Source organism: Haematobia irritans, chromosome 1 (genome assembly GCF_050003625.1).
Source record: "Haematobia irritans isolate KBUSLIRL chromosome 1, ASM5000362v1, whole genome shotgun sequence".
Taxonomy (NCBI): domain Eukaryota; kingdom Metazoa; phylum Arthropoda; class Insecta; order Diptera; family Muscidae; genus Haematobia; species Haematobia irritans.
In genome coordinates this window covers 245,522,684-245,811,041 of record NC_134397.1, presented here as the reverse complement: position 1 = coordinate 245,811,041, position 288,358 = coordinate 245,522,684, and the positions used below count along the sequence as shown (strand labels likewise).

The 288,358-nt window shown below is 30.8% G+C and overlaps 1 protein-coding gene across 2 annotated transcripts; it reads left to right on the top strand.

Moving 5' to 3' along the window:
* Positions 1-50,557: 50,557 nt before the first annotated feature.
* On the top strand, positions 50,558-174,302 carry grn (GATA binding protein grain). Of its 2 annotated transcripts, none has more exons than XM_075313420.1 (9): positions 50,558-51,580; positions 60,018-60,578; positions 105,966-106,249; positions 107,200-107,377; positions 125,843-125,988; positions 152,007-152,150; positions 169,148-169,331; positions 169,826-170,013; positions 172,176-174,302. In XM_075313420.1, the coding sequence occupies exons 2-9, from the start codon at positions 60,284-60,286 to the stop codon at positions 172,200-172,202; spliced, it is 1,446 nt and encodes a 481-aa protein (XP_075169535.1). In that variant the 5' UTR covers positions 50,558-51,580; positions 60,018-60,283; the 3' UTR covers positions 172,203-174,302. The 2 variants fall into 2 exon arrangements, with proteins under 2 accessions (XP_075169535.1, XP_075169479.1); XM_075313364.1 differs by having other exon boundaries at positions 107,200-108,163.
* The last annotated feature ends 114,056 nt before the right edge of the window (positions 174,303-288,358 follow it).

Below are 288,358 nucleotides of genomic sequence, written 5' to 3'. Positions count from 1 at the left end.
TTTTATTTCTATAGAAATTTTTTTAAAGGTTTTGTCAAAATTTTATTTCTATAGACAATCTTGACAAAATTTTATTTTCATAGAAAATTTTGTCAACATTTTATTTCTATAGACAATTTTGACAAAATTTTATTTTCATGGAAAATTTTGTCAAAATTTTATTTCTGTAAAAAATTTTGTCAAAATTTTATTTTTATAGAAAATGTTGTCAATATTTTACTTCCATAGAAAATGTTGTCAAAATTTTATTTCTATAGAAAATTTCGTCAAAATGTATTTCTATAGAAAATTTTTTGAAAGTTTAATTTCTATAACAATTTTTGTCAAAAATTTTATTTCTATAAAAATTTTTTCAAAATTTTATTTCTATAGGACATTTGTCAAAATTTTATTTTTATAGGAAATTGTATCAAAATTTTATTCTATAAAAAATTTTCTCAAAAATTTTATTTGTATAGAAAATTTTCTCAAAATTTTATTTCCACAGAAATTTTTGTTTCTATAGCAAGTTTTATGCCTATAGAAAATGTTCTCAAAATTTTATTTTTATAGAAAATTTTGTTAAAATTTTATTTCTATAGTAAATTTTGTTAAATGTTTTTTTTATTTAGAAAATTTTATTAACATTTTATTGCAATAGAAAATTTTGTCCAAATTTTATTTCTACAGAAAATTTTCTCAAAAATTGTATTTCTATATAAAATTTGTTCAAAATTTTATTTATATAGAAAATTTTGTCAAAATTTTATTTCTATAGAAAATTTTGTAAAAATTTTATTTCTATAGTTTTTTTTTTTATTTCTATAGGAAATTTTTCTCAAAATGTAATTTCTATAGAAAATTTTCTCAAAATTTTATTTCTATAGAAAATGTTGTCAAAAAATTTTATTTCTACAGAAAAGTTTGTCACAATTTTATGTCTTTGGAGAATTTAGCCAAATTTTAATTTTATAGAAAAATTTTTTTCGATAGAAATTTTCCTCAATATTTTATGTCTATAGTAATTTTTGTCAAAATTGTATTTCTATAGAAAGTTTTATCAAAATTTCTATAGAAAATTTTATTTCCATAGAAAATAGAAAATTTTGTTAAAATTTTATTCGATAGAAAATTTTCTCAAAAATTTTATTTCTATAGAAAATTTTCTCAAAAATTTTATTTCTATAGAAAATTTTCTTAAAATTTTATTTCCACAGAATTTTTTGTTTCTATAGAAAGTTTTATGTCTATAGAAAATTTTCTCAAAATTTTATTTCTATATAAAATTTTGTTAAAATTTTATTTCTATAAAAAATTTTGTCAAATTTTTTTTCTATAGAAAATTTTGTTAAAATTTTATTGCGATAGAAAATTTTCTCAAAATTTTATTTCTATAGAAAATTTTGTCCAAATTTTATTTCTACACAAAATTTTCTCAAAAATTGTATTTCTATATAAAATTTGTTCAAAATTTTATTTGCATAGAAAATTTTGTCAAAATTTTATTTCTATAGGAAATTTTGTAAAAATTTTATTTCTATAGTTTTTTTTATTTCTATAGAAAATTTTTCTCAAAATGTTATTTCTGTGGAAAATTTTGTCAAAATTTTAGTTCTATTGAAATTTTTGTTAAAATTTTATTTGTTATGAATTTTGTTTTGTTTTTGTCTTCAAAATTTTAGGTTTTGCCAAAAACAGCAATCTACTAAAAAGTCTACCATTTTTGGATTGAATTCTACCAATTCTTGCAACGGTGGATTGAACCCATTGCCATCTCTTTGCATGGCGCGCATGCTACTACGGTGGTTCAATGTCTTCAGTTCAAGCTCATTTTTCAATATGTTTGCACACATTCTCATGATATGTTCAGCCCACGTGCAAGTTTTGTACCAACTGAAGTTGGTTACAATACATATCAGCCACCCTGTATGTATTCCTAAAAAAAAAAAAAGAAATCTTTAATTTAAAGAAGCGTCTTCTTTGGCTCGGAATCAATGCCGAAGACCTTAATGTACGCAGGAAAATATATTTTTTGTCTTCAATCACGAAATTAATTGATCCAATTAATTTTTATACTCACCACCGTAGAATGGTGACGGGGGTATAAGAAGTTTGTCATTCCGTTTGTAACACATCGAAATATCGATTTCCGACTATATAAAGTATATATATTCTTGATCAGGGAGAAATTCTAAGACGATATAAATATGTCCGTCTGTCCGTCTGTTGTAATAACGCTACAGCTTTCAATAATGGCGCTATAGTCCTGAAATTGGGCACAGATACGTCTTTTGTTTGCAGGCAGGACAAGTTCGAAGATGGGCTATATCGGTCAAAGTTTTGATATAGTCCCCATATAAACCGACCTTCCGATTTTGGGTCTTGGTCTTATAAAAACTGTAGTTTTTATGCAATTTGCCTGAAATTGGAAATCTGGAGGTATTTTAGGACCATAAAAAAGTGTACCGAAAATTGTGCCTATCGGTCCATGTTTTGGTATAGCGCCCATATGGACCGATTTCCCGATTTTGCTTCTTGGGCGTCTAGAAAGTGTAGTTGCTATCCGATTTGCCTGAAATTTGAAATCTAGAGGTATTCTAGGACCATAAAGAGGTGTACTGTAAATGGGGTGTATCGGTCCATGTTTTGATATAGCCACCATACAGACCGATCTCTCGATTTTACTTCTTGGGCTTCTATAATCCGTAGTTTTAATCCAATTTACCTGAAATTTGAAATCTAGAGGTACTCTAGGACCCTAAAGACGGGTACCGAAAATGGTGAGTGCCGGTTCATGTTTTGATATAGCCCCTATATAGACCGATCTCCCGATTTTACTTCTTGGGATTCTAGAATCCGTAGTTTTTATTCAATTTGCCTGAAATTTGAAATCTAGAGGTATTCAAGGACCATAAAGAGGTGTGCCAAAAATGGGGTGTATCGGTCCATGTTTTGATATAGACCGATCTCCCGATTTTACTTCTTGGGTTTCTAGAATCCGTAGCTTTTATCCAATTTACCTGAAATTTGAAATCTAGAGGTATTCAAGGACCATAAAGACGTGTGTCGGAAATGGTGAGTACTGGTTCATGTTTTGATATAGCCCCCATATGGACCGATCTCCCTATTTTATTTCTTGGGCGTCTATAATCCGCATTTTTGATCCAATTTGCTTGAAATTGGAAATCTAGAGGTATTCTAGGAAAATAAAGAGATGTGCCGAAAATGGTGATTATCGGTCCATGTTTTGATATAGCCCCCACATAGACCGATCTCCCGATTTTACTTCTTGATCTTCTAGAATCCGTAGTTTTTATCCAATTTGCCTGAAATTGGAAATCTAGAGCTATTCTAGGACCATAAAGGGGTGTGTCGAATATATTGAGTATCGGTGCAGTTTTTGATATAGCCATCTTATAAATCGGCCCTCCGATTTGGGGTCTAGATTCTAGAACTACAATTAAATGTGCTGAATACTATGTGTATCCTTCCATGTTTTGGTATAGCCACCATTACACCGAACTCGCGATTTAACTCCTAGGGTTTCTAGAAATTGTAGTTTTTATCCGATTTGCCACAAATTGAAAATATACTGGCATAACAAAGTCTATATGATTTAGTTTTATCGGTCCATTTGGTAAGGCCTCCATATAGACCGATTTCACTAATCATGAAAATTGCTTGAAACTGAATGGAAAATTTCCAGATTTTACTTCTCGCAGTCATTTAAATAATTGGGATGAAAATCCACAGATTTTAGATTTCAAATCAAGGCGTTATTTCATCATTTGCTTGCACACTTACAAGAGATGTTTATGATTCCTCTAAAACTCAAACAAAAAATGGTTTTTATAAATTCGGAATCTGATGTAGTCTACATAGGTAAAATCTTTACATTTATCTGTGGGAAGCGTACTGGTTGAACTGATCTGCTTGGGAAAATATCTGTCATCAAACCCCCCTGAAATATTCAAAGGAAAGTATTATATTTGATTCATGGTGGTGGGTATATAAGTTTCGGCCCGGCCGAACTTACTTCTGTATAAACTTGTTAATTGAAATTTTTTCAATCACAGAAATTATCACTTACGGCTATTAAAAAATTAATTGATCAAATAAAAAAATTAATTGACACCAATAATTTATCTGATTGATTTTTGTTTCAATTAAAAAAATCGATTATTCAATTCAAATTTTCAAAATTAAAAAAAAAAATTTATTGTAAAAATTTTGGTGATATTTTTTGTTTGTGTATATGGCCTAAATCTTTGGAAATATAATGTTTTGGAACTGTTTTCAAGTATAACCACTTGCAGAAGAAAGTTAAGAATCTGTCATAAAGTCCCTTATCACGGAGATGAGAATTTAATGGGGATGCACTCCGTACCCTAATGAAGCATATCATAGCCAGTGACTTAGCATTTGGTAACACAGTGTAATTTCTTAATTAATTTACCTTCAAAGTGGCCTAGCTTTGGCTAATTTCTGGTCCGTCCTCCTTAGTCAAATTGGCATCTCCAGAGAGAATAAAGACACAATTCCGTATGACGAAAATGACAAGAAAATACCAAAAAGACGAAAAAAGAAACCTTTTAGGCCATAATTGCGGCAAATTTACTTTGAATTTCTGCTCGTGTTTTATTTTAAATGGAATTACGCTCTACACTCGAGATTTTTACGACTTGTACTTTCTGACTTTAACGATTTACTTATGCGATACCGTTGTGCATACAAATTATTCGATTTGATTGTGAGTGACTCCTCCATTGAACAAATAAAAAAAAAAATAACACAAAAAAAGGGGAAAGCAGATGATGAAAAAACCAAAGACAATTCGATTTGAGAATGTTTTGTGCGTGGCATAGTGGCTGATATTGAGACTAGTCTAGCGGTTAGGCGTTTTGGCCATCATCTGGCTGCTACTCAGATAAACCTAGGGAATAGGTAAACTCTATTACTTATACTCTGGGTTTTTGTGGTGGGCTGAGATGGTGCTTCATGATGATCACAAGTTGGGCTATATCTTCTCTTCATTCTCAAATCTAATTTAAACTGAAGAAACAACATTTGATGACTTTTTCCCAGAAAACCGTCTCAATCAAATCTCAAATTTCTTTTTCTTCTGTTTTCATTAGCTCAGATTGAATTCCGTAAATGGCGTGGGGTTTATTAAACTGCCTAAACATTATCTTATTTTACTGCTTTCTGTTTCGATAGACAAATTTTTATTATCTTTCGAGTTAATGTTTGTCCATTTGGGGCTTGTAAATTAAACGATTAAAAGCTGTTAATTCGATTTAAAATCCAAAAGAGAAACACACTTCCATTATCCAAGAATTTTTGCTTAGACTAAGACCAATGAACTTCTGGTTAAATAAAATTAATTTGATTTTCTTATAACGGTCTTTTCGTGTAGTTAGCCAGCTACGAGAAAATCAATGATCAACGGGTTTTAAGTCATTTCAAGCCAATTAGTGATATCGAAATTGTCTATGCTTTTGGAGGGATTTTAATTTTACCATTTTCTGTTGAAACACATTTAGACAATGAATAAGAAATTCATAAATTAGACCAGAGATTTCAATTTTGTACATGAATGTCCCCCACTTTTGGCAACCACAACCAAGTTGACTGATAGATATAAAATTTTCTATGGAAATAAAATTTTGACAAAATTTTCTATGGAAATAAAATTATAGCAAAATTTTCTATGACAATAAAATTTTGACAAAATTTCCTATGGAAATAAAATTATAGCAAAATTTTCTATAGAAATACAATTTTTACAAATTTTCTATAGAAATAAAATTTCGGCAAAATTTCTTATAGAAATAAAATTTTTACACAATTTTCTATAGAAATAAAATTTTGACAAAATTTCCTATAGAAATAAAATTTTTACAAAATTTTCTATACCAATCAAATGTTGAAATTTTTTCTATAGACATCAAATTCTGACAAAATAAATTTATTATAAAACTTTCTATAGAAAAAATTTTTGACAAAATTTTCTATAGAAATGCGATTATAACGGAATTTTCTGTAAAAATAAAATTATGAAAAAAATTTTTATAGAAAGACTGTAACAAAATTTTCTATAGAAATAAAATTTTGACAAAATTTTCTATAGATATGAGATTATAACGGAATTTTCTGTAGAAATAAAATTATGACAAAATTTTCTATAGGAATAAAATTATAACAATGTTTTCTATAGAAATAAAATTTTAACAAAATTGTCTAACGAAATAAAATTTTGACAACATTTTCTATACCACTAAAATTTTCTATAGAAATAAAATTTTGACAAAATTTTCTATACATCTAAAAATTTGACAAAATTTTCTATAGAAATAAAATTTTGACAACGTTTTTTATAAAAAATAAAATGTTGACAAATTTTTCTATAGAAATATTTTTTGTTTATTTTTTTTACTATTGGTTTGTACTTTAAAATGTTTGCAAAATTTTCCATAGAAATACAATTTTGACAAAGTTTTCTATACATCTAAAAATTTGACAAAATTTTCTATAGAAATAAAATTTTGACAAAATTTTCTATACATCTAAAAATTTGACAAAATTTTCTATAGAAATAAAATTTTGACAAAATCTTCCATAGAAATAAAATTTTGACAAAATCTTCATAGCACTAAAATTTTGACAAAATTTTCTATAGAAATAAAATTTTGACAACGTTTTTTATAAAAAATAAAATGTTGACAAATTTTTCTATAGAAATATTTTTTGTTTATTTTTTTTTACTATTGGTTTGTACTTTAAAATGTTTGCAAAATTTTCCATAGAAATACAATTTTGACAAAATTTTCTATACATCTACAAATTTGACAAAATTTTCCATAGAAATAAAATTTTGACAAAATCTTCTATAGAAATAAAATTTTGACAAAATTTTCTATAGAAATAAAATTTTGACAAAATCTTCTATAGCACTAAAATGTTGACGAAATTTTCTGTAGAAATAAAATTTTGACAGCATTTTTTATAGAAATAAAATGTTGACAAATTTTTCTATAGAAATATTTTTTGTTTATTTTTTTTATTATTGGTTTGTACTTTAAAATTTTTGCCAAAATTTTCCATAGAAATACAATTTTGACTAAATCGTCTATAGAAATAAAATTTTTCAAAATTTTCTATAGAAATAAAATTTTAACAAAATTTTCTATAGCACTAAAATTTTGACAAAATCTTCTATAGAAATAAAATTTGGCAAAAAATTTCTATTGAAATAAAATGTTGACAAAATTTTCTGTAGAAATAAAATGTTGACAAATTTTTCTACAGAAATATATTTTGTTTGTTTTTTTTTTTATTTTTTTATTGTTGGTTTGTACTTTAAACATATTTGTTGTTTTGATCTTTTTTGGAATTGTGTCAAATTTTCTATAGAAATAAAATTTTGACAAAAATTTCTATAGAAATAAAATTTGAACAATATTTTCCATGGAAATAACATTGACAAAATTTTCTATAGAAATCAAATTTTGACAAAATTTTCTATAGAAATCAAATTTTGACAAAATTTTCTATAAAAATAAAGTTTTGACAACATTTTCTACAATTTTGAAACCATTTTTTGACGTATAAAATTTTGCAAAAATTTTTTATAGAAATAAAATTTTGCAAAAATTTTCTATAGGAATAAAGTTTAGACAATTTTTTTATGGAAATACAATTTTGACGAAATTATCCACACAAATAAAATTTTGCCAAAATTGTCCATAGAAATAAAATTTTGACAAAATCTTCTATAGAAATAAAATTTTGACAAAATCTTCTATAGCACTAAAATTTTGAAAAAATCTTCTATAGCACTAAAATTTTGACAAAATCTTCTATAGAAATAAAATTTTGACAAAATTTTCTATGTAAATAAAATTTTGACAAAATTTTCTATGGAAATAAAATTATGACAAAATTTTCTATGGAAATAAAATTTTGACAAAAATTCCTATGGAAATAAAATTATGGCTAAATTTTCTATAGAAACAAATTTTTTACAAATTTTCTATAGAAATAAAATTTCGGCAAAATTTCTTATAGAAATAAAATTTTGACAACATTTCCTACAGAAATAAAATTTTTACAAAATTTTCTATACCAATCAAATGTTGAAAATTTTTTCTATAAACATAAAATTCTGCAAATAAATTTATTATAAAAATTTCTATAGAAAAAAAATTGACAAAATTTTCTATAAAAATGCGATTATAATTTCTGTAAAAATAAAATTATGACAAATTTTTTTATAGAAAGACTGTAACAAAATTTTCTATAGAAATAAAATTTGATAAAATTTTCAATAGAAATAAAATTCTTACAAAATTTTCTATAGAACTAAAATTTTGACAAAATTTTCTATAGAACTAAAATTTTGACAAAATTTTCTATAGAAATGAGATTATATCGGAATTTTCTGTAGAAATAAAATTATGACAAAATTTTATATAGGAATAAAATTATAACAAAATTTTCTATAGAAATAAAATTTTGACAACATTTTCTATACAACTAAAATTTTGACAAAATTTTCTATACATCTAAAAATTTGACAAAATTTTCTATAGAAATAACATTTTGACAAAATTTTTTGTATACAAAAAAATTTTGACAATTTTTTTATGGAAATAAAATTTTGACAAAATTTTCCATAGAAATAAAATTTTGCCCAAATTTTCCATAGAAATGAAATTTTGCCAAAATTTTGTATAGAAATAAAATTGTGAAAATTTTTCGAAAGAAATAAAATTTTGACAAAATTTTTTATAGAAATAAATTTTTGACAAAATTTTCTATAAAAATAAGATTATAACAAAATTTTCTATAGAAATAAAATTCTGACAAAATTTTTTCTAGAACTTAAATTTTAACAAAATTTTCTAAAGAAATAAAATTTTGACAAAATGTTCTAAAGAAATAACATTTTTACACAATTTTCTATAAAAATAAAATTTTGAAAAATTTGTCGGTAGAAATAAAAATTTCAAGAAAAAATTCTACTTAGATAAAATTTTGAAAAAAAAAATTTATAAATGTAGTTATGACAAATAACATTTTTGCAAAATTTTCACAAAATTTGCTATAAAAATAAAACCTTCCGAAAAAAGGTTTTACATTGATAGCCGGCTTATGCCGAAATAAATTCGTACAAACATATCTCTTTTCATCGATTTGAGTGCAATTGGCTGGGTTTATTTTGAGCGTGCTTCTTGTACGAATTTATTTCGGCATAAGCCGACCTGTCAATGTAAAATTTTTCAATGTGGTTCATTGTTGGGTTTAATGAACTGCCTGAATTTATTCTGATAATTGGTTGATAGTTTTGCTGCAAGTAGAGGATGCTGATGAGGAATGTGGTAATTCCGAAACGTGCGTCCATCCAACCATCTTGCAGTCTATAGGGAAAAGCCCAAATAAATTTGACAAACATTTTTCTCTGTTGGTTACGCTGCACTTGTAGTTTAGTCAATGCATGGTTTTAACCTGAAATCAAAAAAAAACAACAACAATGAAATAAAATTTTGACAAAATTTCCAATAGAAATGAAATTTTAAAAAAAAAATTCTATAGAAGTAAAATTATGATAAAATTTCCTATAGAAATAAAGTTTTTAGAAAATTTTCTATACCAATCATACCGATCAAATGTTGACAAATTTTTCTATAGATATAAAATTCTGACAAAATTTCTATGGAAATACAATTATGATAAAACTTTCTAGAGAAAAAAATTGACAAAATTTTCGAAAGAAATAAAATTTTGAAAAAATTTTTTATAGAAATAAAATTTTTACAAAATTTTCTATAGAAATAAAATTCTGACAAAATTTGCTCTAGAACTAAAATTTTAACAAAATTTTCTCGAAAAAATACAATTTTGACAAAATTTTCTAAAGAAATAAAATTTTTACAAAATTTTCTGAAGAAATAAAATTTTGACAAAATTTTCTGTAGTAATAAAATTTTGAAAAAAATTGTACATAAATAAAATTTTGAAAAAAAAAAATTATAAATGTAGTTATAAAAAAATAAAATTTTTGCAAAATTTTGACAAAATTTTCTATAGAAATAAAATTTTGACAAAATTTCCAATAGAAATAAAATTTGTACAAAATTTTCTATAGAAATAAAATTATGATAAAATTTCCTATAGAAATAATATTTTAATAAAATTTCCTACAGAAATAAAATTTAAAAAAAATATTCTAATTTCAAATGTTGACAATTTTTCTATAGATATAAAATTCTGACAAAATTTCTATAGAAATAAAATTATGATAAAACTAGAAAAAAATTCTACAAAATTTTCTACAGAAATAAAAATTTGACTAAATTTTCTATAGAAATAAAATTTTGACGAAATTTTCTATAGAAATAAGATTATAACGGAATTTTCTGTAAAAATAAAATTATGCCAAAGTTTTATATGGAAATAAAATTTTAACAAAATTTTCTAAAAAAATAAAATTTAGACAAAATTCTCTGTAAAAATAAAATTTTGACAAAATTACATAAAATTCTCTATAAAAATAAAATTTTGACAAAATTTTCTATAAAAATAAAATTTTAACAAATTTTTCTATAGAAATAAAATTTTAACAAATTTTCCATAGAAATAAAATTTTGAAAAAAATGTCTATGGAAACAAAATTTTGAAAAAATTTTCTTCTTAAACAAAATTTGGAGAAATAAACTGTATAAATGTAGTTATGACAAAATATATAAATAAAATTTTGACAAAATTTTCTATAGAAAGAGAAAATTTTTCTATAGAAGTAAAGCTTTGACGATTACACAATGATTACACAAATTATGACAAAATTTTATATAGGAATAAAATTATAACAAAATTTTCTATAGAAATAAAATTTTGACAACATTTTCTATACAACTAAAATTTTGACAAAATTTTCTATACATCTAAAAATTTGACAAAATTTTCTATAGAAATAACATTTTGACAAAATTTTTTGTATACAAAAAAATTTTGACAATTTTTTTATGGAAATAAAATTTTGACAAAATTTTCCATAGAAATAAAATTTTGCCCAAATTTTCCATAGAAATGAAATTTTGCCAAAATTTTGTATAGAAATAAAATTGTGAAAATTTTTCGAAAGAAATAAAATTTTGACAAAATTTTTTATAGAAATAAATTTTTGACAAAATTTTCTATAAAAATAAGATTATAACAAAATTTTCTATAGAAATAAAATTCTGACAAAATTTTTTCTAGAACTTAAATTTTAACAAAATTTTCTAAAGAAATAAAATTTTGACAAAATGTTCTAAAGAAATAACATTTTTACACAATTTTCTATAAAAATAAAATTTTGAAAAATTTGTCGGTAGAAATAAAAATTTCAAGAAAAAATTCTACTTAGATAAAATTTTGAAAAAAAAAATTTATAAATGTAGTTATGACAAATAACATTTTTGCAAAATTTTCACAAAATTTGCTATAAAAATAAAACCTTCCGAAAAAAGGTTTTACATTGATAGCCGGCTTATGCCGAAATAAATTCGTACAAACATATCTCTTTTCATCGATTTGAGTGCAATTGGCTGGGTTTATTTTGAGCGTGCTTCTTGTACGAATTTATTTCGGCATAAGCCGACCTGTCAATGTAAAATTTTTCAATGTGGTTCATTGTTGGGTTTAATGAACTGCCTGAATTTATTCTGATAATTGGTTGATAGTTTTGCTGCAAGTAGAGGATGCTGATGAGGAATGTGGTAATTCCGAAACGTGCGTCCATCCAACCATCTTGCAGTCTATAGGGAAAAGCCCAAATAAATTTGACAAACATTTTTCTCTGTTGGTTACGCTGCACTTGTAGTTTAGTCAATGCATGGTTTTAACCTGAAATCAAAAAAAAACAACAACAATGAAATAAAATTTTGACAAAATTTCCAATAGAAATGAAATTTAAAAAAAAAAATTCTATAGAAGTAAAATTATGATAAAATTTCCTATAGAAATAAAGTTTTTAGAAAATTTTCTATACCAATCATACCGATCAAATGTTGACAAATTTTTCTATAGATATAAAATTCTGACAAAATTTCTATGGAAATACAATTATGATAAAACTTTCTAGAGAAAAAAATTGACAAAATTTTCGAAAGAAATAAAATTTTGAAAAAATTTTTTATAGAAATAAAATTTTTACAAAATTTTCTATAGAAATAAAATTCTGACAAAATTTGCTCTAGAACTAAAATTTTAACAAAATTTTCTCGAAAAAATACAATTTTGACAAAATTTTCTAAAGAAATAAAATTTTTACAAAATTTTCTGAAGAAATAAAATTTTGACAAAATTTTCTGTAGTAATAAAATTTTGAAAAAAATTGTACATAAATAAAATTTTGAAAAAAAAAAATTATAAATGTAGTTATAAAAAAATAAAATTTTTGCAAAATTTTGACAAAATTTTCTATAGAAATAAAATTTTGACAAAATTTCCAATAGAAATAAAATTTGTACAAAATTTTCTATAGAAATAAAATTATGATAAAATTTCCTATAGAAATAATATTTTAATAAAATTTCCTACAGAAATAAAATTTAAAAAAAATATTCTAATTTCAAATGTTGACAATTTTTCTATAGATATAAAATTCTGACAAAATTTCTATAGAAATAAAATTATGATAAAACTAGAAAAAAATTCTACAAAATTTTCTACAGAAATAAAAATTTGACTAAATTTTCTATAGAAATAAAATTTTGACGAAATTTTCTATAGAAATAAGATTATAACGGAATTTTCTGTAAAAATAAAATTATGCCAAAGTTTTATATGGAAATAAAATTTTAACAAAATTTTCTAAAAAAATAAAATTTAGACAAAATTCTCTGTAAAAATAAAATTTTGACAAAATTACATAAAATTCTCTATAAAAATAAAATTTTGACAAAATTTTCTATAAAAATAAAATTTTAACAAATTTTTCTATAGAAATAAAATTTTAACAAATTTTCCATAGAAATAAAATTTTGAAAAAAATGTCTATGGAAACAAAATTTTGAAAAAATTTTCTTCTTAAACAAAATTTGGAGAAATAAACTGTATAAATGTAGTTATGACAAAATATATAAATAAAATTTTGACAAAATTTTCTATAGAAAGAGAAAATTTTTCTATAGAAGTAAAGCTTTGACGATTACACAATGAAAATTAAACAAAATTTGGAGAAATAAACTGTATAAATGTAGTTATGACAAAATATATAAATAAAATTTTGACAAAATTTTCTATAGAAAGAGAAAATTTTTCTATAGAAATAAAACTTTGACGATTACACAATGAAAATTTTCACGAAATTTTATATAGAATTTTGACAAAAAATTTTATAGAAATGGTATTTTGATAAAATTTTCTATAAAAAATAGGAATATAATTTGACAAAATTTTCCATAGAAATAAAATTTTGTTAAAATTTTCTATAGAAATAAAATTTTAACAAAATTTTCTAAAGAAATAAAATTTTATTTTTATTTCTATTTATGTTAATTGTTTGCAAACACTTTATAAAATTTCTCAATACTATGAACAACAAATGTTCCCATAACTTCCACTACTTTAAGAGATTATCTGTGAAAAGAATATCCGATGCCATCGCTCAACTTAAGTACACTCAAATTACCCAGTTAATTGTATCAACTAACCAATGATGATTATTGATATCGACCCTGTTTAGTGGTTGTCACATTTGCCATCGCCATAGTCATATTGCTAATATTTAGTGATTATCGTAAAAGTAACGGTCATATCATATCGTTCGTTTGCTCTCTCTCTCTGTCTTTCGTTTTGAGCGCAGTGCTGTATATTCTTATCGAGTTCACAATTAATTTCGTGACCAAAAAATTCATTCGGCAATAAAACAACTATGACGTATAGCATATTGCTATTATTCCATAATGCAATCCATTCATCTACCCTATGCCATGATATTCGAGCATTCGATACTTTCAGTTTTGTGAATATACTTGAGAGCTACACCCTCAAAAAAAATCGCTTCTCTAACATATGTTCCAAACATATTTTGCAGGAAACACATATATTATTGGATACTGCAGAAACATTAATATGTTTGTTTTATCTGAGCGTATTATATGTTTGGAAGCATTTTGAGTCCAAAAATAGTATATGTTTGGAAGAATTCCCCAAAGAAGATTGTGCTCATTCCCTCACATAATTTTCACTACCACGAAATTTTTGAGTTCTTCGCATCTTTTTCTGTAATACAAATATGCTGTTTTTTCTTTCAAATGTCTATTCTCTTGGTTCCGAATGTATATTCTCTTTATTCTGAATACTCATTCTAATATTCAAATTAAATAGTAATTAGACTTAAGCATATAAAATTTTTGGCCTTATCATGAAACAGTTTTCCGAACCAACATACAAGCGGTTTCACAGAAATTGCTCTCATTTCATTCTATCGCTGTGTTATGTTGATATCTTTTTATTCAACCATCCCGGTTTCCATCTCTATTTATTTCTCTATACTAACTCTCTCTCTCTCTCTCTCTCTGGCGCTCTTTGAATAAAGTATCACAACATATATATGTTTACTCGAAATTTGTAAATTTATATATGTTTACATTCACACATATTATTTTTATGAAACATTCATGCCCCAAACATAATATATTCTAACATATTAACATATGTGTCCCAAACATTTTGTGTTAGTTTAGGAACATTACATGTTTGCACTTAAATATATTGTGTTTAAAAATTGTGCCCGAAACACATTTTGTTTATATCGGAACATATTAAAAACATATTTTTCTAACAGTGTAGAATAGCTGCTACATAAAGGAGATATATGGCTTTTACAGTAGAGAGTAAAAGATTGAAGAGTTATTTGATTTTTTCATATGTTTGAATTCAAGTGCTTTCTATGAATATGGATCGCATGGAAGTAATCATCAGAGGCTCAGTCTATATGAAGCTACTATATACACTCAAAAAAATTTACTTGGATCCAAAGATTTTGATCTTCAGTTAAGGATTTTGATATCGATCCGGAGTCAAAGAAAGGGCTTCTTTAAAATTAAAACATTTTTTTCTAAGAATCAACTAAGCTGTAGGTTCTATAAAATTCTAAATTTTCCTCCATTGCCACATACTTCTGCCCACAACTGTACTCGCCACAATGTTATATGTATATTAGGTGTCATATTATGGTTAAATCGTCGTTTGGCTGCAATTGCCGGTTGGCTAACTCTATGGCAGGCTGACTAGCTACTCATTGAACTACCTCTCTCTCTAAATAAAAATCGCGCTTCAAACCGAACATTTTAAAATATGAACAAGTCAGGCATTTATTACCAATCATGTCCATAGGCATGATTGGTAGTACAAGAGCCAAATGTGGGGCCCCATCCAAATGTATTTTCATGTAAAGCATAGAGGTTGAAGACTCGGGAAGTTTTGTGCTGCAAGGGTCCTCAGCACCATGTTTATGCATGTGGAATACCAGTTGTGGTTATTATGGAATTAGGACATGCACACAATGTGTGTGTGAGCTTAGAGCAAAAGCATTCATCGCAGACTATAGTCTGCCTGTGTAATATGAGTTCAAGCACTCGATATGTAAGTATGTATGAGTTGTGGTGTAAGCACTAAAATTGTCTCAATGTGTATGTGCAAATGGGTGATTTTGTGTAACCTTTGGGGTAATGTTTTGCTATATGCACCTCTTAAGGGGACTTATGGGGCTGGGTTTTTATTTATGACACCCAAAACCACAAGAATATGAGAACTTTAGTTGAATCGGAGTGTGTGCCTGTATTTGTATTCCGTCTGGCTGTTGTATGTTGCCAACAAATGTTACCGGTGCTCATGTATGTGCAGTGGTAATTGTGTACTACCACAAAATATCCGAGAGCACATTTGAAAGTCCTTACATCGAATGGTGCGAACATGAAAATGGGCCTTCAGGAACAATTTTATAATAATGTTTGATGTGAGCACATGAGCCTATGTGAACTGGATGATCAACATTAGAGCATATTGCAAAAAAGAATATAGTATATAATGGACATAAGTTTGACTCAGAAAAAAATTTTCTTTAGAAATAAAATTTTGACAAAATTTTCTATAGAAATAAAATTTTGAGAAAATTTTCTATAGAAATAAAATTTTGGCAAAATTTTCTTTAACAATTTTGGCAAAATTTTCTATAGTAACAAAATTTTGATAAAATTGTCTATTGAAATAAAATTTTTAAAAAGTATCTATAGAAATAAAATATTGAGAAAATTTTCTACAGAAATACAATTTTGAAAAAATTTTCTATAGAAATAAAATTTTGACAAAATTTTCTATAGAAATAAAATTTTGACAAAATTTTCTATAGAAACAAAATTTTTTTCTATAGAATTTAAATTTTCTATAGAAATACAATTTTGACAAAGTTTTATATAGAAATAAAGTTTTGACAACATTTTCTATAGAAATAAAATATTGAGCAAATTTTTAAAGAAATAAAATTTTGACAATTTTCTATAAAAATTTTACCAAAATTTTCTATAGTAACAAAATGTTGATAAAATTGTCTATAGAAATAAAAAATTAAAAAAAAAAATCTATAGAAATAAAATAAAATTGTTTATAGAAATAGAATCTTGAAAAAATTGTCTATACAAATAAAATTTTGCAAAATTTTCCATAAAAACAAAATTTTGGCAAAATTTTCTATAGAAAATAAATTTTAAGAAAATTTTCTATAGAAATAACATTTTGACAAAATATCTATAGAAATAAAATCTTGACAAAATTTTCTATAAAAACAAGTAAGGAAAGTCTAAAGTCAGGCGGGGCCGACTATATTATACCCTGCACCACTTTGTAGATCTAAATTTTCGATACCATATCACATCCGTCAAATGTGTTTGGGGCTGTATATAAAGGTTTGTCCCAAATACATACATTTAAATATCACTCGATCTGGACAGAATTTGATAGACTTCTACAAAATCTATATACTCAAAATTTAAGTCGGCTAATGCACTAGGGTGGAACACAATGTTAGTAAAAAAAAATATGGGAAACATTTAAATCTGAAGCAATTTTAAGGAAACTTCTAAGGAAACTTTATTTATGATTTAACGCTCGATATATATGTATTAGAAGTTTAGGAAAATTAGAGTCATTTTTAAAACTTTTCAACTAAGCAATGGCGATTTAACAAGGAAAATGTTGGTATTTTGACCTTTTCTGTCGAAATCAGAAAAATATATATATGGGAGCTATATCTAAATCTGAACCGATTTCAACCAAATTGGGCACGCATAGCTACAATGCTAATTATACTCCCTGTGCAAAATTGCAACTAAATCGGAGTAAAAAATTGGCCTCTGTGGTCATATGAGTGTAAATCGGGCGAAAGCTATATATAAATCTGAACCGATTTCAATCAAATTTGGCACACATAGCTACAATGTCAAATCTACTCCATGTGCAAAATTTCAACCAAATTGGGCCAAAACTCTGGCTATTAGAACCATATTAGTCCATATCGGACGAAAGATATATATGGGAGCTATATCTAAATCTGAACCGATTTCAATCAAATTTTGCACACTTAACTGCACTACTAATTGTACTCCTAGTGCAAAGTTTCAAACAAATTGGGCCAAAACTCTGGCTTCTAGGACCATATTAGTCCATATCGGACGAAAGATATATATGGGAGCTATATCTAAATCTGAATCGATTTCAACCAAATTTGGCACACATAGCTACAATGCTAAATCTACTCCCTGTGCAAAATTTCAACCAAATTGGGCCAAAACTCTGGCTTTTAGGACCATATTAGCCCATATCGGGCGAAAGATATATATGGGAGCTATATCTAAATCTGAACCGATTTCAATCAAATTTTGCACACTTGACTATACTACTAGTTGTACTCCTAGCGCAAAATTTCAACCAAATTCGGCCAAAAATCTGGCTTCTGGGGCCATATAAGACCATATCGGGCGAAAGATATATCTGGGAGCTATATCTAAATCTGAACCGATTTCAATCAAATTTTGCATACTTGACTATACGACTAAGTGTTATGTTTGTACAAAATTTCAACCAAATCGGTATAAAACTCGGGCTGCTGGGTCCATATTAGTGCATATCGGGCGAAAGATATATATGGGAGCTATATCTAAATCTGAACCGATTTCTTCCAAAATCAATAGGGTTCTATTCTGACCAAATTAGGAACATGTGCCAAATTTGAAGGCGATTGGACTTAAATTGCGACCTAGACTTTGATCACAAAAATGTGTTCAACGACAGACGGACGGACGGACATGGTTATATCGACTCAGGGACCCACACTGAGCATTATTGCCAAAGACACCATGTGTCTATCTCGTCTCCTTCTGGGTGTTACAAACATATGCACTAACTTATAATACCCTGTTCCACAGTGTGGCGCAGGGTATAAAAATTCTATAGAAATAAAATTTTGACAAATTTTTTTGGAGAAAAAAATTTTTGATAAAATTGTTTATAGAAATAAAATTTTGACAAAATTTTTAATAGAAATAAATCTTTGGCAAAAAATTTCTATAGAAACAGAATTTTGAAAAAATTTTCTATAAAAATAAAATTTTGGCAAAATTTTCTATAGAAAATAATTTTTAAGAAAATTTTCTATAGAAAATAAATTTTGAGAAAGTTTTCTATAGAAATAAGAGAAAATTTTCTATTGAAATAAAATTTTGAGAAAATTTTCTATAGAACTAAAATTTTGATAAAATTGTCTATAGAAATGAAATTTTGATAAACTTGTCTATAGAAATAACATTTTGATAAAATTGTCTATAAAAATAAAATTTTGATAAAATTGTCTATAGAAATAAAATTTTGGCAAAAATTTTCTATAGAAATAGAATTTTGAAAAAATTTTCTATAAAAATAAAATTTTGACAAAATTTTCTATAGAAATAAAATTTTGGCAAAAATGTTCTATAGAAAATAAATTTTGAGAAAATTTTCTATAGAAATAAAATTTTGTCAAAATTTTCTATAGAATTTAAATTTTGACAACATTTTCTATGAAATAAAATTTTGACAAATATTTCTATAGAAATAAAATTTAGGCAAAATTTTTCTTTAGAAATTAGGTCAAAATTTAATTGATCATATTTGACACGAGTGGCAAAAAGTCCTATGAGTCCACTAACTGACTATATATATTTCACAGATGTTTACCTACCCGGTAAACATCTGAGAAATAGACAAATTAAAAACAACTGATGCTTTTTGTACTTTCGAGTATGTCCCCAAGTTTGGGGATTTTGCATACGTATTTTGGGAAAGGCGTATTCAGCAATATTTCTGAAGCAATTTCAACCAAATTTGGCAAATTTGACGGTACTATCAAATATACTCTTTGTGCAAAATTTGAAGCACATCAAAGAAAACCCCCGATTTCTGAGGCCATATAAGTGCATATCGAGCGATATATATGTATATATGGGAGTTATATCGAGATCTGAATCGATTTCAATCAAATTCGGCATGAAAATCGTACGCAATTTTAATAACATACGAGTTTATTAAAGAATTTTTATTATTAACTTATTGAAAGAAAATGCCAGATACCAATCTCCCAAAGTCTAACTAGACATTGCTGGTTAAAGCAAATTTCCAGAGTCTTTAGTGTAGATCTGGATAAATCTTCGTTGACTTTTTTTAGATGGTGGTCAATTGGTAAGTGAGGGTTGAACAGTTGTCTCTATTTAATTGATCAAATTAGGTCTACATCAGCTAAGTATTAAATGTAGATCCCAATAGACAAAAAATTATGATAAAAGTGCCTAATATGTTTTGCTTATTCTTATGTTAGAAATTGTAAAAATTTTCTCCCTGAAAAAGAAAACAATTTTTCAGTGAAATAAAAATTGATCCATTCCATTTATATAAGATTGAAACAAGTGGATCATCTGGAAAGTAAGCGCATAAAATTATAATTTCAAGCCGACGCGTCTTTTTTCTCCTTACCAGGTTTGTTGTTGTAAAATCACCCAATATTAATTCGCTATACTTCCTAATATTTTCCAATATGCTCATAAACGGAATGACCCAGTGTACACTAAAACACACACACTCACATATGGTGTTGACAAAGTCCCGTGCATTGCGGTTATTATGTGTTGAATTGTTTTATTATCGAAAAGGCCATTTCCTCTCACTCTCTCTCTCTCTCTCTCTCTCTTTCACCTCATATTCATTGGATTGTTGTAGCTAATACAACTACAACTATTTTAAATGCAATTGTTAAAGCATTTTACCCAAGTAGACATCCCCATCCACACACACACACACACTAACACTGCAATGCAATATCAATAGCATGGAGGGATTTTGTTGCAAATATTGGCTCTATTTTGTTTGTCGACTAGAGAAGACCCAAATGTAATCCATTCTCATGTTGGTCGATGGCTGGGTGGCGAGCTTTTCTAGTATTCTACTGCATTATTATGCTTTTATGGATTTCGTTAGTTGTTTTTGTTTTCTGAACAAGTTATTAAATTAAAAACAAAAAAACACAGTTATCGAGTAATATGGCTGCCAAACGGTTATTGTTGTTAGCTTCAGCCTTTGGACGTTAACACACGAATGTTTACATGATTAGACCAACAACAACAACATAAATATTCTTGATTATGTTTCTGTTCACAATTAAACCTCGACACTTTAACAACAAATTGAAATGTTAACAAACGGTTTATTAGAAATGTGTTTTGGTAACGTAGGCCATAAAAACTCCAAAAAAAATGAAGAAGAAATAAAAGTTTATTACTTACAATTTATAAACAAGTGATCTTTGAAGAACTACTTTTGTCTTTTTGAAGAGTTGATTGAAATTTGCCAGTGAATCGAACAGCGGACCGATTCACATTATGCTCTCCACACCTATTTAATTTTACATAAAATAATTCTAAATATAAAATTCAGGCAGGTCGGAGGAAAATTGGGGTACCTAGATCCGCAAATTGGGAGATCTGTTTTTATGGGGGTTAATCAAAACCTGGATCCATATATCCCATCATTAAACTTCATGATTGTGTCATTATTGATGACTGTAACGGGATTATTAGAGTGATAAACAAGTATATACGGCCGTAAGTTCGGCCAGGCCGAATCTTATGTACCCTCCACCATGGAGTGCATAGAAACTTGTACTAAAGACTGTCATCCACAATCGAATTACTTGGGTTGCGGTAACACTTGCCGATGACAAGGTATCTTAAAACTTCTTAACACCGTCTTCTCAATTGTAAGTCAGTACATTCGGGGTATATATTAAACAAAAATAAAAAAGGCCGATTAAATACGTATATAATTCAGTTTGACAAAATTTTCTATAGAAATAAAATTTTGAAAAAAACTTTCTATAGCAATCAAATTTTGACAAAATTTTCTATAGATATAAAATGTTGACAAAATTTTGTATAGTAATAACATTTTGACAAAATTTTCTATAGAAATAACATTTTGGGATATTATTTTTGGGGATCTGCTATATATAACTATAGACCGATATGGACCAATTTTTGCATGGTTGTTAGCGGCCATATACTAGCGCAATGTACCAAATTTCACCACGTACCAAATTTCAACCGGATCGGGTGAATTTTGCTATTCCAAGGGGCTCCGGAGGTCAAAACTGGGGATCGGTTTATATGGGGGCTACATATAATTATGAACCGATATGGACCAATTATTATATGGTTGTTAGAGACCATTTACTAACACCATGTACCAAATTTCAGCCGGATCGGATGAAATTTGCTTCTCTTAGAGGCTCCGCAATACAAATCTGGGGATCGGTTTATATGGGGGCTATATATAATTATGGACCGATGTGCACCAATTTTTGCATGGTTGTTAGAGACCATATACCAACACCATGTACCAAATTTCATCCGGATCGGATGAATTTTGGTCCTCCAAGAGGCTCCGCAAGCCAAATCTGAGCGTCTGATTATATGGGGGCTATACGTAAAAGTGGACCGATATGGCCGATTTGCAATACCATCCGACCTACATAAATAACAACTACTTGTGCCAAGTTTCAAGTCGAAAGCTTGTTTCGTTCGGAAGTTAGCGTGATTTCAACAGACGGACGGACGGAGGACGGACTTGCTTAGGTCGACTCAGAATTTCACCACGACCCAGAATATATATATTTTATGGGGTCTTAGAGCAATATTTCGATGTGTTACAAATGGAATGAAAAATTTACTATACCCTCTTCCTATGGTGGAGGGTATATAAAACCGGGTTTTCTCGGTTTTACAAACTTTTGATACAAATAACGCTACTTTATTAAAATTAGCAAAATTTATTTTTATGAATGGGAAAACTCACAAGTCCTCAAAAGCCAAAATGAGAAGTATTGAAATTTTACCCTGTTTTATAAACTTTTCACAAAAATGACGCTACTTTTTCAAAAATGGCAATGGAAAACTCACAACAATTATAAAAACAAGTAAGGAAAGTCTAAAGTCGGGCGAGGCCGAATATAACATTATACCCTGCACCATAATGTAGATCAACATTTCCATATCAAATCCATCATATGTGTTGGGCGTTATATTATAAAAGTGTTTGTTCCCTTATACATGCATTTAAATCTGACCCGACCTGGACAAACTGTGTTAGACTTCTACAAAATCGAAAGACTTAAAATTTAAGTCGGCTAAAGTCCTGGGATGGAACAAATGTTAAAAGAAAAGTAAGGGAAACATTTAAATCTGACGCAATTTTTAATCAACCTTGCAAAAGTGTATTAATGATTTATTGGTGGATAAATATGTTTTAGAAGTGTAGGAAAATTGGAGTCATTTTTAAAAGTTTTCCACTTAGCAGTGACGAGTTTATAAGGCAAATGTGGGTATTTTGGCAATATTTGCCCAAATCGGAAAATCATATATATCCAAGCTATATCTAAATCTGAACCGTTTTCTTTCAAAATCAATAGGTTTCTATTTTGACCCAAACAACAGAAAATTGTGTCAAATTTCATGGCTAGATCGACTCAGGGACCGGCCCTGAGCAATATTGTAAAAGACACCCTGTGTCTATCTCGTCTCCTTCTGGGTGTTGCAAACATATGCACTAACTTATAATTTCCTGTTCCACAGTGTGGCGCAGGGTATACAGAGAAATTTAGCGATATATATTTTTATACCCACAATATATCCACAATAGTATAGTAAATTCATCCGATCCGGTTGAGATTTGCAACGTGGTGTTAGTATGTGGCCGCTAATAACCATGCCAAATTTGGTCCATATCGGTCTATAGTTATATATAGTCGATCCCCAATCATACAAAAATTGGTCCATATCTGTTCAAAATTTTATTTCTATAGAAAATTTTGTCAAAAATTTTTTTTCTATAGAAAATATTGTCAAAATTTTAATTCTATAGAGAATGTTGTCAAAATTTTAATTCTATTGAAAATTTTGTCAAAATTTTATTTCTATTGAAAATTTTGTTAAAATTTTATTTCTATAGAAAATTTTGTTCAAATTTTACTTCTATAGAAAATGTTGTCAAAATTTTATTTCTATCGAAACTTTTATCAAAATTTTATTTCTATACAAAATTTTGTCAAACTTAATTATATACGCATTTAATCGGCCTTTTTTAGTTTAATATATACTACGTATGGACTACCATGCAATTTAGAAGACGGTGTTAGGAAGTTGTAAGATACCTTGCCATCTACAAGTGTTACCGCAACCCAAGTAATTCGATTGTGGATGACAGTCTTCAGTAGAAGTTTCTATGCAATCCATGGTGGAGGGTACATAAGCTTCGGCCTGGCCGAACTTACGGTCGTATATACTTGTTTTTTTAATTAAATGTAAACAACAAATATAAAATATTTAACAAAACTAGTCAAAATTGTAAAAAAAAATGAAAAGTTTATAAATTGTTCCCAATACCAATTGTGGATGCCTGTCAGAAGGGTTCCGGTCCACCTAGGGTCTCAAAATTTCGCTCACTATTTGGTCAATATCTCGGCTCTAACCATACGAAATTTCAAAGATCTCTATCCGTTTCTAAAGGATGGATATTCTGCTATTTGTGCAATCTCAGCCCTCTTTGCAATCAGATATTTGGATACCCTTTTGGATGGGAGGTACGTGAAGGAGTGGTCCTATCGGTATCAAATTTAACATTTTTCTTAGTTTTGACCATCAACAAGTCCCTTCAAAGTTTCGCTTTCATACGATGTCTCCTTCTAGTTTTGCCCATTCGTTGTATGGGATCGAAGCACTGTGCCTTGTGTTCATAATCCATTTTTCCAACAACCTTGGTAATGACGAAGTACACGTAAGCAAAAAGTTGAGTGTATATCAAGCCGTGTGTCGATCAATCCAAGCATATGCAGCGCAAGTGTGGGGATTCTCCTATTTTGATGAAGTCGATAAACTTCAGCGGTATTTTTTGAAAAAAATTCTGAAGATACCTAGTTTTACCCCGAACTATGCTCTAATGTTAGAAACAGGCCTTGAAAGCAGCCATCTTTACACCCTTCAACTACACTTGGAGTATATTAAAAAAGTTATGTTTCAACATGACGAGCAGCGTTTACCAAAAATATTAACAAAACTTATGCTACAGGAAGATGTTTTCTGGGTGTCGATTCTTAAATCTTTTGCCCGTGATTTGAATCTAAGCTTGCCAAGTATAATAGATAGAAATGGATGGGAGCTGTTTATTGCGGATGTCTTAAGACGCCGAAACATACAAGTACTTAAAGATAACATACAACGAAAATCGGAAAGTAATTCCAGGGTTTACAAATATTTAGATAGTGCTAGAGGAAAATATTACTTTACTGATCTCTATAACATTAAGCAAATTATCACCATATTCAGGGCAAGATGCGGATTGCTAAACCTTAACTCGAATAGGTTCAACGCAACAGAAAGAGATCAATTGTGTTCACTATGCAATAAAAATGAAGTAGAAACAGTTTTTCATTTCATAGGCAGTTGTCCAACTTTACGGGAATTTAGAACACGATTCTTCCAAGCGCAATACCTATCAGAAACAGAAATGATAAATATTTTGAATGGAGCTGTCGAAGACAATTGGAAAAACTTGGTCAAATTCTTGGAGCCAGCTTTAAAATATCGAACATTTCTTATAAATGAATATAATTATACGTGACCTATAATACAATCTTGAGTTATGACAGACGTTTATTTCAAAACATTGTCATTACATATCATTATTTTCTTTCTTTACATCAAATTTTATATTCAATATATTTATATGAATTTTATTCAGTATTTTGTAAATAAAGAAAACACATACATACAAAAATACATACAACCTTGGGAAGAAGTTACCAAAATATTTGTTCTATTCTCCACTTCGTGTTGTAGTTTATGAATTCCTAATTATTTTCAAATAGATTTTTTAACAGATTTAATTGCTCACATTAATATTTATTTTCATATTTTGGTAAATAACTCATATGCCATTTCAAATTTACTTACTATGAATTTTGGAAGCATGTGCTGAGCTATTGTCACCAAAAAACCAAAATATGAAAAAGAAAAAAAAAACAAACAAACCAAAACAGAAACAGAAACCTTTAAACGCACGTTGCGTGTAATTTCGATGTTTATCACTGTTAAGGCAGGCAGATAGAAAGCAGGGCGGCAATTTTGTTTTGCCACGAGTATTTAGGCATGTTTCCTTTCCTCAGAATACAGATCCAACCACACCAAATGCCGGGTGGTACTGACAATGGCATTGACATTAGAAACCAACACAGAATAGAATCATTGCTGAAAGTTGTAGATGTCGGCAATGCGAGTGAGCTGAGCTACTACTGATGTGAGTGAGTGATGTGATCTAAGCTGCGGCGGCAGTTGCTGCTGATTTTATGTCACTGATATGGGCAGTGATGTACTCTATGGCCAGGCGCGCTGGCTGAAATTACTCCTCTCGTACATAAGTACGGACACATGTACTTTATTATGTTAATCTCTGTTTGGGTTTTGTGTTGTTGTTGTCGTTGTCGTTGTTTTTGTCACATACCTATGTGATTTTAGATGGTGGTAATGGTCTTTATGTTGTTGTTGTTGTTGGCATTAAGTTCTAGATGCGACAAGCATGACATCCATCTTCAGTTACATTTCAGCAAAACACCAAGCCAGCCAACCAGTCAGCAATACAACTAGCGTTGCTCTTAAAATTAGAAAAAAATGAATATAAAATATAAAAAATAAATAAAATGCCACAATTAAAAATAACAACTAAGGCTTAAAAAGCCTCCACACAATCATTTGGAGGTGGGGGTAATTATGTGGATATTCCATGTCTGTTTGTATGCGCAAGTGATGGTGACATAGCAAAGTGTAGCGCTTATTTCTGTACATGTGATACTCACTTGATTAAGGCTTACTTCAACTATTTGTAAAATGATGATGAGATACGAATCAAATTTAGCATTTTTACAGTATTTAAACATTAGTGGTGCATTTAATAGTCCAATTTGGTTGGTTTTTTATTATGATAAGCGTATTTTCGTATATGAGAAGGTGTAATTGTGACATTGTTTTACTATAACATAAAGGATATTGGGTTGAGGTCACAGTAGCCACAGTTGGTGTTAGGATACTATCAAAAAATTATATAGAAATAATATTTTGACAAAATTTTCTATAGAAATAAAATTTCGACGAAATTTTCTATAGAAATAAAATTGTAGCAAAATTTTCTATAGAAATAAAATTTTAGCAAAAATTTTCTATGGAACAAAAATTTCGACAAAATTTTCTGTAGAAGTAAAATTTTACCAAAATTTTGTATTGAAATAAAATTTTGACAATATATTCTATAGAAATAAAATTAAAAAAAAAATTTCATTAGAAACAACATTAACAAAATTTTCTATACATAAAAAATTACGACAAAATTTTCCATAGAAATACCATTTTGACAAAATCTTCAACAGAAAAAATAAAAATTTTCTATAGTAATAAAATTTTTCCATAAAAATAAAATTTTGACAATTTTTTCCATAGAAATAAAATTTTGGCAAATTTTCCATAGAAATAAAATTTTGACCAAATTTTCTATAGAAATTTAATTTTGACTACATTTTCTATAGAAACAAAATTTTAGCAAAATTTTATTTCTATTGAAATAAAATTTTGACAAAATAAAAATTTTCTATAGAAATAAAATTTTTCCATAAAAATAAAATTTTGACAATTTTTTCCATAGAAATAAAATTTTGGCAAATTTTCCATAGAAATAAAATTTTGACCAAATTTTCTATAGAAATTTAATTTTGACTACATTTCCTATAGAAACAAAATTTTAGCAAAATTTTATTTCTATTGAAATAAAATTTTGACAAAATTTTCTATAGAAATAAAATGTTGACAAAATTTTCTATTAAATTAAATTTTGACAAAATTTTCTATAGAAATTAAATTTTGACAAAATTTTCTATTTTAACAAAATTTACTATAGAAAATAAAATTTTGACAAAATTTTCTATTAAATTAAAATTTTAGCAAAATTTCCTATTAAATTAAAATTTTAGCAAAATTTCCTATAGAAATAAAATTTTAACAAAATTTTCTATTGAAATAAAATTTTGACAAAATTTTCTATAGAAATAAAATGTTGAAAAAATTTTCTATTAAATTAAAATTTTAGCAAAATTTTCTATAGAAATTAAATTTTGACAAAATTTTCTATTAGCATAAAATTTTAACAAAATTTTCTATAGAAAATAAAATCTTGACAAAATTTTCTATTAAATTAAAATTTTAGCAAAATTTCCTATTAAATTAAAATTTTAGCAAAATTTTCTATTAAATTAAAATTTTAGCAAAATTTTCTATAGAAATAAAATTTTGACAAGATTTGCTATTAAAATAAAATTTTGACAAAATTTCCTATAGAAATAAAATGTTGACAAGATTTTCTATTGAAATAAGATCTCAATAAAATTTTCTATTGAAATAAAATTTTGACAAAATTTTCTTTAGAAATAAAATTTTGACAAAATTTTCTATAGAAATAAAATGTTAACAAAATTTTCTATTAAAATAAAATTTTAGCAAAATTTTCTATAGAAAATAAAATTTTAACAAAATTTTCTATTGACATAAAACTTTGACAATATTTTCTATAGAAATAAAATGTTGACCTAATTTTCTATAGAAATAAAATTTTAGCAAAATTTTCTATAGAAATAAAATTTTGACAAGATTTTCTATTGAAATAAAATGTTGACAAAATTTTCTATAGAAATAAAATTTTGACAAGATTTTCTATTAAAATAAAATTTTAGCAAAATTTTCTATAGAAAATAAAATTTTACCAAAATCTTCTATAGAAATAAAATGTTGACAAAAGTTCCTATTAAATTAAAATTTTAGCAAATTTTCTATAGAAATAAAATCTTGACAAAATTTTCTATTGAAATAAAATTTTGACAAAATTTTCTATAGAAATAAAATTTTGACAAGATTTTCTATTAAAATAAAATTTTAGCAAAATTTTCTATAGAAATAAAATTTTGACAAAATTTTCTATTAAAGTAAAATTTTGACAAAATTTTCTTTAGAAATAAAATTGTGACAAAATTTTCTATAGAAATAAAATTGTGACAAAATTTTCTATAGAAATAAAAATTTGACAACGTCTATATGTAAAATTCAATCTATGTTTGTTTATTTGTTTGTTTGTTTGTATGTCCCGAGTTGGCTCCGAAACGGCTGAACCGATTTACTTTCAGAGGTCGTAAGGGGCGTTCATGTGGAGAAAATAGCGTACCTCATTTTTGACACCTGGTCGCGGAGGGGGACCACCCCTCTGTCGGACTTTTTGAAAATTGGACCAAAGTTGACCGATTTGCTTGAAAATTTCATTGAAGGTTGGGGTTGGTATCTAGGCAAAGATCCACTACTTTTTATTTCGAAATTTAGTGGAGGAGGGGAACCTCCCCTTTGTTCGACTTTTTTAAAGTACAGTGAAAAAACTAAAATTCTCTAAATTATCTGAGATTTACAGAGAACATGCGGTGAGGTTATGGAATTAATATGGGGTACCCGATGATTTCATAGGTGGTCAGGGAGGGGGACCTCCCCTTGCCCTACTTTTTGAAACTTGGAACAAAATTATGCGATTTGCTTGAAATTTTCATTGAATGTTGGGGTTGCCATCTAGACAAAAATCCGCTACAATATTTTTCGATATTTGGTCGGGTAGGGGGACCACCCCTTTGCCCCACTTTTTTTAAAGTACAATGAAAACAAAACTAAACTCCCCCGACTGAAATTTTACGGAAAAAATGGGTGAGGTTATGAAATGATTTTTTAATAAAAATAAAAATGCATAGGGCGACATCCGCTTCTCTTAGGTAGGTGAAATTTACAGAGGACTGGGAAGAGGTTACGATATTATTAGTTGATACCTGATTTTGTGATATTTGGATGGAAGAGAGGCCGCCCCTTTAGGCTTAAAATTTGCTTGACATTTTCTGGGACGTTTACAAAAGATACGCTACATCACTTTTCGATATTTGGTCGGGGAGGAGGTCCTTCTCTAAAACTGAAAAAAAAACAATTTTCTAGAAATTTGCAAAGGCAGTGGGGGAAGGTTATGAACGAAGAGGCAACCTTCCTTGCCCCACACTTGAAGGAAAGTTTCAAGAATTTTCAAGGAAGTTTAGGGGTGCTATTCACTACGGTGTTTGTCGATATTGTATCGGGGAAAGTGACGTCCCTTTAAAACAATTGAGCAAAATGTAAACATCTCCGATCTACTTGAAATTTACAGGGAACGTGAGAGGAGGTGATTAAATTTATACATGATTTTTAAATTAGTATATGATTTTTTGATATCTGATTGGGGAAGGGGAAAATTGAAATAAACTTTGTAGATTTACTTCGATAGAATTTGTATTGAGTAGTTGTGAAATTAATATAGAGTACGTGATAGTCCAATATCAGGTCGGTGTGGAGCGAAGGTGGGGAGAGGGTTCCATTTTGTCCGTTTTTTTTTTTTTTTCTTAAATTGAAAGTAGAGGGTTGTCCATAAATGGGAACTCGGTACATAATTTTATGATTTTTTCACAGGCTTCTGCCAGACATCTTTTTAGTAAAGAACTTAAATTTACATGAAATTGGCAGCCAACGTACAGGGTGCATCATTTTCCAACATTTTAGCAAATGTTAATGCGGTAAAATGTTTTACTACTTTTGCTTTTTCCGATTTATTGGATGGGAAACAGTAATTCTTTGTATGTTATTATAATATAGTGCTTAATTGTCAGATATGTTGATATGTTGAGGTATCCTTCTACCTTTGCTTGACAAACCACACTTAAAATTCACAAGAAATATAGAAGATTGTCCAATACAGAACATTATTTAAAAAATTTGAAGGAAAGGGTACACCCTCTCCCCGAAATTCTTTAAGACGAACCGTTTTACATATGCATATCCGCCGTATTTGTACCTATAAACGAAAAAGCAAGTAGTCCGATTTGTTTGAAAGAATTCAAATCTTTTCGAATTTGTTTTCAGCACGAAGGATTTGGTTGACTAAGTTAACGCAAAATGTTCCTACAAATACTCTTCGGAAGGCGCAGCGAAGCGGGCCGGGTTACGCTAGTTTTCTATAGAAATACAATTTTGACAAAATTTTCTACAGAAATAACAGCTTGACAAAATTTTCTATAGGAACAAAATTTCGACAAAATTTCCTATAGAAATAAAATTTGGACAAAAATTTTATATAGAAATAAAATTTTGACAAAATTTTCTATAGAAATCAAATGTTGACAAAATTTTCTATAGAAATAAAATTTTAACAAAATTTTTTATTGAAATAAAATTTTAATTTTAATTTTCTACGAAATTAAAATTTTGCGAAAATTTTATGTGTAAATAAAATTTTGAAGAAATTTTCTATAGATACACGCAAAACGATATTTTAGACAAACAAAGTTCGTTTCTCATTTGCTTTTCGCTGTAAGGAAGTGTATTTGGAAGAAAAGTATATACTTTTTGTGATAAACGTTTATTCTTTTCCAGGATGTAAAAACAATTTCATAAAGACTAACTCAAAAAAATTTTTTTTTGGCTAATTGCATTTTCCCTCATATCTTTCTCGCATCCACGAGGTTTTTTAGTTCTTAACACCTTTTCCTGTAATACCAACAATGTAGAAGAAATTATACGGTTTTATAAATTTTTAAATTTTTTTTACCTTTCGCCTGGACGGAGAATCGAACCGCGGACCATGCACTTTGTAAGCCAACACACTAACCACTGAGCTATGTACCTGTTATGGTCATCAATAGATAATTATCCATATAAGTTATATTTATATAGCATAGCTTGCGGCACCCACGAACCGAATAAACAAAGTTTATTTAACAGAAACAAACATTTAGTTTGGCACCGTGGAGCAGTAGTTGCTACGTCCGACTTGCATGTCAAGGATCGTGGGTTCGATCCCTGCTTCGACCAAAATTTTTGTGTTTTTTTTACATATATTCCAGATATGTTCGGAAGATCCCGAAAAATATTCAACATTACATTGTACTATATTAAATTTTGAACTGTAAATGTGTCTTATTAAAGACCTAAAGTCAGAAAAGAAAAGTGTGTGATATATACGAAAAGAAAAACGTTTTCGGTACACGTTTTCCAAACGTTTTTTTTGCGGGTACCGCACAAAAATTCATATCGGTTCGTAATTATTTTCTCTCTATATATACCGGTCAAGAACTGAATATATACGTATTTAATCGACCTTTCTTTTGTCTACTATATATCCCGCATGGACTAACTTACAATTTTGAAAATGATGTTAAGAAGTTTTAACATAAGATGCCTTGCCATCGGCCGCAACCCAAGTAATTTAATTATGGATGACCGTCTTTAGTAGAAGTTTCTACGCAATCCATGGTGGAAGGTACATAAGATTCGGCCTGGCCGAACTTACGGCCGTATATATTTGTTTTTTTTTTTTATTTGTCGAAAATTATTTACTTATTTTTGTTAAATCGGCGCGACATCTGCGTACCGATTAGTTAACAAAATTAACCAAATTTTTCTAAAATTAACCAAACATATTAACTCCACTAGGAGTCAATGTTTTTTAAGTGTTTTTACTGAGACCATTTACAAAAAATTATTTGAATATCATCTAAAGTAGCCACCGTGGTGCAATGGATAGCATGCCCGCCTTGCATACACAAGGTCGTGGGTTCGATTTCTGCTTCGACCAAACACCAAAAAGTTTTTTAGCGGTGGATTATCCCACCTCAGTAATGCTGGTGACATTTCTGAGGGTTTCAAAACTTCTCTAAGTGGTTTCACTGCAATGTGGAACGCCGTTCGGACTCGGCTATAAAAAGGAGGTCCCTTATCATTGAGCTTAACATGGAATCAGGCAGCACTCAATGATAAGAGAGAAGTTCACCAATGTGGTTATCACAATGGTCTGAATAGTCTAAGTGAGCCTGATACATCGGGCTGCCACCTAACCTAACCTAACCTAACCCTAAAGTAAAATCAGTACAGAGGCAAAGCATTTTGAATCGATGGCTTATAACAAATATCCTTCATTCTTTGTCATGTACTCATTGAGACAAGGTGACATTTCAAAAGATTTGAATTCAAACAGCTGCAATTTCCTTTCTATTTTCGGTTGTAATTACTTAATTGATCTGTGTATAATGACAAAAGAATTGAAATAACAAAAACTACTCGTACATAGGTATGGACAAATGTAATACAATGTAGTTCTTGATAACCCCACAATTGCCACGCAGCAGTAGGTATCCATCCATCCATTTACACACAAACAAACACACAAATTTGTTATACTCAACAGAGTTCGGTCAGAGTTCAAATACCGAAGAGGTGAGGTGAGGGTTTCTATATCGTTTGTTGTTCATGTGAGAATACATGAAGTATGCGTCAGAGGACATGTAAAACAATTATCTCTCTCTGTTTGTAACATTTGTCTCTAGTAATAATCTCAACCAGCAGCAATACCTATCATACACACACATGCGAATGCATACAAAGCACTTTCACTCACTCGCTTTGTTTGAAATACCACGATAGGTTTGTCTTCTATCTATTCGTGTTTGTGTAAACCTAACATAGTTTTAGTCTATAACTATTGCATATTGTATTGACAGTAGGGAGAGTGAGTTAGAGCAAATAATGAGAAGGGAGCATTTAGCTAATGTTGGTGGCAATTACTTGAGTAATAGACCAACCATGTAATTGAGATGTTATTTTAAAAAGGTAAAGCCCGAACATATGTATGGTATGTATGTATGTATGTACATACATTCACTGTCATCTACATGTGATATGTACATATATCTCGTATAAACCATGTATTATGAATGATTACAAATTTGTATGTAGAACATTTATAATGTACATATGTACATATATGTATAGGATTTTTGCTGTTATCAACGCAATCATTAAAAACAATTGAAAAACAATTGGTCACATTATTCTGTAGACACGTAAAAACATCGAAACACAAATAATTATAGATAATTTCATGGCTTAGTTTTTTTTTTTTTTGTAAAAGTTTTGTCCACATTAAAATCAATTTATTTGTCATTTGTCAAAAATGTCCTTTGCATTTTGTGTAATGACTAATTTCGATATTCTAGTGATTGTTATTCGAGTTTATATTATTAACAGTTGATTGGATTAACGAAAATTTGCAGGACCATTAAATTTTTTCAAACGAATGCATTATAGTAACTTTAAACATACTCTCACAAAAATTAATTTAATTCATTAGATTTTGACTTTGTTAAAACTATACGCTTATTTATCATATACAATATACAATTTTCAACGAATTCGAAATGACACTGAATAAAATAGCCAAATTAATTACGATTATTTAAATATGAATAAAACAAGTATATACAGCAGTAAGCTCGGCCAGGCCGAATCTTAAATACCCACCACCATGAATAAACTCCCAGCAAAAAAAGAGCTTCCAAAAAAGTAGTTTGGATCCCCAATCTGTGAACCGGAAGTAGTGCAAACTTTGATCATCTCCAATGAATTTTACATGGGCTTGTCATAGGACGGAAGTACTCCCTTTTTGGACCCTTTGCATTGCTTTAAAAGTTGTGCCCTGGAAGTTAGTTTTAATGAAGAAATTTAAAAAGCAAAAAAAATTGTTCAACCAATTCCATTTTTTTTTTTCAACCATATATTTTATTAAAGGGTGATACGGTCAAAATTTGGTCAAGTGAAAACGCGTGTAAATCGGTGAAATCGTTTATTTAAAAAATCAAATCAAATTAAATTTCTTTTTCAAGTTCAATTAATATAAAATTCAGGAAAAATATTCAGTTAGGCTTTCGCTTTTCCAAATCCGAATTGCCAGGCCTCACGCTTGACACCTGCCATCAGATTTTGTACAGCCACCTTGTCCACCTTCTTCGCCGCAGAAAGCCAGTTTGCCTTGAACTGCTGCTCGCCCTTAGCAGTTTTTTTTTGGTCTTCTTTAGGTTCCGCTTGACAATAGCCCAGTATTTCTCAATTGGGCGGAGCTCTGGCGTGTTGGGAGGGTTCTTGTCCTTGGGAACCACCTGTACGTTGTTGGCGGCGTACCACTCCATGGCCTTTTTACCGTAATGGCAAGATGCCAAATCCGGCCAAAACAGTACGGAACAACCTTGTTTCTTCAGGAAAGGCAGCAGACGTTTATTCAAACACTCTTTCACGTAAATTTCTTGGTTGACAGTCCCGGAAGCTATGAAAATGCTGCTTTTCAAGCCACAGGTACAGATGGCTTGCCAATCCAGATATTTCTTTGCGAACTTTGACAGTTTTATGTACTTGAAAATATCTGCTACCTTTCCCCTTCCTTTTGCCGTATAAAACTCCTGTCCCGGAAGCTGCTTGTAGTCGGCTTTGACGTAGGTTTCGTCGTCCATTACCACGCAGTCAAACTTCGTCAGCATCGTCGATAGCGCTTTGGCCGTCGTATTTTGTTTATCATCGCGATTTGGAGTCACTACCTTCTTGTAAGTCGATAGTCCGGCTCGTTTTTTGGCTCGATGCACGGTTGTAGACGATACACCCAGCTTATTTGCGGCATCTCGGAGAGAGAGGTTAGGGTTTCGCTTGAAACTACCGGCAACTCTCTTTGTCGTCTCAGCGGCTTCCGGTTTTCGATTTCCCCACGATCCAGACTTCCTGGCTGTCGACAAACGTTCTCCAAACACTTTAATTACATTTGTAACGGTTGATTTGGCAACTTTTAGCGATTTTGCCAGCTTTGCGTGCGAGTAGCTCGGATTTTCGCAATGCGCGAGCAAAATTTTGATACGCTGCTCTTCTTGCTTGGACGACATTTTGACAACTGAAGAGTGAATTCCAAAATCAAAATAGGAGCAACGTTCTACACACACACACCTTCAAAATGAGGGGCGTTCAGGTTTTTTAAATGCAAAATTGAAAGAAATACGTCAAGTTTATATTGACCAAATTTTGACCGTATCACCCTTTACACTATTATTTTCCTATTATGTAATTTTTTACAATTTGAAAAACATTTTCGCTCCGACCAGGGGTTGAACCTGGGTTTGCTGGCACCATAGCAGAACGCCTTAGCACACTCAGCCACAAACGCCATTGAACATAAAGCGTCGAAAGGGTAATTCAAATGTTTGTGATATGATCGTAATACGACACCAAGGAATAACATTATAATTGCTTCTCGAGATGTTCTTTATTAGTATGAACGAAAAAATAAGAAACGCAGGTTCAAAACTCACCGGCGGCAATATTTTTATCAAATATTTTTCTAAAAAAATATTTTTTTATGTCATGCATCGTTTATATTTTCGGCATATATTTTCGTAAAAATATATTTTTTTCTATTAAAAATCAACAAAAAAATTAAAAATTCTCGTAATTTGCAAAACCTTCTAAAAAGAAATTCCAAGGAAGCGAAAAAGTCAAACGGCATAGGTTCAAATCCCAGCGGGGATGAAATTTATTTTTTGTTTATTATTATTTTTTTACTTTTTTTATTAATTTTCTTTTTTTAATAATTTTCTATTTTTTTTTTATAAAATTTAATTGTTAAAAATTTGCACTTAAAATAGGCTTTCTAATACTTGTCCACAAGGACTGCAGCGGAAGTAGAAAAAAAGCATTGGGGGATACCAAGATGCGCTTTAGAAGAAATGTTTGTGGGCTTGTCCAAAAGGACTGCATCGGGAGTGGAAAAAATCATTGGGGGATCCCATGATGCGCTTTAGAAGAAATGTTTGTGGTCTTGTCTAAAAGGACTGCATCGGAAGTTGAAAATAATCGATGGGGGATTCTGGGATGGGCTTTAAAAGAAATGTTTGTGGAACAACTTCCGAGCAACTTCTGAAATCCGAGCTACTCGCACGCAAAGCTGGCAAAATCGCTAAAAGTTGCCAAATCAACCGTTCCAAATGTAATTAAAGTGTTTGGGGAACGTTTGTCGACAGCCAGGAAGTCTGGATCGGGGGGAAATCGAAAACCGGAAGCCGCTGAGACGACAAAGAGAGTTGCCGGTAGTTTCAAGTGAAACCCTAACCTCTCTCTCCGAGATGCCGCAAATAAGCTGGGTGTATCGTCTACAACCGTGCATCGAGCCAAAAAACGAGCCGGACTATCGACTTACAAGAAGGTAGTGACTCCAAATCGCGATGATAAACAAAATACGACGGCCAAAGCGCTATCGACGATGCTGACGAAGTTTGACTGCGTGGTAATGGACGACGAAACCTACGTCAAAGCCGACTACAAGCAGCTTCCTGGACAGGAGTTTTATACGGCAAAATGAAGGGGAAAGGTAGCAGATATTTTCAAGCACATAAAACTGTCAAAGTTCGCAAAGAAATATCTGGATTGGCAAGCCATCTGTACCTGTGGCTTGAAAAGCAGCATTTTCATAGCTTCCGGGACTGTCAACCAAGAAATTTACGTGAAAGAGTGTTTGAATAAACGTCTGCTGCCTTTCCTGAAGAAACAAGGTTGTTCCGTACTGTTTTGGCCGGATTTGGCATCTTGCCATTACGGTAAAAAGGCCATGGAGTGGTACGCCGCCAACAACGTACAGGTGGTTCCCAAGGACAAGAACCCTCCCAACACGCCAAAGCTCCGCCCAATTGAGAAATACTGGACTATTGTCAAGCGGAATCTAAAGAAAACCAAAAAAACTGCTAAGGACGAGCAGCAGTTCAAGGCAAACTGGCTTTCTGCGGCGAAGAAGGTGGACAAGGTGGCTGTACAAAATCTGATGGCAGGTGTCAAGCGTGAGGCCCGGCAATTCGGATTTGGAAAAGCGAAAGCCAAACTGAATATTTTTCCTGAATTTTATACTAATTGAACTTGAAAAAGAAATTTAATTTGATTTTTTAAATAAACGATTTCACCGATTTACACGCGTTTTCCCTTGACCAAATTTTGACCGTATCACCCTTTATGTGTCAGACCTGGGACTTATCAGCCAACCTGTTAAATAAACATAGTAGGCCAAATTGATATTTCTGGTTCAAATGCAAAAGATTATGTAACTATACTACCACTTTACATTCCTGGAAATTTCCTCAAAAATTTCAAGTAAATCAGAGAATTTAGGGTCTTTGAAAGGTATTTGAAAAAGTTCCACTTTTCTTAATGCTTTTGGATTCAGGATCCCTAACAATATTATAAATTAACAATAACATTAAAAGCTGTCATTGCGGTAAAACAATAACCAGGGGAAAAGCAAATCAACTGCCCTAGTACCCTATTCATAGAAATAAATCTGCTGCAGACAATTTTAATTATTACATTATAAATTTTTTATAGGACAAAAATTATTTTGTATTCAAAAATTCTGCCTTACATCACTGTCTCTCGAAATAATTGAAACATTATAGACTAGCAGTTAAAATTTCAGCAAATAAATATTTGTCAATAAATATGACCAGCGAGTCTTTAAATACCAAAAACTAGACTAACACCATTCCTATTCAACCGTCGAACGGAACGGACGTGTTTTTCAATAGCGGATAAACTCATCGTAATAGGTACCTACTACGAATTTCAAGTGTGGTGGGATATTAAGCCACCATGCAGCGAAATTCCAAGTCATCCACTGGGTTGCTAACTTCAGGGCCCAGTGGACGGGTATCGACTGGAGTTATAAATCTGGGCAATGACCAAGAGTTAGGCCCAATTAGTCGACCTGTAGACGGGTCGACAGGTGGCGACACTCTGACAAGTCGAACTTTTTCTAAGGTAACGACATCAAAAGGAGGTAATCCCTCACGAAAGAGATTCAAGGAACGCAGAAATGCTTTGTTTATCCTAAAGAAGTTAGGATCAGTCGACCCAAGCACGCTGTCGGCTAAACAAAGCGATTCCTTAAAATGGGCTCAAGGAGTTCTTGAGACTGGAAAAAGGGAACGATCGCCGGATGAGCTGCCATCCTCCAAAAGGGATCAAAGATCGTTTGCCTCAGTTGCTAAAGATAGCCTTGTGATGGCTATCATTAATAAAGGAGCATTGGACGGTATGGTTCCAAAGCAAAAATGGGGGGAAATTGAGAATGCTCTATCTGTTGTCTACTCACAGGTGCTGGAAAAGTTTCCCGGCCCAGATCCTCGACACCAAGAGGCTGGTTGGTATCAAGGACGATTTAAGCTAGTCGCATTTGAGGACCAGAGGTCTATAGAATGTTTTAAAGCTGCTCTGATACTAATTGGTGAAGTTTGGGAAGGAGCTGCTCTAGAGTTAGTCGAGAAGAAAGACATACCGGCTAGACCTAGAGCACATGCCTGGATACCTGCAAACCCTTCTGACCCTGAATCTATTTTAAATAGACTGAAACGATGCAATCCAGATCTTCCAACAGCTGATTGGAAGGTTGGCCGTTTGGATGAAGTGGATGGACCAAGACGGCATGCAGTGTTTATATTGAACACTCAGTCTTTGCCACATCTGGCAAAGTCCCAGGGCCGTGTATGTTATGGCTTTCATTATATCCAAATGAAGGTGTATAAAAACGATCAGCTAAAGGATTCAGAAATGGACAAGCCTCTGTCTGAATCAGAAGTAAGCGGATCCTCTTGCGAAGTCGAGGGAGATACCAAAGTTGAAGACATGGATAGATACCGTATGCGTGAGGAGGCTTCTATTGCCTCCGAACTCACCAAAGTCGAACCTATGGTTATTGCGAGAGTCACCGATATCTCTGAAGAGGACATTCTTGATGACTCGATCGAAGCGGCTGATGTGACGGTTGTTGAAAATCTCGATGGTCCTACGGATCCTCCAGATAAATCTTCATCATTGTAAGGCTGCATGTGCTGCCTTAAAAGTTCTCCTGATGAAAGGGGACATAGACATAGTTCTTATTCAAGAACCATATGTTTATAGAAACAAAATATGTGAATTAAGTACTCCGGGGTACAAACTATTGCAGTATACTGGTAATGATGTAATTCGAGCCTGTATAATTGCTAAAAACGAGCTTAACTTGTTTCTGCTTCCTTCAATGTGCAATGCAGACACTGTCGTTGCCAATTTAGAAATAGCCAAATGCAAATATTGGGTATCTTCGGTCTATATGGGACATGACAGGGAGATGCCTCCATGTGCCGTTAAGACCTTAGTTGAGGAGTCACTGAAAATAAAGACGAAACTCATTATGGGATGCGATGCGAATGCGCATCATAGTATATGGGGAAGTAGTGATACTAATGCAAGGGGAGAGTCGCTAATAGAGTTTATTTTGCGTACTAATCTGGTAGTTTGCAACAAGGGAGATGCCCCAACCTTTGTCACTAAAAACAGGCAAGACGTTTTGGACATCACCTTGGCCTCGCAAGAACTGAATGAAATGATATCTGAGTGGCATGTTTTAAGTGAACACAGCTTCTCAGATCATCGCTACATCAGTTTCAAATTTGATGTTCATATCACCAAGACCATATTTTCGCCAAATGTTAGGAAAGCTGACTGGAATAGGTATAGGGAATCGTTCAATATGATGATACCGGAAATAACAGAGACAAATATGAGAAATGTGCAAGATATCGAACACGCAGTGGAGCGGATTACTAAGGCCTTCAACATCTCACTGAAAGCTGCATGCCCTAGAGGAAAGCCAAGGGGGAAACATCGACCACCATGGTGGTCTACGGAATTAAGTAATATGAGGAAATCCTGCAGGAAGCTCTTTAACAAGGCAAAGTCCACCAGAGCCCCTGAGGACTGGGACGCTTACAAGAGGAATCTGAGAGGATACAAGCGAGAACTGAGAAATGCTCAGCATAACTCTTGGAATGACTACTGCAGCAGTATTGAGAATACGTCCGAGGCTTCCAGACTACGGAAGGTTCTAGCATCCACCAACTCCGCTCCAGGTTTCATTAAAACATCGGAGGGAAATTGGACAACGTCCAGTGAGGAGACGCTGGAGGTACTATTGGACACACATTTTCCTGGAAATCAGACGGTTGAACCATGTACTGGCGGTGCCACAGTTGCTCAGCGGTCGTTTCCTGTCGAGGAAATTGTATCGGAAACTAGAATAAGATGGGCGCTAAATAGCTTTGGACCATTCAAATCCCCCGGACCTGATGGAATTACTCCGGCGGAGTTGCAAGCTGTAACTGACAAAATTATCCCCTGGTTGTCAGTGATATATAAAGGATGTATCAACTTATCATATATCCCAGGAAAGTGGAGGGAAACAAAAGTCGTTTTCATACCTAAAGCGGGAAAAGCCTCTCACTCGAGGGCGAAGGATTTCCGACCAATCAGCTTATCCTCATTCCTACTTAAGACTCTGGAGAGGATGATAGATATTTATCTTAGAACTAGCATCGATTCAAGGTTGTTCTCGAAAGGACAGCATGCATACTCGAAGGGCAGGTCTACTGAGACCGCACTACATGAACTAGTTAGCTTTATTGAAAGCTCACTATCTGTCAAAGAATACACAATCGTGGCGTTTCTAGACATCGAAGGGGCGTTCAATAATGTCCATCCGAGCTCGATATTAAATGGACTGACAACTCTGAATGTTGATCCATGTATACTCAGGCTGTTAGACGAACTGCTAATGAAGAGACGTATTTCAGCCACACTAGGTCAAGCAAACATACAAAGGTATGTGAACAGAGGCACTCCCCAAGGAGGAGTTATATCACCTCTTCTTTGGAATGTTGCTATAAATAGCCTTCTGGTTACTCTAGAAAAAGAAAGGATAAAAGTGGTGGCATACGCAGATGATGTGGCTCTGGCAGTCAGGGGAAAATTCCCATCCACAATCAGAGATATTATTCAGAGGGCCCTCCGGATGACTGAGAAATGGGCGAAAGACAATGGTCTTGGGGTAAATCCTGCAAAGACAGAATTAGTCATGTACTGCAACGATCGCAAAACTCCCACGGTTAGGCCTATTTCCTTAGGGGGTATTGAAATTCCCTTTGGTGAATGTGCAAAATACCTTGGCGTTATTTTGGACAGGAAGCTGAACTTTAAGCTTAATATTGAAGAAAGGGCGAGAAAGGCAACTGTAGCTTTGTACTCGTGCAAAAAGGCAATAGGAAAAAAGTGGGGACTGAAACCAAAAATTGTGCATTGGCTATACACGGCAGTGGTTAGACCTATAATGCTATATGGTGTTGTAGTCTGGTGGCCGGCACTTCAGAAACCGACTTGTTTAGATAAAGTTCAGCGTATGGCGTGTTTGTGTATTTCAGGCGCATTCAGCAAGACAGGAACAAATTCCCTTAATGTCGTGCTGCATCTATTGCCTTTAGACATTTTGGCCAAACAGTCAGCTGCAACAACGGCTGTGCGGTTGCGCGAACTATCGCTGTGGTCGGAAAAAGGTTACGGTCACAGTTCTGTCCTCAAAACAATGCCAGATGTGCCTAACGTAGTGGATTACACTTTGGCGAGTCCACTTTTCGACAAAAAGTTTGAGACTCTAATTCCCAACAGTGAGGCGTGGTGCACACAGACCCCGGGGAATAAAGAATATATAGATTTCTACACTGATGGCTCCAAATTGGATGGACAAGTGGGGTTCGGAGTATATTCTAATGATCTGGAACTTCGAATAGCGAAAAGATTACCTAATCACTATAGTGTTTTTCAGGCTGAAATATTAGCAATAAGAGAGGTGGCGAATTGGCTGAGAAGTAATGTTCCAAAAAATGTGGGCATTAATATATACTCAGACAGTCAACCTGCAATAAAATCCTTGGACTCTGTGTTCCTCAACTCGAAAACGGCCATCGACTGCCGCAAATCTCTCAATGAGATGGCTGAGCAGTACAATATTCACCTAATATGGGTGCCTGGCCATAGGAACATACCGGGGAACTGCGAAGCGGATGAGTTGGCAAGGCTAGGGACTACCTTACATATTCCAGGGGAACTAGAATTTGTTGGTATGCCCCTAGCTACCTGCAAGCTCATGCTGCGTGAGAAGGCTGTTATGATGGCAAATGTTCGATGGGAGAATTGCAAGGGTTGTAACGACACCAAGCAAATATGGCCCCATTTCAACTTAAACCGCACACTAGATATGCTAATGTTCTCGAGACGTCAGATATCACTCCTGATATCTGCTATAACGGGTCGCTGCCTGATAGGCGATTTTGCAAAAACTATTGGCGCGAAGTATAATGACTATTGTATGAGCTGTCATGATGCGGAGGAAAAAGAATCAATTAAACACCTCTTGTGTGAGTGTCCTGCATTTTGTGTAAAGCGCAAGCAACTTTTAGGAGCATATAGCTTCAGATTACTGGCGGATCTGGAAAACGTTAACTTAAGCAGTCTGCTACTGTTTTTGGAACAATCTGGTTGGTTCAACAAAGAAAAATAATCAAGAAGGTTCAGCGGTTAAAACTAGAAGTGCCCATATGTAATAGGTACTTTTAGTTAATGTGGTATCACAATGGACTGAATAGTCTAAGTGAGCCTGAATCTTAATCGGGCTGCCACTTTAACCTAACCTAACCTAACCTAACACCATCACCTCCTTAAAATATCAAACAACTACATACACCCATAGAAAAACTATTACAAAGAACTAACTAAAATCATATGCTAGCCACTATACAAAAAAACAAAAACAAAAACAAAGAATACAAAAAGCGTCGGTCTAAAGCATAATTCAGGGCATACGTGAACGTGAACAAACCAAGTCCAACAAAACCAAAAAGGACTTGGTGTCAACACCAAGCATATAAGGAGCAAACATACAAACCAAAGCAGACGGTGGAAAGAAAACGTCCGACGTGTAAGCAAACAAAAGCTACAAAAATAAACCAAGTCAAAGGACTAAAAACCTCAAAGCTTGAAGACGACAGAAAAACAAAAAACGAAATAAGGAAATCAAAAACAAGGACCATGTAAAAAGCGGTTAAATCACCAGCATGTTTGTTTGTAACACACCAAAGCAAAGCAAACCACATTGAACTGAACTGAACTGAACTGAAGAACTTCAGAGTGCCGAATGTGGTCCTTGGCTAAACAGACTGAATATGAAAATTCACAGCGGAAGGATTCAAAGGACGGAAGGAAGGAAGGAAGAAATGTTTCACACATATGGGTCGTTTATACACACATACAAGACAACTCTCTATAGAGAGAGAGAGTGAGTGAGAGAATACACTATCATAAAGCAGGACTAAGGATTGTGGAGGACAACTACCTTTATTCATATGCAAGTACCCATAGAAGTTCCCTCATTCATATGGAGATTTGTATGTGATTGAGCGTGTGCCCATGTGTGTGTGTGTGTGCCCATTAGTCTGTGTTTGTATTGTCTAAAGGATGCGCAAAAAAAAGATTTGCAATCGACCAAAAGAGACTGTAAAATAATGGCGTCAGTCGGTAGCAGTCATTGTCATCATCGTTGTCGTCTCTCTGTAGTTTTGTTGACCGTTTCCGTTTTTTTTTCGTTCCTTTTATTTTCCATGGCATAACCGTTGAGAATGGCCCTGCTAGATGATTGTATTGACCGACGGTATGAGACAAGGATATAAAGCACAGTGCTTTAGATCCTGATTGCTGAATGTTTAATGGGGATTCCACAGAGTTTTGGAACTTTTCTGCTACTTTGCCACTGTCACAAAAGTAAAATAAAACTCGAAATTTGGAGAAAATAATGGCGGAAATTTTACTAAAATTATTGCCAATATTATCCAGCAAAAAAAAAGCGTCGCCAAAAATGCCGTGAAACTATTCTTTTTGGATCCGAAAGTGATGCAAAATTGGAGCAGAAGCTTGTCATAGGACGGATGAAAAATGCTTCTGTTAGAGGTTCCACAAGCCAAATCTGAGGGTCCATTTATATGGGGGCTATACGTAAAAGTGGACCGATATGGCCCATTTTCAATACCATCCGACCTACATTGATAACAACTACTTGTGCTTAGTTTCAAGTCGATAGCTTGTTTCGTTCGGAAGTTAGCGTGATTTCAACAGACGAACGTACGGACGGACATGCTTAGATCGACTCAGAATTTCAACACGACCCAGAATATATATACTTTATGGGGTCTTAGAGCAATATTCCGTTTGTAACACATCGAAATATTGCTCTAAGACCCCATAAAGTATATATATTCTGGGTCGTGGTGAAATTCTGAGTCGATCTAAGCATGTCCGTCCGTCCGTCTGTTGAAAACAAAATAACTCAAAATAAATAAATAATTTATATAATTTTTTAATGATTTTTTTATGCATTCTGAGGCTTGTCTGAAACGGTTGACTTCAAAATTTTTCCAAAATTCTCAAGTTTTCTAGAATGCATTTTTTTGCATTTTTTCAACAAAATTTTAATTATTTGTACCATTTGCGCCATTCTGACTTTGTTTTTAACCTACTGGAAAAAAAAAGAAAGTTAAATTTTTCCATTAAATATATGAAAAAATTGAGTTCTAAAAAATTGAATTAAAAGGACTTCCTGAGTAGTTGAAATAAGGAACATCTTTGGGAGGACATTTTTGGAAGTGCTTTTGAAGTTGTGCCTTTAGAAGAACTTCCAAATTTTTTTGCTGGGTATAGATTGCACAAAACACCAATTTGGTTCGGAATCAATACTAAATCTGTTAAATATTCCGGTATTGATTCGATGAGGCTACATTAAAATAAAGTTAGATTGAGAAGCAACCTTTACAATTTTTATACACTTGAAATTGAAATACTTATCTCTCATTTATGGCATTTTAGTAAAGTGTTATTTATATTTTTAATGCATTTAAATGTCACCCTAAAAATCTAAATCCAAAATTTGTAAAGCTACTTTATATTTAATCTATAGACCCAGAATCTTAATTTAAAGTTTATTTGATGATGTTTCTTTATGTTATGAAAAGTTTGTTTTACTTCAAAGCAATACAACTTTAAGGGAAGGGTAAAGATTTCAAAGTCCAGTTTTATAAATATATTATTATTTTTTTTTTAATTTTAAAAATTATAAAATTTCTTATAATTATTTTTTTATTTTATATTCTAATATATTGGCTAAGGGCGGGTGTCTCTTATTATGTATTTATCGTATCGATCAAACAATCGCATACAAAGCTTTACTGACCGGAACACTCAAAAAAAAAAAAACAAAATGAACCCTCTATTTCTCTAAAGCCACTTTAACTTTATTTTAGTTCATGGAATTATTACGTTTGGAGAAAGTTTTCTTTATTCCAACAATTTTTTGCGTACGCTAGTTAAGTGAACTAAAAAGCGGGAAAAAATTTTACACAAATGAAGCAAATGAAGATTTACAAAATTTGTACTTCTCACCAAATAGTTCATTATTTCTTACAATTTGTAAATTTCACTACAAATGCGCCCATCTTGAACTTCGCATGGCACTAAAGACATTCTCACCACAAAATGTTCTTTAACAAGTGAAAAAAAATTAATTATGACTAATAATTTTTTTTTTTTGATTTGTTGAAAAATATTTACTTATTTTTATGATATCGGCGTAGTGCCAGCGTTTGTAATACCGTTAAGTTCAAATTTCCTAAAAGTAATGTAACTTTTCTAAAATTAACCAAAAATTTTTTTCATTGTGGGTTCACTGTTTTTTTAGTGTAGTCCATCCTCCGTTTAAGTATTAATCGAAACATGAGAAACTGGTCATAAGAGTACATAATTTTTCAATTATATGTACACTGAAGAAAATATTGTTGTGAGGCCAAAGATTTCATGTCCTTAAAATACGAATGAAAATTTTGCTTAGCATAAAAGACGTATTTCTCTAATATAAAGTTTTTTTCTTTGTCCAAATGCCGATAAACTTTTCAATGAAATCGTATTGTCCTTACAATTAAGTGATTTCACTTAAAAATGGGTATCATAACATGAAAGACAAATTTTTTTGGGGTAAGGTTAACTTGACTTTAAAAATTCAGAAAAATTCTTTAAAATTAATGAAATTGTCTTACAATTTTTTTTTGTCTGTTTTGCATCTTGACTACAAAGCAAAAAATCGTTCAAAAATAAGACATGTTTTTCAACACTTTATTTTAAAGACGTTTTTTTTCATGAAACGTGGCATAATTTCTACTTTATTTCCAACTACAACTTTATTTTCCAAATTCAGACTAGACTTCCGAATTTGGAAAATAAAGTTGTCGTTAACTCGTTTTTAAAGGACTTCGATAGCATATGAAGAAAAAAAGCTGAAAAAAACGAAAAAATTAAATTTGCTTCCTGAAAGCAAGAACACAAAGCCTAAATTTAAAAGATTATTGTGTCTTAAAAGTATACTTACTTGTATTCTTTTTGTAAAGTAAAGACAAAATCTTTGGAACCGGTCCTAAATTTTATGAAAAAAAATTGTTGAAGTTAAGATAATTTTTCTTTTAATTAAAATTTTAATACAAATTTGCCCTTAATATTGTTTAAATTACATTGAATCCAAAGATTTCCACGTACCCTTAGGGATTTTGGTATTGATTCAGGACAAAGGATGCAGATTCCTTAAAAAATAAAATTTTTAGGAGTTATCTAGCTAGGCATCGTGGTGCAATGGTTGGCATGTCCGCCTTGCATACACAGGGTCGTGGGTTTGAACCCAGTTTCGACCAAACACCAAAAAGCTTTTCAGCGGTGGAATATCCCACCTCAGTAATGTTGGTGACATTTCTAAATGTTTCAAGGCTTCTCTAAGTGGTTTCACTGCAATGTGGAATGACGTTTGGACTCGCCTATAAAAAGGAGGTTCCTTGTCATTGAGCTTAACATGGAATAGGTCAGCACTCAGTGATAAGAGAGAAGTTCACCACTCACACACAATGGACTGAATAGTCTAAGTGAACCTGAAATATCGGGCCGCCACCTAAAACCGAACCTAACCTAGGTTCTATAAAATTTAGATCTAATTTATCGAAATTGCATTCTCTTTTTTTTGGCTAAAATGTATAACATATACTTTAAATGGTTTCTTAATTCCAAAAAATAAAAAATTTATACCAAACTTCGAAAACCTTAAAATAAGTCTTAGGCTACTTTTGACCAAATATATTCACCGAAAAATTAGTGTAAGTTTAAAAGTCCAAATATAACAGGTACTTCAAAATAAAAAAGGTTTTTAATTTAAAAAAAAAAAACTTTATGGCAACGATTTAAAATAAGTTGAAGCATTTTATTTTAAATCCAAAGATTCCATATCTTAGATAATTTGAAGATGATTTCTTTAAATCCAGAATTTTTTTCTTAAAGTATCCTAAATTTAATGAAAACGTTGTTGAAGACTATAAATTTCCTTTTAATTAAAATTTCATTAATGGAAAGGAAATTGTTCTTAATTGTAAATTGTGTATTCAAAATGTAGGATGCATAACCTAAATTTACTTGGATCCAAAGATATTGTCTTATCCTTAAGGCCATAGGAGCCAAAGATGTGGGTCCTTAAAGAAAAAACCAATAAATCAAAAAATTGTTTTTTTTTTTTCTTGACCAAAAGTCGTTAAACTTTCCGATGATGGCTTTAGGAGATTTGTCTTTAAAATGGATATAATTACATAAAAGAAAATTTTAATTTTCCTTAGTATTTTTAGTAGCATTTTGGGAATATATCTCCAATATTATTGAAATTGTTCTTATAATCGAAAATTAGTTTTAACTTGGCTATACATTTAAAGCATTAAGGTGTCCTTCAAAATTTTATTTACAAAAATCATTTTACTTGAACAATTATACAATTTGATGAATTTGTTGAAGTTGCATCTGAATTTGAAACCTTAAGTTGCGATAAACACCTTTGTAAAGAACTTTAATACCACTTGATCAAAAATGCAGAAAATACGAATAGATTCTCGGAAAATCTCAGGAGGCCACAATTCCAACATTGCTGGAATTATTCATTAAAAACAATAAAAGTTTATTATTATTTTATTTATTATTTATTTATTACGTAGAGTCTAGCACCTTCAGATTTATTCCCATAAATGTGGAACCAATTTCGTATTGCTGAAGAGAATTTTAAGAAATATATTAAATTATTTTTTTTTTAATTTGATAACTTTTTATTTAAAAAAAAAAAATATTTTTTTTTTTACTTTTCTTGTCACATGCCACTGTGACGGATCATCAGGACATATGTTAAAAAAAATCAAAATACAGGAGAGCCAGACATATTTGCAAACAACGGTGGCATATTAACAAAAAAAAAAAACGAAATTATAATAAAAGCTGGGATATTAGTTGTCTGCTCCTGTTATGTGAACACAAATCCATCCAAACTCACAAACAAAAATGTTCAACCAGAGGAGTACATAGTACACACAACAAAAATACACAACAGACAATCAACGCACAAAAGTAGTTGGCTAAAATATTAACAAATTGGCTTTTGTGTCCATGAAACTTTGGCGAAAAAGAAAATTTACACACTTATTGCCAGCAAAAGCATTTGCAAACAACACATGCTATGAGAAATACTTCCGTGAAAATTAAAACAACAACAACAACAGAAACAAATTCACGGTAATCTATTGTAGTCTATCAACACAGACAATAATAATAACAAAAAGTCATACAAAAAGTAAAATATCTCATAGCAAAAGCTTTGCATAAAGATTTGACAAAAAAACACACACACTCAATTCACAGAGCATACATGTAATAATACAAACACCCACATTCAAAGTCGTCTTCGAAAATTGTGTTTTTGTTAGGTCACCACCATATTATATGCTTGCTTATATCTAGCCCTCTCTCAAATCTCTTTGCCTCTTTCTATCACACACATATCATCATCGGTATTTATAAAATTGTATACGACTATGATGACGAAGAAGAAGAAGAAACATGAATCTAGACAAATCTGCAATTGTTAAAACCATAAATAAAACCGCAACATAATCACAAACGGAACGATCGATGATTGTTGTCACTTTTTGACAGCAAACGTACGAGCAGCAAACAGGCTGGCTAAAGCTACAGCAACAACAACACTACACATATTCAAACACACCCACATGACTTGTTAGGGGGCTTATCAAACAGCCCACTAAAACAAAAACAACACTTAACTATAACGGAGCCACAAACAACTACGATGACGGCGAATATGCACTATTCCACCAACCCAATGTAATCTACTGTTTACATTCTCTCACTTAAATAAGGAGAGTAATAATATCTGTAGAGAACCCAAAAGCCCAAGAGCACAATGCATTGCGATGAGTGCATTACGTTATGTTAGCCTTTGTTATGCTTGCTACACGATATGGGGGCCAAATGAGATGAAATGCAAAGAATTATACAAAAACACACGAGACAACAGAAAAATTGCAATGCAATATTATTTAATATTGTTTTTGTTGTTTGTATTTGCTTTCAGATATCAATAGGGTTAAAGCCATAATACAAAGGTGTGAATGAAATGTCAGTGGGTTTGGAAAAAATGAGATAGAGTGATAACAGTAGAGCCAAAAACTCAATGCAATTTCACACATTGTGCTTGGCAGAAACAAAAAAAAAACAACAACAAATGTTTTTGCAGCCTCTTTTACAAAAGAGAATAGAGAATGAGAGAAATTAGTTGTCTCAAAAAAAAATCAAGAGAAGAGAGTTAAGGCATTGCCAGCTTCAACAAAATTTGTAAAATATTAAAACCAAATGAAAGGGACGCCCCTTTTGCCTAACGGAAGAGAAAAAGCAAGCATTAACTATTTTTAGATAATCTATCTCTTTCCCTCTTGTGCGGATTATGGTGAACAACCATTTTTGTGTTTTAACCTCGTTGCTCACTGCCCCTACTAAACACCCCTTAATCGATTTAAACCTGTTCTACGTTAACACATCTCCTTGTACTTGTCTCACCCGTAATCACTTTATCTCTTTCTCTCTCAGGCCTTAACACAACTGGGGTGGTGCACAACAGCATATGTTTGTGTTGCTTCGATAACGTTATGTTCCCATGAACAATCAGTTGGTCTGTGACCGTTGAACGGACGAGAAACAAACGTAGTAGAGGCAAGCAAACGTATTTTTTTCTGTTGCGTGAGAGTGTAGGTTTTTACGTTACTTCTTCAGTTTTTGTTTTACATTGCGTAGCATGTGCGTGTGTGTGTATAGAGCTAGATGAAGAAGAAGAATCGTTCCCCCCATCTCGCTATGTAGATGTGTTGTACACCACACAAATAATACCAAACGGACACGGTTGTACGCTATCAGAGATTTTAGTCATTGACAGAGCGCAGAGCTCCCTGACTATCTTCTTTTGCCGTTGCGAAAAACGAAAACAAACAAACAACAAATCCAATCAAACAATCGTCGTTGAATAATAATCACACATCACACGCCGTACGCTAGCTCGCTCTTGTTGTGTACGTAGTTTTTGTTGTTGGTTTTTTTTTTGTATAACCAACGTCGTTGTCGTTGTCGTCGCCGTACTCGCCGTAGTTCGAAGTTGTCGTAAGAAATCTGAAATCTTCAAATCAGTGCGTTATCATCGCCAACCATATCACAAACAAAACAAAATTTTTAACGCTTACCACTCACTCACTCATTTAGTTCAGTCAGTCATTGGCTCTCTTTGCTAATGCCAATGTCGATGTTGATGGTTATTGTAATCGTGATCTAAAATCAAGATTTAATAAAGAAAAAAAAAATTGTCTAATAACCGGTGTAATCGTAAACCTGTCAAAGTGCACAACTAAAAAAAAAACAAACAACAACAAATAATAAAAATATTTGCATAATAAATTATATCACAAAGAAAAGAAAAGTAGTAAAAAAAAGAGAGAAACCACAAAATATAAATAACCACAAGTAATAATTTAACTATTTCAACAAAAAAAAAAGCAAACAAAAAAAAAAAAGAATATTAAGTGCCGTGAGAACCAAATATATATAAATACAGTGATTTTGTTTTATTTGAATATTTAATACGAGAAAAAGAAAAATAAACATCATAAATAAATTAAACATGTTTGAGCCAACAAGTGCAAAACGATTTTAAGTTTTAAATTGTAAGCATGCTCTGAAATATAAAAGGATTACCGAAATCATTGCAAAAACCCGCCCCCAGCAAGTGAAAAATGCCGTCGTTATATTGATTTTATGGAATTTCATATTTGTTTTCGAGCGAATCAATACAGGAATAATTGTCCACCATATTCCAGTTGGAATTTTCCTGGACTTAGGGTTTGTACATTAAATTCATAGCTACTGGTTTTCTCTTATGGTGCGAAAGTTTTGCGACGGCTTAAAAGCCAGTTGAAAATTTGTCGGAAGGAAATTACATTTTGTTTCTTTTTTATTTCGAAAAGAAGAAGAAGAACAAGGGAAAAGGTTTTAAAATCTATAAAGATTTTATGGGGGTTTGAAAAAAAATAATAATAATAATAACAGTAATAATAATATTAGTTAAAAATTAAAAAAAAAAATCTATAACTCAATAAAAATAAGAAATGTTTAAAAGAAATATTTTTCTATAAATTAAAATTTATCTAGGAAAATAACTAAAATTAATTTCAAAAAACTAAAAACCTAAAAAAAAATAAAATTTGTCTAGGAAAATAATTTAAACAGATTTCAAAAAACCAAAAACCTAAAAAAAAAAATAACATTTGTCTAGAAAAATAATTTAAACAGATTTCAAAAAACCAAAAACTAAAAAAAAAAATAAAATCAAAGTTAAGGTAAAAATGGCAGCCCGATTAAGTTTCATTCCGAAACAGCTGTACATTGCGATTCAGTCTATTGCGATAAAAAAATTAAAATTTAGGAAAAAATTTTAGGAAAAAAAGGTTAAAGTGGCAGCCCGATTAAGTTTCAGGCTCACTTAGTCCATTCAGTCTATTGTGACAAAAAATTAAAATTTAAAAAATAATTTAAACAAATCTAAAAAAAAAAAACAAAAATATGAAAATTTATCTAGGAAAATAATTTAAACAAATTTAGAAAATATTATGATAAAACACCTTACTATTCAAAATAACCTTCTTCAATATTTCAATATTATATCGGATTATTTTTTATTGCCCCTGTAGACACCACTAAATTTTCAACTATTAATTAATAATAATATATAATAATAAAAATAGTTTAATAATATTCTCCATTTTATTAAATAGAAGAGAAAAAATTTAGTTTTTCGTAAATGAGAAATTTATTACTAATATAAATAAATTAAAAATAAGAGTACACAATACAATTTACAAGATTAATTTCGCATCTTCCGTTACCTCAAACTCATGGATGTTCTTTCCAAATAATTTCTTTATTTTTTATCACATTTTTATGTTGGGAACTGAAATGTAAAAATGCTTGTTAAAAAAAATTCTCTTTGTTATTACAAAACGTAAACGTTTTAAATAAATTGTGAAAGAACAGAATCAGACGCATTATAATATTTTCAAAGCTTTTGTGGTTTAATTCAAATTTTAATTTAAAAATCACTACGTTCCAACGTAGTGAAAAATATATACATATATTCCGCGGCAGAATCTATAAAATAAATTTTATTACAAATGAAAAAAAAAAAAAAACAAAACAATATACTCTTGAGATTTTCTAAGAATTGTTGCCTTTTCTTCTATTTCTGTCCAATATTTTGTTCTACTCACCATCAGCAGAAGCTTTACTGAGAAAAAGTTTCTACCAGGCATACAAACAAACCAATATTGACTTCTTCAAATCACTTCCATAAATTTTTAGAAAACATTGGCCCATCATTAAAAACAGAAGACAGTCTTATCGGCAATTAGCTATCTCGTATATCACAGTGGATATATGATAAATATAATTAAATTTGGGGAAAAAAGGGAAAATCTAAAAAAAAGAGTATCAAGTCCATAGAATAGTAATAGAAGGTTGAATCCCATAACGATAATCAAAATGGAAACGATTTGAGTATTAAAATTTTCCAATTTCAAGGATTATAAAAAATCGATTTTGAAGATTTAACCGACATTGAAAATAAATTTAATTCCAATGTCGGTTAAATCTTCAAAATCGATTTTTTATAATCATTGAAATTGAAAAATTTAATAATCAAATCGACTTTATTGTTTTTGTACCAACAAATCGCTATTCTATGCCGTAGCTTCCAGACAAACTACAACTCGAAAATACCCCCAAAAGATCTTTATAAGTCCAAGACAAAGTCGTTGTAATTTCTTAAGAGGCCATGAATATCTAAATCGAATAACGTTATTTCTTGCAGTGCATAACATTTTGTTGGAGAAAAAACGAAGTTAACGCCGGTGATGCATCTTTTCCATCTTCCGCTAAAGTATCTTTTAGTTTTCGATAAAGCCTAGTTTTCTTATTGTGTCCTTTTAAATTGAATTGCACGAATTAAATGAAAATTATAATTGCCAACTATTTTGTAAAGAAATGTAATATGAAGATCATAATGAAAAAATTCTGTTCAAAATCACTAACAAGAAAAGTATCCGACCTCTTGTTTTAAAGTCTTTTATAAGGAAATATTTCAGAAATCCTAGATATTAGTTAAAATGTGACTTTAGGGTTTGTCTTAAGTATGCACACATAAATTCTTGATATATTTTATAAATAAAGAGACTAATGTTAATTAGAGCTGCTCATCATTTTGTATCTATCAATTCGTTTAGATTTTTAAATTCAAACATTTTACTAAAATCGATAATAAAATAATAACTTTGATTTAATGCTTCAATAGTCCAAAATATACGGCACACAAAAATAAATTGTAGAGCATGTAAAGTAAAAAGCCCAACTATGTCTTTCGTTATTTACCAAGTTGCCATATCAATTAATTTGATATTTTAAAATTAAAGTTTTTAGTCATCTGGAAAAAAAAAATTGGGAAACTATAAAACATTTTAGCCAAATGTTTGGTGTCTTACAGAAATCTAATATATTTTCTATAGGCTCTTATGGTTTATTAGATTTATTAGGGAGTTATAATAATATTTTGCAAATGCCGTCGTTGCGGGATTTATTAAAATATCTCGAGCTGCAGTATTACAAATCAAATCAAGTCAACTCAATTAAAACAAACCCTAGATTGCACACACAAGTGAATTATATATTCCGTGAATACGGAGGCCAGTATAAAATACTATCCTTAATCAGTTGTATCATATCAATTAGTTTACTATTTTAAAATAGAAAATGTTTTTATAATCTATAACAAATTAAAATTTTCTTATGTTGAAAATATGATCCTCAACATATTTTGCACACATTGCAATGGTATAGATTTTATACAACAAGAGGCTTAAATAAATCTGTATCTATATACCGTATTTCCATATCAATTCTTGATTAGCTTAGAAAATCATTTATGTAAAAGTTAATAAAATACATATGTGGAAAATTCTACAATAATTTGATTACTAACTGAAACTTTTATATATTTTTATATACAATTAATTTTGATATTTATTCTATAACTTTCTACCCATAATATGTCATGGTGAATAATTGAAAATTTACAGTTTGAATTTTACAAAATTCATAAGCACACAGGGATTTTATTGAATTCCAATGAAAGTAAATACCATGGATAATATTGTGTATTGTTATTTTACCCTATAACAATTTCTATTAAGTTAGAGTTTGAAGGCACCGTAGTGCAATGTTTAGCATGCCCGCCTTGCATTCACAGGGTCGCGGGTTCAAACCCAGTTTCGTCCAAACACCAAAAAGTTTTTCAGCGGTGAATTATCCCACCTCAGTAAAGCTGGTGACATTTCTGAGTGTTTCAAAGCTTCTCTAAGTGGTTTCACTACAATGTGGAAAGCCGTTCGGACTTGGCTATAAAATGTAGGTCCCTTGTCATTGAGCTTTACATAGAATCGGGCAGTTCTTAGTGATAAGAGAGAAGTTCACCACTGTGATATCACAATGGACTGAATAGTCTAAGTGAGCCTGAAATATCGGTCTGTCATTACTATACCTAACCTAATCTAACCTAGAGTTTGAATTTTACAAACTTCGTATGCACACAGCGACTTTACTGATTTCCAATGAAAGTAAATGCCATGGTTAAAATTTGCTATTGTTGTGTTACCCCATAACAATTCTTATTAGGTTAAAACAACAGTTTTTATATAATTGCAAATATATCCTAAAAATTTAATATATTTCATTTGAATTTCTATTTAATTTTTTAATAATAATGCACACAGCGACTTTACTGATTTCCAATGAAAGTAAATGCCATGGATAAAATTTCCTATTATTATGTTAGCCCATAACAATTCTTATTAAGTCTAAAACAACAGTTTTATTAAATGTCAAATATATCCTAAAAATTTAATATATTTGAATTTCTATTTAATTTTTATCATTCGTCTATAAATTTTTAACAATTCTACGAATATATATAACTAATAAAATTTATATGTTCACTGAAGAGTCTCATTTGTTGTAAGATATGTTGGCATGTAATCTCATTAAATGAATTGTAATTTTAATTTATAAAATAACTAAAGAGGAATATGAAAAACAAAATGAATAATGACCAATAAATGAAAATCTAGAATTTCTAAAAAATTTCGCATGCACACATCGACATGTTTTATATGTGATTGAATTACAGGCTTTAAATAAAATTTTGTATATTCAAGTCGGCCTATAACAATTCCGATTAACTCTCAAATCTGAATATTTTGAAAATTTAATTTTGTTAGAAAAAAATACATACTTCAATCGAGAATTTCTAAAAAATTTCGCATGCACACATCGACATGTTTTATATGTGATTGAATTACAGGCTTTACATAAAATTTTGTATACTCAAGTTGGCCTATAACAATTCTGATTAACTCTCAAATCTGAGTCTTTTGAAAGTTTAATTTTGTTAGAAAAAATGAACTTTATCGTATACCATGTATCCCCACATATTTTTTTTTAATAATTTTAATGAAATAATTGTTTACTAACCAATCACTTGGTGTACCTGATTCTCATAATCATAAGAAATCTTTGAGCCAAACAATTAACCTTCGACATTTAGTATTTTTCCTTGTGTAGCTAGAATTGATGAATTTCTCACTTTTTTATGTTCCACTGTCAAATTTTGTTAAAGTCTTCATTTGATTTTTCCCCATTTCAATTGTCATTGACAAGCCATGTTGACGTTCTTGCCTTCTTATCATTTTAATGAAAATTGTTAAAAATCGAAATCATTTAGAAAAACCCAAAAAAAGGCAAAGAATCAACAAAAAACCTATTGCCTGTTATCAATCAACAAATATACAGTGAACCAACGATTGGAAGAAAAAAACAATCTTACATTTTTTTTTACTTCTAACCTAGGGAACCTGCAGGAAAATAGATAACAGTTATCAAAATCGATTGTAGAGTATTTCAAAAGTATTTTTTGTTTTCTTCCAAAAAACGCAAATGCCTAACCCAAAAAGGGGGAGAAGAGAGAAATGTAAACACCTTTTATATGCAGTGTATGTGCAATTGACGAAACTAAATTGAAAAAAAGTCGAGTCTTTATCTAAGAAACACACATAATCAGAAACAAGTCCAGTTTAGATTGGAAACTGTCAAATATTTATTGAGCTACCTGTCATTAACAAATATTTGTCATCTGTTTTTATTGTTGTTGTTATTGTAGATGAAATGATATGAATACCCCCAGACGATAGTTAAGAATTTAATAGATATTGAATTTGTATATAGGGTATACTATGTATCATATCTATGATTGACTAGGTTAAAGAATGTTATCTCTTTGGTATCTAGAAACTAACTTCTTTTAATTTTACGTAGTTTTTTTTTTTGTTTTTTTTTTTGTTTCATCGTTCAATTTGAGAAAGACACATGCCTAGGGAGAACAAATAGACCTTAGTATCTACTGATAAAGTAATTTTTATTTTTCACCATCATTTTGAGGGAAAAGACAGTTATTTTCAGTTTGTTTTTTTTGTCTAGTGGAAACCCTTAAGGAGTCTTATTAGTAGTTTCACAGAATTAGCCAAATAACCTGGTAAGAGTTTAAGGCCACTAGCTATGGTCTACAAGAGGCGACATCCCAGTCATAAATCTTTCTAAAACTGGTCACCAAAAAGAACAAAACACAGCATTCAAAACGCCCACCCAAACGAGATTGTCCCCTAACGAAAACAGCGAGAACAATAAACCACTTACTCAGTCCGTTAACCCAGAAGTATGTCTCTAAAATCTCCCAGGGTGCAGGTGACACAATCAGAATACCTTGTAATAGCTATGAAAATATCACCGAAAAATACTAAATTACAATAACAAATCCAATAACTATGGTCAAACACCAGCCAACCTTAGCGCCAGCCAGTCAGCCTCTAAAGGCGACATAAAACGACGAAATCTTTTGTTTGAAATTATCCCTGAAAGGAAACACGAGTGATCGGAAAGCAACAATTCATTGGGTAACAATAGAACAATCAAATGTGGTAAATACCAAAATAGATACTCTACACAAATTCATCTAAACTATTGTGAGCTATGGAAGAATACAGCATCAGGCCCACTTTCGCTTGTTGTTCTATTCTTTTTTCGTCTCTGTTTTTTTTTTTTTTTGGTTAAACAAGGATCATAGGGCTAACAAAACAAATTGTTTATAGCCAATATTCAATGCAAACGAAAATAACAAGCGAAAAATTGCGTACCCGATTTTTCTTTTCACAAAAAACAAAAAATGAGCATTTGTATGTATGTCTGTCCTTCGGTTGTAAATTTTATGTTGTCGCTTTAAAAATAATTATTTTTGTGTGCAAATCCTCTTGAGAAACAAAAAAAAAAAAGACAGACCCTTAAAGTCAATTGTAATTTTAACCGCAGTTGTTATGACAAAACAAAAGAAAAATAAAAACAAAAACCTTTGAGGGGAGAATAAAATGGGATTTTCAGCGCATATAGGAAAATGTTAGAAAAAATGATTTTTTAAACTTGGCAGCATTTTTTTATTATGAATATTTTTTAATAAAAATAAATATTTGGAAGCATTTTTGTTATTATGATTTTTTTTTAAATAAAAATCGGTATTTGGAAACATGTGGAAAAAAATGTATGTTTAATTAAAATCAATTTTTAACTAGAAATTTTATAATTTTTATTAGTCAACAATTTTTTCTTAATTCAAAAACCAAAAAAAAAACTAAAAATAAAAACACTCTCCATTAATGCGTCATAGCCTATCATTGCGTACTAAAACAAAAAAAAAACTCTGCTTCTTCGCACTTTAGACTTTAAATTCCATACCAAGATATGAAAATGGATCATAAAACTAAACAAAATACCGCATTTTGGTCCCGCGACAATCCGACGACATTGAAGTCCATAAATCACTTGAATCAACACAAAAAACAAAGTAAATAATAGGTAACTAGCGAGATAGCGGATAATATTTTTGGTTAAAAAGAAATTACCAACCAATAAAAAGAATGAGCAAAATTTTAAATGCTCCCGCGTATTTTACGATGGTTATAGGAGGCTATTGTTTTTTTTTATGATATACGTATGATTACTGCTATAGCCATAGATCTATAAATGCGGGTAAACCATGTAGCTTTTGATTAAAATAATGATTGTGATAAGGCTTAGGATAAACTGAAATAATCAATTTTGGTTTGGGGGTAGATAAAATGGAAAATAAAATAAAAGAATATAATCATTGGAAAAAGATAAGACAATTAGAAGAAGATTTCATATTTTTTCAAGTTTTCCAATTTGGCAGCTCTTTTATAAAATTACCCTAAATTACGATTGTCTTTTTTTTTTTGTAAAAAATAAACAAAGCTTGGAAGTATATTTTTTTCGGTGATTGCAGAATACAAAATTATATATTTTGAAAATTTTCTATAAAACATATGTTCATAATAAAAAAAAAAATAATTTTAAATATTACCCTTCACAAATTTGGCTGCTTTTTTCTAATTTCAATAGAAAAAAATTAATTGATATCTTAAAAGAAAATCATATTCATTTAATTTAATAAATTAAATTAAACTCTTTTAGTTCTTTGTGTTAAGCTATTTTTGATCAAGTTTTTAAATGTTGCAAATGAAAAAAAACATTTATCTCATTAATTTCCTGGACATTTCTTCTTATATAATAATTTAATTTTCATCCCACATTTCTTTCAACTTGGCATCACCTTTCCCATTTAAATGATTATATCGCACATCTACCGCCTTTTATCTTTCATGAAAAAAAAATTGAATTATAACAAATGATTGAATTATTGCTTATGACTATATGCTTTGATTTCAAATGCATTCATTGAAAGTAACGCAACAAAAAAATAAAAAAAGTTTGATATCTTCGCTTGGCAGTTTTTGTATTGATTTCGATTCGATTGCGGCAAATCCAATGCTCACAAAAGAAATTTTAATTAGAATTAAAACAAAACCTAAAATACAATTCATGTCAATGTCATTTGTTTATGTTTTTTTTCTCTTTAATAAAATTTATTTATTTTAGTTTCTTTTTGTGAAAAAACCGCAGAGTTTAAAACAAAAAAAAATGAACAACAATTATATGGAAGTTAATTCAAGTAATAAATAAACAATACATACAGAGATACCGCAACAAGTTCATAAAGGCAAGAAACAGCCATAAAACAAAACGAAAAAAAAACAAGACTTTTATTAAATATCACCCAAAAAACAAACAAACCAACAAACAAAACTCCTTTCCTAACGATCCCCTTAGGTGTTAATAAAAAAAGCATCAAAATTATACTCGACATGGATATGACTTCTACTGCCGAAGCTGCTGCGCGCAGCTGGTATGATAATCCCCGCCTTGTGGGCGGTGGTTCACCACAAACAAATGGTTTGGGTTCCTCAGCATCGGGTCTGGGTCATCATGGTATGTCCGCAGGTCTGGGCTCAACAGCCGGTGGCAGTATGGGTCTGGGTGGTAGCGGTGGAGCCGGTAGCACTGGCGGTCTTGGCTTAGATACCTCCGATATGGGCGCCTTCTATGCATTGGAAAGTAGTGGACATCATCGCAGATATTATCCCAGCTATCATCAACATGGTAAGTGTTTGAGAAATATTTATAAATTGTAGAATTTTTTTTTTACTTAAAGAAAAGTTAAAACAATATATATATAAAATGGGGCCAGCATAACGAGTTTGAGAAAAAAATACAAATATAAAATAAAATACAAAAAATACATAAAAAATACATAAAAAAATGTAAAATAAAAAAATATTCTTTGGGAATATTTTCTCGGATGGGGGTGAAATTTTTGAGTTCGGGGCTTGTTGGGGAATTTCCATAAATTTGGGGATTTTTTCGACAAATCGGTTTAATATTTTTAACAGAATTTTATTTCTATAGAAAATTTTGCCAAAATTTTATTTCTATAGAATTTTTTTGTCAAAATTTTAAAATTTTGCCAAAAATTTATTTCTATAGAAATTTTTTTTCAAAATTTTGTTGCTATAGAAAATTTTGCCAAAAATTTATTTCTATAGAAATTTTTGTCAAAATTTTATTTCTTTTTGTTTGTTATTGTTGGCTTCTCTTCAATCGTTATTGTTGTTTTTTTGTTTTTTTGATCTCAGCTTAAAGCCATGCATTGACTAAACTACAATTGTAGCTTAACCAACAGAGGAAAAGTATGCTTGTCAAATTTATTTGGGCAAAGCCCTATAGACTGCAAGATGGTTGGATGTACAGCTGTTTCGGAATTACCACATTCCTCATCAGCATCCTCTACTTGCAGCAAAACTATCAACCAATTATCAGAATAAATTCGGGTAATTCACTCAACCCAACGTGAACTACACTTGAACCTCCCGAAAAAGGGTTTGATAGTCGACTACTGCCTAAACAAATTTGCCAGCATATCTCTTTTCCTTTGCCAAACTCAAATCATCGATTTGTATGTATTTGGCTGGGTTTGTTTTTGAGCGTGCTTCCTCTATCTTCATTCGTTTTGTTTGTTATTGTTGGCTTCTCTTCAATCGTTATTGTTGTTTTTTTGTTTTTTTGATCTCAGCTTAAAGCCATGCATTGACTAAACTACAATTGTAGCTTAACCAACAGAGGAAAAGTATGCTTGTCAAATTTATTTGGGCAAAGCCCTATAGACTGCAAGATGGTTGGATGTACAGCTGTTTCGGAATTACCACATTCCTCATCAGCATCCTCTACTTGCAGCAAAACTATCAACCAATTATCAGAATAAATTCGGGTAATTCACTCAACCCAACGTGAACTACACTTGAACCTCCCGAAAAAGGGTTTGATAGTCGACTACTGCCTAAACAAATTTGCCAGCATATCTCTTTTCCTTTGCCAAACTCAAATCATCGATTTGTATGTATTTGGCTGGGTTTGTTTTTGAGCGTGCTTCCTCTATCTTCATTCGTTTTGTTTGTTATTGTTGGCTTCTCTTCAATCGTTATTGTTGTTTTTTTGTTTTTTTGATCTCAGCTTAAAGCCATGCATTGACTAAACTACAATTGTAGCTTAACCAACAGAGGAAAAGTATGCTTGTCAAATTTATTTGGGCAAAGCCCTATAGACTGCAAGATGGTTGGATGTACAGCTGTTTCGGAATTACCACATTCCTCATCAGCATCCTCTACTTGCAGCAAAACTATCAACCAATTATCAGAATAAATTCGGGTAATTCACTCAACCCAACGTGAACTACACTTGAACCTCCCGAAAAAGGGTTTGATAGTCGACTACTGCCTAAACAAATTTGCCAGCATATCTCTTTTCCTTTGCCAAACTCAAATCATCGATTTGTATGTATTTGGCTGGGTTTGTTTTTGAGCGTGCTTCCTCTATCTTCATTCGTTTTGTTTGTTATTGTTGGCTTCTCTTCAATCGTTATTGTTGTTTTTTTGTTTTTTTGATCTCAGCTTAAAGCCATGCATTGACTAAACTACAATTGTAGCTTAACCAACAGAGGAAAAGTATGCTTGTCAAATTTATTTGGGCAAAGCCCTATAGACTGCAAGATGGTTGGATGTACAGCTGTTTCGGAATTACCACATTCCTCATCAGCATCCTCTACTTGCAGCAAAACTATCAACCAATTATCAGAATAAATTCGGGTAATTCACTCAACCCAACGTGAACTACACTTGAACCTCCCGAAAAAGGGTTTGATAGTCGACTACTGCCTAAACAAATTTGCCAGCATATCTCTTTTCCTTTGCCAAACTCAAATCATCGATTTGTATGTATTTGGCTGGGTTTGTTTTTGAGCGTGCTTCCTCTATCTTCATTCGTTTTGTTTGTTATTGTTGGCTTCTCTTCAATCGTTATTGTTGTTTTTTTGTTTTTTTGATCTCAGCTTAAAGCCATGCATTGACTAAACTACAATTGTAGCTTAACCAACAGAGGAAAAGTATGCTTGTCAAATTTATTTGGGCAAAGCCCTATAGACTGCAAGATGGTTGGATGTACAGCTGTTTCGGAATTACCACATTCCTCATCAGCATCCTCTACTTGCAGCAAAACTATCAACCAATTATCAGAATAAATTCGGGTAATTCACTCAACCCAACGTGAACTACACTTGAACCTCCCGAAAAAGGGTTTGATAGTCGACTACTGCCTAAACAAATTTGCCAGCATATCTCTTTTCCTTTGCCAAACTCAAATCATCGATTTGTATGTATTTGGCTGGGTTTGTTTTTGAGCGTGCTTCCTCTATCTTCATTCGTTTTGTTTGTTATTGTTGGCTTCTCTTCAATCGTTATTGTTGTTTTTTGTTTTTTTGATCTCAGCTTAAAGCCATGCATTGACTAAACTACAATTGTAGCTTAACCAACAGAGGAAAAGTATGCTTGTCAAATTTATTTGGGCAAAGCCCTATAGACTGCAAGATGGTTGGATGTACAGCTGTTTCGGAATTACCACATTCCTCATCAGCATCCTCTACTTGCAGCAAAACTATCAACCAATTATCAGAATAAATTCGGGTAATTCACTCAACCCAACGTGAACTACACTTGAACCTCCCGAAAAAGGGTTTGATAGTCGACTACTGCCTAAACAAATTTGCCAGCATATCTCTTTTCCTTTGCCAAACTCAAATCATCGATTTGTATGTATTTGGCTGGGTTTGTTTTTGAGCGTGCTTCCTCTATCTTCATTCGTTTTGTTTGTTATTGTTGGCTTCTCTTCAATCGTTATTGTTGTTTTTTTGTTTTTTTGATCTCAGCTTAAAGCCATGCATTGACTAAACTACAATTGTATTTCTATAGAAAATTTTGACAAAAATTTATTTCTATACAAATTTTTATCAAAATTTTATTTTTATAGAAAATTTTGTCAAAGTTTTATTTCTATAGAATTTTTTTCAAAATTTTATTTGTATAGAAAATTTTGTGAAAATGTTATTTCTATATAAATTTTTGTCAAAATTTTATAATTTTGCCAAAAGTTTATTTCTATAGAAATTTTTTCAAAATTTTATTTGTATAGAAAATTTTGTGAAAATTTTATTTCAATATAAATTTTTGTCAAAATTTTATTTCTATGGAAAATTTTGTCAAAATTTTATTTCTATAGAAAGTTTTGTCAAAATTTTTTATTTATATTTTATTTCTACCGAAATTTTTGTCAATATTTTATTTCTATAGAAAATTTTTTCAAAATTTATTTCTATAGAAAATGTTGTCAAAATTTTATTTCTATAGAAAATTTTTGCCAAAAATTTATTTCTATAGAAATTTGTATCAAAATTTTATTTCTATAGAAAATTTTGTCAAAATTTTATTTCTATAGAAAGTTTTTTCAAAATTTTATTTCTATAGAAAATTTTGTCAAAATTTTATTTCTATAGAAAATTTTGCCAAAATTTTTATTTCTATAGAAAATGTTGTCAAAATTTTATTTCTATAGAAAATTTTGCCAAAATTTTATTTCTATCAAAATTTTATTTATCAAATAAAAAAAATGTGGAAAAATTTATTGAAGATTTTTGGGGACGAAAACATCAAAATGTTAGGACTAGATGTTAGAAAGCCAGAAAAATACCGGCAACACTGTCCATACCTCGAACTATTATTACAAAATTATTTTCCAATCTCCCACAATCTCATCACTCACCCTCAGCGATATTATCAATAATCAATCGAGTAAAATCTAAAATCAATTGATATTGCCAATATTTAAGATGACAGCTTAGCTGAGAATCATCAACCAAGCAGCGGCAACCGGAGGAGACAGCTGCTGCGCCTTAAGTATCAAAACCACTGACTTTGCCATGAATAATATAAGCACCTAAGTGAGTGAGTTAGCAAACGATGGCCATGCTAACTGAGTAAGCTCTCTTGTGATTTTGAGAATTTTGACATTTGTTAAGCTTTCAATCAAGCACAGCATATCAAACAAAATGACATTTGCAGACTAATGAATTTTAAAATCTTAATTTGCTTAAGATGAAGCCAAAAGAATCGCCAGAATATTTTGTTGTTTTCGTTTTCGATACTTTTTTGCTTACATTTCAGACCAGACTGTTTGTCTGTTAAGTTACAGATATTTCTTTTTACTGTCATCCATGATATAAGATAAATATTCTGGGGGTATATTGTTAGTGTTGTTTTGGTTGCTTTTTTTGTTTTTTTGTTTTTAATCTTCTTGTATATTTTTAAACGATTTGAATGATCGTTTTATAATATATGTGTCCAATTGTCCGTCCGTCTGTCCTATCATTCTGGGTTTCGGCTTGTCGTTATTTTTTTCTCTCTCGAAAAAATGGTCATATTTCATATCGGTATCGGTTTGTAGTCGATGAGTAGAGGAGGTTTGGGGTAGGCTATTATATATGATTTTGGTGTTTTCCAGGGGCGTATTGAAGTTCGCGCTTGCATGAATGAATTACAATGATCAAAATTCAATAACGCTTTCTTTTCATCTTTTTTTTTTTGATTCCTTTGTGCAGCATAAAGCTGAAAAATAAACAAAAATGACAGACATTGTGACGGGTAGTTGAGCTTAGCATAACCAGATCATGCCACCAGCATATTAGAGGTGGGCAAGTGACAAAAAGCACAGCTCGTGGGATGTGAGTCAAAGTGAAGAAAATAAAAAATAAATGAAGAAAAAAAAAAATGGAAAAATTAGGGGTCTCAAAAAAAAAAACAATACCAAAAAATCATAGTATCAATTAATTTTTTAATTGACTTTCAATTAATTTTTTAATTGACTTTCAATTAATTTTTAATTGATATTATAATTTCTGAGATTGAAAACATTTCAATTAAAATATTTATTGGATCAATTAAAAATTTGTTGGATAAATAATCAATAAATATACTTTAAAAAATTTTCAATTGAATATTTTTTTAAAACTCAATTAAGACTTTAATTGGAAATATTTTCGTGAATTTTGTTTGCTGTATACACAGACAAAAATATGTGTTTTCCAATCAAGAAATTAAATGATCCATTTAATTCGCATTTTGTTTCATGAGAGTAACTTTGTGATTTTCGCAATTGTGTTCGTGAGTATCAAATTTCCAATCGTGAGCTTTGAGATTGGAATTCTACTCACTTTCTCATCTCTGAAACATACCCTGGCTGGGGCACTATGAATTAAACATTTGCTTTGATTTAAGCAACAAGGAAAAATCGTTTAAACGTTCCTCGATAAATAATTGAATGAAGCGCTCACACATTCGCTCTCCCCTGTCATTTCATTGCAGTAAAGAGAAAAGGGAAATATTGATATGCCTATGTGATTTTGAATGGCATCAAAAAAAAAATTTTTTGCGCATATTTGATCAATCAGGCAGTCAGTTGCTGCTGCAAATGGTAACTGTCTTATGGGTTCTGTATTTTAGTTTTCAATTTTTCGGAAACTTCTTTGGTGGCTTTTGTATTTTGCTACTTGGAAATCATTGAGCCATGTATTATTGTCGCATCAATGGCATGGTTAAATCCATTTTATTCCAATGAACAATGCATGTCCAATGCACCATGCTATGCTAAATAAATTCCAAGTTAAGTGAAATAAACGGCAATTTAAATGAAGGCGTTTCTTGTTGGTGAGGTCCCTACAAAAGCATCAAAGTGTCAATGGGGAATTGAGGCATAAGGGGGGATATGTAAAAAAATTGAGTTTGATAAAACAAAACAAATAATAAAATAATTGTATTATTATTTTGTTTTAATTTAATAATAATTGAAATTAAAAAAAAAATATTTCAATTATATTCATAATTTATTATGGTTTTAAATATTATAAATAAATAAATAATTTTTTAATCTAAAATCTAAAATTATTTGAAATTAATATACAAATAATATACAAATTTTAATCATTTCAAATGAAGTTAAATTTAATCCAATATAATTATTTTTTTTTTTATATTATTTTTAATAGTTCAAAAAACTAATTACAAAACAATTAAAATTTTCCTATAGCGTCAATAGAAAGTCCCTCCTCTATTGGTAACCATAATTTAACCACCTTTAATTTTCTTAATTTTTTTTCTCTCAAGGGTTGTTTTTTTCCTATTTAGCCTAGCGGGCGTTAATATTTATTTTGGTGCGTATGTTTTTGTTTTCTACTTCAATTTTATTTTTAACTATGGTCGTTTTTTTATTGTAAGCCTCTTTAATGGGTATATTTTTTTTTTTGGTTTCGCCTTAAGTTCTTTTTTTCGGCTTTGACGTTTGCTAGCTCGTTTATTGGTTTTCGTTTTTTCGAACAAGACAGACGCCCCGTCAATCACTCACGCACCATTTTGACAATTGAATGAATAGTAAATAGAGGTGAATATAGACGAGAAAAGGCAAAAGTGTGTAAATGTATGTTTTTTTTTTTTTTTTTGGAAACCAGCAAATCAATTGAATTTATGCGAGGGCGGTAGGGCCAAAGGTGAAGGTGCAAAGAGAGAAATATAGAGTGTCGTAATAGAAGGAGATATGAAAAAAATAGGAAATGTGAGTTGGAATATATTGAAAATCCTTAGGTTAGTTAGTTTGAGTGATAAGTAAATGATAAATTAATACATTAATATGAAATAAATTAAATACAAATAAATATGAAATAAAATACATAAAAAATAATATAAATAAATAATAAAATAAATTAAAAAAGTTATAAAAGTAAATAAAGAAATTATAAACCATATAGAAATAAACGGGACACAAATAAAAATGTATTTATTTTTATAAATAAAAAAACAAAATATTTATTTATAATATTTTAAACCACAATAAATAAATAAAATTATTTATTTTTAATATTTTAATATTTAATATTTAATACATTTATATGAAATAAATTAAATACAAATAAATATGAAATCAAATAAATAAAAAATAATATAAAAATAAATAAATAAATAATAAAATAAATTAAAAAAAAATTACAAAAGTAAATAAAGAAATTATAAATCACATAGAAATAAATAAACAGGACACAAATGTATTTATTTTTATAAATAAAAAGAAATATTTATTTATAATATTTTAAACCACAATAAATAAATAAAATTATTTATTTTTAATATTTTAAACCATAATAAATTATAAAAAATAAATACATAAATAATAAAATAAACTAAAAATATATCAAATTAAATAAAAAATTATAAATTATATAGAAATAAGTTAAACATCAATAAAATGTATTTATTTTTATAAATAAAAAAAAATTAAAATATTTAAAACCATAATAAATTATTAATATAAACATTGACATAAAGTAGGGTATTAACTACAAAGGTTTTCGCCCAATAAATAAATAAATAAATAATATTAGTAAATAATAAATAAATAATATTAATGAAAAATAAATAAATAATATTAATAATAATAATTTAAAAAAATGTATAAATCATTAAAAATATAAATTCATATAAAATATAAAAAAGACTAAACTACAACTACAATATAAAAAAAAAAACTACATAAACCTTTTAAAATTTAAAATAAAAACATGGACTGAAATAAATATGCCATCAATTAATTATAAATAATTAAAAAAATGTTTTAAAAATTAAATAATAATTACTTTAATTTACTTACAAAAAAATTATATAAATCTTTAAAAATATAAATTCATTTTAAACCTAAAAAAAATACTAAATAACTATGTAAAATAAAAACATGGACTGATATAAAAATGCTGTAAATTAATCATAAATAATTAGAAAAAAATAATAATAAAAACTAAATAATAATTACTTCAATTTTCTTACAAAAAAAAAATATACCATTAAACATATAAATTCATTTATAACCTAAAAAATACTAAATAGCTTTATAAAATAAATACATAAACCTTTTAAAATGTAAAATAAAAACATTGACTGAAATAAAAATGCCATAAATTAATCATAAATAATTTTAAAATAATTTTATAAAAATTAAATAATAATTACTTTATTTTTTTACAAAAAAAAATAATTATATAAATCATTAAAAATATGAATTAATTTATAACGTTAAAAATACTAAACAACAATATACAATAAATCCATAAACATTTTGTAAAATAAAAACATGGACTGAAATAATTATGCCATAAATTAATCATAAATAATTTTAAAACAATTTTATAAAAAATAAATAATAATTACTTTAATTTTCTTACAAAACAAAAAAAAAATATATAAATCATTAAAAATATAAATTCATTTAAAACCTAAAAAAATACTAAATAACTATATAAAATAAATACATTAACCTTTTAAAATGTAAAATAAAAACATTGACTGAAATAAAAATGCTATAAATTAATCATAAATAATTAGAAAAAAATAATAATAAAAACCAAATAATAATTACTTTAATTTTCTTACAAAAAAATTATATAAATCATTAAAAATATAAATTCATTTAAAACCTAAAAAAAGATACTAAATAACTATATAAAATAAATCCATAAACCTTTTAAAATGTAAAATAAAAACATGGACTGAAATAAATATGCCATAAATTAATAATAAATAATTTTAAAACAATTTTATAAAAATTAAATAATAATTATTTTAATTTTCTTACAAAACAAAAAAATATATATGAATCATTATAAATATAAATTCATTTAAAACCTAAAAAAATACTAAATAACTATATAAAATAAATACATAAATCTTTTAAAATGTAAAATAAAAACATGGACTGAAATAAAAATGCTATAAATAAATTAGAAATAATTAGAAAAAATAATAATAAAAACCAAATAATAATTACTTTAATTTTCTTACAAAAAAATTATATAAATCATTAAAAATATAAATTCCTAAAATATAAAACCTAAAAAAATACTAAATAACTATATAAAATAAATCCATAAACCTTTTAAAATGTAAAATAAAAACATGGACTGTAATAAATATGCCATAAATTAATCATAAATAATTTTAAAACGATTTTGTAAAAATTAAATAATAATTACTTTAAATTTGTTACAAAAAAAAATAATATACCATCAAAAATATAAATTCATTTAAAACCTAAAAAAATACTAAATAACTATATAAAATAAATACATAAACCTTTTAAAATGTAAAATAAAAACATGGGCTGAAATAAATATATCATAAATTAATCATAAATAATTTTATAAAAATTAAATAATAATTACTTTAATTTTCTTACAAAAAAATGTATATAAATCATTAAAAATATAAATGAATTTAAAACCTAAAAAAAATACTAAACAATTATATAAAATAAATCCATAAACCTTTTAAAATTAAAAAGAAAAACATGGACTGAAATAAAAATGCCATAATTTAATTATAAATAATTTTAAAACAATTTAATAAAAAATAAATAATATTTAATTTATTTTTTTATATAAAAAATATTTGCAAAATTAGCAATATCATAATAAAATAAAATTCCTAAGAAATTATTATAAACCAATTCAACAATTTTTTTTGTTTTATTTTACAATCCTTTCGAAAATATATTCCTATTTTTTTTCATAAAAAATTTCCAAAATTTCCCTTTCTTAATTAGCCATGGCATGGCTTGTCATGTCATCAACATATTAACAACTTTGTTATTTAATTTAGTTCGTGTTTATAATTAACACATTAAAATTAATAAAAGGCCAATTGGCAAAGAAAGCATTGGTGGCTGGTGGCCTGATGTTTCTCTTGTGTTGTTTTTTGAGTTTCTTGTTAAAGCAAAGTTTCGATCACAAAGATGCCTTTTATGCAATTTACATAAAAGGGACAAGAAACAAACAAACAAAAAAAAACTAAAAACCAAGAAAATATTAGCAGTCCATTATAATCATACATGGCAAACGTTATAGATGAATGGTATAATCGGGGGCTGTAATATACCATCACTAAAACATATGTCTTCTAAGCTTTGCCAAAGGAGGCTTGTCTGTTTTTCTGTTTTTTTTATAGAACTTTGTGTGGTATAGTCATTTACATGATGATCTCGGGCCGCGTGGTTTTTTCTTGTCATGTTGTTTTTTTTTGTTTTTGCAAAACGCTACTGCTGGTCGTTTTTGATTAAAATGTCTTGAAATCATGCAACATTAATTATGACCCAAATTCTTGGAAATTCTCCTACACTCATTCGTATACATATTCGACATCATCTGTCCAGGGAATCATACGATTTACTTTCTTAAACAAATGCAAAAAAAATGAAAACCAACCAACAACAGATCTTAGAGATCTATGTTATGGCCCGAGGTTTAGGAAGGAGGCATTGCCTGAGGCTTTGTTTCATTATCACATTCTCATCTTTGCTAGCTCGCTTTGGAGGCTTGTCTTTTGGCAGAATTGACAAATATGCCAACACAATGGACCATATAGCAATCTGTTTGTCATGGATTCCTCGGTAATTTCTCCTCTCCTCCCCCTCCTACTCTCAAGCTAAATAAGAATTTTATGAATTGAGAATATAGTAGCTGGTCATTCATGGTTTATTTGCAAGTACTTGCATATAATTCATTTTTTTCTGGCATTCATATCCATATTCCCAATGATTGTAAAGACATTGCATTGTGGTTGTTATTTGGGGCCTGGGGTTTCAATTTCATATGATATTGCTGCATATTTCTGCTAGTGCGATATTTTAATTAGTTGGGCCACATCTTTACTGGTTGTGTGTGGTTTTTTCTTGATATGTCGTCTTTAGCGGGATTTTTCTTTTGAAGCCTGGCCTAGCAGCAGCAGCAGCAGCAAGAAAAAACAACAGACAACTAAAGACGACTTTGCAAAAAAACAAATACGACATAGCTAAAACAACACTTATTGCCCATTTAATAAAAATCAAACAACTTGTGGCGGTATTCTTCGCTCAAGCCACAAATCCATCCATATCACTAGCCATTTTTGAACATCTTAAATGTTACTGGTCTCCAAGGGGGAATTGAATACACTAAGCTACAAAAATATAGCATTGTTTTATAGAAATAAAATTTTGCAAAAATTTTCTATAGAAATAAAATTTTGACAAAATTTCCCATAGGTATAAAATTTTGATAAAAATGTTTATAGAAATAAAATGTTGATAAACTTTTTTATAGAAATACATTTTTATAAAATTTTCTATACAAATAAAATTTTGCAAAATTTTTCTATAGAAATAAAATTTTGGAAAAAATTTTCTATAGAAATAAAATTTTGCAACAATTTTCTATAGAAAAAAAAAAGTTTGCAAAAAATTTTCTGTAGAAATAAAATTTTGACAAAATTTTCTATAGAAATATAATTTCGACAAATTTTTCAATGGAAAAGTAATTTCGACAAAATTTTCTATAGAAATAAAATTTTAACAACATTTCTATAGAAATAAAATTTTGAAATTTTTCTATAGAAATAAAATTTTTATTGTTGTTTTTGATCTCAGCTTAAAGCCATGCATTGACTAAACTACAAGTGTAGCTTAACCAACAGAGGAAAAGTATGCTTGTCAAATTTATTTGGGCAAAGCCCTATAGACTGCAAGATGGTTGGATGTACAGCTGTTTCGGAATTACCACATTCCTCATCAGCATCCTCTACTTGCAGCAAAACTATCAACCAATTATCAGAATAAATTCGGGTAATTCACTCAACCCAAAGTGAACTACACTTGAACCTCCAGTTTAGTCAATGCATGGCTTTAAGCTGAGATCAAAAACAACAATAACGATTGAAGAGAAGCCAACAATAACAAACAAAACGAATGAAATAAAATTTTGTCAAAATTTTCCATAGAAATAACATTTTGACAAAATTTTCTATAGAAATAAAATTTTGAAAAAATTAACTATAGAAATAAAATTTTGACAAAATTTTCTATAGAAATAAAATTTTCACAAAATTTTCTAAAGAAATAAAATTTTGACAAAATTTTCCATAGAAATAAAATTGTGACAAAATTTTCTATAGAAATAAAAATTAAAAAAAAATTTATAGAAATTTTTTTTTTTCTAAAGTAATAAAATTTTGCAAAAACTATCTAAAGAAATAAAAGTTTGCAAAAAGTTTCTATAGAAATAAAATGTTGACAAAATTGTCAATAGAAATAAAATTTAAAAAAAAAATTTATAGAAAAAAAATTAAAGAAATAAAATTTTGCAAAAACTATCTAAAGAAATAAAATGTTGACAAAATTTTCTATAGAAATACAATTTTGAAAAAATTTTCTGTAGAAATAAAATTTTGCATAAATTTTTCTATAGAGATAATATTTTGAGAAAATTTTCAATGGAAATAAAATTTTGCAAAAATTTTCTATAGAACTAAAATTTTGACAAAATTTTCTATAGAAATAAAATTTTGACAAACATTTTCCGCAGAAATAAAATTTTGACAAAATTTTCTATCGAAATGAAATTTTGACAAAATCTTCTATGGTAACAAAATTTTCTATGGACATACAAATTTCCACAAATTTTCTATAGAAATAAAATTTTGACAAATTTTTTTATAGAAATAAAATTTTGAAATTTTTCTATAGAAATAAAATTTTGACAAAATATTCTATAGAAATAAAATGATTTTCTATAGAAATAAAATTTTGCAAAAATTTTTTGTGGAATTAAAATTTTCCAAATATTTTTTATAGAACTAAAATTTAAAAAAAATCGATAGAAACCAAATTTTGACAACATTTTCTATAGAAATAAAATTTTGAGAAAATTTTCTATAGAAATAAAATTTTCAAAAAAATTTTCTATAGAAAACAAATGTTGCAAAAATTTTCTAAAAAAATAAAATTTTGACAAAATTTTCAATAGAAATAAAATTTTGCAAAAATTTATTGTGGAACTAAAATTTTCCAAATATTGTTTATAGAACTAAAATTTAAAAAAAAAATCGATAGAAACCAAATTTTGACAACATTTTCTACAGAAATAAAATTTTGAGAAAATTTTTTAGAAATAAAATTATGACAAAATTTTCTTAGAAATAAAATTATGACAAAATTTTTCTATAGAAAAAAAAATTGCACAAATTTTCAATAGAAAAAAATTTATATAGAACTCAAATTTTCCAAATATTTTCTATGGAACTAAAATAAACATATTGTATAGAAATAAAATTTTGATACAATTTTCCATAGATATAAAATTTTACAAAAATAAAATTTTGACAAAAGTTTCTATGGAAAATTTCTATAGAAATAAAATTTTTAAATTTTACTATAAAAATAAAATTTTGACAAAATTTTCTAAAGAAATAAAATTTTGACAAAATTTTTCTATAGAAAAACAATTTGCAAAAATTTTTCTAAAGAAATAAAATTTTGACAAAATTTTCTATAGAAATAAAATTTTGACAAAATTATCTATACAAATAAAATTTTGACAAAATTATCTATAGAAACAAAATTTTGACAAAATTTTCTTTAGTAACAAAAATTTCTGTAGAAATAAAATTTTGACAAAATTTTCTATAGTAATAAAATTTTGGCAAAATTTTCTATAGTAATAAAATTTTGAGAACATTTGCTCTAGAAATTAAATTTCGACAAAATTGTCCATAAAAAAAAATTGATAAAATTTTCTATAGAAATAAAATTTTGACAAAATTTTCAATAGAAATAAAGTTTTGACAAAATGATCTATAGAAATAAAATGTTGACAAAATTTTTTTAAGAAATAAAATTTTGCAAAAATTTTCTATAGAAATAAAATTGTGAGAAAATTTTCTATAGAAATAAAATTTTGTAAAAATGTTCTATAGTAACAAAATTTTGAGAAAATTTTCTATAGAAATAAAATGTTGACAAAATTTTCTGTAGAAATAAAATTTTGAGAAAGTTTTCTGTAGAAATAACATTTTGACAAAATTATCTATAGGAATAAAATTTTTCAAAAATTTTCTATAGAAATAAAGTTTTGACAAAATTGTCTATAGAAATAAAATTTTAACAAAATTGTCCATAGAAATAAAATTTTGGTGATATTTTCTATAGATATAAAATTTTGCAAAAATTTCCCATAGAAATAAAATTGTGAGAAAATTTTCTATAGAAATAAAATTTTGATAAAATCTTCTATAGAAATAAATGTTTTATTGTGTAGTTTTCTGTAATCAAGTGTACTCTAAATTGTTTTAAACACACACAGAACTACATTGTGATATGTTACTCTCTAGCTGGAGCTATTGTTGCATGTTTCTTGGTTGGACATGGACATCTAGTCCACTAGATGCGTTGACAGTTTTAGCTTTGACTTAAAAACAAAAAAAAAAAACAGAAAAACTCTGGCTTGGCTTGCTTTCTATGGCAGGCAGTCAGCCTGTCTGCGTAATTAAATGACATAATTATTTCAATTTCAACATGTTGCAACAACACGACTCGGTACTTTTACATGTTGCCTGGTATGCCCCCCCCCCCCTCTTCTCCCCTCGCCGTAAACGCTATGCTTCATACATTATACGGGGTTCATCTAAAAGCCTAAAACAAATATAGTAGAAATTCTTGGCCTCGGCAAGTGTTCTTTAGAGGAGAGTTTTATTGTTGGTTTTTTTTTGCGCAAAAAAAACCAAAACTTCATGATTTCTTTCTCTTCACTCTGTAGTCGCTCGGTAAGTGTATAGCAGTATAGAGAATATACAGCTTGTACATACATTCAAGTGACTTGAACATAAAGAATGACAGAATGTTGTTTGAATGTTGGGGCTCTTGTTGCCGCGCTAAACACGTGATTTCTTGTTGTTGACATTATGTGTAATTAAAACACAGAGGCCCCCACTCTTTCCCTAAAACTTTATATAAACCCCCCTCTCCCCCTTACATCTTCTCTAAGCCCCATTAGCAAACAATGGCTTAAACCATCTTGATCGTCTTCAAGTTCTTCATTATCACTAAGATCATTATCGACGGTTTAAGCTTGACTTAAAGGAATCGCACACTACTACCCCTTACCTTAGTTATATATGCGGTAATGTATAGTTGCAATTGTTGTCGTTCTCTTTGTCGTCATCGTCATCGTCATGGTTGTCGTTGTTGTTGTTTTAGTTGTGGTAATTCGTAGTAATCGCCTTAGTTCGTTTATACGTTCTTGAACGTGCCCAAATGATTCCTCAGCTTTTCTTAGCTATTTTGCATTCATTCCATATGGGACAATCAAACAACAACAACAACATATCATTGAGAATCGCATAAAAATTTAGCAACAACAAAAACAAAACAAATTTTATTGTACAGAAAGGTGTCTTCCAGCTTGATGTTTTCGTTGTTTTTTTTTTTCGTTTTTTCGTTTCAAAATTTTTGAAGTTTTACCGCCACTAGGTTTTCATCATCAAGCCCGACAAAATAAAACAAACGAGCCCCATAATCACATACTTCATATAAATGTGAATGTGTTTCTCATAAAAGCCTTTTGCAAATGGGAGGTTTGGACAATTTCTGAATTTCTAATTGCGAGCGAATGTTGTAGTCCATTGGGGGGGTTTCGTTTGATAATGCAATAAAAGGAATGATGTGAACATTGCTTGAAACAGTTATTGAGTTATAAAATTTCAAATAATCATTTAAACGGAATTTAAAACAATGCTAATATTAATTAAGTCAATAGTTGATTTTGAAATTGAGCCTGAAAAAATTATAAATATACTAAAACACAATTTTTAACACCACGATGAAGGGACATTAATAGTGCAATTGTTTTTTTATAAAAAAAATCTAACCCTTCAAAGTTAATATGTGAGATCGAGCTTCAAAAATTCCAAATAACCTAAAATACAATATTTACCGCTACGATGAGGGGGAAAAGAATGGATCAAAATTTTGAATAAAAAATTGTTTTTTAACCCTTCAAAGTCAATATTTGGCTTTGATTTCGAGTTTCAAAAATTCCATATATCCTAAAACTGCATTTTTACCACAACCATGGGGGGACAAGAATATTTCCAAATTTTGTAGATTTTTATTTTGTTGTCCATGTTTTATTCACTCAAAGCTTTTTTTTATTATAAAAATATATAAGAAATAGCCAAAAGCGTTGACAAAATTAAAGTCTCGGATTTTCAGATTTCCTCATTAGTTTTCTTTCTAGGACATACTCTTGCTTCCTGCTAAGATATTTTTCTAAATTAAATTTCGAATTTTGAGATTGATCTTTAAAAAATCCAAGATATTCAAAATAAGGTATTTGTACCGCTATAATCAGAGGGAAATAGGGGTGCACTATTTTCGGAATACGCAGTTTACAAATAAATTTTGATATTTTTTGTCCATTTTTTTTTAATGTTATTTCTATTTTCCCAAAATTTTATTTCTATAGGAAATTTTGGGAAAATTTTATTTCTATAGAAAATTTTAGAAAAATTTTATTTCTATAGAAAATTTTGTCAAATTGTTATTTCTATAGAAAATTTTGTCAACATTTTATTTCTATAGAAAATTTTGTCAAAATTTTATTTCTATAGAAAATTTTGTCAAAATTTTATTTCTATTGAAATTTTTGTCAACATTTTATTTTTATAGAAAATTTTGTCAAAAATTTATTTCTATAGGAAATTTTGTCAAAATTTTATTTCTATAGAAAGTTTTGTCAAAATTTTAAATCTATAGGAAATTTGGGAAAACTTTATTTCTATAGAAAATTTTGTCAAATTGTTATTTCTATTGAAATTTTTGTCAAAATTTTATTTTTATAGGAAATTTTGGGAAAATTTTATTTCTATAGAAAATTTTGTCAACATTTTATTTCTATAGAAAATTTTTTCAAATTGTTATTTTTATAGAAAATTTTGTTAAATTCTTATTTCTATAGAAAATTTCGTCAATATTTTATTTCTATAAAAAATTTTGTCAAGTTGTTATTTCTATAGAAAATTTTGTCAAATTGTTATTTCGATAGAAATTTTTTTCAAAATTTTATTTTTATAGGAAATTTTGTGAAAATTTTATTTCTATAGAAAATTTTGTTAAAATTTTATTTCTATAGAAAAAGTTTGTCAAAATTTTATTTCTATAGAAAATTTTGTCAAAATTGTATTTTTATAGAAAGTTTTGTCAAAATATATTTCTATCGAAAATTTTGTCAAAATTTTATTTCTATAGAAAATTTTGTCAAAATTTTATTTCTCTAGAAAATTTTGTCAAGATTTTATTCCTATAGAAAATTTTGTCAAAATTTTATTTCTATAGAATATTTTGTCAAAATTTTATTTCTATAGAAAATTTTGTCAAAATTTTATTTCTATAGAAAATTTTGTCAAAAATTTTTTTCTATAGAAAATTTTGTCAAATTGTTATTTCTATAGAAAATTTTGTCAAAATTCTATTTCCATAGAAAAATTTGTCAATTTGTTATTTCTATAGAAAATTTCGTCAACATTTTATTTCTATAGAAAATGTTGTCAAAATTTTATTTCTATTGGAAATTTTGTCAGAATTTTATTTCTATAGAAAATTTTGTCAAAATTTTATATCTAAAGATAATTTTGTCAAAATTTTATTTCTCAAGAAAATTTTGTCAAAATTGTATTTATATAGAAAATTGTGTCAAATTCTATAGAAAATTTGGTCAAAATTTTATTTCTATACGATTACCAACTCGAACTTTTTATAAATTTTAAAACTACGAATTTTTTTCTTCTCGAATAATAAAAAATTTATTGAAAGCGTTTGCAAGACTACAGTTTCGGATTTTCAAATCTTTGATCAAATATAATTGTTTTCTTCGCCAAGTTAAACGAATGGATCCAATAGTTCGTCGTAATCCTGCGGTTCTTTATCCCATCTCGAAGTAGGCTTTGCTATCAGTCCGATGTTCCTTGCTTTTCGACTGATTGGAAAATGTTCACCTTCTTGGGAGCTCATATGCCAAATACGAACTCTTTACAAACTTTCAAATCCGTGAAGTTTTTTTCTAGAATAATAAAAATTCTGTTGAAAGCATTGGAAAGACTATAGTTTCAGATTTTCGAATTTTTGATAAAAAAAATTTATTTTTTTCTTCACTAAGTCCAACGAATCAATTTAATAGTTTGTCATAATATAGTCTGCGATTTCTTTTCTTGGTCTTCGATTTCCGAATCGATTATAATATAGTCTCGTCATAATATAGTCTGCGATTCCTTTTCTTGGCCTTCGATTTTCGTTTGTTTGGAAAAGGCTCATCTTTTTCGGAAGTTTTATATGAAATTTCAAATTCAGTTTTTTTTTTGTGTTGGAATAATGAAATTTTCATTGAAAGTTTGGCGAAGACTACAGTTTCGTATTTTCACATTTTTGGTAAAATATATCTTTTTTTCTGCACCAAGTTCAACTAATCGATTCATAATACAGTCCTGTGATTCCTTTTTCCATCTCTAAATAGAAAATATCATCAAGCCGGTAGTTTGAAAAAGGCTCATCTTTTTCGGAACTCGTACACCAAATATGATTTTTTTTCTTAGAAATTTCACATTCAGATTTGTTTTTTTTTTGTTTCAAATAATAAAATCTTCATTGAAAGTTTTGGGAAGATTACAGTTTCAGATTTTCACATCACTCCTTCGATATTCGGAATAGCAAATCGTAAAATTTTCGTTTGACGACAATTTCGTAATCCCAAAACTTACAAACCTAATAATTGGCAAAGTTAAATTAGAATTGAATTTAAGTCTGCGATTATCTCTATTTTTTCGCTGCAAGAGAAATAAATTCAAATTAAAATTGAATTTAAGTCTGCGATTATCTCTATTTTTTGGCTGTAAGAGATGTAAATTCTTGCGATTTAAAATTCGGAATTTCGGAATCGCAAATCTTTCATATTTCTTTCCATATTTTTTCCTTTGAAATTCCTTGAAAAACATTTCCTATTAAAACCATAATTTTTTGGAAATCTTTTTTTCCAAGCCTAGCTCATATTCTTAGAAATATTTTTCCCAACCAACCAAAAAAAAATCCTCAATATCTAATTTCTTTGTCTATTGTTAACAAGAATTCAATAGAAAAATTGAAGCTGATCCCATCATTGATATCACCAGTATGCAAAACTCTGCAAAACTTTTCGTTTTTTTTTGCTTCTTATCTCAACTAATTTTTCTGCCAGTAATTTTCCGGTGGGGCCCCAAACCTTTATGACTTAATGCTAACAATAATGTCCAGCATATGTGCCACATATTAGCTTCTAGGTGGTTTTGGTGGCAAATAACCTAGCCAAATGACTATGATACTGGTGGAATACTACTTAGATCCATTCACCAAGCACCACATACGTGGAGACCCCCCTTATATACATAATCACCACTCATATATCATCAATGGCATTGACCGTGATTGCAGCAAAAGGCAACAAAGCAACCACCGTAAAATGCAACTGTAGGACGCAACTGTGTGGACGTGGTGCATTTTACTTTTTCGGACAACTGGACAGTTTGCAGTTGCAATTCTAAATGCCTAACAAATCGCGGGTGTTATACGGGCGCTGTTTGCCTGCCTGCCGGTTCTTCTTATTGTTTGTCAAACCATTGGTTTAGTCAGACATTTTTCCAATGGGCCTCATTTGCTGTGGTTATTCTGGGTTTATGTGTGCTCCAGACTGGGCCGGAGACACAATGTCACTGTTTGTCGAAATTAATGAACATTGTCACATTTGCATTCATTGTCACCGTTTTTGGGTTTGGAGAGCCCACTTGCTGTGTATTAGATATCCCCATACATGCATCCCGTTTCTGGTTCTGATAGTGCTGATGAAGAACCAGAAGAAGAAGAAGAAGAGTAGTAGGGAAAAAATGGCAAAAGCAAATATTTGTTGATATTGGCAGTGGCTTGAGCCTGTCGCTTTGCATTCTCTGGCCTATAAATCCTTCTGATCAAAATGTGTCTGTCTGTTTGTGTGGTGTTTCCAGTGATTCTGGTGGCCGTGATATTGTGGCATTGTTTTGTTGCATTGCTTGTTTTTGTTGCAGGCATTATTGATTGGTTGTTTTGAGAAATTTGATTGTTTCAATTAATATGAAAGACAGAATTTCTAAAGAAAATTTCTTGGTATTCATATATAACTGGCTAGGTTTTTTAGGGGGGGGGATAAACAGAAATAATAAAACAAAAATATTACATTCTTCTTAAGAAGCTGCAGGATCATCACCATCGTCCTCATCAACCTTATTAGGTTTTTATTGTGAATGTTGGGGGGGATTGTGGGGAGGGGAGAGGGTTTTTGTTTTCATAAAAAAACCATAATCATCATTTGTTCTTACTACTTGGCAAGAATTATGGTTGCTTGTCCTCCAATGGATTTTGAGTCAAGTTTAACACATGTTTTTTTAGTGTCTCCATAAATCTGAGCAACTCCTAAAAGAAATGGTGAACATGTTGACAATAAATTCTCTGTTGACTTGAGGTGATCATGACAGTTCTTACCCCGTGTTTGCACTAAAGAAGGCTGGGCCTACGAAACAAAAAACACAAAAATTCTTGAACTTTTTGATTAATGATGGCCTATTTGAGAGAGAGAAAATATGATGTGATATGTGAAATGACAGTTTAGAGTTTGTTGTTGTTATTGTATTGGGCAGTAATACATCTCCTCCGGCTGAGATTCATTGCTCACTCGCAGAAAACGAAAGACTTAAGCAACGAACTGTATGTTTCATTGGCAAAACTAAAGACCAGATGGACGGACAGACAGACAGACAGACACAAATGAAATGAAATTAAACGTTGTATGTGTAGTTGATTTTATCAATTGTTAACAAACCCCAAAGACATGCTTATCCTATCGCTCCTTAACTATTTCTACGAATTGTTGTTTTTTTTTTAGTTTTTTTAGCTTTTTCCCTTCCAACTTTGGTCTTTAGTTTTACATGGAAAAGAAACAAACACACACTCACACACAAATACAAAAATTTACCACTCATAAGGAGATTTCTTAAAATTCTAGTAGTAGTATTAGTAGTAGTTGCAGTCATGAGCAGGCCAAGATCCACCAGGAACTTGATATTCTTAGAAAAGCTGCAACTTGGTGCAAGCACCACCAAGAGCCAAGAAGGCAACATCATGCAATGCCTTATAATCTTTAAGCAATGCAATGATCATCTGTGGTAAAGGTATTCCTTACCATTTTCAGTTCATGAAGAAGGAAGCGTATACCATGCGTTGCCTTCTCATTTTGTTACTCTTGCTCCTCCCATCTCCCCTTTTATCATGAAAAGAATATTGCAGTAACAGTAGTCAATAGTTGGCAGGAGTTTTGCAGACATACAGTCTCTATAAATGTCTGTCTGTCTGTCCATCTTAGCTCTCATCTCTTTGGGCTTTAGTGATTGCATGCAATTCAAAACCCACCAGAAGTTACAGCAGCAGCAGCAACAGCCAATAAAGAGACAGCTTTCAAACTTTTGGGCTACAAACTAACCCACAGAAGTGAGGAGGTGGACAGTAAGCAAAACAAAAAAAAAAACTAAACAAAAGCAAAAGAAAACCTCACGTTTGCATTTATGATATTCTAGAGGCCAAGTAAAGATCTTGGCCAATGTCCATTTATTCTCAGGCTTACTTCCATTTGCCATCATCCACCCCTCCCAAAACTAAACAAACATAACTTCCTTTAAGGTTCATCTAAATTATGCGCGTACACACAATGATACCAAAAAGGGGGCCAAAAAACAATATGCCAAAAATTGTGTTGACCAAGCCGCCACCGCAGTCACCACCAATACCGCCACCAACTCAAATATGTCAGCCATAATTTTTGGCCAAAAATGTTCTGAGACCCCCCTACATGAGGGCTTTCAACGAATGCCAAAAAAAAAAAAAATACTCGACAAAGTGCATCTTTAGCCTCAAAAAAAAAATGAGTGGTCATACAAAACAGCAGCTATTTAGCATAATTTCTTTGGAAGCTTATAATACACATTCGTATGACATTGTGATCGTTGGAATACAGTATTACGAAATATTATGGCAAAAAGGGCTCTTTAATATTTAATTAAAATTTTACAAGAATATTATAAATAAGATAGAAATTTTTTGACACAAAAAACTTAAAAAAATAAACAAATTTAAGGCAAGGGAAAAAATTAAAAAAAAAAACGTTTAAAGCAAAAAAAAAAATTAATAAAAATTAAAAAATAAAAAAAATACTGACTCTAACATTTTACTAGAATATTATAAATAAATTAGAAATTTTTTGGCACAAAAAACTTATAAAAATAAACAAATTTAAGGCAAGGGAAAAAATAAAAAAGAAACATTTTAAAGCCAAAAAAAAAACTAATAAAAATTAAAAAATAAAAAATACTGACTCTAACATTTTACTAGAATATTACAAATAAATTAGAAATTTTTTGGCACCAAAAAACTTTAAAAAACAAATTTAAGGGAAAAAATTAAAAAAAAAATTAAAGCCAAAAAACTCCTCAAAAATAAAAAAAATACCGACTCCATACCTCAGCAATGATAAAATTCAAATTTACATATAGGTATTTTTTCTTTAGTGGTTTATTGTTGTGGTGAAAAAAAATTATAAATTTTGTCCCAAGCAATCTTATAAAACTATTTAAGGGAAAATTTAAAAAATAATAAAAAAAATATTCACAAATTTTCAAATATAAATTCAAGAAATAATATAAATAGAATATAAAGCAAAAAAAAAATAATAAAAAAATATTGACTCTTTAACTTAGCAATGCTAAAAATAATAAAAAATTCCATATATTCAAAAAAAAATCTTATTTAAAAAATCGTATTCTTCCATGAATTTACATATAGTTTTTTTAGTTTTTTAAGGTTTTTTTTGAGGGGTATTTTGCTGTGATGAATAAATTATAAATTTTGTACTAATCAAACTTATAAAATTATTCAAAGAAAAAGTAAAAACTATAATAAATAGATATTAACAAATTTTCAAATATAAATTATATATATTTTATAATATATATTTTTTATTATATATAAATAAAAATTTTTATTAAAAAAAAAATAATGTTTTTAATATTGTGTTTCTTTTTAAACAAAAGTTTTCTTCCAAAAAACGACAAACAATTTTTTCTGAGAATTTTCTTTCGATTATTTATTATTATAAATTAATTAATTATAAATGAAAAATATTCCAAAGGTCTAAATAAAAATATTTTTTTTAATTAAAAAAAACTTGTTTTAAATGTTAGATTTCTCTTCCATAAAATTAAATAAATAATATAAATAAAATATAGCTTTTTCATTTAAAGAAAATTATTGTCTATTTATTATTTAATTTTATTATACATGTACAGTCCAGGCGTGTATAGATTTGTATCTGGCGTTTTCTTTTCAATGGCTCTATTTTAATATATTTTTATTTATTTTTTTATTTTATTCATTTATATTTTTTTAATTCAAATGTTTTTTCCATAAACCACTAAGATTTTTTCTGAGAATTTTTTGCCATTATTTATTAAAAAATTAATAAAAAAATTCCATATATTCAAAATAAACAACCTTATTTAAAAAATCTTATTCTTCCATGAAATTAAAAAAATAATATAAATAAAATATAGTTTTCTTATGTAAAGAAAATATTGTGTTAAATATTTTTTTTTGTTTTTTTAAATCAAAGTTTTCTTCCATAAAACTACAAAAAGTTTTTCCTATAAATTTCTTTCGATTCTTTTTTAAATAAATTAATAAAAAAATCCAAATATTTATATTTGAATATTTGGATTTTTTTATTAATTTATTTAAAAAATAATCGAAAGAAATTTATAGGAAAAACTTTTTGTAGTTTTGATTTAAAAAAAAAAAAAAAATAAAATAAAAAAAATAATTTTAAAAAAATCTTGTTTTAAATGTCCAATTATTCTTCTATGAAATTAAATAAATAAAAATTTTAAATTTTCTTCCATAAAACTATAAAGATTTTTTTCCTGAGAATTTTCTTGCTATTATTTATTAAAAAAATTAATGAAAAATAAAATCAAAATGTCCAAAATGGAAAAAACGTATTCTTCTATGAAATTAAATAAATAATATAAATAATATATAGCGTTTTCATTTAAAGAAAAATTATTGTCTTAAATATTGTATTTTTTTTTGTTCAAAAAATTTCGAATTTTTCTTCCATAAAACCACATAGTTTTTTTCCTGAGAATTTTCTTGCTATTATTTATTAAAAAAAAAATTTAAAAAAAATTAATAAAAAAATCAAAATGTTCAAAATGCAAAAACCTTATTCTTCTATGAAATTAAATAAATAATATAAATAAATTATAGCTTTTTCACTTAATGAAAAATTATTGTTTCTATGAAATTAAATAAATAATATAAATAAATTATAGCTTTTTCACTTAATGAAAAATTATTGTTTTAAAATTGTATTTTTTTTAATAATTTCGAAGTTTTCTTACATCAAACCACAAAGATTTTTTCCTGAGAAATTTCTCGCTATTATTTATTAGAAAAATTAATAAAAAAAATCAAAATGTTCAAAATGTAAAAACCTTATTCTTCTATGAAATGAAATAGATAATATAAATAAAATATAGCTTCTTCATTTAAAGAAAAATAATTGTCTTAAATATTGTTTTTTTTTTTTTCAAATAATTTCGAATTTTTCTTCCATAAAACCACAAAGATTTTTCCTGAGAATTTTCTTGCTATTATTTATTCAAAAAAAATTAATAAAAAAAAACCAAATCTTCAGATATAAATAAAAAAATTTAATTTAAAAAAATTTTTGTTTTAAATGTCCAATTATTCTTCTATGAAATTAAATAAATAAAAAATCGCATTTCTCTTCCATACAAAATTTTTCCTGAGAATTTTCTTGCTATTATTTATTAAAAATATTAATAAAAAAAAAAAACAAAATGCAAAAAACTTATTCTCCTATGAAATTAAATAAATAAAAATAAAATAATAATAAAATAAATAAATAAAATATAGCTTTTTCATTTAAAGAAAAATTATTGTCTTAAACATTGCATTTTTTTTTTTGTTAAAAAATTTTGTAATTTTTCTTCCATAAAACCACAAAGATTTTTTCCTGAGAATTTTCTTGCTATTATTATTAAAAAAAATCCAAATAAATAAAATATAGGTTTTGATTAAAAAAATTAATGTCCAATTATACTTCTATGATTCCTTAAGATTTTTTCAACATCTGTTTAATATTTTTAGAATTATTTTCCGAGTTTTCCTGCTATGATTTCATAACTAAATAATTAAATGTAATTTTTAAAATCAATTTTTTTTTTAAATTTATATTTTTTTATTAAAAAAAATTTTTTCCTCCCCAAAAATACTGTGCTTTTTAACCATCCTCCATCTCATATTTATATGATGATTGTCTGATTGTTTTTGGGCTATGTTCTTATAACTGCTCATAAACTAAAATCATAAAACAATGGACCTAAGCATTAAGAGAGAGAAAAAAAAAATCATAAATAATAAACTATTTAATATTGGCACAAAAATTCCCCCTTTCGGCTCCTCTTAGGCTAAGAACATTTAAAAAATGTCCCCTAAAAGGAAGCGTGATGATTCCCCCACCCCTTGCAAAAGTTAACAAATACAAAGCAAACAAACAAAAAGACATTGTCAAAAATTTATGCATAACATGATGCAGACAACAACTTCCAACAATAAACTCTAAAAAAAAATTAAAAAAAAAAAATCTACAAAACAAGGCGATTGCACAAATTGAAAACCAACAACGCCACCAGTTAACCATTGTAGCACAAATAACAATAATAAAAAAAAATCCAAAAAATTTGTCATATATGGGCGCATATTTTGCCCAGCTATCCAGCATCATCACCATCATCAGTAGGGCCAAGATCAAACATCAGCTTTGGAGTTCTGTTTGTTTTTTGAGTTTGGTATGTTCCTCGTCGGCTTGAACATGTTCGTTTAACACACATTGCACACACACACACAAAATTCCTGGATTCAAGGAGTACGCGTGCGCATGAGCTTTTGAGCGTTATGATGATCTTTTGTGTGATTTCGCATTTTATCGATTGTGATAAATGTCACAGCAGTGCTTATTTATTTTTATGACATATGATAGCCCCACACTCCAAGAAAACATGCCATCACCATCATCATCATCCATACAGCACCATCACCATTAGCCACTACTATGCATGTGGTCCGTTTTTTTGTTGTTGTTTGTTTTTACCATGGACCATATTAAGGGACCAAAAGGCGAACAACTTTTGATTTTCATAAAATTTCATAAAATCTTCACGTAGGCGTCATCTTGTCACTGGACTTGTATGTTTGTTGGAAACATTTTTTTTGAGTTGGAATTTTTGTTTCGGTGATTCTCTTCTCAATCGTCAAAGAAAAAGATGAATGCCCAAATTTGGCCAATACAGGCGTTTACTTTTGCGCCACAAAAACACTGTTTTTTTACTATGCCCATAGGGTAGAACAAATACCAAAGGTCCAGAAACTTGTCAGTTTTAATGACTTTGAGGAGTTTTCAAAATGCTCGCATAATTCCGAGGTGGTGGTGGTGGCGGTTTTTTTTTTTTTGTTTGGTGACAAAACCAGACAGCCATCCATCCATCCGTCGATTGTAGCTAATGCAAACATCAGATATAACACATTGTTATTGTGTATTTTGCCATACAATGATCGATTTGTTGTTGAATGATCATCAATGCAACGCATTGCAATTATTGTGATTTTTGTGTGACGATAAACATTCCATACTAAAGTGATATGATACCAACCGCAAAAAAATGAAACTAATTTTTTTTTCTGATATTTAGTTTTCATATACATATTGTCATGATCCTTTGGTCGATTGTTGTCCCTTTATCATTTAAACATAAGTTAAGAAGTGGCATATTTAACGCCATCTCATAAAATTTGTAGTGATTAACTTGATTGATAAAATTTTTGAAATATAATAAGCGTGTGCTTCAGAGTAACTAAGATCCACACTTTAGATCACATTTTTTTTTTTTTTGAGTGCTTTACATAAAAGGAAGTTTTTGATGACAAAATCATATGAAGAAAATTGACATTAAAAAATTTTGTTTTAGGAAATATTTTGGTTATTATTTTTATCAAAATAAATAAAAATTATTAAATTGGTTGGTTATTTATTTCAATAATTTTTCATTTAAAGTTTTAATGACATTTGAAAAATTATAAAATTGTTTTAAGAAATATTTTTTTTTTCATATTAAAGATTTAAAAACGAAATAAAAAAATCATAGAATGTGAAAAAATCCAAAGGACCATTTCTGGTATTCTATTGCTATATTATTGCTTAAAAAATGAAAAAAATATTGCCTGAAAAATTATTGGTATAAATAAAATTATTGATATAAGAAATTATTAATTTTTTTTTATGACATATTTTAAATTATAAATTTGTAGGAAAATTATTTAAAAATTCTTTTTCAAAAAAAAAAGAATATTTTTATTGCAATAATTTTATTTATTTAAATTTTTTGAAACTTGAAAATTATAAATTTGTTTTAGAAATTTTTGTTTTTCATTTTTAAGCAAATCCTAATTATTTCTACAATCTATTAAGTTCTTTGGAATAAACCTTATCAAAGAAAAATTCACCATTAAAAATGAAAAATAAAAATTATTAAAAAAATAGAATTAAAAAAAATCTTGTGGTCGTTTATTTACTTCATTATTTCACCCTTTTTGTAATACAGCCTCCATATAGAAAAATAAAAATTATTTAAAAAAATAGAATTAAAAAAAATCTTGTGGTCGTTTATTTATTTTATTATTTCACCCTTTTTGTTATACAGCCTCCATATAGAAAAATAAAAATTATTTAAAAAAATAGAATTAAAAAAACTTTGTCGTTTATTTATTTTACGCTGTGTAACAACCTCCATATAGACCGATTTTCCATATTTTTGTTCTTGTACTATGTTATAATAAATAAAATAAATAGGTTTGCCAATAGGGTCGACATTGGAGCCATTTTTATTTAATTATTATTATTTTTCTGTTTTTTTTTTTCAAAAATGTTTGAAAATAAAATGTATTTTATATCTTTATAATGACAAAACAAATAACAATCAATTCATTAAAATTTTTTTTAATAAAAAAAAAATCATTTAAATTACTTTCTCCTTGAATAAAAGCCAATCTTTACAACTACAAAAAATCACCACAGCTTATCACAAAACATTTGTCATAAATTGTCATATTCAAAGTGTTAACTAATGTACTCCATGTGACACCTAAGGCTTTTATGGAATAAGCAGCCAATGGGCTAGGTGAATTAAACTGATTTGTATGCAAAACATTAGCTATCTTAAAAAGCTTTAAATAAAAAATAAAAAAAAAACAGCAGAAAGATAACAAAACATTACCCCGATTCGCAATAGCTCCAGCTTATATCAAGGTATTTGAGTTTTGTTTTCCCAAGAAAACCAAACCTGCTTTCTCTGAAAATCTACAGCAGACTAGGTGGAGGTGGTGTAAAACCTAACCAAAATGGCGTTTCTCAGATCAAGAAATACAAACTTTTTGCCTTCTTTTACAGAGCAGCAACAACATCAACAACAACGCAATGAACATTGTCATACTAAGTAACTAAAACATTGTTTTTGTTGTTGCTATTCTTTAGACTTCAAGTCACATATGTAGCTGTATGAAACTCCTTATGTGAAATCTTCTCCAAGAGGAGTAAGGCTAGAAAAACAAAAAAAAAAAACGAAACAGCAAACAAACAAAACCCACATACTTACTAGTTGCTGCTGATTTGTTGTCGAGTCACTTACCTACTTCCCTTGAAGTTTTATGGAGTATTGGTGTTGTAGTAGTTGTTAGCGTTGACATTTGCAATGTTGTTGTATCGAGCAATTTCAAAAGTCTCACGTACGATTTTATTTGTAATAAACACTCGAAAAAAAGGTAGAGGATACTGTAGCTCAGGATTTTAGAGAACTAAAAATATAAAATATTCTTTATCATCGATGATAAATAAGTGGAAGAGATCAAGAGAATATCCTAATTACACAAAATTTTGTGCTGATATTCCTACTGTACCCATCTACCCATTTGAATATGGAAATGTGTTGCAAATTTCAATTTTTGTCCATGTAATTAAATTTCTATATTTTGAAGTCTAAGCCTCAACTAAAAGTCGTACAAATTCATTTCTAGTAGATCTATTTATGAACACGACAATTTGGGTTATTGCAATTTTTAGGTAGATGGGGTCTATAGGAATCTGAATTTGGAAATGTATTGCAAATTCTCATTTTCATATATATATTAATGTTTTTTTTGTGTAGCTAAAAAACTGCAGGAAACTACAATTCGCTAAACTTAGTAAACTTAACTTTAAATGACTGCAATATTCATCCCCTTATTTGATTCATACAAAGGTAATGGTATTCATGCCAGGCTAGAATACAAGAAAATATCGTTGTATGGCTTAGTTGAACTTTTTATTTAACATTATTATTATAGTAAAACAAAAGAGTAAATAAAATTATAAATAAATGTATTTTAAAGAATAGGCCAAAAAATCAAGGTTGAGATTCCTACTATTACGATAGGTAAATGAGGACTATAGGAATCTGGTTTCACAAAAATGTTGTGGAAATTTTCCATTTTATATATTAATGAATTTTTGTGTAGTTAAAAGATTGCAGGAAACTGCAATTGAGGTTAAGATTCCTACTGTCCCTAACTATTACGATAGGTAAAATGGGGACTATAGGAATCTGGTTTCACAAAAATTTATTGGAAATTCTCCATTTTATATATTAATGAATTTTTGTGTAGTTAATAGATCGCAGAAAACTGCAATTGAGGTTAAGATTCCTACTGTCCCCAACTATTATGATATGTAAAATGGGGACTATAGGAATCTAGATTTGAAAATGTATTGCCAGTTTTATTTAACATAGTAAATAAAATTGTAATTAAATTTTTACAAAATATATATGAAAGAGTGGGGATAACAGACACTGTTGAGATTCATACTGTCCCTAACTATTACGATAGGTAAAATGGGGACTATAGGAATCTGGATTTGAAAATGTATTGAAAAAATGTATTGAAAATGTTTATTTAACATAGTAAATAAAATTGTAACTAATTTTTTTACAAAATATATATGGTATGGCTAAAAGACAAGGTTGAGATTCCTACTGTCCCTAACTATTAAAATAGGTAAAATGGGGACTATAGGAATCTGGATTTGAAAATTGCCCGTTTTATTTAACATAGTAAATGAAATTGTAATTAATTTTTTACGAAATATATATGACAGAGTAGGGCTAACAGACAATGTTGAGATTCCTACTGTCCCTATCTATTAAGATAGGTAGTTGGGGACTGTAGGAATCTGGATTTGGAAATGTATAGCAAATTTTCACTTTTTAATATTTTTATGTTTTTATTTCAATTTTTTTTGTATAGATATCCTATAAATGTTATAATGTTTAACTTCTATTACCAAAAATCATATTGTTCCAAAAATCATCATAAAGGCATTTTTTTTTTATTTTATTTTTTATTTGTAATATAAAATATTTTTATTTTTACCCTTCAAATTGTCACAATTATTTCCCTGCTAATTTTAAATTAGACCTTAAAACATTTTGTAGTTTTTAATTTATTTGGCTTGTTGTTTTACTAACTTTTCTCTTTGGGTGTTTTTGTCAGAATCTCTCTATTCCTTGTTTTATTTTCATTGCTTTAGTTTATTTTTTCCAGAGTATTTATTTACCTATAGTTCTTATGAACAGATGCTGCGATTTAAATGATATTTTTACTAGAAATTGTAATTCACACCACATTCGGAAAATCTTATGGTTTTGAATTCTCGCCTAGGATGTAAAGTGTAGGCTTTGGTGGATGCTCTTATTGGTCTTGTCTGTTCTTTTTGTATGATCAACTAAAGTTTCATAGATTTAGATAAGAAGCAATAAGGGCATATTACCATCACCAGTCGAAGACAAGAGCAAGAGAAAACGTACATATATATTTTTTTCTCGCCTCATTTCCAGAATATCACCAGAAAAAGTTACAAACGAAATCTCTCGCATAGACAAGTTAAGAACAATGATGATTTTGCAGATAGATCTAGGTAGTAAGGTAGTAAGTGTTAACTTAATATCAACATGAATTAATACAAATGTTGCCATATAATGACAGACAAAAAGATATAGCTAAGAGATATGTCAATAAATATCGAGGCAGGGGGAAAGAGACAATGGCAAATTTTGTTTAAGATGTCTGGTACTAAGGCTTTTGGAGGATACTTTTTTTTCTTAATATAACACTTTTTTGTTCCATTTTTTTGTTATTCTTTTGCAATAACATTGCCTCCGTTACTTTATGTATGACGCCTGTAATTGTCATATTATGCAATTCTTTTTTAAAATATTTTTGACTGACAACTCACGCAATTGAAGTGAAAAGAAATGGTCATTTAATTGTATGACTTGTGCAACATTCTTGCATATTTTCCATAATTTACACTTCATGTAAACCCTGAGTAGTAAATGATTTCCATTGGATTGCTATCCATAAGACATCACGCATGCCTTTGACCGATGAAAAGACCACCCTTTTTATGAAAAAGCAGGCCACCAGTAAATATTAATTTAAGCCTTGCAATGTAATTTCCTTATGAAGGGTAACTGAAAGTTAGCTTATGATTGTGACATCTACATTTTTTTTACATAAAATACAATTAAAATTCTAAAAATATTAGGAAAATTTTAAAGTTTAATTAGAATTATTTTTTATTTACTTTTTTTCTCTACATTATAGTGAGTTTTCTCTTAAGTGATGCATTCATCGACATAAGTAATAGTTAATTAATTTAATACAGTTAATTTAATTTTTTTTATTGTTATTTTCTTTTTTAAGATTCCTACTGTCCCTATCTACTTAAGTAGAGGGGGACAGTAGGAATTTGGATTTTGCAATTTTGTAAGAAATTTCCAATTTTCTTATATATCAAAACATTTTGTGTATATCAAAAATGTTGATTTCTGCAATATTTACTAAACTTTCTATATAAATTATCCTCAATAATACAAAAATAAAAAAAGTTTTTTCGTAACCTTTGCCTCATTAAAAAAAAAAAAGTAAAATAAAATAAAATAAAAAATAAAATAAAAATAAAAATAATTCAAATTTTTCTAAAATGTGCTTCCGCTATTGAATATAATTTCGATAGCCTTAAATATATGCTAGACGTTGGATATTTATATTATGTCGAGATTCCTACTGTCCCCATCTACTCTGATACATAGATGGGGACTGTAGCAATTCGGTTTGACAAAAAATGTTTCGAAATTTAAATTTTTGTAGAGAAAAATAAAAGTAATTCACCATACAAAATAAATGTTAAACCCTTTAATTAGGAAATTCAGTTTCGCATTATTTTTTCTCTCTCTTCGAGATAAACTTCGATCAACTATATAATTAATTTATTTAATTTTATTTTGTTACTTTGATTTTTTATTTAATTTTATTTTTATTTTTTATTGTTTCTTTTTAAGATTCCTACTGTCCCTATCTACTTAAGTAAAGGGGGTCAATAGGAATTTGTATTTCGCAAATTTCTAAGAAAATTTTCACTTATCTTCTATAGCAATACATTTTGTGTATATAAAGGCTATTGGTTTCTACAAGAAATCCCAAGAAATACAAAAAATAAAAAAAACTCCATTGACCTTGGAATCATTAAAAAAAAAAAAAAAATAATAATAATAATAATTATAATAATAATTCCGATTTTTCTAAAATGTTTCTAAAATGTGTTTCGGCTATTGAATATAATTTCAGTAGCCTTATTTATATAGTAGACGTTGAATATTTAAGTTATCTAATTTAATATGTCGAGATTCCTACTGTCCCTTTCTACTCTGATACATAGATGGGGACAGTAGGAATTTCGATTTACAAAAAATGTTTCTAAATGTTAATTTTTGTCGAAAAACATACGACTAAATCACAAATTTTCCCTTATATAATAGTTATTCCCAATGCAATATAAAGAAATTATACTCTGATATTTTGAAGCAGAATATCTCGGTCTACAATTAAAGTCTGAATTAAAAGAAAGTAGTTGGTTACCAGAAAATTAGCAGAATTCATTTTACGTCTTATGGTTTCTTTCAAATTAAACGTGTTATATAGAATAGTCTCACTTCTCCTATTGGCATAAATATTTTTTAGTCGATAAGTGCAATAGGAATATTTTAAAAAAATTATAAAAAATCCTGTAATTTTTTTTATTATAAAAACAATTATTTAAAATATTTCTTCTATATCCAATATCATTTATTTATTATTAATTATCGTAAAATACACTTTTTTCCCATATCTCAAAATTCCCAAAATTTCTTAATATCCATTTTCATTTCACACTGATTGTTATCTCTTATCTATCGGCAATTTCTATTTTCACTGGTGTGTTATTTAAAGCAATCTCTTAATTTTGGTTTTTAATCCTTTTTATGTGTATTGTCCCAGAATAAGAGATTTGTGAATTGAGATTATTTTCTAAATGCATTGGTGTGACTGGTAGCTGTCTGAGAATTTAATTTTGTCAAAAGCCTGTTTACATCAAGGCTCCTAATGAATGATACTGGTTGGTGATGATGGTGATGGTGTTGGTGTTGGTGATGATGGTGATGGCGTTAAGTCCTGGTAAATACACCCTGAACAAAAAAAAATGACACCCCTTGGTTTCAGATCTAAATGCTAGGAGTATACTGATACTGTTTCAATTAAGCAAATTGTATATGCTAGGAGGCTCTCTGATGATACAATGACAAAGGCTTGAGGAGAACGGGCACAACAAAGGGGGGATTTGAATGTGAATTCTGTGAGTCTGTATCAAGGCTAGCTAGAGAGCTTGTTTATCAAGATTTTCTCGCTTTTTGGTTGCAATTTATGTCAATCTCTGTGAGCTCATCTCATTTGCTTTGCTTTAGCTTGGCTTGGCTTTATTTCCTTGCACATACAAAAGCAAAGAAAGAGATAGAGAACGAGGGGAGATTGAAAAAACCAGACAGACAGACAGAAATACTTCCATGGCTGTAGAGACAAACAAGGACATTCATTTGAATAAGATTTTGGTTGATTGATAACAACACTCACACACACACATAGACCCACATACTCACACTAATTCATGTGAGTTTTAATTCCATTTTTGATACATTTGTAGCCATCCATCCAAGCATAGGAATTGTCAACGCCATTGAACAAAAACCGAAAAAAACTGAAGGACATTTTCCTATAAACTGTGTTGAAGAGGGGGTTGGGAATGAAAAAAGGGCTCTTTAAGAGATTTACCAGCAGAGATAATTTTAGCATCTGTCCTGGGCCAGGAATTAATCAAGAGATTGATTTAAAATGGTGTCTCATTTTCCGGGTTATATACTCGTATATAAACAGCAGCTGCTGCTAGTTATGATAATTATCAACACCCCATTTTTGGTATGGGCCAAGAAACAAAAAGCCTCAAAAACCTTAAACAAGAAAATCAAAATAAAATGGAAAAAACTTTCCCACATTTAAGGCTGTCCAAGGTAATTAACATGGAATTCGAAACAACTTGATATTGTCTATCATTCATTTGAGCCATACCGCCGCCTTTGCAATGAGCGGCGGCTCAATCACCTCAAAAACCTAAAGCAAGTGAGTGAGTGACTGGTGGTGTCACCATATAAGAAGTGTCTTTCATTTATTTGTGATTTTGGATAAAATGTTAAAGCTAATGGGCCAATAAAGCTTACAAAACACAAAACGGAGAAAAAAGAAAACAAAAAAACTGAAAACCTGACCACCACTAGGCGGCAATTAAAAGACGCTCCAAACCAAAGAAAGAGAATCTAAATAGACAAGCCGCTTGCAATAGAGGATTTCCTATAAAAAAAAAAACAAACACATTAAACTAAAACTGCCATTACCATATTTATAAAAAGGGATGTCTTAGAAGCAGCCTACCCTGTGTGGTGATGGTAGCTGTCAAACTAGCCTTCAAATTACTTTTGTTTTACTCTCAATTCTTTTTTTTAGTTTTGAATTTATGACCAAATCAATTGCAAATTGTGATTAAAACCTTTTTAGAAGCCGGTTTTTGTACAACTGAAAGAGCGAAAGCATTTGCTTTCCGTTTACCTTAATTGTTGCATTGCAACCGCCATCAGGCGGTACGCGGTACTTATTTTATATGGCGGCTTTTTTCTTTAAATCACCTTTGATCTGTCAGTTTAACAGAAATCCAGAAAAAAACAAAGCGAAATGGACGCCAATAACCCGAAAAATCGAACATTAAGCCGCCGAGTTTGTTTTATTTCAATTTAATTCAACGCTTCATTGACTGGTTGTCTGTCCCCCCATTGACTGGCTGTCTATTAAAGGCTGTTGTAAAAACCAACAAAAAAATAACCAAAGTGATTTTGATTTTATTTTTTTTTTTTTTTTGGTATGGAAAAACGGAACGGAATGGGTGTCTGTTGAATTGTCTTCAAGTCCAAGACAATTTAAAATTTTTGTGCAGTTATTAGAATTGAATTGATGACTATGTTAAAGAATATTAAAAAAAAAACAAAAAATCGGGATTCCTATTGTCTCCAACTACTTACCACAATAGATAGAGACAGTAGGAATCCCATCATAATAATAGAACATTTTCAACATAATAATAGAAAAATCCCCGACCTTATATAGAGATTATGATACTAGAATTAAATTTATATGATTTTTACGTAGCCTTAATCTTCAAAAGTTGAGAGTATAAATTTGGTGGAAGTCATGAATTTAAGCATTTTGAAAGAATCCATTTTTCTTGTATTGAAAAAAAAAATAATAAAAAGGAATTTTGCTTAATCAGGGACTTTGAAATGCTTACGTTTTCGGTCCTCTTTTAAATTATTTTTGTGTTGTGTTTATGTTGTTGATAGATTCCTACTGTCCCTATCTACTCAATGAAAAAAAACAACCTTTAAATGGCTAAAAATTAGAAAATGAAAATAAATTAAATTAAATGAAAATAAATAAATAAAATTTCCCCTTGGATGAAATAAATCTGAGGTTTAGAATTTGAATGCGAGCCAAGATATTTCATTATTTTCTTATGTCTGTCGTAAGAAAACAAAAACCGTTGGCCGTGGTCTCCATTAACCTGGTCAACGGTCTTCTACTACTTACAGAAAATTATTTTGGTGTTGTGTTTATTTATTATTGACACCTAGGTTAAAGCTTATGATTTCTACATTGATAGATTCCTATTGTCCCCATCTACTCAATGAAAAAAAAACGACCTTTAAATGACTACATATTAGAAAATGAAAATAAATAAAATTAAATGAAAATAAATTAATAAAATTTCTTCTTAGATGAAATAAATCTCAGGCTTAGAATTTGAATGCGAGCCAAGATATTTAATAATTTTCTTACGTTTTTCGTAAGGTGGTAAAAACCGTGTCCATTAACCTGGGCAATGGTTTTCTATTCCTTACGGAAAACGTAAGAAAATTGTTTACGGATTTAGACTTCCGCTAAATTATTTTTAGGTTGTGCTTATTTATTATTGGAACCTTAACGAAAGCTTAAGATTTCTACATTGATGGATTCCTACTGTCCCCATCTACTCAATGGAAAACCGGTTAATGGAGACCATATTCAACGGTTTTGGTCTCCTTACGGAAAACGTAAGAAAACTATGAAATATTTTGGCTCACTTCATTTTAATTTTACCCAAGGGGAAGTTAATTCATTTATTTTTATTTTATTTAATTTTATTTATTTTCATTTTCTATTGTTTAGTCATTTATTGGTTGATTGGCTTATTCGTTGTGTAGATGGGGACAGTAGGAATCCATCAATGTAAAAACTCTTTAAATTTTCACTTGGGTTCCAATAATAAATAAATCTCATATTTATCTTAGCCAAAGAGGAATTTTATAAATAGGGAATTTTATTATTACTGACAATTAAGTTAAACAAAAATTCCTTATAATTTTTTTTTGCTGATTTCTTTAAAAAATATTTTCTTTAATTTTTTTTTAATATTTTTTTTTTGTTTATTTATTGCGCGTCTATTTTCTTTTTTTATTTCAATTAACCAACATTTAATAGTAAAACTATTAATATTAAAAAAATCCACCTGTATCCGTACAAATGGTCAATAGTTTTTGTTTGTTTTTCTCCTTGCGTCAAACATAAGACATCCATCAATCAATCAATGAGTTCATGTCCATCAAGGCAGCAAGGGATAATTCAAAAGTCTTAAATTGTGTATTTATGCTGACACTCTACATTCATACAAATGCAACGAGCACCTTTTTGGGGTTACTTTCCTGAAATGAAATGTCTTATTAGACACAGACCATGGTTTAATAAGCCGCTGACCCATAAAGGTAAGGTGCATTAAATACACAGCCCATGCGTAACTCATCATTTCACCGAGATGAATACAAGGACTTTGGGTAGCGCCAAGAATTAAAAAAATACACCTGCTTGCCCTTCGATGGTTGTAGGTGCATGAATGTTTGAATGATGATCTTTTAGTCCTGGCCATTGCCTACACTGTCTTGGATATCCTTTTGTGAAAGTTGATGTCTGGGATCTTCCTCTCGTTTTTGGTTTTTTTGTATTGCATTTTGATGTGTCAGTTTGGGAAAGGATATCTTCTCCTTTGGCAAGCTGCAAAGTGTAAAATGCAATGTATGATATGCACCACCGCCGCCACAACATTATTACCACACATTCTTGCATTGTATGTTGATTTAGACACGTGCCCTCTTCTACTACATGGTGATAATGAAGAGGATATTTCTTCCATATATCCCGCCATCAACCACTTTAACCATAAATATACCCCCGAAGTGCAGCTTTATTAATCCCCTTCGTTTTTTGACAAACGCCAAGGCGGATTGGGAAAAAAATTCAGACACCTGCTCCTTGCCACAATGAATGACGCATGTAGGGAGCTCCCCAGTCAATTGAAGGACTTAGGGAATGAATGGTACCTTAAGCTATGAAATAACACTTTGTAGAAAATTCTCCATTCACTAAAGAACTCAATAAATGCATATAACGGATATAAGACTATTGGTTTTTATGTACGAGTATATGGTGCTACATGCAAAGTGTGGAAAAAGTGAATGAATTTGGGTGAACGTTTTTTTTCGAAAATATTATCAAAGGAAACGAAAAGGCCTGAAGCTCTAGTGTTGGGGAAAAATTAAAAAAAAGATAAAAGAAGATTTTAACATATTAGGTCCTTAGGGATGATTGAAAAATGGAGAAAACCCTTATAGAGAGATAAATATGTTGTTAGAACATTTAAATCAATTTGGTGCACTGTTCTGCCGACACCATAAATTACTTATATATTAACTCAAAAACTCAAAAAAAAAAAATAAATAAATAAATAAATAAAATATATAAGGCTATTGGGGCCAAAAGTAGAGTCACATTTTAAAGTGATAAAATTGTAGCTAAAGTGACAGCATAAAAAGAAATTTCAGGTTTGCTGAGGCTACGATTTCTACTTAATTTTTTTTTTACACAATTAAAAACAATTTTACCTATAAGGTTCTTAGGTAGAAAGGAGAAATATAAACACACTGTTTTATAAATTATTTCTAAATATGCAAAAAAACATAACATCATTATTACCGATACAAATGTAGAGAAAAACTTCAAGGAAAGAAATTTGTTTTTTCCTTCTAAAAAATTTTATATAAAATCATTGTTGTAGCGACAAGAGAAACATTTTAGCGTTGGTGAGGTCGTATGGTTTTCCTACTACACGTATAAAATATAAATAAACTTAAAAAAAAAATTAAATCATCCGTATTCACATATAGATTCCTACTGTACCCACCTATCATTGTAGTTAGGGACTGTAGGAATCTTCATAACCATTTGTTTTTGGTCAAATTTTGAAAAAGGCAGGCAAGAGATGGTCCCCCTCCATATTCAAATATTAAAATATCAGGTATTCCATATTAACTGCATAACCTCGTCCACGTCCTCTGTAAATTTCAAGTAAATCGGAGTAGTTAAGCTGTTCACTGTACTATAAAAACAAAGTCGGGCAAAGGGAAGACCCCCTTCCTGACCAAATATCGCCAAAACAAAAGTAACAGATCTTCAACAATCTATGTACTATTTGAAGCAAATCAATGAACTTTTGTACAATTTTGAATACAGTGTTATCGACATTTATTCACATTTTCTCCGAAAATCAATTTTTAATTTTTAATTTTAGTTTTTATTTACTCAAAATAATCCTTCTTCCCTGAACTTTGTTTCACTTTTGGACACATTATTATCGACATTTACCAAAGTTTTCTTTCAAGAGCAATTTATGTTTTTTTTGTTTTGTTTTTTTATATTCAATATTAGTACAAATAATCCCTGTTGGTTCATCTTTTTAAAAAATCAGTTAGCCCATATTAACTTTGTAACCTACCTCACGTCCTCCATAAATTTCAAGTAAATCCGAGAAGTTTAGTTTTTCACTGTACCTAAAAAAAGTCACCGTACTTAAAAGTCTTTCTCACCGACCAAATATCGAAAAAGAAAGTATTGAACCTTTGTATAGGCACCATCTTCAACCATCTCTGCCAATTTCAAGCAAGTCAGTGAACTATGATTCAATTTTCAATACAGTATTATCGACAGTTATTCACATTTTCTCCCAAGATCAATTTTAAACAATTTTTTTAATTTTATTTATTTTTTATTTATTAAAAAATAATCCTTCTTCCGTCATAATTCTTAATCCGTTTTGAACACAGTATTATCGATATTTATCAAAGTTTCCCCTGAAGATCAACTTTCATGATTTTTTGTCTACAATCAATATTAGTACAAATAATATTTGTGGGTTCATCTGTTTAAAAAATCAGTTAGACCATATTAACTTTGTAACCTCCTCGACGTCCTCCATAAATTTCAAGTAAATCCGAGAAGTTTAGCTTTTCGCTGTACTTAAAAAAGATCGGACAAATGGGAAGTCCCTATCACCGACCAAATATCGAAAAATAAAGTAACGGAGCTTTGTCTAGACACCATCTTCAACAATCTCTGTACATTTGAAATAAATCAATGAACATTTGTACAATTTTGAACACAGTATTATCGACAGTTATTCACATTTTCTCCCAAGATCAATTTTAAACAATTTTTATTATTTTTTTTTTTTAATTATTAAAAATATTCCTTGTTAGTTCACCTTATAAATTTTATGTAAATCGGGGAAGTTTAGTTTTTTTTTTTCACTGTACTGAAAAAATCGGACAAATGGGAAGTCCCTATCACCGACCAAATATCGAAAAATAAAGTAACGGAGCTTTGTCTAGACACCATCATCAACAATCTCTATACATCTGAAGCACATCAATGAACATTTGTACAATTTTGAACACAGTATTATCGACAGTTATTCACATTTTCTCCCAAGACCAATTTTAAACAACTTTTAATTATTTTTTTTAATTAGTTAAGTTTTGTTACTGTATTTAAAAAATGTCGGACAAAGGGGAAGTCCCTATCACCGACCAAATAATTCTTCTTAGTTCACCTTATAAATTTTATGTACATCGGGGAAGTTTAGTTTTGTCACTGTACTTAAAAAAAATCGGACAAAGGGGAAGTCCCTCTCACCGACCAAATATCGAAAAATAAAGTAACGGAGCTTTGTATAGACACCATCTTCAACAATCTCTGTACATTTGAAATAAATCAATGAACATTTGTAGAATTTTGAACACAGTATTAACGACAGTTATTCACATTTTCTCCCAAGATCAATTTTAAACAACTTTTTATTATTTTTTTTTTATAATTATTAGAAATATTCCTTGTTAGTTAACCTTGTAAATAAATTTTATGTAAATCGAGGAAGTTTAGTTTTTTTTCACTGTACTGAAAAAATCGGACAAATGGGAAGTCCCTATCACCGACCAAATATCGAAAAATAAAGTAACGGAGCTTTGTCTAGACACCATCATCAACAATCTCTATACATCTGAAGCACATCAATGAACATTTGTACAATTTTGAACACAGTATTATCGACAGTTATTCACATTTTCTCCCAAGACCAATTTTAAACAACTTTTTATTAATTTTTTTAATTATTAAAAATATTCCTTGTTAGTTCACCTTATAAATTTTAAGTAAATAGGAGAAGTTTTGTTACTGTATTTTAAAATTTCGGACAAAGGGGAAGTCCCTATCACCGACCAAATATCCAAAAATAATGTAACGGATGTTTGTCTAGACACCATCTTCAACAATCTCTATACATTTGAAGCAAATCAATGAACTTTTGTACAATTTTGAACACAGTATTATCGACAGTTGTCCACATTTTCTCCCAAGATAAATTTTAAACAATTTTTTTATTTAATTTTTTTTATGTATTAAAAATATTCGTTGTTAGTTCACCTTATAAATTTTATGTAAATCGGAGAAGTTTAGTTTTTTTCACTGTATTTAAAAAATGTTGGACAAATGGGAAGTCTCTCTCAGCGACCAAATATCGAAAAATAAAGTAACGGATCTTTGTCTAGACATCATCTTCAACCATTACTGAAAATTTCAAGCAAATCAAAGAACTTCAGTTTACTTTTTAACACAGTATTATCGATATTGATTCACCTTTACTCCAAAGATCAATTTTAAACAATTTTGTATTATTTTTTTTTAATTATCAAAAATATTCCTTGTTAGTTCACCTTATAAATTTTAAGTAAATCGGAGAAGTTCGGACAAAGGAGAAGTCCCTCTCACCGACCAAAGTAATGGATATTTTGTATAAAAGCCACCTTCAACCATCTCTGCACATTTCAAGTAAATCAGTGAACATTGGTTCAATTTCCAACTCAGTATTATCGACATTTATTCACATTTTCTCCGAAGATCAGTTTTTACAATTTTTTTTTATTTTTTATTTATTAATAATAATCCTTGTTAGTTCACCTTAAACTCGAAAATTTGTTTACCTTTCTTATCGAAGGTATGCTGTATAAGTTATCCAAATATTAAGGACACGTTCGTTCTTCACCCAAAAGCCTATTATTAAAAAAATTTTTTCATCAAGACCATCTAAAAAAGACGAATTTTCTCTAGAACCACTCAATAAAATATCTTTGAAATTGTAAGTAATCCATATCGAAGTCAACAACTATAATTTCTTTGCTTCCATTAGAAGATGATCTGCAAACAAAAAGCAGATATATTTCAGAGAAAGATTTCATGGTTAAGTGAAGTGAAATTAATCCAATGGAATTGTATTGATAAGATTGAGTATTGGAATGTTCCAGGAATGGTGTGGAATATTGCAACAAAACTGTTTACTGTTACCTTGGTCATCTTCAACATAGCGAGTATGTAATCAATAATAATTTGTGTTGAACTCAAAATGATGATGGTGAAGATGATATTGATGATGATGATGATGACTACGATATTTTCTTATGATGATCATCATCATCATCATCACCCTGAAGGTATTAATATAATATTAGAATCACTGGATGGATGGATGATGGTTTATTATTTTGACTTCCATCTTTGTTATTTGGATATTATAGAGTACTACTACTACTACTACTTCTGCTAACTTCCATATGGAAGAGGAAACTCAGCTGAAGCATAAAATAAAAACAAAACGAAAGCCTAATATCTATAATCAGCAACACGTACACTTAATATTGTCCAAAGCACTGTTATTAGTATAATCAAATGGGAATTATCTGTAGTGAAGATCGAACTCGTTACTTCTTTGTACGTAAAGTAAAAGGAAAGAAGAAAAACCAAAAAAAAAATAAGACAACTAGTGGCTGGTGTTGATGCCACCTCAATGGATGCAATGCAATGGAATATGGTGATGGTGATGGCTATGATCTCTTTTCAGTTTAGCCAGACCATATACCATATTTGGCCTCCAAGACTCAATCGCCATAACCAACTTTGTTTTGGTGCAGAATCAGTCACAAAACAATTGTTGCCCTGGAGATCACTTGGACTTATTTTGCGGTGGCAATCTCAAGCCACTGTTAAAATGTGGTTGTAACAATTGCTCCCTTTCTTGGGAGCAAATGCAACTCACACCACATACTATGTGTCATAATCTATGGTAATCCATCTTGCTTTTTTGTTATGGTTATAGCAAGTCTCTGAACATATGTTTATATATATATGGGCAGACCATTTCGATATCGATGGCTGTCGGTTATTTGTAATTTGGAAATAATTCAATTGCAAATAATGTCTTGTAACTTTAGGCCTTAAACTATGGAAAATTTATTTTAATTACAATTGATATGACTTTGGTATGGCTCAGGAACTAGGCAAGAAGAATTATGGCTAATTCAAAATAAAAAAAATAAAAAAAAAACAATATCACAATTATATGAATAACATTTTGTTAAGCTAAAATAATAAAACATAAGTGGAAAACCCCAGAACTTATTATAAACAAAAAAAAAATAAAACAACAGGAAAATTATTCCAGCTTGGTTGGAGGGGGTTTGGTGGACAAGGTGGTATATTTCAAAAGATTAGCTTGATCCATGACTTTAATATGACCATGGTCTGGAGATCTGGCAGCTGCCGCCATCACCATGCTACCACCATCAATGCTTTAGCTTCTGTCTCTCTAACCCAGACTCCCATTGATCCTCACACAGCAAACGCTTATTTGGCGGCTAAGAAAAATTGCCAGAAAACAGCTTCCAGCGATTGATACAAAAGTTGCGGCAGATTTAAATGCACATAAATCTCACTTGGTGTCCGCCAAATTATAGTATTCAAAATTATTAGCTTTACACTGCCACAAAATGTGGCAAGGACAAATGTATAGCGTTAGCGGGGTAGGCAAATAAGCCCCTCCAACTGAAATTTACATACAAAAAAAAACTCTCATCTCCATATCTTAAGAATTGCGGGAGATCATCATGGTAAGCAAAAAAAAAGCCATTGGACAGACTTAGGAATCTTACGATCGATCTATAGATGACTGCTGTTGCTGCAGATGATCGATCTGTTTTGTTTTGTGTTTTTTTCTTACTTAAAAGTTTCTAGGGAAAGGGAGTTGGAAACGGGGGGATAAAGTTGAAAACGATTGTTTATGATACAAATTAAACAATTTATGACGACAGCACTAAACTAAGGCAAAACTTATGTAATAGCGGATCAAACATGGACTTAAAGCTAAAAAGCAGAAAAAAAACAAAAAACAAAAAAAAATTGCACAAAAAACTTCCGTGCATAACAGAAACAAAGGATGGTTGGTGGATCAGTAACCTGGTTTCATATATATTTTTTTATGCTTGGTGGACTGGTGAGGGGGGTGGGGGGGCTCAATATATTATTAAAGTTTCACCAATCCAGGCCTATGTAAGTAAGTCAAAGCCAAACCACTTGCCAAAAGTCAAATAGCCACTCTATGGTGCAACAACTACTCCCGCTGCTCTGCTGGTTTCTCCATATCCTCTAGAAAAATGCGTTTACTTGGTTTTTTTGCCGGCTGGCTGTAGTTATTGTATGATTGCCGGGTAGCTATAAATTAAAACACTCAAGCGCGTTCTCCTTTTATTTTATATTCTAGAGGCATACCATGTGTTAGGAAAACTAGGGAGCTCTGGATTATGGTGTTAGTAGCCTCGTCATCACAGTCATTGTTCTTGGGCAAGGGTGTTTTGCAACATTTTGGTTTGTTTTTTTTTTTTTTGTTTTTGCTGGATTTATGAAAAGATCATTTATTATAAATCGTTATCGCTTCTGGTCTCAAAATTTTGTAAGACCACAAAAAAAAAACAACCAAGCCACAAATATAAACTTGTAAAAGCTACATACAAAACTTATGTTCAAACATCTGTATTGAAAAAATAAAAATAAAAAATATATATATCAGTCAGTGGAATAAAGCTAAAGGAATTTTGTATGTTGGCCTAAAAGATTAAAATAAAAATTCTTTAAAGTAATTGATTTAATGCTGGCCTCATAATTTAAACCCCTTATTTTTGTCTTAACTTAAATTTTTTTGGTATTTTTTGTAAAAAATTCAATGATGGATTTTTTTATTTATTTTGTTTTATTTTTTTTTATTTATTTCAGCATCCCGTATGCCTTCCTCACATACATCACCACAAATGTGTCGGCCTCACTTTCATACGCCTCTTAGCTCATGGCTTACCAGCGAACATAAATCATTTGCACCCGCCAGTCCTTGGGGTAGCCCGTTTGCCTGCCCCCAAGAGCCTCAGGTGGATCATAAGTTGGGCCAGGTGGGACAAACACATCAAACCACAACGACGGGTCAGCATTCATTTCCATTTCCTCCCACACCGCCAAAGGATTCAACACCCGATTCAGTACAAACAGGTCCATCCGAATATCAGGTAAGTGGTAACGAAAGAGAAAGATAGAGAGAGAGTGTGATATTACATGAACTACCCCATGAAAATGAAAATTGTCGATAAAATCTTTCTCCTATCGATGTTAATATTCAAAGTTGGTCGGTAACACAGTGTTAATAAGTCTGATAATAATTGCACCCAGGTCATAGCTATCCTATCGCTATGACCTGGGTGCACTTATCATCAGACATATTAACACTGTGTTACCGACAAAAAATATTTAATGTTAGATATATTACATAGAGTGATAAAAAACTGGATTTTTTGAAAGTTTGTTTTTCTCGGTGTAAAAAAACATACCGACCGGTGGATGTCGGTATGAAAGGGTAATATCGGTTATATGTTTAAAAACATATAAACATATAACCGATATTACCCGTTCAACCGGTTTTCATATAAAGAAGTAATTATAAAAGGAAAATCAAATTTTATTATCACAAAAAAATCAACGAAAACATAATTCGAGATTTTAGGTTATGTTAATTGGCAGCCCCATGTATCAGGCTCACTTAGACTATTCAGTCCATTGTGATACCACATTGGTGAACTTCTCTTCGAGATTTAAAAAAAAAATTGGACACAATATTTTGTACTTCAAATGCACGTTGTACCTATTTAGAAGTGTGTTTTTCTATTTTTATTTTTCAAATGAGAAATCTACATTTTTCGAGCTATTTTTTTTTCTATGTTTCTATTTTTCTTTTTTTTTCTTTTTATTGATGAAAAATAAATTAAAAAATAAAGATATCAAGCTCGAAAAAACATAGATTTTTCATTTAAAAAAAATTAATCGCTTCCACTTTTTTGTCGATAATACCGGGTATGGGTTTAATATATATTTTCATTCATTGGAGGATTTTTTTAAAATAAATATATATTTTTGTAATTTTTTTCCTTACCGTTTAACAATATTTCTTCTTCGTCTTTTGTAGGCTGTGGTCAATGCCTTCATGCATCAAGCCCAAGCGACGGGTAGCAGTTCCCTGCCGGATACCAGTTGTGCGCTGGATATAAAACCCACCATACAGAATGGCAGTACATCATCACTACATAATGGTGGTGGTGCAGGAGGTGGTGGCGGTCAATCCTCAGCCCCCAAACAGCGTGAAGGTACTACAAATACCACCAACAATAATAACAATAATAGCAACAACAACAACAATAATAGTACAGCAAATAGCAATAACAATTCGGCAAATCACAATCAAACGCATAATTCAACAACATCCTCCTCAAGGTCATCGGCCTCATCGCACAGCAATAATAACAATGTCAACTCTGCCACCAGTAATACCAACTCCAGCAACAACAACAACAACACCAGCAGTAGTAATAGCAATCACAATACCACCTCTTCATCCCATCATTCCCATTCAAGTGGGAGTGCCTCACATAATGCTCTCCTTAATGGTCTGGGTAATGCAGCCGGTAGTATATTCGATGGGTCGGCCCAAACCAGCTATGGCAATTTAAGTAGTTCCATGGGTCTGAGTAATGGTGCTGGTGGAGCTGGAAATTCAGCTGCAAATAGTTATGATGGCAGCTATGCCTCATATGCGGCCCATCATCATCAGCAACAGGTGGCCGCTGCTGCTGCAGCGGGTATGTTCCAAAGTTCATCGATGGCTGCTGCGGCAGCAGCCCGTCATCATCATCATCATAGTCATGGGCATGGTCATATGCATCATCATGGAGGTGGCTCGTCGGGCATGGGTGGATCATCGAGTTTGGGTTCATCTGGTGGCGGTGGTATGGGAGGTGTGGGTGGCAGTAGTCATGGCATGGCCGGTGGCCTTTTGGGTAATGTCAACAGTTCAAGCTCTAGTGGTGGTGGTGGAGGAGGAGCCAGTGGCTTAGATGTAAAGCCGGCGCGTACAAAACCCAGGACAAGTGCTGGTAAGCAAGACACACACACACACGCAATTGTAATGGTGTGGGTGGTTTAAACTCTGTCACTAAATACACACATTCACATATACATTTATTTTTTTCGATTTTTTTTTTAAATTTTAAGATTTTTTTTTTAAGATTTAATTTAAGATTTTTTTCAAAATTTAATTTTAAGTTAAAATTTCTTTAAGTGACTTTCTATGTGTATTTATTTATTTTTTTTACTTTATGATATTTTTTTTAAGTTTTGAAAAGATTTTTATAACGTTTTTGTTATTGTTCTTGAAGACTTTCTAAAATTTAGATTTGCCTACAAGGGTTTCAAGTGTTTTGCATTTTGGCCCTCTGTCTGTCCGTCCTTTTGTTCACTCATCCATCTATTCATTCCTTCGAACCTGACTTTTCGTGGGATTTTTGGTGTTGTCTGGGTTCAGTGTACTTGATTCTCTTCTCATTCATACATCTAAGTTAGTCACTCACTTACTCAGTAAGTCATTCTTTCATAGCTTCCTTTATGGGCCACAACATGGCCATTTTTTCTCATGTAAAGCAAATTTTTCTCATTTCCCTTCTTCATCTCGCCTTTGACATTCCCTTTCCAATCAATTTTCTCTTGTTCCAAATTCAAGTGTACTTGCATTTTGTGTTGCAAATACCAAAAAAAAAAATCAAGCCCTAGCTTTTAGCCACTTGAGCATGTACACAGATTCACATACTTTGGCATTTGCTTATGGCCACAATTTGGCTTAGTACTCACTAAGTGGTGGTGGTGTATACAAAAAACCATTGTTTAAGCCAAAATACACAAAAGTGAATACACGTTTGCTTTGCCTTGGCGTGTGAACTCTCGCGCGCTCACGCAGTAACATCAGTGACAATGGTGAATGTGCAACATTTGTTGCTGTTGTTGTTGTTGTTATTTTGCATTCCGTTACTCATGGACTTTGTCTTGAGCATGGACCGAGCGACCCTTAGACGCAATAATGTGCAATATCTGCTTGTCTTATCAAGTGAATGAGTTCTTTAATTACTACCTTTACCGGAGTAGTTTGTCATCGTCGTTGGCAAGCAACAGAAGGAACTTCATTTTGCGATGATTGCATTGTTTAATTACATGTTAATTAGAGTTGGGCATATATGCATGTTGTAAGGTACATTATAATTGTGACAGTTCAACCAGGGAGAAGTGAGCTACCGCATACGGTAGGTCCTATGGCCGTCCGTCCATCCGTGTTTTATAAAATTTCAAAAAATTGGCGTTACTTTTACGATTGCCACTCGAGCCAAAAATAATCTATCAATATTTGGAGACAATTTACCAAAAAAAACTACTAAACCAAAAAATTTTATTTATGTAGAAAATTTTGTCAAAATGTTTTTTCTATAGAGAATTTTGTCAAAATTTTATTTCTATAGAGAATTTTGTCAAAATTTTATTTCTATAGAGAATTTCGTCAAAATTTTATTTCTATAGAAAATTTTGTCAAAATTTTATTTCTATAGAAAATTTTGCCAAAATTTTATTTCTATAGAAAATTTTGTCAAAATTTTATTTCTATAGAAAATTTTGTCAAAATTTTATTTCTATAGAAAATTTTGTCAAAATTTTATTTCTATAGAAAATTTTGTCAAAATTTTATTTCTATAGAAAATTTTGTCAAAATTTTATTTCTATAGAAAATTTTGTCAAAATTTTATTTCTATAGAAAATTTTGCCAAAATTTTATTTCTATAGACAATTTTGTCAAAATTTTATTTCTATAGAGAATTTTGTCAAAATTTTATTTCTATAGAGAATTTCGTCAAAATTTTATTTCTATAGAAAATTTTGTCAAAATTTTAATACTATAGAAAATTTTGTCCAAATTTTATTTCTATAGAAAATTTTGTCAAAATTTTATTTCTATAGAAAATTTTAAAAAAATTTTACTTGTATAGAAAATTGTGTCAAAATTTTACTTGTATAGAAAATTGTGTCAAAATTTTATTTCCATACAAAACTTTCTCCAAATTTTATTTCTATAGAAAATTTTGTCAAAATTTTATTTCTAAAGAAAATTTTGTCAAAATTTTATTTCTATAGAAAAGTTTGTCAAATTTTATTTCTATAGAAAATTTTGTTAAAGTCTTACTTTTATAGAATTTTTTTTCAAAATCTTACTTCTATAGAATTTTTTTTTCAAAATCTTACTTCTATAGAAATTTTTGTCAAAATTTTATTTTATAGAAAATTTTGTCAAAATTTTATTTCTAAGAGAATTTTGTCAAAATCTTACTTTTATAGAAAATGTTGTCCAAATTTTATTTCTATAGAAAATTTTGTCAAAATTTTATTTCTATAGATAATTTTGTCAAAATTTTTTTCTATAGAAAATTTTGTCCAAATTTTATTTCTATGGAAAATTTTGTCACAATTTTATTTCTATAGAAAACGTTTTCAAAATTTAATTTCTATAGAAAATTTTGTCAAAATTTTATTTCTATAGAAAATTTTATAAAAATTTTATTTCTATAGAGAATTTTGTCAAAGTTTTATTTCTATAGAAAATTTTCTCTAAATTTTACTTTTATAGAAAATTTTCTCAAAATTTTACTTCTCTAGAAAATTTTGTAAAAATGATATTTCTATAGAAAATATTGTCAAAATTTTGTTTCTATAGAAAATTTTGTCAAAATTTTATTTCTATAGAAAATTTTGTCAAAATTTTATTTCTATAGAAAATTTTGTCAAAATTTTAGTTATATAGAAAATATTGTCAAAATTTTATTTATATAGAAAATATTGTCAAAATTTTATTTCTATAGAAAATTTTGTCAAAAGTTTATTTCTATAGAAAATTTAGTCAAAGTTTTATTTCTATAGAAAATTTTGTCAAAATTTTTTTTTTGTAGAAAATTTTGTCAAAAATTTATTTCCATACAAAATTTTGTCCAAATTTTATTTATTTATAGAAAATGTTGTCAAAATTTTATTTCTGTAGAGAATTTTGTCAAAATATTATTTCTATAGAAAATTTTCTCAAAATTTTACTTCTCTAGAAAATTTTGTAAAAATGTTATTTCTATAGAAAATTTTATCAAAATGTTACTTTTATAGAATTTTTTTCAAAATTTTATTTCTATAGAAAATTTTGTCAAAATTTTATTTCTATAGAAAATTTTGTCAAAATTTTATTTCTATAGAAAATTTTGTCAAAATTTTATTTCTATAGAAAATTTTGCCAAAATTTTATTTCTATAGACAATTTTGTCAAAATTTTATTTCTATAGAGAATTTTGTCAAAATTTTATTTCTATAGAGAATTTCGTCAAAATTTTATTTCTATAGAAAATTTTGTCAAAATTTTAATACTATAGAAAATTTTGTCCAAATTTTATTTCTATAGAAAATTTTGTCAAAATTTTATTTCTATAGAAAATTTTAAAAAAATTTTACTTGTATAGAAAATTGTGTCAAAATTTTACTTGTATAGAAAATTGTGTCAAAATTTTATTTCCATACAAAACTTTCTCCAAATTTTATTTCTATAGAAAATTTTGTCAAAATTTTATTTCTAAAGAAAATTTTGTCAAAATTTTATTTCTATAGAAAAGTTTGTCAAATTTTATTTCTATAGAAAATTTTGTTAAAGTCTTACTTTTATAGAATTTTTTTTCAAAATCTTACTTCTATAGAATTTTTTTTTCAAAATCTTACTTCTATAGAAATTTTTGTCAAAATTTTATTTTATAGAAAATTTTGTCAAAATTTTATTTCTAAGAGAATTTTGTCAAAATCTTACTTTTATAGAAAATGTTGTCCAAATTTTATTTCTATAGAAAATTTTGTCAAAATTTTATTTCTATAGATAATTTTGTCAAAATTTTTTTCTACAGAAAATTTTGTCCAAATTTTATTTCTATGGAAAATTTTGTCACAATTTTATTTCTATAGAAAACGTTTTCAAAATTTAATTTCTATAGAAAATTTTGTCAAAATTTTATTTCTATAGAAAATTTTATCAAAATTTTATTTCTATAGAGAATTTTGTCAAAGTTTTATTTCTATAGAAAATTTTCTCTAAATTTTACTTTTATAGAAAATTTTCTCAAAATTTTACTTCTCTAGAAAATTTTGTAAAAATGATATTTCTATAGAAAATATTGTCAAAATTTTGTTTCTATAGAAAATTTTGTCAAAATTTTATTTCTATAGAAAATTTTGTCAAAATTTTATTTCTATAGAAAATTTTGTCAAAATTTTAGTTATATAGAAAATATTGTCAAAATTTTATTTATATAGAAAATATTGTCAAAATTTTATTTCTATAGAAAATTTTGTCAAAAGTTTATTTCTATAGAAAATTTAGTCAAAGTTTTATTTCTATAGAAAATTTTGTCAAAATTTTTTTTTTGTAGAAAATTTTGTCAAAAATTTATTTCCATACAAAATTTTGTCCAAATTTTATTTATTTATAGAAAATGTTGTCAAAATTTTATTTCTGTAGAGAATTTTGTCAAAATATTATTTCTATAGAAAATTTTCTCAAAATTTTACTTCTCTAGAAAATTTTGTAAAAATGTTATTTCTATAGAAAATTTTATCAAAATGTTACTTTTATAGAATTTTTTTCAAAATTTTATTTCTATAGAAATTTTTTTCAAAATTTTATTTCTATTGATCTTTTTTTTTCAAAATTTTATTTCTATAGAAAATTTTGTCCAAATTTTATTTCTATAGAGAATATTATCAAAATTTTACTTCTATAGAAAATTTTGTCAAAATTTTACTTCTATAGAAAATTTTGTCAAGATTCCACTCCTATAGAAAATCTTGTCACAATTTTACTTCTATAAAAAATTTTTGTCAAAATTTTATTTCTATAGAAAATTTTGTCCAAATTTTATTTCTAACATATAGAAAATGTTGTCAAAATTTTATTTCTATAGAAATTTTTGTCAAAATTTTACCCCTATCGTGCAAAATCGACCAAAACACCAGGAATTCTACCAAACAGTAAAAAATCTACCATTATTGGTAGAATTCTACCTACTTTGGTAACAGTGGTTACTTTTCCATACCCGCAAACTGGAAAAGACGACTTTTCCAAGAGTCAAAGTCCAGTTTTTTCATATTCCCCCATCAATGGCACTAATCGAATAGTATTTAGTGACCTATTAATTACAAAATTAAAAAGTCTACTCGGAATTGGAAAGAGATCTTTTTATACTGCCAACTTTTTAAAAGTTTTCAATAACAAAAATCGAGGTTTCCATAACCGCAAAATCGAAATGTTTGGATTTTAATGAAAATCAAAAAGTCGATATTTTAAAAAAATTTTAAACAAAACGTCGGAATTTTAATGAGAATCAAAAAGTCAATATTTTAAAAAATTATGAATCGATTGTTTGACTTTTCGATTTTTTTTTTTTTCAAAATTAGAAAAGTCGAAAATTGACTTTTCAATAGTGGGATACTTTTATTTCTTATTCTCCTTCTTATATTTCTTAATTGATTATTATTAAAAAATTCCTTAAAATTTAAAAGAGAGCGTGAATAATTTGTTTTTGACAAAATCCCCAATCTCTTCTGAAATTCCCTCCACTTGGCTTCCCATTAATTCATATAAGTAAACCTCTTCTTATACTTACCGCACCATTAATATAACCCTCGTTAGTACTTTCCATATAACTAGTCCCTAAAATGAAATGAAAATTCTTTATGGTTGTGAATGAATGCAAAAAAATAAACATAGTTTATTTGCCACAATTTTTCATTTTCTTGTGTATTTTTAATGGCAGTAACTTTTATTAGGCACCAACTTTGGTATGTGTGTTTAGTTTGTGGTCTGAGAAAGTCAGCAAAAAAACTGCAAAATAAAAATCAACGAGACATATCACATGTTTTTTTTTTTGTGGTGTATGTGCTATATGTATGTACGTAGCTCCACAACAAGCATAATCATACATATGCATGTATATCCGTACATCCGTCCGTCCATACGTTTGTCTGTTATACCGGTGTACCCGTTGAGCTGGTGAAATATGCGCGGAAGTGCTTGCAGTTGTTAACGATGTATAACACCTGCTACGCCGGCCGGTTTAAAATATTCTATTTCTACTATATACACTTGTAGCCAGGGAATACAAAAAAAACAACAGAAGACAATAAACAAAAAGTAGAGAATGTTTAGCTTCCTTGGCCAAGAGATTTTTGTATTTTGGAGCTATATGTTAGAGGGGGGTTTTTCCTTAATCATTCATGATAAATTAAAGGAATTTAGTTTTTTTTTCGGAAGGGAGAAGAAAGAATTTTTCAATTCTATAGAGTAACGTAGGAATGTACTTTTTAAGCTAATTTTTATAAAAATGTCTTTCACTTTTTTAAGGTTTTCGAATATGGGTTTTGTTTAGTTTTTCCTTATTGGATAAACCGAGCTGTTAATTATTAAACTTCTTGTCAACAGGAGGTCAAATTAAAAGGTATTTAAGGTCTCTGAAGGTCATCTAGCAATAGCGAAAAGTTTGTTTCTTAAGTTTTTTTGTTTTTTTGAGAATGCTCTCTTCTCTCAGTTCTCTAATACTCACAATAATGGGAAGTTTGTTTCTTAAGTCGTTTGTTTTGTTTGAGAATGATATCTACTCTCAGTTCTCTAATACTCACAGCAATAGCGGCATTCTTCCTTAGCAATAGCGAAAAGTTTGTTTCTTAAGTCTTTTGTTGTTTCTTCTCTACCTAATACCAGTTAGGTTTTCAACAATTTGTATATTTATAGGACAAGTATAGCTTTACTATTAAATAGTATTAAATGTCTCTGAATACCCTCGAGTCTTTATTCTCGCAACAACATCGGCCTTATTCTTTGATTTTTTTGCAAAAAAAATCTTCTGGTTTTCTTGTAATGAAAATTACAACATGTTTGTTTCTTAAGTCCTTTGTTGGTTTTTTTTTCTACTATAGTACAAATTCATAAAATAGTATAAAGAACCCTCAACTTTTCGCTCTCTAATATCTACAAAATAAAATCTTAATTTTCCGAGTTTGAAATAGTTTTTAAAAGAAAAGTTTGTTTCTTAAGTCTTTTCTTTTTCTTCAAATACAAAATTCCTAAAGTAAACTGTTCATTAAATTTTCTTCAGCCAAAATATAATTTCATCACAAAAGGTTATCATATGTCTCTAAATGTCCTCCATTTTCCAATAGTCACAAACAAATCTGCATTATTCATCAGCAATCCTGAAATAATTTCTAATTACAAGTTTGTTTCTTAAGTCTTTGGTTCGTCTCCTCGTATCAAACTCCAAAAGAAGGTTGAGAATTTTTCTACAGCATCTTATTTCCTTAGATGTCAAACTATAAATTCTCTATTAAAGATTAATACAAATCTCTGAATGTCCTCTACTTTTCGTTCACTAATAATCACAATAAAATCCACATTATTCTGATTCAAAGCCTGAAAGATTTTCTAATGATAAGGTTGATGCCTAAGTCTTTAGTCTTTTTCTAATATAAAATCACCAAAGTAAATTGTTTATTAATTTTTCTTCAGCAATTTATTTCACTTTTGTGTTAAGACACCTCTTCTCCCTTTTCGCTCTGCATTATAGCCGTCTTCTTTGGGATTCGCTAACAACCGAAAAGGGCTTTATCATTGTTTGCTTTTGTATATCTTTTATTGTATCAACAATCCTCAAAGATAAGCTTACGGATTGAGGGCGTAAGAACATATGTTGGTTTGTGTGGTGGTTAAAATGTTGTCGTTTGTGTCATTGTTTGAATTCAAGAGATTCCTTGTGGTAGTTTTTGTTTTTCTTAAACAATACAGTATTACAAGCAAAAATAAAATTGATTGGCTTGATTTTTTTTGGTTGTAGAAAGGAAACCTTCGTTTTGTATTGTCATCTACCTTTGTGGGGCTTATTTTAAAGTTTTTTTCTTGTTGAGCCATTTGAGTGTGTCAGGTGAAAAATCCTGCAAATAAATCGACAACAATAAGACATATCATTTGGTATAAATACCTCCAATATGTATTGTCCCAATCGCAGGTCTCAACTTTGGACCAAGAGAGAAGCAACCAAACGAGGAAAAAAACAGATACCACAAAATTGCTGTCATGCATGGAGTTTAAGTAATTGATATGGGTGAACTGGACTGGACTTTACCTAAAATCGCTTATAAGAAACTGTTAAGCATTGTTTAAGGATTTAAGATTGTCTGGCTGTATGCCAACTTGGCCCCTGGTTTTGGGTGTTTTGACAGTTCTCCAAAGAAGTTCAGTTCAAATTTAAGTTAAATGGTGATATTGATATTTGGAACTGCTCACTGGTGGCATTGAGTATTTCTTTTATGCCTTTAATTTTGTGAAGGTTAAGGGTATAAGGCGCTAGCAATTTACCAGGAATGTTATAAATCTTTGGAAAAAATTGTTTCATTCAAGTTGAGATTTCCGTTTTTAAGTCTCTCTCAAATAAAGATTGAAGCTTGTTATTTTTTTTAATTATGTGATCATTTAGATTTCTTAATTAAATTAAAATTTATTTTATTACTGAGTTTATTTTTCTCAATTTTCATTTTTTTAAATTCTCTTTGTTTGATTGGTTTCTCTTTTATTTTCCCCCTTGTTTTTGGGGGGTTTGTATTTTTTCACCCACTTCCACTTCTTTAAAAAAATTCTTTATAAACCTGTGTAAACACACCCGTTTATTTACACTCACATCAATGTGTCTGTTGTTTGTCTTGTTCACCAGCTATTTAAAATAAAATTGTATAAGAAAATTGTTTTGCGCTATCTTAAAAATATTTCATATTTACTTTATCTAATCTGTATTTAATTATATATGTATAATGCGTCTTAAAATCTATAAAGGTCAGAATAAGAGTGTCTCATAATGTATTTATAGGTAATAGGGAATCCTATTAATTATAAAATCTTGGAATTATTTTTTTTACCAACGAAAGAATTACAAAATATCCCAAAATTTGGTGGAATATTAATCCATCTGTATAGTGGTATCTAACAATTATATGTTTTTTTTTTAATAATATTTAATATTTTTTTAATAAATTTTAATAATCAAAAATTGCCAAAAAACCATTAAAAAAAGTCCTAAAAAGTTTCCTAAATTTTTCCTATGCTTAATTGAAAAAAGTGTTAAATCAATTAATGATTCACAATTACTGAGCCTACAAAAATATTAAAGAAAAGTGGGTTTATTCTTTTTAAACTCTCCGGACAAAAACTTTACTTCACGGGCTGCAAAATAAGCTTCCATGCTTTGGAGAAGGAGAGAGGTAGGAGAAATATTATATACTGATTGAGAGATATTATATACTCTACTTTAAGATTTACAAACAAAAAAAGTCTTAGAAAACTAAGACCTAAATCACTCCTATTCTGACCTCTATTTATGAATCTAACTTGCCTCCTTTCAAAATACTTTATATGTAAGTGTACTAAATTTTAAACTCTATATAATCTATTTTATCACAACTGCCTTAACAATAACTTTTTTACTTAATGCACTTGATACACACATATTTTCGGTAATAATGCACATTTTCCTGAAAATAAACCAAAGAGTCTAAAGCAAAACGCACTAGCACCCCCTCCAGAAGAATGAAAACTTCATATACGTTATATGTTTCAAGCACGTTTCTCTAAGATTTTATACATGGGAATTTTGTGTTTTATGATGCTGATGGAAATTAGCTGGAATTCCATAAACACATCCAGGAATAGGCAGAAAATGCACCAACATAACTGACAACTCCACATAAATCGTTAGCAGCAGACCTTTGTTTTTTTTTTCTGACAAAAAAAGAGGTCTTAAAAATATGCTGAAGCAATTTTTGGCTGCTACATCAGCATCGGAGAGACCAATATCATAGCCACAAAATAGATATAACTAGGGTCTTGGCGTATAGAAGAAATCAAAAAAAAGACCTCTAGAAAAAATGTGCACAAAATTCCTAGAAAATACAAAAACTCAGTCTCCATAAAACTTATAGAAGGCGAATGGCAGCATATCATAGTGTTTACCTATGAACCAGCACAATCAAAAATCACTGAAGATGAAGAAGAAATAACTACAACAACACAAACGTAAAAAAACGATAAACGACAATAAGAAAAAAATCGAAACTCCAAGAAGGCCTTTTTACATTCAGATGGTTGAACATACGACGCCTGTTGAAAGAGGGACAGACAGATTGCCATATAGTAAAACTCAAAACTACAGTTAGATATAAACACTAAATCATAAAGACCTGACCACAGACAGACAAAAAGGAAAACCTGCTGCTATGGGAGTCTGTCAGCCAAAACTACAACCACCACCTATGCTGTCAGACATTTTACGTAGTAAAAACCCTTGGACTCAAACGAAACAAACAAAAAAAAACGTAAAACAAAAATCGTCACAGGGAACTGTCACCAACTACAGGCGGGCCTATGGTCATCGCCTATGGCCCTAACTTATATGTCTGTCCTGAAATGTCTTGTAGTCTGTGCAGCATCATTACTGTAAACAATAAAGGATGCTGTCCTTCTGCCACTTCGAACGAGGCTAATTGAAATCAAAACAAAAATCCTTAATGATCGTAAAAAAGATCTCAAAAAAGACGACTAAGAACTCCACAGATAGAGAATTCACCCTACATGCTTTGATGATGCTTATTAATAGTTTTGTATATACAAGCAGAGATGGTTTGTTTTTTAAGCCAAAACCAAAAGTACCCTATCTCCCGTTCTGTGTATTTAGTTGGCCTTATGCATGAGGCTATTTAAAAAGGTCATCGTGAACATACTTAAGGGGCCAATATACAACAAATTCTTGTTGTGTCATCGCTTTGCTTGACTTGCATAACCCCAGTCATATAGCAGTATAACAGCATCATCATTATCAACAGCAACCTTTCTAAAGGTTTTCATGGTTCTGCTTCTTTGAATTTTTGGCCATAACAGTTTACAGCACAAGCGTGCGAGAGTTTATACAAATTGTTGTTATTGTTTTGGCTGTAGTCAACGATAACAACAACAACAACAGGAAAAAAATCGTAAAAACAACACCATCATCAGCAGCAACAATAACATTAACGAAAATTGGGAAGCCTATAAACAAACATCATTAACGCACTGATTTATTGGCCCTGGTCCATTTCAAAGTAAAACCAAATAACATTTAGAGTTAAAAAATCGTGACATTCGGTGTTAGGTTTTTTGAAGAGGGGTAATAAAAGGAAATGGAAGGTCCATGGCAATAGACTTAAAGATATAATAGTAATCCAATGATTTAAATATTCTATTTAAGAATAATTAATTTCTTAAGAAATTTCTCTTGAAATTCGTATTTCAGAATATATTTAGAATATGTGTTTCAATTTTGCATAGAACAAAAAATATTAAATATTAAAATTATTTATTAAACATCAAGTCCAATCAACCAACCTAAGTCATTCCCATTGGGAACCATAAAAAGTTTCTTGGGTTTAATAATATCAACAAAAATCATCCAAATTTCTTAAGCATTTTATTTGTAGAGTTCATTGTCTAAGTCTTTTATTCCGAGGAATAAAGTTTGATCCTTAAGTCTTTAATATTTTTCATATTCCTTGAAGAAAGAAGGAGAACCTCTCTCGCATAGAATTTTCTCATGTGATCTCTCATTAGTAGAGATCAAGTTCGTTGTCTAAGTCTTTCATATTGAGAGACCAAGTTTATTTCTTCAGTCTTTAATATTTATCATATTTTATGAGAAGGGGAGTGAACCTCTCTAACAAATAATTTTCCCCTGGAGACTATTTAATTTATAGACCAAGTTCATTTCTTAAGTCTTTCATATTGAGGAACTGAGGAACAGCATTTGTAGAAATCAAGTTCGTTGTCTAAGTCTTTCATATTGAAAGACCAAGTTTGTTACTTAAGTCTTTAATGTTTCTCATAGCTCACGAAGATTCCATGAGCAATCAATGATCATTGCTCAATTCTGTTGTATAGGAATTGTCCCATATGTTCTCTCCTTTATAGAGATCAAGTTCATTTCTTAAGTCTTCCTTCGGGGAATTAAGTTTGTGTCATTAGTCTTCAATTTTACGACATTTACTAAATTCAAATATCTTTTAACATTCAATCGCAGTTAATAAATTCAAAAAGTCGGTTTTTTTTAGATAACCGGTATATCTCTGGGGAAACCAAGTTCATGCCTTAAGTCTTCTAGCTAATTATTTTTATCTAAATATATTTTTACAATTATACATAATATGATCTAATAGCCCCCTTTATTAATACTTTATCATATTTGCAAAATCCATTTAAAAACTTTTCCATTAGGTGTCATTTTCAATAATGATTTATTTCGATAATATGAAATCGTAATTGCATTGTTATTTCACTCATTATTATTACTATCATATTTTTTCATCGAAATACGTACTTTTTAAAAGCGAAAAACATTATTGTGGAATTCTATTGCACCATTTATTATGTCATTAGTATTGAAAAGAAAAACAAATTACAATTTCTATAAAGAATACGGTTTTAATCCGTTGATTATTTGGTTAAACAAAAATGTTGATATACTATGAATGGACTGCCAGAGCATTGATATAAACTAAAGCTAATATGCGTTCTAGGATTTGACATTCAATTTTCTTTCCCTTCAACTATATCCTAACTTTACTTTCTCCAATTTTGGCAGGTGATTGTGTCCATTGGCGCCTTATAATTGCATGGTATATAAAAAGTCCAATTAATTTGAATTTTTCTCAAAACTAAATTGAAAAAATGTTTATCCTTCGAACAAAAAAAAAAAAGAAACTTCTTGGAATTAAACTGTTTAAGCTCCTTCGAAAACTAAATTAATGTATAAAACCCTGGCTGTCTGTCTGCTAGTATTTTTGTTTTCCCACTCTTTGTCACTTTCAGTTCGTGTTGGAAACACAGACCACAAACCAACGAATCAACCTCATCATCATCACCATCATCATTATTATTGTCATGTTGGTGGCGTGTTTCTTCTGCTTTTCGATGTTCTTCATTTGGGGGGGTTTCCAAAGAATTTAAAGACTTTTGTTTGATGATTTTTTCGTGTAGAGTTTTGTTTTTTTTTAGTTATTTGGCTGAGGGTTTGATACAATGTTTTGTTGATTGTTGGTTTTTTTGTGGGCTATTTATATTGTCGCATCTTGTTAACAATGGTAAAAGACAAAATGCTCCACTAAATTATATACCATACACAGGTAGATATACATATGCCAAATTAAAAAGGTATTGCTTAATTTAAATTTTAACAAAACAAATGAGAAAAAAAAACAATGAAATGAAATTGCTAATAAAAATTTTATTTAAGGGCTTCAAAAAGACACTCAGATATTTTCTAATTATATATTCAGGTTCAAAAAATCAGCCAGCCAGCCAACCTACTTTTCAACACCATTTTTATATTCTCATATAAAAGAAATTAAAATTTTGAGGGGTGGTGTCAGTTTAGTGCGTGTTTTTTATTATTACGAAAAAAAAATATATGTTACTGTGGTTTTATTGTCAAAGACCATCAACACATGGTTAAAACTAAAATAACCACACACACACAAAATAAAAATCTTAACAACCCAATACAAACAAAAACATAATTCTAAAGGCCCGTTGGGTTTTGGGGGAGTGGGAGGCCTACTATTCCTGGTGACATACCTTCTTTAATTTACGACATAGTCATAACACGCATTCTCGCTCCTTGTTAATTTTGTTGAAAGCTTTACAATGGTCGAATCATCAAAATTTATATGTCCGTCTGGTCTGTTCATCCCTAGTGAAAACAACCATATGTATTTTTGTCCCTTGTCCGAGTTATACAAATTATTGCAAATCTATAAAATAAAGGAGAATTGTTACAACCACTAAAACCTAGAACTCCAATAATAACCAAGAAAGCCTTACTCATAATACAAAAAAAAAAGAAATTAAATATAAGTGGACTCTTTGGATTGCCAAATACAATATTTGTAGTTAAGGTTGTTTGAAGATATCTTCAGTTGTTTTTTTGTTTTTGGTTTTTACGAGCCAAACCAACATAAAACAATAGAAGAACGCACTTATATTCCACATTAAACAACCATTGGACACCACTGTTTAATGGTCATTAGTCAGCAAAGTACATGGAATACTAGTTTAGCTATCCCATACCTCAAGACTTATACCACTCAAATAAAAATGAAAATTACAAGTGTCTTACTCTGTATGTGACTAACGTGTTTTCTATTTTTTTTTTTTTTGGTTTTGTTTTGTCTCCACACCCCCACAATAAATCCAACAGGGGCGTATTTTCAAATATACAGAAGCTAAAGGAGGAAACGTTTGGATATTTCCACATATTTGGGGAAAAATTGATTGGGGTGTTATATTCCACCTATTTTTTTTTTATTCCTAATTTTTTTTATTTTATGTGTGAAATGATCACATACCTACTTTTCTATCTTAATTCATAGTTTTCCAAAAGAAATTAGTATGAAATTAAAAAAACCCCATTTGATGTTAATGTTTGCTGGGTGATTCTATCCAAATATTTAATAACTAAATTATCAACGGAAACCTTAAAACCAAGGGGCCAATTAGAATGTTAATTTTACTCTTGACCTAAAGTTAACGTTGCGTAAAAATGCATCGAGAAAATTGAAAATTTTTAAAAATGTGGTAAACCAGAAAAACACATACACACACACTCTCATTAAAACTAACACCACCTAAATCCCAAATTGAAATTTAAACTAATTTAAAATGTTCCCCCCTTAATGATCACTGTCCCTATATATTAGGATTTTTTGTTATGGTCACTTTGTTTTTGTTTTTATCCAAACAAATAATTTGGTTAAAAATTTTGAAAGTGAAAAAATTAAAAAAAAAATACTAGACTGGCCGTTAAATATCATGTAATTGCAGAGTTATTAACATGACTTGGCATTACTTGACCTAAGATTGTCTAGCAGACAGATGGACAGCTACTAAAAAATAAAAACTAAATGTACATCATTTACGCTTCCATGAAAATTATGACCTTATAATTTTAGCTATCAAAATTAGACATAACACAAAACTTTTGGTGGTTTGAGAGGGGAAGAGTAGGAAAATGTGAAGAAGGAAAAAAATAAAAAGAATTTTAGAAACTGAAAAAAATTAAAATTTTTAGAATTAGGGAAGAGAGAAGAAAAAAATATTTTGAAGGGCTTAAAAATATTTTTTTTTTTCATAGTTTAATCATTTTGATCTTATAGTAAATACAAGATTAAAACATAAAAATTAAGAAATCTAAAAAAATATTTAGAGTAGGAAAATGAGAAGGAAAAAAATAAAAAGAATTTTAGAAACTTAAAAAAAATAAATTTTTAAGAATTACGGAAGGGAGAAGAATAAAATATATTTTTAAGGCCTTAAAAATATATATTTTTTTCATTTTCATCATTTTGACCTTATAGTAAATACAAGATTAAAATATAAAAACTAAGAAATTAAAAAAAAAAATATTTGGAGTAGGGAATTAAGAAGAAAAAAAATAAGAATTTTAGAGACTTAAAAAATTATTATTTTTTAGAATTACGGAAGAGAGAAGAAAAAAATATTTTGAAGGGCTTAAACTATATATATATATCTTTTTTTTGATTTTTTAATCATTTTGACCTTATAGTAAATTTAAGAATAAAATATAAAAACTAATAAATTAAAAAAAATATTTAGAGTAGGGAAATGAGAAGAAAAAAAAATAAAAAGAATTTTAGAAACTTAGAAAAATAAAATTTTTAGAATTAGTGAAGGGAGAAAACAAAAATATTTTGAAAGGCTTAAAACTATATATATATTTTTTTTTGAATATTTAATCATTTTGAAGGGCTTAAACTATATATATTTTTTTGATTTTTTAATCATTTTGACCTTATAGTAAATTTAAGAATAAAATATAAAAACTAATAAATTAAAAAAAAATATTTAGAGTAGGGAAATGAGAAGAAAAAAAATAAAAAGAATTTTAGAAACTTAAAAAATTAAAATTTTTAGAATTAGTGAAGGGAGAAAACAAAAATATTTTGAAAGGCTTAAAACTATATATATTTTTTTTGAATATTTAATCATTTTGATCTTAAAGTAAATCCAAAATTAAAATATAAAAACTAAGAAATCTAAAAAAAAATTAAAGTAGGGAAATGAGATGAAGAAAAAAAAAGAATTTTAGAGACTTAAAAAAATTATTATTTTTTTAGAATTAGAGAAGGGAGAAAAAAATATTTTGAAGAGCTTAAAATATATATTTTTTTTTGATTTTTTAATCATTTTGATCTTATAGTAAATACAAGATTAAAATATAAAAACTAAGAAATTAAAAAAAAAAATATTTAGAGTAGGGAAATGAGAAGAAGAAAAAAAAATTTTAGAAACTTAAAAAAAATTAAAATTTTTAGAGTTAGAGAAGGGAGAAAAAAAAATATTTTGAAGGGCTTAAAACTATGTATATTTTTTTATTATTTAATCATTTTGATCCTAAAGTAAATACAAAATTAAAATATTAGAAATCTAAAAAAAATTAGAGTAGAGAAAAAAGAAGAATTTTAGAGACTTAAAAAAATTATTATTTTTTTAGAATTAGAGAAGGGAGAAGAAAAAAATATTTTTAAGGGCTTAAATTTTATTTTTCTATTTATTAATCATTTTGATCTTATAGTAAATACAAGATTAAAATATAAAAACTAAGAAATCTAGAAAAAAATTAGAGTAGGGAAATGAGATGATGACAAAAAAAGAATTTTAGAGACTTTTTTTTAGAATTGGGGAAGGGAGAAGACAAAATTATTTTTAAGGGCTTAAAAATATATTTTTGATTTTTTAATGATTTCGATCTTACGGTAAAGACAAGATTAAAATATAAAAACTAAGAAATCTAAAAAAAATATTTAGAGTAGGGAAATGAGAAGCAAAAAGAAAATAAGAATTTTGGAGACTTAAAAAAATATTTTTTTTTTTAGAATTGGAAAAAACTTATTTTTAAGGGCTAAAATTTTTGTTTATATTTTAATCATTTTGATCTTATAGTAAAGACAAGATTAAAATATAAATACAAAGAAATTTAAACAAAATATTTATATATTTATACAAATACATATATATTTTAAAATATAAACATTTACTATAGATACTATAGGTTATAAGAACTTATATAAAACATATATAATTACTAAAAAAATTAAATTATTTTTACAAAATTTAATATATAGATTTAATAAACTATTTAACAAAAATTAATATATTTATATATATTTTGTAAAAATTATTAGAATATTTATTCTAATAAAAAAATGTATTAAAAATAAAATTTTTCACTTATATATAAAATATAGATTTAAGTTTTCTATACATATTAATTCTTTAAAGTTAATATTAACCCAAAAATGCTATTGTTTATTAGAATATTTATTCTTTATTTTTATTAGAATATTTATTCTAATAAAAAATGTATTAAAAATAAAATTTTTCACTTATATATAAAATATAGATTTAAGTTTTCTATATATATTAATTCTTTAAAATTAATATTAACCCAAAAATGCTATTGTTGTTGTGCTCTATCTCTCTAAAAAAAACTCGATTTTCTTTCAAACAAATAAATTTAATTTTATTATTTATTTATTTCCCTTTTTCTATTCTGCTTTCATTTCATCTTTTGCAGAAGGACGTGAGTGCGTAAACTGCGGTGCAACCTCAACGCCACTATGGCGACGTGATGGTACCGGTCACTATTTATGCAATGCCTGTGGTTTATACTATAAAATGAATGGTCAAAACCGACCACTAATTAAGCCAAAACGAAGACTGGTAAGTGGGTTTGTTTTTTTTTTACATTTACTTAGTTAAAGGTATTAAGGGAAAAGAAACCTACCCTTAATCATGATGTCGAGGTTAATAACCCCTAAAATGCTAAAAACCAGGATATTTCAACTAATGAAAATTTGAATGAAATAAGAAACCATCCATCATTATTTCTTTTGATTTTGTGTGTGTGTTTTTTTTTATATATTTTATTATATATATTTTATATATTTTTTAATTTATTTGTGCTGTCTCCGAAAAAGACTATAAACTCCCCAGCATGACAATACTCAAATGTCATAATATTTCCAAGAAATTATAGAAATTATTATTATTAACTCGAATGAAGTTAAGAAAAAAAAAAAACCAACAACGAAGAGGGAGATACATAAAACACCCAGTCACACACTTAGAATTATGTGAATGGATAACTGAATGGACAGACAACCTCAACCTATGAATAGATGGGTGGATAGACATATGCCCATAAAAATTTTAATCATCTTCAGAGTTGGCATCTATTAAAATTATAGGGAAGGAAAAGATAGAAAACTAAAAAAAAATAAATTAAAATTTATATTTATATTTAAAAAAAGTTAAATAATTAATTTAATCTGAAGTTGAAAACCCTAAAAAATAATAATAAAAAACTAAATTGAAAATTCATTTAAATTTAAATAAATAAAATAAAACCGACAAAATAGTTATTAATAAAATAAAAATGACAAAATGTAAACTAAACTAAAATATAAAAAATTTTATAAAAAATATTAAAATTAAAATTCTAATTTAATTTTAAAATTTATTTAAATTTAAATAAAAAAAATAAAAACATTATTGATAAAATAAAAAAATGTGAACTAAAATTGAAAAAAAAATATTTAAAAAAATATTTGAATTAAATTAAATAAAATTAAATTACATTTAAGAGTTTAAAGAGTAAAAATTTCACAACTTTTCACTAGAGCCTAGTCCTATGCTTCATTTATTGCAATAAAAAAAATCTTCCTCTTAAATAGGAATTTTTATTTTAATTTGAAATAAATTTTTGTAAGAATTTTACAAAAAAGCTAAAAAAAATATATTAAAATTTAGTTAAATTTAAATAAATAAAATAAAAATTAATAAAACAGTTATTGATAAAATAAAAATAACAAAATGGGAACTAAAATTACATATATAAAAAATATTTAAATTAATTTAAATTAAATTAGTTCTAAGAGTTTAGGTTATTGCTTAAACATAGCGATTTTAGATTCCAAATATTTTACAACTTTTCACTATAATAAACAAATCTTCTTTTTGGATAGGAATTTTTAATTTTTTTTCAATTTCAAAATTGTTTCTCTTAAATCCCATCTATTGTCAAATTGTTTTGTAATATCCATATCGACATCCCTACCCTGTCAGTAGCGATGATGGGCATGAGAAGGACATTGACAATGATGACAATTTGAAATGCTGCTGCCACACTTGTCAATGCAAGGCAAAGTGGCAAAGCTTCAACTTCAATTCCCGCTTTAAACTTTAGTTCAATTCCAAGACACAAAACTAAAAAGCAAACCCTAGACTTTCGAATGGGAAGATCTCTAGTCATCCAAAAGTCTAGATTGCTGACTAAGCATAGATGATATCTTGGCCAGTTATGTGTGTTCTTCATTTGTAGTAGAGTAGTAAATATGTGGGAATTAATTTCAGCATATCTACTTACATATTTTATGACAAAAGGTAAGGACAGACAAACGAACGAACGAACGAATGAAAGAAATGGATGGACGGACAACTATGATATTTACTACAGATTAGTTTAGGTGGTGGTGGTGGCGCCTGATTCAATGGACCATCATGTGGTCGTATCATGGAAATCAAAAATTGATTATCACATAGTAGTAGTAGTTAACGTAGGCCGAGGGAAAAGGTTTGCAGACGGACTTGGGTTATGGGGAAAGGCAGACAGACAGACAGACAGACAGATATACAAACATAATGTTTATGTGGTGATAAGAGCTTCTTGTTGACAATCTTATGGTGGCTAAGACATCATCATAGTGCCTAGCTACGATGAGATTACTCCTTTCTTTTTTCCATAGAGTAATAATCATAACGATCATTTTGATATGCAGTAGTTTTTTGTTTTTTGGGGAATTTTGTGATGAGGGAATATTGGTCTATTAAAAGGCCTTGTTTTATGATTGTTTTAGTCCCTTACCTTAAAGGTAGGGGCATATATTGATTTAGTCAATATGATTAGCATAAAAAATCGATTATTTTAATATGACCCCAAGACTACCTTTGGTTAAACTGCCTCTAGCCCCCCACTCCAAACCACCACTAACACATCCTATTTCATTTCATTTTATTTTATTTTGTTTTTTTTTTTTTTGTTTCAAGAATCCCAATGATTTGGGTTTAGGTTACCCACAAATTTTATATTTTTAGCCACCTTTAAGGTCTGTCAATGAGGCATGAATTTTTCTTATAGGCAGAATCATCCACCAGATCATTCATATTTCCTTTGGCAAGCCCTTACTCACTCACTCACTTTCTTGACTTTGGTAGTTGGCATTGCTATCCTCCTACCAAAGTCATCGACTACTAAATGTATGAGTGACTGAGTCTGGTTAGGTTTGTTGGTTGTGTGTATTTTGATACTTGGATCATGTCTTTTATGAGGGAATTCCCAAGAAATTCACAGCTGGACATTGAAAGACTGTTGACAATTTTTGTAGGTATTAACTGACTGAATGTATTGCTTGTACTAGCTAGTCAGCTAGGTGAGCATTGGTATTGGTAGTGATGTTTTCTGAAGAATATATTCAAGAAAACAGCAAAAAAAAAAAACAACAAAGGAAAAATTAACTACATCGCTTGTGGAATGACCCAGGTGCTCTTTGCTCCAACGTTTTTGCTTAAACAATTTCCTTCGTAGCCTTTTTATGGTTTTTAGGTATTTTTTTTTTTTACCAAAACTCCCTTGGTGTTGACAAAATATGCAACAAATTAAAAATGAAATATTTTAGATGGATATTTTTTTGGATTTAAGAAGACAATGAGGGATATGGCTATGACCCCCAGTTAGTCTCTAGAAAAAAATGCTATGGATGGCTCCCCTTGTTTAAAAGGGGTATAACCCCTGTAATTAAAAACATGGAATAATTCGAATAACTAATTAAGCAATTCAAATTAAACTTTCCCAAGGACTATCCCAAAGTCATCGTCTTATTAAAGAAGAATTGTTCAATCGAAAATAATTTATTACAGAAAAAAATTTATATATCTGGAAAAATATATAGCCGTCATTACAAAACATGATCGCCTAGATATGGTTTATACAAAACTTATTTAATTTTAGGTAAATTTTAAAATTATAAATTAGATTTTCATTTTACTTTGGCTAAAAATTTAATTTGCTACAGCAATCAAAAAAAATCAAAATAATTAATACCTAATATTAAAATAAAAGTGTAGCACACACGACTGCCATAGTTGGTAGAATTCTACCAAACATGGTAGATTTTCGACTCTTGGGTAGATTGGTAGAATTCTGGATGTTTTGGTAGATTTTGCAAAATATTCCCAGCTGAGAGGTGCTTCACAAATTTTCTTTTAACATAAAATTTTGACAAAATTTCTATAGAAATAAAATTTTGCAAAAAAAAATTTCTATAGACATAAAATTTTGACAAAATTTTCTATGGGAATAAAATTTTGACAAAATTTTCTATAGAAATAAAATTTTGCTAAAAATTCCTATAGAAATAATCTTTTGAAAAAATTTTGAATAGAAATAAAATTTTTTACAAAATTTTCGATAAAAAAAAAAAAAATATTGGCAAAATTTTCTATAGAAATAAAATGTTGACAAAAATTTTTTATAGAAATAAAATTTTGCGAAAATTTTTTATACAAATAACATTTTGTAACAATTTTCTAAAGAAATAGAATTTTGCAAAAATTTTCTATAAAAATAAAATTTTGACAACATTTTCTATAGAAATAAAATTTTGATAAAATTTTCTATAGAAATAAAATTATGACACAATTTCCTATAGTACTAAAATTTTGCAACAATTTTCTATAGAAATAAATTTTTTCAAAAATTTTCTATAGAAATAAATTTTTTCAAAAATTTTCTATAGAAATAAATTTTTTCAAAAATTTTCTATAGAAATAAAATTTTGCACAAATTTTCTATAGAAATAAAATTTTGACAAAATTTTCTATAGAAATATTTTTTTTTACAAAATTTTCTATAGAAATAAAATTTTTACAAAACTTTCTATAGAAATAAAATTTTGACAAAATTTTCTATAGAAATAAAATATTGACAAAATTTTCTATAGAAATAAAATTTTGCTAAAATTTTCTATAGAATTGAAATGTTGACAAAATTTTCTATAGAAATAAAATTTCGACAAAATTTTCTATAGAAATAAAATTTTGATAAAATTTTCTATAGAAATAAAATATTGACAACATTTTCTATAGAAATAAAATTTTGATAAAATTTTCTATAGAAATAAAATTTTGATAAAATTTTCTATAGAAATAAAATATTGACAACATTTTCTATAGAAAAAAAATATTGACAAAATTTTCCATAGAAATAAAATTTTGACAAAATTTTGACAAAATTTTCTATAGGAATAAAAGTTTGACAAAATTTTCTATAGAAATAAAATTTTGCAAAAATTTTCTTTAGAAATAAAATTTTGACAAAATTTTCTATAGAAATAAAATTTTGACAAAATTTTCTAGAGAAATAGAATTTTGCAAAAATTTTCTATAGATATAAAATTTTGACAAACTTTGTATAGAAATAAAATGTTGACAAAATTTTCTATAGAAATATAATTTTTACAAAATTTTCTATAGAAATAAAATTTTGCGAAAATTGTCTATAGAAAAAAAATTTTGACAACATTTTCTATAGAAATAAAATATTGACAAAATATTCTATAGAAATAAAATTTTTACAAAATTTTCTATAGAAATAAAATTTTGGCAAATTTATTTTATAGAAATAAAATTTTGACAAATTTATTTTATAGGAATAAAATTTTGACAAAATTTTCTATAGAAATAGAATTTTGATAAAATTTTCTATAGAAATAAAATTTTGACATAATTTTCTATAAAAATAAAATTTTGCGAAACTTTTCTCTAGAAAATTTTAATTAAATATTTTATTTTAATTTTTTCAATTAAAGACTTTAAAAATATAGTCCCATTACACTCGCTGATATGGACCAATGGTTACTTCCTCTTATATTTGAAATATCAGAAGATAAACAAAGATTTTATCTCCAGCCAATTATAATGATTTTTATTTCTCCTTTCCGCCTCCCCCCCCTTAGGGCGGCTCCACCATGTTGGTGGTCTCCTTTGTAGTCCTTTTTTACATTTCACAAAGATCTTTGCAAACAATCACAAAACATTTGTCAACTTTGACAACGACAAAACCAATGTCCTTACGGGGATATTTTATTGTTGACCATACAACTAAAAACACCAAAAAAAAAAGAAAAATAAAACGCAACAATTCTACCGCCACCGCCTCTACATTAATCCAAGGAAACTACGAAAGAAACAAAGTTTTATAATACAAACTATATAAACTTGAAACAACAACGGGGCAATGACGATGACGTCGACAAAAAATACAAACAAACAAAAAAAGAAACAATTTTTAATGAATTCAAATTAAAGAAAACAATGTGTAGTACTTCAAGTAATGCTAAAATTCCCCCCTTAAGTCTTGAAAAAAAAAACTTTCAATGCTTTTGTTCTCGGCATCAAAATGACTGGCTGGCCTGGCTAACCGGCTTACTAGAGTCTAAGTTGAATGGTTGGCGCTGATGGTGGTGATGTTGTTGTTGTTGCTCATTTTTAAGTTTTAAGGCTAAAACACATAAATTCTCAAAATGTTTTCATTGTTTCATGCTTTGAGCTTGATATTCTGTATGTGGTGTTGTTGTTGTAGTTTTGGCCTTTTTTACGAATTGTTGGTGTTGTTGCCGGTGTTTTGCATATCCCTTACAGTTCAAGTGAATGCCACACAACAATGCTTCTCTCATTGCGGTGCGAAACTCCTCATGTTAGCTATATTGGTTTGTGTTTTTGTTGCAGCTGCCGGCCAGCTAAAGCAATTGCTGTCGCCGCCGCCACCACCAACACCGCTGCTGCCGCTTATGCGCTTAGCTATCTGGCAATTCGTCTGTTTTGCCCGGTTCAATAATTGCGTTTAATTATAAAGTATCACAAAAGTAGGAGCAACAATAAACCAAATGTATTTTTGAAACAAAAAAAAATAAAAAACACAACAAACAAATTGAAACTGCATCAATCCCAAAACAAAAATCTCAGACCGTCGATTGGCTTCAAACACACGTCCGGCTATGTGTAAGTCAAGCATTGAATCTTGGTTTTAATTTTTTTTGGTTTGGCCTAGGTTTATGGCTTTCCAACACAATTGTTTTGTTTTAATGTAGTTTTCGAACAATTTGTAAAACAACTGAAGTTCAAAACCTTACCTTGACATAGTTTCGAGATACTCTGTTTTGTAACTAAGGCCATACTTAACCCAGGATTGGGAAAGCGAAGACGTAGGTTAGGTAACTGTAAATCAGAATGTATAGGTAGAGATAGAATTCGAAAATTATTTCAGTTAAAAGTTAAAAAAAAACATTTAATTAAGTAATGAAATAAACTGCGGTGATAAAATATTAAGAAAATTTAAAAAAAAAATGGAAAATGTAGCATATCCGAAAGGCGTTTTATTTTGTTTGAATTGCGGTGTGTACATTAAGGAATTTTTTTTATAATTGATCCTCAATTTTATTATTATGTTATAATAAAATAAAAATAATATTTAATATTAATAATCTTAAAGTTAAAATATAATTAATATTAATAATTATAAAATTTTAATATTCATTATTTAAGATTATTGAAATTTTAATTTAATTTAATTTGGCTATAGAAATTTTAGCTAAAATAAAGTTTGGGGACATGTTATAGGTTAAGCAGTAGAAAAAATATTTTTAAAAAAATATTTTATTTGAGAAAAACCTAAAAACAAACTGCACATTTTATTAATAAAAAATTATCACCAATTTTCTGTTATAAAGAGGATTTTTCAAATTATTTAAGAACTACCACAGTTTGGGGACATGCTGCAATTTGAGAACATAATAAAAATTTTAGCTAAAATATAGTTTGAGGACATGTTACTGGTTGAGGAGTAGATTGCAATGGGGCAAAGAGTAAGTTGAGTTTAAGCAATGGTATAGTGGATTTGTAAAAACGTATGTTTGGGGACATGACAAGAAGGATAAACTTTTTAATTATTGTTTTTGTAAAATATTGTCATTAGGTTTCCAAATCTCTTTGTTTTAGAAACCATTACAGTTTGAGCCTATGCTTCAATTTGAGAAATTTTCAAATAATTTTGTTTTTGGATCTACTACACAGTTTGGGGACATTGCTTCATTTTGAGATCGTAAGAAAATTTTTAGGTAAAATTGATTTTGGGAGCATATTGTAGACTGAACAAACTATTGCAATTATGTCTTGGAATATTATGTAAAGTGCAAGTTGAGTTTATGGACTCAAATAGGGGGTTTTTGGAAATAGCTATGTTTGGGGATATAATACATTTTAAATAATTTTTGTAAAAACAAATATTTCTACAAAATGTTTCTAATTTTTCAGGAGAAATCGAAGCTTAGCAGCACCAAGGGGTTTTCCAAAAACTACAGTTCTGGGATATATAAAATTTTGTTTTTGGATCTACTACACATTTTGGGGACATTGCTTCATTTTGAGATCGTAAGAAAATTTTTAGGTAAAATAGATTTTGGGAACATATTGCAGATTGAACAAACTATTGCAATTATGTCTTGGAATATTATGTAAATCGCAAGTTGAGTTTATGGACTCAAATAGGAGGTTTTTGGAAATAGCTATGTTTGGGGACATAATAAATTTTAAATAATTTTTGTAAAAACACAAATTTCTACAAAATGTTTCTAATTTTTCAGGAGAAATCGAAGCTTACCAGCACCAAGGGGTTTTCCAAAAACTATAGTTCTGGGATATATAAAATTTTGTTTTTGGATCTACTACACAGTTTGGGGACATTGCTTCATTTTGAGATCGTAAGAAAATTTTTAGGTAAAATAGATTTTGGGAACATATTGCAGATTGAACAAACTATTGAAATTATGTGTTGAAAAATTATATAAAGTGCAAGTTGAGTTTATGGAGGTTTTTGAAAATAGCTATGTTTGGGGACATAATACATTTTAAATAATTTTTGTAAAAACAAAAATTTCTACAAAATGTTTCTAATTTTTCAGGAGAAATCGAAGCTTACCAGCAAAGGGTTTTCCAAAAACTATAGTTCTGGGATGTATAAAAAAAAGTTATTGAGGACATGTTGTGGAGAAATAAGTTATTCTTAGCATATCCTCCTCTTCTGAAAATTTAGCACAGCATTCTCTGCTGCATTTTTGTCTTTTTTCAAAAAAAAAATTTGTTTCTCTTGTTACCATCTCCATTTAAGCTTATTTTCTTTCGGTTTTCATTAGCCCATAGACCCGCCTGCCTTATGCCAAAATAACATAATTTTTTATAGTTTACAACTCAGAATTGGTAAATTCCCTTAAAATTTCATCATATCGTTAAATTTTAATTGATCTCCTTACCTTAGAGGCCTTAATGATGAACCAAAATAAGCCCAAAGATGATTCCGTCAGTTGGTCGCCAATCTCTGGTATTTTCTCTTGGGTTATATACATTTTCACAAAGATTTAATACAGCTTACAATGCACAAAACTATCCTCTGTGTTGTCTTCTCTTTTTCCTTCAGGAGCTAAAGAAAAGCAATTGCTTGCATTTTAATCATTATATTTAAGCTACCTTTTGTTTTGAACGTGTTGTCTGGCTCAATGTAGGCTTACATTCTTCTTGTTCTCTACTCAAAAGGTGCTGACTTATGGAGGTTGGTTTGTTTCGTGGTTGCTTTGACGAAATGTTGTCTTAACAAGATCTATCCAATATAAGGAAGACAAAAAAAAATATTTTCTGATGCTGATTATTAAAATCTTAATGTTTGCACATACTACATTCATATTGGCATTTTCAAATTAAACAACCATGGAGTACATGAAGTCAGAAAAAAAACATCTAAAGGATAAAAAAAATATTTGGCGCAAAAACGCCCCACATTTGATCGAGAAATTTTAAATACACCGGAGAAAGAAGAACGTCATCTTTGCTTTTGCCACCGCCTCATCATCGATGATCGTTCAATGAACTTTGCCAAAGCTGGAGTATTTGATTTGGTCTTGATTTCTCTTGAAGATTTTCCATAGCAAAGCACATACAAAAAAAATCGAAAAAAATAAAAACGCCCTAGAAATATCAAAAAATGCAATTAGGTATGCCCGCGAGAGAATTACATAAAAAAATCCGGGATTGGGATAAAACTAATAATTAAAATTCTCAAAATCCCAAAACATACCAATTACAATCCCAGCAAAAATTCTCAAAATCCCAAATCATACCAATTACAATCCCTGAAAAAATTCTCAAAATCCCAAATCCTACCAATTACAATCCCTGCAAAAATTCTCAAAATCCCAAATCTTACCAAGTACAATTCCTAGTTTTCTCAAAACCCTTTTTGTTCTCTCCTCTGTATTCATCCCTAATTGCACTAAAGTGATGTACTGCTTTCATTGTTGGTGTTGTTCACTTGGCAGTTTATGCTTGTGGCAAAGTAGCTGTGAAGAAGACTGACTTGCGATCATATCCATTCCTCTATCCATGTCTTTATGTCGAACATTGTTTAATGTGTTTAAAAGGAGTTGATTTTGTTGTAGTCATCATTGCTCTTATTGTTGTTGTTGTTGTGGTTGTTTTATTATTAATGTTATGTGGCCCAATATCAAAAAATACGAAAAAAACGCCAAAGTCTTAGTACTTTGGGTGATGGTGGTATGGTTGGCTGCTGCTGTTATTCCTTTTAATATGATTTATATGTTTTATATTAAACTGGGTGGGGAAGCCCTTCGCAATTTTTTTCTTGCACCATTTGCTCTCTATCTCAAAACAAAAGATGAATCAAACTAAACTCCTTTCCAAGCTTGGCAACTTGTAGGCTTATGATGGTTATTTTTATTTTGTATCGGTTCGTTTAATTTCTGGCGTTCCTGCCCACATACTTAAAGGCAAGGGTAATACCGCCACCACTCACTCCAAAGTTTATACTGAATCGTTGGCCTCTCTGTCATCTTCATGATCTCCATTGTCATCTTTTTGTTTTGTGGGGCCGCTGAGCTGGCATCTTTATTCCTCAGCTGCTGTTGCTGCCGGCTGTGATGTACTATCGATAAACGTTCCAAATACCAAATTTACGACTATTTGCTCATTTCGCATATTTAATGCCTTTTTTCTGCTATATATTTTGTTAATTTCCCACGCTTCACTACTTGTTTTTTGGTTTGGATGTTTGCTGTTGTTTTTTTTTTACTTTTGTTTTTGCTCTTTTGTGTTTATATCCTCCTCTTTTAATTTTTTGTATCATTTAGTTTAAATTAAATCAAAAATTTATATATATTGTCTTGTTAACATATGGTCAGGTTGTTCACATGTTTTTAAAATTCAAAAATTTAAATGTGTAGAGAATTTAAATTTGTTTCATTGGTGTTCATGAAGAATTTCGCTTGAACCTTGAACTTGAATTTTGGGAGAATTAAAATTAGTATAAAAACATTTATGTTCCATAATTTCTTTCTATATATTGGAAAATTTATATTAATTTATAATCACAAAATTATATAAATTAAATTTACAATTAAATATTTAAAAAATTTTCAAAATTCTATTACTATATTAAAAAAAATATTTTCGAAAATTTAAAAAAAAATTATGTTCTTTTACATCCCAAAACACAGTTTTAAACAAAGTGTAAAAATTCCATAACTTTTTTTCTAAATATTACAAAATTTATAAAAATTTGTAATTATGGAATTTTAAAATTTAAAATTAAATATTTATAAAATATTAAAAATTCTATTATTATATTTAACAAAAAAAAAAAACTTTTCAGTCATTTTAAAAAAATTATATTCTTATTTCTTTTACATCCCAAAAAGTAGGCAACACTGTTTTAAAGAAAGTGTAAATATTGCACAATTTTTTCTGAATATTCCACTTTTTATATTAATTTGTAATTATGGAATTTTAATTTAATTTTTTAATTTAATTTATAATAAATATTTATATAATATTGAAAATGTGAAAAAAAGACATATTTTCAATAATTTAAAATATATATCCCAAAAGTATATATGCCAAAAAGTGGGCAACACTATTTTAAACAATGTGTAAATAAAAAATTATGGAATTTTTTTCTAAATATATTAATTTGTAATTATGGAATTTTAAAAATTAAATTTATGATACATATTTACCAAATATTAAAAATTCTATTTTTATATAAAAAAAAAATATTTTCGATCATTTTGAAAAAAAAAATAATTTCTTTCACTTCTTAAAAAGTAGGCACCACTATTTTAAAGAAAGAAATATTCCAAAATTTATATTAATTTGTAATTATGGAATTTTAAAAATTAAATTTATGATAAATATTTATATCATATTAAAAATATTGCGGAATTACCTTATTCCTCATCAGCATCCTCTACTTGCAGCAAAACTATCAACCAATTATCAGAATAAATTCGGGTAGTTCACTAAACCCAAAGTGAAACACACTCGAACCCTCCGAAAAAAGGTTTATGATAGTTGGCCTCTGTCTAAATAAATCTTTGTCCAAGCATTTCTCTAAAAAATATATTTTCAATAATTTTGAAAAAAAAAATTATATTCTTATTTCTTGTAGGCACCACTACTTTCAACAAATCGTAAATATTCCATATTTTTTCCAAATATTCCATAATTTTTTATTAATTTGTAATTATGGAATTTTAAAAATTAAATTTATATAAATATTTATAAAATATTAAAAATTATATTATTATATATATATTATATAAAAAAATGATATTCTTATTTTTTTACATTCCAAAAAGTAGGCAACACTGTTTACATTCTAACAAATAGACCTCTAATATGTCCTTTTTAAAATCAATTAACTACAGACATTTTCCCAGTTTTCGTATACCCCCCAAATATAGGCAACACTTTTTTAATATAAATATAAAAAAAATTCTCTCCCACCCATAAACTTCAATTTCTATAATTTCTTTCTAAATATTCCTAAATTTCTATAAATTTGTAATTATGGAATTTTAAAACTTAAATTTATATTAAATATTTGTAAAATATAAAATATTTTATTCATTATTTTTCAATATTTATCTTGTTTCTTGCACATCCCAATTTTTTTTTAATATTCTATAATTTATATTAATTTGTAATTATGGAAATTTAAAAATCAAATTTACGATAAATATTTATAAAATATTAAAAATTCCATTATTATATTTAAAAAAAGATATTTTTTTAAAATATTCCATAATTTTTTATTAATTTGTAATTATAGAATTTTAAAAATTATATATATGATAAATATTTATAAAATATTAAAAATTCTATTAATATATCAAAAAATTTTCCTTTTCAATAATTTTTAAAAATATGATATTCTGATTTCTTTAACATCCCAAAAAGTAGGCAACACTGTTTACGACCTTACGTATAGACCTCGAATATGTCTTTTTTAAAATCAATTTAGTTTAGTTTCATATTTCACTTACTACACACATTTCCCCCCATTTTTCGTATACCCCCCAAAAATAGGCAACACTTTTTTAATATAAATGTAAAAAAATGTCCCTCCCACCAATATGCTAAAATGAAGCATATTGGTGGGAGTCCCAGTTTTTCTTTTTCTCATTTTCTAAAAATTGCAATTAATCATATTTATCATTAACATAATCAACTGAGGGAATTTTATTAACCCTAAAGTTATCAGTGGAAATGGCAAAAATAGCTATTAATTAATTTTTAAATTAATTATTATTAATACATAATACCCATTAGAATATATCTAGGACATATATACAATATTCATATGTGTATAACTTAAATACAAAAAAATATGTCCTTTTTCCTATATTTAACCGATTACAAGACACAAATCAATAATTCAAGAACATTTCGTTTTTCGTTTTTTTTTTCTTGGTGTGGTCTTTTATTGCTATTGGGCACCCACTGCTATAGTCTAAAAGGGTACTTTTGTAATTTGTAATCACATTAAAGTCTTGAAGGTTGAATGTAACTCTTCCAGCCATGGTGGCAAGTGGATAGAGGGACACAAACCCTAGTGAAAACATTGAAAATATTGAAACCATAGAACGACAAGTTCGCATTAAAACCTGGCTACATGAACAACATGCAAGCAAACTAGCTGGCAAGTTTTTGGTCTAAAAACAGACCTGCAAACTCCTTAGGACGAATAGACAATAGGCCAGGCGAGAACCAAAGACAAAAAATATTGGGCCCCTTTACTAAGTAATAGAGTAGCACTTTGGTCATTCTGCAAGCAAACCAAACAAAAACAAACCATGTGGAATAAAAAACACTCCAGTAGAAGGTATGAAAATTGTCATTAATATTTGTCACTGCAAAATATCTACCATAGGTAGGTGAGTATATTTTTCCAAAGTTCATATGAATAGACATTGTTGGTTTAGCTTCAATGGCCATTTGGTCATTCAATATACTTCTCCACAAAAAAAAAAAAACAACGAAAACGACTGCCTTAGTAAAGACTCTAAAATAACCAATGTTCGTTTTATAGTCTAAAAGCCTGGCTATTGTGACTTTCTAGTCTACCACCTCAATGACTAAAATAAATGTCACCTAAACACGCCAAAATGTAGCTATGAAAACTGACTTTATTGCATTGCCAGTGAAGCAAACCAATGACGATGACATTGTTACGACTCTATCCCTCCACCATGCGATTAGCTAAGGCTAGCCATAGTTTTACCACCTTAGTTTGGTTTCTATTAATTTTCACTTATTGTCTCTTTGGGTGTGAAATTATAATAAACTCTAGGGTTGAGCATTAAACAATCCAAAAGCAAAGCGAATCAAACCATAATGAGTTGAGTTGGAAAACGAAAGGATTGTAAAAGGGTTTATGAATCGCTCATGGACATTTTATAAATACCACCCCCCCCCCCCCACTCCCCATAAGCCCACAGCTCTAAAGGTGAAACTTAAATTTAGTTTTACGTGTGGCTATTGAAGTATTTGATTTTTATGTTAATTTTTATTTCTATGCTTATAAAACACGTAAATGTTTTTTTATTACATTTTTTGTAGTGCAAAATAAATTTGGGGTTAATATTTATTAGACCCCCTAATGCGGAAAGAGTTTTAGTTTTATTAGCTTATGGTAATTATAAAAAAGCCAACATTTTTTGGAAGGTTATGATTTTTATTTATTTCGAAAAAAGAAATATTTATAAAAATAAATAAATAAAAATACAAAATCATAATAGGGATATTTTGAAAAACATTATGCACAAACATCTATACACTTTTTCATTAAAGCAAGGCCAAGAATGAGCTGAATAATTTAGCTAATTGCAAAGTCTAATATATGAAAATGGTTAGTTATCAATATTGTCGTCCTATAAAATGAAAGACAGTGCGCATAAATATCTTACTTTCCAATTTTAGCCATATTGCCTCAAATTATTTTTAAGTTAAAAATTAAAAAAAAAATTGTAAAGCATTGTCCTCAAACTTAATTCAAAAGATCAGAAATATTTCATTCAATATTGTTAAAAAGTCAACTCGTTTGGGTATTTCATCTATAAACTTGTTTTAAATATTACTTTTTTCAATTCGAATAGAAAAAGGTCTTAGTTTTTTTTCGAAAATTATTGTCCCCAAACTATGACTTTCTCCCGAAATCAGACATGTCCCCAAAATAGGAGTACTCAATGAAATAGAAAATCCAAGACATGCATCTTAAATATTTCCTTATTAAAAATTAAAAAAAAAATAGTAAAGCATTGTCCCCGAACTATGACTTAATCCAAAAAACAGAAATATTTCATTCAATATTGTTAAAAAGTCAACTTGTTTGGGGATTTCATCCATAATCTTGTTTTATATACTACTTTTTCAACGTGAATTAAAAAAACTGGTTTCAGTTATGTTCCCAAACTATGACTTTCTCCCGAAAGCAGACATGTCCCCAAAATAGGAGTACTCAATGAAATAGAAAATCCAAGACATACATCTTAAACATTTCCTTATTAAAAATTAAAAAAAAAAATTGTAAAGCATTGTCCCCAAACTATGACTTAATCCAAAACACAGAAATATTTCATTCAATATTGTTGAAAAGTCAACTTGTTTGGGAATTTCATCCATAATCTTGTTTTAAATACTACATTTTCAATGTGAATTAAAAAAACTGTTTTCAGTTTTGTCCCCAAACTATGACTTTCTCCCGAAATCGGACATGTCCCCAAAATAGGGGTACTCAATGAAATAAAAAATCGAAGACATACATCTTAAACATTTCCTTATAAAAATTAAAAAAAAAAATAGTAAAGCATTGTCCCCAAACTATGACTTAATCAAAAAAAAAAAAACAGAAATGTTTCATTTAATATTTTTATAAGGCCAACACCTTCGGCGATTTCATCCATAATCTTGTTTTATATATTGTTTGCTAAAAATTTAAATTAAAAAAAAAATTGGTCTTAGTTTTTTTAGAAAATTATTGTCCCCAAACTATGACTTTCTCCCGAAATCAGACATGTCCCCAAAATAGGGGTAAATAAAAAATCCAAGACATTCATCTCGAACATTTCCTTAAGTATAAATTTCCCTGAAAAAACACTACAGCGGCTACATTTATCCTATTCTCAATTCAAGGACTTTATTCAACCTGTCCCCAAAGTATAGATTGTCCCCAAAATATGTCGCTGGGCAAAAAACTTTGAAACTTTTAAATGTGTTCAACCTAAAATTATACTTTAATTTTACTTAGACCTTATAAATTTCCTAAAAGTATATTTTAAATTTGTTAACATCTGACAAAATTAATCATTTTATACATTTCATTAAAATCATCCAAATATAAGAAAATTTTTCTTTTTATCCAAAACAATTTAAAGCTCTCTTAAAACATAAATTTCCCTTTATAAAATGTTATTCAAATGTTATTCAACTTTACTGTAATTTAGTACTGGTTTATTTTTTTCACTTTTTTTTTTTTTGAAAAAATGGGTTTTGCTGTATCTTTTGAGTAAGCCATAAAACAAATATTTATCTTGTTACCCACACATTCATTCAAAAGAAATAAACATTGACACACACATACAGACAAAAGGAAAGAGATTTCTATCTGATCTGATTCTAATGTCGTTGTGGCGCTGATGTTTTCTCTGTAAGAATTCAGTTTTCTTTTCGGTTACGTGTGACAGTCGTTCATTTCTCTAGTTGTGGGTCCCATCAAATGAGGTATGAGGCAGAAGGATGGATGGGGATTCTTTTGGTTGAAAAGACATAAATAACTCTTATACATTCCCAAGATGACTTTTCCTCTGTATCAGATAAAAGAGATACGGGTTGTTTGTTTATGCTGTGTGTGTGTGCTAGATTTGTCTCATTCTTACACATAAATTGAGAGGGTGGTTTTGTGGTAGTGGGGTCGTTTGGAAATGGGGAAATAGAAATTCCCCTAATGCCCCAATACACGCACACACACATACTATCCCATTTTTTGTTAAATTTTTCTTTCTACCCTTAGTGTTGTCTACTGAAAAGGGAGCTTGGTCCTTGGCAGATTTTTTTTCCTTTTTATTAAAACTATAATGATTGCCGTCTTCTCTCTGGATATAAGTCTAAGAAAAATAAAAAAAAGAAATCAAAAGAAAAGAAAGAAGAAATAAAATAAAAGAAATAAAACGAAATGTAGAGAAGAGCAAAAGAAAAGAAAAAACAACAACAACGACAAAGAAATAACAACTGTCGCTAATATCTATAAAAAATGTTTGCCAAGATAAGGAAAATCTAAAAAGAAAATATATTTTCTTTACCTTCCTCCGACCGTATAGTCCTTAGACAGCCATCCCTTCAAAGAGGAAACAGCAGAGCAGCATCTCTACAAAAAATCAAGGAAGATGAATGTATAGATAGTTAAGTTTTGATATGCGTTTGTATGTTCTAAGGGGGGTTACACTTACACACACGCACACACATTCTCGTATACACCCTGTGGCATACAATGTTAGCCCAGTGGACGGAGGGGAGTTTATATGATTGTGTGCTTTGTGTGTGTGAGAGTTTTGGGGTTGTTGGCTTACAGTCTGGTTCAGGCTTTTCGTTTTTGTCCCCCCCAAATCATATCTAGAAGACCTTTTTGAATGACAGCTACAATAATTCCAATACTCTCACACACACTTACAAATAATTTTTCCACAGATAGGTATATATCAAATAAAAGATAATACTGATATACAAATACATACCTATACAATCGCAAACAGATTTCCAGCAATGATAAGATACATATATACAGATTTTATAACATATATGTATATGTGTATTTGTTTGGAAGCTCTTTTGTATGCCTTATACATACATACATACATACCTTAGTCATATCTTCTTTTGTATCTATGGCGGTAGATATATACTATATAGATGGGTATGTATAAATGAATGGGAATTATAATGGAATAGGCAGACGTAAGGACGGACATCCTTAGTTCTGTATCTGCGCACTATCTTAGATGTAAAAGGCCATTGGCTTTCTGGTTGGAGCCAAAATGGGTGGCTAATGCCTAACAAAGGATGCTTCTTTTTACTCAATGACCTGCTATTTTGCCGACGGCTGACACAGAAAAAATAAAAATTGATTTTTTTGGTATTAAAAAAATGTTAAAGAGATTTTAAATTATGAGAAGATGATTTGGGAAGGATGGAGAAGATTTAGAAAATATTGTTGTGGTTATAATGGAAATTTTTGGTAATATGGAATTTAATTCTAGAAAAAGTTTAAATATAAGTCTATTTGTTTTTTTGGAATTATGTTTATTGAGTCTTGAGTCTTTCTTTTCCTAAACAACATAATCGATTTTTATCAAGAAATTCTTAAAAAAAATCAATTAAATAATTAAAATGTTTGATAAAAAATTATAGCATAAATTAAGGCATTACCAATTAAAATAATTTTTTTTTTAATTTCCAAAATCAAAAAGAAAAAATTCAATACTTCATATCTACTTGGTCATAGGTAAACTAATTTTTAAAATTTAATTAAATCATAAAAATGTTTGATAAAAAAAAATTATAGAATAAATTAAGGCTTCGCCATTAAAATTGAATTTTTTTCTAAAATCAAAAATATAAAAAGTCAATCATATTTTTAAGCACATATCTACTTAGAGATAGGTAAAAAAAAATAAAATTCAAATAAATCATCAAAATATTTTAATAAAAATTAAAGCATAAATTAAGGCTTCGCCACTAAAATTAAATGTTTTTAATTTCTAAATTTTAAATCAAAAATATAAAAAAGTAATAGGTAAAATTATTTAAAAATTATTATTATTTTTTTTAATTTCAAATATCAAAAAAAAATTTAAGGTAACCCCTAGTTTGGGGACAAGTGTAAGTGAACACCACAGCTCGAAATGAATTTCATCCTCTTTGACAAGTGAAGATACTACTTTAAATTCTTATATTTTAGAAACGGTTCCCTCTTGAAATAGAGTCTTTAATGGTTAGACTTTCTATTCAATTTTTTTATATGTTTTGTCCCCAAAGTATGACTGTGACATATTGTTCGAGTCAATCTTTTAACCATGAAGGAAATAATTTAAAAAAATTAAGTGCTTCAGCTTACTTTTCTGATGAATTATGCTACTTCTTTAGTGGCTTATATTTTAGAAACGGTTCCCTCTTGAATTAGAGTCTTTAATGGTTAGACTTTATATTCAATTTTTTTTTTTATATGTTTTGTCCCCAAAGTATGACTGTCACATCTTGTTCGAGTCAATCTTTTAACCATGCAGGAAATAATAAAAAAAAATAAATTTTCTGAAGAATTATGCTACTTCTTTAGTGCCTCATATTAAAGAATATTTTAACTTTGGGAAGATTTTCGAACAAATTACTACTAGGCAACTTAACAATAATATCTACTTTGGGGACATGTATTAATTTGGATAAAAATTTTTGAAAGGAAGTCGCTCTGAATTATTTTCAGTTTTCCTACGTATACTCTATTAAAAAAATATGTCCTTTGAGGTAACTTCTAGTTTGGGGACAAGTATAATTTGGACCAAAGCAAAATTTGAGAATAAATTAAACATAACAAATGACTATAAGACTATCAATTCTTATATCTTATAAAACGTCTACCTTTTCAAATAAAGGCTTTAATTGTGAAATATTCTATTAATAAGTGCGCACTCCCAGTTTGGGGACAAGTGTAATTTGGCATCAGAGCAAAATTTGGGAATAAATTTGATCTTATATGACAAAAGAAGATAGAACTATCAATTTCTATATCTTATAAACGTCTACCTGTTGATATAAAGGCTTTAATGGTGAAAAATTCTGTTATAAAGTCCGTCTCAGAACATGTCCCCAAAGTATGACTTTCACATCAATGACTTTTACGTCAATCTTTCGACCACTAACAAAATATTAAAAAAAAAATTCTTTTCTGATGAATAATCCTATTTCTTCAACGGCTGATATTAAAGAATATTCTTACTTTGGGAACATTTTTGTAAAGGACTGGCAGCATTACATTTTGGGGACATGCTAGGCAAAATTTTTTTCAATTCTTTTTTCTATTTACTTTTTTTATTTTGCCTTTGAAGACATTTTCATACATACATATATACACTGAGGACATATTGCACAGTTTTTTTCTGTGTGGTTTTTATTTGTATTTCTTCTACATAAAGGAGCAACGATGGCTGGAGGAAGATTTTCTATTTTTTTAATAATTTACATATTAGACAGAAAAGTAAAAGGAATATTAAAGAAATTTGAATTTTTAAGAAAATAATTTAAAAATTTATGGAAAGCTTTTCTTCCAAAACTATGGCCTTGTTGCATAGAAAATTTTCAACATTTTATTTCTTTAATAAATTCACTTGTTTTTCCCAACTAAACAAATCTTCATTTCCTTAAAAATTTCTTGGAAAATTAAAATCCATACAAAAAACAACACTCACTGATATCATTGTGTTTTATGTATACAAGTTTATCTAAGGAACAAAACATTTCCATTTCTTATAAATTTAAGCTTAATGAAGAACGTACGAACGACATCATCTCCGCTCAGATGAGACTAGGATAACACCTTGCTCTAAATATTCAAGGGTATTCAATCTGCCAATACTTGGAATATTTTTGCAACACTTCGATTTTAATTTAACACATTTTGTGGTTGCAAAAACAACAACAACAATGAAAAATAGTTGTTAAATTTTTGTAGCATTGGAATGGGAAGGACAGACAAACGCATCCATCCCAAGGACAGACAAAAGTAGAGATCTTTCATTGGTATCTCTGTAAGGCTTTTTGTTGTAGTAGTTGTTGTTGTTGATTTGGGTGATTTGGGTGTTACTGGGGACGAGGTGCAGTTTTGTTGAATTGTCATGTTAACAACTTAATTTATTTACTTTAGCCATGTTGTCATGTTTGTCTGTCCGTCTCTCTGTCTGTCTGTCTGTCTGTCTGTCTGCCCGTACGCCTGTACTTCTTCAGTTTATTGCATTTGGTTTTGGCCCTCTCTATCTCTTAGTGATCATGTGGCATAGTGAAAACATAACGAAAGCAATCATTCGATTTGCTGGTGCTGCTGCTGATTCAATCTGGGAATGTTGTTTTATACTCAACACAGAGCGGACAACGGTATGAATGTTGTTAACGCGTTTCCTTGGTTGCTTGTTGTTATTCATTTGTGGCAAGGCTTAACGAGATCGTCACATAATTACTAAACACAGGCCATACCCAAAATAAAGATTTGGCCAATTTGAAAAATGTTTTGGTAACACTTTAAGTTGTTTTTGCTTTGGTTTACTTTTTTTTTTGGCAAAATAACCATAAAAAAAACATATGCTGGAAAATCTCTCCAAAGCGTGTAGGTGCTGTTGGCTGGCTGGCTGGATTTTTGCACATGCGTGTATGCCTTTTGTATAGTGGGCGTTGAAATTAATTCCGCATTTTTTTTGGCAAGCTACTTTATGGTTGAGATTCTCAATTTTAACTTTTTTCATAAGATTTCGTTTTTTTTTTGGATAGTTCGTTTAATAAAATCGTTACAAGATCGTTAACACCTCTATTCGACGACTTCAAATATTTTTTTGGGATATCTTTTTTTTGCAAATAATTTGGTTTAAGGAATCCAGATGATGTGCTAAGGGGCATTTCTGAAGGCTCCACAAAATCTCCTTAAAAATTTCTGTGTGATCGATCTTCACAAGCAATATAATCGAAAACATTTCATTGCCCTATACCATCATGAAGCCATAGACAAAAAAAAACATCAATTAAAAATCATGGCAAACATGAACAAGCAAAGCATATAGGCAGGTTTTGGGGATTTTACAAAGCACCAATAATACAAGACATGATCATAAGCCATACTCAAGGGAATACTTTGGATGTTTGGTTAAAAGTTAGTTCAACCTTGCCAACAACCACCACCACCACCAACAACATCATGTTTTGTGGTACTTTGTTAGCTGCCCAGCCACACTGATCATCATCAAATGGTGGCAGACAGGTATCCATGCATCCTTAACTCTTTTTCATATTCGTTTTGGTGGCCTTTTTTTACGTTTGTATCTTGTTGGTATGGGAATGCCAGTTGGAGCTTTATTAGCAGCTCATCTGGCCAAAATGCGTGAAATCTTGGTTTTGCAACAAGCAGACAGACGGATATAAAGAAAGACGGACATATGTTTGTGAGACCTAGTCTGGAGGACAATCTCAGTGATGATGCTCTTGTTGTTTTTGTTGTTGTGTGACTTGTTGGTGTGGTTGTTGTTGTAATGGTATTTGCCCCTGGAACAACACGTACCCACCATCACAACAACTTTCAATATGTACATCATAAGGAAATTCGTGGAAATTTGAGGCAACAACGTAACTCTCAACGTCGTGTCGTTGTGCTGTCCCCCTCCCCCCACACAAGATCTTCTTTTATTTTACCACCATTGGCTGGGGACAGTAGTGCAATGGTTTTTTTGCAGTTTTGTGGAATTGTCAATTTAATGAATTGATGCTGATGTTAAGCAAACAACAACAACAACAACAGCAAACAGTCCAAGCATACGCAAAAACAACAAAACGGAAACCCAAGAAAGGTTCCCAAAAACGTTGTTGTTGTTTTTTTTTGTTGAGAGTAAATTTAGGGTTTTCAATTTTTTTGACCATATTTCAAAGAAACAAAAGACTTAAGAAACAAACATAAGCGTAGCTTCATTAATTTCGTTTCATTTTAATCTTCTTCGATTACTACCAGAAGCCTCCAATATCAACAAAATAAAATTGTAAAGCAGTAGTCTTGTGGTATATCACTAATTAGGTGATATCTTAGATTACAGAAAAAAAACAAACGTCTAAAAAGAAATTTAAATATGTTTTTACTCAATGCAAATATATATATGAAATATTTTTAATTACGAAAACTAAATAAAAATATAGTTTTTTCATAAAAAATTAAAAAAAAATGTCAAAAATATTATGTAAAAATTAAAAAAATATAAATATAATTAATTATAATTTAATTTAATTTTTATTTAATTTTTTCTTAAATAATTTTTAAAGTAAAATAATGCTAAAAATTTAAAAAAATTTTAGTAATACATTTTATTTATATTTTAAACATTTTTGTAATTTTATAAAATTGCCTAAAAACTAAATATTTTAAAATAGAAATTCAAATATACTATTAAAATATTTTTTTTTTATTTATTTTGTCTAATTTTTTCAATTTAATTTTTATTTAAGTTTTAGCTAATTTTTTAAAATAATTTTTAAATTAAAATAATACTAAAAATTAAATTTTGCGTTAGTAATACATTTTAAATATTTTTAAACATTTTTAGTCTATTTTGTTTTATTTTTGTTTAATATTTTGTTGTTTTTTTGCAATTTAATTTATCGTTGAATTTATTTTTATATTATTTTTTGGTAATGAAATATTCCAAAGAAATTTTATATTTTTCGTTAAATTTTTGAAATTAATTTTTAATGTAAAATAATTCCAACTAATAATTAAATAAAGTTGTGGTAATAACTTTTATCTAATTTTACAATTATTAATCGAGCTTTATGGACAAATTAAGATTAAGGAACTTGATTAATAGAGTCATTGAAAAGAAAACGCCAGATACAAATCTATACACGGCTAGATTGTACATGTTTCGGTTCGGGCATTTGGACATTAATTGCCTGTTTCGATATCAGGCTAACATGAAAAATAATAACTTTTATATATTTTTTTAATAAAATTGTCTATAAAAAAAAAACTATTTTAAACGAGAAATTCAAATACATTTAAATAGCTTTTTGGTTAATCTTGTCAATTTTTTTTTTCAATTTAATTTTTAGTTATAATGTTAAAAATTTAATAAAGTTGTAGTAATATCTTACAAAACAAAAAAAATATAATACCTATCAAAAAAACTATTTTAAAATAGAAATTCAAATCCATTTAAATAGCTTTTTGGTTGATTTTGTCAAATTTTTTTCGATTTAATTTTTAGTTATGTTTTTTTTTTTAATATTTTTGAAGTAAAATAATGTTAAACATTTAATAAAGTTTAAAAAAAAAACTATAATACCTATCAAAAAAAAAATATTTTAAAATAGAAATTCAAATCAATTTAAATAGTTTTTGGCTCATTTTCTAATTTTTTCAATTTAATGTTTAGTTATGTTTTTTGAATTATTTTTGAAGTAAAATAATCTTAAAAATATATTAAAGTTGTAGTAATACCTTCAATGTATATTTTTAGTCTATTTATGCAAAATGTGTCTATCAAAAAAGAACCAAATACTTTAAAATAAAAATCCACATAGCTTTTAGTTTATTTTGTCTAATTATTTCAATTTAATTTTTAGTTTAATTTTTTTTTAAATAATTTTAAAATTTTTAAATATTTTTTTCCTATTTTGTCTTATTTTTTATTTTTATAAAATTGAGTATCAAACAAAAACAAAATATTTTAAAATAGAAATCCAAATAGACCATTTAAATACACACAAAAAAATATCAATTAATTTGATTGTCAATACAATTAAAATTATGTTTAAATTTGAGCTAACGACGTTAGCGTAAATACAATTTCGATTTTAGTCACTTTAGCAACCAATTTTGTTGTATCAACAAACATTTTGTTATATCAACAAAAATTTTGTTGAACTTAAAAATTTTCTGTAACAACAATTTATTGTTAGCTCAAAAATTATAATATTATTTTCTGTGTAGTTGTTCAATTATCCAATTTTTTCAATTTAATTTTATTTAAATTTTTGGAAAATAATTTTTAAAGCGTATTAATGCTAAAGATTTAATTTAGTAGAATTAATACCTTTAATATATTTTTTAATTTTTTTTTTACTATTTTGTTTGTTTTTTTTTTATATTTTTTATAAATATTTTTTTACAGTTTAATTTGACGTAGAATTTTTTTTATTATTATTATTTTTTTTTTTTTTTGGTAATGAACTATTCCAAAGAAATTTTATATTTTTAGTTAAATTTTATTTTAGAATTATTTAAACTAATTCTAAAAAATTAATTTAGTTATAATAATTTTCCCAATAATTTATAATACACATAATCATAGAAAATAATTTTATATAGATTTCATATAAATTATTCGTTGAATGCAAATATAGCCCAGTCTCAAAGCTTAACGCCATGCAAAAGTGTTTTAAACATAAATCCGGTGATTCAGGATGAAATGCTTAAACTGGATGGCTCCTATGGTTAGTGGCTACCATATGCATATATATCATTGTAATTATCTACAGCACCAGTAGTGACAGAAAATTACAGCAACAACAACAACAACATCATCAACAATCATAAGGAGGGAAAAAATACCAAGGCGATATATCACTGTCAACAGTAAAAATGACAAAATGTCAAATATTGACAAGAGATTAATTGAAATGCAAACGCACCAGCGACACCAATAACAATCACACATAAAACAACAACAAATACAACATATATTTATTTATATATATAAATAAGCAATGAATGAATGCAAAAATAAATCCAAAAAAAGCGAATCTTAAAAACCCAGACATATATAGGGACAGACGGACCCATAATTTTTTTACTTACAAGATGGCGATTAAAGATAATCATTGAAACATTTGTTTTCGTTTTTTTTTTCTGCCTCACCAACACAACAGACTTCTTGGGTGAATTTTGTTGCAACCTTAATAACAAATTTAAAAGAGAAGCTAATAACAAAAAAAAAGAAAGTCAAACTGAAGGACAGACAAATGGATACTCTTTTATTTTGGAGGGGACCTAAACTCTAAAGACTGTAAAAAAAATATAAAAAAAGATTTAAAGCCAACATGAAACTGTTTTGTTATGTTTGCCTTATCATAAATTCGCACCTCAAAAGATTTATTTATGCGTTGACAGCTGCCATAAAGCCTATCACAGGGTGTACATTGGTAGTGGCTATGGTGGGGAGTGAATGATATTTTTGGATACCAAAAAGGAATAAGTGGCGTCTAAAGAAATATACAAAAACAAATATGTAGGAAAAATTTACAAAGTAAAGAAGGATGTCAAATATACCAAAACAAAAAATAATCAAAATATTTTTTTTAGCATATTTTAATGCAGATTTTATTTAATTTTATTTAATTTTTTTTTAATTCTCTACTAACACATTTCTTTGAGTGTATTCAATCAATTGCTAAATATCTATTTTTCTATCATTTCATTATCTTTACAGACGCTGCAGTCCTTACAAAGTGCGGCCAAACGTGCGGGGACCTCATGTGCCAATTGCAAAACCACAACAACAACCCTTTGGCGGCGGAATGCAAGCGGTGAACCAGTATGTAATGCCTGTGGACTTTATTATAAATTGCACAATGTAAGTACTACCAACAATCAAATCAAACCAAAAAAAAAAGCTAAAAAAACAAAAACAAAAAATTACAACAATTTCACACACTCACTGTCACAGAATCTTCTTCGAAAATTTTGAAAGGGGAAGCTGAAACAACGGAAACAACATACACGCAAAGAAAAAAAACGTTTGGAAAACGTGTGCCGAAAACGTTTTTCTTTTGTTAGAGTTTTTTGAATTGCTTCGAAAATTTTAAACTTTTATCACCAAAAAAAAATTGTTTGTTACAAATTTTTTATTTTTTCAATAAAAAAGTTATTTTTGAAATAACAACATAGTCCATTTCGTTTATATCAAACACTGTTCTTTTCTGACTTTAGGTCTTTAATAAGACACATTTTACAGTTCAACATTTAATATAGTACAATGTAATGTTGAACATTTTTTCGGAATCTTCCGCATATATCTGGAATATATGTAAAAAAAAAAACAAAAGCAAAAAAAAAACTTTGGCCGAAGCAGGGATCGAACCCACGACCCTTGGCATGAGAGTCGGACGTAGCTACCACTGCTCCACGGTGCCAAACTAAATGTTTGTTTCTGTTAAATAAACTTTGTTTATTCGGTTCGTGGGCGCCTCAAGCTATGCTATATAAAATTTCGTTTGGGAGGAAAGAATTATTTTTTTGCGTGTACCCTGTATCCTGTGTTAAATCTTCACAGGGAACATTGGGGATTGTCAAGGGCTTATTAACATGAAATAACTTCCCTTAGGGCTTTGATAGTCTTTTTGGTAACAAAAATTACACACACACGCACACAATCCTTATTTATTGATCACTTTTGGCTAACTAAATAGCTTAAGTGTGTGTGTGTGAAACAACCTTTAAATAAATCCGTTATTGTATCCGTCTGATGATAGTTTAATGATATCACCAGTAAGGCACACACATACACAAGCTCGTAGTTTTTATCTCATTTAAATCTCATTTCAGTGGAAGCACAAAAAAAAAATAACAGAAACTCATGCTGTTCCATAGCTCATTCATATAGGCTGAATACAAGAGTCAAGCGGTTTCATTTAAACTGCTTAAGCGATTTCACACACCATTTACCACGTGTTGTCGTTCATCCGTCCGTCCGTTCAACCGTGCATCTAACCATCCATAGAAAACCGTTTTCAGCACAGCAATTGATAGTACTTTAGATCCCCAGCATAATGTACTCAAACTCTATGATTCTCCCTTTTCAGAGATTTCCCACAAATGTTAGGGAGAACTGGCGAGAGAGAGAGTGAGCGCGCACGAGAGCATGATATGAGATTATAACAAGCTCACCCTTTTTTGTGTATGTTTGTATATGGTTTATGGTCCTCTAGTCACCCTGTTTGCATTTGTGCTTGGCAACGGAAGCTGCCGGAAGAGGAAATCAAATGCTTGCACATGGGCTTAAAATTTTTTTTGTCATTGCCGTTATTAAAGCACCCCATGTCGCCGGTATACAAATAATGTTAAACATACGTAGCCAATCTATATTTCATTACTGAGATTTTTTTATCGTTGCCTGGTTTCTGTCTAGCTCCTTCGTCCTCCAGATTGTAGAAGGATAGATCTAGCAAATCGTTACAAATCTGATTTAACATTACCATCATTATATTGTATCTTATCGTGAATGTGAGTTGGATGTGGGTGTTGGTGATATTCTCGGTTGGTTGGTTAACAGGCAAAATGACTAGCTAATAGACATGGGCTTTTCGATAAGGGGGACGTACATTTAGCTGGGCGTTTACCACTCTTAGAGGCTTTAAGAAATTTTCATCAAAAAAATACTCAGCTATTGTTTAAAACGAGTGGATGAAACATTTCATCTGACTCCCTTGATTCTTTATAAATTACCTTAAAAATAGCATGTGGGGGAATCAAAATGAGTAGAGATGCCAAAATGAAAAAACTAAATGAAAATAATAAAAAAAAATATTGTAAATAATTATTTTTTAATAACAAATTGAAATCGAAGGCAGCTCATCAGAAAGATAAACATTTTGATAAACCAGTCAAGACATGGGATAGGTTAGGTAGCAGCCCGATGTATCAGGCTCACTTAGACTATTCAGTCCATTGAGATACCACATTGGTGAACTTCTCTCTTATTACTGAGTGCTGCCCGATTCCATGTTAAGCTCAATGACAAGGGACCTCCTTTTTATAGCCGAGTCCGAACGGCGTTCAACATTGCAGTTAAACCACTTAGAGAAGCTTTGAAACCCTCAGAAATGTCACCAGCATTACTGAGGTGGGATAATCCACCGTTGAAAAATTTTTTGGGGTTCGGTCGGAGCAGGAATCGAACCCACGACCTTGTGTATGCAGGGCGGGCATGCTAACCATTGCACCACGGTGGCTCCCAAGACATAAATATTTAAAAATATAATAAATAAATAAACATTTCATCTGACTCCCTTGATTCTTTATAAATTACCTTAAAAATAGAATGTGGGGGAATAAAAATGAGTAGAGATGCCAAAATGAAAAAAATAAAATAGAAAAAAATATAGTAAATAAATATTTTTTAATAATAAATTGAAATAAAATTCGGCTAATCAGAACGATAAACATTTAGATAAAACAGTTAAGACATATAGATTTAAAAATTATGAGACATTTATTAAAACTTTCAGGAATAATTTTATAAGAAAAATTCGAAGTTTATAGGGTTAGGGCAAATGTTCAATAAAAATACTTGAAAAGTGAATAATGACAAAATTACAAGATGAAATTCTCCATACAACTCCAGTCAAGATTATGTAGATTTTTTTAAATTGAAATTTGTATATTTTCTATGAATTTAAAAATTTTTTTTCTAATTTCTATGATTTTTTTTTCATTTATTTAAAATTCATACTATTTTTCATAACATCAAAGAGATAATATTCAATAATATTAATAATATTCAATTTATATAGTTTATATTAGGGAATATTTCTTAGAATTTTCAAAATTATTATTTAGATTTTTGGTATTTTTTTTATAATTTTTTTTCTTTTAATTTTATTATTTTTATTTAAAAAAAAATAAAAATAAAAATAATAATTTTTATAAATGTGGTTTTCCATTTATTTGTATAGTTTATATAAGCAAACATTTTTAGAAATTAATTAATTAGAGAATTTTCAAAATTATTTTTTTGATTTTTTGGTAGTTTTTTTTTTCATAATTATTTTTTTCTAATTTTGTTTATTTGTAATTTTTTATAATTTCTATGAATGCGTTTTTTTTCATTTATTTAAACTCCATACTATTTTTTTATAAAAATCAAAGGAATAATACATAATTTTTATATTTTATATATGGGAATATGTTTTGGAAAATTCAGAAATTGTTTAATGAAAAAAATTTTTTTTTTAAAAGTAATTATTTAGATTTTGTATAATTTCCCGGATTTTTTTCTTAAATTTTGTTTAGGATTTTTTATTCGTAGGATTTTTATAATTTTTAAAAATGGGGGTTTCCATTTATTTAAAGTCCATTTCCATTTATTTAAAGTCCATACTGTTTTTTATAAAAACAAGGAGATAATACTTAATTAATATAGTTTATATAAGAGAATATTTTTCAGAAATTAATAAATTAGATAATTTTCAAAAATTTTATATTTTTGGTATTTTTCCCATAATTTCCAGAATTTTTTTTATTTTGTTTCTTTGGATTTTTCATATAACAAAAGATATAACACTCAATGTATTAGTGTATATAAGGAATATTTTTCATAAATTAATTATTTAGAGAATTTTTTAAATTACTATTTAAATTTTAGGTATTTTTTCACATTTTCCATGACCTGTTTTTTAAATTTTATTTCCTGGGATTTTTGTATAATTTCTATGAATGTATGTTTCCATTTATTTAGACTCCATACTATTTTTTATAAAACCAAAGGGATAATACTTAATTGATATAGTTTTTATAAGGGAATATATTTAGAAAAATTCAGAAATTAATGAGTTAAAAATATTTTTTTTTTTTTAATTTTGTTTGTGTGATGTTTCTTTAATTTCTAGGAATTTTATTTATTTCAACTCTCTGCTATTTTTGATATAACCGAAGATATAATTCTCAATGTATATAGTTTATATGAGGAAATATGTTTTTGAAAAATTCAGAAATTAATTAAAGAATTTTTTAAAATTATTATTTAGATTTTTGGTATTTTTTCATAATTTCGAGAATTTTTTAATATTATTAAAATTTCTAGGATTGATTTAATTTCTCATCTAAATTTGAGTTATTTAGAAAAAAATAAATAAAAGAAATGTTATATTTAGTTTCCCCTCTAATACATCCCATTCATAAACTCCCATAATTGATCACCCTTCTCTCACAATTGTCATCCCTGCAAAATTTATATGTTCTGGTATTTTGCGATGATGGATTGTTGATTATTATTTAAAGATATTTATGCTATGCCTTTTGTTAGTGTCACTGTATCTAACGCTTCTGTGGGATAACTGGTGACGTTCTGCTTGATGCATGCGTGTGCTACTTGAGATAAGCGGCCAAAAATCACCCACCACCACCACCATAAAACATTACCAATGTTGCCCATTGTTGGCAACAGCAGCAGCATCATATCATCAAACGACAACGGACGACGGGTGGCTGTGAAAATGCGATAACATTCATTCATTCATTATGCGTTACAATAACATTTATGAGATTTTTGGTGGCGTTTAGTAACAAGGCCAATCCAGTTTAGTAAAGTTGAGGTGGGGGAAGGGAAATTGGATAGATAGATGGATAGGACTTCAAGTGAATAAATAACTCCCCCACCCACTCCCCCTTGGAAAATGGGTGGCTGGCTGACGTTTGCCTTAACGATTACAATAACTGTTGCTGTAATTTAATAAATTAACTCATGCATTTGACTTTATGCATATATAATTTCTATAACACCAACGGTCATAAATGAATGAATTCATTAACATCCTAGAAGAGAAAGGAAGGACATTTCTACTCTACCTTAAGTATTTTTTGTCTTTTTTTGAATATTTTAACATTAAATATTCATTAGTTCCAGCAACATAAAAATGTCGTTGTTTACATTAAAAAATAATTTCCTCTGTTTTTTTTTTGCTGTCTCTATTCTTTCCTTTCGCTAATTATGGAAATTCCTACCGAAATGTTAAGACAATTTTTTTGTCTTTTTTTCCTCTTCTAGGGTTTGTCTATGTGTTTTTTTTTATTTTCAAAGTTTTTAAGCGAAAAAACTTTTCTTAAATAACTTTGTTTGCCACCTTGGGGAAAAAGAAAACTTTTATAACAAATATGCCACCATTTACATGTCAGTGATTGCCCTTAACTACTCCAAAGGGGGTCTTATTTTAAAATAGAAATGTAGAGAGTATGAAAGTAATTACCAGGATTTATGACAGCCATGAGTAAATGGGTGTATACACGGGAAAAAAATTATACAAGATTATCGTAAATAATATTAAAATTTTTGAGCCAAAAAAAAAAAAATTATTAAAAAAAAAAAATTATATTTATATATACACAATAATAAACACAATTAGTTCTATTCAAATATTCATTCAAATAGGGATTGATTTGATCTCTATGCCTAATAAAGTTCGTTTAATAATTAGCAAATCTTATGAAAATTTATAAACCTCATAGAATTAACACCTAACAAAATATTTTTAAATCATAAATCATATTGGGACAAAAATAATTTTAAATCATAAGCAACTAAAAATAATGTTTAAATTTTTTTTCGAAAAAAAATCGCACATAACATATTTAAAATTATCAAGAAAAAAATAGTTTACACAAAAACATAATAGATTTTAACTTAAATATTTCATATTTCCTACAATAATAATATAAACATGATATGTTTTCATTGTTATCGCAGTTATTAAAATAGAATTAAAATAAAATAAAATAAAGGAAAATAAAATAAAATAAAATAAAATAAAGGAAAATAAAATAAAATAAAATAAAATAAAATAAAATAAAATAAAATAAAATAAAATAAAATAAACTAAAATAAAGTAAAATAAAATAAAATAAAATAAAATAAAGGAAAATAAAATAAAATAAAGGAAAATAAAATAAAATTAAATTAAATAAAATAAAACAGAATAAAATAAAATAAAATAAAATAAAATCACAATCGAAATATTTGTGAAATACTACAAATATATTTATAAAAATAATATTTTGTTTGAACCAAATATAATGTTTTCCTATGCGAATATGTTATACAAGGTTACTTAGAAAAAATAAAATTATCTCCAACTACAAAAAAAATATATATTTAACATTTTCTTTTTGATAAAATATCTCTTGCCAAATTATAATAATATAATTTTATTTTATCTCTTGTCGAATTATTTTTATTTTATTATTATTTAAGTGTCATTTTAAGTTTCATAGGGTCTTTATAAAATAAAATAAAATAAAATAAAATAAAATAAAATAAAATAAAATAAAATAAAATAAAATAAAATAAAATAAAATAAAATCAAATAAAATAAAATGAAATAAAATAAAATAAAATGGAATAAAATAAAATAAAGTAAAATGAAATAAAATAAAATAAAATAAAATAAAATAAAGTAAAATAAAATTACAATCGAAATATTTGTGAAATACTACAAATATATTTATAACAATAATATTTTGTTTGAACCAAATATTTTACTTTCCTGTACAATAAATAAAATTCAATAAAGTAAAATAAAATACTACAAAAGATATTTATAACAACAATATTTTGTTTGAACGAAATATAATATATTGATTTATACAAAGTTACTTAGAAAAATTATCTCCAACTACAAAAAAAAATATATTTAAAATTTCTTTTTGATAAAATATTATTTTATTATTTTTATTTTATTATTTTTCAAGTGTTATTTTAAGTTTCATAGGGTATAAAATAAAATAAAATAAAAAAATAAAATAAAATAAAATAAAAAAATAAAGTTAAAGTTAAATAAAATAAAGTAAAATAAAATAAAGTAAAAGAAAATCAAAATCGAACTCGAAATATTTAGAAAAAATATCTCCAACTACAAAACATATATTTAAAAAGTCTTTTTCATAAAATAGTATTTCTCGTCCAATTATTTTTATTTTATTATTTTTTTAAGTGTTATTTTAAGTTTCATAGGGTCTTAATAAAATAAAATAAAATAAAATAAAATAAAATAAAATAAAATAAAATAAATAAATTAAAATAAAGTAAAATAAAACAAAATAAAATCGAAATATTTCGAATAATTATCTCCAACAATAAAAAAATATATATTTAACATTTTCTTTTTGATAAAATATTATCTCTTGACAAATTATAATAATATAATAATATTTTATCTCTTGTCAAATTATTTTTATTTTATTATTTTTAAGTGTCATTTTAAGTTTCAAAGGGTCTTTATAAAATAAAATGAAATAAATAAAATAAAATAAAATAAAATAAAATAAAATGGAATAAAATAAAATAAAAAATAAATTAAAGTAAAGTAAAATAAAGTAAAATAAAATAAAATCGAAATATTTAGAATATTTATCTCCAACAATAAAAAATATATATTTAAAATTAATATATATTAAAATATTATCTCTTGTCAAATTATTTTTATTTTATTCTTTTTTTTTTAAGTGCAATTTTAAGTTTCATAGGTTCTTTATAAAATAAAATAAAATAAAATAAAATAAAATAAAATACAATACAATAAAATAAAATCACAATTGAAATACTACAAAACCTATTTATAATAAAAATTTGTTTGACGCAAATATAATATTTTCCTATAAAAATATGTTATAGAAATTTACTTAGAAAAATTATCTCCAACTATAAAAAATATATATTTAAAATTTCTATTTGATAAAATATTATCTCTTGTCAAATTATTTTTATTTTATTATATTATATTATTTTTTTTTTTTTAAGTTATACTTGTATGCAAAAAAAAAACAATTAAATGTGTGTGTGTGTACTAACACACACATCTACATGGTTTTTTTTTGTTCGATTGAGATTTCCAATATGGATTTTCATTTGGTGTGAGGAAGTACTTCACAACTTTTTAGCCAAAGTTCACAACTAATGATTGTTATGGCTGCTGCTGCTGCTTCTGCTACAGGCTGGTTGGCTCTAATAGGTATCGCTTTCATAAAAACCCCACATTCAATCTATGCAAATATGTTTTGGAGTGCAACACAATGTAAAAGTCTATTTAATTGACTGTTAAAAAGGCAATAAAACAAATAAAATAAAAAAGCAGAAAACTTACAGCTAACAGCCGCCAACAATTGCCATCGATTCGTTACATTTTGAGTTCAGTTTAGCTTTGGCTGTAGTGGCTACATGCCTATCCCCTAGCTGGCTTCAATTGCTAGGTTCGTTATCTGATGAACCGATACAAATGAAATGCATTCATAAAAAAAATACATGTGCGCTTGCGAATATTTTGTGCTACCGGCACTTTGGGTGGCTTAATTAAAATGAAAAAATGTCCATATGAATCCAGGCAATTGCCAGTTGTGATACCACCAAATATGCACCATTTTCGATCATATCTAAATATATATATATATAGGACACCCAGTGCAGTGCACTACACCGCTGCTCCACAACACACACACAAGCCACTATATATATTTTGTTATTTTTATTATTTACAAGCAAACCACAAAAAAAAATTGCACTCGCGCCAATATTATTTGCACTCATATAAAATGACGATTTGCACACAGATTAAACGTCAACGTATTACACCTAAAAAAACAGAGTTAAAACAAAACAAACAGAAAACCACAAAAATTATGCTTGTGAAAATATTTTATATGAGTAGGCCTAGCAAAATTTTTGTACAAGTCCCGCCGTCGCCGCCGCAGTGTATACCATAAACAAATGCTGGGCAAAAAAAAAAAAATATTCACAGATTTTCCTATGTTGGCCATTTTCCCATCGTGATAAGAAAGTTTGTTTCGCTAGCTAGTTGGGGCTGAGGCTGACTTATGCACTAATATGCATAACGTACATCGAAAAACGGCTGCAATGGTTAGTCATATAACCATTCAATGTTATATTTTTGTAATTTTTTTTTTTTTGGTGGGGAGGGAAGAGGAGATTTGCTTTGCTATTTGCGTTTTCACCAATAAACCAAAACGATAGAAATCACACAAGACATGGCTCACTTGCAATAAGGAAATAAAAAACATAGCTAAATATATTTTTTAAAGCAAAAAAAAAATAAACAAAAATGCCGACGGGAAAAAAAGTTTAATACTTTTAGAAATATTCGAAATCTTTTGGGAATTTATAATATTATTTGGCAAGTCAAATATGGACTGAATACTCAAAACAATAATCTATTAATTTTCGAAAATTTTGGTAATCATTTTTACATTTTCTATTATTGGAAAAAATCCATATTTTAACAAATGGTACCATTTAGTACGTTTTGGTACCATTTTTGTAACTAAGAAAATAGCATAAAATAGTAATATACACATCGCATTATTATTGCCAAGATTTGCATTTCACGTTTTTAAATCATTCCGTTCGCTATGTATTGGATAATACGAAGTATTTTATTTTCGTACTATTTTGTGTACACAAGTCACACAATATATTAAAAAATCTCCAGAATTGCGAATTTGCATAAATTATGAACACATTCCTTGCTAATAAAAAAACATAATTTTTTTATAATTTTTGGAAATAAAACATGCATACATTTTTTATAAATATAATAATGATATGTTTCTAAATAAAATTTTAATATAAAATCCCCAGAGCCGGGATATTATATTCCCAGTCGAATCCCCAAAAGTAGAAGTTTTTATTCATAAAGGGGAATTTAGAAAAAAAAACTAAAATATTGGCCTTATAATTTTTTAAATAAAATATGCATATTTTTTTTTTTTCTAAATATTATAATAATATTTTTATAAAAAAAATACCTCAAAATAAAATTTTTTACATAATATGGGATATCATATTCCTTTGAAAAATGTTACCTTTGAAAAATGTCTTAAGACCCCCAATGTTCCAATATTCGTAATCGCAAATCCCAAAGTTTTTGTTTGGCAATATTTTCTTAACCCTAAAACATCCACAATTAAACCTTGGCAATTTAGCTCTCTACGCTGAGAAATTCAAATTTAAATTAGATTGGAGTCCGAGAGTGTTCTTAGTTTTTCGTTATAGAAAAAATATAATTTTGCGATTAGCGATTTCGAAAATCAGAACATGGTGGTATTACATATTTGTCAAAATTACCTAATATTGGGTATTTTTGAAAATATTCTGGGAATTTGATATTATTGATAATTTATATTTTTATATTTTTTATTAAATTATTATTTTATAATTTATATTACAAAAAATACTTATTTTTTTAGTTTAATCAAAACGATAGATAATATCGTTTTGAATTACCGCTTTTGAGTAATTCAGAAACAAGACAGCCCAGTTAGGGGATTTTGATTATTGATTTTGGGATAGCCAATTTTTTTACAATTTCAAAACTTTTATGAAATTATATGATTAAAGGAAAATACCATAGAATAAATTAATTTTTCCTAGAGCATATTACTCAATGATTCTTCGGAAATTTATTCATTCAATTGTTAATTATTGTTCTCTATTTCTCCCTTAATTTGGCTCTTGATGATTTCTTCTCCCCCTTATAGAAGATTAATGAGGCTCATATGTAATTTATTATGAACAATTAACATGTTTGTTTCAGTTTTGCATTTTTTCTCCCCACCTCTCATATAGTCTTCTATGTTTTATTTTTTTTTTGAGCTGATGCCACTAAATGTTGCATAAATATATGCCACCCAGTGTCACAACATTAGCATGAATTAAGAATCCAGCCAACAACCATAACATCTGGTTATAATTTTTTGGAGCATACAATATACCAACTAAAATATGTTTACCAATAACTTTATGAAGGGGTCTAAGAAGGCAAGGAGGGGGTGGGGGGAGGCTCCTCTTTCTCTGTGTACAGTATGAGTGGATATCTTAAAATGTGTCGACACGAATCAGTAGCTATAACAGAAGCTACATGACTAACAGCCAACCCGAACACGAATGGCTATGGAACAGATTCAGAATAGTGGAGAAGTGTTGCTGGAGTCAGTCGCGTGTGTTGCTTATCAAAAATTAACTTGACAGCAGGCAACACCAGGGAATCCAAGCAACAGACAACAGCAACCAAACTCCTTTTAAAAGTTGGGCCATTTCGATATCAAGAAGCTAAGATATGCAAAAGGCTTCATGTAGTCCCCCTTCCCCCCTCCCCCACCAGCATATGAGGATGCAATATGATAGGCTCGATTTACGGTCTACATTTCGCAGGCATATATCTTTTTGACGGCTGATTTTCATTGCTAAGAGGCTGGCTCAATGAGATTGCATGTCTTCTAAAAATGTTTATGTCTTATCTTTGCTTCCTAGATCCCCATATCTTATTATACTCTACTTTGTAAAACATCATGGGCAAATTATCACATTAGAAATACTCTATTATTTTCCCAGTGGGATTTCTTCAAATTTTAAATAGATGATCCATTTTGGAGGGTTTGTCGTTGTTTTTGTCAACAGGAGTTAAGGGTATCAATTACCGAATCAATTGTTCTACCATTATGTCCAAATGTTTCACTTTCCTTTCATTATATATTTTTTTGTTTTTGGAAATAATAACAAACAATGTTGCCAATTCTTCAACAAACAATAGATGAGAGGATAGATTGCTGGATTTTTTTTTGTTTGCAATTTTTTCTTTCTTCCCTCTACCTTTTTTCGAAAGTGATACAGTTTTAGTTTTGTCGTTTTCGTTTGGTATGGTATTAGGTCCTGATGTAATTTAATGAGACTTCTTGCTTAATAGCATTGCAAACATTAGGTAAGAGCTACTAGAACCACCCTTCTTGCAAAATAAGGTCTCCTTGTTGAGTGATCCTAAGTGCAATGCCAGGAGAACAAAAGGCTTAGGATTTGTAGCAGCGCTTCATCTTTCTTTCATCATCATTTCATAATTTAACAATTGGCCCCGACAAAATCCTCCCCGTAGGACGTTTTGTTTAGTTAAGCACTTAAGTGCTGCTGCCTCATGGTGCCTTTCGTTGGACGACCTACTACCACTACTCCACTCTTATGAATTCATTTTGCCCTGCTTTGGGATTCTAGCCGACAAAGCATTCAATCAGCGGCATACGGCCAACAATCGGTAGTCATTCATTCATTTTGAGTCAGTCATTTTGTTTGCACTTAAACACTTTTCGTGGTCGTTAATGCATTCGGTGAAATTTAGAGGTTTTATTCACGCCCAGGTATTTCGTTTTTTTTGTTGGTTCTCCATTATAGCTACTGCTGTTTCTTGTTATTGTAGTTGTTTTTGTTGTGTATATACCCTCTCTTATCCAATTGGCAGAGGCTGTCGTCTATGAAAGTAAGCAGACATTTAGTCTATGGCAAAAAAGTAGTAACAATGCCACCACAACCAGCCATACAATCAGGCATATACAATAAACCAAAGTACGAGAAAAAAATCACCACTAGGGTAACTTAATATTGTAATTGTGGCACAATGAAGCGCAATTCTAACAACAAGAAAATCTAAGAGTAGATTTTTCATAGGCGATAAGGTACCCTTTTTTTTTGTATAGAAATATGTAAAGTTAGCTTCAGAGGCACATTGAAAGTTATTGGAGGGGAAAAACATAGTACGACTATAAAGGGTGATTCTTTTGAGGTTAGGATTTTCATGCATTAGTATTTGACAGATCACGTGGGATTTCAGACATGGTGTCAAAGAGAAAGATGCTCAGTATGCTTTGACATTTCATCATGAATAGACTTACGATCTGCCACAACGTCGAATTTTCAGTGAATGGGCCCTAGAAAAGTTGGCAGAAAATCCGCTTTTTTATCGACAAATTTTGTTCGGCGATGAGGCTCATTTCTGGTTGAATGGCTACGTAAATAAGCAAAATTGCCGCATTTGGAGTGAAGAGCAACCAGAAGCCGTTCAAGAACTGCCCATGCATCCCGAAAAATGCACTGTTTGGTGTGGTTTGTACGCTGGTGGAATCATTGGACCGTATTTTTTAAAAGATGCTGTTGGACGCAACGTTACGGTGAATGGCGATCGCTATCGTTCGATGCTAACAAACTTTTTGTTGCCAAAAATGGAAGAACTGAACTTGGTTGACATGTGGTTTCAACAAGATGGCGCTACATGCCACACAGCTCGCGATTCTATGGCCATTTTGAGGGAAAACTTCGGAGAACAATTCATCTCAAGAAATGGACCGGTAAGTTGGCCACCAAGATCATGCGATTTGACGCCTTTAGACTATTTTTTGTGGGGCTACGTCAAGTCTAAAGTCTACAGAAATAAGCCAGCAACTATTCCAGCTTTGGAAGACAACATTTCCGAAGAAATTCGGGCTATTCCGGCCGAAATGCTCGAAAAAGTTGCCCAAAATTGGACTTTCCGAATGGACCACCTAAGACGCAGCCGCGGTCAACATTTAAATGAAATTATCTTCAAAAAGTAAATGTCATGGACCAATCTAACGTTTCAAATAAAGAACCGATGAGATTTTGCAAATTTTATGCGTTTTTTTTTAAAAAAAGTTATCAAGCTCTTAACAAATCACCCTTTATATAAGCACTTAAAAAAATATTTTTTTAAATTTAATATTTAATATGCAAAATTTTAATATCTTTATTAAGTTAACAAATTATAAGATATATTTTTTAAAAAATATTTTTTTTTAGTTTTATTAAAATTTTGATTTTTTTTTATCGTGAAATTCGGCAAATAACATTTTGATTTATAAAATATATGATAAATGGCATGACGACAAGCCCCAAATGCTTTTTATTTTGATAAATCTTTGGTTTTTAACAATTCCCATATTTTTATTAAAAATCCCAGAAATTGGGGATTTTTGTTTTAAATCACGGGTTATGGAATTTATGTTCTAGAATTATATTTTCCACTGTAAAATGGGATAAAAAACATTTTGATTTGTAAAATATGTGATAACTGGCATGATAACTAGGTTAGGTTAGGTTAGGTTATGTGGCAGCCCGATGTATCAGGCTCACTTAGACTATTCAGTCCATCGTGATACCACAGTGGTGAACTTCTCTCTTATCACTGAGTGCTGCCCGATTCCATGTTAAGCTCAATGACAAGGGACCTCCTGTTTATAGCCGAGTCCGAACGGCGTTCCACATTCCAGTGAAACCACTTAGAGAAGCTTTGAAACCCTCAGAAATGTCACCAGCATTACTGAGGTGGGATAATCCACCGCTGAAAAACTTTTTGGTGTTCGGTCGTAGCAGGAATCGAACCCACGACCTTGTGTATGCAAGGCGGGCATGCTAACCATTGCACCACGGTGGCTCCCTGGCATGATAACTAGAAATGGTTCGAATTTTTCCTTTTAAGGGTTACTTTTTTACACAAAAGATATGGAATTTATTATTATTATTATTATTATTATTATTATTATTATTATTATTATTATTATTATTATTATTATTATTATTATTATTATTATTATTATTATTATTATTATTATTATTATTATTATTATTATTATTATTATTATTATTATTATTATTATTATTATTATTATTATTATTATTATTATTATTATTATTATTATTATTATTATTATTATTATTATTATTATTATTATTATTATTATTATTATTATTATTATTATTATTATTATTATTATTATTATTATTATTATTATTATTATTATTATTATTATTATTATTATTATTATTATTATTATTATTATTATTATTATTATTATTATTATTATTATTATTATTATTATTATTATTATTATTATTATTATTATTATTATTATTATTATTATTATTATTATTATTATTATTATTATTATTATTATTATTATTATTATTATTATTATTATTATTATTATTATTATTATTATTATTATTATTATTATTATTATTATTATTATTATTATTATTATTATTATTATTATTATTATTATTATTATTATTATTATTATTATTATTATTATTATTATTATTATTATTATTATTATTATTATTATTATTATTATTATTATTATTATTATTATTATTATTATTATTATTATTATTATTATTATTATTATTATTATTATTATTATTATTATTATTATTATTATTATTATTATTATTATTATTATTATTATTATTATTATTATTATTATTATTATTATTATTATTATTATTATTATTATTATTATTATTATTATTATTATTATTATTATTATTATTATTATTATTATTATTATTATTATTATTATTATTATTATTATTATTATTATTATTATTATTATTATTATTATTATTATTATTATTATTATTATTATTATTATTATTATTATTATTATTATTATTATTATTATTATTATTATTATTATTATTATTATTATTATTATTTTTTTTTTTTTTTTTTTTTTTTTTTTTTGAATTTTCGAAATTTAATCAAACATATAAGAGTATAATGCCTACAGAGGTAATTTCTTAAACAGAAAAATTTACAGTGAAACCTCTCAACTTATCACATTAAAATAAACCTCTCATAAGTGAATACCCCCCAAATGTGGGAAAAAATGTTGCCGACATTGGGAGCTCATTGCAAAGATGTTTCAAAATAGCCCCAAATAAATTAAATTTTAATTAAAATTTAATTTAATTTCTAAATGAAATTTTAAATTATTTAAATATTTATTAAAAATAAAAGTACGTTTTTTTTTTTAACCCAGGATTAATTTTGAAAACTTTGATAAAAATAAATTTTATATATATACATTTTTTTTGTATTTTATTATATGAAAGTTAATTTTTATTAATTTTTTTCTCTAAGTGTATCTTGGATTTCATATATATTCTATATAAACGAATGTAAATGTTATATTTATTTGGTTATGGTACGCAAACAACAACAAAATATATTAAAAGCTGAGCTACAAGGGGAAAATTTATACAGTAAAAGAGAGAAACCTTCAATACTCCAAATAATTGTTCTCACACACATCCTATAACGGAATATATGTGTATATTCATCATTACACTCCAGCTGCTAGTACTCAGGGGTTTTGGCCTTAAAACAGTATGAGTCTACTGGCCATAGTATTTATGTGTATGTGTGAGTTGGTTTTGAGGTACGTGAGACTGAATGCCTCTATGTATGTACCTATGTTGTATGTTATCAACGCATTAAAATCGAAGTTCTTTTTTCTCCCGTCTTTTCCCTATTGTTCTTGTTGTTGTTGCTGCTGCTGCTGTTATTATTACATTGGCCACCACATACTCATGCATAATACAATCACACAATGTGTTTTGTTTTTCGTTGTTGTTTTTGCTCTCATACAATTGGTTTGGTCTGTCGTTTGGTTCTTACCTCGGCCTGGGTGCTTATCTGATCTTGTAAAAATACGATATAATGTAATGTTGCAAGCTTTTTCCGGTTCTCCTTAGACCTTTTAGGGGACAGAAGTGGAGGACATAGTCATAGTGAAGAGGAATGGGTGAGTGAGCGAGTGTAAAAGTACTCATACATGCATATATGCGTACTTGCATTTACATACTGGCTGCCAACATTCTTGGCTAGCTGCGAGTACTTGCAGATGCATTTAATGCATTATGGTTTAGGTTTTTTTTTTAAATCTAGCTGCTAGTGTTAGCTCGTAGCCGTTTCCTGTTTTGGGTGAACCCAAACACATCCTTCCTTTTTCCATTGAGATATATGTATATAGAAGGGAGCAGATTGTTGTGAATTCATTGGTTGTGTAAAGAGTTGTAATTTTTAAACATAAAAAATTGGTCGGTTCTAAAACGCCAAAGGTCATGCTGCCGCTGCTGCTGCAGTAGCATTATTGCCTACAACGATGATGATGATGAATATTTTTGTTAATAATTTATTTTTTCATTTCCTTTATTTTTGTGTACAGGTCAACCGCCCACTAACCATGAAAAAGGAAGGTATTCAAACCCGCAACCGTAAATTATCCTCGAAATCAAAAAAGAAGAAGGGCCTTGGTGGCGGTTGTATGCCTTTGGGAGGTCATTTAGGCATGGGTGATTTCAAGCCTTTGGATCCATCAAAAGGTTTTGGCGGTGGATTCTCATCAATGGGTAAGTTGCCATAGTTATATAAAAATCATTAATCATAAAAATCATAAATTTAAAGATCCAATAATAATCCAATAATAATGAAAAAAAATAAAGTAAAAGTAATTTATTAAATTAATTTAAATTTAATTTTTTTATTGAAAGTTTAATTTCATTAATAATATATATAAAATCTTCGTCTCTGCGCCTTATAGGCTTTTGTAGAGACTTATTGGCAACAAATAACAATTCATATATTTAGAAAAATATGTTAATGTCTTACCAACTATGTTGTATTTATATAGTCTTTCCTAAATATTTGTTATCCAAAATTTAACATTAAATTACTCCAACTCTATTTCCATTTCCAAACGAAAGTGAATTTGCCATTTGTTTTCTTTCTGTTCTCGTTTTTTATGCCGTTTGCATTTTTTTAATTTTCTGTTTTCGCTCCCTGTTTAACTTCATAACTTTATACGTATGTTTCATTTTTCTTTATATTTTCATTTTCTTTGCAGCCCAACATTCACATCTTTCCAGTGGTTTGCATCCAGCTCATGCGCATATGCATGGTGGTTGGTATACAGGCGGTATGGGAGCATTGGGTGCTTCCAGTGGTCTGCAAGGTGGATTCTCAACGGCAGGTTCATTGGGTGGTGGTGTTGTACCCCATTCACAGCCCTATCATTTGGGTTTGGGTTCAATGGTAAGTTTCTAAATGTTATAAAGAATAAATTTAAGAAAAAAATTAAGAAACACACAAATCTGGGATATTTTTCCAAATTCGTAAAAAAGATTTTTAAGGTTTTAAGATAATTTTTTAAATTGTTCGGTAAATAAATCTATAATATTAATAAAATGGTAAAAACAAGAATTTAAATTTAATAATAAAATTTAAAATTAACTTTTTGAAAATTAGAATTTATCACAAATTTAATTTAAAAAAATACAAAAATAAATATTCAATTTTTTTAATACTAAAATTGCAAATTAAAATTTTAGTTTACAAAATTACAAAAATTAAAATAATAAATATTAGTTAAGCAGTTCAAAAATTAGAATTGACTAAAAATTTAATAAAAACAATAAAAGTAAAATTTATTTTTAACGGCAAAATTGAAAAATTTTAAAAATTAGAATTGACTTAAAATTTAAATTTAAAAAATCTAAAATTTATTTTTAATACTAAAATTGAAAAATAGAGATCAATTTAAAAAATTAGAACATTAAAAATTTTCAAACCAAAAACAAAAATTAGAGTACACTTAAAATTTAATTTAAAAATTTTAAAATTTAAGTTTAATAATAAAATTGCAAATTAAAATTTGGAATTAGAAATGATCACAAATATATTTAATAAAATTATAAAAAAAATATTATTTAATTTTTTAATAGTAAAACTGAAAATTAAAATTTAATTTACAAAATTAAAATTAAAATCTTTTAACAACCAAATAAATTAAATTAAATTAAATTGCATTTTTGAAGATTAAACAAATTGAATATTTAATTTTTTGATACCAAAATTGAAAAATTGAAAAATTTAGAAATTTAAATTAAAAAAATTTTTATACTGCAAATTAGGGTTTAATTTAAAAAATTACAAAAAATGAAATATTTTTAATACCAAAATTGAAAATAGAAATTAGAGATCACTTAATTTTTAATTCTAAAATTTATAAAAATTAAATTTAATAACAAAATTGCAAATGAAATTTTGAAATTAGAATTGATCACAATTTTTTTTAATTACAAAAATTAATATTTTATTTTTAATACTAAAATCGAATATTAAAATTTTATTTACAAAACTAAAATCTTTAAAAAAAAAATTAATTAAGTTACATTCCTAAAGAAGCTAAAAAGATAAAAATTAGAATTACCTTAAAATTTCATTTAAAAACTTACAAAAGTGCTAATACCAAAACTGAAAATAAAATTTTTAAAATTAAAATTGAAAATTAGTATAAAAAATGACAAAAATTAATATTAATTTTTTTATATCAAAATTTAAAATAAAAGTTAAAGTTAACTTTAAATTTAATTTAATAATAAAATTATATTTAAAAAATAAAAAAACTACAAAAATAAAAAAAAAACTTTTTAGAAAAAAAATTATATATAAATTTAAGCAGCTCAAAAATTAAAAATTAGTTTTACAAAAATTAAAATTTATTTTTTAATACCAAAATTAAAAATAATAATTTTAGAATTGAAGAAATTAGAATTGACCTAAAATTTAATTTAACAAATTACAAAAACTAAAATGAATTTTTTAATAAAACAAAAAAAAAATAAAATTTTATACCAAAATTGAAAACAATAATTTTCAAAATTAAATTTTATTTGAAAACAATAATTTTCAAAATTAAATTTTATTTTTTAATGGTAAAATTTAATTTAAAACTTTTACACATTATCAAAATTAATATTTAATTTCTTAATACCAAAATTCAAAATAAAATTTTAAAATTTAGATTCTAATTTAAAATTTAATTAAAACAATTACAAAAATTAAAAATTATTTTTTAATAGCAAAATTTTAAATTAAAGTTTAATTTAAAAAATACAAAAATTAAAAATTAATACCACATAAAATTTAATTTAAAAATTAAATTTCATTGTTTAATACTAAAATTTAATAAATAAAATTAATTTTATTTTTTTTTAATAAAACAACCTTAATAAAATTAAATTATTTTAAAAATTACAATTGCCGTGAAATTTTATATAAAAAGTTAAAAAATTTAATTTATTTTTTTTTGTAATATTTTTAAGCAGCTCTACTTGAGCTTTTTTTCGCATTTCTTTCTTTTGATTTCATTGATATTAATTTCTATTTGTTTTTCTCTCTCTCTCTCTTTTTAGGGCACATGGCGTACTGACTACACGTGATGGAGCGGTAACAATATAAATGGCAATTTATTCAATTGAAATTTGCCAAACGATTCAAGTCGAGAGTGCGAAACCTCCCCAGTAGAAAACCTAAGAAGTTAAAAATTTAAAACAGACGAAAAATCAAAAGCCCAACCAACCAATTTTTTTGTACCAAGAATCCCCCCGAAAAGAAAAACCAGCACCAAGTGTTGATATTTCCCGTTTTGTTCGACGAAAACACCTATATATACATATTTTTAGAAAATGATTGAAAAAAAGTTCCTAAACCATTTGATAAGCCCAGAAAAAAATAACACAAAAAATAAGAAACATGTTATCCTTTAAAACAATGTTTCAGGGCGTAAACCAAGGTCTGAGTGTTTACCAAGATTAAAATGTAACGAGCTTGGATTAAAGAGATCAGGGATCTCTTCAACATAGCTCTCTTTGTGTAGCTGGCGTCTATGCTAATGACTTTGAGATGGAGTTTTTGCAAATCCGGGCATTATTTTGCAATAACCACCACCAATCTTAGGCTAATGATGACTTTGCCTTTTTCGGATGTGGTTAAGTTAAGAACATTGAGCGATTAGTGGAAGACCACAAAAGGAGGGCAGAATCATCCAGTATATTGGTAGAGTAATGGCGCCAGGCTTAAGACATTTTTGGCTTAAGAATTTAATGAGTATTTGCTCTCTAGACCTCGGCCAATGTTTACATATAGACATACTGTTACACTTAGCAGAAAAGCCATTACATTTTACATATTTATAAGCCAGCTCTGTTAATCCATTTCTCTTTTTCCCTCTCTCCCACGCGTACACAAACACACACACTCTCTGTATTTCTCTGTATGAAACCAAAACAAAATGTTTGTTATAATTTCAAATGTAATGTAAGCAAGTAAATGAAAGTATTTATATTTAAGTTATGTTATGTTAACATTGCGTGCAATTTATTAATTTATTTAATATGTAAATGTTTTCTAGATTTCTTCCCCTTCCCCTCCACCACCCCTTCCCTAAGAAATTTCCCAGACTTTGTTAACAATTATGTTTTTATATTATTTTATAGCCCCAATATTCTCTAATAAGAATTCATTAACAATTGTATACAAGAAAAACAAAAACAATGACGAGTATAATTGTATATAATTGAATATAAATTTGTATATATATTAAAATGATTTTATTTTCATAAATATTAAGAAAAAAAATACAAAAACTATATATGTAAAACGTCCAAATAAACGCAAATCTAGCGAAAAGGCCACGAATTTCGTATTGAGAAACCACAAATATTTAAAATATCTAAAAGGTGATATTTAAAATAAAAATAATTTATTAAAATAAAATATAGTGTAAAATAAAATTTTAATTGTAAATATTTATAATACAAATAAACTAAGCCAATCATCTATCATCAATACCCCCATACACATATTTCAAAACAAATACATTTTTTAAATTTATTGTTTTTGTTTTTAAGTTAATAGATTATTTTTTGAAACACCCTCCCCTCAAAAAAAAAATAGTCTTTAAAATTATAAGAAAAGAAATGACAGAAAAAAACTCCTTTAAAAATACAAAAATATTAAATCCTACAAGGTTTTCCCCACCTGGAATATGTAAATACCAGTAAAATAAAAAAAAAAATTAGTTTACAATAAACCTATAATCCTTTTTTTTTAATTTTATTTGTATCCTTTTTTTTTCTTACAAACAAAAAAAAAATTTGTATATAGATATGTAATTATTGTAATTGCCAGTAACTAACTGATAAAATGATAAGTATATTGTTGTAATTGTATTAATAAATGTATGTATACAAAATATATATATACAGCTATAAACACTCTTTCCCCCATCCCTTCCTCTAAACCCCACCCAAAAAAACACTAGTATACTATAGCCCTCCCATCACATTATAATAAATAATATTTAAAAAAAAAAAATTATAAATATATTACAATTATATTGTATTATTCTAAATGTAATTTTTTGCCATATTTATAGTTGATTAGCTGGTAATCGAAAAAAAAAATATTATATATACAAAACAACAAGAATTATGCTAAATTAAATAGACAAAACAAATATTATTATAATTAAATGAATATTAAAAAACAAAAAACGGAAAACAAAAAACAAAAGTTATTATTATTAATATATACAAAAATTATGAAAGAAAATAAATATAAAATCTTAAAAAAAAAATCAAAAATCATTTGTATTACATTTAAATGCAATCAATCACAACAGCAACAAAAACATTTTCAAATATACTTAAGTGGAAATGTTGAAAAATACTAAGAACAATTCATTTAATGCAACGATGTTGTCTTTTGGATTTATCGGTGGATTATAAGGTGGATATTTTAATTGTATTGGGTATTGAGGTTTTACTGATACTATTGCACTGAAAAAAATATTGTCGTGAGGATAAAGATTTCATGTCTTTAAAATACGAATACAAATTTTGCTTAGCATATAATACGCATTTCTCTAAAATAAAGTTATTTTCCTTGTCCAAAAGTCGATAAACTTTTCAATGAAGTCGTATTGTTCTTATAATTAAGTGATTTGACTTAAAAATGGGTATCTTAACATGAAAGAAAAAATTTATAGGCTAAGGTCAACTTGACTTTAATAATTCAGAAAAATTCTTTAAATTTAATGAAATTGTCTTTAAATTTGTTGTCTTTTTGCATCTTGACTACAAAACAAAAAATCGTTCAAATATAGGACATGTTTTTCAAAACTTTATTTTAAAGAAGTTTTTTACTTCAAACATAGCATAATTTCTACTGGAAGTCGAGTCCTAATTTGGAAAATAAAGTTGCCGTTAACTCGTTTTTAAATGACTTTGATAGCATATGAAGAAAAAAAGCTGAGAAAGCGAAAAATTAAAATTTGCTTCCTAGAAGCAAGTACACAAATCCTAAATTTAAAAGAGAATTGTGTCTTAAAAGTATCCTTACTTGTATTCTCCGCTTCTTTGGCTCGGAATCAATACCAAATTTTTTAAAGTAAAGACAAAATCTTTGAAACCGAGTATGCTTTTTTTTCAGTGTGGATTAGTTGTTTAGTATGCAAATTGAGAATATATGGAATATATGTCCGGTCCGAATCTTAAATACCCACCACCATGAATCAAATATACTAGCTTCCTTTGAAAATTTCAGGGGGTTTGATGACGTATATTCTCCCAAGCAAAGCTGTTCAACCAGTACACTTCCCGAAGATAAATGTAAAGACTTTTTCCTATGAAGACTACATCAGATTCAGGATTTATAAAAAACATTTTCATACCCTCCACCATAGGATTGGGGGTATATTAACTTTGTCATTCCGTTTGTAACACATCGAAATATTGCTCTAAGACCCCATAAAGTATATATATTCTGGGTCGTGGTGAAATTCTGAGTCGATCTGAGCATGTCCGTCCGTCCGTCTGTTGAAATCACGCTAACTTCAAAACGAAACAAGCTATCGACTTGAAACTTGGCACAAGTAGTTGTTATTGATGTAGGTCGGATGGTATTGCAAATGGGCCATATCGGTCCACTTTTACGTATAGCCCCCATATAAACGGACCCCCAAATTTTGGCTTGCGAGGCCTCTAAGAGAAGCAAATTTCATCCGATCCGGCTGAAATTTGGTACATGATGTTAGTATATGGTCTCTAACAACCATGCAAAAATTGGTCCATATTGGTCCATAATTATATATAGCCCCCATATAAACCGATCCCCCGATTTGGCTTGCGGAGCCTCTAAGAGAACCAAATTTCTTCCGATCCGGCTGAAATTTGGTACATGGTGTTAGTATATGGTCTCTAACAACCATGCAAAAATTGGTCCACATCGGTCCATAATTATATATAGCCCCCATATAAACCGATCCCCGGCTTTGGCTTGGGAGGTCTCAAAGAGGCACACATTTCATCCGATCCGCCTGAAATTTGGTACATGGTGTTAGCATATGGTCTCTAACAACCATGCAAAACTTGGTCCACATCGGTCCATAATTATATATAGCCCCCATATAAACCGATCCCCCGATTTGGTTTGCGGAGCCTCTAAGAGAAGCAAATTTCATCCGATCCGGCTGAAATTTGGTACATGGTGTTAGTATATGGTCTCTAACAACCATGCAAAAATTGCTCTACATCGGTCCATAATTATATATAGCCCACATATAAACCGATCACCAGATTTGACCTCCGGAGCCTCTTGGAAGACCAAAATTTATCTGATTCACTTTAAATTTGGTACATGGTATTAATATATGGCTTCAAACTCCCATGCAAAAATTGGTCGAAATCGGTCCATAATTATATATGCCCCATATAAACCGATCCCCAGATTTGACCTCCAGAGCCTCTTGGAAGAGCAAAATTCTTTCCATTCGGTTGAAATTTGGTACGTGATGTTAGTATATGGTATCCAACAACCATGCAGGAATTGGTTCCTATCAGCCCATAATTATATATAGCTCCCATATAAACCGATCCCCAGATTTGACCTCCGGTGTCTTTTGGAGAAGCAAAATTCATCCGATCTGCTTGAAATTTGGTACGTGGTGATCGCATATGATATTTAACAACCATGCCAAAAGTGGTCCATATCAGTCCATAATCATATATAGCTCCATATAAACCGATCCCGAGATTTGGTTTTGGAGCATTTCGGAGGAGCAAATTCCATCCGAGTCAGTTGAAATTTGGTACATTGTGCTAGTATATGGCCGTTAATAACCATGCCTAACTAGGTCCATATCGGTCTACAGTTATATATATATCCCTCAGATAAATCGATTTCCAATCACACAAAAATTGGTCCATATCAAGTTCATAATTGTATATAGCCCCCATATAAGTGACCCCCATATTTCAATTCTGGGTTTCTACGTACAGTGCAAAAGTCCATTTCGATTCGTAATTATTTGTAGAATTACCTATACATTTTTTTTGGCTAATATATACCACGTATGGAGTAACTCACAATTTAGAAAACGATGTTAAGAAGTTTTAAGATACCGCAACCCAAGTAATTCGATTGTGGATGATAGTCTTTCGTAGAAGTTTCTACGCAACTCATGGTGGGGGGTACATAAGCTTCGGCCTGGCCGAACTTACTGCCGTATATACTTGTTTCTTCTTCATATGGGGCCATTTTGCCGCGATTTCGACCTTCAAACGCTCCAATAACGCCATATAATAGTCACTGTTGATGGTTTTTCCCTTCTCAAGATAATCGATAAAAAATTATTCCATGCGCATCCCAAAAAACAGAGGCCATTACTTTGCCAGCGGACTTTTGAGTCTTTCCACGCTTCGGAGACGGTTCACCGGTTGCTGTCCACTCAGCCAACTGTCGATTGGACTCAGGAGTGTAGTGATGGAGCCATGTTTCATCCATTGTCACATGTCGACGAAAAAACTCGGGTGTATTACGAGTTAACAGCTGCAAACACCGCTCAGAATCATCAACAAGTTGTTGTTTTTGGTCAAATGTGAGCTCGCGTGGTTGATGAATTATATGACCAACACGTTCCTTTGATATCTTTAAGTCCTCTGCTATCTCGATCAACTTCATTTTACGGTCATTCAAAATCATTTTGTGAATTTTTTTGATGTTTTCGTCGGTAACCACCTCTTTCGGGCGTCCACTGCGTTCACCGTCCTCCGTGCTCATTTCACCACGCTTGAATTTTGCATACCAATCAATTATTGTTGATTTCCCTGGGGCAGAGTCCGGAAACTCATTATCAAGCCAAGTTTTTGCTTCCACCGTATTTTTTCCCTTCAGAAAACAGTATTTTATCAAAACACGAAATTCCTTTTTTTCCACTTTTTTCACAATAACAAACGTTGCTTCATAAAAGACGCTCCATCTCACAAACTAATTGACTTACAGACGTCAAAATTTAATACTAGCGACGCCATATATGTTTCAGACCGGGGACTTATCAGCCAACCTATTATTGCAGTTAAGACTGTTTTCAATTATTTCGAAGCGCGTTCGTTCCAATTCTTCCATGTTTTCCTAACTGGCCCGAAACGTCATAGAAATGCCCTCAGATTATGGACTCAAGGTTGCCCCATCATCTTTCACATGCTCATGTTTCGTGCAGGATAGTACTTGCGCGATCTTTTCAAATGACAATTTGCATCAATCACGTATTCCCGCATTCAACTATTTAGCGTTCCTGCGATAAGTGATCGGTGATATTTGCGCGTTATTCCCCATGGTAGCCGTTTTCTTAATGTTTCTCTTTAAAAATTGACCGTTGAAACTTGTGAAACATAAAGGGTGATACGGTCAAAATTTGGTCAATATAAACTTGACGTATTTCTTTCAATTTTGCATTTAAAAAACCTGAACATCCCTCATTTTGAAGGTGTGTAGAATGTTGCTCCTAATTTGATTTTGGAATTCACTCTTCAGTTTTCAGAATGCCGTCCAAGCAAGAAGAGCAGCGTATCAAAATTTTGCTCGCGCATCGCGAAAATCCGAGCTACTCGCACGCAAAGCTGGCAAAATCGCTAAAAGTTGCCAAATCAACCGTTACAAATGTAATTAAAGTGTTTGGGGAACGTTTGTCGACAGCCAGGAAGTCTGGATCGGGGGGAAATCGAAAACCGGAAGCCGCTGAGACGACAAAGAGAGTTGCCGGTAGTTTCAAGCGAAACCCTAACCTCTCTCTCCGAGATGCCGCAAATAAGCTGGGTGTATCGTCTACAACCGTGCATCGAGCCATAAAACGAGCCGGACTATCGACTTACAAGAAGGTAGTGACTCCAAATCGCGATGATAAACAAAATACGACGGCCAAAGCGCGATCCCGGAGTCTGTACACGACGATGCTGACGAAGTTTGACTGCGTGGTAATGGACGACGAAACCTACGTCAAACAAGCAGCTTCCGGGACAGGAGTTTTATACGGCAAAAGAAAGGGGAAAGGTAGCAGATATTTTCAAGCACATAAAACTGTCAAAGTTCGCAAAGAAATATCTGGTTTGGTAAGCCATCTATACCTGTGGCTTGAAAAGCAGCATTTTCATAGCTTCCGGGACTGTCAACCAAGAAATTTACGTGAAAGAGTGTTTGAATAAACGTCTGCTGCCTTTCCTGAAGAATCACGGTTGTTCCGTACTGTTTTGGCCGGATTTGGCATCTTACCATTACGGTAAAAAGGCCATGGAGTGGTACGCCGCCAACAACGTGCAGGTGGTTCCCAAGGACAAGAACCCTTCCAACACGCCAGAGCTCCGCCCAATTGAGAAATACTGGGCTATTGTCAAGCGGAACCTAAAGAAGACCAAAAAAACTGCTACGGACGAGCAGCAGTTCAAGGCAAACTGGCTTTCTGCGGCGAAGAAGGTGGACAAGGTGGCTGTACAAAAGCTGATGGCAGGTGTCAAGCGTGAGACCCGGCAATTCGGATTTGGAAAAGCGAAAGACTAACTGAATATTTTTCCTGAATTTTATACTAATTGAACTTGAAAAAGAAATTTAATTTGATTTTTTAAATAAACGATTTCACCGATTTACACGCGTTTTCCCTTGACCAAATTTTGACCGTATCACCCTTTATTTTTGACAGTAACTATCAAAGAAAATGAGTCATTTTATGCAGCATCCAAATGCTCATTGATTTCGCTTTGCGATTTAGATTCTAAAAGCAGGATTCAAATCAGTTGGTAATATTGATATTTTTCCATTTCTTTACAATCCTATTTTCATTACAGTAATCGTTTTCTAAAATACTGGCTCATCTCTCAATTTATAAACCGATCTTCCAGTGCTTCCAAATGCCTTGTGGTGAAATCTCTGACTAAGAATATAAAACAATATTTCAATATATTTACCATTTCACGTTCGGCACCCTGTTGTCTGGACCAATGATGCTCAATGATTGATCATAGAAAGATGATAAAGCAATATAATAACAATACAAACAAAAAGCACGCGTTCAACTACAATAAAGATTAGATATGAAATTTATCACTCACTCAGTGTAATGAAACAGCATGAAAAACCACATAATCATGAACAAAAACTGGTCGCTGTAGGTCTAATAAAAATTCCAATAAAATGTGTGAAATTTGTGATTAATTTCTTTTCAATCGTACGAAGCAATTATTACTACATGATTTTATTTCTATTTGATAAAGAAGAACAACAAAAACTAGTAAGACATCTTTATTGGAGTTTCTCATATGGCAAAAAGCAAACCTATCTACATAACTTCTATTGGCTTTAAACAAGTTTGTTTGCTGGTTGTTGTTAAAAACTTCAACAATGTAACTGCCAATAAGTTAATTAAAAAAAATTGTTTTCTTAACTATTGTTTATTTACCTTAATGGCAATTGGTCACTATTAACACATCGATGGTATTTCACTATGAACAATGAATAACATAATCACTAAGAATAAAAGATGGAGAGGATTTTTTTGTACATATAGTAAATATAGTCAATAATTCATGATACACACATAGCTAGCCATGATCAAATGCAAGTCATACTAGTGTGAGTTTATATACAGAAAGTTTGTTGCTTAAGTCTTTCGTTAGCATTAACACTATCAAGTTTGTTGCTTAAGTCTTTCCTTAGCATTAACATTATCAAGTTTGTTGCTTAAGTCTTTTGACTTATTCTACTGCTGGTCTATGGATATTGTATTTTTTTGCAAAATTCATTGTAGAAATCTATTGACATTCTATAAACAACAACACCTGTAACAATTGTAATTGTTTTGTCCCCCTACATTGGCACTTTGTCAACTCTATCATAATCGCTGTCATCGTCATCATTAATGTCATCAGTTGAAGCGAAAACTTTATCATTCTCCAATAGTTTTTTGTTTTCTTTTTCAAATTCATTATGGCTATTATCCAGCCTTTTGGAGGTAATCATTATCATCATGCTCATTGTTGGCCAATGATGCATTGATTTTGACATGCAATGGGGAAGTTTTGTTGCACCTTAACATGGCATCACCGACGACACACTCAGTCGCATACAACAGACAAAGCCTGACAGCGGTAGTAGTAGTAGTAGTAGTAGTACTAGTAATTCAATACCTTATACCAAAGATCAGAACAAGATAGTGGTGCTTGAATACACTACACTGTACTCTTAATGACAATTGTAGGTTGTAGGGTGTAGAATGTTGGTCATGCGAATATTACGAGTGAGTGAGTACATCACTCGTCAATGTTGAGAATGTCGATTATGCCCCAAAAACATCATATTCGTGCAAATAATTATTATCATTAGCTGTAGTTGGAACAATGTCAGTGAGTATTTGTTATTTAATGAAAAGACCTAAAATCGGAGATGTTATTGTGCAACAATGAAATGCAAACAAATATATATATATATATATATATATATATATATATATATATATATATATATATATATATATATATATATATATATATATATATATATATATATATATATATATATATATATATATATATATATATATATATATATATATATATATATATATATATATATCATGGTTGGAAGTTACTAATTCAAAGGGATTTGGCAATTTTTTGTTTAATTTCCTAAATAACAAAAAAACAGAACTTTTTGAATTAATTTCATTTAAAAATAAAATCTAATTTCATCTGTATTGGAATTAATTAAGATTATATAAGCCCCTCATCGAATCATGTCACTTTTTTCTTCCACAAAGAATATCATCTCGTGTGTAACATTGATTTTTTTATTTTCGCATATTTAAAAGCCAGAGAAGAAAAGTTTTTACTCCTATGCAAGTAAACCATTCAAAGCATATTACACAGCGGAAACGGATATGAGTTCTATTGCGACGCAGTCATGTCATTTTGACATGAAAATTATGATTATAATTTAACCTCAAATTAATCATTTTATAAAGGGTGATACGGTCAAAATTTGGTCAAGGGAAAACGCGTGTAAATCGGTGAAATCGTTTATTTAAAAAATCAAATTAAATTTCTTTTTCAAGTTCAATTAGTATAAAATTCAGGAAAAATATTCAGTTAGGCTTTCGCTTTTCCAAATCCGAATTGCCGGGCCTCACGCTTGACACCTGCCATCAGATTTTGTACAGCCACCTTGTCCACCTTCTTCGCCGCAGAAAGCCAGTTTGCCTTGAACTGCTGCTCGTCCTTAGCAGTTTTTTGGTCTTCTTTAGGTTCCGCTTGACAATAGCCCAGTATTTCTCAATTGGGCGGAGCTGCGGCGTGTTGGGAGGGTTCTTGGCCTTGGGAACCACCTGCACCTTGTTGGCGGCGTACCACTCCATGGCCTTTTTACCGTAATGGTAAGATGCCAAATCCGACCAAAACAGTACGGAACAACCGTGATTCTTCAGGAAAGGCAGCAGACGTTTATTCAAACACTCTTTCACGTAAATTTCTTGGTTGACAGTCCCGGAAGCTATGAAAATGCTGCTTTTCAAGCCACAGGTACAGATGGCTTGCCAAACCAGATATTTCTTTGCGAACTTTGACAGTTTTATGTGCTTGAAAATATCTGCTACCTTTCCCCTTCCTTTTGCCGTATAAAACTCCTGTCTCGGAAGCTGCTTGTAGTCGGCTTTGACGTAGGTTTCGTCGTCCATTACCACGCAGTCAAACTTCGTCAGCATCGTCGTGGACAGCCTCCGGGTTCGCGCTTTGGCCGTCGTATTTTGTTTATCATCGCGATTTGGAGTCACTACCTTCTTGTAAGTCGATAGTCCGGCACGTTTTTTGGCTCGATGCACGGTTGTAGACGATACACCCAGCTTATTTGCGGCATCTCGGAGAGAGAGGTTAGGGTTTCGCTTGAAACTACCGGCAACTCTCTTTGTAGTCTCAGCGGCTTCCGGTTTTCGATTTCCCCCCCAATCCAGACTTCCTGGCTGTCGACAAACGTTCCCCAAACACTTTAATTACATTTGTGACGGTTGATTTGGCAACTTTTAGCGATTTTGCCAGCTTTGCGTGCGAGTAGCTCGGATTTTCGCGATGCGCGAGCAAAATTTTGATACGCTGCTCTTCTTGCTTGGACGGCATTTTAACAACTGAAGTGTGAATTCCAAAATCAAAATAGGAGCAACATTCTACACACACACACACACCTTCAAAATGAGGGGTGTTTAGGTTTTTTAAATGCAAAATTGAAAGAAATACGTCGAGTTTATATTGACCAAATTTTGACCGTATCACCCTTTAATTTTGACAAAATTTTCTATAGAAATATCATTTTGACAAAATTTTCCATAAAAAAAAAATTTTGACAACATTTTCTATAGAAATATCATTTTGACAAAATTTTCTATAAAAATAAAATTTTGACAAAATTTTCTATAGAAAAAAAATTGACAAAATTTTCTATAGAAATAAAATTTTGACAAATTTTCTATAGAAATAAAATTTTGAAAAATTTTCTATAGAAATAAAATTTTGAAAAATTTTCTATAGAAATAAAATTTTGAAAAATTTTCTATAGAAATAAAATTTTGAAAAATAAATTTTGTACAAAATTTTCTATAGAAATAAAATTTTCACAAAATTTTCTATAGGAATAAATTTTTGACAAAGCAATTTGTTTATCGATAATAATACAATATAAATTACATATAAAAATTATAAAATGTGTTTGATATAATAACTCATAAGTACATCAATATAACTGCAAATACAAACATTTCCATAAGGTATGATTGTTTAATAAGAAGACAATTGTGAGGGGTGAGTGTGAGAGAACTTTACTAATCTTAATGGCCAAATGGTTGAACAAATGTTTTTTGTAATTATACTAATTGCCTAATTTTGTAATGGCACTTGATTCTTGATATCTACAATCGATCAACAAATAACAAAACTTACAGCACGACCATTAAATATAACTGAAACTTATATAGTCTTTCATTTATGGTAGATGTAGAAACTGAACCAGTTCAATTCAAATAGTATGAATAAATAGTACATATGTAATTGTCACGTAATCAATTGTATGATATGGATACTTACGAATCACACAGCAGGTGATGTCGAAAATCATAATTTTTTTCGAGAGATACAATTTTGTCACTAAAAGAAAAAAATAAAATTTAACAAGTATATACGGCCGTAAGTTCGGCCGAAGCTTATGTAGCCCCCACCATGGATTGCGTAGAAACTTCTACTGAACACTGTCATCCACAATCGAATTACTTGGGTTGCGGTAACACTTGCCAATGGCAAGGTATTTTAAAACTTCCTAATACCGTCATATATACCACATAGTCCATACGTGGTATATATTAAACTAAAAAAGGCCGATTAAATACGTATATAATTAAGTTTAAAGTTTCTATAGAAATAAAATTGTGGCAAATTAACATTTTGACAACATTTCCTATAGAAGTAAAATTTGGAAAAAAATTTCTATAGAAATAAAATGTTGACAAAATTTTCTATAGAAATAAAATTTTGACAAAATTTTCTTTAGAAATAAAATGTTGACAAAATTTTCTATAGAAATAAAATTTTGACAAAATTTTCTATAGAAATAACATTTTGACAATGTATTCTATAAAAATAAAATTGTGGTAGATTTTTTGTGGCTCGAGTGGCAACCATGATTATGAACCGATATGAACCAATTTTTGTGTGATTGGGGATCGGCTATATATAACGATTGACCGATATGGACCTATTTTGGCATGGTTATAAGCGGCCTTATACTAAGATTTCAACCGTATCGGATGAATTTTGCTCCTCCAAGAGGCTCCGGAGATACAAATCTGGGAAAAGTTTGTATGGGGGCTATATATAATTATGGACATTCTAACACCATGTTCCAAATTTCAACCGGATGGGATGAATTTTGCTCCTCCAAGAGGCTCCGGAGGACAAATCTGGGGATCGATTTTTATGGGGGTTATATATAATTATGGACCGATATGGACCAATTCTTGCATGGTTGTTAGAGACCATATACTAACACCACGTACCAAATTTCAACCGGATCGGATGCATTTTGCTCCTCTAAGAGGCTCCGGAGGTCAAATCTGGGGATCGGCTTATATGGGGGCTATATATATTTATGGGCCGCAGTGGACCAATTTTTGCATGGTCATTAGAGAACATATACCAACACCATGTACCAAATTTCAGCCGGATCGGATGAAATTTGCTTCTCTTAGAGGCTCCGCAAGCCAAATCGGGGGATCGGTTTATATGGGGGCTATATATAATTATGGACCGATGTGGACCAATTTTTGCATGGTTATTAGAGACCGTATACTAACACCATGTACCAAATTTCAGCCGGATCGGATGAAATTTGGTTCTCTTAAAGGCTCCGCAAGCCAAATCGGGGTGTCGGTTTATATGGGGGCTATATGTAATTATCGACCGATATGGACCAATTTTTGCATGGTTATTAAAGATCATATACTAACATCATGTACCAAATTTCAGCCGGATCGGATGAAATTTGCTTCTCTTAGAGCAATCGCAAGCCAAATTTGGGGGTCTGTTTATATGGGGGCTATACGTAAAAGTGGACCGATATGGCCCATTTTCAATACCATCCGACCTACATCAATAACAACTACTTGTGCCAAGTTTCAAGTCGATAGCTTGTTTCGTTCGGAAGTTAGCGTGATTTCAACAGACGGACGGACGGACGGACATGCTCAGATCGACTCAGAATTTCACCACGACCCAGAATATATATACTTTATGGGGTCTTAGAGCAATATTTCGATGTGTTACAAACGGAATGACAAAGTTAATATACCCCCATCCTATGGTGGAGGGTATAATAATTATTAGCTCACCTATTTCGAGTTTGAAGAAACTGAATATTTTGGGGAGTGAGTGGAAAATGGTCCTTCGAAGGAGACGAGATGCTCAGAATGGGTCCCTATGTCGATCAAGCCATATCCGTCTGTTCGTCCGTCTGTCTGTGAACACATTTTTGTGATCAAAGTCTTTATGATCCTAAAATACCTCTAGTTTTCAAATTTCAGGCAAATTGAATAAAAACTACGGTTTCTATAAGCTCAAGACCCCAAATCGGGAAGTCGGTTTATATGGGGACAATACCACAACCTGGACCGATATAGCCCATCTTCGAACTTGACCTGACTGCAGACAAAAGACGAGTTTACTTCATTATTGAATACTGTAGCGTGATTACAACAGACAGCCAGCCTGACAGACAGACGGACATGCTTATATCGTCTTAGAATTTCCCCTTGATCAAGAAATTAAAATCTTATTGGATATACACATTTAGTGAAATACGATTATCAGAATAATCTATTGTTCAACATAGTTCGAAAGTTTTTCACTTCTAATGCGATTCGTGCCAAAAAGGAAACAGATTCTCAATAGTTTGTCCAAGACTGGTTCATGAGTACCTGTCTATGGGGTGCTCCTACTAAATTGTCCCAGGACATGTTCTTTGGAATGAGTCCAAGACGTGTCCTAAAGTGTAAATTTACCCCGTCAATGACAAACCCATGTTAAAGTGACCGGTTAGATTAGGTTAGGTTAGGTGGCAGCCCGATGTATCAGGCTCACTTAGACTATTCAGTCCATTGTGATACCACATTGGTGAACTTCTCTCTTATCACTGAGTGCTGCCCGATTCCATGTTAAGCTCAATGACAAGGGACCTCCTTTTTATAGCCGAGTCCGAACGGCTTTCCACATTGCAGTGAAACCACTTACAGAAGCTTTGAAAACCTCAGAAATGTCACCAGCATTACTGAGGTGGGATAATCCACCGCTGAAAAACTTTTTGGTGTTCGGTCGAAGCAGGAATCGAACCCACGACCTTGTGTATGCAAGGCGGGCATGCTAACCATTGCACCACTGTGGCTTCCCTTGGACCGGTCACTTCCAAACGTTTTGACCAGAACTGGGACTGGTCCATACACACCAGGGACTAGTCCTGTACCGGACCTGTGAATGATCCATTTCCCGTAGTGATTCTATGGTGTTGGGTATAAAAACAATAGCTCCCAGTATTTCTCAATCAAAAACTTCCCAAATCCCAAAATTAAATAATTCCCCAAGATGTGACATAATTATTTCTTTCCGTAGACCAAATAAGGGACATATTTCAATTTTAATTTTGGGGATTTATTTCGTAGAACCAAGAAATAAGTTACCACTTTTATTATGCATCTTCAATGGAATTTCGTATCGTTATGTTAATTTTCAAAGGAAACTGGCTAAGTGAGGTCTATCCACCGCTCAAAACACCGCACGGTGTTCTAAAGTAGATTTGTCATAATCTCCCGATAGCAAAGATGAGATAAGAGATAAGTCCCCGGTCTGACACATAGATGGCGTCGCTAGTATTAAATGCATATTATTTTATATAGTACCAACCTTCAAATGATTCGTGTCAAAATTTGACGTCTGTAAGTCAATTAGTTTGTAAGTTAGAGCGTCTTTTGTGAAGCAACTTTTGTTATTGTGAAAAAAAATGGAAATAAAGAAATTTCGTGTTTTGATATAATACTGTTTTCTGAAGGGAAAAAATACGGTGGAAGCAAAAACTTGGCTTGATAATGGAAATCAACAATAATTGATTGGTATGCAAAATTCAATTTTGGTGAAATGAGCACGGAGGACGGTGAATTCAGTGGATGCCCGAAAGAGGTGGTTACCGACGAAAACGTCCAAAAAATCAACAAAATGATTTTGAATGACCGTAAAATGAAGTTGATCGAGATAGCAGAGGCCTTAAAGATATCAAAGGAACGTGTTGGTCATTTATCAATATTTCGATATGCGGAAGCTCTGTGCAAAATGGGTGTCGCGCGAGCTCACATTTGACCAAAAACAACAACGTGTTGATGATTCTGAGCATGGCTCCATCACTACACCCCTGAGTCCAATCGACAGTCGTCTGAGTGGACAGCGATCGGTGAACCGTCTCCGAAGCGTGGAAAGACTCAAAAGTCCGCTGGCAAGTAATGGTCTCTGTTTTTTAGGATGCGCATGGAATAATTTTTATCGATTATCTTGAGAAGGGAAAAACCATCAACAGTGACTATTATATGGCGTTATTGGAGCGTTTGAAGGTCGAAGTCGCGGCAAAACGGTCCCATATGAAGAAGAAACAAGTATATACGGCAGTAAGTTCGGCCAGGCCGAAGCTTATGTACCCTCCACCATGGATTGCGTAGAAACTTCTACGAAAGACTATCATTCACAATCGAATTACTTGGATTGTGGCATCTTAAAACTGCTTAACATCGTTTTCTAAATTGTGAGTTAGTGCATACGTGGTATATATTAGACAAAAAAGATATGTATAGGTAAGTCTACAAATAATTACGAATCGATATGGACTTTTGCACGGTACGTAGAAACCCAGAATTGAAATATGGGGGTCGCTTATATGTGGGCTATATACAATTATGAACTTGATATGGACCAATTTTTGTGTGATTGGGGATCGATTTATCTCAGGACCGATATGGACCTAGTTAGGCATGGTTGTTAACGGCCATATACTAGCACAATGTACGTACCAAATTTCAACTGACTCGGATGAAATTTGCTCCTCCAAGTGGCTCCAAAACCAAATCTCGGAATCGGTTTATATGGGGACTAACATATATATGATTATGGACTGATATGGACCACTTTTGGCATGGTTGTTAAATATCATATACTACCACCACGTACCAAATTTCAACCAGATCGGATGAATTTTGCTTCTCCGAAAGGCACCCGGGGTCAAATCTGGGAATCGGTTTATATGGGGGCCATATATAATTATGGACTGATATGAACCAATTCCTGCATAGTTGTTGGATACCATATACTAACATCACGTACCAAATTTCAACCGAAGCTCCGGAGGTGATCTGGTGATCGGTTTATATGGGGGCTATATATAATTATGAACCGATGTGGACCACTTTTTTCACCGTTATTAGGGACCATATACCAACACCATGTACCAAATTTCAGCCGGATCGGATGAAATTTGCTTCTCTTAGAGGACCGCAAGCCAAATCGGGGGATCGGTTTATATGGGGGCTATATATAATTATGAACCGATGTGAACCAATTTTTGCATGGTTATTAGAGACCATATACCAACACCATGTACCAAATATCAGCCGGATCGGATGAAATTTGGTTCTCTTAGAGGCTCCGCAAGCCAAATCGGGGGATCGGTTTATATGGGGGCTATATATAATTATGGACCAATATGGACCAATTTTTGCATGGTTGTTAGAGACCATATACTAACATCATGTACCAAATTTCAGCCGGATCGGATGAAATTTGCTTCTCTTAGAGGCCTCGCAAGCCAAAATTTGGGGGTCCGTTTATATGGGGGCTATACGTAAAAGTGGACCGATATGGCCCATTTGCAATAACATCCGACCTACATCAATAACAACTACTTGTGCCAAGTTTCAAGTCGATAGCGTGTTTCGTTCGGAAGTTAGCGTGATTTCAACAGGCGGACGGACGGACGGACATGCTCAGATCGACTCAGAATTTCACCATGACCCAGAATATATATACTTTATAGGGTCTTAGAGCAATATTTCGATGTGTTATAAACGGAATGACAAAGTTAATATACCTCCATCCTATGGTGGAGGGTATAAAAAATGTTGTTCCACCAAGACAACGCACCGTGCCACAAGTCATTGAGAACGATGGCAAAAATTCATGAGTTGGACTTCGAATTGCTTCCCCACCCACCGTATTCTCCAGATCTGGCCCCCAGCTACTTTTTCTTGTTCTCAGACCTCAAAAGGATGCTCGCAGGGAAAAAAATTTGGCTGCAATGAAGAGGTGATCGCCGAAACTGAGGCCTATTTTGAGGCAAAACCGAAGGAGTACCACCAAAATGGTATCAAAAACTTGGAAGGTCGTTATAATCGTTGTATCGCTCTTGAAGGGAACTATGTTGAATAATAAAAACGAATTTTGACAAAAAAATGTGTTTTTCTTTGTTAGACCGGGGACTTATCAGCCAACCTGTTATCTATACTTCTAACAAGGGTGAGCCCCTTTACGCATTTTCGCAAAATCTCAATACATTATTCGACTACCTCCAAATCCAACAATTATGTATCAATTGGCGGAGAGGGGGTGCTTGCTTATGTCACCCGGAACGGCATTGACCAATAAGAGCCATCAATGACACACCATCGCGTTTTCAAAGTTAACTAATTAGTGTAAAATAATCATTGATTAGAGATTATCTGATTGAATTCCACACATATGTATGTGTTCTATTGATGTAGTCGACACGTAGCTCTACGACAATCATAATAGGTAGTGGGCGAGCACTGAAATAGAAATAAATTAATATATAAACACACACACCCAGACACAAAAGTAAATGCATATGTGTAAGTGTGTATGCTAAATAGAATGCATATAGAAGTAGACCTTTTGCGATTAGATCATGTGTAGCACCCACGCTCTATTATTATAGTTCGACGACAATGGACACGAATATTCAAAAAAAAAAAAATCATCAATACTCGTATATCACAATCCACTCAAAATGAACGAACGTAATCACAAGGATATAGATATCCAATGACAGATATGGCACTTTTCGAATGGAATAGATGGGTAAATGGTAAATTAAAATGGGTAAAATGATTCATGGGGTTGTTTTATTTTGTTTTTTTTTTTTTTTGGAATAATGTAATTAACCAAATAGACATTTATCTGTGGGCTGTCTAAAAACCATAACTATGGCGATTTTGTATAAATTTCTCTTCGTATAAACAGCAATATCCCTAATCCTTGATTTAAATCCTATACAATACCCACTGTTTATATGATTTAGAATAAATTTAATACGATTTATTTAAGAAAATCTGTCCATGTCACCCTAACCCTACATGCAGATGTCGCAGATATTATCACCATGTCGAAGTCGCAACGATTCTATTTCTCTTAGACTAAGTGCGAAAAACTTGATGATAGATTCATATAAATTTTGCCTATTTGAATTTATTTCATGTAGAATTAGAAAAAAATGTTTATGTGATTCCATGAATTGTCTTGCGTGTCTATAATTCAAAATCTGTTTTCTTTTCTTTTTTCAATGTCTGCTATTGAAACCTCAGTTATCGATTCGGACCAATTACAGTCCAGATACATACATACACATATAAGCTACTATCTGCATTATAATCGTATATACATAGTAAGAACATACAAACGTATACTTAAGGATATGTTTATATAGAATGTTATTATCTTTATGGATATTAGAGTGCGACAATATAAAAAGACAAAGGATTACTCAGGCACATAATTTTTATTTCTATAGAAAATATTGTCAAACTTTTATTTCTATAGAAAATTTTGTCCAAATTTTATTTCTATAGAAAATTTTGTCAAAATTTTATTTCTATAGAAAATTTTGTCAAAATTTTTTTTCTATAGAAAATTTTGTCAAAATATTATTTCTATAAAAAATTTTGTCAAAACTTTATTTCTATAGAAAAATTTGTAAAACATTTTTTTTCTATAGAAAATTTTGTCAAAATTTTTTTTCTATAGAAAATTTTGTCAAAATTTTATTTCTATAGAAAATTTTGTCAAAATTTTATTTCTATAGAAAATGTTCTCAAATTTTTATTTCTATAGAAAATTTTTTCAAAAATTTATTTCTATAGAAAATTACGTCAAAATTTTATTTCTATAATAAATTTTGTCCAAATTTTATTTCTATAGAAAATTTTGTCAAAATTTTATTTCTATAGAAAATTTTGTCAAAATTTTATTTTATACAAAGATTTGTCAAAAGTCTATTTCTGTAGGAAATTTTGTCAAAATTTTAATTATATAGACAATTTTGTCAAAATTATATTCCTTTAGAAAATTGTGTCAAAATTTTATTTCTATAGAAAATTGTGACAAAATTTTATTTCTATAGAAAATTTTGTCAAAATTTTATTTCTATAGAAAATTAAGACAAAATTTTATTTCTATAGAAAATTAAGACAAAATTTTATTTCTATAGAAAATTTTGTCAAAATTTGATTTCTATAGAAAAGTTTGCCAAAATTTTATTTCTATGGAAAATTTTGTTAAATTTTGAAATTTTGTCAAAATGTTATTTTCATAGAAAATTTTGTCACAATTTTATTTCTATAGAAAATGTTGTCAAAATGTTATTTCTATAGAAATTGTTCTCAAATTGTTATTTCTATAGAAATTTTTTTCAAAATTTTATTTCTATAGAAAATTGCGCCAAAATTTTATTTCTATAATAAATTTTGTCAAAATTTTATTTCTATAGAAAATTTTGTCAAAATTTTATTTCTATGGAAAATTTTGTTAAAATTTTATTTTATACAAAGATTTGTCAAAATTCTATTTCTATAGGAAATTTTGTCAAAATGTTGTTTCTATAGACAATTTTGTTAAAATTTTATTCCTTTAGGAAATTTTGTCAAAATTTTATTTCTATAGAAAATTTTGTCAAAATGTTATTTCTATAGACAATTTTGTCAAAATTTTATTTCTATGGAAAATTTTGTTAAAATTTTATTTTATACAAAGATTAATCAAAATTCTATTTCTATAGGAAATTTTGTCAAAATTTTATTTCTATAGACAATTTTGTCAAAATGTTATTCCTTTAGAAAATTTTGTCAAAATTTCATTTCTATAGAAAATTTTGTCAAAATTTTATTTCCATAGAAAATTTTGTTAAACTTTTTTTCCTATAGCAAAATTTTATTTCTATATAAAATTTTGTCAAAATTTTATTCCTTTAGAAAATTTTGACAAAATTTCATTTCTATAGAAAATTTTATCAAAATTTTATTTCTATATAAAATTTTGTCAAAATTTTATTTCTATTGAAAATTAAGACAAAATTTTATTTCTATACAAAATTTTGTCAAAAATTTATTTCTATCGAAAATTTGGTCAAAATTTTATTTCTATAGAAAATTTTGTCAAAATTTTATTTCTATAGAAAATTTTGTCAAAATTTTATTTTTATAGAAAATTTTATCAAAAATTTTTTTTCTATAGAAAATTTTGGCAAAATTTTATTTCTGTAGAAAATTTTGTCCAAATTTTATTTCTATAGAAAATTTTGTCAAAACTTTATTTCTAAAGAAAATTTTGTCAAAATTCTATATCTATAGAAAATTTTGTAAAAATCTTATTTCTATAGACAATTTTGTCAAAACTTTATTTCTGTAGAAAATTGTGTTAAAATTTTATTTCCGAAACGTGCGTCCATCCAACAATCTTGCAGTCTATAGGCTTTGCCCAAATAAATTTGACAAACATTCATTTCCTCTGTTGGTTAAGCTACACTTGTAGTTTAGTTTATGCATGGTTTTAAGATGAAATCGAAACCAACAATAATGACTGAAGAATAAACCAACAATAACAAAACAAAACGAATAAAATTTTTTTCTATAGAAAATTTTCTCAAAATGTTATTTCTATAGAAAATTTTGTTAAAATATTATTTAGAAACAAATTGTGTCAAAATTTTATTTCTATAGAAAATTTTGTCAAAATTTTATTTCTATAGAAAAATTTGTCAAAATTTTATTTCTATAGAAAATTTTGTCAAAATTTTATTTCTATAGAAAATTTTGTCAACATTTTATTTCTATAGAAAATTTTGTCAATATTTTATTTCAATAGAAAATGTTCTCAAATTTTTATTTCTATAGAAAATTTTGTCAAAATTTTATTTCTATAGAAAATTTTGTCAAAATTTTATTTCTATAGAAAATTTTATCAGAATTTATTTCCATAGAAAATATTGTCAGAATTTTATTTCTATAGAAAATATTCTCAAATTTTTATTTCTATAGAAAATTTTTTCAAAATTTTATTTCTATAGAAAATTGAGTCAAAATTTTATTTCTATAATAAATTTTGTCAAAATTTTATTTCTATAGAAAATTTTGTTAAAATTTTATTTTATACAAAGATATGTCAAAATTCTATTTCTATAGGAAATTTTGTCAAAATTTTATTCCTATAGACAATTTTGTCAACATTTTATTCCTATAGACAATTTTGTCAACATTTTATTCCTTTAGAAAATTTTGTCAAAATTTTATTTCTATAGACAATTTTCTCAAAATTTTATTTCTATAGTAAATTTTGTCAACATTTTATTTCTATAGAAAATTTTATAAAAATTTTATTTCTATAGAAAACTTTTTCAAAATTTTATTTCTATAGAAAATTTTGTCAAAATTTTATTTCTATAGAAAATTTTGTCAAAATTTTATTTCTATAGAAAATTTTGTCAAAATTTTATTTCTATAGAAAATGTTTTCAAAATGTTATTTCTATAGAAAATTTTGTTAAAATTTCATTTCTGTAGAAAATCTGGTCAACATTTTATTTCTATAGAAAATTTTGTTAATTAGCAATTTGTTACTTAGAAAAAAATTGTGTCAAAATTTTATTTTATAGAAAGTTTTGTAAAAATTTTATTTCTATAGTAAATTTTGTAACAATTTTATTTCTATAGAAAATTTTGTCAAAATTGTATTGCTATAGAAAATTTTCTCAAAATTTTCTTTCTATAGTAAATTTTATTTATGTAGAAAATGTCGTCAAAATTTTATTTCTATAGTAAATTTTGGCAAAATTTTATTTCTATAGTAAATTTTGGCAAAAGTTTATTCCTATAGAAAATTTTGTCAAAATTTTATTTCTCTAGAAAATTTTGTCAAAATTTTATTTCCATAGAAAATTTTGTCAACATTTTATTTAAAAACAAATTGTGTCAAAATTTTATATCTATAGAATATTTGAAAATTTTGTCAAAATTTTATTTCCATAGAAAATTTTGTATAATTTTTATTTCTATAGTACATTTTGGCAAAATTTTATTTCTTTAGAAAATTTTGTCAAAATTTTATTGCTATAGAAAATTTTCTCAAAATTTTATTTCTATAGTAAATTTTATTTATGGAGAAAATTTCCTCAAAATTTTATTTCCATAGGAAATTTTGTATAATTTTTATTTCTATAGTACATTTTGGCAAAATTTTATTTCTATAGAAAATTTTGTTAAAATTTTATTTCTGTAGAAAATTTTGTTAACATTTTATTTAGAAACAAATTGTGTCAAAATTTTATTTCTTTAGTAAATTTTGCCAAAATTTTATTTCTATAGAAAATTTTTTCAAAAATTTATTTCTATAGTAAATTTTGCCAAAATTTTATTTCTATAGAACATTTGGTCAACAATTTATTTCTATAGAAAATTTTGTCAAAATTTTATTTCTATAGAAAATTTTGTCAAAATTTTATTTCTATAGAAAATATTGTCAAAGTTTTATTTCTATAGAAAATATTGTCAAAATTTTATTTAGAAACAAATTGTGTCAAAATTTTATTTCTATAGCAAATTTTGATAAAATTTTGTCAAAATTTTATTTCTATAGAAAATGTTCTCAAAATTTTATTTCTATAGAAAATTTTGTTAAAATTTTATTTCTGTAGAAAATTTTGTAAAAATTTATTTCTATAGAAAATTTTGTTAACATTTTATTTAAAAACAAATTGTGTCAAAATTTTATTTCTATAGAAAATTTTGTCAAAATTTTATTTCATTCGTTTTGTTTGTTATTGTTGGTTTCTTTCCAATCATTATTGTTGTTTTTGATCTCAGCTTAAAACCATGCATTGACTAAACTACAAGTGTAGCTTAACCAACAGAGGAAACTTATGCTTGTCAAATTTATTTGGCCAAAGCCCTATAGACTGCAAGATGGTTGGATGTACAGCTGTTTCGGAATTACCACATTCCTCATCAGCATCTTCCAAATTTAAAGAAATTCAAAACTACTTTGTGGGAAATACGATTAGAAATTAAATTAATTTTATTAGAAATTAAATTTAAAAATTTATTTGATTTTGATCGAAAAACTCAATTAATTTTGTAATTAATTAATTATTGTGTTTTATTTTTCCAATTTAGTTTATACGAATTTTATTCGATTTTCTAATGAATATAATTATAGATGGATTCTTCTTTATATTTTAGTCAAAATTTAATGAAACAATTTTTTCAACTTGAATTTTTTAATTGAAAGTATGTGGGTGATATTTTTTGTGCGTGAACCAGTTGATGCATTTGCATCGAAGAATGCAAAAATATTTTTATCCACGCCATCCCAAAAAATTTCTATAACTTTATTTTCGTGGCACTCTAATGTTACCCATATACAAATGTTCGCTTATAGTTCTGGTTCTGCTGTTTTTTTGTTTTATTATTTTTATGGCTTTTCAATAATTTATTTGTGGTTGATTTGAGTGCGTGTTAGCATGATTCTTCAGTTGGTATATTTCTCATACATGCCTCTATTTTAGGGTAGTTTCCCCCTTTTGCCATTACTTTGCCCCTTCTACAAATACTCGGAGAAACCATTAAAATGTCAATAAGCACCAATGGCACAAACAACAAATAATGTCGAATGGTGGTAAATTACTATCTAACACCATATTGTTGTCTTCGCTACATATTTATGTACATATTCATATATACAAATATACAATATGTCCGTGGTGGCAAAAATACCGTCGGCGAATAATATTTTTCGAATTAAATACACCTTTTACTAATAAGGAGCATATGAATTTTAGACTACGAATATACTATAGAATAAATAAATATAGGCAAAAGTTTAAATCGGGGTCCCTTCATCAAGGATTCCGAAACAACGATGCGATTTCTTTCAAATAAAGATTTTTTTGGGAACTATCTACGAGTATGTTTGATTAGTCGACTTTTCGATCGTTCAGTTTTCATCAAAATTTGGAAAACTTTACTTTTCGAGTTTTCGATTTTTCAAAATATAAGAATGGAGATTCAAAGTATGTATGTATGTATGTTTATCTATGTCGATTTTCGATCATTCTCTTTAAAATTCGATTTTGCAAATTTCCATAATGATCAAAAGTCCATTAGTAGAAGTTGTGTATTACAAAATGTCGACTTCGACATTTCGATTAATCGAAAAGATCGCATACGATGTGGCTGATCCCTCTCACTTCTTCCCTTATGTGTATATAAGAAAGTTAAGGGTTACATGTTTAGCTTTACATATATCTGAACCGATTTCAACCAAATTTTGCATGAATAGCTAGAAATTTCACGTATATTGGTGTAATCACAATCACAGTATTAACTTTTTTATAGAAAGTGTAAAAGCGAAGTAAAATAATGTTTATAAAATTTTGACAACATTTTCTATAAAATAAAATTTTGACAACATTTGCAAAAAAATTTTATTTAATTAAATTTTCTATAGAATAATTTTGAGAAAATTTTCTATACAACTAGAATATTTACAACATTTACTATAGAAGTAAAATTTGGACAAAATTTTTTATACATATACAATTTTGACAAAATGTTCTATTGAAATAAAATTTTGACAAAATTTCCTATAGAAATAACATTTTAACAAAATAATTTTTGTTTGGATTTTCTCCAATTTTTGGCTCGAATAGTATAACTTTCTGAAAACTCCGCCATTTTTTTATTGCAAAACACACATCGATTGCAACAATTGACCAACTAACAGACTTGCTGAAGTCTTACCAATTAAAGAATTCGATATTGTCATATTGTTTTTATTTTTCATAGAATAAAATTTACATACATACAATAATTATATGAATTTTCCTTTGGGGATTTTTCATGGGAAAAAATATTTCATTTGAAATATAATTTGGAAATCTGGCAACCGTGTTCTGTGCAATTACAGTGAGAATAAAAACACAAGAGGATGAAAATTTCTCTTCTACAAAAACAACAAATGTCAACCGTATAGATGCTGCACAATGCCTGCAGCTTTGGTATTACCAACGTTGCGGTCGAAGTGCTGTTTTGATAAATTGTTTATAAAGGCATCGGCAGTTACGAGTATAATTTCAAATTGTCTGCCAAAAAATTTAATGGATGACAATCGTACTATAATGACGTTTTTAGTACATTTTGAAATATTCATTTCGTATTCAAAATGCTCTAGAAGTCTCAGTGACAATTTATAATAATAATTTTGTCCCATAAAAATTATCTTTTTTCACATCTTTTACACTCAAAAAAAAGTTTACTTGGATCCAAAGATTTTGACCTTCCCTTAAGAATTTTGGTATTGATTCCGAGCCAAAGATGCGGTTTCTTTAAAATAAAGAATTTTTTTGAACGACCTAACTGGCTTTAAATCTAGGATCTATAAAATTAAAATTAAGATACAAATCTCATTCAATCAACTTTTCATTCCCTTTTCGCGGTTAATTAATAAAGGTACTCACGTATAAACAAATGCCAGTTTAAAAATCCAAATTATAACGGATAATTCAAAGTAAAAACTATTTTCCTAATTCCAAAAAAAAAACTTTAAACCAAAGACGCTAAATCCTTAAAATAAGTCTTAGCCTATATTTGAAGCGTTTTTATCTTAAATCTAAAGTTTCAATATTTCAATTAATTTAAGGACAAGTTCCTTAAATCGAAAATGTGTTTCTTTACTTTAAAGAAAATTAGCCTTAGTTCAAAGACATGCGACTTTAATGGAGGGACGCAAATTCACAAAATTTGTGTACTAAATTTAATGAAAAAAATGTTTAAAGCAAATATTATAACCTTTAATTTAATTACATTGTCATTATTTTAAAGAAATTTGTCCTTAATATTTTGTAAATTTCGCATCCTAAAATTTAAATTGCATAATCTTTAATATCACGTAAATATTTTTTTCAGTGTAGGTACTGATCAAAACACGCTCAAATCATTTTCCTTCTCTGCATGCATAGACCCCTTTTTATACCCTTCACCATAGGATGGGGGTATATTAACTTTGTCATTCCGTTTGTAACACATCGAAATAGTGCTCTAAGACCCCATAAAGTTTATATATTCTGGGTCGTGGTGAAATTCTGAGTCGATTTGAGCATGTCCGTCCGTCCGTCGGTCTGTTGAAATCACACTAACTTCCGAACGAAACAAGCTATCGACTTGAAACTTGGCACAAGTAGTTGTTATTATTGTTGGTCGGATGGTATTGCAAATCGGCCATATCGGTCCACTTTAACGTATAGCCCCCATATAAACGGACCCCCAAATTTGGCTTGCAGACCCTCTAAGAGAAGCAAATTTTATCCGATCCGGCTGAAATTTGGTACATGGTGTTAGTATATGGTCTCTGAAAGCCATGCATGAATTGGTCCACATCGGTCCATAATTATATATAGCCCCCATATAAACCGATCTCGATTTGGCTTTCGGAGCCTCTAAGAGAAACAAATTTCATGCGATCCGGCTGAAAGTTGGTACATGGTGTTAGTATATGGTCTTTAACAACCATGCAAAAATTGGTCCATATCGGTCCATAATTATATATATCCCCCATATAAACCGATCCCCAAAATTTGGCTTGCCGAACCTCTAAGAGAAGAAAATTTCATCCGATCCGGCTGAAATTTGGTATATGGTGTTAGTATATGGTATTAAAAATCCAATGGTATTAAAAATCACTTTTTATAGTATTGGTAATAACATTTTGTTCCGGGAAATTGCCACACTAAATTCCAGGAGACCGAAAATATGGTAAAATCGTGGGAATTTCTGGGATTCCGTTTCCAAAAAACTCTCTACGCTGTACGTTGAACCCATCCAATTATTCTATTCTGTTGAACCACTCTGATAGTTCCGAAAACATTAGCAGACTGCCTTAATCTATATTAACACACAGAGACAGTTAGAGTAACTACGTATATCTATATGTATGAAAAACACCTATTACAATACATATAAATATAATTATAAATGTATACACACATATAATTATTTAGACTATTGACTATAAAATGTTTTTATTTTTATTGAAATATTCAATTAATATATAATGTGACACTTAGAATATTGTAACTAAAAATCAAATTATCCTTACCTGGATATTAGTTTATACGTATGTATATGTAAAATATGCATTTAGGCTTCCCCTGCAAACATTTTCTATCGAAAGTGTATCGAAACAGTTTCGCCCTGGAAGATAAAACTTTCATAGGCGATATCATTTTCTAATCGAGTTAGTGTCCCCGTTCGGGAACAAATGTCCCACTACGCGATTGTGTTCTCGGGGAATCGAACCAGTGACCAAAAGAAGTAAAAAAAACGATAGTTATTTCTTAAAAAATAAAAATGATGATCGGCCGCACCGAGTGTTGAACTCGGAACCTTTCGTTTTCAAGTCAGAGGCTCTCCCTCTGTGCTAACCACGCTCGTTGGCTGATAGTGGCTTTTTACACACATGTACTCTCAAAGAGGTGCTATTGAAAAATTCGCTATGTCGATGTATGGAGTCTATGTTTCGATTTTTGATCGCTGTTAGAGTCGATTTTGTTTCGAAACGGAAACACCCCACGCGACAGTTGTTTTTATTGTTGTTGTGCTTGAGATTTTACTACCAGAAAACTTCCAGGCAGTGTTGCCAGGTTGGGGGTTTTCCCACCAAATTTAGGGGTTTTTTACACGTTTAGGGGGATTTTTAGGGGTAACATTTATTTGGGGGTAAAAAATTATTTTAGACCCTATAAAGTGGAGCAATTCTCAACAAAATTTAGAACAATTCTGGCATGCATTTTGAAAAAAAAAATGAGGGAAGTCAACCCATGTTCTTAAATACAAGCAAGTATGTTAAGCAATGACATTCTGTTTTAAACGCATCTGCTGAAGTGGCATTTTTAATATTTGATACAATTAAAAACAAATTAAGAAATGGTATTGTGACATTAAATTATTGGTCTCATAATTTCACGCCTACAATTTTGGCGAATAATGTTTATATTTACTGAACTTTAATTTTTGTTAATTTTTTATTTCTATTATTTATATTTCATAAGCCGCTGTTTTAATTAATTTGATTTGAAAGATTTATACATTGAATTATATTGTTTTGTCTGCTCTTTATATTGATATACATTTTATTATTATAGCCATAGAAAAATTACTTTCCTCAGGAAAGAAATTTTAGACAAATAAACCCGAATTTACATCAAAAGAAATTTTGTTCTTCAGAAAAAAAAATCTTTCAGTATATATATTTGTGTTAAATTTAATTTGTAAAGTGTATAACTGCAGGATTTTTTAACGAAATTTGGGACACCTTTTTGACTTATTAACATTCTTAAATTTTTTGGGGGTTTTTGAAAAAAGTCTAGACCAATTTAGAGGTTTTTTTCTTAAGATTTGGGGGGAAGAATCAAAAATCACCTGGCAACACTGCTTCCAGGCGATCCGAAGTAGTGAGATTTTAGACGATAAAACAATCACCCAAATGCTTGCAGGGTTCTCCATCTCTTTATGTGCGCCTATGTGTGAATATTATATGCGTGTATTAGTAATACATTGTGTGTGTGTATGACTCGGTGACTATCCAGCAATTACAAATGAATTTGAACAAATTGTAATTAAATTAATTAATATACCTTTAATATGTATGTAAACAACAACAGCAGCAACAACAACAACATCAGTAGCAACACCAAAAGCAATAACATCAGCCACCACCAACAACAACAACAATATCTACAATTACCCATAAATACATGGTATGTCAGTAGGTACTACCTTCGAATGTGAATATGTTGCTCGTGACATTTACACCCATCTCTCAGCACCCACACCAAAGCCCCCACCAAAAATAAGGTAAATGCATGTGCCCTGCATGGTAAATGTGTACGAGTAAGTGAGTGAGAGAGAGAGTGTGTATATTGTGTGGCAGCCACCAAACCAAACCAAAGCAACCAACGAACCACATTATGCAGCAGGGCATCATCGTCATCATTGTCGTCATCCATTCGAGTGAACGAGCCATTCCTTTGGAACAATTGGCAATTTAATTTCATTAAAATAAATTCTAATTATAACGATGAGTTTGTCTATTTCATTTCTTATCGCTTGCAAACAATCGCCAGCAAAAGCAAATTCTGTCACAGACCTAGACGCTGCACTGTATCGGGGACTTTTGCTATACGTATGTTGCTATTGACAATTGTTGTAATTTTTGTTGTTGTTGTTGTTGTTGCCACCAAACCAAATGAATATAGACTCTTATAGTAAAATACATACCATTACATGATATTGATGGTCTTATTGTAGATGTATTTGAGAATGTTAATGCATGTTGCCATACCTAAATCGATAGTCTTAGGAAAGAGGTCTCTTAATAAGTCGACCTTGTCCATAAAGGATAAGAAGATTCAAAACAGAGAAGAATATCTAAATATATACGGAATTTCGTAGGCTACCACAATGTGATTATATTTAATGGCAGAAGCGATTCGAATATATAGCTGTAAAGATTCATAAATTCCTCAAATTTGGTACACTGAGAAAATTATTGTCGTGAGGCCAAAGATTTCATGTCCTTAAAATACAAAAGCGAATTTTGATTAGAAGAGAATAAGTCCTCCAAACATCGAAATATTGCTCTAAGACCCCATAAAGGTTATATAAAGGGTGATACGGTCAAAATTTGATCAATATAAACTTGACGTATTTCTTTCAATTTTGCATTTAAAAAACCTGAACACCCCTCATTTTGAAGGTATGTGTGTGTAGAATGTTGCTCCTATTTTGATTTTGGAATTCACTCTTCAGTTGTCAAAATGCCGTCCAAGCAAGAAGAGCAGCGTATCAAAATTTTGCTCGCGCATCGCGAAAATCCGAGCTACTCGCACGCAAAGCTGGCAAAATCGCTAAAAGTTGCCAAATCAACCGTTACAAATGTAATTAAAGTGTTTGGGGAACGTTTGTCGACAGCCAGGAAGTCTGGATCGGGGGGAAATCGAAAAGCGGAAGCCGCTGAGACGGCAAAGAGAGTTGCCGGTAGTTTCAAGCGAAACCCTAACCTCTCTCTCCGAGATACCGCAAATAAGCTGGATGTATCGTATACAACCGTGCATCGAGCCAAAAAACGAGCCGGACTATCGACTTACAAGAAGGTAGTGACTCCAAATCGCGATGATAAACAAAATACGACGGCCACAACGCGATCCCGGAGGCTGTACACGACGATGCTGACGAAGTTTGACTATGTGGTAATGGACGCCGAAACCTACGTCAAAGCCGACTAAAAGCAGCTTCCAGGACAGGAGTTTTATACGGCAAAAGTAAGGGGAAAGGTAGCAGATATTTTCAAGCACATAAAACTGTCACAGTTCGCAAAGAAATATTTGGTTTGGCAAGCCATCTGTACCTGTGGCTTGAAAAAGCAGCATTTTCATAGCTTCCGGGACTGTCAACCAAGAAATTTACGTGAAAGAGTGTTTGAATAAACGTCTGCTGCCTTTCCTGAAGAAACACGGTTGTTCCGTACTGTTTTGGCCGGATTTGGCATCTTGCCATTACGGTAAAAAGGCCATGGAGTGGTACGCCGCCAACAACGTGCAGGTGGTTCCCAAGGACAAGAACCCTCCCAACAAGCCAGAGCTCCGCCCAATTGAGAAATATTGGGCTATTGTCAAGCGGAACCTAAAGAAGACCAAAAAAACTGCTAAGGACGAGCAGCAGTTCAAGGCAAACTGGCTTTCTGCGGCGAAGACGGTGGACAAGGTGGCTGTAAAAAATCTGATGGCAGGTGTCAAACGTGAGGCCCGGCAATTCGGATTTGAAAAAGCGAAAGCCTAACTGAATATTTTTCATGAATTTTATACTAATTGAACTTGAAAAAGAAATTTAATTTGATTTTTTTAATAAACGATTTCACCGATTTACATGCGTTTTCCCTTGACCAAATTTTGATCTTATCACCCTTTATTATGGGTCGTGGTGAAATTCTCAGTCGATCTGAGCATGTCCGTCCGTACGTCTGTTCAAATTACGCTAATTTCCGAACGCAACAAGCTATCGACTTTAAACTTGGCATAAATAGTTGTTATTGACGTAGGTCGGGTGGTATTGCAAATGGGCCATAGCGAAGCAAGTTTCATCCAATCCGGTCGAAATTTGGTATGTGGAGTTGGTATTTGATCTCTAACGATCATGTAAAAATTAGTCCATATCGGTTCATAATTACATACATTAATCCCTCGATTTACGTCGTGATTGGTTCCGGAATTTGACGACATTAATCGAAACGACGTAAACCGAATTAAAAATTTTTCATACCCTGCAAGCATTTGGGTGATTGTTTTATCGTCTTTCGGTAAAATCTCACTACTTCGGATTGCCTGGAAGTTTTCTGGTAGAAAAATCTCAAGCACAACAACAATAAAAACAACTATCGCGTGGGGTTAGGTTAGGTTAGGTTAGGCTAGGTGGCAGCCCGATGTATCAGGCTCACTTAGACTATTCAGTCCATTGTGATAGCACATTGGTGAACTTCTCTCTTATCACTGAGTGCTGCCCGATTCTATGTTAAGCTCAATGACAAGGGACCTCCTTTTTATAGCCGAGTCCGAACGGCGTTCCACATTTCAGTCAAACCACTTAGAGAAGCTTTGAAACTCCCCAGAAATGTCATCAGCATTACTGAGGTGGGATAATCCACCGCTGAAAAACTTTTTGGTGTTCGGTCGAAGCAGGAATCGAACCCACGGCCTTGTGTATGCAAGAAGGGCATGCTAACTATTGCACCACGGTGGCTCCCTGGGGTGGGGAATTTCCGTTTCGAAACAAAATCGACTCTAATAGCGATCAAAAATCTAAACATAGACTCCAAACATCGACATAGCGAATTTTTCAATAGCACCTCTTTGAGAGTACATGTGTGTAAAAATCCACTATCAGCCAACGAGCGTGGTTAGCACGGAGGGAGAGCCTCTGGCTTGAAAACGAAAGGTTCCGAGTTCAACGCTCGGTGCGGCCGATCATCATTTTTTTTTTTAAGAAATAATTATCGCTTCTTTTACTTCGTTTGGTCACTGGTTCGATTCCCCGAGAACACTATCGCGTAGTGGGACATTTGTTCCCGAACGGGGACACTAACTGCTTCGATACACTTTCGATAGAAAATGTTTGCAGGCTGCTTACTCCTAAGTCCATTTATGTATGTGTGTGCGTGTACATAATAGAAAACTTTAAAAATAAAGGTAATTCAGTAATTTCGGTAAGAATTTCAGAAAAAAAAAATGTTTCGATGTCATCATCGTTGATACTTATTTTACTTATGGAAGGCGTTTCTGATAAAGTGGGCAAAAAAAAATGTACGACGTAAATCGAATAGCGACTTAAATCGAAGTTTGATGGAACAAAAAACTTGACGACGTAAATCGAAACAACGTAAACCGAGACAAAGTAAATCGAGGGATTACTGTATAGCGCCCAGATTTCACTTCCGAAGCCTCTTGGGGGAGCAAGTTTCATCCGATCTGGTTGAAATTTAGTATGTAATGTCAGTATATGGTTCCTAAAAACCTTGTAAAAATTTATCCATATCGGTCCATAATTATATAAACCGATCCCCAGATTTAACCTCTGGAGCCTTTTGGAGGAGCAAATTTCATCCGAGTCGGTTGAAATTTGGTACATTGTGCTAGTATATGGCCGTTAACAACCATAGGGATCGGTTTATACCCAGATTTGAACTCCGGAGCTTTTTGGAGGAGCAAATTTCATCCGATCCTATTCAAATTTAGTACGTGGTGTAAGAATATAGTCTCTAATAACCATGCAAAAAATGGTCCATATCGGTCCATAATTATATATAGCCCCCATATAAATCGATCCCCAAATTTTACATCCGGAGCCTTTTGGAGAAGCAAAATTCATCCGATCCGGTAGAAATTTGATACGTGGTGTTAATATATGGTCTTTAGCAACCATGCCCAAATTGGTCCATAATCATATATAGCCCCCATATAACCGATCCCCAGATGTGGTTTTGGAGCCTTTTGGAGGAGCAAATTTCATCCGATTCAGTTGACATTTTGTATATAGACATTAACAACCATACAAAAAAATCCATATCGGTCCATAATTGTATATAGTCTCCATATAAACCGATCCCCAGATTTGACCTCCGGAGCCTCTTGGAGGGGCAAAATTCATCCGCTTCGATTGAATTTGGTAAATTGTGTTGGTATGTGACCGCCTAACAACCATTCCAAACTTGGTCCATATCGGTCTATATATATATATATATATATATATATATATATATATATATATATATATATATATATATATATATATATATATATATATATATATATATATATATATATATATATATATATATATATATATATATATATATATATATATATATATATATATATATATATATATATATATATATATATATATATATATATATATATATATATATATATATATATATATATATATATATATATATATATATATATATATATACACATATATATAGCTCTCAGATAAATCGTTCCCCAATCACACAAAAATTGGTCCACATCGGTTTATAATTGTATATAGTCGCCATATAAAGCGAACCCCATATTTCAAGTATTACCACAATCCAAGAAATTCGATTGTGGGTGACAGTCTTTAGTAGAAGTTTCTACGCAATCCATGGTGGAGGGCCTGGCCGAACTTACTTCCGTATAAACTTGTTTTCTATTCGCTCTGCCAGAAATTGGTAAACTATAAGTATTTTAAGACCATAATTAGGTGTGCCAAAAATTATGTTTGGTATAGCAGCCATATAGACCGATCTCCCGGGATTATTTTCTTGGGCTTCTAGAAACCGTAATTTTTATCCGATTTGTTTGAAATCTGAAATCTTGAGGTATTTTAGGACCAAAAATAGGTATGTCGAAAATTACATGTATCGCTCCTTGTTTTGGTATAGCCCCCATATAGTTTGATCTCCCGAATTGACTTCTTGGGCTTCCAGACATCGCAACTTTTATCCGATATGCCTGAAATTCAAAATCTAGACGTACTTGGGATTCATAAATAAGTGTGCCGAGCATGGTGTGTATCGGTACATGGTTTGGTATAGCCCCCATATAGCCCGATATCCCGATTTGATTTCTTGGGCTTCGGCGACCAATTTTTATCCGATTTCCCTAAAATTCAAAATCTGGAGAAATTTTGGGTCTATGTTAAACGTAAGTACGCCGAAAATGGTGCGTATCGGTTCACTGATTGATATAGGCCCCATATAGCACGATCTCCCGGTTTGACTTCTTGAGAGTCTAGATATCCGAAATGCGGACTTAGACCATATATAACCATAATGGTCAATGTAGAGAAGGGAACTCCATAAGGAGGTATAATATTGCCACTTCTGTGAGTAACAACTTTACACGCCTACTAGGAATTCGAGCTTAGGAGGGGGCCTGAATGTTAACCAGGAGAAGAATTAGAATTATTCCTATTCGCTAGAAAGACTAAAATTAACAAACATAAGGAACCGAGTTCATTTGAGCAAGACGATACGATTATCGTATCGTATCGGGAGGACTGAAACAACCTACTAATGCTGCGCAGTATGCAGGAGAGCGGCGGGCTCTAATTGGGACCTGAATCCAAAGTTAACGCACTGGATAGATGAGAACGTAATAAGGGCAATCCTGACATACGTGTCGCTAGTCTGGTAGACATCAATGTAGATGAAGTGGGGACGATATTGGATTTAAGACCTATAGAGTTTCAGATCAAACCAGAACCTTGGAGACGATATTGGACTTAAGACCTATAGAGTTTCAGGTCAAATGCGTAGCCGCCATACCTGCGGTAAGATTGAAGATGTTTGGGAAAATAGACGGAAGTACGAAACATTATGAACCATCAAGGGATAATAGGGGAGACATTGGGTGAAATGGCGGATGCTGCAAGAATCTATGATGGTAAGCCTGAGGTGGCCGTGGCTTCTGACTGTGAAATTTTAACGCCAATAAGACGATCCTGGAAGAATGGGACCCTAGAGCAGATAACAGAGGGAAATAACATCGATGGATCGAAAATGAATGAGAGGACCAGACTGAGGGTATAAGTGGAGGACCCACACACCGAGATCCTACTCCGATTACCGCACCACATCACAATCCTTCAAATGTGCTTAATGGCTTGAAAATAACACGAGGCCACAAAACGTGAACATTTTCACAGATTGCCAAAGAGCAATAGCAGATATTACGTTTCGATCGCGAACCATATTGGAATGCAAAAGCATTATCAACGAATAATCGCCATACGTCAGGTTCCGACGGGACACGTCGGAATAAGAGGAAACATAAAACGAACTGGCGATAAGACTACATTGGGAAGTGAACTTAGAGAACGCACAGCCGAAAAAGTCAACGCGGTTCGAGTTGAATTGTCATGGGAGCAGATAAGGCGATGCAGACCAATGCAACTATGGGATGCTTTAGATAAGAAAAAGACGGGAGAACTACTCAAGGATAGTAGGATGGGAATAATGATCGGGCACCTAGGATTGAGAGCACATCTGCACCGTATAGGAGCAGCATAGGATGGTGCATTTAGGACGTATTTGTAGGATTATGAGACCTTGCAGCTCTACCTTTGTCGCTTGGTGAAGAGGTCATTCGGGGTCTGGCCCAGCTAGGAAACAGAGCTGGAAACAAATTCTCATTTTACTGGCTAGGGAGCCACCGTGGTGCAATGGTTAGCATGCCCGCCTTGCATACACTAGGTCGTGGGTTCGATTCCTGCTTCGACCGAACACCAAAAAGTTTTTCAGTGGTGGATTATCCCACCTCAGTAATGCTGGTGACATTTCTGAGGGTTTCAAAGCTTCTCTAAGTGGTTTAACCGCAATGTGGAACGCCGTTCGGACTCGGCTATAAAAAGGAGGTCCCTTGTCATTGAGCTTAATATGGAATCGGGCAGCACTCAGTGATGAGAGAGAAGTTAACCAATGTGGTACCACAATGGACTGAATAGTCTAAGTGAGCCTGATACATCGGGCTGCCACCTAACCTAACCTAACCTAACTGACATCCTATGTTGCCAGTAAGATGGCTATGTTGCCGCGATGACTCCTGACACATTCGAATCGAATTCCAATTTGGTTTCCTCAAAAGAATGAAAATTTTACCAGCTAGGTCAAGAGCCTTCGATCGGAACAAGTGGTAGCACCGAAGATTGAGGTAGGTTAGGTTAGGTGGCAGCCAGATGTATCAGGCTCACTAGATCTTCTCTTTTATCACTGAGTGCTGCCCGACAAGGGACCTCATTTTTGTAGCCGAGTCCGAACGGCGTTCCACATTGCAGTGAAATCACTCAGAGATGCTTTGAAACAATCAGAAATGTTACCAGCATTACTGAGAGGGGATAGTCCACCGTTGGAAAACTTTTTGGTGTTCAGTCGAAGCAGGAATCGAACCCACGACCTTGTGCATGCAAGGCGGGCATGCTAACCATTGCACCACGGTGACGATTGGGGTAGAACTTTCCATCGGTGTGTTAAAAATTGGAAGCAAACTTGAAGAACTTTCGATTCATTATCAAAAGGTCGAGCAATTTGGATATCTTACTCCCCTATCACATATCGAAAATTTAAGGCGACCTACATTCTTCCAATGATCACCATGTAGGCTCGTGCAAACCATTAAAAACGGTTCATGCCGGGCATTGGTTAGGGTTAATTATCAAAATATTGGCCCTAGCCAATACCATGATCACAATTCAAGTATTTCCCACAATATGGCCGACAATTTCAAACCTTCAAACCTACGTTATAATCGCTAAGCACGACAAAAACACCAAAAATGGATAATCAGTGGTGCCCATCAACAAGAAAAAACCCCCTGCTTATTAGCCCAAACTAAAATTCTTAAATTCAATTCGATTCGATGATGACGATGACAATTCCACCATTGAGGCACGAAGAACTTCTTTGGATCTGGAAGCATTTTTGGTTTGGTGCTTTTGGGTGATAACATACACACAAAACTGATGGGGCTATCATCACCCCCGCTATGCATTTGCAGGATAAGACCAACTAAGGGTCATGTTGTCTGAGTTCAAATTGGTGATGCTCGCTGGCTGGCTGGCAGGCAGCATGGAGTTGAACATAGTTGTGCGATATATTCCTGACTACATTTGCATGGACAAATGGAGCCCCATGACCATTGACAACTGTCAGAGGTACGCTGTTTTTGTTGTGGTTACGCTTTGCTCCTTTTTTTTTTTGAGAAATCTTTGGACATCGAGGGCGAAGGTGTGAGCGGCGTTGGAGGTATTCAAGTATTTTTTGGGATACTTATGAACACGACGTAGATATTAAGTGACTATGGAACAATATTGTTGTAATTTCATTTCAACAAATTATGTACAACAACAATGAGATGCTATGGAAATATACACACATACTCGTATATATACCATAGATACGTACGGATGAATGGAATGAGATGCCAATTGTTGGAGGAGTTGAAAATTTTGTGAGAAGCGAGTGAATACAACAACAACAAGAGCAGCAGTTGAAGACAGAAAAAAACAAACAACACAGCAACAATACTCGTTGCCAGTGAATGTAAAACATAATCGAGCATGTTGATCTTATAAATTGTTAACAACTGCCAACAATGAAAATCCTTTCAATAGATTTCTTCTTCATCTTGGGAAGCCTTTTGCTATTGCAGGTTCTTCTTCTCCTCAACCATATTTCGGCAGTCGTTAAGGCAACAGCAATAGTAGCAGTAAAGTCAGAAACTCTAAATCTATAATTCCCCCAAATAAAATGAAATGCATTGGCATGGCAATAAGCTGGAACAAAAAAAAATTACGCCAAGCGCATACTACACATTCATAGAAAGAGTTGTCAAAAGAGATGAGCTGGGATTTATTGACGGAGTCTAGAATCCAAATTTTCTATTTCCCAGAAAACTTATTTATGTGGGTTCTCCTATACCTAAAATCGGCAGCTGTCGGTGATAAGAGAGAAATTCACCACCTGTGGGTAAAGACCGCAGTGACTCTGCACCAAGAATTATGACTCTGAAGCTTAACTATTGCTTGCCAACATCGAATCCCTTGGCATACTCGGGAGTTGGGGTTTGGGAGATAAACTCACTCAAATCTCTCTAATATGATCAAGATCTGATGGGATCAGGCATTCGCTGTGTAGTCGACAATGATATCGGGAACTGGTATCTTCAATGAAATGAAAAAGTAATTCGGTTCGTCGATAATCGACAGGTTGTAAGTACTTCGATTCTTCAGTTGCTTCGGTCGATCGGTATCGGCGAAGATTATACTTCGCTGACGATGGAGGGAGAAGGAGTTTCAGACGAAGATTATACTTCGCTGATGAAGAGGAAGGAGAGGGGTGTCAGACGAATATTATTATTATTATTCGCTGATTAAGGGGAAGGAGGTGTCAGACAAAGATTATACTCGCTGATGGATCGGGAGGAGAGAGGATCAGACGAAGATTATACTCCGCTGATGACGTAGGCGGTGTCAGACGAACATTATACTTCGCTGGGTGGGAGATTCTCTTTACTCCGCATCAACTAGAATTTGGTCTTACCTCAGCTGTTTCCATAAACAGCTGACTGCGCAAATGCTTCCTGCTTTCCAAATGCCACAGATGTCGCTATCATGTCTTCCCTCCAGTAACATTCAAATATCAGACGAAGATTATACTTCGTTGATGAAGAGGAAGGAGAGGAATGTCAGACGAAGATTATACTTCGCTGAGGAAGGGGAAGGAGGGAGGTGTCAGATGAATATTATATTTCGCTGAGGAAGAGGCATGAGGGAGGTGTCAACTAAGATTATACTTCGCTGATGGCGGGGGTGAAGATTATGCTTCGCTGACCGACCTGTGCTGGGTGGGAGAGCCTCTTTACTCCGTATCAACTAAAATTTGATCTTACCTCAGCTGTTGCCATAAACAGCTGACTGCGCAATTGCTTGCTGCTTTCCAAATGTCACAGATGGCGCTATCATATCTTCCTTCCCGTAACATTCAAATATCAAACGAAGATTATAATTTGCTGAGGAAGGATAAGGAGGGAGGTGTCAGACTAAGATTATACTCCGCTGATGGCGGGGGTGAAGATTATGCATCGCTCACCGACCTGTGCTGGGTGGGAAATCCTCTTTACTCCGTATCAACTAAAATTTGATATTACCTCAGCTTTTGCCATAAACAGCTGACTACTCAAATGCGAAGATTATGCATCGGGGGCGAAGATTATGCATCGCTGGCCGAGCTGCGCTGGGTGAGAGATCCTCTTTACTCCGCATCAACTATAAGTTGATGTTACCTCAGCTGTTGCCATAAACAGCTGACTACTCAAATGCTTGTTGCTTTCCAAATCACACAGATGGCGCTATCATATTTTCTTTTCCGTTACATTCATATATCTAACTTCAAAGGAAAAGCTATTGAATTTTCTTTTAATTTAAATAAAAGAAAACAATAATTCAATAGGCTAACATACACACATTACTCTTCACTAAAACTATTAGTAAAGTAATAATATTAGAAAAACAATACTTTTCTTTTCCATTAAATTTGTGGGTAAATACGACTTTCATGGCGACTTTAGCCCTTACACATTGAAACGTAGATGAGTTACTGAGTAGTTCGGTTCGTTGGCGTTTGGGATGTTGTGTATTTGTCGATTTGTAAGTGATCGCGAACTACTGATGAGTTCTTCAGTTTTCAGACAGTTACTAATGTTGTTGTAAAAGATATTTGGTATCACCTTCGGTAACGACAGTGATGCGATAGTCGACCGACGTTGGTAATCGGTTACCTTCGGTGTTGGTATTAATGACGACTACCATGTAAAATACTCTAATAGCTAGTCTACGAGTGAACTGCAGGCCCGAAGATCTCTGTGGTAGAACAGTGGGACCGAAGATCTCTGTGGTGGAACAGTATGGCCGAAGGTCTCTGTGGTATTATTTATTTTGCGTCTGGGATTAAAGTCCTCAGACGCCTATCCGAGTCTCCCTTTGGTTGACAAAGATCAACAATATAAGCAATTCGTGCGATGGACTGATTGAGATTGATTCCCAGTTGAGCAGTAATTGGTGACAACTTTGATTAATAGATGATAGGATACTGTTGCTTATATTCGGATGTTTATAATCTCTCTCGAGATTTATGGTACGTCTTCGTTGTGATCTAGGTGAGTGGGAGCTGATGAGTTCTTCGATTTACAGTTGATCGGATATGGTTCGGTTTTCAGAGAACTTTGGTTCGAAGATTATCGGAATTCGTATTCACTGGGATGCAATAAATAAACTCTTCGATTTCGAATAGCTACATATGGTTACTATTGCTGACTCGGGGATGAATCGCGACTGTAACTTATTTCAGACTTACTTATACTATTCAGTCCATTGTGATAACACAGGTGATGAACCTTTCTTTCATTAATAAGTGCTAACCGATCTTATGTTAAGCTCATAGCCGAGCTTATAATCGAGTCCGAACGTCATCTTAAATTACAGAGAATGCACTTAGAGAAGCTTTGAAACACTGAGAAATATAACCAGCATTACTAGGAGGGTATAAACTACCAATGAACAACTCTTACTCTTAGAAATGGTCTGAACTCAGCTTTGATAGTTTCGGGTGTATGGTAGATAGCTAGAAATCGAGTTCAGTGGTAGAATCCTGCGGTATACTCGGGTCGGTAATTGTTTCAGGTAATTACTATTTTATTCCTTGAACTTCCCACTGGAGCATATGGCACTAACTATAGCCGTTTTCTATCTCACTCATAGATCCCAGACCGATAGACCGCATTTCGGCTTAGGTTGATCGGCTCCAAGTATTTCTAAATCTTCCAACTCTTCTTCCTTCTTGACTGAACGGATTCCAATTTAGTGCTTGTTTTGCATTATTACTGTCATCATGGCGAAGAACATGACCAATCCACTGTCATTTAAGTTTCCTGATTTTAGAACACACGTCCACATCCATCTGGCGTAGGAGGAAATTACGTAGGAACTGTCGGCTCGAAAGTCTCAGTGTGGGATCTGTAGGTTCGAAAGCTTCATTGTAGGAACTGTAGATGCAAATATTTCAGAGTTAGAACATATACATTGCCACGTTATTCTTGATGCTTGGTAGATTGGCTTCTTTTCAGTTCACTTAAGAGATTTCAGGCCACACACACTTCATCATCTTCTAATAGAACTTGATTCCACTGCAACATGATGAAATCCACTTTGGGGAATTTGATCAACAATTTGCTCGTTGACTTTGTAGGATCTACAGTTCCACCACTGAGTTTTTGGGGTCTACATTTCCCCACTGAGCACTTAGGATGTAGCTTCCTCGTTGAGTTTTCTGAATCCAAAATTACACCACTGACTTGGATCTACAGTTCCACCACCGAGTTATTCTGATCTGCAGATTCACCGCAGTGTTCTTAGGAGCAACAGTTTCCTCGTAGTGTTCTTCGCGTTTACAGCTTCCTCACAGAGTTCGTCGGATCTAGAATCTGATATGCAAATCCACTACAGAGTTCCTAGAAGAGTGTCCTTTTTGAGTTCTTCGTATCCGCAGTTCCATCACTGAGTGGGATTATGGACGAGTTTTTTGGATCCAAAATTCCACCAATGCTATGATCTACAGTTCCACCACTGAGATTTTTGGAGTCTATAGTTCCCCACTAAATTCTTAGGATGTACAGCTTCCTCATTGAGTTTTGTGGATCCAAAATGACACCACTTACTTATTTGGATTCCTTTGATCTGCAGATTCACCACAATGTTCTTAGGATCAACAGTTTCCTCGTTAAGTTCATCGGATCTACAGCTTCCCCACAGAGTTCGTCTGATCTAGAACTCTCCCACGGAGTTATCCGGATCTACAGTTCCACCACTGAGTGCTCCTGATCTGAAGATCCACTATAGTTCTTAGAAGTAATAGGTTTGTATCCAAAGCTTCACCACTGAGTTGGATGAATTTTTCGCTTCCTCCTGCAGATAGTTGAGTTCGTAGGATTCACAGTTCCACCACTCATATTTTTAGGGTCTACAGTTCCCCGCTGAGTTCTTAGGATATAGCTTCCTTGTTGAGTTTTCTGGATCCAAAAGTACAACACTGACTTATTTGGATCAACAGTTCCACCACCGAGTTCTTCTGATATGCAGATTCACCGCAGTGTTCTTAGAAGCAATAGTTCCCTCGTAGTGTTCTTCGGGCTTACAGCTTCCCCACAGAGTTCGTCGGATCTAGAATTCTGCCACTGAGTTATGCGGATCTGCAGTTCAGACACTGAGTTCTCCTGATCTGCAGATACACCTCATATTTCCTAGAACAGTGTCCTTTTTGAATTCTTCGTATCCGCAGTTCCAGCACTGAGTTGGATGATGGACGAGTTGTTTGGATCCAAAATTCCACCACTGCCTTGTTATGATCTACAGTTCCACCACTGAGTTCTTGGGATATGCAGCTCCATCATAGGGTTCTTAGGATCAACAGCTTGCTCGTTGAGTTCGTAGAATCCACAGTTTCACAACTGAGATTTTTGTGGTCTACAGTTCCCAACTGAGTTCTTAGGATGTACAGCTTCCTCATTGAGTTTTGTGGATCCAAAATTACACCACTTACATATTTGGATTTGGATCTGCAGATTCTTAGGATCAACAGTTTCCTCGTTAAATTCATCGAATCTACATTCCCCACAGAGTTCGTCGGATCTAGAATTCTCCCACGGATTTATGCGGATCTACAGTTCCACCACTGAGTTCTCCTGATCTGAAGATCCACCATAGTTCTTAGAAGTAATAGGTTTGTATCCAAAGCTTCACCACTGAGTTGGATGAATTTTTCGCTTCCTCCTGCAGATCCATCGTAGGGTTCTCAGGATGTACAGCTTCCTCATTGAGTTTTGTGGATCGAAAATTACACCACTTACATATTTGGATTTGAATCTGCAGATTCTTAGGATCAACAGTTTCCTCGTTAAGTTCATCGAATCTACATTCCCCACAGAGTTCGTCGGATCTAGAATTCTCCCACGGATTTATGCGGATCTACAGTTCCACCACTGAGTTCTCCTGATCTGAAGATCCACCATAGTTCTTAGAAGTAATAGGTTTGTATCCAAAGCTTCACCACTGAGTTGGATGAATTTTTCGCTTCCTCCTGCAGATCCATCGTAGGGTTCTCAGGATCAACAGCTTGCTCGTTGAGTTCGTAGGATTCATAGTTCCACCACTGATATTTTTGGGTCTACAGTTCTCCACTGAGTTCTGAGGATGTACAGAATCCTCGTTGAGTTTTGTGGATCCCAAATTATACCACTGACTTATTTGGATCTAGAGTTCCACCACCGAGCTCTTCTGATCTGCAGATCCCCCGAAGTTGAGTTTTTCGGATCTACAGCTTTCCTAAAGAGTTCGTCGAATCCAGAATTCCCCCGTAGAGTTATACGGATCTATAGTTCCGCCACTGAGTCCTCCTGCTTTCGCAGATCGACCCCAATTCTTATATGCAATAGTTTCGTTTCCACTGAGGTAGATGATGGATGAATTTTTCGCTTTCTTCGGCAGATCCACTATAGAGTTCTTAGCTTCTTCACCTAGTTCATCTTAGAATCCGCCACAAAGTTATACGGATCTACAGTTCCGCGACTGAGTTCTTTTCTTCTCCAAATCCACTACATAGTTCCTAGGATCATTAGTTGCTAAGGAACCCGAGACAACTACCAACGCTACTAGTTCTTTAATTCCCAAACATTAGCTCTCATCAGATGCTGTCCATATTAGAGAGAGAAGGATATTACAAAAGGATCCTATTAATAAAGCCATAGGGGTTTATATCAAACACTTCTGTTCTTGTTGCGAAATGTTTAATGGGTCGTTGCTGAGACCTAGGAGTTGACGGATCTTAGCTCGGCCGAAGAGAAAACCCCCGTTATTCTGCCGCCAATCTATAAAAACTCCTTTTAAGAAGTCAATCTGACGTATTCTCTATAGCCAGATATTCAGAATTTACTCTGTACGTTTCTCACTCTGTGGACCCATAGTCCAACAAACAATAGTTTACAAATAATAGTTTAGACACTAATTCGTCTTCTTCTTTCATCTAATCCAATACACTCCCACATTCCAGATTTAAGGATTAATAAAATCCAAATTCAATGATATCATCCCTAACTATCTCCTACAACAATAACCACAACGAGGGGACAACATCATGGTCATGACTTATGGCAATATGCAGAATTGCTTTAATCTACGAAAGTTTTTAATTTAATATCCAACAAACTTGAAAACTATGTACTCCAGCCATTCAGGCAGCCGGGGGCCCGGGCTATATATATGGGACATTGGAATACCCTGTATTTGGTGGAGTGGCGTGGCGGTGGCATGGTAGTGTGGTAGTACAATAATGTAAGCCTATGACGAGGATAACAGCAAGTACTCCAATGCCGGCACCATCACAACTACCATAGTAAGGAAGCATGCAACCACAACAATAACAGCAACAGCAACAAAACGATGTTTGTTTGGCATTCCACTGAATTTGGAATTCTGCGAATTTGCAGCATGATAAACATGCAACAAGAGTGAGGAAGACCAAGTCAAAAGATGAAGATGCAGATGATGCAAACCAGGCTGAAAATAATGCCAGATGTGATTATATTGATGTTGGATGGTTGGCTGGCTGGCTGGCTGAATTGTGTTGTTGGTTGTTTGTTCTTCCATAGGTTGTTGTGTCTTGCAAGTTCCTTTAACAGTGGAATTTTGGGAATGAAATATTCGGGCAAGTTTCATAAGGTAGAATTTTGCTCTTTAGAGGAGAAATTGAAAAATCTCAGAAGATGATCCAGGCAATGTGAATAACATTATCAATATATGCAACGAGATGAGCAATTTTTGGAAATTTCAAAATTGTTAATTATTGAGATTATTTTGAAAATGAATTTCAATCTTTGAAACTTTGAATTGTCCAAGATGAGTAACATCTTCCAATCATATAACTCTGAGCGGATCGTATTTAATTAACAGTATCCCAGACCCACAATATATTTGATTTGAGACCTTGTCCACTACCCCAGCCAGAATACCACCTAATCCCAAGCCCCTATGTAATCAGACGCATTTGCATTAGGAAATGACAAATCTTAACACGACTCGTGAAAAGAAATAGTTTAATCCACAGAATCGCCAGGAAAACATATTTTCTCGACGTCTGCAAAATAAACTTGACTAGTGACGATGACTTCCTCATTCGACAGCCACTTGTTTCCAGGACTGACTTTGGACTTTTGTACAGGAGATCGAAAGGTGTCAATTGGGGAGCAGCATTCTCAAGCCTAGAAGACCGTGGTGAGGTCTATTTCAACTTCCATACGCGGTACAAATAGAAATAGGAGATCATTTATGCTGAAATATCGACAGAGAGTGTTTTGCATGATGTGAAATGTTCTTGCGATAATCTTGCATCGTTACCACAGTTGGTAGGATACTACCAAACATGGTAGATTTTTTTACTGCTTGGTAGATTGGTAGAATTCTTGATATTTTGGTAGTTTTTGCAAAATATTCCGCACCACCTAAGAAGAACTTTATTAATGGACAACATTTTCTATAAAATTTCAATTTTGACAAAATTATCTATAGGAATAAAATTTTGACAAAATTTTCTATAGAAATAAAATTTTGACAAAATTTTCTATTGAAATCAAATGTTTACAAAATTTTCTATAGAAATAAAATTTCGGCAAAATTTTCTATAGAAATAAAATTTTTACAAAATTTTCTATAGAAATAAAGTTTTGACAAAATTTTCTACAGAAATAAAATGTTCACAATATTTTCTATAGGAATAATATTTTGACAAAATTATTTATAGATATACAATTTTTAGACAAAATTTTATTCCTTTAGAATTTTTTTCTATAGAAACCAAAATGTTGACAAAATTTTCTATAGCAATAAAATTTTGACAAAATTTTCTATAGATATAAAATTTTGACAAAATTAAGTAACATTTTGACAAATTTTTCTATAGAAATAAACTTTTGACAAAAAGGAATAAAATTTTGACAAAATTTTCTATAGGAATAAAATTTTAAAAAATTTTCCATAGACATAAAATTTTGACAAAATTTTGTATGCAGTAACATTTTTACAAAATTTTCCATAGAAATAAAATTTTTACAAAATTTTCTATAGAAATAAACTTTTTACAAAATTTTCTATAGAAATAAAATTTTGACAAAATTTTCTATAGAAATAAAATTTTGACAAAATTTCCTATAGAAATCAAATTTTGACTAAATTTTCTATAGAAATAAAATTTTTACAAAATATTCTAAAGGAATGAAATTTTGAAAAAACTTTCTATTGAAATAAAATTTTAACAAAATTTTCTATAGAAATAAAATATTGACAAAATTTTCTATAGAAATAAAATTTTTAGACAAAATTTTCTACAGAAATAAAATGTTGACAAAATTTTCTAAAGAAATAAAATGTTTGGACAACGTTTTCTATAGAAATAAAATTTTTGGACAAAATTTTCTATAGAAATAAAATTGTTGGACAAAATTTTCTATAGAAATGAAATTTTGAAAAAATTTTCCATAGAAATAAAATTGTGACAAAATTTTCTATAGCAGTAAAATTTTGATAAATTTTTCCATAGAAATAAAATTGTGACAAAATTTTCTATAGCAGTAAAATTTTGACAAAATTTTCTATTGAAATTGAATTTTGACCAAGTTTTCTATAGAAATCAAATGTTGACAAAATTTTCTATAGAAATAAAATTTTGACAAACTTTTCTATAGAAATAAAATGTTGACAAAATTTTCTATAGAAATAAAATTTTGACAAATTTTTCTATAAAAATAAAATTTTTACAAAATTTTCTATAGAAATAAAATTTTGACAAAATTTTTTATAGAAATAAAATTTTGACAAAATTTTCTATAGAAATAAAATTTTTACAAAATTTTCTATTGAAATAACATTTTGACAAAATTTTCTACAGAAATAAAATGTTGACAAATTTTCTATAGAAATAACATTGTAACAATATTTCCTATAAAAACAAAATTTTGACAAAATTTTCTGTTGAACAAAATATTTTTAAAATTTTGTAGACTAATAAAATTTTGCAAAATTTTCTATAGAAATAAAACTTTGACAAATTTTTGTTATAAAATTAAAATTTTGGCAAAATTTTCTATAAAATTAAAATTTTGGCAAAATTTTCTATAAAAATAAAATTTTGACAAAATTTTCTATAAAAATAGAATTTTGACAAAATTCTCTATAGAAATAAAATTGTGACAAAATTTTCTATAGAAATAAAATGTTGACAAAATTTTCTATAGAAATAAAATGTTGACAAAATTTTCTATATAAATAAAATGTTCACAATGTTTTCTATAGGAATAAAATTTTGACAAAATTATCTATAGAAATAAAATTTTGACAAAATTTTCTATAGAAATAAAATATTCACAATATTTGCTATAGGAATAACATTTTGACAAAATTGTCTATGGAAATAAAATTTTGACAAAATTTTCTATAGAAATAAAAATGCCCATTCTTTTTGTTTTGTTATTGTTGGTTTTGTTGTTTTTATTGCAGCTTAAAACCATACATTGACTAAACTACAAGTGTAGCTTAACCAACAGAGGAAAAGAATGTTTGTCAAATTTATTTGGGCAAAGCCCTATAGACTGCAAGATGGTTGGATGGACGCACGTTTCGGAATTACCACATTCCTCATCAGCATCCTCTACTTGCAGCACAACTAGCAACCAATTATCAGAATAAATTCAGGCAGTTCATTAAACCCAACAATGAACCACACTTGAACCTCCCGAAAAAGGTTTTGTATGATAGCCGGCTTATGCCTCTGTTGGTTAAGCTACACTTGTAGTTTAGCCAATGTATGGTTTTAACCTGCAATAAAAACAACAACAAATAAAATTTTGACAAAATTTTCTATAGAAATAAAATGTTGACAAAATTTTCTATAGAAATAAAATTTTGACAAAGTTAGACAAAGAAATAAAATATTCGCAATATTTTCTATAGGAATAACATTTCGACAAAATTATCTATAGAAATAAAATTTTGACAAAATTTTTTATAGAAATCAAATTTTGACAAAATTTTCTATAGAAATAGATATTTTACAAAATTTTTTAAAGGAATAAAATTTTGACTAAATTTTCTATTGAAATAACATTTTGACAAAATTTTCTATAGAAATAAAATGTGTGCAAAATTTCTATAGAAATTAAATTTTGACAAAATTTTATATAGAAATAAAATTTTAACAAAATTTTCCACAGAAATAAAACTTTGACAAAATTTTCTATAGAAATAAAATTTTGACAAAATTTTCTATAGAAATAAAATGTTGACAAAATTTGCTATAGAAATAAAATGTTGACAAAATTTTCTATAGAGATAAAATATTCACAATGTTTTCTATAGGAATAAAATTTTGACAAAATTATCTATAGAAATAAAATTTTGACAAAATTTTCTATAGAAATCAAGTTTTTACAAAATTTTCTATAGAAATAAAATTTTTACTAAATTTTCTATAGAAATAAAATTTTGAAAAAATTTTCTATAGAAATAAAATATTCACAATATTTTCTATAGCAATATTTTCTATAGGAATATAGCTTATGCCTCTGTTGGTTAAGCTACATTTGTAGTTTAGTCAATGTATGGTTTTAACCTTCAATAAAAACAACTACAAATAAAATTTTGACAAAATTTTCTATAGAAATAAAATGTTGACAAAATTTTCTATAGAAATAAAATGTTGACAAAATTTTTTATAGAAATAAAATTTTGACAAATTTTTCTATAAAAATAAAATTTTGACAAAATTTTCTATAGAAATAAAATTTTGACAAAATTTTTTATAGAAATAAAATTTTGACAAAATTTTCTATAGAAATAAAATTTTTACAAAATTTTCCATAGAAATAAAATTTTGACAAAATTTTCTATAGCAATAAAATTTTGATAAATTTTTCCATAAAAATAAAATTGTGACAAAATTTTCTATAGCAGTAAAATTTTTACAAAATTTTCTATAGAAATAAAATGTTGACAAAATTTTATATAGAAATAAAATGTTGACAAAATTTTCTATAGAAATAAAAGTTTGACAAAATTTTCTATAGCTATTTGGTAAAATAAGATTTGGTCAAATTTTCTCCAAATTTTGGTAGATTATTTTTGGCTCGAGTGGCAACCGTGTTTGGAATGCAAGCAGAAAACAACAATTTTTGATTTGGGATTTCGAATGGACTTCAACTGTTGTCAATGACAATTAAATTGTATATGGTCCTTGGAGCCGGATTATATGGTTTATACAAAACTGAGGTTTCCTGAGTAAGAGACTCAGTTGAACCAAAAATCAAACAAATTTCCCCACCAGAGGTAAGAAGCTCCCACGAATCAGGTCCTAACAACTTAGGAAAGTCTAAAGTCGGGCGGGACCGACTGTATTATACCCTGCACCACCTTGTAGATCCACATTTTCCGATCTGGGCAAAATTTGCTAGACTTCTATAAAATCTATACACTTGGTTTATAAATTAGGCAATAAACATGAATGTCACCAATTAAGAATAAAATCAAAAAATATTAACATTTTATTTCTATTTATTGTGTATGCTCTTAATTATTGATATTGGACTTATATTGCGACCTAGACTTTGATCACAAAAATGTGTTCACAGACAGACGGACCGACGGACAGACAGACGGACATTGTTATATCGACTCAGGGAACCACCCTGAGCATTATTGCCAAAGACACCATATGTCTACCTCGTCTCCTTCTGGGTGTTACAAACATATGCACTAACTAATAATACCCTGTTCCACAGTGTGGCGCAGGGTATAAATATGGGAAACATTTAAATCTGAAGCAATTTTAAGGAAACTCCGAAAAAGTTTTTTTATAATAAGAAAAGAGCTATTCCCCACCAGAGGTAAGAAGCTCTATCGAATTAGGTCCTAAAAAACAATTTAAAAAATAAAATAAATTTTATAATCACCGGAAAATATAATTCAAGCAGAAAAGAAAGTTTTTTGATTTGAGATTTCAAATGGAGCTCAATGCAAAGAAATTTGGAGCAATAATTCCCTCTATATACCGCATACCCACGAATCACTGTCCATACATCTTTGTAAGATTTCTATGTTCACACAAAAACATGATCACCATCAGGGATGCCATGGCAAGTGAAAATTCCAATTTATTCTTTTGGCCAATAATACTGGGCCACCAAGGCATACACTCACTCTTGGCACACAAGTCACAATATCAGGGTAACTCTCTTTTTAGGAATACCATAACGATAGCGATGATGGCGATGGCGATGACGATGACGATGGGGTCGTTGCATATGCTGTGTATCATGAATTAGATTAGAGTACACGAGAGAGGTAGAAAAGCAGAAAAAAGTCAGCCCAAGCACATGGTTTGTATTGCTGCTGTTACTGCTGAAAGAAGAACCATGTCGTGTTGTTCCAACTCAACCTCCTCCTCATCGTCATTATCATCAGCTCGTTGGTGTTTTCCAACTACAAATCGAAGGAACTTTAAGCCTTCCATATCCTTTCCATGTTGTACAACATTCGAGAAGCCAACATACGACGATTTCTTGTACCAGAAATTGGGTATGTCTAACAGCCAGCAATGAGCGGGAAGCCCATTAATATCATCATCATCATCATCCTCATAACTATCCGAGGGAAAATGCCCAAGGTTTTGTTATAACTGTGAAGGCAAGTAGTTGGCAGCGAAACGTTGTATTACAGACTACAGAACAAACTGAAATAACCATCAACTAACATAGCAAACAATGTGACTGGTGGTGTAGTAGAATCATTTGGAGGTTTTGCAGAGACTAAAAGTCAGACATTGAGTCAGACCAAGAGACCCCAAGCAGTCTAGTGAGTGAATTTGTGGCTTAGTTGGTGGTATGGAATGAATGATTCCAATTCACCTACTCCGCCACTTTTTGCCATTGCATTTGGGAAAAATGGATTTCTTTGGAGAAGATTCATAGGCAATGCAGATCTTTGAGTTTGCCGGAATACAAAGAAGATATTATTCTATGGGTGATGACCAATGGATGCTGCTCTATTCCCTATAATTCTTTCACAAAATAACTTTAGGCTCTAGGAAATTGTTGAGAACAATTGTATCAACAACGACTGCAACAGACATTTCCCAGTTTCCCCGAATAAAGAAAGTTGAGAAATGAGTCAACACATTGTATACAACAATAGAAACATATATATTTCCATGAAGATTTTTTTAGGAAAATAAAAAACAAACAAACGGTGGGCTTAGAGTGGTTCATTGAGGAACTCAATTCTATTCCTCAGAATAAGGGTATACAAGTTTAATTTTAGAGCTAAATATTATTTTCATCTGGAATAATATTCATTTTTTTGGCAATCAGTTAATATTCTCAATCCCAGGGCTGTGGAGTCGAGCCAATTTTGCACGACTCCGACTCCAGCATTTTTTCATCAGCTCGACTCCGACTCCGGGTCGACTTCGGGTAATATAACTAAATCTCATTTTAATACCATTAATTTGTAGTTCTATTGTGGGGGTACCGTAAGTGGATCGATATAAAGTATCGATCGATATTTATTTATGTATGCAAAAAAAAAGGTCTTAATTTAACATTAGATGCCAATTGAACTCTATATTCCAAATTTAGGACAATGTTTAATAAATAAAATAATGATATAAATACCCATCATAATATGAGAAGATACCAACAGTATAATAATAATAATATTACTCTGCATAACTTTGTATTTAAATCTACATTTTGATAAAATTTCAAATCAGACATTTCTACAAAACTCGGGCAATATTTATAATTGTTTAGACAATTTCGCAAAAATGCATTTATGATTCATTCATTGACAAATTAGAAAATTTGAGTCATTTCTACAAGTTTTCGACTTAGCAGCAATTTTTCCAAAATTGTATGCTCACTGAATACAATTTTGGAAAAATTTTTGTCTAGTAAATAAAATTTTGACTACATTTTCTATAGAAATACAATTTTGGCAAAATTTTCTATAGAAATCAAATTTTGACCAAATATATAGAAATAAAATTTTGAATAAAATTTTTATAGAAATAAAATTTGGCAAAATTTTTTTATAGAAATAAAATTTTGCAAAATATTCTATAGAAACAAAATTTTGACTAAATTTTCTATAGAAATAAAATTTTGCAAAATATTCTATAGAAACAAAATTTTGACTCTATTTTCTATAGAAATAAAATTTTGACCATATTTTATATCGAAAAAAATATTTCTATAGTACTAAAATTTTGAATACATTTTTTATAGCAGTGAGCATCAGTAAGAAAAAAAATTTGAGAAAATTTGCTATAGAAATAAAATATGACAATTTTTTCTTATAGAAATAAAATTTTGAAAAAATTATCAATAAAAATACAATTTTAGAAAAATTTTTGTGTAGTAAATAAAATTCTACAAAATATTCTACAGAAACAAAATTTTGACTAAATTTTCTATAGAAATAAAATTTTGACCAAATTTTCTAATAAAAAAATCTATTACTATAAAATTTTGGCAAAATTTTCTATAGAAATAAAATTTTGACTTAAATTTTTATAGAAATAAAATTATCAATAGAAATGAAATTTTGAAAAAAATTTTGTGTAACAAACAAAATTTTGCAAAATTTTCTATAGAAACAAAATTTTGCACAATATTCTATAGAAATAAAATTTGAACTAAATTTTCTGTAGAAAAGAATATTTCTATAGTAATAAAATTTTGAATAAAATTTTTATAGAAATAAAATTTGGCAAAATTTTTTATAGAAATAAAAGTTTGAAAAAATTATCAATAGAAATACAATTAAAAAAAAAAATTGTGTAGCAAACAAAATTTTGCAAAATTTTCTAAAGAAATAAAATTTTGCAAAATATTCTATAGAAACAAAATTTTGACTAAATTTTCTATAGAAATAAAATTTTGACTATATTTTATATAGAAAAAAATATTTCTATAATAATAAAATTTTGAATACATTTTTTATAGCAGTGAGTATCAGTGAGCATCAGTAAGAAAACAAATTTGAGAAAATTTGCTATAGAAATAAAATTTGACAATTTTTTCTTATAGAAATAAATTTTTGAAAAAATTATCAATAACAAGTATATACGGCGGTAAGTTCGGCCAGGCCGAAGCTTATGTACCCTCCACCATGGATTGCGTAGAAACTTCTACTGAAGACTGTCATCGAATTTCTTGGGTTGCGGTAACACTTGCCGATGGCAAGGTATCTTAAAACTTCTTAACACCGTCTTCTAAATTACAAGGTAGTCTATACGTAGTATATATTAAACTAAAAAAGGCCGATTAATACGTACATAATTAAGTTTAAAGTTTCTATAGAAATAAAATTTTGACAAAATACAATTTTGACAACATTTTCTATAGAAGTAAAATTTGGAAAAAAATTTCTATAGAAATAAAATTTGGAAAAAGTTTTCTATAGAAATAACATTTTGACAAAATTTTCTATAGAAATAAAATATTTACAAAATTTTCTATAGAAATAAAATTTTGACAAAATTTTCTATAGAAATAAAATTTTGACAAAATTTTCTATAGAAATAAAATTTTGACAAAATTTTCTATAGATATAAAATTTTGACAAAATTTTCTATAGAAATAAAATTTAGACAAAATTTTCTATAGAAATAACATTTTGACAAAATTTTCTATAGAAATAACATTTTGACAATGTTTTCCATAAAAATAAAATTTTGGTAGATTATTTTTGGCTCGAGTGGTAACCATGAATATGAACCGATATGGACCAATTTTTGTGTGATTGGGGATCGGCCATATATAACTATAGACCGATACGGACCAATTTTGGCATGGATATTAGCGGCCTTATACTAACACCACGTTGCAAATTTCAACCGGATCGGATGAATTTTGCTCCTCCAAGAGGCTCCGGAGATCAAATCTGGGGAACGGTTTATATGGGGGCTATATATAATTATGGACCGATATGCATGGTCATTAGAGAATATATACCAACACCATTTGGCTCCGCAAGCCAAATCGGAGGATCGCTTTATATGGGGGCTATATATAATTATGGACCGATGTGGACCAATTTTTGCATGGTCATTAGAGAACATATACCAATACTATGTACAAAATTTCAGCCGGATTGGATGAAATTGCTTCTCTTAGAGGCTCCGCAAGCCAAATCGGGGGATCGGTTTATGTGGGAGCTATATGTAATTATGGACCGATATGGACCAATTTTTGCATGGTTGTTAGAGACCATATACTAACACCATGTACCAAATTTCAGCCGGATCGGATGAAATTTGCTTCTCTTAGAGGCCTCGCAAGCCAAATTTGGGGGTCCGTTTATATGGGGGCTATACGTAAAAGTGGACCGGTATGGCCCATTTGCAATACCATCCGACCTACATCAATAACAACTACTTGTGCCAAGTTTCTAGTCGATAGCTTGTTTCGTTCGGAAGTTAGCGTGATTTCAACAGACGGACGGACGGACATGCTCAGATCGACTCAGAATTTCACCCCGACCCAGAATATATATACTTTATGTGTTACAAACGGAATGACAAAGTTAATATACCCCCATCCTATGGTGGAGGGTATAAAAATACAATTTTAGAAAAATTTTTATGTAGTAAATAAAATTCTACAAAATATTCTACAGAAACAAAATTTTGACTAAATTTTCTATAGAAATAAAATTTTGACCAAATTTCCTAATAAAAAAATCTATTACTATAAAATTTTGGCAAAATTTTCTATAGAAATAAAATTTTGACTTAAATTTTTATAGAAATAAAATTATCAATAGAAATAAAATTTTGAAAAAATTTCTGTGTAACAAACAAAATTTTGCAAAATTTTCTATAGAAATAAAATTTTGCAAAATATTGTATAGAAATAAAATGTTGACTCTATTTTCTAGAAAAATAAAATTTGGACTAAATTTTCTATAGAAAAAAATATTTCTATAGTAATAAAATTTTTAATAAATTTTTTATAGAAATAAAATTTTGACAAAATTTGCTATAGAAATAAAATTTTGACAAAACTTTTTATAGAAATAACATTTTCTGTCAATATTCCAAATAAAATAAAATTTTGAAAAAATGATCAATAAAAATACAATTTTAGAAAATTTTTTTATAATAAAAAAAAATTCTGCAAAATATTCTACAGAAACAAAATTTTGACTAAATTTTCTATAGAAATAAAATTTTGACCAAGTTTTCTAATAAAAAAAATCTATTACTATAAAATTTTGGCAAAATTGTCTATAGAAATAAAATTTTGACTTAAATTTTTATAGAAATAAAATTATCAATAGAAATAAAATTTTGAAAAAAATTCTGTGTTACAAACAACATTTTCTATAGAAATAAAATTTTGCAAAACATTCTATAGAAACAAAATTTTGACTCTATTTTCTATAGAAATAAAATTTGGACTAAATTTTCTATAGAAAAAAAATATTTCTATAGTAATAAAATTTTGAATAATTTTTTTATGGAAATAAAATTTTGACAAAATTTGCTATAGAAATAAAATTTTGACAAAACTTTTTATAGAAATAACATTTTGACAAAACTTTCTATAAAAAACAACTTTGAAAAAATTTTCTGTCAATATTCCTAATAAAATAACATTTTGAAAAAATTATCAATAAAAATACAATTTTAGAAAAATTTTTGTTTAGTAAATAAAATTCTGCAAAATATTCTACAGAAACAAAATTTTGACTAAATTTTCTATAGAAATAAAATGTTGACCAAATTTTCTAAAAAAAATCTATTACTATAAAATGTTGGCAACATTTTCTATAGAAATAAAATTTTGACTTCAATTTTTATAGAAATAAAATTATCAATAGAAATAAAATTTTGAAAAAAATTTTGTGTAACGAACAAAATGTTGCAAAATTTTCTATAGAAATAAAATTTTGCAAAGTATTCTATAGATACAAAATTTTGACTCTATTTTCTATAGAAATACAATTTGGACTAAATTTTCTAAAAAAAAAATATAGTAATAAAATTTTGAATAAATTTTTTATAGAAATAAAATTTTGACCAAATTTGCTATAGAAATAAAATTTTGACACAAAAATAACATTTTGACAAAATTTTCTATAAAAAAAAAATTTGAAAAGATGTTCTGTCAATATTCCAAATATGTATACCATATACATATAGGGTCATAAAATTAAAATAAAAATAATATCGATTGTTCGAAATATTTCAAATAAATTGATATGGGCATTAAAATGGATCGATCCAGCCCATCTGCTAGTCTGACATTCTAGGAAACATAAAAAGATAGCCGTAATTGGAAGTTGATTTTCATTTACAATCATGCTGTACATTGTTCGAATGAATAACGCAATGGAAACTAATTTGCGTAAAAACTTGCTTAGTTACAAAAATGTGAAGTGTTTTAAAAAATTTGGTTTAGCCGGAGTCGGAGTCGAGCAAAATTTTTACGACTCCGACTTCAGCAAAATCTCCAGACTCCGACTCCAAAACTCCGGCTCCACAGCCCTGCTCAATACATAAACAAGTGATATAATAACCTAAACCACCCCTACTGAATTAGTAAACATTGTTTGTGAGGTATAAATTGTATAGGTTTGGGACATAAACCGCATTTCCATATTTAAGAACATTAAGGGGTACATGGTTATGGGAGTTTTATCACAATCTGAACAGAAATTTCTGATATTAGGAGCTATAGTTGATTCTGAACCTACAGAGTTAGTATGCCACCAATATTGAGTCTATTATTAAAAAAGTGAGTAAAGTAGAAAGTCGGGCGGGGCCAACTATATCATACCCTAAACTACCCTTACTGAATTAGTAATCATAAGCTTTTGTGGGGTATTATTGGTATAGGTCTGGAAGATAAACCGCAGTTGCATATTTAAGAACATTAAGGGGTACATGTTTATGGGTGCTTTGTCTCAATCTGACTATAGATCATAGTCAGTATTGCCAGGGATAATGTTCGGTTTACCCTACAAGGACAAAAAAAGTTCCCTACTTTCCCATACATTCCCAAACAATTTTCCCTACAATATTTTCGTTAAATTTAAACAAATTTTACAAAACAAAAATGGTTCTAAGTACTTTATTATCTTAAGACATGAAAATGCAACGTATATAACCTAGAAAATAAATTTGTATTACCAACACGGTTGCCACAGTTGGCAGAATTCTACCAAAAATAGTATTTTTTTTGTTAAATCTCTATATAAATACAATTTTGGAAAAACTTTCTATAAACACATTTTTTGGAGAAATTTTTCTATAGAAATAAAATTTTGATAATAAATTCTATAGAAATAAACTGTTGAGAAAAAATTCCATAGAAATAAAATTTTGAGAAAATTTTTTATAGAAATAATATTTTGAAAAAAAATTCTTTAGAAATACAATTTTAACAAAATTTTCCATAGAAATAAAATGTTGAAATAAAATTTTCTACAGGAATAAAGTTTAGAAAAAAATTTCTATAGAAATATTTGTTTGGTAGATTTGTGGTAATTTGTGGCAATCTTCAAATTTTGTTAATTTTTTTTGCGCGAGTGGTAACTGTTGTTACCACACATTGTTAAAGATCAAGCCTTGCCGGCTTCTAATTTCCTCATCTAGAGCCACCAAAATGTAAAAATTATTACAAATTGTGTGAAAATTGAGTGAAAATGTCCCTACATTGTGGCCCTACGTCCTACAAGACGCTAAATATTAGAAAAAATTATTAAACAAGTGAGTAAAGTAGAAAGTCGGCCGGGGCCGACTATATCATACCCTAAACCATCCCTACTGAATTAGTAAACATAAGCATTTGTGGGGTATCATTAGTATAGGTTTTGGAGAACATAAAGGGGGTACATCTTTATGGGTGTCTTGTCACAATCTGAGCAGAAATGTCTAATATTAGGAGCTACAGTTTATTTTGCACCTAAAGAGTTAGTACACCCAAAACTTTTGTTAGAGTTTTTTGAATTGCTTCGAAAATTTTAAACTTTTATCACCAAAAAAAATCGTTTGTCACAAAGTGTTTTATTTTTTCAATAAAAAAAGTTATTTTTGAAACAACAACAGAGTCCATTTCGTTTATATCAAACACTGTTCTTTTCTGACTTTTGGTCTTTAATAAAACACATTTTACAGTTCAAAATTTAATATAGTACAATGTAATGTTGAACATTTTTTTCGGAATCTTCCGAACATATGTAGAATGTATGTAAAAAAAAAAAAACAACTTTGGTCGAAGCAGGGATCGAACCCACGACCCTTGGCATGAGAGTCAGACGTAGCAACAACTGCTCCACGGTGCCAAACTAAATGTTTGTTTCTGTTAAATAAACTTTATTTATTCGGTTCGTGGGCGCCGCAAGCTATGCTATATAAATATAACTTATATGGATAATTATCTATTGATGACCATAACAGGTACATAGCTCAGTGGTTAGTGTGTTGGCTTACAAAGTGCATGGTCCACGGTTCGATTCTCCGTCCAGGCGAAAGGTAAAAAAATTTTAATTTAATTTATAAATTCGTATAATTTCTTCTACATTGTTGGTATTACAGGAAAAGGTGTTAAGAACTAAAAAAACTCGTGGATGTGAGAAAGATGTGAGGGAAAATGCAATTAGCAAGAAAATTTTTTTTTTAGTTAGTCTATATGAAATTGTTGTTACATCCTGGAAAAGAATAAATGTTTATCACAAAAAGTATATACTTTTCTTCCAAATACACTTCCTTACAGCGAAAAGCAAATAAGAAACGAACTTTGTTTGTCTAAAATTTCGTTTGGGAGGAAAGAATTATTTTTTTGCGTGTATGCCACTAATACTGAGTCCATTATTAAACAAGTATATTCGGCCGTAAGTTCGGCCAGGCCGAAGCTTATGTACCCTCCACCATGGATTGCGTAGAAACTTCTCCTAAACACTGCCATCCACAATCGAATTACTTAAGTTGCGGTAACGCTTGCCGATGGCAAGGTATCTTGAAACCTCCTAACACCGTCTTCTAAATTGTATGTAAGTCCATACGTGGTATATATTAAATCAAAAAGATCGATCAAATACGTATCTAATTCAGTTTGACAAAATTTTCTATAGACATAAAATTTTGAAAAAAATTTTCTATAGAAATAAAATTTTGACAACATTTTCTATAGAAATAAAATGTTGACAAAATTTTCTACAGAAATAACATTTTCAAAAAAAATTTTATAGAAATAAAATTTCGACGAAATTTTCTATAGAAATAAAATTTTGACAAAATTTCCTATAGAAATAAAATTTTGACAAAATTTTCTCTAGAAATAAAATTTTGACAAAATTTTCTATAGAAATAAAATTTTGGCAAAATTTTCTATAGAAATAAAATTTTGACAAAATTTTCTATAGAAATAAAATTTTGACAAAATTTTCTATTGAAATAAAATTTTGACTAAATTTTCTACCCAGCAAAAAAAGCGTCGCCAAAAAAGTAATGAAAATGTTCTTTTTGGATCCGGAAGTGGTGCAAAATTGACGCAGAAGCGATGAATTTAACATGGGCTTGTCATAGGACGGAAGTCCTCCATTTTAACAGCCAGTGCACTGTATTTGTATCACTTCTATAGGTGTGATCCGAATTCAATGTTTTGGATGTAAAATAAAAAAGTCGGTGATATTTTTTCAAATATATAATTTTTTTATAATTTTTAATGGATTCTAACGCTTGTGTGAAACGTTTGACCTCAAATATTTTCAAAAATTCACAGTTTTTTCAGATTGGATTTATCATTATTTTCGAAAAAATTTTAATAATTTGTACATTTTATGAATTCCTAAACTGTTTTTAACCAATTTGAAACAAAAAAGTTAACATTATCCATTAAAAGTATGAAAAAACCAAGTTATAAAAAATTGAATTAAAAGAACTTCCTGGGTAGTTAAAATAAAGAACTTCACTGGGAGTGCATCTTCTGGAAGTGCTTTTAAAATTGTGTCTTTGGAAGAACTTCCAATTTTTTTTGCTGGGTATAGAAATAAAATTTTGACAAAATTTTCTATAGAAATAAAATTTTGACTAAATTTTCTGTAGAAATAAAATTTTGACAAAATTTTCTATAGAAATAAAATTTGACAAACATTTCTATAGAAATAAAATTTTGAGAAAATTTTTCGATAGAAATAAAATTTTGAAAATATTTTCTATAGAAATAAAATGTTGACAACATTTTCGATAGAAATAAAATTTTGACAAAATTTTCTATAGAAATTAAATTTTGACAAAATTTTCTATAGAAATAAAATTATGACATAATGATCTATAGAAATAAAATTTTTACAAAATTTGTATAAAGAAATAAAATTTGGACAAAATTTTCTATAGAAATAAAATTTTGACAAAATTTTCTATAGAAATAAAATTTTAACTAAATTTTCTATAGAAATAAAATTTTGACAAAATTTTCTATAGAAATAAAATTTTGACAAACTTTTCTATAGAAATAAAATTGTGGCAAAATTTTCTATAGAAATAAAATTTTAACAAAATTTTCTTTAAAAATAAAATGTTGGCAAAATTTTCTAGAGAAATAAAATTTTAACAAAATTGTCTATAGAAATAAAATTTTAACATAATTTTCTATAAAATCAATATAAAACATGTCTTTCGAATAAAACATCATTTTTGTATATACTAACCACAAAAATTTGATAAAAAAAATTAAAATATTTTTTTTTTTTATAATTTAGTAGATTATTAGTAAAACTGTCTTCAAATTTTGATGGATTAGTTTTGGCACGAGTGGCAACCGTGATACTAAAACTGTAGATATAAAATGAGGTATAGCCTTTATATGTATGAAATCTCTAGCAAAAACTTGCAAATTTTCTCTCTTACAATTATCAAATGCATTCTCTCTTTTGCTGGCTCTAACCGTGTAATCGAACTGATTCTAGTCAAAATTTTTGAACGGAGCTAATATTGTCATTTTTGGGGCAAAAATCGGCATTTGCTATTTTTGGAATAAAAAATTGTAAAATTGACAACAAATCGGCAAAATTGACAGCCCTGATTTGGGGTCTTATTTCCTTTTCTCTTTGGGGCGTTATTTCGTAGAACCTTGTATTACACTACATTTTCCCCTATATTACTTTCGTCCAAAAGATAGTGCCAAAAGTTATTGTTAATTCATAACATTCTTAACTAATTATTATTATTTGTTAATATTTCGTTTTTGATTTGAATGAACACCACCAGATTGACTCAGAATTTTGTGGAGAATTAAGTCTCTGAGATTTTGGAGCTACGATAGAAATGGAATTGCGCAGTTAGTACATCTCCAAACTCATGGTTTAGATTATAAAGAAACTTTTTCCTGTGGAAAATACCCAAATCGTTTATATGTGAGAACTATTTATGCCAATGTAGTTTTGTACAAAATTGCTATTGCAATTTTCAATTTAAGCGTTTTCGTTTTCACAAAAAGGAAGGTGAGTGAGTAGGTATCACCATCGAAATTCCAAATGCTTACAAAGGCGACACGAATCAAGGGTACTACGTAGTTAAATATGTAATTACATGTTTCACTTGCATTCTGCCTGGCGGTGCAGTGTCGTTCATAATTGATGACAAATGCGTCAATGGTGTCAGCACAAAAGACTAACATGGCCATGTGATGGAATGATGGAATTCAGCTTTGTGTGAGGGAGGCGGTAAACTGGCAGTTACATTTCGGACACTGCCTTAATAATTACTGGGACAGACATTGGAGAGAAGGTCAGCATTTAATTGAGGATAGACCCTGTGAGACAGCAAAGGTGTCTTAGCATAACTTTCTTTCACATTTCATTGCATTAAAGGCTCTACGAATGTAATTGTTGACCAAAGTCCCTTTGCAGTATTATATGCCTGGGTGCCCTAACTAAAAAAGAGAGTGCCTCGCTTGTTATGTTACTCGTACTTGCCTATAACTCCACTATTACCATGGTTGGTGGCATAGTTATCGCTTAAAGCGTTCGGTGGTTGCAATTGCACATTTGCGGTGGTTTAGCCAGCCATCCATGTGACATTGTGTCGACCATAGTCGTAGTAGTTGTCATTATTATTACCGGCTATGTGGCATACCAGAGTTGGTGTAGATGTTCTCAACCTTCGCTGTACTATACAACAATTAAAAGGCCGACTCTAACCATGTGTAAAGATTAAGATAAGCGCCTTATTTTTTGTTTTTCGTTTTTGGTTTATTTAGAATGCACTAAGGACAGGGGAATCGATATATGCGAGTCACAGACTATCATATAGACGATCCTATGTCATAAGTGATTGTATTTTGAATGGTTTGTATGGTTTTTGATGGGGTACTCGTATTTGTAATTAAGGAGAGACCTTCTGAAAATCTATTTTTATTTATTGGTGGTGTTGGCCAAAGGCAGCATTCGTTCCCTAGTCCATAATTATTGAAGAAGAGTGCTTAACATGTTGTTCCGTTTTCCATAAAAAGTTGAAGCATCACTGGGGCCAGCATAAATGGAGGAGTATAAACTAGATCCCAATTTTTTCAAAGTTGCTCTACAAAAGTTTACTTAGATTTTTTTTGGTATTGAATTGAGGAACCAAGTTAACTGTAAATCAACCCAACTTAAAACAAAATAAAAAGTTTTGTTAACTGAAAAAAATCACTTTAAATTCTTTCCAACATTTTATTTCTATAGAAAATTTTGTCAACATTTTATTTCTATAGAAACTTTTATTAAAATTTTATTTCTATAGAAAATTTTATCAAAATTTAATTTCTATAGATTTTTTTTCAAAATCTTATTTCTATGGAAATTTTTGTCAACATTTTATTTCTATGGGAATTTTTGTCAAAATTTTATTTCTATGGAAATTTTTGTCAAAATTGTATTTCTATATGTTAGAAAATTTTGTCAAAATTTTATTTCTATAGAAAATGTTGTCCAAATTTTGTTACTATAGAAAATGTTGTCCAAATTTTGTTACTATAGAAAATGTTGTCCAAACTTTGTTACTATAGAAAAAATTGTCACAATTTTATTTCTATGGAAAATGTTGTCAACATTTTATTTCTATAGAAAATTTTGTCAAAATTTAATTTCTATAGAAAATTTTGTTATTATAGAAAATTTTGTCAAAACTTAATTTCTATAGAAAATTTTATCGATATTTTATTTCAATCAAAATTTTTGTCAAAATTTTATTTCTTGTAGTTGTTGTATAGTTGACCTTTTAGTATAATTATTTTTAGAGTTTGTAATCTTGAGGTCATGTTGTAATAAAACAAAATAAAATCTTAGCTTTTTATGGTGTTTTATTTTTAATTCTTTCCAATCTTTCAAACACCATAGCATGCCCACCTTGAATACACCAGGCCGTGGGTTCGATTCCTGCTTCGGCCGAACATCAACAAGTTTTTCAGCGGTGGATTATCCCACCTCAGTAATGCTGGTGACATTTATGAGGGTTTCAAAACGTCTCCAAGTGGTTTCACTGCAATGTGGAACGCCGTTCGGACTCGGCTATAAAAAAGAGGTCCCTTGTCATTGAGCTTAACATGGAATCGGGCAGCAATCAGTGATAAGAGAGAAGTTCACCAATGTGGTATCACAATAAACTGAATAGTCTGTGGCCTGATACATCGGGTTGCCACCTAACCTAGGTCTCCAAACTTTTATTCCCAATAAAGGGTGATAAGGTCAAAATTTGGTCAAGGGAAAACGCGTGTAAATCGGTGAAATCGTTTATTTAAAAAAATCAAATTAAATTTCTTTTTCAAGTTCAATTAGTATAAAATTCAGGAAAAATATTCAGTTAGGCTTTCGCTTTTCCAAATCCGAATTGCCGGGCCTCACGCTTGACACCTGCCATCAGATTTTGTACAGCCACCTTGTCCACCTTCTTCGCCGCAGAAAGCCAGGTTGCCTTGAACTGCTGCTCGTCCTTAGCAGTTTTTTTGGTCTTCTTTAGGGTCCGCTTGACAATATCCCAGTATTTCTCAATTGGGCGGAGCTCTGGCGTGTTGGGAGGGTTCTTGTCCTTGGGAACAACCTGCACGTTGTTGGCGGCGTACCACTCCATGGCCTTTTTACCGTAATGGCAAGATGCCAAATCCGGCAAAAACAGTACGGAACAACCGTGTTTCTTCAGGAAAGGCAGCAGACGTTTATTCAAACACTCTTTCACGTAAATTTCTTGGTTGACAGTCCCGGAAGCTATGAAAATGCCACTTTTCAAGCCACAGGTACAGATGGCTTGCCAAACCAGATATTTCTTTGCGATCTGCGACAGTTTTATGTGCTTGAAAATATCTGCAACCTTTCCCCTTCCTTTTGCCGTATAAAACTCCTGTCCCGGAAGCTGCTTGTAGTCGGCTTTGACGTATGTTTCGTCGTCCATTACCACGCAGTCAAACTTCGTCAGCATTGTCGGGTACAGCCTCCGGGATAGCGCTTTGGCCGTAATATTTTGGTTATCATCGCGATTTGGAGTCACTACCTTCTTGTAAGTCGATAGTCCGGCTCGTTTTTTGGCTCGATGCACGGTTGTAGACGATACACCCAGCTTATTTGCGGCATCTCGGAGAGAGAGAGGTTAGGATTTCGCTTGAAACTACCGGCAACTCTCTTTGTCGTCTCAGCGGCTTCCGGTTTTCGATTTCCCCCCGATCCAGACTTCCGGGTTGTCGACAAACGTTCCCCAAACACTTTTATTACAATTGTAACGGTTGATTTGGCAACTTTTAGCGATTTTGCCAGCTTTGCGTGCGAGTAGCTCGGATTTTCGCGATACGCGAGCAAAATTTTGATACGCTGCTCTTCTTACTTGGACGGCATTTTGACAACTGAAGAGTGAATACCAAAATCAAAATAGGAGCAACATTCTACACACACACACACCTTCAAAATGAGGGGTGTTCAGGTTTTTTAAATGCAAAATTGAAAGAAATACGTCAAGTTTATATTGGCCAAATGTTGACCGTATCACCCTTTACAAACCTTTGTTTTGATGGTTTGTCCTCTGGAAACATCTTCTTCTTAGATCCTTCATGCTGTGTGATGATCCCGTCCATGGTAAAGAGCAGATAAGATTCGATATTTTTGTCACACTTTCACATTTTGTTTGCTTTGTCATAAAACATTCTCAATACAATACATGTGTCTTCTTCAATAAATTTTCATTTATAAAATGGCATTTAAAAAATATGAAAATTGCGACTACTGAATGATAGTTTAGAAATCTCTTTACGGTTGGTCGTATCTACCAATTTGAACCAAAATTTGTCAAAGGAGGTAGATTTGGTTGCCACAACCATTTATCTTGTGGCCTGACAGAAAACCTGTTGAAAATCTCACCATTTGGTTGCCAGTATGTATAAATATATGTAAAAACAGAAAATTGGTATAAACAACTTATATTCATTTCTAAATATAGAATTTTCATAAATACAACCGAATTCCAACCAATTTCTTCTCTGTGTATAGAATTCTACCAACTGTGGTAACCGTGATCCCATCACGTTGGCTTCCATAAGTATACATATATATTCCCTTATATTACTCAACCGACGAATTCGTTATATATCCTTACCTTTTTTTCTATTGAGGTCAGCACAATAGATTTGGGGATAGACCAAAAATTTCATATTAAAAAAAAAACAAGAGAATATATTTCTAAAATATATCTCTCCACTAAATCCTTAACTTTTTTACCCAACTCTATTCAATCGCCCATTCGTACATTCATTTGCAAAATCGTCTATTTCAATTAATCTCTTATGCTTGATTGATATCAACGATTGCTTTGGCATTGTTTAATTGCAATTGCTTGAAAATCAATTAAAGATCAACAATTGATTGGAATTACTGTCCAAATATTCAGAAATTTAAATCATTTGGGTAAGTAATTTACCTTTTGCAATATACGAATATAAAAGCTATTGCGGTCGAATTCTTTAATCCCGTATTAGTGAGTATGTCCACAGATTTATAGGGAATCCTCGAAAAGAAACAAAAATCCCATTGACTATTGTGAGTGGAAACATATCCGCAAATATTGTTACGCATGAAATGCGCATGCGTATTGTTTTGTAATTGATCTGGGTACTAAAGCCGATTGTGGTTATCCTTAATATGAATTGGTTTTCATTGTATGGCATAAGGGTTTGATGAAGAAGAGAGAGAGAATATCGAGAAATTTGAACAATTCCAAAACATTATTAGAATATGTGCCGTTGGCTTATTTTCGCACTACTTAGTCTTTCAACGAATTGATGATTTTTTCGTCACTGGGAAAATTGCAACGTTTTTTATTTTGTAAATACCAAAATATATTGAAATGTATACTGGAAAAATGGCCGTAGTTAAACTAACGACAATTGCAACTTATTTTTATTTATCGAAATTTTCCACAGCCCAAAGAAATTTTCCTTTTTTTAAGTATGTCTCAAATATTTTGTGAACTAAATTCAGTGACCGAACACATAAATAAGTTCAACGTAAACTAAAGCCGAAGAAAATTTTTGTACGATTCCGAAAAATAGTAATAAATTACTTACTGTATGTGGTCATGATGTGGCGCCAATGATTTTTTCCTTACTCTTAGATCATTTTTTCTTCTATTGAAGGGTGTAAGTTCGTGAGGTGTAATTAGGTTAGCTTAGTTGGCAGCTCGATGTATCAGGCTCACTTAGACTATTTAGACCATTGTGATACCACAGTGGTGAACTTCTCTCTTATCACTGAGTGCTGCCCGATTCCATGTTAAGCTCAATCGATTCCATTTTAAGCTCAGGAATCGAACCCACGACCTTGTGTATGCAAGGCAGTCATGCTAACCATTGCACCACAGTGGCTCCCAAAAAGTACAACAGGGCATTACGTTTTTCTGGTTTAAACAACGTCTACAAATAGTTATGACTTAAGATTAAACCCCAATTTCGTCAATTTTAATGAAAATTTCATCACAATCATATTCATCAAGATCATCGTCACATAGACGAAATTGGGTCGTCAATGTGACGAACACAAAAAATGTCGTATTAGCCATCGATTATTAATTTCGTCACGTAGATTGCCAAATACTAGCATAGATGCAAATATTCATCGCATGGAAGGAAATAAATTGATAAAACTGATTCACCCATGGGACGATCTTTTTTCATTCAGTGTACACTTAGGATAAATTCCAAATAGTGCTCCGAATCATAAAATCGTTGTTGTTTTTGATCAAAAGTTAAATCGTTCTACTGGGGCAGTATCCGGAAACTCGTCAATTAGCCATGGTATTTTTTGAAATGTATTTTTCAAAAAAGGTCCTATTTTATTAAAAAGCTAATTCACGCTTATCGTTTTTTTTCAAAAATCTACACATTCGTCCTTTTTAGGTTTAGGGTAACTTAAAATTACATTGCACTAGTGTTGCCTTTTTTGCAGGTCGAGGACTTTGGAATTTTGCTGTTGAGATTCCTACTGTCCCTATCTATGCAGATAGGTAGATGGTGACAGTAGGAATTGGCAAAGTTGCAAAATGGCAAAATTATTATGTTTTCTCGACTCACAATAGTAGTATATTGTAAATGATTCCCACAAAAAAGCTAAAATCCAGCAGGACCGACTATATGATATATCCTGAACATCGTTGCAAGGGCGTTTTTTTTTCAGAATAGCTCATTGGAGCAAAACTCATCGGTATTGCTAGATTTAATTGTGGATAAATTGATTCATAATGGTAATTCATTCGATTCATAATGCCAATTTATTCGATTCATAATGATAACTTATTATGAAATACTTAAGGTGAAAATTTTATTTCTATACAAAATTTTTGTTAAAATTTTATTTCTATAGAAAATTTTTGTTAAAATTTTATTTCTATAGAAAATTTTGTCAAAATTTTATTTCTGTAGAAAATTTTGTCAAAATTTTAATTCTATATATAATTTTGTCAAAATATTATTTCTATAGAAAATTTTGTCCAAATTTTATTTCTATAGAAAATTTTGTCCAAATTTAATTTCTATAGAAAATTTTGTCCAAATTTTATTTCTATATAAAAATTTTGTCAAAATATTTCCTTATATAAACAAATTTTGTCCAAATTTTATTTCTATATAAAAAATTTGTCAACATTTTATTTCTATAGAAAATTTTGTCAAATTTTTTTTCTATAGAAAATTTTGTCAACATTTTATTTCTATAGAAAATTTTGTCAACATTTTATTTCTATAGAACATTTTGTCAAAATTGTATTTCTATATAAAAATTTTGTTAAAATTTTATTTCTATATAAATATTTTGTCAAAATTTTATTTCTGTAGAACATTTTGTCAAAATTTTATTTCTATAGAAAATTTTGTCCAAATTTTATTTCTATATAATAATTTTATCAAAATGTTATTTCTATAGAAAATTTTGTCCAAATTTTATTTCTATAGATAAATTTTGTCCAAATTTTATTTCTATAGAAAAATTTTGTCCAAATTTTATTTCTATAGAAAATATTGTCAAAATTTTATTTCTATAGAAAATATTGTCCAAATTTTATTTCTATAGAAAATTTTGCCCAAATTTTATTTCTATAGAAAATTTTGTCCAAATTTTATTTCTATCTAAAAATTTTGTCCAAATTTTATTTCTATCTAAAAATTTTGTCAATATTTTATTTCTATAGAACATTTTGTCAAAATTGTATTTCTATATAAAAATTTTGTCAAAATTGTATTTCTATATAAAAATTTTGTCAAAATTTTATTTCTATATAATAATTTTATCAAAATGTTATTTTTATAGAAAATGTTGTCCAAATTTCATTTCCATATAAAAATTTTGTCAAAATTATATTTCTATAGAAAATTTTGTAAAAATTTTATTTCTATAGAAAATTTTGTCCAAATTTTATTTCTATAGAAAATATTGTCCAAATTTTATTTCTATAGAAAAATTTTGTCCAAATTTTATTTCTATATATAATTTTGTCAAAATTTTGGTATACAATATTGGTATACAATTATTTGATGGGTCATCCGCCATATAGTCTTGACTTGGAACCGAATGACTTCTTTTTATTCCTGTACGTAAAAACTAAAATGAGAAGTCAACGTTTTTCGATACCGTTGTTCAGGATGAAATTTCTTAGAGAGTGCCAAACGAAAAAAATGGAACGCTCCGGATCTCTGACAGGAAGTTATTATACCCTTCACCACTACTGTGGTACAGGGTATAATAAGTTTGTGCATTTGTATGTAACGCCAAGAAAGAAAACTCTAGGACCCATCGTTTAGTATACCGATCGTCTTAGAATTAAATTCTGAGTCGATTTAGCGATGTTCGTCTGTCTGTTCATGTATTTTTGTGTGCAAAGTATAGGTCGCAGTATAGTTCGGTCGTGCTCAATTTTGCATAGGGTCGTTGTTTGGGACAAAGACAATCGCTATTCATTTTGGAAAAAATCGGTTCAGATTTAGATATAGCTGACATATAATAATAATTGGCGTGTTTATCAACCGATGTTCTTCAAATTCCGTACATCCGAGTATTTTATGAGTCTCGAAAAACTTGCAAAATATCAGCCAAATCGGTTCAGATTTAGATATAGTTCCCATATATATCTTTCGCCCGATTTGAACTTATATGACCTCAAAAGCCAGAGTTTTGCCCTGACTTGCTTCAAAGTTTGAACAAGGGGTACGTTTAGTGATACCGTTATGTGTGCCAAATTTGGTTGAAATCGGTTTAGATTTAGATATAGCTCCCATATATATCTTTCGCCCGATTTACACTCATATGACCACGGGGGTCAAAGTTATGCTCCCATTTACGTGAAATTTTGCACAGATAATTGCAGAATTATTATTTTACTATGCATGTCAAATTTAGTCAAAATCGGTTCATATTATATATAGCTCGCATATATACGTTAGAGGTGTGCACGTGAGTAATATTTTACTCACGTACACTCACGACTTAAATATCTTACTCACGCACGATATTTTTTGGTAGGCTCACTCACACTCACGAAAAGGAAACTTGTACTCACGCACGAAAATGTTGTGACTCACGAATAATTATATGAATAATTTACCTGGCGGCCGTGTCTGAAATCATGAACACGATTAAAATCGAGAGCGTTATTAAACTCTTAACATCCTAGGTGTCATTAAAATTGCGAATGAATTTAACTTTTAAGCGTTTTATGTTGGAGAGCGGGATTATTTTCGTTACTCACGCACACTCACGAAGATATTATTTTCGTGACTCACTCTCACGCACGACATTTTGGTTTGGTAATCACGCTCACGCACACTCACGCCGTTGACATGAGTGTGACTAACGACTCACGCGTGAGTCACAAACATTTTCGTGAGTCACGACAATTTCGTGTCACGTGCACACCTCTAATATACGTACACCAGAGTTGGGGAAATATGGTAGACTGACGGAAACGTTCACAAAAAATCAAAACGGAATGTTCACAATTTCGTCCACGGGCGTTCACGATTTCATGAACGGCATTCGTTTTTCTTTGGCCATGAAAAGTCTTAAAATAATCGTTAGACGTTATTATGGCAACTCCCTCGGTGGTGCAATGTGCTAAGGCGACTGTTAACGCGTATAGTGCAGAAAACACAGGTTCGAGTCACGGTAGCGAATATTTTTATACCCACCACCATAGAATGGTGACACATCGAAATATCGATTTCCGACTATATAAAGTATATATATTCTTGATCAGGGAGAAATTCTAAGACGATATAACGATGTCCGTCTGTCCGTCTGACTGTCTGTCTGTTGTAATCACGCTACAGTCTTCAATAATGAAGCAATCGTGCTGACATTTTGCACAAACTCGTCTTTTGTCTGCAGGCAGATCAAGTTCGAAGATGGGCTATATCGGTCCAGGTTTTGATATAGTACCCATATAAGCCGACTTCCCAATTTGGGGTCTTGGGCTTATAGAAATCGTAGTTTTTATCCAATTTGCCTGAAATTTTAAATCTAGAGATACTTTATGACCATAAAGAGGTGTGCCAAAAATAGTGAGTATCGGTCAATGTTTTGGTATAGCCCCCATATAGACCGATCTCCCGATTTTACTTCTTGGGCTTATAGAAACCGCAGTTTTTATTCAATTTACCTGAAATTGGAAATCTAGAGGTATTGTAGGACCACAAATACGTGTGCCAAAAATTGTGAGTATCGGTCCATGTTTTGGTATAGCCCCCATATAGACCGATCTCCCGATTTTACTTTTTGGGCTTATAGAAACGGCAGTTTTTACCCAATTTACTTGAAAGTGGAAATCGAGAGGTACTTTAGAACCGTAAAGAGGTATGCCAAAAATGGTGAGCATCGGTCCATGTTTTGGTATGGTCCCCATATAAACCGACCTCCCGATTTGGGGTCTTGGGCTTATAGAAACCGTAGTTTTTATCCAATTTGCCTGAAATTGAAAATCTAGAGGTACTCGAGGACCATCAAAGAGTGTGTCAAAAATGGTCCGTATCGTTCCATATAGCCCGATATCCCGATTTTACTTCTTGGGCTTCTAGAATCCGGAGTTTTTATCCAATACGCCTGAAATTGGAAATCTAGAGGTATTTTCGGGCCATAAAGAGGTGTGCCGAAAACGGTTTTAACTCCTTGGGTTTCTAGAAACCGTAGTTTTTATCCGATTTGCTTGAAATTGTAAATATTCTGGTATTTTAGGCTCACAAAAACGTGTATCGGATTAAGTTTTTATCGGTCCTTTTGGTAATGCCTCCATATAGACCGACTTCACTTCTTGATGGTAAAACTAAATGAAACTAAATGTAAAATTTCCAGATTTTACTTCTCGGGTGAATATCTACAGATTTAAGATTTCAAATCAAGACGTAATTTTATAATTTTCTTGCACACTTACAAGAGATGTTAATGATTCCTCTAAAACTCAAACAAAAATGGTTCTTACAAATCCAGAATCTGATAAAGTCCTCATAGATGAAATCTTTAAAAATCTTCGGGAAGTGTCCTCAAGCCCTCCTGAAATTTCAAAGGAAACCCTAATATTTGGTTCATGGTGGTGGGTATTTAAGATTCGGCCCGGCCGAACTTAGTGCTGTATATACTTGTTTTTTTTTTTTTAATTTTGTTTATTAATTCGTAACCACACGTTTTCAGATCGTGAACGTCGTTGTGTGATTGACACCGCCTGTTCTCCGTTTGACACCACATGTATGTTGATTCACTTTCATGAACGAATCGTGTTGAAATGAGCACGGCGTGCATGATTTTTTCTATGAGGGTATACATGTCAAATTTAGTCAAAATCGGTTCATATTATATATAGCTCCCATATATACGTACCAGGGATGGAAAATACAATTTTTAAGAAAGTACAAAAAAGGTATTTTTTGAGCGGAAAGGTACTTTTTACTAAATTTCAACAAAAAATTCACTGGAAGATTATAGTCAAGAGACTGAATTTTAAAGAAAATAAAATTTTGAAAAAAATTTTCTATATAAATAAAATTTTGCAAAAATTTTCTATAGCCGGCTATCATACAAAAACGTTTTTTCGGAAGGTTCAAGTGTGGTTTATTGTTGGGTTTAATGAACTGCCTGAATTTATTCTTATAATTGGTTGATAGTTTTGCTGCAAGTAGGGGATGCTGATGAGGAATATGGTAATTCCGAAACGTGCGTCCATCCAACCATCTTGCAGTCTATAGGGCTTTGCCCAAATAAATTTGACAAACATTCTTTTCCTCTGTTGGTTAAGCTACACTTGTAGTTTAGTCAATGTATGGTTATAAGCTGCAATAAAAAAACAACAACAATGCTTAAATAACAAAATAAAACGAAGGGAAATAAAATTTTGCAAAAAAATTCTATAGAAAAAAAAAATTTGCAAAATTTTTTCTATAGAAATAAAGTTTTGAAAAAATTTCCTATAGAAATAACATTTTTACAAAATTTCCAATTGAAATAAAATTTTGACAAAATCTATATATATATAAAATTCAATTTATGTTTGTTTATTTGTTTGTTTGTTTGTTTGTATGTACCGAGTTGGCTCCGAAACGGCTGAACCGATTTACTTGAAACTTTCAGAGATCGTAGGGGGCGTTCATGTGGTGAAAATAGGGTAGCTCATTTTTTGACACCTGGTCGCGGAGGGGGACCTCCCCTTTGTCGGACTTTTTGAAAATTGGACCAAAGTTGACCGATTTGGTTGAAATGTTTGTTGAAGATTGGGGTTGGCATCTAGACAAAGATCCGCTACTTTTTATTTCGATATTTGGCAGCGGAGGGGGGCCTCTCCTTTGTTCGACTTTTTTTAAAGTACAGTGAAAAAAACTAAAATTCTCTAAATTATCTGAGATTTACAGAGAACATGTGGTGAGGTTATGGAATTAATATGGGGTACCCGATGATTTCATATGTGGATGGGGAGGGGGACCTCCCCCTTGCCCTACTTTTTGAAACTTGGAACAAAATTATGTGATTTGCTTGAAATTTCCATTGAATGTTGGGGTTGGCATGTAGACAAAAATCCGCTACATTATTTTTCGATATTTGCTCGGGGAGGGGGACCACCCCTTTGCCCAAATTTTTTTTTTTTTTGAAAGTACAAACAAAACTAAACTCCCCCGACTGAAATTTTACAGAAAAAATGGGTTACGAAATTTATATCAGGTTCCTGATTTTTTAATAAAAATAAAAGGGCATAGGGAGACATCCGCTTCTCTTAAGTACATACAGAGAAACAATTAAACTTAACCGAGTTACTTGAAATTTACAGAGGACTGGGGAGAGATCGTAACCTCCGTCAACCGTAATAGTTGATACCTGATTTTGTGATATTTGGACGGAAGAGAGGCCGCCCCTTTAGGCTTATAATTTGCTTGACATTTTCTGGGACGTTTACAAAAGATACGCTTTTCGACATTTGGTCGGGGAGGAGGTCCTCCTCTAAAACTACAAAAAATTTAAGTTTTCTTGAAATTTACAAAAGCAGTGGGGGAAGGTTATGAACGAAGAGGCAACCTTCCTTGCCCCACACTTGAAGGAAAGTTTCAAGAATTTTCAGGGAAGGTTAGGGGTGTCGATATTGTATCGGGGAAAGTGACGTCCTTTTAAAACAATAGAGCAAAATTTAAACATCGCCGATCTACTTGAAATTTACAGGGAACGTGGGAGGAGGTGATTAAATTTATACATGATTTTTAAATTAGTATATGATTTTTCGATATCTGGTTGGGGAAGGGGAAAATTGAAATAAACTTTGTCGATTTACTTCGATAGAATTTATAGGGACCATTGAGTAGTTGCGAAATTAATATAGGGTACGTGATAGTCCGATATCAGGTCGGAGTGGAGTGAAGGTGGGGGGAGGGTTCCCTATCGTTCGTTTTTTTTCTTAAATTGAAAGTAGAGGGTTATCCGTAAATGGGAACTCGGTACATAATTTTATGATTTTTGCACAGGCTTCTGCCAGACTTCTTTTTAGTAAAGAACTTAAATTTACATGAAATTGGCAGCCAACGTAGAGGGTGCATCATTTTCCAACATTTTATCAAATGTTAATGTGGTAAAATTTGTTACTATTTTAGCTTTTTCCGATTTATTGGATGAGAAACAGTAATTCTTTGTATGTTATTATAATATAGTGCTTAATTTTCAGATATGTTGAGGAGAAGGATACCTTTCCTTGACAAACCCCACTTAAAATTCACAAGAAATAAAGAAGATTGTCCAACTACTTGAATACAGAACATTATTAAAAAAATTTGGAGGAAAGGGTACACCCTCTCCCGCCGTATTTGTACCTATAAACGAAAAATCAAGTAGTCCGATTTGTTTAAAAGAATTGAAATCTTTTCGAATTTGTTTTCAGCACGAAGGATATAGTTGACTAAGTTAATGCAAAATGTTCCTCCAAATACGCTTCGGAAGGCGCAGCGAAGCGGGCCGGGTTACGCTAGTTATCTATAAAAATAAAATTTTGCAAAAATTCTATATAGAAAAAAAATTTAGACAACATTTTCTACCGAAATAAAAAATTGAGAATATAGAATCGCATTCATTTTTCGACTAAAACATTCTTGAAGTTCAATAAAATCCTGTTTTTGACTATATCTTTTACAAAATCGAGATTTTCTTCCCACATGAACATGTCTGTTTTGCCATATTTGTAAAAGACTATTAGCAAATAAGGTTGATAAAGACTTTCTCAAAATATTAAAATATTTTGTCAAAGCCATTGTACCATAAATCTGATATCGACTCAAAAATGTCTACACAAAAGGTACTAAATCATTAGCGGGGGTACTACGGTACTGACCGGGGTGAAAAAGTATTGAAAAAAGTACTTTAGTACTGCATTTTCCATCCATGATACGTACACCAGAGTTGGGGAATTATGGTAGACTGTTTCATATTTTAGACCCATTTTCAATGGAATTTTCCTCCAATTAACTGGATAGCGTTAGCCGATTTAAATTTTAATTCTAGAGATTTTGTAGCAGTACAAAAAATTGTCTCCATTATAAGTATTTGTATCTGGAAATGAAAACCTTTATATAGCTCCCAGCAAATTTGAAGTAGTTGAGATGGTAACACAAATGTTGGTCAACATAGTGGTGAAGGATATAATAGGGTGGGCCCTGACCGACTTTGGACTTTACTTACTTGTTTTTACTGGGTTACTATATTGAAACTTGTATCCAATATAGAGAACAACTTGTATATGAATTCAATTTGTAAACAACTAGCGTTAAGAGAAAGAAAGAAACTAAATGACTAACGACCATAGGTCATTGTCATGTATTCTTAAAACTAAATTATTCTTTATATCTTGAATAATAAAACAATTTGAGTTAATTCTTGATAACACTTCGTTACGGCCACCCTGTTCACTGGATACAACTATAAGCGGTCTTCAGTATCACAAATCAAATTTAGATTAATATCTAAATTATTGTGATATATGTAATCGAAAAACAAATTGTCAACGTATTCGATTCTTATAGGGGTGGTTACAACCTTAGATTCTTTAAATCCCAGCTATATTGGCCCATTAGTTTATGAACTACAATCGAAGTAATACCTTAAGAGCTTTTGGGATAATCCTCAAATGAACGTGGAAGAATGGACCACTAGAAAATAACTTCCTGTTCTTTATTATATCGATCATTCCTACCACAATCACAACTCATCCCAAAATCACCCATATCCCAACAAGAAATGAAAGTTGGAATTCTATCGACAACCCTTTTACACACAAAAGGTCAATGTAAATGCGAAAAAAAAACTATAAAACATTATCTACTCCAAACAGAAAATCGACTGGATTCAATATAACCATCCCTACAAAGCCATGCATGGCCATGGACATCCATGGACACACATGACTTTTTCAATTACGATGATGGTGATTTCTGGACAATATTCTCGCTGTTTATTTCATGCTTGCTGCTTCGATTGGATTTTAGTGGAGCAAATGCAAAAAGGATAACGAAACGAAGGACAACACTTGCCAACAAATGAAAGGGAAGAGTTGAACTTTTCGTTTTTTTGTATTTTTAATGCAGTCAAATCGTTGATTGATAAAAAAAGGTCCATTCATAAAGTTCCAGGATTATGAACATATTTATGGCTCAACTCAAATACAGTGAAAATAGCAACAAAATAAAATATCTCAATGACCAGTAGAGCTTACCATCTTCAACCAAGCATATAATCGAAGGAACTCTTCAACCAAAGACAATCTATGAGTTTTTGTTTTGTTTGACAAATTCCCATTCGCATCAAGGATTTTTCGCTATGCCTCCATGAATTTGGGGGTGGGTGGAGGTGGAGAGTGGAATATATCTCTATTGGCTATAATAATAATTGATTTCACATTTTAATGGATTCCATAAATTTTTGGTAAATCCCATAATATTTTTATACACAGAAAAAAATTGAAATTAGAAAGGGTTAAAAAAGTCCAAATCTATACGATAGACCCTTGGTCTTATCAAACGATGACCATTTGATTACCCAGTAAAAAAAGCGGCGCCAAAAAAGTAGTGAAAAACAAGTAAGGAAAGTCTAAAGTCGGACGGGGCCGACTATATTATACCCTGCACCACTTTGTAGATCTAAATTTTAAGGAAACTTCGCAAAAGTTTATTTATGATTTATCGCTCGATATATATGTATTAGAAGTTTAGGAAATGTTGGTATTTTGACCATTTTTGTCAAAATCAGAAAAACATATATATGGGAGCTATATCTAAATCTGAACCGATTTCAACCAAATTTGCCACGCATAGCTACGATGCAAATTCTACTCCCTGTGCAAAATTTCAACTAAATCGCAGCAAAAAATTGGCCTCTGTGGTCATATGAGTGTAAATCGGACGAAAGCTATAAATGGGAGCTATATCTAAATCTGAACCGATTTCAACCAAAATTGGCACGCATACCTACAATGCTAATTCTACTCCCTGTGCAGAATTTCAACTAAATCGGAGTTAAAAATTGGCCTCTGTGGTCATATGAGTGTAAATCGGGCGAACGATATATATGGGAGCTATATCTAAATCTGAACCGATTTCAATAAAATTTGGCACACTTGACTATAGTACTAATTGTTCTTCTTGTGCAAAATTTTAAGAAAATTAGGGTAAAACTCTGGCTTCTGGGGCCATATAAGTCCATATCGGGCGAAATATATATCTGGGAGCTATATCTAAATCTGAACCGATTTCTCCAAAATCAATAGGGTTCTATTCTGAGCCAAAACACATACTTGTGCCAAATCTGAAGTCGGTTGGACTAAAACTGCGACCTAGACTTTGATTACAAAAATGTGTTCACGGACAGACGGACATGGCTATATCGACTCAGGAGCCCACCCTGAGCATTTTTGCCAAAGACACAATGTGTCTATCTCGTTTCCTTCTGGGTGTTGCAAACATATGCACTAACTTATAATACCCTGTTCCACAGTGTGGCGCAGGTTATAAATTAGAGGTGTGCACGTGAGTAATAGTTTACTCACGCACACTCACGACGGAAAAATCTTACTCACGCACACTCACACACGATATTGTTTGGTAGGACTCACGCACACTCACGAAAAGAAAATTTGTACTCACGCACGAAAATGTCGTGACACGCGAAAAATACCGTGACTCACGAAAAATATCGTGACTCACGGAAAATGTCGTGACTCACGAACAAATTTTTAAGTAATTTACCTTAGCGACATGTCTGAAAACAAAAGACCCCATAAAGTATATATATTCTGGGTCGTGGTGAAATTCTGAGTCGATCTGAGCATGTCCGTCCGTCTGTTGAAATCACGCTAACTTCCGAACGAAACAAGTTATCGACTTGAAACTTGGCATAAGTAGTTGTTATTGATGTAGGTCGGATGGTATTGCAAATGGGCCATATCGGTCCACTTTTACGTATAGCTCTCATATAAACGGACCCCCAATTTTAGCTTGCCGACCCTCTAAGAGTAGCAAATTTCATCCGATCCGGCTGAAATTTGGTATATGGTGTTAGTATCTGGTCTCTAATGACCCTTCAAAAATTGGTCCACATCGGTCCATAATTATATATAGCCCCCATATAAACCGATCCCCAGATTTGGCTTGCGGAGCCTCTTGGAACACCAAAATTCATCTGATTCAGTTGATATTTGGTACGTGGTGTTAATATATGGCCTCAAATACCCATGCAAAAATTGGTCTAAATCGGTCAATAATTATATATAGGCCCCATATAAACCGATCCCCAGATTTGACCTCCGGATCCTCTGCGATGCACAAAATTCATCCGAAATTTGGTACGTGATGTTAGTATATGTTATCCACCAACCATGCAGGAATTGGTTCATATCAGTCCATAATTATATATAGCTCCCATATAAACCGATCCCCAGATTTGTTTTCCTGTGCCTTTTGGAGAAGCAAAATTCATCCGATCTGGTTGAAATTTGGTACGTGGTGGTAGTATATGATATTTAACAACCATACCAAAAGTGGTCCATATCAGTCCATAATCATATATAGCTCCCATATAAACCGATCCCGAGATTTGGTTTTGGAGACTCTTGGAGAAGCAAATTTCATCCGAGTCAGTTGAAATTTGGTACATTGTGCTAGTATATGGCCGTTAACAACCATGCCTAACTAGATCCATATCGGTCTATAGTTATATATAGCCCTGAGATAAATCGATCCCCAATCACACAAAAATTGGTCCATATCAAGTTCATAATTCTATATAGCCCCCATATAAGCGACCCCCATATTTCAATTTCCATGTCGATTCGTAATTATTTGTAGACTTACCTATACACAACTTTTTTGTCTAATATATACCACGTATGGACTAACTCACAATTTAGAAAACGATGTTAAGAAGTTTTAAGATCCATATCCCAAGTAATTCGATTGTGGATGACAGTCTTTCGTAGAAGTTTCTACGCAATCCATGGTGGAGGGTACATAATATTCGGCCTGGCCGAACTTACGGCCGTATATACTCCCGAAATGAAATCTTAAATCTGTAGATTTTTTCTGCCATTATTTAAATGAATACGATGAGTAAAATCTGGAAATTTTTTCATTCAATTTCAAGCAATTTTCATGATCAGTGCCCCTGATATACCCTGAAAGAAGTGTTTTCTTTTCTGTGGAACGAAATTTTAGACAAGCAAAGTTTTCTTTTGACACAAATTTTAGAGACAATCGTTGAATCGCTTATCAAAAATTCGAATTAGTTTGCTCTAAACGAAAATACTTTATACGAAAGAGGAATTTCGTTTGTCTAAAATTTCATTCCGCAGGAAAATATTTTTTCTTTGGGTATACCCTCAAGAAGTTAAATCGGTCTATATCGATGCCTTGCCAAATGGACCGGTAAAAATAAATGCCATACAGATTTTTGACGGTCTAAAATTCCAGTATATTTATATTTTTGTGCAAATCGGATAAAAACTACGGTTTCTAGAAGCCCGAGGAGTTAAATCTGGAGATCGGTCTATGTGGGTTGACACACGCCAAATACGGCTGACCTATTTGTGGTCAGCCGGATTCCAGAAGTCCTAGAAATAAATTCGGGAGTTAGGTCTATATGGGGGCTGTACCAAAACATGAACCAATACTCACCACCCCTTAGGTTAGATTAAAGTGGCAGCCCGATTAAGATTCAGGCGCACTTAGACTATTCAGTCCATTGTGATACCACATTAACTAAAAGTACTTATTACATATGGGCACTTCTAGTTTTAACCGCTGATTATTATTCTTTGTTGAACCAACCAGATTGTTCCAAAAACATTAGCAGACTGCTTAAGTTAACGTTTTCCAAATCCGCCAGTAATCTGAAGCTATATGCTCCTAAAAGTTGCTTGCGCTTCACACAAAATGCAGGACACTCACACAAGAGGTGTTTAATTGATTCCTTTTCCTCCGCATCATGACAGCTCATACAATAGTCATTATACTTCGCGCCAATAGTTTTTGCAAAATCGCCTTTCAGGCAGCGACCCGTTATAGCAGATATCAGGAGCGATTTCTGACGTCTCGAGAACACTAGCATATCTAGTGTGCGGTTTAAGTTTAAATGGGGCCATATTTGCTTGGTGTCGTTACAGCCCTTGCATTTGCCATTATAAAAGCCTTCTCACGCAGCATGAGCTTGCAGGTAGCCAGGGGCATACCAACAGATTCTAGTTCCCCTGGAATATGTAAGGTAGTCCCTAGCCTTGCCAACTCATCCGCTTCGCAGTTCCCCGGTATGTTCCTATGGCCAGGCACCCATATTAGGTGAATATTATACTGCTCAGCCATCTCATTGAGAGATTTGCGGCAGTCGATGGCCGTTTTCGAGTTGAGGAACACAGAGTCCAAGGATTTTATTGCAGGTTGACTGTCTGAGTATATATTAATGCCCACATTTTTTGGAACATTACTTCTCAGCCAATTCGCCTCTCTTATTGCTAATATTTCAGCCTGAAAAACACTACAGTGATTAGGTAATCTTTTCGCTATTCGAAGTTCCAGATCATTAGAATATACTCCGAAACCCAATTGTCCATCCAATTTGGAGCCATCGGTGTAGAAATCTATATATTATTTATTCCCCGGGGTCTGTGTGCAGCACGCCTCACTGTTGGGGATTAGAGTCTCAAACTTTTTGTCGAAAAGTGGACTCGCCAAAGTGTAATCCACTACGTTAGGCACATCTGGCATTATTTCGAGGACCGAACTATGACCGTAACATTTTTCCGACCACAGCGATAGCTCGCGCAACCGCACAGCCGTTGTTGCAGCTGATTGTTTGGCCAAAATGTCTAAAGGCAATAGATGCAGTATGACATTAAGGGAAATTGTTCCTGTCTTGCTGAATGCACCTGAGATACACAAGCACGCCATACGCTGAACTTTGTCTAAACGTGTTGTCTGGTGAAGTGCCGGCCACCAGACTTCAATACCATATAGCATTATAGGTCTGACCACTGCCGTGTATAGCCAATGTACAATTTTTGGTTTTAGTCCCCACTTTTTATACCCTCCACCATAGGATGGGGGGTATATTAACTTTGTCATTCCGTTTGTAACACATCGAAATATTGCTCTAAGGCCCCAGAAAGTATATATATTGTGGGTCGTGGTGAAATTCTGAGTCGATCTGAGCATGTCCGTCCGTCCGTCTGTTGAAATCATGCTAACTTCCGAACGAAACGAGCTATCGACTTGAAACTTGGCACAAGTAGTTGTTATTGATGTAGGTCAGATGGTATTGCACATGGGCCATATCGGTCCACTTTTACGTATAGCCCCCATATAAACGGACCCCCAAATTTGGCTTGCGAGGCCTCTAAGAGAAGCAAATTTCATCCGATCCGGCTGCAATTTGGTACATGGTGTTAGTATATGGTCGCTAACAACCATGCAAAAATTGGTCCACATCGGTCCATAATTATATATAGCCCCCATATAAACCGATCCCCCGAATTGTCTTGCGAGGCCTCTAAGAGAAGCAAATTTCATCCGATCCGGCTGAAATTTGGTACATGGTCTTATTATATGGTCTCTAACAACCATGCAAAAATTGGTCCACATCGGTCCATAATTATATATAGCCCCCATATAAACCGATCACCAGATTTGACCTCCGGAGCCTCTTGGAAGACCAAAATTCATCTGATTCAGTTGAAATTTGGTACGTGGTGTTAATATATGGCCCCAAACTCCCATGCAAAAATTGGTCGAAATCGGTCCATAATTATATATAGCTGCCATATAAAAATTCTTCCCATTCGATTGAAATTTGGTGCGTGATGTTAGTATATGGTATCCAACAACCATGCATGAATTGGTTCCTATCTGTCCATAATTATATATAGTTCCCATATAAACCGATCCTCAGATTTGACCTCCGGTGCCTTTTGGAGAAGCAAAATTCATCCGATCTGCTTGAAATTTGGTACGTGGTGGTAGTATATGATATTTAACAACCATGCCAAAAGTGGTCCATATCAGTCCATAATCATACATAGCCCCATATAAACCGATTCCGAGATTTGGTTTTGGAGCCTCTTGGAGGAGCAAATTTCATCCGAGTGGGTTGAAATTTGGTACATTGTGCTAGTATATGGTCGTTAACAACCATGCCTAACAAAGTCCATATCGGTCTATAGTTATATATGGCCCTCAGATAAATCGATCCCCAATCTCACAAAAATTGGTCCATATCAAGTTCATAATTGTATATAGCCCCTATATAAGCGACCCCCTATTTCAATTCTGGCTATCTACGTACCGTGCAAAAACTCCATATTGATTCGTAATTATTTGTAGACTTAACTATACATAACTTTTTTTGTCTAATATATATGGACTAACTCACAATTTAAAAAACGATGTTAAGAAGTTTAAAGGTACCACAACCCAAGTAATTCGATTGTGGATGACAGTCTTTCGTAGAAGTTTCTACGCAATCCATGGTGGAGGGTACATAAGATTACGGCCGTTTATACTTGTTTCCTATTGCCTTTTTGCACGAGTACAAAGCTACCGTTGCTTTTCTCGCCCTTTCTTCAATATTAAGCTTAAAGTTCAGCTTCCTGTCCAAAATAACGCCAAGATATTTTGCACACTCACCAAAGGGAATTTCAATACCCCCTAAGGAAATGGGCCTAACCGTGGGAGTTTTGCGATCTTTGCAGTACATGACTAGTTCTGTCTTTGCAGGATTTACCCCAAGACCATTGACTTTCGCCCATTTCTCAGTCATCCGGAGGGCCCTCTGAATAATATCTCTGATTGTGGATGGGAATTTTCCCTGACTGCTAGAGCCACATTATCTGCGTATGCCACCACTTTTATGCTTTCTTTTTTCTAGGGTAACCAGAAGGTTATTTATTGCAACATTCCAAAGAAGAGGTGATAGAACTCCTCCTTGGGGAGTGCCTCTGTTCACATACCTTTGTATGTTTGCTTGCCCTAGTGTGGCTGAAATACGTCTCTTTGTTAGAAGTTCGTCTAACAGCCTAAGTATACCTGGATCAACATTCAAAGTTGTCAGTCCATTTAATATCGAGCTCGGATGGACATTATTGAACGCCCCTTCGATGTCTAGAAACGCCACGATTGTGTATTCTTTCACAGATAGTGAGCTTTCAATAAAGCTGACTAGTTCATGCAATGCGGTCTCAGTAGACCTGCCCTTCGAGTATGCATGCTGTCGTTTTGAGAGCAAACTTGAATCCACGCTAGTTCTAAGATACATGTCTATCATCCTCTCCAGGGTCTTAAGTAGGAATGACGATAAGCTGATTGCTCGGAAATCCTTCGCACTCGAGTGAGAAGCTTTTCCTGCTTTAGGTATGAAGACGACTTTTGTTTCCCTCCACTTTTCTGGAATATATGCTAAGTTTACACATCGTTTATATATCACCGTCAACCAGGGGATAATTCTTTCAGCCACTGCTTGTAATTCCGCCGGAGTAATTCCATCAGGTCCGGGGGATTTGAATGGTCCAAAGCTATTTAAAGCCCATTTTATTCTAGATGCCGACAGAATTTCCTCGATAGGAAATGACCGCTGAGCCTTTGTTACACCACCAGAACATGGTTCAACCGTCTGATTTCCAGAGAAGTGTGTGTCCAAAAGTACCTCCAACGTCTCCACACTGGACGTTGTCCAATTTCCCTCTGATGTTTTAATGAAACCTGGAGCGGTGTTAGTGGATGCTAGTACCTTCCGTAGTCTGGAAGCCTCTGAAGTATTCTCAATACTGCTACAGTAATCATCCCAAGAGTTTTGTTGAGACCTTCTCAGTTCTCGTTTATATGCTCTCAGATTCATCTTGTAAGTGTCCCAATCCTCCGGAGCTCTTGTGGACTTTGCTTTGTTAAAGAGCTTCCTGCAGGATTTCCTCATATTACTTAACTCCGTAGTCCACCATGGCGGTCGAGTTTTTCCCCTTGGCTTTCCTCTAGGGCAAGCAGCTTTCAGTGAAATGTTGAAGGCCTTAGTAATCCGCTCCACTGCGTGTTCGATATCTTGCACAGTGCTCATATTTGTCTCTGGCATTTCCGGTATCATCAAATTGAACGATTCCCTATACCTATTCCAATCAGCTTTCCTAACATTTGGCGGAAATATGGTCTTTGAAGTACGAACAGCCAATCTGAAACTGATGTAGCGATGATCTGAGAAGCTATGTTCCCTCAAAACTTGCCACTCAGATATCTTATCATTCAGTTCCGGAGAGGTCAACGTGACGTCCAAAACCTCTTGCCTGTTTCTGGTGACGAAGGTTGGTGCATCTCCCTTATTGCAAACTACCAGGTTAGTACGCAAAATAAACTCTATTAGCGACTCTCCCCTTGTATTAGTATCACTACTTCCCCAAATACTATGATGTGCATTTGCATCGCATCCCATAATGAGTTTTGTCTTTGTTTTTAGTGACTCCTCAACTAAGGTCCTAATGGCACAGGGTGGCATCTCCCTATCATGTCCCATGTAGACCGAAGATTACCCTTTAAAAATATGAAAAAGGCGAGTTATAAAAAATTTAATCAAAAGAACTTCCTGAGTAGTTAAAATAAAGAATATCGTTGGGAGGACATTTTTGGAAGTGCTTTAGAAGTTGTTCCTTTAGAAGTACTTCCAATTTTTTTTTGCTGGGTATTTTCATCCTTTTTTTCTTCTCACACTAATCTTGCCATTTGATTTTTCTTCAATTGCCTTTATTCTTTCCCCAAGGTAATCGTCCTATTGACTATTTATGGGCCTCTGTTTTACACATTCATTGCATCGCCTCGAGGATGACTTGATGACAAATTGTCTTTAGTAATTCATTCAATCTGGTGTGAAATTGATTTGCTATTACAATAAATGGAATTTATATCTCTGTGGGATTACGATGAAAAAGGTCAATTGAATTTATGTATGGATTTGTTCATATTTTGTATTATTTTTAAATGGTATCAGGATTACACATAAAGGAATTAATTTGAGGCATTGTTACTTACACTTGAAAGGTTGAATATGGTAAAGAATTTTGGGGGTGGTTCAGTAAAAGAATTGAGTTTGTAAGGAGCGAAATTTTTAACGCTAACGAATTTTGATGCTAACGAATTTTCTTTGAAGGCAAATAAAAAAGATTAGAGACAAACGTTGCATCGGTTGTTGCCTTTATGTATATTTAAATCTGAATCGGTTTAGACAAAATTTTTTAGAAATCTATAAAATCTCTTGAGTTAAAATTTAAATAGACTAATTAATGCCCTGGAGCGGAGCACAATCACGGTTGTCACAGTTGGCCGAATTCTACCAAAAATTGTAGATTTTTTACTCTTTGGTTGATTGATAGCATTCTTAAGTTTTTTGTAGATTTTTCGAAATATTCCTCTCCACTCAAAATTTCCTATAGAAATAAAATTTTAACAAAATTTTCTGTAGAAAAGAAGCAAAATTATAGAAATTTTTTTCTATAAAAATAAAATCCAATATTTTAAAAAATTTTAATTTTTGTTTTGGCCATACTATAAAAGTACCCCTTTTGTAGAAGTAGTAACTTTGTCTTGTTGGTGTTAATTAAAAATATTTAAAACTTCGACACATTTACAATTCAAAGGATATTTATACACTCAAATAAATTTTCACTATTACACAGAAAAAAATTTCACAAAAAATTTTTCCAATTAAAATTTTAATTGAGTTTTAAAAAATATTCAATTAAAAATTTAATTGATTCAACAAAATTTTTAATTGAAACTAAAATCAATCACAAAAATTAATAGTATCAATTAATTTTTTATTTGGATCAATTAATTTTTTAATTGGCCTTCAATTAATTTTTTAATTGATACTATCATTTCTGTGATTGAAGACATTTCAATTAAAAAATTAATTGGATCAATTAATTTCGTGATTGAACCAAAAATAATTTTTTTGTGTGTAGGACTGCCAAAAAATAATAAAATATTTCGTTTGAAGAAATATTTTTATACCCTCCATCATAGAATGGGGGGTATATTAACTTTGTCATTCCGTTTGTAACACATCGAAATATTGCTCTAAGACCCCATAAAGTACACGGATGAAAAAGACTGTTTTTCATATGTTTGGCTATAAACATTATATGTTTGGAACACAAATTTTTAAACACAATATTTTTGAGTGCAAGCATATAATGTTCATAAACTAGCATAACATGTTTGGGACATATATGTTAATATGTTAGAACATATTATGTTTGGGACATAAAATGTTTGTAAATATAATATGCTTGGATGCAAACATATATTAATTTAGAAATAGCCTATAAACACATATGTGTTTAGTAGCTTGGAGCGCTATTTAACAGGGAGCGATATTGAATTTAGTTGGTGGTTGTTGCTTGTTATTACAAAATTAACATTTTATTTTTCCTTGGGCAATTGATCAGCTACTTCTTTGATCCTTACAAACTGTGTGGTCCGCTGTTCGAATCCCCGTTCGTCAAAAGGTAAAATTAAAATAAAAAAAAATCATAAAATTGTATAATTTCTTCTACAATGTTTGTATTACAGAAAAAGTTGCTAAGAACTAAAAAATGTCTTGGAAGTGAGAAAGATGTGGGGGAATATACAATTGGGCAGAAACAAAATTTTGAGCATTCAGGTCGAAAACCTATGTTGTTAGCACCTATATTACCTGTTTATTTTCATAATTCATTATGATTGTAAACATATAAATAAATAAATAAAATTTTGAGCACAATATTGTTTGGGAGATTTTTTTTAAGCATATAATATTTTTGGGTGCAAAATGCTTCCAAACATATTATATGTTCACAAAATAACATATTGTTTTTTGGAAGACAACATTATTGAATTTGGATGCAAAAATACAAAATGTTTGGAACTTAGACTACCCAAACATATATTGTTTAGACCAATATGCTTTCAAACATATTATATATTGGAAGAGATCAAATATATAAATGTTTGGGCAATACCCAAAAATGTATATGCTTGAAGCAAAATATGTTTGGGAGTATATGTTACAGAAGCGATTTTTTATGAGAGTGTACATTCTGGCTCGTGGTGAAATTCTGAGTCGATGTGAGCATGTCCGTCCGTCCGTCCGTCTGTTGAAATCACGCTAACTTCCGAACGAAACAAGCTATCGACTTGAAACTTGGCACAAGCAGTTGTTATTAATGTAGGTCGGATGGTATTGCAAATGGGCCATATCGGTCCACGTTTACGTATAGCCCCCATATAAACGGACCACCAAATTTGGCTTGCGAGGCCTCTAAGAGAAGCAAATTTCATCCGATTCGGCTGAAATTTGGTACATGGTGTTGGTATATGGTCTCTAATATCCATGCAAAAATTGGTCCACATCGGTCCATAATTATATATAGCCCCCATATAAACCGATCCCCCGATTTGGCTTGCGAGGCCTCTAAGAGAAGCAAATTTCATCCGATCCGGCTGGAATTTGGTACATGGTGTTAGTATATGGTCTATAATAACGATGCAAAAATTGGTCCACATCGGTCAATAATTATATATAGCCCCCATATAAACCGATCCCCCGATTTGGCTTGCGGAGCCTCTAAGAGAAGCAAATTTCACCCAATCTGGCTGAAATTTGGTACCTGGTGTTAGTATATGGTCTCTAATGACCATGCAAAAATTGGTCCACATCGGTCCATAATTATATATAGCCCCCATATAAACCGATCCCCCGATTTGGCTTGCGAGCCCTCTAAGAGAAGCAAATTTCATCCGATCCGGCTGAAATTTGGTACATGGTGTTAGTATATGGTCTCTAACAACGATGCAAAAATTGGTCCACATCGGTCCATAATTATATATAGCCCCCATATAAACCGATCCCCCGATTTGGCTTGCGGAGCCTCCAAGAAAAGCAAATTTCATCCAATCTGGCTGAAATTTGGTACCTGGTGTTAGTATATGGTCTCTAATGACCATGCAAAAATTGGTCCACATCGGTCCATAATTATATATAGCCCCCATATAAACCGATCACCCGATTTGACCTCCGGAGCCTCTTGGAAGACCAAAATTCATCAGATTCAGTTGAAATTTGGTACGTGGTGTTAATATATGGCCTCAAACACCCATGCAAAAATTGGTCGAAATCGGTCAATAATTATATATAGGCCCCATATAAACCGATCCCCAGATTTGACCTCCGGAGCCCCTTGGAAGAGCAAAATTCATCCGATTCGATTGAAATTTGGTACGTGATGTTAGTATATGGTATCCAACAACCATGCAGGAATTGGTTCATATCAGTCCATAATTATATATAGCCCCAATATAAACCGATTACCAGATTTGACCTCTGGTGCCTTTTGGAGAAGCAAAATTCATTCGATATGGTTGAAATTTGGTACGTGGTGGTACTATATGATATTTAACAACCATGCCAAAAGTGGTCCATATCAGTCCATAATTATATATAGCCCCCATATTAACCGATCCCGAGATTTGGATTTGGAGCCTCTTGGAGGAGCAAATTTCATCCGAGTCAGTTGAAATTTGGTACATTGTGCTAGTATATGGCCGTTAACAACCATGCCTAACTAGATCCATATCGGTCATATAGCCCTCAGATAAATCGATCCTCAATCACACAAAAATTATTTGTAGACTTACCTATACATAACTTTTTTGTCTAATATGTACCACGTATGGACTAACTCACAATTTAGAAAACGATGTTAAGAAGTTTTAAGATACCACAACCCAAGTAATACGAGTCTTTCGTAGAAGTTCCTACGCAATCCATGGTAGAGGGTACATAAGATTCGGCCTGGCCGAACATACGGCCGTATATACTTGTTTTAATTAAAATTTCATTATTTTAAAGAATTTTCTCCTTCATATTTTGTAAATTGCGCATCCTAAAACTTAATTTGCCTAATCTTTAATACCATGCAAATAATTTTTTCCTGTTCAGGTTATTTATTGTCATATATAGACTTATTAGACCAGATTTTAAATCGATAACAAGAACAACTTGCCTACTGTAGCGTCAACAAGTGAAATATGTCCTTTAAAATTGTAAGTCCTTTAAAATTGTAAGTAAGATAACATTTGAAACCTTGGCCGAAATCATTTACCGATATAAGCCGATATAATCTGATTTGTTTTTTCAGTCCAAGACCCATTTAATGACATCTCAATAAAAATAACGATTACCATTATTTCAAGACGCCAAATATGTCAAAAAGTCATATATGAACGAATGCATTCTTCATTCATTCGTTCATTCATTCGTATGCTAATCACTGTAATTAATGTAATTCCACATAACATAATGTAAACGTAAATGTTAATCTACATTACGAGTACGAGTATAATGTTGGCGACATAATTTTTAATTGAAACTGAACATATGTCATTCGTAACCACTATATCAGTCGTCGTCGACGTTGTCGTCGTCAGACGGCGATGACAATAACTACAACGACGACAACAACAACAACCACGACGATGAGGACGAATACATCCGAAATGAAATAAATTTCAAATCAAATGTTTCTTATTATTTTCCGCTGTATGGCGACTGTGATTGTCGTTTGGACATCATTATTGTTACAACAACATTGTGGACATGTGTTTGTTGCTATCAATGGATGCAAGTACGTATATATGTATGTATGTTAGTATGTGTGTATGTTCATTTGTTTATGGTTGTGCAGTAGCAATCGAGAGAGATCATTCAAAGACATTTGTTTTAAGCCAAAATGTCACATTTAATTGAAATTTGTGCCTTGTTGTGTATTTGTTTTGGGTATTGTTTTATAACCGATTTCAATGATGGTGAATAAGTGAGAGAAAGAGAGAGAGAGAGAGGAACCAGTATGAAATTACCAATATTGGATAAGTATTGGGTTTAGACTTATTCGAAGGGGCCTTAATAGAAGACTTAAGAAAAAATTAATTTGGATGCAAAGCTTTTGTTCTTGAGTTAAGGGAGCCGCATTTTTTATCCGATTTTAAATCCAAGAGAAGCTATATAAACTGTAATTTGTAGACCAATCTCTCGATTTAGCTTCTTGGGCTCATAGAAACAACAATTTTCGCCAGATTTTCGGAAATTTAATTTGCCCACATAAGGGACACTACACAGAAAAAAATATCACCAAAATATTTTCAATTAAAAGGTTAATTGAAGTTGAAAATTGTTTTCAATTAATAAATTAATTGAAACAATTAACTTTTTAATCAAAATAGAAACATTAAGATACATTGACATTTTTTAAAATTTTGAAGTAAAAATTAGTTGATACAATTAACTTGTTAATCAAACTGAGAAAAAGTGATGGATTTTTTAAATATTTTTTAACTAAAAATTTATTTCAAACAATCATTTTTTTATTTCAAAGAATCATTTTTTAACCAAAAACTCTAAGTCACACAGAAAAAAATTAACGAAAATTTTTCCAATTAAAATCTTAATTCAGTTCTACAAAATATTGAATTAAAAATTTAATTGATTCAACAATTTTTTTTTCAATTAAACAAAAATCAATCAAAACAAGTATATACGGCCGTAAGTTCGGCCAGGCCGAAGCTTATGTACCCTCCATCATGGATTGCGTAGAAACTTCTTCTAAACACTGCCATCCACAATCGAATTACTTAAGTTGCGGTAACGCTTGCCGATGGCAAGGTATCTTAAAACCTCCTAACACCATCTTCTAAATTGTACACGCAAAAAAATAATTCTTTCCTCCCAAACGAAATTTTAGACAAACAAAGTTCGTTTCTCATTTGCTTTTCGCTGTAAGGAAGTGTATTTGGAAGAAAAGTATATACTTTTTGTGATAAACGTTTATTCTTTTCCAGGATGTAAAAACAATTTCATAAATTTCATAAAAACATTATTTTCTTGCTAATTGCATTGTCCCTCACATCTTTCTCACATCCACGAGGATTTTTAGTTCTTAACACCTTTTTCTGTAATACCAACAATGTAGAAGAAATTATACGATTTTATAAATTTTTAAAATTTTTTTTACCTTTCGCCTGGACGGAGAATCGAACCGCGGACCATGCACATTGTAAGCCAACACACTAACCACTGAGCTATGTACCTGTTATGGTCATCAATAGATAAATATCCATATAAGTTATATTTATATAGCATAGCGTGCGGCGCCCACGAACCGAATAACAAAGTTTATTTAACAGAAACAAACATTTAGTTTGGCACCGTGGAGCAGTGGTAGCTACGTCCGACTCTCATGCCAAGGGTCGTGGGTTCGATCCCTGCTTCGGCCAAAGTTTTTTTTTTGCTTTTGTTTTTTTTTACATATATTCCAGATATATTCGGAAGATTCCGAAAAAATGTTCAACATTACATTGTACTATATTAAATTTTGAACTGTAAAATGTGTCTTATTAAAGACCTAAAGTCAGAAAAGAACAGTGTTTGATATAAACGAAATGGACTGTGTTGTTATTTCAAAAATAACTTTTTTTATTGAAAAAATAAAAATTTTGTAACAAACGATTTTTTTTGGTGATAAAAGTTTAAAATTTTCGAAGCAATTCAAAAAACTCTAACAAAAGAAAAACGTTTTCGGTACACGTTTTCCAAACGTTTTTTTTCTTTGCGTGTATGTAAGTCCATACGTGGTATATATTAAATCAAAAAAGATCGATCCAATACGTATATAATTAAGTTTGACAAAGTAGACATAAAATTTTCACAAAATTTTCGATAGAAATAAAAATTTTGACAAAATATTCTATAGAAACAAAATTTTGACAAAAAATTCTACAGAAATAAAATTTTAACAAAATTTTCTATAGAAATAAACTTTTGACAAAATTTTCTATAGAAATAAAATCTTGGTACATTATTTGTGGCTCGAGAGGCAACCATGATTATGAACCGCATAAAATTTGAACAAAATTTTCTATAGAAATAAAATTTTGACAAAATTTTCTATGGAAATAAAATTTTGACAAAATTTTCCATAGAAATAAAATTTAGGTAGATTTTTTTTGGCTCTAGTGGCAACCATGATTATGAACCGATATGGACCAATTTTTGTGTGTTTGGACCAATTTTGGTATGGTTGTTAGCGACCATATACTAACACCACGTTCCTAATTTGAACCGGATCGGATGAATTTTGCTCCTCCAAGAGGCTCCGGAGGTCAAATCTGGAGAACGTTTTATATGGGGGCTATATATAATTATGGACCGATATGGACCAATTCTGGCACGGTTGTTAAAGATCATATACTAACACCATGTTTCAAATTACAACCGGCTTGGATGAAATTTGCTTCTCTTGGAGACTTCGCAAGCCAAATCTGGGGATCGGTTTATATGGGGACTATATATAAATATGAACCGATGTGGACCAATTTTTGCATGGTTGTTAGAGACCATATACCAACACCATGTACCAAATTTCAACCGGATCGGATGAAATATGCTTCTCGTAGAGGCTCCACAAGCCAAATCTGGGGATCGGTTTATATGGGGGCTATATATAATTAAGGGCCGATATGGACCAATTTTTAACATGGTTGTTAGAGACCATATACCAACATCATGTACCAAATTTCAGTCGGATCGGATGAAATTTTCTTCTCTTTGAGGCTCCGCAAGCCAAATCTGGGGATCTGTTTATATGGGGGCTATATATAATTATGGACCGATGTGGACCAATTTTTGCATGGTTGTTAGAGACCATATACCAACACCATGTACCAAATTTCAGCCGGATCGGATGAAATTTGCTTCTCTTTTAGGCTCCGCAAGCCAAATCTGGGGATCTGTTTATATGGGGGCTATATATAATTATGGACCGATGTGGACCAATTTTTGCATGGTTGTTAGAGACCATATACCAACACCATGTACCAAATTTCAGCCGGATCGGATGAAATTTGCTTCTCTTTTAGGCTCCGCAAGCCAAATCTGGGGATCGGTTTATATGGGGGCTATATATAATTATGGACCGATGTACACCAATTTTTGCATGGTTGTTAGAGACCATATACCAACACCATGTACCAAATTTCAGCCGGATCGGATGAAATATGCTTCTGTTAGAGGCTCCACAAGCCAAATCTGAGGGTCCCTTTATATGGGGGCTATACGTAAAAGTGGACCGATATGGCCCATTTTCAATACCATCCGACCTACATCGATAACAACTACTTGTGCCAAGTTTCAAGTCGATAGCCTGCTTCGTTCGGAAGTTAGCGTGATTTCAACAGACGGACGGACGGACGGACGGACGGACGGACATGCTTAGATCGACTCAGAATTTCACCACGACCCAGAATATATATACTTTATGGGGTCTTAGAGCAATATTTCGATGTGTTACAAACGGAATGACAAAGTTAATATACCCCCATCCTATGATGGAGGGTATAAAAATTAATAGTATCACTTAATTTTTTATTTGATACTATCATTTCTGTGATTGAAGATATTACAATTAAAAATTAATTGGATCACTTAACTTTTTATTACGTTTTTATTACACACAAAAAAATTCACAAACATTTTTCCAATTAAGGACTTAATTGAGTGTTAAACAAGTAAGTAAAATCTAAAGTCAGGCGGGGCCGACTATATTATACCCTTCACCACTATGTAGACCAAAATTTGTGTTACCATCTGAATAATTTTTGCTGCGTAGCAGTGGCGATTTTATAAGGATATTGGTTAGATCTAGCCAACTCAACCGTTTTGTGGAAAATCTGGCATTACAGTGTGTAGGACATGACTACAATATGGGGAAATCATCACAAAATTTTGTGTAAAATGTCGATATTTTGGGCATATTTGTATAAACCGGAACAACATATACATGGAGGCTTTAAATCTTAACCAAATTAGATCAGACTTGACACACATATTAGTCCATAAATATAAATAAATATTAGAAAATAGTTAAATTTTTAATGAAAAAATTAATTGAGTTCAACATCAATTAAATTTTTAATTGATTCAATTAAAAAATTATGTTAATTGAAATTTGCTAATGAATTAAAACTATCATTTTCGTAATTAAAGACATTTCAATTAAAAAATTAATTAGATCAATTAATTTCGTGATTGATTTTTAAAATTTGTTTATAGCCTCCACCATAGGATGGGAGGTATATTAACTTTGTCATTCCGTTTGTAACACATCGGAATATTGGTCTAAGACCCCATAAAGTATATACTATATATTCTGGTTCGTGGTGAAATTCTGAGTCCATCTAGTGATGTCCGTCCGTTCGTCTGTGGAAATCACGCTAACTTCCGAACGAAACAAGCTATCGACTTGAAACTTGGCACAAGTAATTGTTATAGATGTAGGTCGGATGGTATTGCAAATGGGCCACATCGTACCACTTTTACGTATAGCCCCCATATAAACGGACCCCCAGATTTGGCTTGCGGAGCCACTTAGAGAAGCAAATTTCATCCGACCCGGTGGAAATTTGGTGCGTGGTGTTAGTATATAGTATCTAACATTCACGTTAAAATTGGTCCATTAAGGTCCCTAATTATATATAGCCCCCATATAAACCGATCCCCATATTTTGCTTGCAAATCCACTTGGAAGATAAAATTTCATCCGATTCGGTTGAAATTTGGTACGTGGTGTTAGTATGAGGTCTCTAACTTTCACGCTAAAATTACTTCATATAGGTCCCTAATAATATATAGCCCCCCCTAGAAACCGATCCCCAGATTTGACTTCCGAAGCCTCTTGGAGGAGCAAATTTCATACGACTCGGTTGAAATTTGGTAGGCAGTGTTGATATATGGCCTCTAGCATCCATGCAAAAATTGGTCCATAATTATATATAGCCCCCATATAAACCGATCCCCAGATTTGACTTCCCAAGTCTCTTGGAGAAGCAAATTTCATCCGATCCGGTTAAAATGTGGATGTTGTGGATGACCGCTAACAACCATGCCAAATTGTTCTATATCGGTCTATAATTATATATAGGCTTAAGATAAACCGACCCCCAATCAAACAAAAATTGGTCCATATCAGTTCATAATTGTATATAGCAACCATATAGACCAATCCCCAGATTTTGCTTGCGGAGCCTCTTGGAGAGCCAAACTTGGTTCATATCGATTCAATCAAAAAAAAATTGGTCCATATCGGTTCATAATTGTACATAGCCCCATACACTGAAAAAACAGTGAACCCACCAGGAAAGATAACTTTCGATTAATTTTAGAAAATTTTGAATTTTTTTAGAAAATTTTAACTAAACAGTATTACAAGCGCTGGCATCACTCCGATATGGTAAAAATAAGTAAATATTTTTCGACAAATTCAAGAAAATTTATTAGACATAACTAAGTTTTTGCACTTGTTAAAGAAAATTTTGTAGTTTTAGGAGAAATCTTGGAGTTAAAAATTGCAAGAAAGTCTTTAGTGCCATACGAAGTTCATGATGGACACATTTTTGGTAAAATTTACAAATTTAAGGAAATAATGAACTATTTTGTGAGAAATACGAAATTAGGAAACCTTTATGCTTTATTTTTGTATAATTTTTTCCTGTGTTTTAGTTCATTTAACTAACGTACGCAAAAAATTATTTGAGTAAAGTAAACTTTTTCCAAACATAATGATTCTATGAACTAATATAAAGTTAAATTGGCTTTAGTGAAATAGAGAGTTCACTTTTTTTTGAGTGTATAAAGCGACCCCATATTTCACTCTCTCTAATTACCACGCAACAGTTCATATCGGTTCGCAATTATTTATAGACTCCCGCCGATCAAGAACTGAATTATTACATATTAATCGGTCTTTTTTACTCTTCAAAATGCTCCAAGCGCAAAAGTCCAAATGAGTGCGATCCGAAGATTTTGGTGGCCATTGTGCGGTAGAAATGAATTGTGATGAGTTCTGTTGGAATGCGTCTAGGGTCTGTGGCCGAAATGTTCTTTGACCAGGTCTCCAATAGATTCAAACATTTTCCACCGTGATGCAATGGTTAGCATGCTACCCTTACATACAAAGAGTCATCAAGTTTTTCAACTATGGATTATCCCATCTCAGTAATGCTGGTGACATTTTTAAGTGTTTTTAATTGTTTCACGGGAATATGAAACGCCGTGCGGACTCGGCTATAAAAAAGAGATCCCTTATCATTGAGGTAAACCTGGAATCGGGCAAAGTGATAAATGAAAAGTTTGTAACGTCATTTTCTCGTCGGCCAAAGTAAGGTCAGTCGCCTCCAGGGTCTCCGTAAGGACCCACTGAACCTTTCGGAGTAAAAAACCCAAGTGTCTATTTCTCTCGAGTAAAAAATTTTATTGATTTGGATTTATTGATAGAAACTATTTTATAATCTACTTGTGTGATATATGACAATCTCTCTAATATGATCAGTATTTGATGGAAGCAGGCATTCGGAATTTCATCGATTTTAAGATAATCACGAACTGGTATCTTCGTTGAGATGAAGGAGGAATTCGCTTCGTAGATAATCGGTAGGGACTTCGATTCGATTAGCTTGCCATTGATGATTGCTTCGGTTCCTTGATGATTTATCACTACTTGATGAGAATTCGGTTCATTGATGATCGGTGGTAGATGCAAACGATGGTTCGTAGATATTCGATAATTTATGAGAAATTCAGTTCGTTGATATTCGGTACTCGATGAGAAATTCGCTTCGTTGATGATTAGTAGTGGTGACAACCCAGGTTCTTCGATGTTCGGTAGTTGATGAGAAATCGGTTCTTCAATGATCGGTAGTTGTGAATTCTTTGGTTATTGATGGTTCATTAACAATCGGAGACTGTTGTATTCATCAAAAGGTAGATAATTGGTCGTTACTGAGCACTTCGGTTCGTCGACAACTGAGAAGTTGTTTGTTCATCGATTTCTAGTTGATCGGGAACTTGTTCAAACTATTCTACTACCTAGTCTACGAGCGAACTATTCCACTACCTAGTCTACGAGCTAACTATAGGCCCGAAAGTCTCAGATGTGGAACGGTAGGCCCGAAGGTCTCTATTGGGAAAAATTAACTCGAATGTTTCCGTTGGGAACAGCATGTCCCTTCGTGTATGTGGGGAAAGGTAGGCCTAAATGTCTCCGTGTGCAACGGTAGGTGCGAAGGTCTCTCTGGAGAACAGTAGGCCCGAATGTCTCTGTGGGAAACAGTAGGCCAAAATGTCCCAGTTTGCAACGGTAGGTCCGAAGGCTTCTGTGGAGAACAGTAGCCTCAAAGATTTGGTGGGACGAAGATCTCAGTGAAGGAAGGTATGCACGAAGGTCTCTATGAGGATCAGAAGGCCCAAATGTCTCTGTGGGGAACAGTAGACTCGAAGGTGTACGAAGGTCCGAAGGTCTCTGTGCGAAACAATCGGCGCGACTGTGTCTGTGCGGAATGCCTCTGTGTGCAACGGTATGCCCGAAGTTCTTTGTGGGGAACAGTAGGCCGAAAGTCTCCGTGGGGGAACAATAGTCCCGAAAAACTCAGTAGGGTAACGGTAGACCCGAAGGTCCCTGTGCGAAACAGTAGGTTCGACTGTATCTGTGGGGAACAGTAGGCCCAAATGTCTCTGTGTGCAACGGTATGTCCGAAGGTCTCTATGCGGAACAGAAGGCCCGAATGTCTCTGTGGGGAACAGTAGACTCGAAAGTGTCCGTGGGGAGCAGTAAGCCCAAATGTCTCTGTGTGCAACGGTATATCCGAAGGTCTCTGTGCGAAACAGTAGGCGCGACTGTATCTGTGCGGAAGAGTAGGCCCGAAGGTGCCTGTGGGGAACATTAGGCCAAAATGTCTCTGTGTGCAACAGTATGTCCGAAGATCTCTATGCGGAACAGAAGGCCCGAATGTGTCTGTGGGGAACAATAGACTCGAGAACGTCTGTATGGAGCAGTAGGCCCAAATGTCTCTGTGTGCAACGGTATGTCCGAAGGTCTGTGTGCGAAACAGTAGGCGCGACTGTATCTGTGCGGAAGAGTAGGCCCGAAGGTGCCTGTGGGGAACATTAGGCCCAAATGTCTCTGTGTGCAACAGTATGTCCGAAGGACTCTATGCGGAACAGAAGGCCCGAATGTCTCTGTGGGGAACAGTAGACCCGAAAGTGTCCGTGGGGAGCAGTAGGCTCAAATGCCTCTGTGTGCAACGGTATGTCCGAAGGCCTCTGTGCGAAACATTAGGCGCCACTGTATCTGTGAGGAAGAGTAGGCCCGAAGGTGCCTTTGGGGAACAGTGGGCCCAAATGTCTCTGTGTGCAACGGTATGTCCGAAGGTCTCTGTGAAGAACAGTAGACCCGAAAGTCTCCATGGTGGAACAATAGTCCCGAAGAACTCAGTAGAGGAACGGTAGGCCGGAATGTCTCTATGCGGAACAGTAGGCCCGAAAGTCTCTATGGGGAACAGTAAACTCGAAAGTGTCCGTGGGGAGCAGTAGGCCCAAATGTCTCTGTGTGCAACGGTATGTCCGAAGTTCTCTCTGCGAAACAGTAGGCGCCACTGTATCTGTGCGGAAGAGTAGGCCCGAAGGTGCCTTTGGGGAACAGTAGGCCCAAATGTCTCTGTGTGCAACGGTATGTCCGAAGGTCTCTGTGAAGAACAGTAGGCCCAAAGGTCTCCGTGGTGGAACAATAGTCCGAAGAACTCAGTGAAGGAGGTGCCTGTGGTGAACAGTAGGCCCAAAAAGCTCTGTGTGCAACGGTAGGTCCGAAGGTCTACGTGGAGAACAGTAGACCCGAAAGTCTCCATGGTGGAACAATAGTCCCTAAGAACTCAGTAGAGAAACGGTAGGCCGGAAGGTCTCTGTGAGGAAAAGTAGGGCCGAAAGTCGCTATGGGGAACAGTAGGCCCTAAGGTGTGTGTGGCGAACAGTAGGCCCTAAGGTGTCTGTGGCGAACAGTAGGCCCAAATGTCTCTGTGATGTAACATAGACGCGAATGTCTCTTTGTGCCTCAGTGGGTCCGAAGACCTTCATGGGGAACAGTAAGCCCAAAGATCTCTGTGGTGGAACAGTAGGCTCGAAAATCTCAGTAAGCTAATGTCTCTGCGGTGAAAAGTACCCGAAGGTGTCTGTAGGGAACAGTAGTCCCAAAGGTCTCTACTAGGTACTATTTATTTCGCGTCTGGGAATAAATTTACAGACGACGCAATTGATATAACCGACCTACGAGCGCGACCATGTGCAATGAGCCCCCCGTAGATCAATTATATAAAACATTCATGTTATGGTCTGCTTGAAAATTAGCTTCACTCGCAATTATCGAATGTTGTCCACAGAAATCACCTCGGTGTGGCAGCACACAGCTACTAAACCGATCAGCATTAAGGCTGAAAAAATATTTTTGCCTAGTTGTGGTTAGGTTAGGTTAGGTTAGGTGGCAACCCGATATATCAAGCTCACTTACACTATTCAGTCCATTGTGATACCACAGTCGTGAACATGTCACTGAGTGCTGCCCGATTCCATGTTAAGCCCAATGACAAGGGACCTCCTTTTTATAGCCGAGTCCGAACGGCGTTCCACATTGCAGTGAAACCACTTAGAGAAGCTTTGAAACACTCAGAAATGTCACCAGCATTACTGAGGTGGGATAATCCACCGCTGAAAAACTTTTTGGTGTTCGCTCGAAGGAGGAATCGAACCCACGACTTTGTGTATGCAAGGCGGGCATGCTAACCATTGCACCACGGTGGCTCCCTATTTTTACTATCGTACGAAAATGTTCTTCTGCTTAAGATTACATTGAACGTATTGATTTTTGTATCCTCATTTAGTTCATATAATTTTTGAGAGTAATAGAAATAAGTTAAGAACACGTTGGCCTCCATCTTTCCGGCAGATGGGACAGTCTTGCATGGTGTACGATATGTGCCAGACAATCCATGTTAGAAACTTATTCTGATCCCAGCATAAAACACTGTTCTAAAAGGGTCCACTATTGAGTTTGCTTTTCCTAATGGCCTATATTTCTCGCACTATATGATCCATACGATCTTCAACAACAGAAGAAAGCTCCATTGGTCTAAAATTTCGTATCCCATACAAATTAATTAATATTTTGTGTACAAGGGTTATATCAGTGAACCGCTAAACAGATACATTGAAAAGCCTCTACCTCAGAACCCAGCTAATGCGAAAGTATTCTAGGGAAACTATTTCTAGGATCTGGGAATATGGGTGTCTCTCTCTCTCTCTCTGACAGACAAACTAAAGGGTGATTCTTTTGAGGTTAGGATTTTCATGCATTAGTATTTGACAGATCACGTGGGATTTCAGACATGGTGTCAAAGAGAAAGATGCTCAGTATGCTTTGACATTTCATCATGAATAGACTTACTAACGAGCCACAACGTCGAATTTTCAGTGAATGGGCCCTAGAAAAGTTGGCAGAAAATCCGCTTTTTTATCGACAAATTTTGTTCAGCGATGAGGCTCATTTCTGGTTGAATGGCTACGTAAATAAGCAAAATTGCCGCATTTGGAGTGAAGAGCAACCAGAAGCCGTTCAAGAACTGCCCATGCATCCCGAAAAATGCACTGTTTGGTGTGGTTTGTACGCTGGTGGAATCATTGGACCGTATTTTTTCAAAGATGCTGTTGGACGCAACGTTACGGTGAATGGCGATCGCTATCGTTCGATGCTAACAAACTTTTTGTTGCCAAAAATGGAAGAACTGAACTTGGTTGACATGTGGTTTCAACAAGATGGCGCTACATGCCACACAGCTCGCGATTCTATGGCCATTTTGAGGGAAAACTTCGGAGAACAATTCATCTCAAGAAATGGACCGGTAAGTTGGCCACCAAGATCATGCGATTTGACGCCTTTAGACTATTTTTTGTGGGGCTACGTCAAGTCTAAAGTCTACAGAAATAAGCCAGCAACTATTCCAGCTTTGGAAGACAACATTTCCGAAGAAATTCGGGCTATTCCGGCCGAAATGCTCGAAAAAGTTGCCCAAAATTGGACTTTCCGAATGGACCACCTAAGACGCAGCCGCGGTCAACATTTAAATGAAATTATCTTCAAAAAGTAAATGTCATGGACCAATCTAACGTTTCAAATAAAGAACCGATGAAATTTTGCAAATTTTATGCGCTTTTTTTAAAAAAAAAGTTATCAAGCTCTTAACAAATCACCCTTTATATCGACTCCGAAATAATGAAATGATGATAGCGATCCATAATCAATGGGCCCTCAATGATCTCTCCTGACTAGATCCACGCTTTCCAGTGTATTTGTATTGGTTCACTTCCAATCTTATGTCCGCTAGCAGGCAGTATTTTACAAATTTGCATGCAACGAAAGTAATAAACATGTCAGCCAGACGACAGATGTGGTCGCTCAAAAACTATACACGGCGCTTTTGTGGAGATTCGTGTGGTCTCCGCTAAAACTATTCCACGGAAGCCAATCAGTCGATCAGCCAACGAACCAACCAACCAACAAAACATCCATCCATCTAAACGATCCATCCATCCGTCCATCCAGGCCAAGCCTCACATAGACAGTCGTCAACCACTCAAAGTTAAGCTAAGCTGTTATTCTCCAATTGAGCATATTAGCATTGTTGGCATAAATCGCAATTTCCTTAGATTTTTCTCTGTGGCTCTTCCAAGTTCCAATTGCAAATAAATCAGCCACAAAAGCAACATTCAATCCGTTTACTCTGCCTGATGATGTGAATGAAAATGAGAATGATGAAGTATTTGATTATTGTTGTCTTTGCTTGTTTATGGTCCATCATCTTTGGTGGTCATTTTCATGTTTGACTATGAGACTAATAAGTGATGCTGAGGTATTACTCTAAGCAGTTAATTAGAAATTTATCATTGAAAAACAATTGTGTCATTCCTACTATATTGGATGACTAATGTGAGACACTATATATTATAAGAGTTGTCCTCAAACTTGGATTATACGTATCTGCTGAAGCCCAAAAAGAACTAAATCGGCTTATAGTTCATCCACGAGTGGACAGGAGTAATTGAAATCGACATTTATTTCCATAGTAAATGTTGTCAAATTTTAATTTCCATAGTAAATGTTGTCAAAATTTTATTTTCATAGAATGTTTTGTCAGAATTTTATTTCTATAGAAAATTTTCTCAAAATTTTATTTCCACAAAAAATTTCTCAATATTTTATTTCTATAGAAATTTTGTCAAAATTTTATTTCCATAGAAATTTTTCTTAAAATTTTAATTCCTTAGAAAATTTTCTCAAAATTTTATTTCCATAAAATTTTATTTCCTTAGAAAATTTCACTCAATTTTATTTTCACAGAATTTTTTGTCAAAATTTTATTTTCATAGAAATTTTTGTCAAATTTTATTTTCACAGAATTTTTTGTCAAAATTTTATTTTCATAGAAATTTTTGTCAAATTTTATATCCATAGAACATTTTGTCAAAATTTTATTCCCATATGAAAATGTTGTCAAAATTGTATTTCCATAGAACATTTTATCAAATTTTTTATTTCCCATAAGAAAAATTGTAATTCCTTAGAAAATTTAGTCAACATTTTATTTTTATTCAATTTTAAGAAAATTTTATTTCGATAAAAATTTTCTCAAAATTTTATTTCAATAAAAAATGTTGTCAAAATTTTATTCCCATATGAAAATTTTGTCAAAATTTTATTTCCATAGAAAATTTTGTCATATGAAAATTTTGTCACAATTTTATTTCTATAGAATATTTTGTCAATATTTTATTTCCTTAGAAAATTTTATCAAAATTTTATTTCCATAGAAAGTGTTCTCGAAATTTTATTTCCAAAGAAAATTTTCGCATTTCCATAGAAAATTTTGTCAACATTTTATTTCCATAGAAAATAGCTTCAAAATTTTTGTTTTAGAGAAATTGTATTAAAACAAAAAATTGTATTAAAACAATATATTATTTCCATAAAAAGATTTTTTAATTTTATTTCTATAGAAAATTTTCTCAAAATTTTATTTCTATAGATTTTGTCAAAATTTTATTTTCATAGAATGTCTTGTCAAAATTTTATTTCTATAGAAAATGTTATCAAAATTGTATTTCCACAAAAAATTTTTCAAAATTTTTTTTCCATAGAAAATTTTGTCAAAATTTTATTTCCGTAGAAAATTTTGTCAAAATTTTATTTCCTTAGAAAATTTCTCACAAATTTATTTCCATGGAAAATTTTCTCAAACATTTTTTTCCACAAAAAATTTTGTAAAAATTTTATTTCCATAGAAATTTTTGTCAAAATTTTATTTTTATAGAAATTTTTGTCAAATTTGATATGCATAGAACATTTTGTCAAAATTTTATTTCCATATGAAAATTTTGTCAACATTTTATTTGCATAGAAAATTTTCTCAAAATTTTATTTCCATAGAAAATTTTCTCAAAATTTTATTTCCATGGAAAATTTTCTCAAAATTTTATTTCAATAGAAATGTTTGCCAAAATTTTATTTTTATAGAAATTTTCTCGAAATTTTAGTTTCATAGAATTTTTTGTCAAAATTTTATTTTCATAGAAATTTTTGTCACATTTTATTTCCATGCAAAATTATAATTCCTTAGAAAACTTAGTCAACATTTTATTTTTTATTCAATTTGAACAAAATTTTGTTTCGATAGAAATTTTCTCAAAATTTTACTTCAAAAGAGATTTTTGTCAAAATTTTATTTCTATAGAAAATTTAGTCAAAATTTTATTTCCATAAAAATGCCAAAATTTTAGTCCCAATTTTGTCCAAATGTTATTTCCATAAAAAATGTTGCCAAATTTTAGTCCCAATATTGTCAAAATGTTATTTCCATAGAAAATTGCTTAAAAATTTTTATTTTATAGAAATTTTCTCCCAAGAAAATTTTGTCCAAATTGTATTTCCATAGATATTTGTTTTTTTTTTTAATTTTATTTCTATAGAAAATGTTCTCAAAATTTTATTTCCATACACATTTTTGTCAAAATTGTATTTCCATAGAAAATTTTCTCAAAATTCTACTTACATAGAAAATTTTATCAAAATTGTTTTCCCATATGAAAAATTGTAATTCCTTAAAAAATTTGGTCAACATTTTATTTTTATTCAATTTTAAGAAAATTTTATGATATGATATGATGATAAGTCCCCGGTCTGACACATAGATGGCGTCGCTAGTATTAAATGCATATTATTTTTATATAGTACCAACCTTCAAATGATTCGTGTCAAAATTTGACGTCTGTAGGTCAATTAGTTTGTGAGATAGAGCGTCTTTTGTGAAGAAACTTTTGTTATTGTAAAAAAAATGGAAGAAAGGAATTTCGTGTTTTTATAAAATACTGTTTTCTGAAGGGGAAAAATTCGGTGGAAGCAAAAACTTGGCTTAATAATGAGTTTCCGGACTCTGCCCCAGGGAAATCAACAAAATTCAAGCGTGGTGAAATGAGCACGGAGGACGGTGAACGCAGAGGACGCCCGAAAGAGGTGGTTACCGACGAAAACATCAAAAAAATCCACAAAATGATTTTGAATGACCGTAAAATGAAGTTGATCGAGATAGCAGAGGCCTTACAGATATCAAAGGAACGTGTTGGTCATATCATTCATCAATATTTGGATATGCGGAAGCTCTGTGCAAAATGGGTGCCGCGCGAGCTCACATTTGACCAAAAACAACAACGTGTTGATGATTCTGAGCGGTGTTTGCAGCTGTTAACTCGTAATACACCCGAGTTTTTCCGTCGATATGTGACAATGGATGAAACATGGCTCCATCACTACACTCCTGAGTCCAATCGATAGTCGGCTGAGTGGACAGCGACCGGTGAACCGTCTTTGAAGCGTGGAAAGACTCAAAAGTCCGCTGGCAAAGTAATGGCCTCTGTTTTTTGGGATGCGCATGGAATAATTTTTTATCGATTATCTTGAGATGGGAGAACCCATCAACAGTGACTATTATATGGCATTATTGGAGCGTTTGAAGGTCGAAATCGCGGCAAAACGGCCCCATATGAAGAAGAAAAAAGTGTTGTTCCACCAAGACAACGCACCGTGCCACAAGTCATTGAGAACGATGGCAAAAATGCATGAATTGGGTTACGACTTGCTTCCCCACCCACCGTATTCTCCAGATCTGGCCCCCAGCTACTTTTTCTTGTTCTCGGACCTCAAAAGGATGCTCTCAGGAAAAAAATTTGGCTGCAATGAAGAGGTGATCGCCGAAACTGAGGCCTATTTTGAGGCAAAACCGAAAGAGTACTACCAAAATGGTATCAAAAAATTGGAAGGTCGTTATAATCGTTGTATCGCTCTTGAAGGGAACTATGTTGAATAATAAAAACGAATTTAAAAAAAATGTGTTTTTCTTTGTTAGACCGGGGACTTATCAGCCAACCTGTTATATGGACACTAACAAACATGCAAAAGTTGGTCCATATCGGTCCATAATTATATATAGCCCCCATATAAACCGCTCGCCAGATTTGACCTCCGGTGCCTTTTGGAGAAGCAAAATTCATCCGATACGGTTGAAATTTGGTACGTGATGGTAGTATATGATATTTAACAACCATACCAAAATTGATCCATATCGGTCCATAATCATAAATATCCCCCATATAAATCGATCCCAAGATTTCGTTTTGGAGCCTCTTGAAGGTACAAATTTCATTCGATTCAGTTGAAATTTGGTACATTGTGCAATATATGGCCGTTAGCAACCATGCCTAACTAGGTCCATATCAGTCTATAGTTATATGTAGCCCTCAGATAAACCGATCCCCAATCACAGAAAAATTGGTCCATATCAGTTCATAATTGTATATAGCCCCAATATAAAGTGACCCCATATTTCAAGTCTGGGTCTTTAATTACCGCGTAAAGGTCCATATCGGTTCGTAATTAACGTATTTGTAGACTTACCTATTACCTCAAGAACTAAATTATATACATATGTAAACTGTTTTTTTTTTTTTTTGTTGTAATATATACCACGTATGGACTAACTTACAATTTAGAAGACGATGTTAAGAAGTTTTAAGATACCTTGCCATCGGTAAGTATTACCACAACCCAAATAATGCGATTGTGGATGACAGTTTTTACGCAATCCATGCTGGAGTGTACATAAGATTCAACCTGGCCGAATTAATTTTATTTCTATAGAAAATTTTTTCTAAATTTTATTTTCATACAAAATTTTGTCAAAATATTATTTCCATAAAAAATTTTGTCAAAATTGTATTTCCATAGGGAATTTTATCAAAATTTTAGTCCCAATTTTGTTAAAATAGAGAAATAGTCTTAAAAGAAAATTTTGTTAAAATTTTATATTCATAGAAAATTTTGTCAAAATTTTATTCGGTTAACACAAACGATCGGTTTACCGCACATTGGGAATCCTTTTACCATTCCTGCCGATCAGATATTATTGGCCTACAAACAGAATGCCAAAAATTTACCATGGTGGAGTTATTGCTTTCGAAAACCATAGAGGATTACTGAGAAAACAACACAATTTTTTTCCTGACTTTCTATTATCAAAGAAAAAATACATTAAAAATTTCCATAAAATTAGATCATACTTTTTTTTAGCATTTTCCAAAAAAAAAAGAAAACTGATGACAATGTTGATCATTTTTGGACTCATACATGTAACACGATTCCAAAACGAATCATTTGGCCATGTAGTTTGAAGCTGTAGCTGATGTTGTTGTTATTGTTTTGAAATAAGATACAAGTACAAGACTTACAACAAGACAATCTCTTCTAGACAAAACAAAACCGGAATTTAAGCCATTAGGAGACCCCTTCATCTCTCTTGCTTATTGGAGATTTTGGTATCAGCCTCGCCACGAAGGCACTTCCCACTTAATAGCTAAACTTAATTTCTTGCAGATCTTGCAGAGAGACAAAACACAAAACGGACAGACAGACAGACAGACAAACTGAGAAAACAAAAAAAAAACAACCATACCTGTTCAAGCATACCATCCTACCTATTATGGTTGTTGTATGAAGAAATCCTCCAGTGGTTTTGTTTTTTGGTAAAGCTGGCAAGGAAGTGGTTTGCACCAATAACACAACAAGAAATCAACGACAGACTGCATTTTTTACTGCAAGTTTTTTTAAAGTCATAATTTATCCCATACCATACTGGGATGCTGTGCGATGCTCCGCCTATTGGCCAATCAGGTGATTTCACAAATGAATGGAGTATCTGCAATAGAAAGAGCTCCATAGCCCAAAAATGATGAGTGAGAGGGGGTATAGCAAATGGGAAGATTGTGTTTTTTTTTTGGAATATTTGTGGGGGTTTCGCACCGTATGCCGTATTTTTAATTTGATAATTACGAATGGGGCGTCGATAAGACATCTGAACTGATCAACAGTTCATTCCCCGGCCTTCCCTCTCCCATCGAAGTCTTATGGTTAAGACTTTACTGCGTTCTCCAAGGCAAATGTTCCTGCATATAGACACATAGAGGCTCTGATCTGATATTATTGGGTCTTTAGTCAACAATAACATTCATATTTTTGAGAATAACCATAGAGTTTAGCTCATCGTTAAACATTGACTTACCACCATCGATCGATTTTGGAAACCATCATCCATCGACCTCATACTCATACGATGAATGCATCCAGGCAACAACAAGCGTTTGATCATCGAAGGCAGATTGATGAAAAAACGAAAAATTATGAGCGATCAGCCGTTAAGTTTTGCTTAACGGCTACCCAAGCATACTCCCATATTCACAATGGACTAAATGGACATGGTCCCATACATTGGGAGTAAGAGTTGAATAGCCGTGTCAGATATTAATCTCTTGTACAACACCACCCCATGAAAAAATGAACTCATTAACAAATTGTTTATGTTTTGTGGCATTTTGTTTTTTTTTTGTTTTCGGTTATTATTCTGACAGTGGAGTGGAGGTCTGGTTTTTCGGTATTGTGTTAACTTTTATTAGAGTTTGATCAATGATATGATATTTTCATTAATATAATGCAATTTTTCATTAAATTAAAATATAACTCAGAGAAATTTATTAATTTCTCTGAGTCATCTTCGTCGCCTTACATATAAAAGGTCATGAATTCATGAATAACAAATATACGGCCGTAAGTTCGGCCAGGCCGAATCTTATGTACCCTCCACCATGGATTGCGTAGAAACTTCTACGAAAGACTGTCATCCACAAATTTCAACTCACATGTTTGTTAAATATCATATACTACCACCACGTACCAAATTTCAACCAGATCAGATGAATTTTTCTTCTCCAAAAAGCACCGGAGGTCAAATCTGGGGATCGGTTTATATGGGAGCTATATATTATTATGGACTGACAGGAACCAATTCCTGCATGGTTGTTGGATATCCTATACTAACATCAAGTACCAAATTTCAACCTAATGGGAAGAATTTTGCTCTTCCAAGATGCTCCGTAGGTCAAATCTGGGGATCGGTTTATATGGGGCCTATATATAATTATGGACCGATATCGACCAATTTTTGCATGGGTGTTTGAGGCCATATATTAACATCACGTACCAAACTTCAACTGCATCAGATAAATTTTGGTCTTCCGAAGGTCAAATCTGGTGATCGGTTTATATGGGGGCTATATATAATTATGGACCGATGTGGACCAATTGTTGCATGGTTGTTAGAGACCATATACTAACACCATGTACCAAATCTCAGCCGGATCGGATGAAAATTGTTTCTCTTAGAGGCTCTGCAAGCCAAATCAGGGGATCGGTTTATATGGGGGCTATATATAATTATGGCCGATATGGACCAATTTTTGCATGGTTGTTAGAGACCATATACTAACACCATGTACCAAATTTCAGCCGGATCGGATGAAATTTGCTTCTCTTAGAGGCTCCGCAAGCCAAATCGGGGGATCGGTTTATATGGGGGCTATATATAATTATGGACCGATATGGACCAATTTTTGCATGGTTGTTAGAGACCATATACTAACACCATGTACCAAATCTCAGCCGGATCGGATGAAGCCAAATCGGGGGATCGGTTTATATGGGGGCTATATATAATTATGGACCGATGTGGACCAATTTTTGCATGGTTGTTAGAGACCATATACTAACACCATGTACCAAATTTCAGCTGGATCGGTTGAAATTTGCTTCTCTTAGAGGCTCCGCAAGCCAAATCGGGGGATCGGTTTATATGGGGGCTATATATAATTATGGACCGTTGTGGACCAATTTTTGCATGGTTGTTAGAGACCATATACTAACACCATGTACCAAATTTCAGCCGGATCGGATGAAATTTGCTTCTCTTAGAGGCCTCGCAAGCCAAATTTGGGGGTCCGTTTATATGGGGGCTATACGTAAAAGTGGACCGATGTGGCCCATTTGCAATACCGTCCGACCTACATCAATAACAACTACTTGTGCTAAGTTTCAAGTCGATAGCTTGTTTCGTTCGGAAGTTAGCGGGATTTCAACAGACGGACGGACGGATGACGGACGGGCGGACGGACATGCTCAGATCGACTCAGAATTTCACCACGACCCAGAATATATATACTTTGTGGGGTCTTAGAGCAATATTTCAATGTGTTACAAACGGAATGAAAAAGTTAATATACCCCCCATCCTATGGTGGAGGGTATAAAAATAAAAATGTTGACAAAATTTTCTATAGAAATAAAATTGTGACAAAAATTTTTATAGAAATAAAAGTTTGACAAAATTTTCTATAGAAATAAAAATTGTACAAAATTTTCTATAGAAATAAAATTTTGACAAAATTTTCTATAGAAATAAAATTTTGACAAAATTTTCTATAGAACTAAAATTTTGACAAAATTTTCTATAGAAATAAAATTTTGACAACATTTTCTATAGAAATAAAATTTTGACAAAATTCTCTATAGAAATAAAATTTTGACAAAATTTTCTATAGTAATACAATTTTGACAAAAATTTCTATAGAAATAAAATTTTGACAAAATTTTCTATAGAAACAAAATTTTGACAAAATTTTCTATAGAAATAAAATTTTCACAAAATTTTATATAGAAATAAAATTTTGACAATACTTTCTATAGAAATAAAATTTTGACAAAATTTTCTATAGAAATAAAATTTTGACAAAATTTTCTATAGAAATAAAATTTTGAAAAAATTGTCTATAGAAATAAAATTTTGAGAAAACTTTCTATAGAAATAAAATTTTGAGAAAATTTTTTATAGAAATAAAATTTTGAGAAAATTTTCTATAGAAATAAAATTTTGACAAAATTTTCTATAGAAATAAAATTTTAACAAAATTTTCTATAGAAATAAAATTTTGACAAAATTTTCTATAGAAATAAAATTTTGACAAAACCTTCTATAGAAATAAAATTTTAACAAAATTTTCTATAGAAATAAAATTTTGACAAAACCTTCTATAGAAATAAAATTTTAACAAAATTTTCTATAGAAATAAAATGTAAACAAATTTTTTAATAGAAGTAAAATGTAAACAAATTTTTTTTATAGAAATAAAATGTAGAAATATTATTTTGAAAAAATTTTCTTGAAATAAAAGTTTGACATAAATTTCTATAGAAATAAAATGTTGACAAAATTTTCTATAGAAATAAAAGTTTGACAAAATTTTCTATAGAAATAAAATTTTGACAAAATTTTCTATAATTTATAACTGAGAAAAAGTTTACCTAGGTTAACTCGAGTACTGCAAATGTGGTCCTTAAATTGTTAATCACAATTCTTAACTCTTTGTTCATATGAAACATTTCACTAACCTTTACAATTCAGCCCTCAAATTTCCTCTAGGCTAATTGTAGCGCTTTATTGTACTTGCATGCCTGTCCATGCGGGCCATACAGTTAGCTATCATCCAGCCCAATATGAAGCCAGTATGTTTTGCACGGTTGGTTGTTGCTAATATCGACTGTGTGGATCGCTAATCGAAGAGATGATCTTGATGCATTTAATAATTGTTGTTACTTTACGTCTGTCATAAACCAACGACGTTGTTTGTACTTAAGGTTCATTGGGATTGAAATCGCGATTTGAATCTCCGGAAGCAATATAATCATTGTGGGGTTAAATGTTCCATGTAAAGCAGTTAGGAGATAATTTTGTATTTTTTTTTTTTCTTTTTGAATATGTATCGATAATCGATTATATTTATAAAGAATATTATAATATATTATTCTATAGAATATTACACAAGGGCTATATGGAATATTGCATAAGGTAAAACTCTTAATGTCCTTAGATAGAGTAAACAAGGGGAAGTCGATTGGATGTCGCAACCGTACTGAATGAGTATGCCACCAACTGGATATCCTTAAAACTTTGTTCCAAATTTTTAAATGTTGTTTTTATCTAATGGGCCATTATAAATATATTAGCAAAAGGACTTCAGATCCCAAACATATGTGTTTGGGATCTGAAGTCATTACTTTGAGAATTTCTAAAAAGTGGCACTTGCAATAAAAGGTGGCGAAATAATAAGTGTTACTAAAAGTGGCACACTTTTTCATAAATAAAAATTATAAATTAAATATATTTATATCAATTAAATACATTTTATACATATTTATGATATCATTTATTCCATATTAAATTTTAAAAAATATCAACAAAAAAATCATTTTATCCTAATTTCATCGAGAGACACCACCTTAACTTCAAAACGTTCAGAGAGTACTATAGACAACTTTCATTGCATACTTTTAGGCGGTTCATGTATTCGCTTGGAAACATAATGGATTGCGAGTGGAAAAGTGATCACAAATATAGTTTGGTAGCGTAAACTAGATTACGAAGGATGGCTTTTATATTTCGAGATTATGAAACCCAAGTGTTGCAATCTGCCAACTGACAGCTCTATAGTAAACGTTTTGGCATACGAGTGCTATTTAAACGTAAAAGATTCATCTCACCCAAAAAATGGAATTAAATTTTCTTACGATTATTTTTTTACAATTTTCGACGAGGATTAACTCAACAACTGTGCATCGATGAATTTAATTCAATTTTTGGGTCCATCAAGGACCACTGTTTATCGATGATATGGTGAATTCCACCGAAGTCGTAGTTCACACTCAGACGAATTTCATGATGGTCGTCCAAAATCAGTTATTCTTCCGAAAATCATTGATGCTGTGCACCAACTGATATTGGGAGATCGTCATGTGACCTACAGTGAGATTGTGATAATATTAGGCATTAGTGGGAGCAGCGTACATTTTTAGTATGATCTAAAACGAATTTTAAAATTTTCAATGATATTGACATAATATTGGCATCTATAGAAAATTTTGTCAAAATTTTAATTCTATAGAAATTTTTGTCAAAATTTTATTTCTATAGAAAATTTTGTCCATATTTCATTTCTATAGAAAAATTTGTCAAAATTTTATTTCTATGGAAAATTTTGTCAAAATGTTCATTCTATAGAAATTTTTGTTAAGATTTTATTTCTGTAGAAAACATCTTCAAAATTTTATTTCTATAGAAAATTTTGTCAACATTTTATTTCTATAGAAAATTTTGTCAAAATTTTATTTCTATAGAAAATTTTGACAAAATTTTATTTCTATAGAAAAGTTTGTCAAAATTTTATTTCTATAGAAAATTTTGTCCAAATTTCATTTCTATAGAAAAATTTGTCAAAATTTTATTTCTATGGAAAATTTGTCAAAATTTTATTTCTATGGAAAATTTTGTCAAAATGTTCATTCTATAGAAATTTTTATTTCTGTAGAAAAAATTTTCAAAATTTTATTTCTACACTGTTAGAAAAATATGTTTTTCATATGTTCCGATATAAACAAAATGTATTTCGGGCACGATTTTAAACCACAATATATTTAAGTGCGAACATGTAATGTTCGTAAACTAACACTAAATGTTTGGGACATCTATGTTAATATGTTAGAATATATTATGTTTGGGGCATGAATGTTTCATAAAAATCATATGTGTGAATACAAACATATATAAATTTACAAATTTCGACTAAACATACATATGTTGTGATACTTTATTCAAAGCGACAGAGAGAGTATAGAGAGAAATAGAGATGGAAAACGGGAGAGTTGACGAAAGATATCAATATAACACAGCAAAAGAGTCAACAGAGAACAATTTCTGTGAAACCGCTTGTATGTTGTTTCGGAAAACTGTTTTATGATAAGGCCAAAAATTTGATATGCTTAAGTCTAAATATTATTTAATTTGAATTAAGAGAATAGACATTCGGAACCAAGAGAATAGACATTTGAAAAACAAACAGCATATGTTTTCGCCTTGAGAGCAGCATTTTATGTATGTGTGGACATGTGTTTTGTTTATCATTTTGGCATTATGGGCACAATTTTTTTCTTGGTTCCTTAAAAGAAATCAGGGGTCTTCATAAAAATAGCGAAAGGGCACTATACACTTTTTAGAGTTGGGACAGTAAAATGAATTAAAAAGCAAACTTTAGTTCCTCTTTAGTAGTCCACGAGGAGTTGACGGACACCATCAAATATAAAAGCGGGCATTAAGTTCGAGTTTTACAGCTAAAACAATTTAAAAAGTTTATTTTCTTTAAAATGAATTATTAAGAAAAATAAAAGGAATTTTAGAGCGATGGTGTTAAATGCTAGTAAAAAACTTTTCACTCCTAAATAAATTTATGTTTATATTATAAAATTATGTATGTATGTTTATACTCGACTCCACGTTCTTCTTTTGTTAGTTTTTGAATTCCTTCAGTCCTTCAGTCAATTTCGTTTATATCAAGCACTGTTACTGACTATAAATCTTTAATAACGCACATTTCGAAGTTTCATTTAAAAAATTTAATATAGTATAAATATAAATGTGTAAATTAAAAAAAAAAAAACAAAAAAAAAATGTTCGGTCGGAGCAGGGATTGAACCCACGACCCTTTGCATGCAAGGCAGACATGCTAACCACTGCTCCACGTGGCAAACAAATGTATGTTTCTGTTAAATAATGTTATGTTTGCATGGGCTCGTGGGCGCTGCAAACTATGCTATATAAATGTAACTTAAAACGATAATTATCTACTAGTGACTATAACAGCTACGTAGCCCAGTGGATAGTGTGTTGGCTTACAAACTGTATGGTCCTCGGTTCGATTCTCCGTGCAGGCGAAAGGTAAAATTTAAAAAATTTATAAAATTGAATAATTTCTTCAACATTATTTGTATTACAGAAAAAGGTGCCAATAACTAAAAAATTTCGTGGAAGTGAAAATTACGAGTATGTTAGGGAATGAGTACAATCGTGTTTGGGAAAAATTCTTCCAAGCATATAATATTTTTGGCTCAAAATGCTTCCAAACATATAATATGTTCACATAAAACAAACATATTAATGTTTCGGCAGTATGCAATAATATATGTGCTTCCTGCAAAATATGTTTGGAACATATGTTAAAGAAGCGATTTTTTTTGAGGGTGTATAGAAAATTTTTCAAAATTTTATTTCTATAGAAAATTTTGTCAAAATTTTATTTATATAGAAAACTTTGACAAAATTTTATTTCATTCTTTTTGTTTTGTTATTGTTGGTTTTGTTCTT

Coding starts and splice junctions, on each gene's coding strand:
- grn (XM_075313364.1), top strand. CDS start 60,284: ATGGATATGACTTCTACTGCCGAAGCTGCTGCGCGCAGCTGGTATGAT. Junction 60,579..105,965: donor TCCCAGCTATCATCAACATG/GTAAGTGTTTGA, acceptor TATTTATTTCAG/CATCCCGTATGCCTTCCTCA. Junction 170,014..172,175: donor ATTTGGGTTTGGGTTCAATG/GTAAGTTTCTAA, acceptor CTCTCTTTTTAG/GGCACATGGCGTACTGACTA.